Raw genomic sequence first — 266398 nt, forward strand, 5'->3', positions numbered from 1 at the left:
AATTTATTTTGGATAGAATCTTTTTTTAAATAGTCTGACAATTTAAAAATATAATTCACACAGAATTTTAAAAAATCCTATGCACAATAAATAAAATATTATTTTAAAATACATTAAAAAGATAAAAGAAAAAAACCCATCTCACTTACCAGCAGGCTTGCACTCCAAGTAAACCCAGAATGATGTAGATGTTAATACAAAGAACTGAGCAAATTGAAATGGTGAAATTAGTCAGGGAAATATTTTTCAAAGAAATGTTGCCACCATTTTTCACACATGAGCAGACCTCCAACCTCCGTGCCCCTCCCCTCCGGAAAATCCAGGAAGTAACACTCGCGACCTCTCTAGCCAAGTGTTTCCTGGAGCTCTATGGTACTTGGTCATTTTTTCTTATAAAATGAGGTAAAAGGGGCACGGGGGGGGTTTCCGTTTTGTTGCTTTAATGTTTTAATATCTTCAATGAAAGTACTGAGACAGAGAGAGGAATTAGACAGGGTGTCTTTTGTCTTGCCCCGGTTAGGATTTCTTAAGCAAATCCACTGGGCTTTCAACATGAAGCCAGAAAATCGGGACTTTTTGAAAACGCCCCAGGGCACGGGACAAATAGTTATAAAATGTGATTGTCCCGCTGAAATTGGAACGTCTGGTCACCTTAACTTTGGAGTCCTAGTGGATGATAACTCAAACATGAGCCACATTGTGAGGAAGCATCCAAAAAAGTTAATACAATCCTGGGTTGTATAAATAGAGGCATAGAATCAAGATCACATGAAATATTAGTGCCGCTTTATAAAACCCAAGTGAGGCCGCGCCTGGAATACTGCAACTAATTTTGGTCACCACACTACAAAAAAGATGTTGAGACTTTGAAAAAACTTAAGAGAAGAACAACTAAGATGATCAAAGGCCTGGAGACTAAACCATATGAAGAGCAGCTGCAGGATTTGGGTTTGGCTAGTTAGAGAAAAGAAGGACGAGGGATGACATGATAGCAGTCTTCCAGTATTTGAGGGGCTGCCACAAAGAAAAGAGGGTCAACCTATTCTCCAAAACACCTGAGGGCAGGACAAGAAACAATGGTTGGAAACTAACCAAAGAGAGAAGCAACCTGGAATTAATTTTCCTAACAGGGAGGAAAATTAATCAGTGGAACAGAAGTTGCCTTCAGAAATTGTGGGTGTTCTGTCACTGGAGGTTTTTAAGAAGAGACTAGACAGTCACTTATCTGAAGTGGTATAGGTTCTCCTGCTTGAGCAGGGGGTTGGACTAGAAGACTTCTAAAGTCCCTTCCAGCTCTATTCTATTCTAACTCCCAGAATTCTCTAAGTGGCTGGCTGGAGAATTCTGGGAGTTGAAGTCTTCACATCTTAAAAGCTGACATGTTTGAGAAGCACTGGTCTACTCTAGGGTGGCATGCAAACACTCCCACTGGTTTAATATTAGGTGGCAATGTGTCTTTCCAAACATGGCTACTAATGATGGGGCTGGTAGCCAAGTGTTGAATAACCAGTTAGGCAAAACCAGTTGAACCCATGGCAATTTGTGTGAATTCCTGCAGTTGCTTTATGTTTCTACTGTATTGCAACAATCTGGAAATTTGGACTAAGGAAATGAGCCTCCCCAGGGGAACCAGATGAAACGGCTGTTGGGAAGCAGGAAGCTGGACCAGATGGACTTCAGCTTTGTTCTGTGAAGAATGCAGGTGCCCAAGAACTTCACCACTGCCTGGTCTTCAGACAACAACCTGTTTATGGACCAGGAAATTCTTAACAGCAACTGTCCTGCTAGACAGGCTCATGCCTGTCTTTTTTCCTCTTCAGATTAAAGAGATATTGTTGCAGAGTTATAGTGCATAATACTAATTTCTGAAATCAGGAGTCTGTCAGAAAGAAAAAAAATGATTCTGCTCTTCACTGACTGAGAAGTTCCAAAGAATAGTCATAAGGAAGGAATGATTGAGCCCATGGATGCAACATCCATATTGAGCCCGTGGATGCAACATCCATATGAAACCTCTGGGTGAAGGCATCTATTTTTTGAGGTGAGGTACTATCATTTTAGCTGCATTCTGTTCCGGGCCAATAGCAAAGTATTGTTCCAGGTATACTTAAGCTGCAATGCAAGTGTTGAATCCGTGTCTGAAGGACTGATTTGGTAGAAGCGATTTTAGAGTAAACCCAAACAAGACAGGTGTACTTTAAGGGAGTTCAAGAACAGTGGCTCTAGTGATTCCTCTAGACCAGGGTCCAATCCCCCTAAATAAGCTGATATGTGATTTGGGGGTTCTGAATTTCAGCTCTTGCTTAAGCAACAGATGAAGGTGAAGGTTGTCCTTTGCCCAACATCCACTGGTGCACCAGTAATGGACCTTCCAGGGCCATCGGCATGCCTATCGTCACTGGGTCCTGACTTCTGCAATATTTGTTTGTTTGTTATTGAATTTATATTACTTCCTATTCACTCATAGCGACTCAAGGCAGCTTACAGAATATAGAACCACGTTTTAAACAATAAAACATTTTTAAAAATAAAAGAATTCCATTCCATTCCTATTCCATTCTATTCTTTCTCCTCCTAAGTATTCTCAATTCCACAATATATTACCGTGCGCTCTGAATAAAAGGCAGCATATATGCATCTGATAACAGGATTTTGTTTTTCTAGCTTATTTTCATCAAAATGCATCATCGTTCATCCAGGAATAAAGATGTATAACTGGGTATATCATGCTGTTGATACAATATTGTAGTGGTCTTCAGGGATTGTCAGATAGGGCAGGAAATGGTATATTCTCTATTACCCCAGACTAGTGTTTCTCAATATTGCAGGCTAACTCTGTTCACTGCCAGGAGTTCAATCCTGACTGGCTCAAGTTTGACTCAGCCTTCCTTCCTTCTGAGGTGGGTAAAATGAGGACCCAGATTGTTGAGGGCAAAAGGCTGACTCTGTAAACTGCTTAGAGAGGGCTGTAAAACACTATATAGCATATATAGTGCTACTACTGTTGTTGCCTTTTAAGACGAGTTAACTTCAACTCCCAGGATCCCCCATTTGCCTTGGGAATTGAAGTCCACTCATGTTGAAAGTGTTCAGATTGAAAAACACTGTCCCAGAGGGTGGGACAAAAGCAATAGGATGAAGTGCAGGGAAGTAGGAAGCCAAGTTATTAGGAAGAACTTCAGAGAAAGAGCCATCAACCAGTGGAATAACTTGCTCCTTGGAAGGGGAATATTGCCCTTCATTGGGAGTCTTCAAAAAGTCTGCCTGAAATGTTTTTATTTGGCAAACTCTGCTCCAAGCAGAAGGCTGGACAAGACAACAACCCAGCCTTTCCAACTCTTCATTTTACAGAGTTAACGATTTTGCGCTGAGACCTGGAGCCATACAGCTCACCAAGTTATGCGCCCTGCCGGTTCAGCCACCCTGTGAATCACTTCAACAGTGGAGTCAGAATTTAGGTCATGAAGGAAGGTGGAACACGGTCCTCCCTGTTAATCCACCCACGGGAGAGTTTCGGGGTGAGGAACGCAGAGTTTCGCTAGGAAGCTCCCTGGGCGCCACAGAGAACTTTGGCAGAGTTTGGAAAAGTTAGAGGGGCCGGGAGTGCGGGCGCTCAGTTTTCAGCCTCCCCGGGCACTGGAACCGCGGGAACCGCCGCCGCATCTTCCTGCCCCCAGCAAGGGGCTCAGCCGCCCCAAAGGTCGGCCTGCCCAACAAATCCCAAAACCGCCTCTCAACCTAGGGGGGCGCGGGGCGAGTCTCAACCGGTGCTTGTCGGGAGGCGTAGTTTTCTCTGGAGAGGAGGGCGGCGCGTGGCCCTTCCGGCCGCTGGGGAAAGGAACCACGGCGGCCGGCATGCTTTGCGGTGCGCCCCGCCCCCTGGCGAAAGGCTCCATCCGGGCCTTCCCGTCACGGCGGTGGGCGACTCGTCCGCCATTACAGGCATTGGCGGCGGCGGCGCTGAGGCGGACCGGGCGGCTCCACTTGGCCGCGAACAGCCCCTTCTCGCCATTCTCGAGGCGCCGGCGCAGGCCGGGCCTGGCTTGCGGAGGCCTCGCGGGCCCCCGCGCTCTCCCGAGGCCGCTCTTCCGTAGCCGCGGGGCGCAGGCCCGGCCGCGCTAGGCGGCCTCTCTCTCTCCGACTCGGCGCCAGAGCCTTGTGGCCGCGCCCCGGCCCGTTCCTTCCCTCGCCCGGGCGAAGCCGTGACGAACATGTCGCCATGAGGGTGGCCGAGACGACTGCGCTGCGTCGACCCCGCCGCCGGGCCATGAGCCTGGGCCTCGGCCCCAGCCGCCAGCCGCCCTCCCGTAGCAGCGCCCCCGCGCCCGCCCACCAGCGCCATGGACAAGAGCAGCCCCTGCGGCGGCCCCGGCCCCGGATCCTCCTCCGCGACGGGAGGCAAAGGGCAGCAGCCCCGCTCTAACTCCGCCGGCCCGGCCGGGGGGGAATCCAAGCCCAAAGGGGGTAAGGCCGCGGGAAGGGTGGGGGGCGGCGCATCTGGACCAGAGGGGACCCCCCCGAAAATACGCCCCGGCAGCTGGAAGAGGGGCGGGCTTCAGTTCCCAGAATTCCTCGGCCGGGTGCAGCCGCTTCCTGGGTTGTTGCAACCTGCGGAGCCGACCCCGGTCACTGCATAAGCGTGGTTGCATGACTCTTGCACACCAACATATAAAACCTCCTGCCGATGGGGGTGACCCTTGTTCTTTAAAGGGAAAGTGAAGCCCTTTCAAGCCAGGTTGCTGCCAGCCCAGGGTTGGATCTTTGTTCTTGTTTAAAAGTGCAGCAAAGTGCTGGTTTTTATGAATCTAAATTTCGGCAGTTTTTTTTAAATATATAGATATCATTTGGGAGGATAGGAGCTTTTTTCCATAGTGGGCCTCGGGGAAAACCTGCTTAGTAATGACTTTTGTAATCGACTGCTGGGAAATCTGTAAAGTGGAGATAACATACAGCATGTTGAAAAAGCCTAAGCAAATAGGTCCGTGGAATTTGCCGTTTGTTTGTCCGATAAAGAGAGGACTCTGCTGGCTGGATTTCCAGGCTTTATTGTGTTTTGTTTTTTTCTTTATTCAGAATAATTGGGAATTGCAATTAAAAAGCCCAATATTTAATCTAAACATGCACAGCCTTTAAATGAGATGAAACTAATGGGACAGGTGGCATCTATAATTCTTCACTCAAATAACTTTAGGTGGCAGTGTTGATGGTGATCAGTGGGGCATCCTTGTCTCCATTATTCTTGATGCAGTTGTTGTTTTGTGACAAACTGCCAATTGCCTTAGAAGAAACACTCCTTTGCCCTAGAGGCATCATCGTTTTGCAGAGCTAGAAAAACAGATACCCATGAGTTGAGCCTAACTCTCCGTGTCTGCCTCCACACCTTTTTCTTGGGAGTAGTGTGGAAGTAGTTTGACAGTATCCATTGTCAGGGGTTATATAAGCTTCACACTAGAGAGCTCACCATGTCTGTTTACTTCCAGAAATGACTTGGTCTAAGGCAGGAATGTCAAACAAGGCCTGTGGGTTGGATGCGGCTTTCAGGGTGCTTAGATCTGGCCCACGGGGCTGCCCTGGAAACCGCTAAGGTCCAGCCCAGTCAAGTCTGGAGCTTGGGGACTCCGTTTTCGGTCACAATGGCCTCCTGTAGCCCTCTGCCAGCAAAAAAGGAGCTCTGGGTAGCTCCATTTTCGCAGGTAGAGGGCTGCAGGAGGCCATCATGGCCAAAAACGGAGGTCACAAAGGTCACAGGTGGCCCCCTGAGTTTGTTTTCGCTGTCAGAGGACTGCAGGAGGCCCTTGCGGCAGAAAACTGAGCTTGGGAGCCCACGTTCGCTGGCAGAGCACTCAGACCACAGGCACCCCTGATATGAGTGACATCAAGCTGCTTGCCCACCTCCACCCCACCTGAGGTCAAACACAACCCTGATGAAATTGAGTTTGACATCCCTGGTCTAAGGGAAGGTTTGGCATATTCTGGAGGAGGGAACTAAAACATTCTGGAATAGTTTATTCCCGTATCAAAAGATTTTGATTATCCCTACTATAAATAGCAAAGATGCTATATTTGAAACTGAATCTAGGCAGCAGCATCCTCATTTTTGTTGTCTTAAAAAGCTATGCCAGGTTGGTCCTGGTTAATTTTTTGGAGACCATAGGAAATGTCAGTATAGCCTAGAGGAGGAGATTTAAAAAAACCTCCTGGAAGGAAGCAGTGGAAGCCAACAATGTTCATGAAGTCATCAATTGAACTAAATTCAGTGGTCCCCCTTTATTAAACAAATTTCATAGTTAATGTAGAGCTCACTCTTTGATTCCTTCTTTCTTCGTGGGCAGGAATATTTTGCTTTGGATTCAGTGGAAAAAGAAAGTTTGTGAGCCCTTGAGAAATGTCCAGTATTGTGACCTATCATGTAATCTGAGTGTCATCCATATCATTTTAACAGATAGAGATTCTGGCTAAGAAAACAGCACAGAGAAGTTGGTTGTTTCATGGCTTTAGTAACACACTGAGCCAACATTTCAGTGACCTCATTGGAAAAAGTATATGTAGTTTTTGATGTGGTAATAGTGGTGCCTCTTTCAGCACCAAGTGACTAAGCAAATGTTTTCCTGTATGTACCTGTAGATCATTGAGCAGTCTGTCCCATATTTACCTGACATTCGTCCGTGGATCAAAGAATCCATTGTCCCATCAATGATCGAGCTGTCTAGATCCAAATACTTCTGCTGGCAAGCTTCACTTCTGAAATTTGGTGGAATAATGCTTTGTGTTCGCCAAACCTGTTTTCTCATTATTACCCGAAAGAACCATTTTAATCTATTTGTCCTTTGAACATTGTTCCAGGTGGTCTTTGGCAAACTTGAGATGGGCAGTGCAAAGGTGCTTCTTCCAAAAAGCAACTGAACTTTCTTGTTTTTTCCCCCTTTGAACAAGTTTTGCTTCTTATCCAAGAAGCTTCTTCAGTTCTGATGGGCAGCAGAGTGTATTTTGCAGAGTGTGATACTTCCTTGGTGTTCTCCCATGCATCTTGCTCTTATTCAGTATTTTCCTTATGGTAGATATATAGACTGACAATCAGGCAGCACAAAATTACCTGCAGTTTCTTTGCCATTGTTCTTTGAACCCTCCTGGAGTGTTAATGTGCTTCATATTTGGTGATTTGTTATTAGACAAGTAATGTTGCATTTTCTTCATTTGTATCCTGTCTGCTTGATGATGGAGATCAGTGACAATGATTATATGAGTTCTTCTGGCCTCTTGAAGTCTTTTTTTTCTGAGTTAGTCAGACAGTTCTTCATTTCCACAGAGCAGATTCATGAAGGCAGACTCGAGAGCTAGCAACCAGTTATGGTTAGATTTGTTTTTTTTTAATGAAGAATGCCACTTAAATTCACACCCGAGTATCATCTCATTGATTTAAACATCTGACTCAACTGTCTGGTGTTAGAAAGCCTCCAGTGATGGAGCATCCACAACTTCTGAAGGCAAATGGTTCCATTGGTTAATTGTTCTCATTGTTAGGAAATTTCTCCTAGGTTGCTTCTCTCCTTATTAGTTTCCATCCATTGGTTCCTGTCTTCTGGTGCTTTGGAAAACAGTTTGACACACACACCCCTCTTCTTTGTGGCAGCCTCTCAATATTGGAACACTGCTATCATGTCATCCCTACTCCTTTTCATTAGACCAGAGAAACCCAATTCCTGTAACAATTCTTCAAATGTTTTAGCTTCCAGCCACTTAATTGTCTTTGTTGCTCTTTTCTGCATTCTTTCTAGAGTCTCTACATTTTTTTTTATAATATAGTGACCAAAACTGGATGCTATACTCTAAGCATGGTCTCACTAAGGCTTTATAAAACAGTAATAGTTCAGGTAATTTTGATTCTATCCCTCTATTAACGCAGCCTAGGACTGGGTTGGCTTTTTTGGCTGTTGCCGCACACTGCTAGCTCATTTTCAAGTGATTATTCATTTAGATTCCAAGATCCCTTTCACAGTTACTGCTATTGAGCCAGGTTTCACCTAATCTGTACCTGTACATTTGATTTTCTTGCTTACGTGCAAAACCTTACGTTTCTCTCCATTAAATTTCATTTTGTTCGATAGGGCCCAGGATTCAACTCTTTAAAGATCCACCTGGATCTTCAGCCTATCTTGGTGTTGGATATTCCTCCCAACCAACTACTAACCGGACAGCTATCAAAATTAAATACACTGTAATTCATCCAAATGGGACTTTATTCATCCTGACCCAAATGCCTGGGGAAACGTCTAAAGGCCTGCAGGATTGGGATCAGTTGTATCTGGAGAAAAGATCACTCCAAAAGGAAGAGGCTACCATCAAGATGAAAGAATATACTTTTTTATGTACTGCTTTAATTTTTTGTGTGCCTGTAAGTCACTGTTGACTCCCAGCCTCCCGGTTTCTTGCTTGTTGCTTTACCCACTGCACCAGACTGCCTTATAGACTATCTTTACTATCAGTTCATAGATAACATTTTGATCACATTCCAGGTCACAACAGTGCAGAATGGTTCTGTAGAGTCCACAAGCTTTCCACCACTACAGAAGGCAACATTAATTTTGACCAACTATTTTCAACTAATTTTTCATTGTAGATACTGGAGGCTCTCTGTAAATAAAAGGTTCAAGTGTAGAACGTGCCGCTTTTAGCTTATGACAGCCATGTGTGCAGACCTTGATTAAGTCCTAATCTGAACGGGGCAGTGGTGCAAATAGTTGAGGGTGCTGACACTACCTTCACATTCCACAAAGCCTGGAATAGGAAGAATTGCAGCTACAGAATTGCCTAGCAGTTACCAAATGATTTATATTCAAGGACAATTATTAAAATTATATATGACAAATGTTTTAGAAAAGAGGCCTTTCTATAGAAGAGTAAAGTTGCAAAAATTCAGTATAGTACAGCACTTCCTAAGGCCTGATAATTTCCGGTCAATAATTAGGTGTTGTGGCCCAGCAGGAGCCGTTGGAGCTGCCACCAGGCTCCGACAGCGAGGGGCCCTATGAGTCGGCTCTGGAGGATGTGGAGGACCCTGGACAGGGTTCCGACTCCGAGAAGGGCGCAGAGAGACTGGTTGGCCACCAGGTGGCGTCAGCCTTGGACCAGTGGGGAGGAGACAAGGGAGAGTGATCCAGAAGCCAGCAGTGAGTTGTTCCTGGATGCACATCGAAGAGCTACTAGGCATCAGGAACAATTACGCAATTACAGGAGGTGATTGTACTCAGCTGGTGGTCATTAGGCTCCTCTCCAGACTATAAAAGCTACTTGTGCACACGGCCCTCTTTGTAGAAGTCAACACAGGATTAAATGTTGGAGGACAGTACTGTGAGCTTGGCAGGCTGGATTGCTGCCAAGCCTTATCTGTGTTTATTGCTGCCTGAGTTTGTCTGAGTTGCTGCCAAGGTCCTTATCTGTTTGTTCTGCTTGGCTTTCAGCCACCGAGGTTTTGGTGTTTTGCTAATTAAAGTACATTCCAGTTAAGCTTGTCTCGGCATTCGTTACTGGATGGAGGAGGGGGTCAAAACAATTAGGTATTTTAAAAGGGAGAAGCTCCTTGGATGTTCTTAAAGTTTATAAGCAGGAAACCACAAATGCCTGTTCTCCTTTAGTGGTAGTATCTGTCAATGGTATATGTAACTTTTTCACACCTGTAGGAAATCTGTTTCTAACTGAGGGAGTTTATATTGCCACTGCCTCAGGAGTGCTGTGCTGACCAGTATTATCGCTATTTACTGAGTCACCTTACATCAGGCACTATTACTCCGGAGAGGCAGCGTGCTGGGAGCTTAGACTCCCCCCGGTGGCCACTATTGGTGCCTTTCTCATTCCTTTGTCGTTGTTTTGTCATCTTTACCATCTTCTCAATTGGCACATATCCACCCTGCCTACAATTGCAGTCCTCAGAGTTTTACTTCTAGGAACAAACTATACCGGCTCAATCAGCATTACCCCCTTGCTGCCCCAGTGACATAACTCCGGCCACCCAGACCCTACGCTTTGCTACACCTTTGGCAACCCGGATTCAACACCCTTGGCAGTCCTTTCAACCATCTAGACTTTTGGGACTTTTTGACCTTATCAGAGGGGGAAACGCCACCCCCCCCCCTCTGTATACCATCAGTGGATTGGAGCTGGGCTCGTAACTATCTTATCAACTAACTGCCATAGGAAGGGAGAGGAGTGGAATACCTCTCCCCCTCCTTCTCATATTGTTATACATTACATCTGCGCAACTTTTTAACTGGTATGGTGAGTGCATGGGATTTGCTTGTGATTGAATGAATGGCCCACTTTTTATTTTTCATTACCGTTGTATTTTATGTGTTTTAACTATTAAGTGGGGATTGGATGAGTGAACAAATGAGTGTGTTTGATTCGGAGGGCCTGCCGGGGAACGCGGGAGCCATAGGGGTGGTTGAGGGAACCACGGACACGGGAGTGGGCCGGAGCATTACGGTCGTAACAGGGAGGGGCAGATATGGCGGACACTTTAGGGCTGGCCATTACCGGGGAAGGAGGGCTCGCTACGTCACAGAGATCCCTCCTTCCGGCCCTATGAGTCCCACTCCAAGGCCAGATGGCGCGAGTAATCAGGACCCTGGTCTCAGGCTGTTGTTGCTAAATGCCAGGTCTCTAGTTCACAAGGCTCCCCTCGTCCGGGACTTAATTTTAGACGAGAGGGCAGACCTGGCATGTATTACTGAAACCTGGCTGGGCCCGGAGGGAGGAGTCCCCCTCGTAGAGATGTGCCCAGAAGGCTTTCAGGTGCTTCATCAGCCGAGAGCCCAGGGAAGGGGTGGAGGTGTGGCTATTGTTATCCGAGAGTCTCTAGCACCTCGTAGGATCCCTGCTCCGGAGCTTGTCCGGTGTGAGTCCCTGCTGGTGAAGTTGGACCTCAAGGGTCAAGTGGGTTTGCTGTTAACGTACCTGCCTCCCAACAGCGTTGCAGCAGCCCTCCCCTCGCTCCTCGAGTCGGTAGCCGAGCTGGCAATTGAGTTCCCCAGGCTTATGGTTCTGGGGGATTTCAATTTGCCTTCGCTCGGGGAACACTCTTATGGAGCGCAGGAGTTCATGGCTTCCATGACAGCCATGGGCTTGATCCAGGTAATTCGGGGCCCAACCCATTCAGCGGGTCACACGCTCGACCTCGTATTCCTCTCGGAGCAGTGGACTTGTGATCTTGGTCTGAGGGGTAATGAGATCATACCACTGTCGTGGTCGGACCATTGCCTACTGAGGCTTGACTTTCGGAGGCCAAACCTCCGCTGTAGGGAGGAGGAACCGACCAGATGGTTCCGCCCCAGGCAACTTATGGATCCCTTGAGGTTCCAGACGGAGCTTGGGGTTATTCCTGATACTCTCGCCCACAGTCCGGTGGAGACCCTGGTTGCTGCCTGGAACTCGGCAGCGACGGGGTCTCTTGACCGGATTGCGCCACTACGGCCGCTCCGAGGCTGTGGATCCAGGAGGCCCCCTTGGTTCACCGAGGAACTCCTGGAGAGGAAGCGCCGGAAGAGACGCCTAGAGCACTTGTGGAGATCCAACAAATCCGAATCGAGCCGAGCACTTCTAACATCGTGCATCAAGGATTACATCAGGGCAATTAGGACGGCAAAAAGATCTTATATTGCCACCTTGATTGCCTCCGCCGAGTCGCGCCCAGCTGCCCTGTTTAGGATAACCCGTTCCCTCCTAAATAGGAGGGATACGGGGGATCCCCTGCAGGGTAGGGCTGAAGAGTACGTCCAGTTCTTGGCGGACAAAGTTGCTCGGTTTCGGTCGGAGTTGGATTCCGATTCTGCAGATCCAGCCGAGGCACAAGGGTATAATCTGGCAGACCATCGCTGGGTTGAGTTTCAGGATGTTGCCCCTGGGGACGTGGACAAGGCCATGAGAGCTGTGAGTGCCTCCACATGTGTACTGGACCCGTGCTCCTCCTGGCTGGTTGTCAACAGCAGGGAGGTGACACGGGGCTGGATCCAGGCGGTTGTTACCGCCTCCCTTCGGGAGGGGGTCTTTCCCCCCCGCACTTAAAGCGGCGGTGGTGAGACCCCTCCTGAAGAAACCATCTTTGGATCCAGCCTTTCTTAACAATTACCGTCCAGTCTCCAACCTCCCCTTTGTGGGGAAGGTTGTTGAGAAGGTGGTGGCCTTTCAGCTCCAGCGGGCCTTGGAGGAAGCTAGCTATCTTGACCCATTCCAGTCCGGCTTCAGACCTGGCTACAGCACAGAAACCGCTTTGGTCGCATTGACCGATGACCTCTGGAGAGCCAGGGATGGAGGCCATGCCTCCATCCTGGTTCTCCTTGACCTCTCAGCGGCTTTCGATACCATCGACCATGGTATCCTTCTGCGACGACTGCGAGAGGTGGGGGTGGGAGGCACTGTTTTGCAGTGGTTCTCCTCTTACCTCTCGGACAGGTCGCAGTCGGTGTTAGTTGGGGGGCAGAGATCGAACCCTAGGCCCCTAACATATGGGGTGCCGCAGGGTTTGGTCTTGTCTCCCCTACTTTTCAACATTTACATGAAACCGCTGGGCGAGATCATTCAGCGGCACGGGATAAAATACCACCAGTATGCGGACGATACCCAGCTGTATCTGTCCGCCCCGTGCCAACTCAATGAAGCGGTGGACGTGATGAACCAGGGACTTGAAGCTGTTAGGGACTGGATGAGGGCTAACAAACTCGTGCTCAACCCGGATAAGACCGAGTGGCTGTTGTGTTTCCCTCCCGCCAATTTGGCAAATATTCCATCTCTCAGGCTGGGGGGTCAAATATTACACCCCTCAGACAGGGTCCGCAACTTAGGAGTCCTCCTGGACCCATAGCTGACTTTCGAACACCATTTGTCAGCTGTGACCAGGGGGGCATTTGCCCAGGTCCGCCTGGTACACCAGTTGCGCCCCTACCTGAACCGGGAGGCTCTCACAACAGTCACTCGTGCCCTTGTGACCTCTAGGCTGGAGTACTGCAATGTGCTCTACATGGGGCTGCCCTTGAGGAGTATTCGGCGACTTCAGCTAGTCCAGAATGCAGCCGCGCGAGCGATTGTGGGTGCACCTCGCTTCACCCACGTAACACCTATCCTCCGCGAGCTGCACTGGCTACCTGTCGATCTCCGGATACGCTTCAAGGTGCTACTTGCCACCCATAAAGCCCTCCATGGGAGTGGATCTGGGTACTTGAGAGACCGCCTGCTGCCGATCACCTCCACACGACCTATTAGATCTCACCGATTAGGCCTCCGAGTTCCATCCACTGGCCAATGCCAACTGGCCATCACGCGGAGGAGAGCCTTCTCGGTGGTAGCCCCGACCCAATGGAACGATCTCCCCGTGGAGATTCGTACCCTCACCACCCTCCAGATCTTCCGCACAGCCCTTAGAATCTGGCTATCCCGTCAGGCCTGGGGCTAAAGATTGTAACCCGCCCGAATGGTATGAATGTTGCGTTTTAATCATGTATTGTCTTATATGTAAAAGTCTGTTTCCCCCCCCTTCCTTTGGATTGTGAGCCGCCCTGAGTCCCCCCAGGGAAAAGGGCGGCATACAAATAAACCTTCAATCAATCAATCAATCAATATTGCAAAGTTTTAAATTTTATATCTTAAGGAATTTAAGGTTGCTAATATAGGTAGTCCTCTACTTACAGCAGTTCATTTAGTGATTGTTATAAGTTACAACATAACTGAAAAAAACAATTTATGACTGTTTTTCACACAACCGCTGCAACATCCCCATGATGTGATTAATATTTGAATGCTTGGCAATTAGTTCATATTTATGATGGTTGCAGTGTTCCGGGGTCAAATTTTGGGCTCAATCGTGGTCATAAGTCGAGAACTAGCTGTACTCCCAAGCTTCCTATCCTAGTGGCAACTTCTTCCTTGAATTACTGTTCTAATTATAACAGAACTTATGATAATGGAAATGCATTGCCTACATTGGATAGTAATCGTTGTTACTTTGGATTGCATACAGAATAATTTATTTTATTGAAAAAATTTTTGATGTGTGCAAAACTGAATATTGTTGGAGGGAAGAGCTTGAGTGTACAAAAACTCAAATTTTAAAAGACCAATGTTTCCCTCGTCAGAAGTATTTGAAAATGAAATTATAGGTAAAGCATTTATGTTTACTTGTCTAATTCCCTTGGGGTGATTCAAAGCATTAGAATAATGAAATTGGGAAACTGAGCAAATAATCCAATGCTAATAACTTTTTGTCAGTTTGGAAAGGGACTATCGGTCCTTCTGATTTTGGACCACCATAGACTAACCTGGTTTTCTTCTAAGTGATTCTGAGGATGAATACTAAGAAGAGTAATCCTTTCCCGTTGCTAGTAAATATACATTTCTATTAGTACAGTATTTGTTTTATGCCAGCACAAGGGTTGGGAAAATATTATAGTTTTTAAGATCAAAATATCTTCAATTAGAGAGATCTTTAAATAAAGATGTTTGGTTTCACCTTCTAGCCATGAAAGTTCTAAGCAGTAGGTTCCTCTGGAGAAGCCTTTGCTTGTGTTAGCAGTCTGGCTGACGTAGGTTGCCTGCTCTGCTAGGACTTGCTTTTGACTGAATGCTGAACATTATTTTCCTTTATTGTCTATTTCAGAAGGGAAAAATGCAAGTGGATCCAAACAGCGTTATAATCGTAAGAGAGAAACTTCATATCCCAAAAATGAGTGTTTCCCCAGCCAGTCCCGTCGCTCCTTTTCACAGAAAAGCAAAGCTTTTAACAAGATGCCCCCTCAGAGGGGGGAGCAGAACAGCGGCAGCAAATCTTTTAGCCTTTCTTCTAATGGTGGAAGACGAGATGAGGTGAGATCCTGCCCTTCCTGGGACATTTACATTACATGCCTTACTTCATCAGATATTCTGTCTTATCTCTCTTTTCTGACACAATAGAAACTTCTATTTTTTCTTCTCTCATTCAAAATGTGAAATACAGATTAAAAATAAGAATCTAATTGAACTGAATAAATGTTTTTCCAGTGGGAGTGGTCTATCAGGGCAACCTGGTCTACCCAAATATGGGACGGAATATACTGCTTCCACTTTCACCTCTCAGCTCCAGTCTAGGAGCCTTCACAGTTAGCCGCTTCTGCAACAAACTATTTTGTTGGTATAGAACAAAAAATAGTTTTTCGCGAAAGCAACTGCCTGCGAAGGCTCCTGGATTGGGGCTGAAAAGCAAAAGTGGAAGCAGTATGCCCCGTCCCATATTTGGGTAAACCGGGTTGCCCTGATAGATCAGTCGCACCAGAAAAACACTTAATCTCTCCCCTGGTACAGCTGACAAAGCGAGGGGAGCCCATGACCTAGATGTTAATACATCTGCCTAATATGTAAGCAGCCGGGTTCGAATCCCAGAAGGGTATGGCTAGCTGATGAGAGCTGATGAGAGCTAAACAGCTTGAAATAGTTATACTAGTCTTCCTTTATTTCTTTGTTGGTAAAATTTAAATTTAACACAATTGAATTAAATGCTCTTACCTTCATGCTTGTGAAAAAAAGCAACAATAATGCCCTATCATGAAGAAGTAGAGGCCAAATTACTTCTGCAAAAATGCAAGAGGTTACTATGGATTATTTGCTTCTAAATGTGTACAGAAAGGAATATTGGCATTAGCATGTACATTTTTTTCCTTAGTTCTATAAAATGTGCTAATTAAGCATGGCAGACCTGGGCATTTGCGGGTCACATCTGGCCCTTCGGCTGGCCCTATTCAGCCTGTGGCTGGGGGTGCAAGAAAGATAAATATTCAGCATTTCTCAGGTATATAAACTGTAGATGTTTTAAGGCTTTACTTTATGTCTAGGTGAGTTCATATTCAAGGATGATGGAGGCTCATTATCAAAAAATGCATCTCATTGAAGTGTTACCTCAAATGTTTAATTCTTGGAAGAATCAATTAAAACTGGAGGGTTGACTGTTGATGTTGCTTTTATTTGTATATTTTAAAAGATTACAGTACATAGAAAATCCTTCTTAACCTATACTTTAAGGGATGTATAAGCAGTTTTCCAGATTGTGACCCTTGAAAGCAAAATACATTTAAAAGATTTGTAATGATAATATAGAAAATAATGTTAGAGGAAAGTCTAGTGTCCTTTTGCAAGTGAATCATATGCTGTGTGATGTAAAGGGCTACAGAAAAACAAGCTCTTGGCTTATAAGGATAATTAAGTTTTCTTTAGTTTGACCTCTGTCCCTAATGGGAAAGCTATATGATATTTTTGGCAAAGGTAAAGCTGCAGTTTGCTTTTCCCCTCCTCCAAGAGATTGTTCCAAAGTTCTGGCCTAATATTCATCTTCTTGGTATAAATAATAGTGTTTGTATGGCATCGTATTTTTTTATTGCAACCCCTGCAAACTAAATTGTCTGCTTTCTCAGGTAACAGAAACTCAGCGGGCAGAGTTCAGCCCTGCCCAATTCTCTGGCCCCAAGAAGATTAATCTGAACCATTTGTTGAATTTTACATTTGAACCTCGTGGCCACACTGGCCATTTTGATGGGAGCAGCCATGGCACTTGGGGAAAAAGAAACAGATGGGAAAACAAACCTTTCAGCAAGGAGCTTTTCCTTCAGGCCAAGTGAGTGGGAGCTCGGTCTGTATCATAAATATCTTGAGGGAGAATTTAATCATGTTCCTGTGCTGTTCCTACCTGTTGCTTTCAGCTTCTGTTTTGTAGTTTTTATTCTCCATGTGAACATTTGCTTTGGGTTTATATTTTACATTTGAAGCTGTTTCGGTCATTTGACTCTCATTGCTGTGTTGTATTTGAAATGCATTTGAATTCATTCAAAACAAAGAAAAAGAAAACTATTAGTGATGTGAATTCGAAACCAGTTTTGTCCAATACAATATAGCTTTATAAAATTGTAATGCCAAGGTCTAACATGAGTCCTTTTATTTATAGAAATAAATAATGATCACAGTTCTGGTTAAATGAGAGCATTCCTTGTAAGATTAAAAAGCAGATACTTTCCAATTTTCTCCCCTTGATATATTTGATTTTTGAGAGCACTCTATGTCCTTGGATTAGTTAGACTAATGTAAAAGATCAATCGTGTTGTTATAAGATTTTTGCAAATAATTGCCAGCAGTTACTTAATCTGAATATCTGTATTCCTGGATAATTTCAATATAATTGGTTTCAGGTGGTTATTATTATGAGTTTTTAATTCTAAATCCCTCATATTCTTTGCAGCTGCCAGTTTGTAGTGCGTGATGACCAGGACTACACAGTTCACTTCACTGACCCAGATACCTTGGTCAACTGGGATTTTGTGCAACAAGTGGTTAGTATCCTCCTCTCCCTCCCTCCCTCCCTTTCTTCACAAGTACTGTGGTCAGCCTAGAAATCGGGGTGGTGGGAGAGATTCAGGAGAGAAAAGGAAGTCCTCCACACAGCTCGTTAGGTAACTTGTGAATTCAAAACTACAGTTCCCCAAAAAAGCTAGAGAGGAAATGAGCCACCTCATTTTTCTAGCTGATAACGATGCTATATGAAAACACCCTATATACTGTGAGTGTGTGTGAGTGTATACACACACAAACACACATACACATGCATACATAAATCCATACACATATCTCAAAGGCTTGCCCAATGTCAAAGGGATGGACTTTATTTCCAGCTTTAAAGGAGTCAAATTGCATTCTGAGCCCTTCATTAGTTAAATGTTTATGTTACTGATACAGGTGCCTGCCAGACATAATTTCTAGGCTCAGGAACCAACTTCCATCCCTCTCCATGTTGATAATGCATGTCCCAGAGAACACTGACAAAGCCTACATGCATTAGGGTCAGGCTGTCAAGGCAAGAAGCTGGAAATCAGCCAGTCCAAACTCTGAATGACTGTATTCACATAGTATCATAACATACAGCTTCTATAAGTGGACAATCAGTGTAACAAGATTAAGCAGATCAGGCCTTTTAACTATCCAGGCATTTAATTCTAATTTCCTACCATTTGCAAACAGAAAAGTTGGGAAATCTCAGTTGGAGTACAAATGTCCAGTACAAAGGCTATAATCAGCTATAATCTGCTGGTTTGCCAGCTATAATCAAACATTCCAGCTGTAATGGTGGTAATTATGTCCTGTCAGTAATTAAGCAGTTTAAAACCAATGGTAAGCCTTCTGTGCCTATAAGGACACCAGAATGTCACAATTTCTGAGTTCTTTAGTGTTTCCTAACTCACCTGGTGGCTTAAGCTTGGTTGTGCCTACTAAATAAGCCTCTGCCATCTCAATATTGATTGAGATGGCATCTGAGGACAAAGCCCAGCTAACCCTCGCTGATCTGTTCAGCTTTTCTTGGAAGAAAGAATTGCTGTCAGTTTGGCTCCGTGCAGACTCTTAATCCACACTTTATTTATCCTGAGTTTAGAAAAAGTTGTGATTGAAGTTAAATGGAGTAATTAAATTATTTATGAAATGATGGGGCTAAAATATAATTTCACTGTTAAGGAGGGACGTGGAGGCAGGGGAGGCAGAGCCCCACCACTGTTATCATGAAAAGAAAAAAAATGTAAAAGGAAAAAGGCAAGAGCTGAGGTCAGGCTGAGCTAGTTGCTACCAGAGTCACCGTGGATGACTCTGCTTAACTGTTTAAAAAAGCCTCTAAAAAAGCGCCCTCTACAGGAGGAGGCAGGAGGCAGTGCCTCATCTAGTCTGACTTTAGGCGTGTTATGATCACTCGAGCAGAGTTAAGCAAGGGTTAAAAGCCTAAAAATTCCTGACGTAGGTGAGGCACGTTGTTCTCCTGCCTCCTCCTGTAGAGGGCGCTTTTTAGAGGTTTTTTTTAAACAGTTAAGCAGAGTCATCCACGGTGACTCTGGCAGCAACTAGCTCAGCCTGACCTCATCTCTTGCCTTTTTCCTTTTACATTTTTTTTTCATGATGACAGGCAAGAGCATAGTTGAAATCCTCTCTGAAACAGCTGGAAAAGGTACGTGTGGGTCAGAGGGAGGGGGAGGAATTCAAACTTCATCCTCAAATGTAGATCCCTCCCCAAGTTTAGTTTGATTGCAGGCAGAGCCACGTTGCCTTTTCAAAAACACACACCCACACCCACACAGAGCTGGATAAAACTATATAAGCCCAGCTTCACTGATTACAAGTTTGAAAAGGCAACGTGGCTCTGCCTGCAATCATAGGCTCGGATCGGCTCCCCTCCAGATTCTCTGCCTCTTCTCTCACCCCAGCCTGCAAGCAGGAGGTGAGTGTGTGGGTGGGCTTTATTGTGTTTCAGGCATTTCCCACCCAGACAGCAGGCTGCATTTGCAATGGTGGAGGGGTATGGGGAAGGCAGCAGGGGAATGGGGGGGGTGGGGGGAATGGCAGAGGAGCTGCTTTCAAGCCATTGGAAAATGTCAATTGGTCTTACCTGAACTGCATGTCTTGAAGATGGCGTGGGAGTAGTCACACATGGGTATGAACACAGCCCTTTTGTCCTGGAGCCTGAGGTAAATCTTGAGGCCACACCTCCATTCCTCCTCTGACCCCCCCAGATTAACCAATGGTTCGTAGCAGAGCACCTGGAAGGAAGGGACAGGGAAAACACACACACATCCTTCCTGCCTGGCCCAGCCTGACCACTAAACGAACTCAGGCCCCTGGCGCGGGGTGCCCTAAAGGTGGGGAAGTGACTACTCCCACGCCATTTTCAAGACATGCAGTTCAGATAAGACCAACTGACAGTCTCTGAAGTGAGGCGTGGGAGGAGTCACACATGGGACATACCAAAGCTAGATGTCCTTGGGAGGAAATCAATGGGCCTGAGCCCCCCGAGAGTTCAGGACTCCCTGAAGAACCTTCCTCCCAAAGGCCGCCTCCGCAGAGGTGTACGTGTCTAGCCGGTAATGCCTGATGAAAGGCGAGGGAGAGGACCAGGCGATAGCCCTGCAGAAATCCTCCATGGGAGCCTGAGTGGCCCAGGCCACTGAGATGGCCGCACTCCTGGTGGAGTGCGTGGTGATGCCCTCTGGAACCTGCAGTCCATGTGCCTCGTAGGCCTTGGAAAGGGCTGCTCTGATCCACCTGCTAATGGTTGCCGGGGAAACCTTGACTCCCCAGGTAGACGTCTGAAAGGAGATGAAGAGGGCCTCTGAATGCCTAAAGGGCGCCGTGCGCTTCAGGTAAATGCGCAGGGCTCTTCTAACGTCTAGCCGGTGCCATGATCTTTCTCTATCCCTGGAGGGCTGCGGACAGAAGTCCGGCAGAACTATCTCTAATGTCCTGTGGAAGGGAGAGTTGATCTTGGGCATGAATGCGGGGTCCAGTCTGAGGACGACCTGGTTATCCAGGAAGGTGCAGAGGTCCTCCCTGCTGGACAGAGCGTTAAGCTCGGATACTCTCTTGGCTGAGGTGATGGTAACCAGGAAAACGACCTTAAGGTTCAGGAATTGGAAGGAAACCTCCCTCAAGGGTTCAAAAGGTGCCTCTGTCAGTGACTGGAGGACCATGGGGAGGTCCCAGGTTGGGAATCGATGGACCACAGGGGGTTTCAAATTCACCGCTCCCTTGAGGATCGGATGCTGGGACAAAGGTGGGGAGTCCATCCCCCCAGGACTGTGGAGAGGGCAGAGACTTGTCTCCTAAGGGTGCTGGGGGCCAGACCCTTTTCCAGACCTTCCTGTAGAAAGTCGAGAACCTGGGGCCTACTGTGGCTGCGTCACTGGCAGGCGGAGTCGAGAAGCTGAAGCTGGGTCAAGGTCCCTTGCTTGGCACCAATCCGCGAAGGCGACCCAGGAGGCGTTATAGATGCAAGTAGTGGACTGCCTCCTGGACGCCTCAATGGTCTTAATGACCTTCACGGAGAAATGGGCCCCTCTTAGTTGTTCCCGCTCAATCGCCAGATGGTCAGATAGAGTCACTCTGGGTCTGGCTGCTCCAGCGACCCCTGGTGCAGGGACACCTCCCCTAGGGGAATCTTCAGGACAGCTCCACCAGGTTTGCTAGCCAGGTACGACGTGGCCATTAGAACTATCTCTGCTCTCTCTGACACTAACATCCTCAGAACACCAGGAATGAGGGGAAGGGGAGGAAAGGCGTAGAGGAGACCGGGCGGCCATCTGCAATGAAGAGCATCTGTGTCCATGGTGCCCCTGGACGGAAACCTCGATATGGAGCTTGGCAGCTGGGCGCTCGCTTGTGTTGCGAAGAGATCCACTGCTGGGCGTTCGAATCTCTCGCAAATCTATAGGAAGACGTTGGGATGGAGTTGCCACTCTGTTGTCGACCGTCTCCCTGCTGAGCCTGTCCGCTTGTTGGTTCTCTATTCCAGACATATGTTCCGCTCTGATCGATCGGAGATTCCTCTCTGCCCAGTTCCCCAACCGGAGGGCCTCGTCGCGCAGGGCCTTGGAATGGGTGCCCCCCTGTCTGTTCACGTGGGCCTTGGCTGCCACGTTGTCCGTCAAGACCAGGACATGGTGGTTGGTCACAGTAGTCTTGAAGTGGCGTAGAGCGAGGTGGATGGCCCTGAGCGCCAACCAGTTGATGTTGTGCAGGTCTGATGGAGTCCAGTGGCCCTGGGCTATCTGGGCTTCCAGGTGTGCTCCTCAGCCGAACAGGCTTGCGTCTGTTGTGAGCACCTTCCTTGCTGGTTCTCGGAGGAGTGACCTCTTATCTAGGGCTGGGGTCAACCACCAACGGAGCGAGAGGAGCACCTGGGGTGTCACTCGAACTTTGAAGCTGGCGTCGCTCATCCCGGCTCTCTGGTGTGGGAGCAGGAACCACTGGAGCTCCCTGGCATGGAGACGAGCCCAAGGCACGATCCCTATGCAAGAAATGAATTTCCCAAGGAGCCTGGAAAGAAGAACTACAGGGACAGAATGTAATTTGTGTATCTCCTGAACCAGCTGAACAATGCTGTCCCTACGTTCCTGGGAGAGAAAGACCTCTCCAGACACCAAATCTATAATGGGTCCTAGGTGTTGGAGCCTGGTAGATGGGACTAGATGGCTCCTCTCGAGGTTGATTGAGAACCCCAGGGACCTTAGTGTGTCAATGGTGAGACCCAGGTCCTGCCTGGCAGTGGCTGTGGACCTGGCTAGGATGAGGATGTCATCCAGGTAGCAATGGAGTTGGACTGGGAAGGAACGAAGGTGATTCGCGGCCGCGGCCAGCACCTTGGTAAAGGTCCTGGGAGCTGAGGCCAGCCCAAAGGGGAGAACTCTATACTGGAAGTGGCTGCCTTCGTGGGAAAACCTGAGGAACCTATGATGTTCAGGGATGATTCTGATGTGCAGATAGGCCTCCGTGAGGTCGATGGAGGCTAGGAGATCACCCTGTTGAATGCTTTCTAAGATGGATTTCAGAGAGGCCATCTTGAACCTATGGTAGACCACTCTGGAATTGAGCAGTTTAAGGTCCAAAATGGCTCTCCACCCCCCTGAACTCTTGGGGACCAGGAACAGGTTTGAATAGAATCCAGAACCCTTCTCCCCCTCTGGTACCATCTCTATAGCCCTGATGTCTAGCAGATGTTTGATGGCCTTAGCCTTAAGGGCCCGTTTGGCCAGGTCTCTGGAGGAGGCGAAGGTGCGGAATCTATTCGGGGGCTGCGAGCGAAACTCCAGCTGGAGCCCGAGTTTAACCATCTGGAGGACCCACTCGTCCGATGTGACGTGATCCCAGGTGTCCGCAAATAGGGAGAGGCGACCGCCGATGGGGTGATCCACGATCGGATCACTTGAACCTGCGGAAAGGACGGCCGCCCCCTCCTCGAAAGGGCCGCTTGCTCTGCTGCTGGCCTCTGAATCTGTCCCTTGGGAACTGCCTCTCCCCCTGTCTATGAAACCTAGGAACCAGGTGCCTTTGATTCTGGGAGTCTGTGTCAGGCGGGCGGTAAGATGCTCTCCTGGGGTAAGGAGCATGTCGGTGATCTGACCGTCTGGTTGTGGCCGGGAAGACATTTCGCTTATTCTTGTCCTCCACCAGGATGGGATCCAGCGAAGAACTGAAAAGCTTGTCCCTGGTGTAGTCAGCTCCTGCCAGGTGCCACTTTGCACGAGACTCCGCCTGCCAGTGACGCAGCCACAGCAGGTGCCTGGACGCTACAGAGGACGATAAAGCTCGAGAGGCATACTTAACTGCATCCAGTGTGGCGTCCGCCGAAAACTGAGTGGCTGCCAGCACCTTGGAGATGTCCTGCAGTAGTCGTACTTCCTTGGCCGTGGTCCTGTCTCTTAGCTGTTCCAGCCATAGCACTGTTGACCTGTTAAAAAAGGAGGCGGTCGCGGCTGCCCTAATAGCCCAGGTTATTTCCTGGAAGGACTTACGCATAACCATCTCCGCCTTTTTGTCTTCTGCCTTGAGACAGTTGGCTATGTCTCCAGTCACCACGGCAGAAGCTGAAGCCAGGCTGGTGACCGGAGTATCCACTGAAGGTACCTGCAGAGCTTGGGCAAAGATAGAATTGAGATTATAAAATCTACGCTCATTGCCCCCTGGATTGGGAAAAGACCCTGGCTTAACCCACTGGGATTTAAGCACCTCTAGGAACATCTCTGGAGTGGGGATCTCCTCCTTCTCCACCTGGGGCCTGTGGAAGGGCCCTTTCTTGCTCCCCCCGCTAGTGCCAGGGGTGGCAGTCACAGAACTGGGCTCTGGAGGAGTGTCCAGGTCTGCTGTGGCCCTGGCCTTACTAAGTAAGGAGCTGAACAAGGAGGGGGTAACAGCCCGGTGATGTTAGGAGCCTCAGGGGCCTGGGTGTCCTCATCCTCAGAAAACCCCACCTCCTTCAACTCCCCTTCCTCTAGATCCAAAGCCTCACTGGCAGTAGAGGAGAAGGGTGAACTGGGTTCTCTGGTGGCAGAGGACCTGGGGCGATCCTGATGTCCCCTGGACTGGTCCCGAGAAGACCTACTCCTGGAACCCTGGGACTGGTGTTTTATCCCAGAAGCAATCCCTTGGGCTATGGCCCTGGCTAACACCTCCTGGAAGCTATCAGGAAGCTCTGGAAAGGAGAGCCCTGCAGCTCTGGGGGTTGCAGAAATTCCCTTGGTTCAGGGGATTGCGGTGCCAGCCAGCGTGGCCCAACAAAACCGCGCTCGTCAAAATAGCAGTGACAAAACCGCGTCGCTAAAGCCGCGACGTCATCACTGCGGCGACAGAAGGGCGCTTTAAAACAGCGCGGCGGCAGAAAGCCAATTTAAATTAAGGTATGGGTTAGGATTAGGTTTAGGGGTTTGGTTTAGGGTTAGGTTTGGGTTAGGTTTAGGGTTAGGTTAGGGTTAGGGTGCTGAGTGCTTCGGAAGGCGCGGATTTGCCCTCCGGGATTATGTCATCGCGGTAGGGTTGCCTTTTTCCTTAGCGCTTCGGGCGGTGCGGATTTGCCCTCCGCGCTTATGTCAGCGCGGATAAGGGCTTCGCGGTTTTGTCGGTGAACCGCCAACCAGTCCCTGGCAGGTCTGGGGCCCTGCACCCAAAGGGATCTCCCCTAGACTCCGATGGATGGGCAGGCAATGGGGGGGCGATAGGGAGCTGCGCCCTCTGCCTGAGCACCTTGGGGAACCAGGGAATGCCACCGGGGTCTCTTCCAGAACAGGAGGTCTGCGGGGGGAGTGAGATCTGGAAGGAGAGAGGCTGATGGTGGCCCTGAACCTTCTAATAGAGGCCCTGGTAATCCGAACCTCCTTCCCAGAGGTACCCTTCCTATGGGGCCTGGGGGTGCCTTTCTTGGCGGGGGACCGCCCTCTGGTGACTGGGGGAACCCCCCTGGAGGTCCCCTCACCCGGATCCGAATCCCCTGGAGATCTGGGCCCAGCACCCCCGCTCCTCACCACCTCCGCCATAGTACTTACAGTTACGCTGTTCACCAACCTCCTTTCTCTTTGCTGGCCTCAATTGCCTGTGCGCGATGATCTTTAAAACTCAGCGCCTCTTTCTCTGCTGCTGATCCGCGGCCTGAGTTGCCGGCAAGCACCAATGCTACGGCCCTCCCCGGATTACCGGTGGAGTTTGGGCCCTTCCGGCTTCGGCAGTGCTTTCTGAGGGCTCTCGGTGTCTGTAGGAGGAACGCCGGTCACACGCTCACCCACGTGTTCTAAGATGGCTGAGGACAAAGATGGCGGCCACAAATCTGCAACCCGGTCTCCTGCAGCTCGGGAACGTTGGGGCGATCCCTGCTCCAATGGTCTACGAAGGCCTCCTGGAAGCTGGGCAGCCGCCCAACGCGCACTGTGCGTTGTGGAGGCTTCCTCCCCTTTACATGACTGGCCTGGGCTCGCGCTAGCAAGCTGCGAGGCTTTAAGCTAACAGTGCTGAGCACGTTGGAGGAGAGGTGCAGCAATCTGAAGGTAAAAAATCCTATAATTTCCTGTAAAACCTTGAATTCTTTGAAGTGAGGGAGAGTCAGAAAACAGCTCCTTCTGGGCCGGAGACTGAGGTTAATCTGGGAGGTCAGAGGAGGAATGGAGGTGTGACCTCAAGATTTACCTCAGTCTCCAGGGCAAAAGGGCTGTGTTAATACCCATCTGTGACTCCTCCCACGCCTCACTTTGGAGACTATATCCAATCCAACTTCTGTTTTTGTGTTTGTTTGAGAGAAAGTGAGTGAGAGAGGGAAGAGGGTAGGAGAGATAGTCCAATCCAACTTCTCTTGTGTGTGTGTCTGTTTGAGAGAGGGGGGAGGGAGGAAGGAGGGGGGAGGGAGAAGAAAAAGAATGAAGGAAACTTTTTCGCAAAGGAGAAAAACAAATGCTGTTGCTTTATATCGGAACTGAGCATGCCTGGCTGTGGAGTTGAAGTCCACAAGTCTAAAAAATTTTTAAACCCACCACCGTGTCAGTGCCTCACCAACCATAAACCTCACTGCACGTCACTGCTGCTAAGGGCCCTTATCACTCAAATTTGCAGACAGCATCAAGTTGAGGGAATTGCTAACACTTTGGAAGATAGACTCAAGATTCAAAAGTATCCTGACAGACTTGAGCACTAGGCCCTATCCAACAAGGTGTAGTTCAGTGGTGAGAAAAGTTTAACTCTTGCACTTATGCAAGAAAAACCAAACACACAGGTATAAGACTAGGCAGCCCCTGGCTGAACAGTAGTGACTGTGAGAGAGATCTGGGTGTCCTAGTGGGCCACACCTTAAGTCTGAGCCAGCAATGTGCTGCTGCAGCTGCCAAAAAAGCCAATGTATCAACAATGGGACAGCGTCAAGCTCATGAGAAGTGATAGTATAATTCTATACTGCACTGGTGAGGCCACACTTGGAATACTACATCCAGTTCTGATCATCATCAATACAAAAAAGATGTTGTGACCTTAGAAAGAGTGCAGAAAAGAGCCACAAAAGTGATTAGTGGACTGGAAGCTCAACCATATGATGACTAGTTATGGGAACTAGGCGTGTCTAGTCCAAGGAAAAGAAGGTTTAGGAGTAACATGATAGTCTTATAATACTTGAAGGACTCACAGAGATGAGGGGGTCGATTTATTCTTCACAACACCTGAAGGCAGAACAAGAACCAGTGGGTGGAAACTCATTAGAGAGATCCAACATGGAACTAAGGAGAAACTTCCTAATAATGAGAACAATTAAACAGTGGAACAGAAGTTGCCTCCTGCAGTTGTGGGTCTTCCATCACTGGAGGTTTTCAAGAAAAGATGGGACAATTAAGATAAGGACTCTGGCCAGTCGGTAGGCAGGGGGTTGAACTAGAAGACATCCAAGGTCCCAACTCTATGGTTCTACCGCATGTAAATTGGTCATTTCTTATTTCTGAACTAACCAATCCCTTGCTTAATGTTTATTGACGTGAAAAGAATCAAGAAATGGTATCTGAACATGTTGTTAACGTATTCTACAGTGGAATTGGGTTTAGCCTGCTTTTTATGCCATGTAGAACTAGAAAGGAAATTGCAGGGAAGGAAATTTGAATTTTTCTGCATGGTCCAAGCGATTTGATAGTGGAAATGAAAGCCTCAGATTGTGAGGCTGCTTTTCTCTAAAACTTCATATAAAACCTGGACAGTCACTTCTCAGGGACGTTGTTCTTATGTTCTCCATTGAAATTCCAAAGTGCTGGAATGACAATTCTCGGTGCTACTGAGAGAAGTGTGTTTTTTAAATAACTATACATCAGACAGCCTTTATTGTGTTCATGGCTGGGCTTTTGAATAGTCAGCTCCCCATATCGTGTTTTCATATATTCTTCTCTTTAAAGAAGAACCCGTTTTGAAAGTTCAGTTTTATGAATGGGATTCTGTTGCACATTTCCAGCGGATTTACAGCCATGAAGTGCCCTCCTGCCCAATATGCTTGTACCCACCCACTGCTGCCAAGATCACTCACTGCGGGCACATCTTCTGCTGGGCCTGCATCCTGCACTATCTCTCCTTGAGTGAGAAGACCTGGAGCAAGTGCCCCATCTGCTACGGCTCTATTCACAAGAAGGACCTCAAAAGGTACAGAGATTCCTTGAGGGAGGCCTCCTTTTCCTCCTGGACAAAGTCAGTTGTCATTGACCGCTCTTCTTCTCCTTCTTCTTTTGCAGTGTTGTGGCTCTAGAAACCCGTCAGTATGCAATCGGTGATACAATTACAATGCAGCTCATGCAGCGGAAGAAAGGAGCCTTCATAGCACTGCCAAAGTCAGCGCTCACCCCTGTGGAGCAGCCTATTCACTTGGGGGGTAAGAGCGTCACTTGCCTCCAGAAGATGTGGGTGCTTCATCACTGGAGAGTTTTAAGAAAAGACCTGTCTGAAAAGGGTATAGGGTCTCCTGCTTGAGCAGGGATCTGGATTAGAAGACCTCCAAGGTCCCTCCCAGCTCTACTCTGATTGAATGGTATAGGCAAGACTGTCAAACTCGCAGCCCACTATCCAGATGTGTCATGCCCGATTTAAGGGGAAACAAGTTCTGCTAAGTCACATGACAACAACGGCATGATGCCATGAGTTTGACACCCCTAGTATAGGGTCTCCTGCTTGAGTAGGGGGTTGGATTGGAAGACCTCCAAGATCCCTTCCAGCTCTATTCTGATAAGGAGGCTAAAACTTACGAACAACAGTTACAGGAATTGGGTACATCTAGTCTAATGAGAAGAAGGACTAGAGGTAACATGATAGCAGTGTTCCAATATTTGAGGGGCTCCTACAAAGACGTGGGGGTCAAACTCTTTTCCAAAGCATCAAAATATGTAAGACAAGAAACAATGGATGGAAACTAATCAAGGAGAGAAACAACCTAGAACTATGGAGAAATTTCCTAATGTTCAACACTGGAGGCTTTCAGAAAGAGATTGGACAAGGATTTGTCCGAAATGGTATAGGATCTCCTGCTCAAGCAAGGGGTAGGACTGGAAGACTTCCAAGGTCCCTTCCAACTCTATTATTCTATGTTCTATGTTGAGGATTCAAGTGTCTTGTGAATTGAGATTGCTTTGAGTCCTGCAAATCCAAGCTGTGTGCAGAATGAAGCCCAATTGTTTTCAGAGTGACTGTATCTCATGTGAATCTTATTGAAAGGGACAGCTCTAATTCCATTAAGAGCTGATGCTCTGCAGTGGATCAGTCTGTACATCACTGAAAATCAGTCCCTGCTCTCTAAAGGCATCACACAAATTCTGATTGGAGAGCCTGAAGCAACTAGAAGTTATTTCTAATCATGCAGATTTTCTTCTTCATTATAAACCTTAATTATTTTGACATGGAAGACAAAGTTTTAATGAAACTCCTGGGGGGTTGATGTCCAACAGATCCAAATGAGGTGGGGTAAATTTTGTTGCAATGTATAACTCTTTCTTCATCCAGATAAGCCGCACAGCCAGTATTCGAAGCTGCTTCTGGCCTCAGAGGCTCAGGTTCTCCAGCAAGTAATCTTGGAGGAAAAGATGGCCCTTCTGCATCAGTACGAGGAGGAAAAACATACGCCGGAAGCATGTTTCATTGAAGCAGCCCTGCAGGAATTGAAGGTGGGAAACCCTTTAAACTTTGGAGATCTTGTGCAGAGAGGAATAGGAATCAGTGTGATGTGTTGGCTTGTAGAATGGCAGTCGGTGGCTTGGAACACTTCGTTGAACAGACCCCTGTTTTATTTTATTTTTTATTTTTTATTTTAGAATAGCCTGTATATTTCCAGTTTACATGCTGTGGTTTATTTTACAAGGATTGGAATGACCTGAGATAAACCCACCTTTGGTCTTTAGCTTGGTCAGGATATTTGCTGGGTTACTCCAATCTGCCCCATAATATGATGATTCTAAAAATAAAAATTAGGAACAACCCCATATGATTTTTATTTATTATAAAGAAGGAACACATAATGATGAATAAAAACATCATCACTGATAGTGTGCACAAGTAGTCCTCGACTTACAGCAGTTCATTTAGTGACTGCTCAAAGTTACAATGGAGTTGAAAAAAATGACTTATGACCATTTTTCACACACGACCATTCCTGCATCCCCATGGTTATGCAATCAAACTTTGGATGCTTGGCAACCGACTCATGACCCTTGCTGTGTCCTAAGGTCCTGTGATCCTCTTTTGCGACTTTCTGACAAGCAAAGTCAATGGGGAAGCCCGATTCACTTAACAAATTGTTAAGAAAGGTCGTAAAATGGGGCAAAGCTCACTTAGCAACTGTCTCACTTAGCAACATAAATTTTAGGCTCAATTGTGGTTGTAGGTTGAGGAGTGCTTGTATTATCAGCCACCCATCTAAGTTGCTGTGGACGAAGCATGCCAGAAGCCATTTGCAGACCTTTCCAAGAGACCCATGGGGGACTTTAATGACAGTTAACTTCTTGGGAAAGAACTGCCAGGAAATTCCTTACTTTCCTCTCTGGCAACTTTTGACTTCAGTGGGTAGAGGATCAGCAAGGTGAAATAGAAAAGTTAATCCAGAAAGTGGAAGGAGCAGCAACATTAAGAGAAAGGCCTGTGTAATGCTGGGCTTATTTGAGAGAGAAGGTAATAAATCTAAAACTTTAGGAATCCAGATTTGAGTTAACATATAAAGCAAAAAGCTAACTTGGATTCCTTCCTAAAAGAAGCTAATGAGTAAAATGACTGAAAACAAAAAGGAGTTCATGAAAAAGAATATATGAAAGGGACAATTCTCCCACAGCGCCCAGAAAACAACCGCTCAGGTAAGTCCAACAGTCTTTATGAGTCATTTCTGGAAGGAAAAAAGGAAGATAGCAGGAGCAACTGTTGTAGGTTATTTATTTATTTAGCATATAGTATGTCATACCGTTGTAGGTGCACAAAAATTACTGAAACTCAAAAAGCTGGAAGATCGCTAAGGAAGAGCAAACTAGTTTTGATATCAGGAAAGCTGAACCTAAGAATGAACCAAAAAGAGGCTATGCAGTTCATAGAATAACTGAAGAAGAACTGAAGGATGAAAACTGAGTTTGATAGAGTCACATTCAGGAAATACCAGTGTGCTCAAATGTCTAAAGTTAGATCAGTGCCTTAGGGAACAAAAGGTAGGTATTGATGATGTCTCCACATTTCAATTTACCATCTCTGAGAAGTCTTACAGAATGCAAGACTGGAGGAGGACAAAAAATGTCACTAAGCAAGTAGTTAATCACTGCTGAAAGAAATAAAAAAATGCAAGTTAGAAATCCTTGTAATAGTTCATATTTGTTTATTCAAACCACATGACATGATAGCGGTCCATAAAATAGGACGTCTTCTGTAAAATATAAAGATTTCAGCATGTTGGCAAGAATAAGTTATTAACACTTTACTGATAGTCCCAAAGGTGCTTTTTCAGGAGGCAACTGGACTTTCTTGTTTTTTCTTTGAAAAGCTTCTTCAGCTCCCACTGGATGTTGGGGAATGGAAGGATTTATACCTGGATGACTGAAAATCCACATAGACGTTTAACTATGCATTTTGGAATGAAGACCTTTCAAATGGTGTGGGAGAATGAATGGATTTCCAGATAAAATTGCAGATTATAGGAACCATTTGCGCTTCAGTTTGAGATGCAGACAACACAGACCCATCCCCGACAGCCTTCGCCTGTCTTCAACAAGGAAGGGACACAGGGCAGTAAATATCCTGCAACCAAGAAGGCGCCACACTCATTTGCACTACTGAGGTGACCCTGATGACACAGACAAACCTATAAGTGGCCTCAACAGCTTGCTAAAAGGATGTCCAGTTGTCTGCAAGGAGTATAAATCTTTCCATTCCCCACCATCCAGTCAGAGCTGAAGAAGCTTCTTGGATGAGAAGCAAAACGTCTTCAAAGAAAAACCAGAAAGTCCAGTTGCCTCTTGAAAAAAGCACCTTTGGGACAACCGTGACCTGGAGGACAGAGAATCTCCATAGACTTTTACTCTTCTGGTAATTTGCACTTTGCAAGACCACATTCCTAACTCAGTAGTAGAAAAATTAGATAGATTAGGTTTACATTATATGGTCCTAAAGTCACATAACTGGTTTTCCTTCTAGGATCGCGAAGGCCACTTGATGTCTGATGGTGATGTTCCTGGTGTCACTGCAGCTATGGAAAAATTAGTCATGACAGAAGCTACTTCTGAGAAAGAAACTGTGGCAGAACCACAGGAGGAAAAGGTGAGTACTTGCGTGTTCTTCAATGCGTGGTCTTCAACCTGGAGGCTGAAGACCAAGAAGTGGGCTTCCTAGAATGAATTGGGGCCAGGCCAACTTTTTCTGGCCTTGCATGTGTGGGTAACAACTCTTGGCGCCGGTTCCACCCACTTATGGATGCTGCATTTTGAAAGATTGCTGAGAATCTGCATGGAAGTATTCATAGTGAAGAAATGCACATCTAGAGCATGTCCAGAAAAGAGCAACCGAGACATAATGAGCCTGGCCAATGGAGGGAAATTCTAGCAGCTGCAGTTGCGTCTTGAGTTTGTGATAGCCAAATGAGATGCTTTCCTGTAAATATCTCTTTTTCTGTTTTGTGGCCAGACATTGGAGAGTTCCTTGCTCATGAGGAGGTGGATTTTTTAAAAACATGGGTGGATGATCCTTTCTGCCTAAAGGTCTCCTGCTATTTTGTTCAGCCCATGAGCAGGAAGAGGCTGCCTGAGGAAGACTCCCCAGTATCATCTTCTCAGCTTCTTTGTGGGTGGCCTGAGTGCAGTGGTGGTGAGAGCAGTGTGAGAGTGCCAGGAAGTGAGGAACACCGCATTTTGTCCACTCAGAGCAAACTGAGGGGTCCCCAAACTTGGCAACTTTAAGACTTGTGGACTTCAACTCCCAGAATTCTCCAGCCAGCTATGCTGGCTGGAAGTTGAAGTCCACAAGTCTTAAAGTTGCCAAGTTTGAAGACCTCTGACCCAGAGAGTCCCCAAGAACATTTTGTCTCCCGAGGCTGTTCATTTTGCAAGCCGTTTCTACCTAGTTTTAAAATACAGACAAATTTGGCCGTTGTTCTGGAGTGCGATTCTCCTATGTTCTCTTCCCACCCATTGTTTCCCTTCCTTGCCTTTCTGCGGGCCTCTCTTGAGCCCCCAGAGGGAAAGAAAGAAGAAATTAAGTGGGAAAAGACGAGTGGGTGCTAACTGCTTTTTATTGCTACAGTGCATTCTAGAATATCTTTCGGCTTTCAATGATGAATTGCTGGGATCTCCTCCTGTGGATCCTGCAAATGGAGATCCCCCTGCTTTGGAAAGGGCAGAGGCGACAGCGGATAACGGCACGGAGAGAAACGTAGATCCGGCAAGTGAAGGAGGGGAAGCCAATCTGAGTGCATCTGCCTCAGGAAAGCCCAAGGCCGCTTTTGCCAGCAGGCACACACAGAGCTCTCCTTCCTATTACTTCTACCAAGGTCAGCAAAGGGAACTCTGGTCCCAATTATGGTCACAGGTCAAGAATTACCTCCTATTGATCTGCTTAAATGCTGCCTCACCCTAAGGGGCTGTTTCAAGCTCCTAACTTTGCATAACTGTCCTGCAACTTCTCTTCTGATACTGCAGCTGAAGATGGACAGTGTCTGTATTTGCACCCGGTGAACGTCCGTTGCCTTGTGCATGAATACGGGAGCCTCGAGAAGAGTCCAGAGAGGATCACGGCTACTGTGGTGGAGATATCCGGCCACTCCATGACGGAGGTAAGGCAGGGATGGCCCCTTGGATGAGCATTAAAGTTCTCGTTTGCTAGGAGATGTTTCAATTCAGTCCTTGCTCAAACTTTTTCTGGGAGTCTCCTAGGGCTGCCTGTTGTGTCTGCTGACAGTTGGAGGGGGGCGTTGGGGGAGGGGGAGAAGAGTTTGGGGTCATTTCTCTAAAACAATAACTCCCGCCTGCAGGACGTGCGTCAGCGTCATCGTTACCTCTGCCATTTGCCCCTCACCTGCGAATTCAGTATCTGTGAATTAGCTTTGAAGCCTCCGGTCATTTCGAAGGAAACACTGCTGATGTTTTCAGGTGAGATCGGAAAAATGGATCTCTGGGAGTTCTTCTTTCTGTTATAATAAAGGATTTCAAGAAAAAGTTAATCCTCTATTTAGCAGGTGGCAGTGCCTGACAAATCTTGCCGGAGCTCAGCATTGAGCCATACTTAGTTTTTAGTTGGAAGATCGCTAAGAATCCTGTAGCTGGAGGCTGTTCTCGGGCAGGAGAGAAAAGGCCCAGGTGCTTTCCTCTTGTTCCCCAAGAAAGCTTGATGGATGTGGCTGTGAAATCCTCAGGGACGGGGTCAGCAACTTTAGTCAACAGCTTTACTTTCAAGTTCCAACTTACGTTACCCACAAGAAAGACTACTTAAAACAGCTTAGACAAAGTATCCTCTCATTTTTAAATTAAACTAGTGAGGAAAAACAATTGTTCTGTTTAGAAAAATCTAGTATTTGAGTTGAAAAAAGAGAGGCAGTTAATGGAAGTGTTAAATTTGGAAATGAGACATTGGATCCATGGTCATGAATGACTTTGGAAGTCAGTGAAAGCTGAAGTACTGAATTGGGCTTCTGAGGGATGGGGAGAGGACCTGTCACCCAGTTCCCTGAAAGGCTGGCATAGCAGGGATTTGGTTGCCTGCAGTAGCCCATCTCACCAAGGCTCTCTTTCAACTTAGATGACATTGAGAAACGAAAGCGGCTCAGACAGAAGAAAGCACGCGATGAACGGCGTTGGGAACGCAGAATTGAGATGGAGGAAAACAAGAAGCAGGGCAAATGTGAGTGGCACTCCTGGGCACAGCTCACCCTGTGTGTCTTTTATCACCCAGTATGCAGGCATATAGCGAGTCAGTTTGGCGTAGTAATGAAGGCATCCGGCTACGTCATGTTCTAATCCTGCCTTGGGCACAAAGCCAAGAGTCTAGCACATTCTCTCCGCCCTAGGAAAGAGGCGATAGCAAGCCACTTCTGAAAAACTTTGCCAAGGAAACTGCAGGGACTTGTCCAGGCAGCCTCTGAGACCCAGACATAATTGAATGGAAGGGGGAAAGGCACAAGTCTAGGCCTAGTTTGGCAGAGATGGGAAGCAAAGCCCATGTTAAGGGATCGTTGACACTGTACTTTGGCAAAGTTTGCCCACCAAATGCAGAAACTGAAGACACCTGTTTCAAGCAGTGAAGCCGCAGTGCTGTTGAAGATCCTGGGAAGCAAAGGAAGGTCCCTGGCTTCAGTTGACCAGTGTACCTGAATAGAAAACTGTTTAGCGTTTGTTATGGAAGTAGGACCTCTGCTTTTACGTCTAGATCCAGAGGTTCGGATTGCGTTAGAGAACCTGCAGCAGTTTCCAGCCTTCAGCGCTTGCTCAGGAGAACCTGATGGCCCTGAGAACCAAAGCCACCTGCTACCACCTGGTGTTGGAGGAAGTCCCACTTCTCAGTCAGGTAAGCAGCCAGAGCAACTGCAGCCATCCACAGCATCTTCTAAAGCAGCATTTCTTGACCTTGGCAACTTTAAGGATGAGCGGACTTCAACTTCCAGAATTCCCCAGCCAGGCAATGCTGGGAGTTGAAGTCCACGCAGCTTAAACTTTGCCCTGGCTCTGTAAAGGCTGATGTAGTTCTATTTCCTCCACCAGTTGGTGGCGACACTTAACATTTGCATAATAACTAACTCAGCCCAAGGAGACCCCAATGCATCTGCAGGCCTGCCAGGTGCTTTCAAAGGCAAAGCAGCAGAAATTTGCAAGCTGGAGCTCAAAGAGGAATGAAAATCAATTACAGCAGGGGTCTCCAACTTGGCAACTTTAAGCACGGTGGAGTTGAAATCTGCCAGGCTTAAAGTTGCCAAAGTTGGAGACCCCTGAATTACAGGATGCCCACATCTGAAAAACCACAGGATGGTTAATGTAGTAATAAAAGTTGGAATTTGGGAGGCACAGTATCAGAAGTCTGTAACTTATATTCCCTGCCTCTTTACTACTTTATTTAGTAGTAATGTTCTACTCAACATTTGCCCTTTTTTGTCTTCCAGAGTCCTTGTTGACTCCACTGTCATCGTCCAGCCTTGGCAGCCCCCCATTCCTGATTGGAAGTCTGGAGGAGGACTCTGCTTTCCCCTCATTTGCCCAGGTGCGTGTGGCTGCTTGCAAGACCTTCTCTTCTCATTTTATGGAGAGCAGAAGTTGAGTCCACACTGTTGAGTAAATCTGAATTGTAGAAATTGCAGTTCCCTTTCTCATTTATCTCAAGCAGCTTTATTGGTAATTGCTTGGGAATCAGTTGATCCAGCTTGATTCCCAAATCAGTAAAAATCAGCATGTGAGGTGAATACTTGGGTTTCTGAGTCCATCTTGCATCTTTTCAGATGCTGAGGGCTGGAAAAGCCAAACCAGAATTATGGAATAGTTCTCAGCCAAAGAAGAAAGGTAAGCAGGGCTATTCTGTTGGGCGAGGCCTTTCTGTGAGTCCTTGGTGTCTCTCTCTCTGAGGTTGTTGGCTGGTTTGCTTGCAAATGTTTCATCACTAACTAGGTGCAGGAGCTGCTTTTTATAGTCAGCAGTTTTCTAAAGTTGTTGTTAGTTATGAAGTCGTGTCCGAACCATCGTGACCCCATGGACAACGTTCCTCTAGGCCTTCCTATCTTCTACCATCCTCCAGAATCCATTCAAGCTCACGCCAACTGCTTTGGTGACTCCATCCAGCCATCTCATTCTCTGTTGTCCCTTTTTTCTTTTGCCCTCAATCTTTCCCAGCATTAGGCTCTTCTCCAGTGAGTCCTTCCTACTCATTAGGTGGCCAAAGTAAAGTAGACTACAAAGTTTTCTAAAGTAGTCCTTTCTAAATAAGTGTGCAGTGACAGTCTCTGTTGATAATCCTACCTTTCTATCAATAAGATGGAAAGTAAAATGAATCAAGGCAAGCCATAAAACACTACTGAAACATTCCAAAGAGTTGTAAATTTTATTAACCTCTGAGCAACCTGGAAGGCGAAAGACCTCCAATCTTTTCCTGAGAAATGGAGAACCACTGGAGAAGAGCTCTATAGTCATGAATTCCTCGTGAGGCCCGTTTAGCCTTTCCAGGAATCTCAAAGCAGCATTTTTCAGACGAGACCCCCACTGTGGCACCTCCGGCTCCAGGAGACAGCGATGCGGAGAGCGATAACTCAGACCGTGTGCCTGTGCCTAGTTTCCAGAACTCATTCAGCAAAGCTATTGAGGCGGCTTTCCTCAAACTGGACAAACCGTCCACGTCTGACCACCTCCTAGGTAAGTGAAAGAAGAGGACATTATTCCTCAATTCCATGCAGAATGCAGGGGCAGCTGGGCTCCCTGTTCCTCTAGTCATCCCAGGACATTTGTCCCATCGTGGTCATGCCTGTCTTAAGTTTCCCCAGTTTCCCCACAACTGAGCCCAGATTTTCTGTTACATGAGTTTTGCTCCATTTTACAACTTTCCTTCCCACAATGGTTAAGTGAATCACTGCAGGTGTTAAGTTAGGATTGTTAAATGACTGGTTTCCCCATTGACTTTGCTTGTTGCAAAAGGGGATCACGTGACCTCAGGACACTACGACCATCATAAATAAGAATCCGTTGCCAAATGCCTGGATTTTGATCACATGACCCTGGGGGGTGTTGAAATGGTCTCAAGTGTGAAAAATAGTCATGTCCCTTTTTTGAGTGCCGTTGTAACTTTTGTAAGTTGAGGGTTACCTGTACAGTGTACAAGTCACAGACTTTTTAGGATGATGTGACAATGCCAGCTTACACTAGTCTCGTTGAGATCGTAAATTGTAAGCTGCCTTGGGCTGCATAATAAATTTAATAAATAATAAAATAATTGGGCCAGGAAATAATATTTAGCCAAATTTACATTCCTGCTAGCAAGAGCAGATCCTAGACCAGGGGTGTCAAACTCGATTTCATTGAGGGCTGCATCAGGGTTATGTTTGACTTCGGGAGTTAGGGGGGGCTGGGGTAGGCATGGCCAGTTTGACATCACTCATGTTGGGGGCACCTGTGGTGGCCAAGTGCTAAGGCAGGATTTCCCTGAGACCCTCTCTCATCTCCTTCCTTCCCTCTTCATTTTCCTTTCTTCTTCCCCTCTTTCCTTATTTTTCCTTCCTTGCTCTCTTTCCATCTTTTCTTCTTTCTCTTTTCTCTTTCCTTTTCTCCTTTCCTGCCTCTTCTTGCATACTCAAATGCAAAATAGGAAACATTTCTCTTTTGTTTTGTTTTTAGTTTTGATAACCTTCTGCTAGCCAAAACGTTTTGGCTGCCAGAGTGCTGCAGGAGGCCATCCAGGCAAAAAATGGGGCATGTTGAAGCTGTGTGTGGCTCCCTGGTGCCCCATTTTGGCTAGCAGAGGCACCTTGGGCTGGTCCTTCGCTATTTCCAGGCCAGCCCCATGGGCCAGATCTAAGAACCCTGCGGGCTGAATCTGGCCCATGGGCCTTGAGTTTGACACCCCCGTCCTAGAGGTACTTACAGTAGTGGCCAAAATTGTGTAACCTTTTGGGAAATGTGTATTTTTGAGGTTTGATAGCTAATAACACCACTTTTGGGAAGAGTTTCACGATAATCGTATTTCATTGCTGGAATGGCCTGGGAATAGCCCAGATGTTAATCCAATTGAAAATCTATGGAACCGATTAAAGAAACTTGTTAGTCAGAAGCGACCCAGCAATAAAACCCAGTTAATAGAAGCAATCATTCAATCTTGGTTTCACATAACAGTCGAAGAACTAAAAGTCCTGGTTCACTCCATGGGAAGACGTTGTAAGGCCATAATTCATGCTAAAGGTTACTCAACTAAGTATTAACTGACATGATAATTTTTGTACATCTCATTTTTTCTATGGTGATCATTTTTGTATATCTCATTTCACTTTTCTTCTCTGTAACTGCTATTCTAATAGCAAATCCTTCATAAAAGTTATTGCATTGCATTTTAATTAAATTATCTTTCCATTGATATATAATTTTATGGTACTACTGAAAACAAAATGGGGTTATTAGCTAGTTTTAGAAAAGACACTTTTCCCAAAAGGTTTCCACAATTTTGGCCACCTCTGTACAACAGGCAGGCTGTACTTTTTAGCAAAATAGAATGGAGACCTTTATGTAACCTGCAGTAGGCAGATATCACAGGAGTTGCAGCTCCTTTGCCTAGGAATGTTGGCTTGGGGGCAGGAGGGGAATCCGTCAGAATGGCTGCCAGACTTGAGTGGCGATCCCTCAGGACTCCCATCTCCTGGCCAATAGATGAGCCATCCAGGCTCCAATGAAAGTTGCCTTGAAAGGCCCTGATGGGTGTTTTCCTTTTGCAGAGGAGAAACGAGGCAAGAAAAAGAAGCAGAAGCAGAAGCTGCTCTTCAGCACTTCCGTGGTTCACACCAAGTGATTTTATCAATAGGCTTCTCCTACTCCTTTCGATTTATTGGGTTTGCTTTTGTGTTTTTGCTGCTATAGATAAATTATTTTAGTTCGAACACGATCTATTTCGGGGAAGCAGGGAGGGAAGGGCTAGGGGTGATTAAAAATGGGCATATGTTGTTTGCTTGCTGATACCAAACTGAAATATTGCAACACACACACATCCAAAAGGATGTGTGTTAGGCCAGGCTGACTCTTGTTGACCTGGCTTGCCATTGGGCTGTAGAAGTACAACCTCAGAGTGGAGGGTGCACAGCTGCTTTTGCCATTCGGAGAGAGGTTGAATGCGATCAGCCTGAGGCTGCAGTGAGTTAAGCACAACCAGGGGGCTGCTGCTCACCCTTTGGACATAGGGAAGACACCAGCCGATAGAGACCCTTACCAATGGCTGTGCCCACTTAATTAGCACTTGGAAGAGCAGTAGGTTGTGGTGCATGTAGCTCAGTTCCTCCCTCCCGATGCTCTCCTTTGTAAGACCAGGGTTTGCAGAGGTTCTGTTGGAAGAGATCTACCATGGTCAGACTGTGTGCAGTGGCTGCTTTTGGGGTGAAGGTGCTAATTGCTGGGGAAGGGAGGAATGGGGAGCAGCATTTCCCTTTGCCCAGAAGGGGCAGCCCAGAGAGCCTGGCATTTGCTGGGTGCCTAGATTCCAGTTATATAGGAGGATATGTGTTCTTTTCCCACTTTCTTTTCTTCTGTTGGAGAAAATCTCTCATTCTGCACTGCTTTTTGGCTTGATCTGAAAGTAATTAGTACTAAAGTGTCATTTCCATTGACCACAATGAAGTTTGATGTAATATACCAGCAAAGGTAAATAGTTGCAATAAACCATATGCACAACAATTGGTATTTCTGCAGGGTGTTTTTTCCCCGCCAATTATATTTTGATAGAGTCACTCTCACTTGGAATCAACTTGCTTCATTATGAACAGGCATTACCCAGGTCAAAAACATGCAGCAGATCTTCCAGAACAGGAAGTTGTGGCTTTGCTAACCGTTGGAGACCAAACCAGTAATACATCATGCAGGAACTTAAAATTAATAAACCAATGATCTCTGTATGATCACTTCATTTTAGTAGATGCGTGAAATAGACTTTCTTAAGTCATCCCTGAAAGACACTAGAAGTTCCTCATGGAGGAGAATATTCCCTTGGTATGCGCAGGGCTTGTAGAACTCCTTGACTTGACCACAATTGGGACCAGAATTTCAGTCACAAAGCAGTAGGGTTGTTAAGTGAGTCATCAGGTGATTGGATCTAATTTTATAACCAGTTTTATTCTGGTTATTAAGCTAAAACCCCACCTACCCTCAATGTGTATCTTGCTCCTTTCCTATCTTTGCAATTTTAAAATCAATATTAGTGTTAATGTTGTTTTAATGTTTTATTTTGTTTTTATTGATTAAACTCTGTCTAGAGCCACCTCTGGATGAGATGAACAGCATAGAAGTTTAATAAATAATGACCACAATTGTTAAGCGAGTCACGTCATTCAGTGAATCATGCATTTAAGTAAATCTGGCTTCCCCAATTAACTTTGCTAGTCTTCCTTTGAAAACCAGAACAGTACAGTTGAAGGTAGAATTGAAACACTGGTTCAAGTATGAGTCATGTATTACTCAAATACAGAGTAAATAAACAGAGGAAAGGAATTGTTTATCTCATGGATGGATGGATGGATGGATGGATGGATGCACATTTGAATTCCATCTAATACTGAGTCTGGATGGTTTACCATCCATTGAAAATTTTCATAAAATTTCAATTTTTTATTTCATTGTTTAGCCTCTTAGAAATGTATTATACAAAGAATTAAAGTTTTCGTGTATAGTATGCCCTCAAAGTAATAAACCCACCTACAGTTATAAAATTGTGGTATAAAAAAAGGAAAATGTACAGAACATGCATCTTCCAAATTCAAACCTTGTTCACTCTTGCTTGTTCCATCCCAAACAAGCATCTTATGGGTGTGCTACTGCTTGTCCACCAGGATTTTCCATGGGTATTGTTTTGCTGTTCCTATCTGAGAAGGAGGGGCTCCATTTTGCCTGCTCCGTAGGCAATTGAGTGCTGCCAACTGCTATCTTTGCAGCACTTGCACTTTTAGAGGCCAAAACATTGGCACAAATTCTATATGGGGCACAAACAGGAATCCTTGCAAAGAAAGACTTGCTAGAAACCATACAAACCAAATTCCTGCGAGCCATCTTAGCTGCACCCAAAGGAACTCCAAATGCCCAGTTAAGAATTGAGACAGGCATGCCTCAAATTCAGGTTAAGAGCTTGGAAGATGATCATTCATTGTCTTAAAATGCATTTCTTTCCAGTGGGACTGTCCCCACTAGTGTTGACTGACAACTTCCCCTCCCTCTGGAAACAGGCAATTGATCACAAGCTGGGCTCTTATGGGCTCTCACCGGTATGCTTAATGTCTCTAGGCTTTGATCAAGCAAAGCTAGTAGTAATCAATAGAATGAAGGACATGGAGTTCCAAGAAGAACTAAATAGGTTGCCTCTCCACAGTAGGGACAGAATCAAACAGGGTGTGTGGGAATCAGCAAGATATCTAAATGACCTGATCTTCCCAAAACAAAGAATAGCTTTCTTCAGAGCCAGATTTAACTATCTTCCTTCAGCACTCCTCCAGGGCAGTTATAAGAGAACACCAATAGCAGAACGGGTTTGTATATGTGATAAAGGAGAAGTGGAAGATATCTTACATGTTCTATTACACTGTTAGCTATACAGAGTTTGTAGGTCTGCACATATACTCCCCTTATTAGATTGCCAGGGAGGACAGACAATTTTTATCTAGGCTTTTTCCTCCAGGACACAAATCCGGCTACCATGTATGCAGTGGCAAAGTTCTGTGTTGCTCCAATGTCCACAAGAAAAAAATTGGTTACAGAAGTATAGTTGTCATCTTGTACCAATTATCTGGACAGATCTCTAACAAATTTCTGGACCATTGTGTTTACTCCCATACTTATCGGATTTGCACCCAGGTAAACCAGGGAGTGACTCGAACAATTTGAGACCATGTATATTATTATCCACTTTTAACATCAATACTTTTTAATTATATTTTAATGTCAGTACTTTTTAACATATTGTAAAAAGTAATGTGTATTGCTGGTCTTTGACCGTAATAAAGATTTATAGTATAGTTGCAGCACTTGCTAACTGCACTCTGCAAATCCACTAGTGATCCCACTGTTGGGCTGTCTCTGTGCATTCATGGTCTTAAGTTTTCCAGCAAATACACTAAATCCATGCTTAGAAAACAACCTCCAGTTCGCTCCTCTGGAAATAACACTTCTATGTGCTGCACCGAGGAGGCAGAAGGATGACCCCATGAATTCCACCCAGTCTCCAGCCCGTGTGGATTTCCTAGGAGTCAAAAGCTTCCCTCCCCTCCTCTGTCTTTGAGCAAAGAGGAGCAGAGACCTGTGGGGGGAAAACTGGTACAATACACACAGCTTCAGCTAGTTTTATAAACACAGAGGTGTAAAACTCTGTGTATATTGCCCTTGAGAAGCACTCCTTGCCTAAAGCACTTCAGGGGCGATGTAATTCAGTCCATCTCCAGATTCTCCTCACTCTCTTCCTCTTCACTCCGAAACCGCTCCACTCCCACAAGCACACAGCTCTGGACCGACTTCTGGATGGCTTCTATATCGGCTGGTAAAACGAGAAAGGAATTTGCAAGACGCCCTCATTGACATGTCAGTAAAGGCCTCGCCATCTTCCAGTGGCCCTTATTTAGTTGACCTCATGGCAACGGAATGTCTCTACAGTAATATTTCTCCATTCTGGCCACTTCTAGCCTTGTGGACTTCAATTCCCAGAATTCCCCAGCCACTCAAGAACTCTGCTGGCTGAGGAACTCTGGAGGTTGAAGTTTTAAAGTTACCAAGGCTGAGAAATACTCCTGTGGCATTCCTTCCCCCACCTTGGACTGCAGCACTCATAATTCCCTGCCCAATGGATGGCTTTCTTGATTGTCTTAACCCTGTTGGTCTAGAGTTCAAGTGTCTGGAGCAACAAACCAAACACCTTTGACCATTCACACACAATCCAGTTTTAACTTTTTGAGCACTAGGAATTAGAAATGAGAAGAAACAATTTCGAGGAAACTTTCATTCTCTATAGGTTTTCAGTACTGCCAGGATAGGTAAAGGTAAAGGTTCCCTTCCCACCAAAGGTGGCTCCTATTTTTCTACTTGCATTTTTTCATGCTTTCGAACTGCTGGGTTGGCAGAAGCTGGGACAAGTAACGGGAGCTCACTCGGTTACGCGGCACTAGGGATTCAAACTGCTGATCTTCTGATTGAAAGCTCAGCTTCTTAGCCACTGAGCCACTACATCCCCTACTGCCAGGATAGTGATATTCAATTTTTACATAAAGTATACAGGGGATTTTAAAGAAAAATGAATAAACTGTCCTGCTTGGACAAAGTAGCCAAAATAAGGGGAGGGGAGAGGAAAAAGGCCAATGGAGCCCCAGTGCTTCGTAATTAGATAATTAATTAAAGTGCTTAGTAATGTTAGATTCAATCTCTTTGCAAGGCATTCTGATCTGACTAGCTAGGATAAGGGTTCTCAAACTTGGCAACTTGAGGATATATATGGACTTCAACTCCCAGAATCCCTCCACCAACCAAACGGGCAGGGGAATTCTGGGAATTGAAGTCTGCATATCCTCAGGTTGCCAAGGTTGAGAAACACTAGAAGACTTACAAGGATTTGTAAGATACAAAGATTCCTCTTACAGGAATCTGTATAACTCCTGGGTTGGAGGCTGCAGTTCATATTTTTTTGAAAATGCAACCACTACCAATAATGCAGCTATAAAGAACTGATTTATCAAGCTATGGCCTGCCACTGCCTCATTCCTCATTTTTTATTTTATTTGAAAGCTTATAGTTCTTACTTGGGATTCAGATAAATTTTTTTAAAGGAAGGTTAAATTGTAGGCACTCCATCACTGGAGGTTTTTGAGAAGAGATTGGACAGTCATTTGTCCCAGTGGTATTGGGTCTCCTGCTGAAGTAGTTGGTTGGACTAGAAGACCTCCAAGGTCCCTTCCAACTCTGTTATTCCATTCTAAGTTAGAGGCTGCACTTTGCTCAGAGACATGCCAACATTCCAGATTAGGATTAATTACCTTCACTGGTACAGTTCCGTAACAGCAGCAGGAGCTGGTTCCTGTTGTACTGAATGATGAATTTCTGACAGGTTCGTATTGTTGCTAGAAACAGAGAAGGAAGACACTAGGATTCTGCAGGCAAGGAAATACTTGCAGCCTAAATGTTCAGAGTAATGGATTTTTAACCGAGCAAACCACAATGAAACATTCTCATTGTCCATTTTTGACAGATATGCAAGAAACAAAGACTATATTAAAGCTCTTCGTGTAACCTTTACAATTTGTGCACACTTCCTTCAAGATCAGGCTACAATTTTGTTGTATACATGATGTACAATGACAATAAAGGCTATACTACTACTACAATATCTGTGCTGCAAAAATCCACACAACCACTAAAGGACAATAAAACACTACTGCTCTCTATCTCTGCTACCATTTGGTGACTTAAATACTGTTATTTACTATATATGAAATCCAGAAATTGAAACTAGTGTTTTCTTTCAAAAACAGGATTCTCTATTTTCAGATCAACAAAATGTTGATCCACTGGTTGTGAAGAAATTGAATGACTGGTTTGTTGCCTAAACTATGTACACATAACTGTTACCCAATATTGGTGGCAAGAGAAAATAAATTTTCTGAACTGCTTCTAGCACGATTTCTGGATGTACCCCAACTACACAATTTGTGCCAATGGAAAAATTTATTGATATTGATTTAATATTCCAGATCATATAATCATTTTGAGTTGCCTCCCATCCCTGATAGCTACATCTAAGGAGGCAATGTTGGGAAACTTAACTTTTCCCCATTACTTGTCTGATTTCCAGAGGCTCTTTGCAGCTTTATTGGTTTGCTTTGTCCTTTTCCTGGTCTGTGTGTGTGAGAGAGAGGCCCAAAATCATCCACGTGGCTTTGTGCCTAAAGCGGAACTAAAGCTACCTTCCTCCCAATTTCTACTGCTATGCCCTTAACAACTATACCAACCTTTCTTTTATTTTTCATTTCAACCTTCTGCTTTTGAAATTGTAACACGGTATTTATTTGTGCTATTACTGTAAATTGTATAGATTTTTATTTTTTATTTAAAATTTATTTAAAAATACCCAGACTTTGAATGATTCCATTTCTGGCAAAGATGAACATGGCACCAATAAGTCAGATTATTTCCCTTAAGAGATTGCACAAAGCAAAGTTTTTTTTTAAATGCCCTTTAAAATGCTGTATTTAAAATACACTTTTACAAGAGAAAGCTTACCTCCAACATGAAGTGTGTTAAAAGAGCAGGGACAGTGTTGGCTCCTATTTTCTAAGTGAGTAATAAAAGGAAGGGACGACCACAAAAGCCGATAAAAAACTTTCCGGCAACAGAAGAGAACCACTCCGGTGTAGGCATTCAGGTATTTTACTGAAGAGAGAAACCAGAGAAGGGGAAGGGGTGAGATAAGACGCATGCAGAAGTTTCCCTCATTGCAGGAAAAAAAGTGTGGCTTCCTTTAATTCAGAGGTCTTCAAACTTGGCAACTTTAAGACTTGTGGACTTCAACTCCCAGAATTCTCTGCTGGCTGGAGAATTCTGGGAGCTGAAGTCCAGAAGTCTTGAAAGTTGCCAAGTTTGAGGACCCCTAATTTATAGCAAGAGTTTTCAAACTTGACAACTTGTGGAGTTCCACTAGAATTCCCCAGCCAGCATTGTCCAAAACTTCAGCAAAAATGATCTATAGCAAACAATGGATTCCCTCAATGACCATGGTGGAGGACTCATTTTACTATCATGATTTATGACTTTAATGTAATGGCCATTAGTCAAGACTACCTGCATTGCGCACTAGCAAAACCTTGGAAACCACACCTGAAAAAGCAATAGAGCAACAGGCGAATCCAAAGTCTCCATGTATTCTTGCAACTGCATTCTTCACCGTATTGTGCACTATGCGCTCCTCAATGAACTGCCGACAGCGAGGGTCTTCAGAGATGATCTCGCAGAGGAAGTACCTCAAAAGGCAAAGCAGAGCAGAAGATCAAAGAAGGGACTCTTAGAGCTACCCATAGTGCACCACCTGCTTTACACTACTGGGGAGCAGAATACTCAGAACTTCCAGATGGGACAAAGAGCAGGATTTCCTAGGCTCACCTATGCACTGTTCTTTTCAGAATTTGATAAGCATATGTAAACATGTTTTAACAGCTGAGTTGGTGGCAGCTGCAGACAGTGGCATTAACTCCAGCTCCTTGTCAGGTAGAGTTGGACAGGAATTATTCAGAACCTTGAAAATCTGTTGCCAGTCAACCAGGGCTTCATTTGGCAAGCAATGTTATTTATTTGAAATATTTCTGTATTAAATCAAAGGGATCTCTGAGCTCTGCAATATTTCTGTTTTAAATCAAAAGGATCTCTGAGCTCTGCAACAGTAAAAGCTTCTCTAAAGAAAATTTCTGGTCTGGGTGGGTCACCAGACCAGAGGTTTAATTTTTTGAGGTTTTGAACTCATTCTCTTTGTGAGAGAATTTAGTGGCTAAATCAAATACAAACTTATTCTTTACACATAACCCTATACACATAATTAAAAGCTTAGAAGCAAAATATTGTTCACAAAAGTGATCTTAAGTTTTCCAAATGCGCTTTATTTATCAATGCATCCAGTTCAATTCCAAAAATCTTTTGCAGATGTCCCAAAGGTGCTTTTTCCAGAGGCAACTGGACTTTCTGGTTTTTCTTTGAAGACATTTCGCTTCTCATCTAAGAAGCTTCTTCAGCTCTTTTGCAGATGATTTCACCAAGAACAAGCACTTTCCAAGCAGGATTAATCAGTTCAATCAGGGGAGTGGGGAACCTGGGCCCTTTTATGACGCATGGACTTCCAGAATTCCCAAGCCCAGGAATTCTGAGGGTTGAAGCCCACAAGTCATAAAGGGGCCAAAGCCCCCCCCCCATCCACAATTCCTGGGTTAAACAAAGCACCCAGATCCCCCGTTTCTCTTCTCTCCCCCCACGCCGGCCCCCATCTCCAGGACTGATTCCTTATACGTCCTTATTCCTTTCCATCTCATTCATTCTATTTATTCGCACCACGCGCTTAGCCCGCGTGTCGTGGGAAGGCAGCGGCTGTTTCGGACGGACAAGGGCTCCAAGCGTCGCCACCGTCGCGCTTTCCGAGCTCCCGTGGGAACCGCCAAGCCCACCTCTCCCTCCCTGCCGCCCGCCGAAGCCTCACCGGTTCTTAAACCGCACCATAGCGCGAGTCAGTCCGGAAGAAGAGATAAGGTCGGTACGCTCTAGCCCGCGGGGTCTCTATCGCGGAAGCGACCTTGCCCACAGAGATAAGAAAAGAAACGGTTACCTTCTCCTGCTCAGCCGTTCTGAATGGAAGTCACTGGAGAAATCTTGTTTTTTTATCCCCTTTGATTTCTAAGCTGACAAAGGTGTCTATCGGTATTTATACTTGTTTTTTCCTCTGGGTTAGGCAAAAGCCGGACGGGCACTTCCGGGGCGGAGGACGACTCTTCTCCTTTTTGTTTCTCTGAGGTATCCTATCAACCAAAAAGGCGAAGGGGTGGAAGACCAATTACGTCAGAGAAGACTCGCCTTCCCATTGGCCCGCCTCTGACGTCATATGCAGATGTTTTTGAACCCTTGCCTTCTCTATCGCGTTCGCCTTTGGAATGTTTTTTTTTCTCCAGTGGACCAATCAGCGGCTGTCATGGGTCCTCCCTTCCTTTTCCCCCTCCCACAAATGGTTTATTTTCCCTGTCAGTAACTTAGCACCTCTCTCATTGGCTGTTTGAGAGGGAGAGGCAGGGAAAAGGCAAAGGCGGAGCCTATAAAAGCCTGGCTCTTTTTTCCCGCCTTTTCTGGGATTTTTTTTATTTTTTATTTTTCCTTTCGTTGAAGCTCGAGTTTTCTGAGGCAGCGTTTCACTTTTGTAAATAAACGAGAATAAAAGAATGGGATGTTTGCAAGCGACACGCCAATTGTCACCTCAATACATAACCCGCCAGTGCATAATTCCGGGGACACGAAAAGCTTTCTGAGGATGGCTGGGATAACAATACCCATCATCCCCACCAAGAAGGCGGTGCAACCAAGGCACATCCTGCCTTGTAGATGTGGTGTTTCCATGTGGGATTGGCTTAATTTAACCCTTTCAGTGGAGTGGCAGCGCTAAATAACATTTAAGAGTGGATCCGTCTTGGATGGGAGACCACCAGGAAAGCCCAGGCTGAATGAAGTTGGAAAAACAGGGCAGAAGAAGGCAGTGGGGAATAATTTGGGGGTTCTTGAGAGGATGTGTGTCACTAGAGAGAGAAAAAAGTTGACATTACCGTTGGCGGAGGATGATATGAAAAGACAAGTGCTCAATGATGAATTGGGCTGGAAGAGACCTTGGAGGTCTTCTAGTCCAACTAATGTATTCCTTTCTGGACGAATGACTGTCCAGTCTCTTCTTTAAAAATCTTCAGTGATGGAGCACCTACAACTTCTGAAACTGATCAGTTCTTCCTCGTACATTGGAATTTCATTTTAATGTGTGCCGTTGTGTTCTGTACAGGAAAGTCACACTAAAGGTTATCTTATTTCCAGGTTGAATCTCTCTTTAATGAGCTTCCAGCCCTTACTTCTTGTACTGCCCTCTTCAAAGTTCTGGAGAAAAAACAGTGCCATGCAAGCCCTGTTTTAATTTAAAAGAAATACTGAATTTTGTGAAGACAAGGGATCAAAGCTAAAATGCTGAGTTGATGGCAGTGGAAGGTCAAGCAGCCCAAAAGAAAGACACTGACTAAGGCAAAGCAGGTGGACACAAGCTTCACCATATGTGATTTGCTTGTTGATGCACTGCTATTAAGGGGCTTTGAGGAGAAAGTTGATACTGCTAAGGTATGAAAAAGCAGTTGGAAACACTGAAGTATCATGCTACGCTGTCCCTTTTCTTAGTGGAATCAAGAAGAAAAAGCAATGAAATATTTCCTGCCCTTCTGAATTCCTTTGCTTTTAATGTTAAACAGAACAAAATAATGTGCTTAAATATGGCATTAAACTGAATACAATAATTTGTGCCTTTAATGTTTCAGCAGTGTGCATGTTATTAGGAGGCAATTGTGCCTCAAAATTAAATAGCCATCTAGAGTGCTTACGTAAGCAGAAAAAATGGAGTATGTAATTCAAAAGAAGTAAGTCAAGCTCGATCTGAAAGAGACATTATCTTTATATTATTGTAAACCTCTGTACTGGACAAGCAGAGTAAGGTTGACAATAATAAGGTTCTCTAATTGATCTTTCTGTAGAATTGCACCTCAATCGATTCAGTTGATGTTTTTTCTAATTAAATGTCAAAAAAATTTGGGTTTTCAATTCATAATGCCAAAAGGTTAAAAAAAAAACAAGCACAAAGATTCTTTGACCACAGAGTGTATATAGCCATAATTTATTCAACTGTTCTTTTTTTGTGACACAAGATAAATTTTCTAATGAGACTCTGGTTAGGTGCGCTGGCATTCCCCACTGCTATAAGATCCACCCTAGAAATTAAAGGAATAGAATGAATGTGACATCCTGTGGCTTTCCATTTCCCCGTTCCATTTTCTACTGACTGGAAAACTCATTTACACTTCAAATCTTGGCCTGCCAGCACTTGTAGGAAAACATGACGAGTGCAAAGGATGTTACACTGCCACTTGCAAACAAGCCTCACCTAGGTGGGCTTGTTCAAATATTGGAAATGTCAAAGGAGTAGAATATTTTTAGCATGTTGGGCCATCCTTCCCCTTCAGAGACTGTCCAACCTTGTTGTAGAGAAACAGACCAGCCCTTTTCATTGATGCCTTGTTAGAAAATCCACATGTCCAGCGAACAGAAGAGCCCAGATTTGACAAGGTCAGGTAGAAATGGCTAAAACAGATGTAATGCAGACCTCAGATGGGAAGGAGGTAGGATTAAGTTGCATCTCTTGCACATTCCCTTAAATGTGAATAAAGCTAACTACTGTCATGCTTGAAGATTTCGGTGAGTGATGGGCAGTACAATAAGTATGCAACAAAATGTAGATTGGGATATTCATAAAAAGATGTGAATACTTATGGAAAAATATGACTGCCCTTTTACTTTCAATCTCCTTGAAATGTCACTTCCTTTTCTAAGAAACTTGGCACAAATTGTAGCTTCTGCATTGTGTTGCAGGAAATTTACATAACTGCTTCCCAAAAAACCTTTTTATGGTTATGAGTGTCCTCCAACTGCATTGCCAAATTTGCTAGTCTGATTGCCAACAATTGAAAGCAATTTCCTGTAATTCTATAGAAGGAAACAGGTAAATGCACTTTACAAAAAAGCTCTGCCCTTCAAAAACAAAGGAAACCCTACTTGTCTACAAGCACTCTTGCATGTCAGATGCCGCCTTGCCTACTTGACCTCACTGCCCAACTAGGTCCTGTATGAGGGACCTTCCCATGCCAGAACATGGTGCAGCCCAAGCCACGACAATGTATATATTGTACTCTTTTACTTATTTAACATGTATGTTAATGTATCCAACATCAAATCCATAAACTAATCAGATCCCTACTTTGGGGGGCTGAAAGGATCTTGTGTGAAGTGTGCCAGGTAACACTTCCGGTGTCTCAATGGTACAAGGGCAAAAAGTCGAGATGGCGTATAAAAAATGGGCAAAGGTTCAATTTTGCCATTGTCGTCACCACCTTTCCTTTTTTTAATTATAACAATCTGGAGCTTAACATGTTTAAAATTGTAGAGATAAGAATGGGATTTAAGAGGAGCCCTTCTGTTTTAACCCCTCTTACTATTTTTGACAGCACAATATCAGCCATAGAGTCTTTCAAGTGTTTGCATTCTATAATGCAAACCGAGGTGGCGCAGTGGTTAAATGCAGCACTGCAGGCTACTTCAGCTGACTGCAATTCTGCAGTTCGGCTGTTCAAATCCCACTAGGCTCAGGGTTGACTCAGCCTTCCATCCTTCCGAGGTGGGTAAAATGAGGACCCGGATTGTTGTTGGGGGCGATATGCTGACTCTGTAAACCGCTTAGAGAGGGCTGAAAGCCCTATGAAGCGGTATATAAGTCTAACTGCTATTGCTATTGCTATAATCTTCCAGGATTTGAAATGGATGCGTCACATTAGAATCATCATTAAAAAGGAAAACAAAGAGTGTTGTTCCTGCATCAATTTAGGAGCTGTTGATACAGTTTTACCAAGGAATTATTAAGTCTGTCATTTCTATTTCTTTAACTGCCTGGTTTGGTATAGCAATCCAACAGGGCAGGTACAGACTCCAATGGATAGTTAAGACTGCGGAAAGAACAATTGCAACCAGCCTGTCTTCCATAGAAGGCCTGTAACTTGGGTGGGTCAGAAGGAGGACTGAGAAGATTGCCTGCAGACCCCTCACATCCTGGACATAAACCGTTCCAACTCATTCCCTCTGTATGGCACTTTAGAGCATTGCATGCCAAAACAATTAGACAACGGGGACAGTTTTTTCTCTGGTGCCATCACTGCTGAACACCTAATTCTCTCAGTGATGCTAACGTCTATTAACCCAGTGTGACTGTAATATTATTTATCCTTTTTATTATCTTCTTTACTCCCTCCTTTTATTGGTATTATTATTCTGTTGCTTTGCTGAGAGCTCCTGTATCGGAGGCAAATTCCTTGTATGTCCAATCACATTTGGCCAAATAAAGTATTCCATTGAATTCAAGCTGTAAACAGATTTGTAAGCCTTTGATCAATTGGAGTCTCAGCACAGCACTCCTGTTTCAACCCTCTTTTCCCTTCCTGGCTCTAGGTTTTGTGGTTAATGTGGGTTTAATCTGGTTGCATTCTGGACATTCCCTCACGGAGAATGGTTAGTCTCCCAGCTCAGGATCTTGACGGGCTTTGTGCTGCAGGGACACTTCTCCAGATATGCAATGCTTTCTTGTGCCTTATGAAACCCTGAAGACAGGTTGTGTTTTTTTATCTGACAACGATGCAGCTGAAGCTTTGGTACCCTGTCTGCCTGAGTGCGCTTGGCCGGGTAATCGGATAGGAAGGATGCACTGAGCCAGGTCCAGGGAGTAGCAAAGGGCTTCTATTTTTGGCTCAGGAGTCTGATTAGGGGCGACATGGAAGGCGGAAGAAAGAGTGCATGAAACAACCCATTTTCCTTTGTTTTTCAGTGGGAAAACACTACGGGGAAGCTGCCACTCCTATGGAAATTGCACAAACATATTGCCATAAATATTGCCTTCTTTCATTTCTTCCAGCTAGGAAAATTGAGTCCAAAATTTCTGTTATTAAGTGAGTTAATTTTGTCCCATTTTATGACCTCTTTTGCCACAGTTGTTAAGTGGATCTCTGCAGTTAAGTTGGCAATATGGTTGTTAAGTGAATCTGGCTTCCCCATTGACTTTGCTTGTCAGAAGATTGCAAAAAAGGGATCACGCGACCCCCAGACACTGCAATTGTCATAATTATGAGTCAGTTGGCAAGTGTCTGAATTTAGCTCATATGATTGTGGAGATGCTTGCAATGGTCACAAGTGTGAAAAATGGTCACGAGTCACCTTTTTCAGTGCCATTGTAACTTTGAATTATCATTAAATGAACTTTTGTAAGTCGAGGACCACCTGTAGCCTTTTATTGTCCATAGTCTCTAGCATAAGAGTATATTGAGTGCATATCACCTAACAGCTGGATCATGGACAAAGACAAAATATTGCAAGCTGCCCAGAGTCGCTTGATAGTGAGATGGAGAAGATGTAAATTTAACAACTTGTTTCCATCACTTTTGTTTGTACCTCTGTTCACTGAGAGCTTATGCACCAGAGACAAATTCCTTTCGTGTCCAATCACACTTGGCCTATAAAGAATTCTACTCTATCAATAAGTAAATAAGTACAGGTGAGAGAGGACATGGGTCCCTGGGGCTCAGTGGGGAAAACGGGGCTTCAGCATCTCTGGGAATTCTGGAAGGAGAACCATCCTGATGGCTCTGGGTAAACGATCCCCCCTCCCCAAGCATTCTAGACCAACAAACTTTGTCCAAACTAAAGAGAGTGTTAATGATACTATCAATATGGTAGAAGGAGCATTTTATAATAATTAATGGAGTGGAGAGAAGACGTAGATTGAAGAGGGGCTTTTGATCTTGTGAGGAACTTTCCATTGGAAGAATGAAAGCTGTTTTGCCCAAGAATCAACGGCGGAGGAGATTCTGTGGTCTTTTAAAACACAAACATGGGAGGATCGATGTAGAAGTTCTTATTGGTTCCCAGCCCAAATCTGCTTTCTTGCAATTTAAATCCTTGCTATCTTGACGTGTCTTCTGCCCAATCTTCTGCATGATATCCCTTCAGTTATTGTATTTCAGGCTATCGGTATCCAACTCCTCTAACTGTTTTTTCCTTCCAAGCCTCTTGGGGTTTAACATATGCTCAGAGTTCATTCTGTTGAGGTTTGATTTACTTAAACACTCCCTCCCTCCCTCTCTCCTTTCTCTTTTCCTTCCCTCTTTTCTCCCTTCCTCCATCCCTTTTCCTTCCTTCCTTCCTTCCTTCCTTCCTTCCTTCCTTCCTTCCTTCTCCATAACTTTACAGAATACAAAGCATTAAAAAAAGGTCCAGTGAAGCAAACTGCTCCATATTTGATGTCTACCCAGAAATTAGAAATTTAGAGATCAGAAATCTAGTGGCTAATGATGGATGAAGGTGCAATCTACTTCCACCACTTGTATTATTGTATTGTTGCTGGAGAAGATGGGGAGAGAAAAGCTGATTTCCATGGAATGTATTTCATCCTTCCGAGATCAGTAAAATGAGGACCCAGATTATTGGGGGCCATATGTTGACTCTCTGAACCGCTTAGAGAGCGCTGTAAAGCACTGTGAAACTATTGCTATTGGTATGCTATTCAGCCCTCTCAGCATGGGGTCCACTTATACTCTAGAGGGCGCTGTTGTGCCATAACTGAAATTCTCATCGGGATACATAGCTGGTTTGCAAAGGATACTCAAACTGGAGAAGGTATTAAGTGCAGTTTTAGCTCCACTTTGAGCATCTTTATTCATGACTTGGGCAAGAAGGTGGAAAGAATACTTAATCTGATTTGCATATCATGGAAAAAATGCACGGAATAGATTGTGATAAGACAGAAATAAACATTCAAACCAGCGTTGAAATTAAGGGGAAACCAGTCAGATTGTCAGGTACAAGATGTACAATTCCTGGCTTGACAATGGTTTTTAGGGGATAGATTTGGAATAGTAGATTGCAATTTTATGTACATGAACCAAAAGTGAGTTGTGGGTGTGAAACAAAACAACAGAAAATTTAAGATGTCCTTCTCAATGGGTACCAAATATCTGCTGGGGGCAGGGAGCTGAGACTTTGAGTTTCTGTCTTCTTTAAGATTTCTCTTTTAGGGGAAATATTTCTCAAAATATTTCGTTCTCTTAGGAGAGGTGACCAGTAAATGCTCTGTAAAGAAGACACATTCAAATTATTTCAGGCCATGGAACTTGAATAATTAAAAAATTAAAAATCTCAGAAGCCCTAATCAAGAGACAAATTTTAGGGATAGAAAATGGCCAATAAAATGAACCTTCTGCTTGTTATTTATGCGCACCCACCCACCCACCCATATGTTTGTGTCTGTGTGTTGTTATTTAAATTTCACAAAAATGCACAATTACTTGCTTAGAAAGTTCCACTGTTTATTAACATTTCCAATATACAGAAATTAAAACTTGAATTATTGGAAAATAAATGTATTGACCAAAAATATTTTGTTCAGTGATTGGAATATGTTTGTTCCAAAGACCATTGATATTGTATTTTTAAAATGGTAAACTGTTTGCAGTTTCTGCCTATGCTTTCAATTCTATACCAGAATCACCCTGTGCATTTAAGAGACAGTATACTTTTTTTTTCTGCACAATTCTTGGAGTGATCATGTGTTGTGTGTTATATGATCCCTCAATTTTGACACAATCCTGTAAAAAAAGAGCAAAACAGCTCTGATGAAAATGCTATAAAATTATTATTAGCCAAACAAGGCAGAATACTCCCTGATTATCTTCTGTTTTAAAATATTGGGCAGGTTTTTTATTACGAGGAAGACACGTCCCAGTTGGACATTTTATCCTATTTAAGAAGATTTTTACATATCTTATTTCATTCTTCAATAAAATAACTAAATTAGCGGATCAGCAAAATGCTGTGACATAGTATACTCTGGAAAGAGTACAGAGAACAGAAACAAGAAAGATTAGGAAGTTGGAGGCTAAAATATATGAAAAACGGTTGCAGGAATTGAGCATGTCTAGTCTAATGAAAAGAAGGACCTGGGGAGATATGATAGCAGTATTCCAATATTTGAGGGGCTCCTACAAAGATGAGGGGGGGTCAACTTATTTTCCAAAGCAGCAGAAGGCAGGACAAGAAGCATTGGATGGAAGCTAACCATGGGGAGAAGCAACCTAGAACTAAGGAGAAATTCCCTAGCAGTGAGAAGGATTAACCAGTGGAACAGCTGGCCTTAAGAAGTTGTGGATGCTCCAGCATGGAGGTTTTTAAAGAAGAGACAGACACTTGTCTGGAATGGCAGGTCTCCTTCTTAAGCAGGGGGTTAGACTAGAAGACCTCCAAGTTCCCTTCCCACTCCATTAGTCTATCTTCTATGTCTGTCAGCCACTGTCTGTCCCACTACGGCCCTTCAGGCAGCCAAGCTCGCCGACTTCCTCCCTCCCTCCCATTGAGTTGGTGTCTGATTTGTGCACATCCTCATCAGTCACCAGCCACTGAGAGCCCAAGGAAGGAGGCCTGGCTTTTTGACTTCCCCTGAGTACTTAACATCACTTAACCTTTCAGATAATAGAGAGAAGGAAGACCTGGCATGGAGCTGATGTCTCACTGAAGGTGGGGCAGGAAACCCGATGAGCCAGCAGTGGCATTAATTAGCAACCCCCCAAAAGTACCCAAAAGTGACTCTTGTTTGCGATCTCAAAATGGACCATAGGTGGCCAGCCTATGGAGCTTATCTTCCCAACAGCCTCGTCTCCATCATTAATTTCTCTCACTTTATTTTGTAGGAAGTTAGCACCCATCCCTCTCCTAGAAGAATGAAATATCCTGGGAAATATTGAAAAGGCAGAATATTATATTTCCCTGGATAAGAAATGGAGAAATATGTTTTAGGTAGGAAACAGACTCATTCTTAATAGCCCCCACCTTTGTCAATGGGCCATTAAAAGGCCTGAGTCAGTCTATTCTACATAACAAAGATCTTCCCCCTTCAGCTCCAGGGTGATGGGATTAAGGCATGCTAGCCCTTTACCCAACTCACCACGGGGCACCTGGGAAGAAGCAAGGCTCAACCAAATGGAAGTCTGACAACCAATCAGAATACTCTTACACAGGAACAGGAAACAGAGCGGTGGAGTCGAACAGAGTATTAAAAAACCCAGCAAGTTCCTCTTTTCTTCTTCATCCAACATCTGAAGCATGTGATCACCTTTTTCCCCAGGACTTCAAGCCATGTGATCCTGCCCACCATTAAACCATCTTTCCAAGCAGCCTCCATGTTTCCAGTGTCTTTTTCCCCTCTTGGAGCTGAAGCCAGAAGGACATTTCTTCCAACACCCTTTAATAGGAAGAGCATTTCAGGCAATCTGTGGGGTTTTCCCTCCTGCACCACCAACCCCAATAAACAGCCTTTACCTTTCATCATAGCAACTTCTTTGATGAGCTGTTTGTCTGTGCTGTTCATTTAACCTTTTAATTTTTTTATGAGTTCTGATCCTGTAACCGTCAGGATACACATGTTCTCTGTTTACAGAAAAAAAGCCTAAACAAGGGTGGTGGAAAGTTCCAGTCTGAGATATAAACAAACAAGGAAAAACAATGAAAGCCCAATGATAAACAAACCAAAATTAGCACCTGGAAATGGCCTTATGCCAAGTCAGCCCAGACTTATTTGCAAACAGGGGTTTGGTGAGATTCTTTTCCTGCCCAGCTTGGAAAATGCCAAGGGATGGCCATCTACAGGCACAGCACCTACATATAATCTTAAACTGGGCAGAACCAGAGGCTGCCCTGCCCTGGATCCCTGCTATTCCTTTATTATTCATTCTCGCCCAGCCCAGCCCATGAACTTCTGCAGTTATTTTGGCCTTCTCTCGAGCTGTTTTTCAGATTTCTCTTTGCAGGAGGTGCTTTGGAACAAGCCAAAATGAGGACCCTTGGTGTTCTCTGAGCTTGCTTGTTTTCTTGCAGATGTTTCATTAGCCAAACTAAGTAACATCATCAGTGCTAGTCTACAACTGATTATGTTACCTACTTTGGCTAAGGAAATGCCTATAAGAAAACAACCAACAGCCCGTCAATTCAACCCTGAGCTACAAAAGTTCTCCTTTATCAGAATGTAAGCACAGCATCTGTAACTTCTTTCAGGCTTTGCAGAAATACCCTCCCGACCTCCCCCCACAACCAGTTGTATTTGGATGTGCACTGAAGCATCTTTTCCAACTCATTTTCAAAGCATGCACAGCTTCACACAAGCTGAACTGTTTGCTGGCTGATTGTACATTCAGTGATCTACAGAATTCCTTTGAAGCTACCCGTCCCTTCTGATTTTGCTCACTGATGCGCAGCCTCAATTATAACCAGTGGGCTGAAGGGACTGGGAGACTCTGCTGCCTCTCACAACTTCCCAGCTTTCAATTTTTTTTAAATGGCTTTTTTTAAAAGTCAGTCTATAACCGACATTGCAAAATATCCAGCAAATATCCCCATTTTTGGGAAGATGGAGCCTGCTCTCAGGTTAACCAGGATACACAACTAATAATGACAATCTGAGACCTATATTAGTTATAAAAATGACTATGAAGCGGGTCCTGGGGTGGAAATTGGACATCTTCCTTTTAATTCAGCGTTTGGCCTCCCTTCCTAGAGCAGGGATTCCCAAACTTGGCAACTTTCAGACATGTGGACTTGAATTCCCAGAATTCCCCAGCCAGCCATGCTATAGAACAGGGGTGTCAAACTCAAGGGTGGGGGGGGAAGGGCAGATCCGCCCCGCAGGGTGCTTATATATGGCCCTGGAAAACAGCAAAGGACCGCCCACAGTGCCTCTGCCAGTGAAAATGGACCTCGGGAAGGCTGCGAGTGGCCTCCCCAGCTCCCTTTTTGCTGGCAGAAGGTTGTAGGAAGCCATTGCAGCCAAAAACAGAGCTCGGGAGTCTGCTGATAGAGTGCTCAGGCCAGCACAGGTGCCCCCAAAATGAATGACGTTGAGTTGGCCAGGCCCCCTTGCCCCCTCCCCCAGGTCAAACACAACCCTGATGTGGCCCTCAATGAAATAGAGTTTGACACTCCTGCTCTAGAATGCTGGTTATATCAATAGAAAATATTACTTTTGCTTTCGAGAAATCCTAGACTATATTTTCCATTCACACATTTTGTTAGAGGAATTGCCACTCCAGGCATATTCTGGATTTTATCCAGCATGAAAAGCACATAAGGAATGGCCACCACCTTCTTTTCTGACCCAGAGGTCACCCCTGCCCCCAAGGCCTGTAGGACATGGCACTGGAGATGGTGGCATCCAGGTGGCAGAAGAGACAGCTAACTCCCTTTCTTCCCACCTGGACACTCAGGTGGGACCTGTTAGAAGGGCTGCATTCAGGCTTACATAAACCTGGTGATGTGACAAGGCAGCCAAGCATCCTTCTGTTGCACTTGCCTATGAAAAGCATATTTTCATCCTAAAATAACCTCCTCCGCTGAATGTACAAAACAAATCTGGCTAAAATTAAAACAGCCATTTGAATCTTTGGCTGCTCCTGCCTGGGGCTTTCTGTTCTCGGCTCCCTCCCCTGACCTCCCTTTCCTTCATTTTACAAAGTCACTGAAACAGAAATGAGCATTTTTGGCACAATGGCCTGGAGCCACTTGTACAAGCTGAACCCCCTCCAAAGCTCCCTCTGGGACACACAGCTGAGGGGCAGCGTTTTGCCAAGAGTTACACAAGCAGCCAATGTCTTTCCAAAACAAATTGCTCATTAAACCAAAATAATTCAGGACCATCTGAGGGGGAGGCACTCCTCTGTTTATGCCCAACCACCATTCTGGGGGGGATTTCTTTCAAAAGAGCCTCTGTAAGCCATCTCTGCTTACAAGGATCAATTCTGCAAGCTGTCCCAGCTGCTGCAAAATTTTTTTAGTGTACAGAGTGAATCTCCTGCGAAAGTCATTTGTGAGTTTCAGCCTCTGTTGGTGCTGTGCTCAAACCAGACCCTGGGAGGCGTTTTTCTGACATCTGCTCTAATTCTAGACTAAACAATGTCATCTTATAAAAATGTTTAAAGGCAGCCCATGCCTTCCGATTATTAGTAGTATTAATAGTTAAGACATAATATCCAAGCAAGATATCCTAGTCAACTGAAGAGAAGGACCTGGGGAGACAGGATAGCTGTGTTCCAATATTTGAGGGGCTGCCACAGAGAGGAGGGAGTCCAGCTATTTTCCAAAGCACCTGAAGGACAGACAAGGAATAGTGGATGGAAACTGACCAAGGAGAGATTCAACCTGGAAATAAGGAGAAATTTTCTGACCATGAGAACAATCAACCCATGGAACAGAAGTTGCCTTTGGAGGTTGTGGGAGCTTCATCACTGGAAGCTTTCAAGAAAAGACTGGACCGCCATTTGTCAGAAATGATGTAGAGTCTCCTTCTTGGGCGGGGGGTTGGACTAGATGACCTACAAGATCCCTTCCAACTCTGTTAATCTGTTAATGTCCAGGGGTGTCTGCAAGGATGGACAAAAACAGTGAAAATGGCAGTCAGAACAGAGCATTTATCCATTGATTATTTAGGAAATGATGAAAGTTGCTTCTCTCCTTAATTACTTTTCATCCATTGCCTCTTATCGTGCTTTGGAGAATAGGGTGACTCCCCTTCTTTGAAGACCTGTGACTTTTGGGGGAGGGAGTTATTCCCTATTTTAATTATACTTAAACTGCAGGAAACATTAAGAATTTTAAGAGTTGGTTTTGCATTTAATCATGCCAATATGATGTATCCAATAAATATATTCTTTGAGAAAAAGCCCCAGATTTCTGATTTGCTTGGGTTTGTTACTCAGAACCATGACAAATGACTTTTTTTTAACAGATTAACCGAGTTGAAAGGGACCTTGTAGGTCATCTAGTCTAACCTCCTGCCCAAGCAGGAGACCCTACACCATTTCTGACAGGTGGAAGTCCAGTCTCTTCTTGAAAGCCTCCAGTGATGATGCTCCCACAACTTCTGAATGCAACTTCTGTTCCATTGGTTGATTGTTCTCACTGTCAGAAAATGTCTCCTTATTTCCAGGTTGAATCTCTCCTTGTTCAGTTTCCATCCACTGTTCCTTATCTGGCCTTCAGGTGCTTTGAAAAATAGCTTGACCCCTTCCTCTCTGGGGCAGCCCCTCAAATATTGGAAGACTGCTATCAAATCTCATCGCTTAGGCTTGCGAAAAACAAAAACGGACTAGGGACTAGGACCTCGGACATGGTAAAAGAGGGGTTCCTGCAAGAGACCGGCTTTCGGACGATCCAGGGAGGCAACTACCTGGGGGGGGGGCTGCTTTCGGGCGGCTTCCGGATGGTGTTGCCACCCTCGGCGGTTTCTTTGTGCTCCTGTGCTGGTCGGCGACGGAGACGGCATTGCACGGGCAGCGACGGTCTTGGCCTCGCTGCCGTGGGAGGCGTTGGACTTGTGCCGGGCGGTGCCGGCGCTGCGGTTTGTGTCCCGAGGTGGGTGAGTTCTACAGTGATGTGTGCCGGGACTGGGTGGCTGGTTTTCTGTCGGCGCCACAGCTCTTTTGCCCCCCCCTCCTTCCTTCTTGGCGCGGCCTTTCTTCTGCCTTGCCATTGCCGCTGTGGGGCTTCACGCTGCCCTACATTCTGTCTGTTTGGACCGCGGCTTCGGGATCTTCGCACCTGGCCTTTTGCTGCGACCAGTGTCATCTGCTGCTACCTCAGGAGTGCCACCTCAGACAGCGCTACTCTTTGGACCATCCTATTCTCGGCGCCATTAGTCTGGATAGGCGGTGCGTCCGAGGACTGGGCGATTATTTCCCCCAGCGGCCGCCATTTCTGGTCCCGACTGGTGCCTTCTTCACCTTCTTCTCTTCGGTCTATCTTCCGAACAGTACCAACACTGTAACGGTTATAAAGATCTTCTGGCATGCTGGCAGCTTCTACAGCTGGTTCGTGTCACACGCCCTAGATGGAAGGAAACAACGGAAAGCGGTGGAGATGCGGGCGTGGATTCAGCGCCTCTTCCAACTGGTACCCCCCTGCAGCCGCTCCATTCACCCCAGACTCTGGGCCCACTGGCCCTTTTTGCCCCGTTTTGCACTTTTCCGGACACACAGGAGGGAAGAGTGATCAAGAAACTCTCCCTTCTGCACCATCATTAGTTCCGGCTATCTGAACTTGCGCTGATCCGCTCAGGCGGAATTAAGACCTGCGCCAATTCTGCTGGTGGAGTGTGTGCTGTGTGAATGAAGATGAATGAACCCACTTTTAAATTATATTATTGTATTATTGTATTTCATATGTTTTAATGATTACAGTGGGGTATGCTTGAGAGAGTGTTTGTTTGGCATATATGAGAGGACCAAGAGTGCAGCCTGGTGCCCACTCCACTGAGTGCATAAGCAGAAGTGGAAGGGGGCCCAGACTCGCCTCTTGTCCTAGAATGAATGATATGTGGGGCCTGCCGGGAAGAATGGGGGCCATGGGAGAGGGGGAAGGGTCTACGGGGATGGGGATGGGGATGGGTTGGAGCATTCCGGTTACAACCGGGAGGGGCAGGCATGACGGGAGCTACAGGGCTAGCCATTACCGGGGAAGGAGGGCTCACTACGTCACAGCGATCCCTTGTTCCGGCCCTGCAAGCTCAACTCAAGGACCTGGTGGCAAGAGAAGTCAGGGCCCTGGTCTCAGGTTGTTGTTGCTAAATGCCAGGTCTGTGATCCATAAAGCTCCCCTCGTCCGGGACTTAATACTTGACGAGGGGGCAGACCTGGCATGTATTACTGAAACCTGGCTGGGCCATGAGGGAGGAGTCCCCCTCTCAGAAATGTGCCCAGAAGTGTTTCAGGTGCTCCACCAACCACAACACCAAGAAGGGGTGGGGGAGTGGCAGCTATTATCCAAGGGTCATTAGCTCCTCGCAGGATCCCTGCTCCAGAGATTGTGGGGTGTGAGTCTCTTCTCTTGAAGTTGGACCTAGGGGTTCAAGTGGGCTTGTTTCTGACGTACCTACCTCCCAGCTGCGTCGCAACAGCCCTGCCTGCACTCCTAGAGTCAGTAGCCGGATTGGCGGGTGCGTTCCCCAGACTGATAGTACTGGGGGACTTCAACCTGCCATCTCTAAGCGAACGCTCTGATGGGGCGCAGGATGGCTTCCATGACAACCATTGACTTGACCCAGGTAATTCAGAGTCCGACTCAGAGCAGGACACACGCTCGACCTCGTATTTCTCTCGGGGCAGTGGAGACGTGATCTTGAACTAAGGGGAATAGAGATCTCACCCTTGTCATGGTCAGATCGCTTCCTGCTGAGGCTTACTTGGACTTGGACTTAATCTTCGTAAATGTCAACGTCCACAAGGCAGTGACCGTTGCATTGTGAAGGCCAAAGGCAGAACGTCACGGATTACAGAGTTGTTTATCCGTGTGTTGTCCTGCCATTGGATTCTCAGCTTGTTTCATGGTTCCGTCGCCACGGGAACCAACACTCCCCATTTATCCGGGCTTGTGACCGGCTATGGTTTCCCATAGGCTGGGTCTGCTGAGGCTTGACTTTTGGAAGCTACTCCCCCGCTGCAGGGAGGTGAAACCGATTAAATGGTTCCGTCCCAGGCGCCTGATGGACCCACTGGGATTTCAGAAGGAGCTTGGAGAGATACCTGATTCCCTTGCCCACAATCCGACAGAGTCCCTGGTCGCCGCCTGGAATACAGCGGCGACTGGGGCGATGGATTGGATTGTGCCTTTGCGGCCTCTTCGCGGCAGTGGATCCAGGAGGGCACCTTGGTTTACCAAGGAACTCCAGGAGATGAAGCACCAAAAGAGATGCCTAGAGCGACGCTGGAGAGCTAGCAACTCCGAATCTGACCGAACACTATTAAGAGCTTTCACTAGGACTTACTTAGTGGCGATACGGCGGCAAAATGTGCAAATTTTTCCGCTCTCATTGCGTCCGCAGAATCCCACCCAGCCGCCCCTGTTTAGGATAACCCGCTCCCTCCTGAAGGGGGAGGACACGGGGGGACCCTTACAGGGAAGGGCTGAGGAATTCGCTCAGTTTCTGTCAGACAAAATCACTCAGATTCGGGCAGACCTTGACTCCACTTGGACAGTACCAGCGGAGATGCCGAGGGAGGGTCTTGATCAGATTTCCTGGAATGAGTTCCAGCTTGTCACCCCTGAGGAAGTGGACAAGGCCATGGGAGCGATGAGTGCCTCCACCTGCTTACTGGACCCGTGTCCCTCCTGGCTGGTCTCGACCAGCAGGGAGGTAACACGAGGCTCGCTCCAGATGATCACGAACACTTCTTTGCAGGAGGGATCTTTCCCGCAACCTTTGAGGGAAGCAGTGGTAAGACCCCTCCTCAAGAAGCCTTCTCTGGACCCAGCTATTTTTAGGAACTATCGACCAGTCTCCAACCTCCCTTTTTGGGGGAAGGTTATTGAGAACGTGGTGGCCCTTCAACTCCGACGGACCTTGGATGAAGCAGATTATCTAGACTCCTTTCAGTCTGGTTTCAGACCTGGATACTGCACCGAAACCTCTTTGGTCGCGCTGACCGATGATCTCTGGCGGGCCAGGGATAGAGGACATTCCTCTATCCTGGTGCTCCTTGACCTCTCAGAGGCTTTCGATACCATCGACCATGGTATCCTTCTGCAACGGCTGGAAGAGGTGGGAGTGGGAGGCACTGTCTTACAGTGGTTCTCCTCTTATCTCTCTGACAGTTCGCAGTCAGTGATGGTTGGAGGGCAAAGGTCGACCCCTAGGCCCCTTAAATATGGGGTGCCACAGGGCTCGGTCTTGTCCCCCCTCCTATTCAATATCTACATGAAGCCACTGGGTGAGATCATTCGTCGGCACGGGATCAAATACCATCAATATGCAGATGATACACAGCTGTATCTCTCCGCCTCGTACCAGCTCAGGGTAGCGGTGGAAGTGATGTGCCAGTGCCTGGAAGCTGTTAGGGTCTGGATGGGAGTGAACAAACTTGCACTCAATCCTGACAAGACCGAGTGGCTGTGGATGCTGCCCCCAAAGACAGCCCAGATAGTCCATCCCTAAGCCTGGGGGGTGAAAATTTACACCCCTCAGAGAGGGTCCGCAACTTGGGAGTCCTCCTGGATCCGCAGCTGACATTAGAACATCACCTGTCGGCTGTGACCAGGGGCCCTTTGCCCAGATTCGCCTGGTGCACCAGTTACAGCCCTATTTGGATCGGGAGGCATTTCAAACGGTCACTCACGCCCTCGTCACCTCAAGACTTGACTACTGTAATGCGCTCTACATGGGGCTGCCCCTGAAAAGTGTTTGGAGACTACAATTAGTCCAGAATGCAGCCACGCGAGCGATACTGGGTGTACCAAAATACACCCACGTTACACCTATCCTCCACGAGCTGCACTGGCTCCCTATCAGTCTCCGAACGCGATTCAAGGTGCTGATTATTATCTTTAAAGCCCTACATGGCCTAGGACCCGGATATCTGCGAGACCGTCTTCTGCCGCATACCTCCCAACGGCCAATAAGATCGCACAGGGTGGGCCTTCTCCAGGTGCCGTCAGCCAGACAATGTCGGCTGGCGGCTCCCCGGGGGAGGGCCTTCTCTGTAGCCGCTCCGACCCTATGGAATGAACTACCCCCAGAGATCCGGACCCTACCCACTCTCATGGCCTTCTGAAAGGCTATCAAAACCTGGCTTTTCCAGCAGGCCTGGGGCTGTTGACCTCATGACTGAGGTCCAGCCCCGACCAGAGTGGATGTATGATGTGGTTTTTAAACTGTTTCCTCTGTTTAAAAAATTTTTTTTTGAAGTTTGTTTCTGTAAGCCGCCCGGAGTCCTTCGGGATTGGGCGGCCTATACATTTATTCAATTCAATTCAATCTCCCCTGGTCCTTCTCCTCACTAGACTAGCCATGTCCAGTTCCTGCAACCGTTCATCGTATGTTTCAGCCTCCAGTCCCCTCATCATCTTGGTTGCTCTTCTCTACACTCTTTTTACAGAGTCTCAACATCTTTTTTATGGTGTGGTGACCAAAACTGGATGCAGGATTCTAGGTGTGACTTTACTAAGGCTTTATAGAGCGGTATTAGTAGCATTCTATACTTTTAGTACTTTTGTCAAGCTGGCCTCAACTTCATGGTTCATATTGCTTCTGTTGGTGAAATATTGAATCGGTTTGGCGCCAGCAGGGATGCCTACCAGGTGCAGTCAAAAAAGTCAAGATGGCAGTATAACTGTGTGACTGACTCTCCACCATTTTTAATGTGTGTTGCAAAGACAGATCTTTGACAGCACTGTGCTGGGTACCATTTTTACTTTTTGACCACACCTGGGATGTGGTCCCCCCCCTCATTTCCTGGTACTAGTTTCCATATCTGCAGTTACCCTAGAGGATTCTCATTCTGGGCTCAACTCTAATTGCCTTTTTCGTATATCCCAGGGTTGTCCTGGTGCTGCCAGCTGGCTGGACAGCAAGTCAACCATGAGGATTTTGTCCTGAGTTGCTTCTCTGCCTCTTGAGTGCATGTTCCTTTTATGGGGATGCCCATAAAAACTGCAACTCCAGGTGGCATATTTCAATTTGTCTCCGTATAATGTCCTAGTATCATCAGACAGATTGTAAAACAGTCCTCTTGATGCATCTTCAGTAAGTTGTTTATTTACTATAGGCTGTCCGTGCATAGAGGAGAGCTCCCAACCAGAGTATCTCAGACAGATGGCTCCCTGCCCTCTGATTCAACCCATCAAGTAAAGGGAGATCCCTTCTCTTCTGGGGAACAGAATCCACCCTCAATCTGCCCTCTTTGGCACAGTCGCCCCTCCCCCTCTAAATCTCAGCTTCTAAAAATGCTCCTTCAGATTTGGCTTCTCATCAGCCAGATGCAGGAATGCTATGAAGTGTCTTTGAGACAATCTTGATTCGTCGTTTTCTAAGAGACCTTTTTTGGGAGGGGGCTGTCCTTGCCTGCTTCTTGGGCCTGTGAGAGAAGGACTGGCCCCAAGTCACCTGGCTGGCCTCGATGCCTCCAGCGGGACTGGCGCTCTCCCTGTCTCCCAGCTTCTAGTCAAAGGCCTTTAACCACTGCACCAAACCGGCTCTCTTAAGTGCATTAGAACTACTGAAATAGCCACGGGCCCTTGAAGAATAACATGACAACACTTGACAAGGAGTGAAAGCTTCTGAAAGATTTCGGCCCTGAAGACATCTGTCACATGCTGTCCTTTGCTGGGACAACAGGTCCCCCTACGAGAGGAGGCTTCAGCCAGCAGCCCTGGGTTTTGCCTTGCTCCGAATTCTGACAGCTCCTTACTTTGCAGTAATTCTGATAGAACCAGCCATCTGCTTCCCCTGGGTTGCTAGGCAAACCAGGAAATTTGGGGCAAAATAAAACTCCAAGAGAAAGTATTTCTGTATCAGGTAAAGAGCGCATCCAGGCCTGCCTCCTTTTCCCCATAAATCCCCCCACCCGGCCCCTCTTGCTGCCTCCCCCCAACTGGCTTTCAGTGGCACATTGCTTCTGAAGAAGGATTTCCTTGTAGTCAGGAATCCCGCAGTTCTTCTCCATTATTGCGGTGTGTTGCCTTTTAAGCCAAATTCATCAGCATACTGTGCCCAAGAGCTCTATGAGTCATTTTAGTTTACAACTCTTGAAACAGGTGGGGTGTTTGTCTGTGGAGATTCTCCATCATCCAGGTCATGGTTGTCCTGGGCTTTTGCTTCTCGTCCAAGAAGCTTCTTCATCTCTTTGGAAGAGATGTGAAACATTTTAAAAGAAAAACAACAACAAGAAAGTCCAGATGCCTTTGAGACAAATGGGATATTTGTACCTTTTAAAGGATTAAAGGAGAAGGATTAAAGGAGAATGGTAATCCCTCGCCATTCTCATGCCAACATCCTACTTCTATCCGGCTCTTCCTACATCTCCTCTTAGCTGTGCTTGTTCCTCGCTGGAAGCCCCAAATGCCTCTCTCTTTTCTGTGGGGAAGTCTCATTCTTCCATTTTGAGATGAGACAATAAAAGATTAAGGTAGTCATGTGTTAAGGCAGGAAAAACCAAATGCACAGTTGGAAGATAGGTGGTACCTGGCTCAGTAGCAGTAACCGTGAGAGGGATCTTGGAGTCCTGGTGGACAATCACTTAAATGAGAGCCAGCCACATGCTGCAGCTGCCAGAAAAGCCAACACAATCCCAGGTTGCATTAACAGAGGGATAGAATCAAGATCATGTGAAGTGTTAGTACCACTTTATAAGGCCTTGGTAAGGCCACACTTGGAATACTGCATTCAGTTTTAGTCACCACGATACAGAATTGGAAGGGACCATGAAGATCTTCCAGTCCAACCCCTACTGAAGCAGGAAACCCTATACCATTTCAGACAAATGGTTGTTTAATCTCTTCTTAAAAACCTCCAGAGAAGGAGCCCCACAACTTCTTGAGGCAAACTGTTCCATTGATTAATTGTTCTCACTCTCAGGAAAGTTCTCCTTAATTCTAGATGGGAGCTTTCCTTGATTAGTTTCCATCCATTGCTTCTTGTTTTGCCTTCAGATGCTTTGGAGAATAGGTTGACCCTCTTTTCTTTGTGGAAGTCCCTTAGATATTGGAAGACTGCTATCAAGTCACTCCTAGTGCTCCTTTTCACTAGACTAGCCATGCCCAGTTCCTGCAACCATTCTTCATATGTATGGAGGTTGGACTAGAAGACCTCCAAGAACCCTTCTAACTCTGCTATTCTGTTATTCTTTTCTGTTATAGTATGGTAGGTCTAAAAATGTTGTTAATCTGGACAAAAATTTCTTCCTGTTTTATTAAATCAACACTCCTGTGGAATTCTCTGTCCAGTTGGATGCAACTTGTTTTTATTTTCTTGTGACTCATAATGTCTCTTCTTAATGGCAATCAAATCCTTTTGTACTTTTCAGTTTGGGCAGGATGATCACATTTCCTAAGCGGCTGAAGCACTTTTTGTTCTCCAAAAGACTCTCGTGACTAATTACATCCTCCCTCCCTCCCCCCCAAAAAACTGGACATTTGTCCGAGGTGTTTCAAGGGTGCAGAGCTGTCTTGTCGCTTGGTAGCAACTCCCGTGTCTGGCAGGACACACAAATCCTTCTGCATCAAAGTTCCTTGCATACAAATGGTGCCACTGAGCCTCTCTTTGCATAATTCCCACAATGCAAATCCCTTTCCATGATCATTAATAAGCAATGAGGACACGGCATAAGCTGCACCACTTTCTCTCCCCTCCTTCTTTGCTCCTTGTTAAAGAATATTCTAGTATCTCCAAGTGAAAATCAGATTGGATGTTTGCCAGGGCAGGAGGAAACAATGAAAGGTGAGTCTAAATGTCATCCTCACTGAATGAGCCTGTGAGACTCAGGTAACAGAGCCAAAGATAGACTTAGTCCATTGAGTATGCAAAAGAATAAACACACACGCACACATGGGGAGAGAGAGAGAGAGAGAGAGGGAGGGTGGGAGGGAGGGAGAGAGAGAGAGAGAGGGAGAGAGAGACACACACACTAGAATGCCCATCACCTATTTGGGAAAGAAGCTAAGTTCCTAAATGATCAGATGGGAGCAGCAATCAGACTCACACATGAAGAGTTCAAATTAGCTATCTTGTTGCTCAATACCTACTTCACAGCAATCTTCTCAGACTGGCAGTTTGTACCTGGGCAAGACTAGAGAAGGTTCAATGGCATTCAAGCAGGGTCAGACCTTGCCATTTTGTGCCTATGTAACTACTCCAGACTATTTCCCTGCTTGACTCCTTTCCCCGGCTCATCCAGTCTCATCCAGAATGGAACAGCTTTATTGGCCAAGTGTGATTGGACACACAAGGAATTTGTCTCCAGGGCAGAAGCTCCTGGCTCACTTGCAAAACAACAGAGAGCCTATATGGGAGACATTGTAGTCAGTCTGTGGCCGTGATGGTGAACCAATGGCACACAGCACCCTCCCTGTGGCCCCAGCTCAGCTCTGCCGTGCATGCATGCACACCTCCCTCCGCCAGCTGGTCTTCGGGTTGCTGTCGCGCATGCGCAGGGGGCAGGAAGATTACACGTGCATGCACTGGGGGGAGGTGAGGCACATGCGTGGGGCCTGTGCATGCATTGCATTTTGGGGGTTCGGGCATGCGCTTTGGCCACTCGGTCTGGAGAAGGTTAGCCATCACTGGCCTATGGAGTGTTCCGATTGACCCCTCTAGCTCTTGCGAACAGAAATATTACTTCTAGCAGGCAAAGATGCAACGAATAACTGTGGCTAAAGTTAATTCATAACTTACAAAAGCCTGTAATTACTTGTTTTATAGGCTGATAAACCACCAGACCTCCCAAGCTGGAGAGATGTTATAGTGCTAGGTAAAAGTAAGGCAGATTCCTACTCTTCCTACAGGACAACCCAAGACTGTGCCTGTTATGCCTTGCCTACCAGGGGGATTTTCCTCCAAGCATTCATAGCCACAGCAACTGGCCTTTCCCTGCTGTTTGCTTTCACTCAGACGCCGGCACAGGCGGACCGAGGCGCTGAGATGCCAAAACACTGGCAGGAAAAGTACAGCAATGCAGAAAAGTGACTGAATTACTGCAAACAGCCAGTAATGCCATCACTCGAATCCAGCAGCTCACGTGGGTTTGGATAGACGGAGAAGCTCTGGCTCCCGCCCACTCGAGAATGTGGCAAGGGTGTCCATGGGGTGGGGGTGGATTGTGAGAGGAGCACAACAACCTTCCACAAATGCTGTGTCTTACCTACTCACTGTAGATATCAGGATGCCCCTAGATTGGTATGCAAGATGACATTTCGGCATCATGGTAGTTTGCTGTGGGCACTGGTCCACGTTCACACACCTTTGAGCCAAGGTGGTGCAGTGGTTAAGAGTGCAGTATTGCAGGCTACTTCTGCTGACTGCCGGCTGCCTGCAATTTGGCAGTTCAAATCTCATCAGGCTCAAGGGTGACTCAGCCTTCCTTCCTTCCGAAGTGGGTAAAATGAGTACCCAGATTGTTGGGGGCAAGAAGCTGACTCTGTAAACCACTTGGAGAGGGCTGGAAATCACTGTGAAGTGGTATATAAGTCTAGGTGCTATTGCTATCTTCCTTCCTTCCTTCCTTCCTTCCTTCCTTCCTTCCTTCCTTCCTTCCTTCCTTCCTTCCTTCCTTCCTTCCTTCCTTCCTTCCTTCCTTCCTTCCTTGGTGCTCAGTGGTTAGAATGCAGCATTGAAGACAAACATCCCACTGCCAGCAGTTCGATCCTGACTGGCTCAAGGTTGACTCAGCCTTCCCTCCTTCCAAGGTGGGTAAAATGAGGACCCAGATGGTTGGGGGCAATGGGCTGACTCTGTAAAACGGCTCAGAGAGAGCTGTAAAGCGGTATATAAGTTTAAGTGCTATTGCTATAAGCTATAAGCCCCAATTCCTCCCTCCTGCCTCTTCAATCCCAAAAACTTCAAATCAAGGAGAAGAAGGAATTCCAAAGCAGAAACGTCCTTGCTGCAGTGTGACAGAAACCAGACCATGTAGATTCCTCTAGGGGGCGCTGTTTTTCAACCTTTAAGATGGATGGACTTCAGCTCCTAGAATTCCCTAGCCAGCAAAGCTGTAGGGGCAGTGACATCTCATTCCAGCTGGTCTCTTGCTTCCTTGCTAATCATCTTCTTCATTTAATGACCCCATAATCCCTTGCGGGATGGAGTCTGGGCAACTGAATGGAGCTAGCAAAGTGTTTTAGTGGCAGGATGCCCTTCCTGTCACCAATATGGAGTTTTGTTCAGCAGATACATTCTCATTGGTCCCAGAGAAGAGAAATATCTGCCTCTACCAAGGATTGAACTCACAGCCTCCTGATTGTGAGGCGAGAGCTCCACCTCTAGGCCGCCACACCACTCCTTGCTTCCTTGCTAATAAGATAAGGGTTTAAAAACAACACCTCAACGTTTGGTATCCCCCAGGCTCTCTCACAAGCCCATGATAGAGCATCTGAGAGCTGATGGAACCCTAACTTTTCCCAGAAATTGTTAGAAGCGGAATTAGCGCAGAGGTTCCAAGCAGCACTTCCATAAACAGTGGTGTCCTTCCTCCAAGTTGCGGGGAATCTCCTAGTGACCTTTTGACTCCCATTATCTCTTGTGACCCCTGGATAATCTGACAGCCACACTTCTTCGCTTTCTCCCCAGATCTCATCCCAAACCTTGATTGACACAGATTTATCTTGCAGTTTCTGTTTTTATTGATTGGTGGACAGGGAGAACAGACAGGAGACAGGAGAGGAAGGGAGAAGGAGGAAAAGCAGAGGGTCTCTAAAGGGTATGGTGGGAAGGAACAATGAACAAAAAATTAAGTGGAGATTCCATCACTGCCTTGAGGCTTTTGACCAGACCCCGTGAATCCTTCTCAGCCTTTTAGTCCAATCAAGAAAGAGTAGCTCTATCTTTAGTGTAAAAATAGCACTAGTAGAATCTTGCAAGTCTGAAAGTAAGTGTTTTTCATCAGGGCAACCTAGTCTACCCAAATATGGGACTGCTTCTGCTTTCGCCTTTCGGACCCAATGCAGGAGCCTTCGCAGGCAAACAATTTTTGTGTTAAATTTCTATTTACCACAAAGAAATAAACATTACAAAAATAGTATATTATGAAAGAGGGCGTTGGTACTTACCTGATACGGCTCTTCTCATAGTGGGGGGAGGAGTATCCAGAGTGGGTTGACCTTGTCCTCTCATGATTGGATGAGTCAGATAAGCTCTTTGGGCAACGCCCCCTGGCCAGCAGGACTTCCCCATTATTTGACGAAGAGCTCCATCCGACTCGTTGCATCATTCACTCCAGACTCTTAATTCAGTTCTTAGCTTTATCGCCTTCGACATCAATATTTATATGACTTCATAAAACAATGAACATAACACTTAGTCGTACAAACATAGTCAGGGAGGGACTGGATACTCCTCCCCCCACTATGAGAAGAGGCGTATCAGGTAAGTACCAATGCCCTTTCTCCATAGTGAGGGGGGAGGAGTATCCAGAGTGGGACGTACCAAAGCCTGCACGCCTCTAGGGAGGGAGACCCCTGAGGCCCCATGTCCCCCCTCATGCCACTGGAGGCATGGGCCCTGCCCTGTGAACCGCCTGCAACGCCCTGCGGCCAAAGAGGCTTCTGCCGAGGCAAAAGAGTCCAGTTTATAGTTCCTAGCAAAGGGAGAGGGGAAGGCCCACGTGGCTGCCCTGCAGATTTCGGCCAGGGATGTCTGCGTGGCCCAGGCCGTGGATGTGGCTGCATTCCGCATGGAGTGGGCCATGATATGATTGGTGTCTGTAAGCCCTGCGATTGGTATGCAGTGGCAATGCAGGTTCGCAACCACCTGCCTATTGTGGTGGAAGTCACCTCGTTACCCAGGACCTGGTTGGAAGGAGACAAACAAAGCTTCGGATTTCCTGTTTGGCCTGGTTCTCCTGCGGTAATCCACAGAGCCCTCCTTACACCCAGTGTGCCACTTCTCCGACGGGTGAGAAGGGTCTGGACAGAAGTTGCGCAAATCAGTTCCTGGGCTCGATGGAAGCAGGGGCCCACCTTGGGGATGAAGGACGGATCCAGTCATAACCCCACCCTGTCTTGGTGGAAGACGCAGAGATCCTCCCTGGTGGACAGGGCTTGCAGTTTGTATATCCGCCTGGCGGAGGGGATGGCCACCAGAAAGGCCACCATAAGAGTCAGGCCCTTAAGGGAAACTGTTCGTAAAGGCTCAAATGGAGCGCCTGTTGGAGCAACCCCTACCCTGTGTAACTCCCAGGCAGTGTATCTGAACACCATGTGCAGTTTGGGGTTGGAAGCCCCCCTTGAGGAATTGCCTAACCATAGGATGGTGAGTCAAGCTCTGGCTCCTGCCACGCGGGAGAACTGATGAGGTGACTGAAACCTGTCTCCTAATCGTGTTAGGAGCTAACCCTCTGTCCCGGCCTGCCTGGAGGAAGTCCAGAATCTGAGGCACTGAGGCCTGGATAAAGTTGTATCCCAGGAAGTTACACCATGAGGCAAAGGCCCGCCACATGGAGCCATAGATGTGCTGTGTGGAGGGTGCGCGGGCAGTCTGGATAGTCTGCATAGCCCTGGGGGGGAAGAGGTCTTTCCCCAGGATGCTCCGCTCAAGAGCCGAGCAGTCAGTTGGAGCCATTGAGGGTTTGGGTGCTCCAGCGGCCCCTGGTAGAGGAATATCCTCTCCTGGGGGATTCCCCAGGGCCTCTCCACTGAAAGCTACTGGAGAACTGCAAACCACGACTTCCCGGGCCAGGGAGGCGCCAACAGAACCCCTTCCGCCCCCTCCCGAAGGATTTTCCATATGACCCTGGGGATCAGGGGTAAGGGCGGAAAGGCATACCGACGACCTCTAGGCCAGGGGCTTCGCAGAGCGTCCACCCCTTCTGCCCCCCCATGTCTGGTACCTGGAGAAGAACCTCGGGAGCTGAGCGTTGAGGGGCGTGGCGAATCAGTCAACCTCCAGGCGTTCGAAGCACTCCGCCAGCTCCTCAAAGATTGCTGGCTGCAGCTTCCACTCCAAATTGTCCACCTCGGTCCGACTGAGCCAGTCGGCTCTGATGTTCTCCACCCCTGCTATATGTTCTGCCCGCAGCGAATGGTGTCTTAAGATCATGGGCTATCTGAGGTGCTTCTGCGATTTCTCATAGTCGGACATCCCATTCTGAGTTTGTGGTGGGTTCTGGCCTGGGGACCGGCCTGTCTGACTTTTTTTTTTTCTTTTCCCCCGGCCATAAGGGTGCTATGATTCTATGGCTAGGATTAGCGCAGAGATATTCTGAATGTAAGCCCAGACGGAGTTCAATGGTCAGCCACTAGAGTGCGTGTGAATATGAAGTGAGGGAAGCTAAGGCTCCCAATAAAGAAGGGCCTGCTGACAAGGTAAAATAATAATAATAATGATAATAATAATAAAAACAACAACAACAATAAAATAAAATACAAAAGGGGGCCTTCTTCCCGCCTGTTAAAGACAACAAAGATTAAGGAAACAGTTGGTTCCTTGCTGGGAGAAAGTGGCCAGCAGGTGACAAGCAGCAGGGGTATGGCAGAACTATTTAACTCATGTATGGCATCTGTCTTTACCCAAAGGGGTAAAACAGTCCAACCTATCAAGAACAGCACTCCAAAAATCGGATTAGGAACCCAAGATGAGATAGGGAAGAAATGGTAAGTGAGCACCTGTGTACCTTAGCCAAAGTCCAATTCCCAGGACTGGATGGGTTACACCACAGGGGTCTGAAGGAACTGGCAGACGAGATCTCCAAACAAGTGAACTATATCTATCAGAGATCCTGGAGTACCGGAGAACTCCTATAGGGTTGCTTATGTGGTTCCCCTCTTCAGAAAGGGAGAAAAACAGATCAAGGGCCCAAAGCCAACCTGGGTTTGTCAAAGCGGATCCTGCCAGACTAGCCACATTGCCTTCTTAGATACAGTGACAACCCTAGTGGGCTATAGGAATGCCATTGATATAGTTAACTTGGACTTCAGAAAGTCCTGATAAGGTGGACTATAACCTACTACTAGATAAAGTGGAAGAATGTGGGTTAGACATTGTCACACCAGATGGCTTGTAACTGGTTGACCAACTACACACACCTGTACTCTTTGATGGAACTGCCTCTTCATGGAGGGAAGAATGCAGTGGAGTACCCCAAGGCTATGTGTTGAGCCCAGTACTCTTCAACATCTTCATCAGTGATTTGAATGAGGGTGTCAGGTGTGTAAGCTAACAGTTGGGTTAGAAATATATATGCCATGATAGTAGTACTGTTTCTTTAAGTACTGCTGTTATCTCAAGCGGTCATAAGAAGGAGCCAGAATGACTGTTAGCTCTCTGTTTGATAAATGCTGATCGGTGGGGGGACTCATCAGATTTGCAGATGACCCCAAGCTGGCAGGAATAGCCAACACACCAGAATACAGGCTAAAGATACAGAGGGATCCTGATACGCTTGAACATTGGGCACTGCCTAAGAAAATGAGATTCATGAAGTATGGTTCTACCTTTAGGCAACGAACATGAAGTGCGCAGGTACAGAATACCTTGTTCCACAGTAGTAACTGTGAAGGGGATCTTGGAGTCCTAGTGGACAACCCTTTAACATGAGCCGGCAGTGTGCAACAGCTGCCAGAAAACCCAACACAGTTTTTGGCTGCATAAACAGAGGAATAGAATCAAGCTCCCGTGAAGTGTTCATCCCACTTTATAAGGCCTTGGTAAGGCCACACTTGGAATTCTGCATTCGGTTTGGTCACCATGATGTAGAAAGGATGTGGAGGCTCTAGGGAGAGTGCAGAGAAGAGCAACAGAGGGGATCAGGGTACTGAAGGCTAAAGCCTATGAAGAACGGTTGCAGGAATTGGGTAGGTCTAGTTTACTGAAAGGAAGGACTAGGGGAGACGTGATAGCAGTGTTCCAATATCTCAGGGGTTGCCACAGAGAAGAGGCAGCCCGATTATCCTCCAAGGCACCTGAGTGCAGAACTAGAAACAATGGGTGGAAACTAATCAAGGAGAGAAACAACTTAGAACTGAGGAGAAATTTCCTGACAGTTAGAACAATTAATCAGTGGAACAACCTGCCTCCAGACGTTGTGAATGCCCCAACAGTGGAAGTTTTTAAGCAGCTGTTGGATAGCTATTTGTCTGAAAAGGTATAGGATCTCCTGCCTAGGCAGGGGGGTTGGGATAGAAGACCTGCAAGGTCCCTTCCCCCTCTGCTATTGTATTGCATAGCATTGTATTGCATTGCATTTGCTCTTTGCCTAGTCACTTGGGAGGCCTTGGGGGAGGGGGGGTAATCTCTAACCTGATTGGAGGTTCTTTTGTCCCTCCCTGGGGGCTGCAGCCTTTTGCAGCCGGGCTGATTACTCCTCCACCCTCTGTGTTTTTCCAGGCTGCACGTGGGGCCTCTCCTCCCCCTTCTCCCCAAATGGCTCTGCGGGGCAAATACCATAGCCCCGCCCTCAGGAATTAGCCACAAAAACACACAGCTTTTGCTAAGAGGCAAGCCTCCTTCTCAGGGACTTCTCGCCCCTCCCCCCTCCTTCTCCTACTCAAAGGAGAATGCTCTTAAGGGGGAAGCAAGAATTAGGCACAAAAAACACGGCTCTTGCTGGACAGCCTCTTTCTGAGGGCCTTCTCGCCCCCAACTCTCTTTCTCCTACTTAAAGGAGAGTGTCCTTAAGGGGGAAGCCTTCTCCTGTTACTTGGCAGTCAGAAAGGGACAGAATGGGCTTTTAGGCAAGATTTCTGAAACACCGAAGCCGAAGGGGATCCTCCCCTGGGGGGGGAGGAGTTCTCAGGTTGGGGGGGGAGGGTTCTTCCTGCAGTGTTGTGGCAGCTGCCTCTGTGATTCATCTAGGAGGTAGGCTTGGGGGGGATTGATCCACCGCCTGCCTCTAACCTCCTTAATAAGCCTCCTTTTGGCCCTTTGCTGCGTCCCCCGCCCTTGGCTAATGCCTCTGCGATGGTTTCTCACCTTTTTAAGGGCTCCTCCAGAGCCTCCGGTTGTGGTTGTTGCTGGAGGGCTGAGAAGTGGGCTCCTGCCTGCCTCCTCTGAGCTGCTGGGGGCCGCCATCTTGGACCACGTGGTTTCAAGATGGCCCCCGGCTCCAAATTCAAAAGGCTCCCCTTTGCTGGAGCACATGGAAATGGCTTTTGCCTTTGCAGGCTTGCCATGCGGCTGCCGCTTGCCTCACCCAGTTTTTGCTGCCTGACCGCCGCGACTACGACCTCCGCTGTGCCGCTAGCCTGCCGTTGCCGGCTTGAAAAACGCCGTGGCTCAGCTCAGCTGTTTGGGACTTTATGGCCAAGCTGCCTGGGGAACTTTGATCTTCCCCCGACTATTGTTGGCTGCCGCGGCCCCCGTTGTCTGTTGGCTTGCTGGTTGTGGAAGCGTTGTGTCTCTTTCCATCTGAGCCGCCTAACATCGCGGCTCGAACGAACGAGCGTAGCAGACGGTGGAGATTGGAACTAACTTAAACAACAAACAACGAGAGAGCTGGTGAGAGAGGAGAGTTTGGGAAGCGTCAGGGACGCAGAGGGACGCTGCCTGTTGCTGGCCACCGACATTGCCGGCCATGGTTACCATCTAATGCCGCCTAACATCGCGGCTTGAACAGAAGGAACTGGTGGAGACCGCGGAGATTAAAGGAGAACTAAGAGAGAGTTGGTGAGGGGGAAATTGGCCCCTGGGACAGAGTTGAGGGAAGGTGGAGAGTCCTATGATTCACAGCTGGCAGCGGACCGGCAAACTTTAATTTCCGAGCTGCCAGCCTCCATAGACGCCAGCATTGTTGGCTAATGAAATTGACCACCTTGGACTTGTTTTGATGCGCTGGGCCCCAAGAACGTCGGGCCCGATTATTGAATGGAGCGCCCCCCCCTCCCCTTCTACCAGAGATAGGCTTCCCTCCCTCCCTCTTTGGACTCTTTGGACTCCTTGGACTCCTTTGATCCTGGAAATGTCATCAAAAGAAGCTGTTGAAATGAACACACTTACCAGACTTCTTGCTACTATGGTTAACTCCCCGGTTCGTACCATTGCAGCTGACTCCCGAACTCACTTTACCCCCCAGCCCCTCCCCCCCTGGACTACACTGAACTTTTCAGAAGAGCCCCCCCTCAAGGTAGGCCCTCCCTTAGGAGAGGGCAGAAGACACCTTTGGACTACCTTAAACTGAACATTGTGTCTATGAGCCCGTGCAATTTTTAAACTTTTAAATTTTAAATTTTTACTTTAATACGGTATGTTGAGTGCATGGGACTGCTTGGGATGATATGAATGATCTCACTTTTATTACTATTACTGTTGTAACTTTGTGTTTTAATTATTTCGTGAGGATTGTTTGAGTGAGAGTTTGGGTATGACTGATTCGGAGGACCTGCCGGGGTATACGGGGGTCATCGGGGTGGTTGGGGGGACCACAATCACGGGTGAGGGTCGGAGCATTGCGGTCATGACAGGGAGAGGCAGATACGGCGGGGACTTTAGGGCAGGCCATCATCGGGGAAGGAGGGCTCGCTGTGTCATAGAGATCCCTCCTTCCGGCCCTAGGAGTCCCACTCCAAGGCCAGATGGCGCGGGTGTTCAGGACCCTGGTCTCAGGCTGCTGTCGCTAAATGCCAGGTCTGTTGTTCATAAGGCCCCCCTCATCCGGGACTTGATAACTGATGAGGGCGCAGACCTGGCATGTATTACTGAAACATGGCTGGGCCCTGAGGGAGGAGTCCCCCTCGTCGAGATGTGCCCAGCCGGATTTCAGGTGCTACACCAGCCGAGAGCCCAGGGAAGGGGTGGCGGTGTGGCTATTGTAGTCCGGGAGTCTTTAGTACCTCGTAGGATCCCTGCTCCGGAGCTTGTCGGGTGTGAGTCCCTGCTAGTGAAGCTGGACCTCAAGGGTCAAGTGGGTTTGCTGCTTACGTACCTGCCTCCCAACTACGTTGCAGCAGCCCTCCCCTCGCTCCTCGAGTCAGTAGCCGAGCTAGCGGTTGAGTTCCCTAGACTTATAGTTCTGGGGGACTTTAACTTGCCTTCGCTCGGTGAACACTCTGATGGAGCGCAGGAGTTCATGGCTTCCATGACAGCCATGGGCTTGACTCAAGTAATTCGAGGCCCAACTCACTCAGCGGGTCACACGCTTGACCTCGTATTCCTCTCGGAGCAGTGGAGTTACGATCTTGGTCTGAGGGGTAATGAGATCATACCCCTGTCGTGGTCAGACCACTACCTACTGAGGCTAGACTTCCGGAGGCCAAACCTCCACCGTAGGGAGGAGGAACCGACCAGCTGGTTCCGCCCCAAGCGACTGATGGATCCTGTTAGGTTCCAGACGGAGCTTGGGGTTATTCCTGATACCCTCGCCCACAGTTCGGCGGAGACCCTCGTCGCTGCCTGGCACTCGGCAGCTTCGGAGTCTCTCGACCGGATTGCGCCGCTACGGCCCCTCCGGGTCAGCGGCCCCCGGAGGCCTCCTTGGTTTACTGAGGAGCTCCGGGAGGTAAAGCGCCGGAGGAGACGCCTAGAGCACTCGTGGAGGTCCGATAGGTCCGAGTCGAAACGGGCACTTTTGACAGCATGCACCAAGGAGTATATTCGGACCCTAAGAACAACAAAAAGAACATACATTGCCTCCTTGGTAGCGTCCGCCGAGTCCCGCCCAGCCGCCCTGTTTAGGATAACCCGCTCCCTCCTAAATAGGAGGGAGACGGGGGACTCCTTACAGGGTAAGGCTGAGGAATATGTCCAGTTCTTGGCGGACAAAGTTGCCCGGTTTCGAGCGGACCTGGACTCCACCCCAGTAGATCCAGCCGAGACACAAGGAGAAAACTTGGCAAACCATCTCTGGGTTGAGTTTCAGGAAGTTGCCTCTGGGGATGTGGACAAGGCTATGCGAGCTGTGAGTGCCTCCACCTGCATACTGGACCCGTGTCCCTCCTGGCTGGTTGCCAACAGCAGTGAGGTGACACGAGGCTGGATCCAGGCAGTTGTTACCGCTTCTTTTCGTGAGGGGTACTTTCCCACCGCGCTTAAGACAGCGGTGGTGAGACCCCTCCTGAAGAAGCCGTCTCTGGATCCAGCTATTCTTAATAACTATCGTCCAGTCTCCTACAAAGGGAAGGTTGTTGAGAAGGTGGTGGCTCTCCAGCTTCAGCGTACCTTGGAGGAAGCTAACTATCTTGACCCCTTCCAGTCTGGCTTCAGACCCGGTTACAGCACAGAAACCGCTTTGGTCGCATTGACTGATGATCTCTGGAGAGCTAGGGATGGAGGCCATGCTTCCATCCTAGTTCTCCTGGACCTCTCAGCGGCTTTCGATACCATCGACCATGGTATCCTTCTGCGACGACTGCGGGAGATAGGGGTGGGCGGCACTGTCTTGCAGTGGTTCTCCTCCTATCTCTCGGACAGGTCGCAGTCGGTGTTAGTGGGGGGGCAGAGATCGTCCCTGAGGCCCCTAACCTATGGGGTGCCGCAGGGGTCGGTCCTATCCCCCCTACTATTCAACATTTACATGAAACCGCTGGGCGAGATCATCCGAAGGCACGGGATAAAATATCACCAATATGCGGACGATACACAGTTGTATCTGTCCGCCCCATGCCAACTCAATGAAGCGGTGGACGTGATGAACCGGGGACTGGAAGCCATTAAAGACTGGATGAGAGCGAACAAGCTGATACTCAACCCAGACAAGACCGAGTGGCTGTTGTGTTTCCCTCCCAAAAATTTGACCACCATACCATCACTCAGGCTGGGGGGACAAAATTTAAACCCCTCAGAAAGGGCCCGCAACTTGGGAGTCCTCCTGGATTCACAGCTAACTTTTGACCACCATCTCTCAGCTGTGACCAGGGGGGCATTTGCCCAGGTTCGCCTGGTGCGCCAGTTGCGGCCCTACCTGAATCGGGAGGCCCTCACAACAGTCACTCGAGCCCTTGTGATCTCTAGGCTGGAATACTGTAATGTGCTCTACATGGGGCTGCCCTTGAAGAGCATCCGAAGACTTCAGCTAGTCCAGAATGCGGCCGCGCGAGTGATCGTGGGCGCACCACGGTTCGCCCACATAACACCGATCCTCCGTGAGCTGCACTGGCTACCTGTTGGTCTCCGGGTGCACTTCAAGGTCTTACTCACCACCTATAAAGCGCTCCATGGTAGTGGATCTGGCTATTTGAGAGACCGCCTTCTGCCAATTACCTCCCTGCGTCCCATCAGATCGCATAGAGTTGGCCTCCTCCGTATTCCATCCGCCAGTCAGTGCCGACTGGCGACTACTCGGAGGAGAGCCTTCTCTGTTGCGGCTCCGACACTATGGAACAATCTCCCCGTGGAGATTCGTACCCTCACCACCGTCCAGGCCTTCCGTACAGCCCTCAAGAACTGGCTAACCCGTCAGGCCTGGGGATAATCTTATTTCGCCCCTCCCGAATGCTGAGTGAATGTTGAGTTTTATTGTCTAATTTACTTTGTGCACATTTCTTTTTTTGTATTGTCCTACACTCCCCTTCCTTTTTTTGATTGTAAGCCGCCCTGAGTCCCCTCAGGGAAAAGGGCGGCCTATAAATAAACTACAAACTCAAACTCAAACACCCTGCCTCCCGCAGCTCTTTCTGAGCCTTTCCGGCTCTCACCTTGTCCACTGGTGATAGCTGCCAGCGCAGGCTTTCCAGGGCATTTTAACAACCCTCGTGGCTCAACCCCTGATGGGGGCAGAGGAGCGCTTCTGCTCCTGAGAAGCCTCTGCATCAAGGGCTGCCTCTAGGAAGCTTATATGCCCTCTCCTCCTGCCTGCCCAGCAAGGGTCCTCTCTGAGTGACTCCATCTCACTCAGTGGCCAGGGCAGCGTGCCGCCCCAGGGGGCTTGTGGCAGTCCAGTCCTTGCAGGAGGGGGCTGTGTGCGATGTAGGGAGGCAGGATTCGCCGGGTCCAAGTTTATTTTCCTTAATCCTTTGTAAATTACTGGAGGTCCAGAGTGGTGCAACCTTTCCTTGAGTGGATGAGTCGAATAATGGGGAAGTCCTGCTGGCCATGGGGCATTGCCCAAAGAGCTTATCTGACTCATCCAATCATGAGAGGACAAGGTCAACCCACTCTGGATACTCCTCCCCCCTCACTATGGAGAACGACTGCCTGCGAGGGCTCCTGGATACAACCAATTTCATTGTATTTAAGTACAATGACAATAAAGATTATACTTATAATCAGCATAAAACATAGTTATAGTAACAAGACAATGGTGACATAATACTGTGCTTGCACAATAACAAAGGAAGTTTGGGCTTCATAGAGCTCCTACAAAAAGAAGTCTTTGAAGGGCCTTTTTAAAGGCAATTGAGCTCGATATTTATTTATTTCATAGATTTATATGCCATCCACCTCACTATCCACAGTGAGAGTCAAAATAATTCAAGGGAGAGAGGAGGAGCCAACATCGCAACGTTACATCGTGCGGACTCGACAGTCCGAATCCGCCGATGACACTTTTGCCCCTGGATGGTCCGGCAGGACCTAAACCGTCCCGAAGAGATGGTGACTGGGAAGACAAGACCTTGCTGGTCGCAGGGACATCGTAAAGTCCCTGATCGACCCAAAGGAAGCGCTTTCAACCAGCGGCAAACAGGCAGCCCCCAGGCTGACATAGTTGGAGATGGCTCCAGAAAAAAAAGAGAAGTGAAAGTGTTCCATCTGGTGAGGTTTTTTTTTCTTTTCTTTTAGAAAATTGCCCTAGGAAACTCTTTTCTTAAGCTAAATTAGTCCTTTAAGTAAGAACAAAGCGGCGTATTTAATCCCTATTGGACTGCCTTAGAAAATTTTTTGCTCTTGCCTGTAACAATGTTTTGTGGATTGAAGTGATTGCAACATTTCCTCTTTCTCCGCTTGAGATGAAGGGACTGATCTTTTTTCCTCTATTTCTTTTTACTACTTTAACTTTTTTGGCTTAAATTAAAACTTTTTTTACTTTAATAAACTTCTCCTTCTACTTGTTATAATATCATATTATACTTAAGGAAAAAGTTTTTAAAAATAGTTGAATCTGCTATTTGGAAGCCTAAGTCTGAAGTTTTTTTTCTTTTGCTGTTGTAACAATGTATCCTATGTTCACTCCTATTTGACTACACTGACTTTGCAACAGAAGGGTTTGGAACTTGTTTTTAAAACCTGATAAAGACTCAAGGTCACAAATAGTTTACTGCTGGTGCGTGTGGAAAATATTTTGGCAAGAATTGGAAAAGGAAAGAAAAAGATTAGAACCCTTCTTCTTTGAAAACCATAAAAGAACATCTGCTTAAGATTTAAAATAAAAATAGATATATTCTTCAAAAATTTCTGACAGGCTAGAGTGGCAGAAAGTATCAAATTCCTTTCTTTGCTTTTTCTTTATATTTCTTTTTACTCTAAAAAATGGATCAATACTCAGATGAAGAAAACTTGATAATTCAAAACATCTTGGCTGGACTTCAAAACATCTCAGAAGGACTTGAGAGATTTGACAAGAAATGGGACAGATGGGGTATCACAAAAAAAGATGATTGGGTTGCAGCTCCAGAAATTAAAGAAGCGAATGAAAACATAGAAAACAAAGATAAGAAGTTAGATGAACTTATTAATGGAGTAAACGTGAGTGAAGGTGGAAAGAAGGGAAGCTGGTAAAGTGACTTTGATAATTTGGTGCTTCACTCCAAACTCCAAGATGCAGGAGAAAAAGAAAGAGCGAAAAAGATGGAGTTAATAAGACAAATCTATCCAGAAATAAACCTGACAACCAAAGTTAAGCTTACATTAATAACAACTCAAGGGCAACAAAACTACATGAGAGATCTTTTAAGCTACAAAGTGCGGAGAGAAGTCTTAAACCCTGGAAAGGTCCTGGAAAGAGAATCGACACAACAGCTGGCGAGAGAGAGAAAAACATTTTGTTACTGGAAAGACACTGGTTAACAATGCTAGTTGATGAAAAAAAAGCTAGTTAATTATTGATGATTAAGAAGTAGAGATTTTAGTACTTTATAGACTGTTCTAGATTACCATTGAATGTTTATTCGTTAACATATAATTTATTATGATACAATAGTGAAATGATAACCTTAGGATAAATAACTGGGCCATAGAAATGCTAATGTATACTTTTGGTGATTGTTATGTAGTAATGTTAACATCTCTTAGATTGTCTTAGATGTTTAATGTTTATTTTCTTAGCATGTAATTAACAAATTTGGGATTGAGGGAAAAGACCTATAAATCTTATTAATAAATCATTCTTTAAAGATGGCTATAAAGGTATAATATTGTGTGGGCCTGTGGAGAAGAGAGGGGAGATAAACAGTAAATAATTTTTAGTCAACTACAATAATAACAAAGAAATGCTAATGGATAATATTTAATGATACATACAGGTGTGTTATGGGGGGGAAATGCTTAGATATCTTACTTAACTGAATTTGTTTTAGAATATGTCATAAAGGTGTAATGTTATTGGAGATCTATCGAAAATGCAAATGAAGTAGGTGGTTGTGTCTTTAAATATAAATGATTCTAGATAAAAACATGTTTAAATAATGGTAATTAAATGAGAATTGTGGTATGGGGATAGTAAAATACATAATTTTTCTTTCTTGACTTAAAATGTACAACTCGATTTGAATGAAGTATATGTAAGGGTTGTGGAAGAAACGCACGGAATATATTTGTAACCAATCGATACGCTTTCTACAAGATGTAACGAAAGATGATTCTTTCTTTTTGTGTTTTTATTTAACTAAAACAATAAAAAAAATTCTCAAAAAAAATAATAATTCAAGGGAAAGTCAATTCCAGAGGCGAAATGGGGGAAAGCTTTAGAATTTCCTTCATGTATTTCATGAATGAAGGCAGATATACATGCCCCCAGGATACTGTTTCAAAATCCAACCTGGGTCAGTTACCAGGACCAAAGGTTTTGTCTTCTGAGCTTTAAAAACCAGAGAACTACAGACCTAAATTCTGATGCCACTACATGGGTGACACATTTGTCATCATCAAGAGAAACGCACTTAAAGACTTTCATACCATACTGAACTTCATCTTCCCCGACATGCAATTCACAATGGAGGAAGAAACAAGCAATTACCATTTTGAGATTTACTTGTCAAGAGACAAGAGGATGGAAGGCCTAGAAACAATGGTTTATTGCAAGGCCACCAACATTCCACAGATTCTGAATTTCAACAGCAATTATCCACTGCCACACAAAAAGAGTTGCATCAGAACACTGTATGCAAGAGTGAGAGCCCACTGTGGTACCCAGCAAGCCAAACAGCTGGAGAGCAGGTACCTACTTGTACCATTCAAGCAGAATGGGTACCCACAACCATTTGTCACAAGGTCTCTGTGCAACATGGTAGGGAGAGAAAGGAAGAAACAAGGTACAACACCAACCACTGGCACACATCAAAAACATTTTGGAAGCTATGGAACGCAGCTTCCGAGATCTGCAAGTGGGCATCGCACACCACCCAGAGGCTACCATATGAAGGACAAATTATGCATTGCAAAGATCACTTGGAGGTGGGAAATACTTTCTATGTAATCTACCGGATCCCCTGCATGGACTGCCCCAGTGACTATGTAGGATAGACAGGGAGGAAGCTAATCCCCAGATGGCAAGAACACAAGCGAGCAGTCAGACGAGGAGACCCAGACTCATTGGTAGCCTCACACTGCAATGAAAAGGACTCATTCAATTTTGCAGCTACGAAGATTGTTGGATGAGCAGGCACAAAACAGCCAGGGAACTGATTGAAGCCTGGGATACAGGCGCCTTGCAAATCAACAGGATTGCTGATTTACCACCAGCCAATCAAGTACTTAGAAGGCAAGGGCTGGGCAGCACATGCAAATGACAGTCAGCCACCAACATATCCCAATCAACATTTAAATAAACCACAAAGAACGGGCATTATAAATACCACATACAGAACAGCACACACTCTGCTAAAGAGAACTTCCCTGAAGATGCGCACCAGCAGGAGTCTGAAAGCTTGGAAGATAAAACCTCTGGTCCCGGTGACTGACCCAGATTGGACCCTTATGCCTTGTTTTCCTAGGTGAGTGCACCTGTTGAAGCCTTTACACCCCCCCACCCCCACCCCCCCACCCCCACCCTACTCATTTGGACACAAACTAAAGCAGAGTCTTCCAATGCTACAATAATCAGAGCAACAGAATTGTTCTTTATAAAACTACTCGGTGACAGGGGCGACTTTTGCTTAACTTTTACTTCCACATTCTCAAGACCACAGGGAGAGATTCAAGTTATAAAGCAACATATGGATTTGGTCAAAGAGGACATGTGAAAAATTGAGAATATAAAATCTTCTCGGGTACAGATCAACTCTTTTCTCAACCCACACAAAGTAACAGACAGAGGAGTCAATGCAAAACTATTTTTATCTTTTTCTTTTACTTCAGCAGAACATGATATTTGTAGTGATTGACAGTTTCAGGGGCTGGTAGCTATTTAGTTTTCATTATAAGGCATTTCCTCCCCCCTCCTCAGACTTAAGGGAAATCTGCTCTCATGGTGGCAGATACTCTTCAACTCCACTTCTGAGTAAGGTGTGCATCAGCCACAATTCAAAATTCAAGATTGAATTGCAAGATTCAAAGAAGCTAAGAAATTCTAAGATTCAATTCAAATCAATGTAAGGCTCAATCTGATAAAAGAATCAACTACAAATGATCAAGAGGCGGTATTGAAACAGCTGCAGCTGCTTATTTTTATTTTGGCAGATCTTCCACAGCTAGTTGAACTGAATGTTACACTTATTATTTATTTATTTATATTTTGAGGAGGGAATGAAAATTGAAAAGAGCACTCCGTCTTTCGCATAATATTTGCCCTGCAAGATTTCAGCCAGGTACCTTCGTTTTTTTTAGAATAGAGATAAGAAGGAGGAAGAAAGGATGCCAGAGCAGCCTGTCAAAGAATCCAGGATGGCATATATAAAAAAGTTCAAAACCGCCCAAAAGCTGTTTAAAAAGAGTACTTTTTCTAAAAAATCAAAAACTCCATCATCTGCCAACCACTTGCATTTGTAGATTAGGTTTTCTTGCATATCTTATAGGCAGCTGCCTGTTCTAGAAATGGCAATAATTTTTTTAAAAAGTCTTTGATGTTTGTGTGTTGTTATGTAATGTTTTCTGCATTATATGCACCAACTGACTAATATCAGAAACCTTGCTGCAATGAAGATGGCAAGATAGGAAGGGACAAACAGAAAGCAGGGTGTTGGTTCTTTTGGAAGGGAGGAGTGGCCAGAACTGAGGATCAGAGCTAATCTGCTGGATACTGACAGCAACTAATTGGCTGGAGATTAATAGGACTGACTAGACTACAAGTCGAGGGATAGACTGAGAGTTAAGGAGGGATAAGTAAAAAAAGAATATGGATTGAGGGGGGAAACAAGACTTGCATGAAACAAAGTGTGTCAGATCAGGAGGAAGGGGAGAGAAGGGAGAAGGAAGAAGAAGAAGAGGAAGAAGAAGAAGAAGAAGAAGAAGAAGAAGAAGAAGAACAACAACAACAACAACAACAACAACACAACAACAACAACAACAACAACAACAACAACAACAACGGAATATCTATCTCTCTGTGTGTGTCTTTCTTCCTTCAAGTGAACCTGCCTAAACAATTTCTGGCTGAAGTGTGAGATTCAGGGAACCTTGTCACAGGCACTGTTAGTAGACACGAGAGCATCCATTGGATTGCATTGAATTGCATCCATTGGATCAATTTATTCTCCAAAGCACCAGAGGGCAGGACAAGAAACAATGGTTGGAAACTAACTCATTCAATGATGGATGCCCTAAAAACCATCATATGCTCCTAATTAGTAACGTGGTCACTGCTGGCTTGTTGGGATTTAACCCTTTTGGCTTTGAGAGACAGGCAGAAGATGGGCTGGGTGGGCAATTGAACAGAAGTAAAGAAATAAATGTTCACCGAATATGTGCCTCTCAACCCACATAGTATAAATATTTCTATGAGGCATTTATGATGTTATTCCTTTACTTATATCTATCATGTATATATATGCATGCATGCATATATGTATGTATACACACACACATACATATACATGTGTGTATGTGTGTGCATATGTGTGTGTGTGTATGTGTGTATGTGTGTGTGTATTTCTTCACCACAGCCACCCCATAATATGGGTTAAGATGAGACAGAGTGATTGGCTGAAAGTCATTCAGCCAGCTTTCAAGCCCAAGGTGGAACTAGAATTCACAGGCTCCTAGTGATTGGCTCACCCAACCGACTCTCATAGCTAAGGCAGAACTAGAACTCGCTGCCTCTTGGTTTCTAGGCCAACACCTCCACCACTTCACCAAGCTGGCTTTCAGCATTGTTAAAACATATTTTTCCTTTTATTTCTTTTATGTATATAGTTTTATTAGTTTATAATACAACACACGAAAAGAATACAAAAGCAAATATTGGGGAAATTAGAGAAGGAAAAGGGGAAGTGAATAGTGGGGAAAGCAAGGGGAAAAGCAAAAAAAGGCATTGACTTCCGATTCCTTTGGTGTAGTTAAATAAGGCATTAAGATTTACCCTCAACCTTTTACTTTTTCTTAATAACAGAAACTTGCAATTTCTATAACAACAAATCTATCTAATCGGTAAAACCCAAAGTCAACATTTTATCTTTTTCCACCTCAAGCACAAAGTCCAGAAGTGGTTTCCAAGTCAAAGTAAAGGTTGTTTTTTCTTTAATCAGAGCAGTCAATTTAGCCATCTTTGCTAACTCCATCAGTTTTTGCAGCCATTCATCCATTGTGGGAGGTCCCCTTTTCCCCCTTATTTCTGACCAGATGATCTGGAAGGGTAATTTTAGACTTGGCAATGCATTGGATTCTCCATGTTTTAATTAAAAGTACCATTGAGCAGTGTAAAAATTCCAGTGGTGCAGCAGGGAGTCTCCAAGGTATGGTTGAAAAAAGCTCACAATGGTGGCAATAATGATGCGGTTAAAGCTCCCAAAAGGCAGAGCTTCAACTGCACCGCCGTGGGCACCCTCTTGACTGACCTTTTCCACCAGGGAGCTACCAGAGGCCTTGTGGTTCCATGGGCACATCCCGTCGATCATGGTCCCACTAGAAAGAGAGCCACCAAAACAGATCCCACTTGCACGTCAACTGAAATGCAAGAAGGATTTGCTTCCTGCAATTTCAGTTTTGCTTATGTTCCATCTGGGGAAAATCCCTTCTGACAGCTTGGGTAGAGAGCTTCTAATTTCAGTCTGCAGCTCATTTTTCAGTTCAATCCCTCCGGGAAAGGATTTTAATGCTTGATGGATTCAAAATAAATTATTTCGGTTCCTGTGGCTTTGCCAAACCCTCTGAGGGGTGTGTGTGTATGGCGGGAAGGACAAGAGGCTGGTTTGCATTTTATTTCTGATTGTTGACCCTGGCCAAGTCTCCCTGCACTCTGAGTCTTCCAAGTTTCCTGATGAAAACTCCACCTTCCCTCTAATGTCTTCTCATACTGACATACAGATGTCATACTTCACATTTGCCTAGCTTAAAGATGCCAAGTTTGGGAAACCCTGCCATAACCCAATTCTCCTCCTTGGTCTGCAGCAGAGGCAGTTTCCCCAAACACCTTCCTGTTTGCCACATTGTGACTAGCAGAAAATCTAGTGTTCATATCTTAAGAGTGTTCCCTCATAACTGTGGGAGGAATAGGAGAGTATTTGTATTTGTATTCATTAGTTTGTCAAACATGTACAAGGTAGAAGGTATAAATATAAACCTGGATATGAATGAAAGAACTGAATACAAATATATGGGGATGGTAGGACAGGGAGGGTAGGCACGCTGGTACACTTATGCACGCTCCCTTTACGGGCCTCTTAGGAATGGGGTGAGGTCCACGGTAACCAGTTTAGGGTTGAAGCTGTAAGGGTTTGAGGATGTAACAATACAGGTAGAGCATATTAGGCATTAACCACTCTGTTGCTGAAGTCGTCTTTTCTGCAATCGAATTTGGAGCGGTTTACCTTGAGTTTGTATCGATTGTTTGCCCGTGTATTATTGAGGTTGAAGCTGAAGAAGTCATTGACAGGTAAGATGTTGTAGCAGACAATTTTGTGTACTGTGCTTTGATCATACTGCAGGCGGTGCAGTTCCAGATTGTCCAAGCCCAAAATTTCAAGTCTGGTGGCATTGGGAATTCTATTGTGAGTAGAGGAGTGGAGAACTCTTCTTATGAAGTACCTCTGGACATGCTCAATTGTATTAATGTCCGATATACATTGTGGATTCCAGGCAGATGAGCTATATTTGAAAATTGGTCTGGCAAAGGTTTTATATGCCCTAGTTAGCAGTACAAGGTTACTGGAGAAGAAGCTTCATAAAATTAGGTTAACAACTCTTAATGTCTTTTTGGCAATGCTGTTACAGTGAGCTCTGGGGCTTAGATCTTTTGAGATGAGTACTCCTAGGTCCTTGACAGAGTGAGGGTCCTCCTTGAAGTCATTTCTGTCCAACTTGTGTTTGGTATTCTGATTTTTATTGCCAATGTGACAGACAAAGCAGTTATTAGTCGAGATTTGAAGTTGCCAATTGTGTGACCATTCAGACACATGGTCCAGGTCACTTTGTAGGGTAGTGGCATTGTCAGTGGTGTTGAATAATTTTATGTCATCAGCGAAGAGGACACAGCTTTACTAGAAAAGGCTGGGTTTAGGTTTTAAGACTATAGCGTGTTTTGGGCTGGTGATCCTTCCTTCCTTCCTGTACATTTCTGTGGTTTAGCTGTTCATCAGCTGTTATTGCTTAGCTGTTTTCTTGGGGAAATTATATTTTCCAAGATTAGATGATTCCTCTCCCTCCTGGGCTACTATTTATTTATTAAGAACAGTGTTTCTCAATCTTGGGAACTTTAGGATGTGCGGATTTCAACTCTCAGAATTCCCCAGCTAGAATTAATTTAATTCTAGGAGTTGAAGTCTATACATCTTAAAAGCAGGTGTGAAATTCAACAGGTTCTGACAGGTTCTGGAGAACCGGTAGCGGAAATTTTGAGTAGTTCGGAGAACCGGCAAATGCCACCTCTGGCTGGCCCCAGAGTGGGGAGGGAATGGAGATTTTACAATATCCTTCCCCCTGCCATGCCCACCAAGCCACACCCACAGAACAGGTAGTAAAAATTTCTGAATTTCACCACTGCTTAAAAGTTCCCAAAAGTGAGGAACAATTGAGAATCAATATGCCCCCTCCCTCAGTTGAAAGATGAACTATAGTGAAGCAGCAGTTTGCTGGGAAGGAAGGAGCACATCCCAAGGGTGGAGTGGGATGGGGTGGTGGTGGAATGACACAAGGAACACAGATCTAGATACGAGACAGAGGAAGGGAGTCAGGATAGCCATTCCCTAGAACCTCCCAGGATATATCCTTTCGGTGAGAGTAGTAAAGGTTTAGTCTGGCAAGATTCTGTCTATTTGGTATGAGCAAATAAAATAAATGACCTCTGACTGGATTGTGACATGTGGTTCTTGGGCTGTGCCTGACTGTGACTTTGGCCAGGACCCAACAAAACATTAAACAAAATTAAGAAAGAAAAACAAAACATACCAGTAATGCAAAACCATTAAAGGGTGATTAGTTTTAAAATACAATTAGACTCACCACCTGGGATCCCTTCTCATCCTAATCCAGGCACCTGAGGAAGAAGCCAGGTTTGAATTGCCTTTGTAAAGCTCTGCAGCAGTGGTGGGATTTACTTATGTTCCCTACCGGTTTGCAAATGTGAGTGCACGCGCCACCTCCTGCGCATGTGCACTGCCTTCTACGCGTGTGCAGAACATCGCACATTACAGCAGGGTTGGTGGGCAGAGCCTCCCACAGTCGCTGCTACCGGTTCAACTGGCTGAATACCACCTCTGGTCTGCAGAGTTGGACCTATTGGTGGAGTGGGGTATCATTCCAAAAGACCATCAAATAGGTATCTCTCCTACGTTTCAAAGAAGGGCCTTCCCTGTTGGAAAGGGTGGGATGGTCAGATTAAACCCTTCTCTCCATGGTGCCCAACTTTTTATGCAGTAAATGCAACTTGTCAGAGTATCTGATTTATGCCCGTGGAGTCTCCAAAGCTGAAAGAGGGAAGCTGTGAAATTAACCAAGTTGTTCATTATGATTCTGCTCGTGAAATGCTAAAATATTTTCTCCGTTTGATCCAGTAGGTCTCCTTCTGGACTTGGGAGGAAGCCACATGGTTGAGATCTCACACTGCTTCCCTGGCACTCCTAAAAGTTGTTGCACTTCTCACCTGCAAGCACTGTCCTTGGATCGCAGTCCCCTATTTCTGACCCACGGCCAGCTCCCCCTTTCTGGAGCAGGTGCTGCCTTCCTGCTTCAATTCAGAAGAAATAGAATGCCCCTCCCCACCCTCAGCCCTTCAGCCGCTTCCCCCAAGCAAGGCCCTGGAGGTGGGTGGAGTGTCAAATTTCATAATCCAGGGGACTTGCTGAAGGAGAGATTATGCACAACACATCTGAAAGGCTTGAACTGGGGAAGACTGCTTAGACCAATGAAAAAATTAATCCACTGGCGACTCTTCTTGCTTGATTTGTTTGGTTTTTTTTTTAAATGTCCTGTCTTAATTTTAATATGCTTCAGTGATATCTGACAACATATCTTACATAACCTTCTTATCCGTACCGGGCTTGTCAAATCAAGTCCCCAGGAATAGATTTCACTCGGAGCAGCCTGATCTCCAGCTCTTTCATTATGAACAGAGCCTTTGAGAATGTGCAAGGAAAATGAAAGGCTTAAAGGCCTATTTCAATGTCTGCTTAAGGCAAATCTCTTCCTCTCATGTTGATTATGCTTTGTACCATCATGTTTTGCATTGCAAATATGGCAGCGGCTTAGCGGGGAACAGAAAATGTCCTGACTTGTTATGCACCAGAATCATTTTTTGGGGCCAGGGAGGTTGAGGTGAAGGGTGGCAAGACCGTCTGCCCATTTGGCTGAATACTTTTCTTTTAATCAGGGGTCGGAATTAATATAGCCCCCTCCCCCCCTCCAGAGGTTCTTGTACCTTTCCCTGAACTTTCTCTTGGCTGCACCTGGCCTTGGCCAAGAGGAAAACTCTCTGATTGCCCTGGAGATCTGAGCTGCTTGCGAGAAAGGAGCTGATGAGTCTCCAGAGACTCTGCCAGCCTTCCCAGTTGCTGTCTGGACAATAAGCTGCCGAACGTTGCTCAGGAGAAGATCTTTCTTGGAACTGAGGCCGAATTCTTACACAGCAACACTCCACCATCAAACTCCTGCAGGTATTTGGTCAGAGGCCCACTAGGCCTCCCCAGATCAAACAAAGAAAAAAGCAAGAAAATGATACTTAAGCAGGCAAAATCAAATGTACAGGTGCAGATTAAGTGAAAGCTGGCTCCATAGCAGTAACCGGGAGAAGGCTCTTGGAGTTTTAGTGGACAACCATTTCAATATGAGCCAGCCGTGTGCGGCAGCAGCCAAAAAAGCCAACACGATCCTAGGTTGCATTAACAAAGAATCAAGATCATGTGAAGTTCTAGTACTGCTTTAGAAAGCCTTAATAAGACCACACTTGGAATACAGGTAGTCCTCAACTTATAACAATTCATTTAATGTCCCAAAGTTGCTTTCTCAAGAGGCAACTGGACTTTCTGGTTTTTCTTTGAAGACGTTGTGCTTCTTATCCAAGAAGCTTCTTCAGCTCTGACTGGATGGTGGGGAATGGAAGGATTGATATTCCTTGAAGACAGCTGGTCATTTGCATTCTTTTTCCTGATAGAACAATTAATCAGTGGAATGGCTTCCTTCCAGAAGTTGTGGGTGCTCCATCACTGGAGGTTTTCAAAAACAGACTGGACAACTGTTTGCTTGGAATACTGTGTGGTCTTCTTCTTGAGCAAGGGACTGGACTAGAAGACCTCCAAGGTCCCTTCTAACTCTGTTACTCTAACTTCTAATTTCACATGCCTTAAAAGTGCCAGGTTTGAGGATTGAACTACCCAGTGTAGAAGAAAAAGATATCTTGTGCTTGACCAGAGGTGGCTTAGCCAAAAAAACCAATGCAATCCTAAATTGAATTAACAGAGGGATACACTCAAGATCAAGGGAGGTCCTAATACCTTTCTATAAAGCCTTAATAAGACCACACCTAGAGTACTGCATCCAGTTTTGGTCACCACACTATAAAAAAGAGGTTGAGTCCATAGAAAAAGTGCAGAGAAGAGCAACCAGGATGATGAGGGGACTGGAGGCTAAAACATATGAGGAATGGTCACAGGAACTGGGCACAGCTAGTCTAATGAAGAGAAGGACCAGGGGAGACATGAGAGAAGTCTTCCAGTACTTGAGGGGCTGCCACAGAGAGGAGGGGGTCAAGCTATTCTCTAAGACACCTGAAAGCCAGACAAGGAATAATGGATGGAAACTGAACAAGGAGAGATTCAACCTAGAAATAAGGAGAACCTTCCTAAGAATGAGGACAATTAACCAGTGGAACAGCTGGTCTTCAGAAGACATGGGAGCTTCATCACTGGAGGTTTTCAAGAAGAGGCTGGACTGCCATCTGTCAGAAATGGTGTTGAGGGGGTAGACTAGATGACCGCTGAGGTCCCTCCCAACTCTACTATTCTATTATACAGAAGCTGTGAGAGCTTTATCCCTGGAGGCTTTCAAGAAGAGACTGGAGGACTGCCATCTGTCAGAAATTGTGTAGGGTTTCTTGCTTGGGTGGGTTGGACTAGATGACCTACAAGGTCCCTTCCAACTCTGTTAATCTGTTCATCTGTTTGCAGGAGATGGTAAAAAAAAACAGGCGAGGTGGTAGACACAACACTGTGATGGAAGCTCCATTTATTTTTGATGTGCGTTATGTACAACCTTGTTGGAGAGGCTCCTGAGCTCACAAACATGCACAAACTGCAATTATTGGCCTCAACATTTCTCAGGCTGCCCAGTGTCAGTCTCCAGATATGAATAATTGATGGTTCTTCTGCTGAAAGCTACCAGGGCTGTTGCAACTGACCTTCCCAGGGACTGGATGACATTTTCCATGTGCTTAGACTGTCCTGGCATCTTTACGTGGCACTATTCTTCCATTGAGCATCAAGGTAGTACTCCTAATTCACCAAGCCCTGTGCAGTGGGCATTCTTTTCAGAGGCTGCACTTTTTTCATCAATGGTTTTTAAGAGTTCTATAATGCAGGTCCATCCTGTAATCTGGGTCCAGAGCAGCTCCCTCCCTTTGTCACTAGTCCCTACACTGGGTATTCATAAAAAATGCGGTTTTGAGTTGCTGGGTTAACTCACCAGACTGTCTGGATAAGGCAGTCCTTTGGCAAATTGTTGTGCTTCTCAAAGTTGGCAACTTTAAGATGTGTGGATTTCAACTTCCAGAATTCCATTGCTGGCTGGGAATTCTGGGAGTTCAATCAATTACAATAGAGCTAGAAGGGATCTTGGAGGTCTTCTAGTCCAGCCCCCTGCTCCAGCAGGAGACCCTATGCCATTTCAGACAAGTGAATGTCCAGTCTCTTCTTAAAAGCCTCCTGCGATGGAGCACCTACAACTTCTCAAGGGAAGCTGTTCCACTTGTTAATTGTCCTGACTGTTAGAAAGTTTCTCCTTAATTCCAGGTTGCTTCTCTTCTTGATGAGTTTCCATCCATTGTTTCTTGTCCTGCCCTCAGGTGCTTTGGAGAATAATTTGACCCCCTCTTCTTTGGGGCAGCCCCTCAAGTACAGGAATATTGCTATCATGTCCTCCCTAGTCCTTCTTTTTTCTAGACTAGACAAACCGAAATCCTGCAACCGTTCTTCGTATGTTTTAGTCTCCAGGCCTTTAATCGTAGTTGCTCTTTTTTGCACTTTTTCCAAAGTCTCAACATCTTTTTTGTAATGTGGTGACCAAAACTGGATGCAGCATTCCAGGTCACACATCTTAAAGCTGCCAACTTCGAGAAACACTGATCTATTGGTTTATTCTTTTAGCCAGGACAGCTAGTATTTCTCATATTAAAATGGCCACATTGCTGTTAACAGCTTTTTCACACCTTGGACTGCATTGTTCACTATGGGGCATGTTTGCTGAAAACCAGAAGTATATGCTGGTTTTTAAGAAAACATTGTAAATCGTGGGCACCTGAATGTGGAAGGCTGCAAACAGCTGTAAATATGGTCAGGTGACTGCAGAGGGGAGCAACCATCAGAATTTAGGAATTAAGTACCTTTGGAGGGGGGGGTTGTTGTAATTCAAACGGTGACTAAGTGGACTATTCTGCTAAATGTGGCTCGACTCTTCCTCTAAAATGGAAATCTAGTTTTGGAGGGAAAAAAAACACACCACCAGTTAATAAATCTTAGAAATGGCTAACCTGCTTGGCTTATCTTTAATTTTCATGATTCACTGAACTTCAAATAAGGTATCTTGTTCTCATGATTTGTTACAACTCTAACGGCTTCTGAAGATTAAGAAGAGGGAGATGAGTAAATTACACCCAGAGTGAGAAATTATGCAAAGTCCCTCCACATACATAATTCATCACCAGCTCTGCTTTTCTGAGGGAAGAGCAAACACAGTTTGTGAGTTTGAAAGGGAGAATGGAGGCCGGTGTTGCTTTGGCCAGCATTCTGGGATAAGAAGCACTGTCCCCTCAAGAGAAGAACCAGCATTGTCCACCTCTCACTCTGCAGCAGAAAAAGTCTTTCTGTAATGTTGTTGGTCACTCCAGGTCAATGGACGCACTTGGCTTGGAGAGGCACCTTGGAAATCTCATCCACTCCCGAAATTGCAGTTTTAGCCCACCAAGTCTGGTCCTGCCCTCTGAGCCACATGGAACGGCTCCCCTTCCTCTTCTATGGAAGAAACCCACAAGTATTTAGCGGATGTTCTCCTGTCTGGCCTCAGTCTTTCCTTCTATCGACTGCATGGACCCAAATTCTTCAATCTTTCTGCTTAGGGCTTCACCATTATCGATAGCGTCTTCTGGACAGGCTTCAATTTGTCAAATTTCCTTTTGAATGATGGTACCTAGAGCTGGGCACAGGATTCCAAAAGAGGCCTGAGTAAAGCAGAGCAGATGCTTCTCAAGATAGCATTTGCCTTTTTTGCAGCATTACCACTCTGCTGGCTCTCCTGTGCCAGAAATTACTTTGTTGATTGTACACGATCATAATTGATTGTAAGAGTTGACCAAGCTGAGCCCGAGGGCAGGTCAAATTCATCCCTATGTCCCTATGCCCCCCAAAATAAGTCCATGCTCCCTTGAAGTCCATTTTATCTGGCACAAATTTACATTAACCATTAGTAGTAGTTCAGCTTCTTGTGTATACATTGTGTTGGAAGAAATATCCATCTGGTTCAGTTCCAAGCTGGGAGGAAGGCACTGGAGACAAAATGGAGGCTGGAGGCTGATTGGAAAGAGGGTCCATTTATTGATGAAGCAGAACCACCAAGCACATGTGATTCTGAGCAGCTGACCACAAGGAGTTGAGAGTGGATGGCTTTTATACCTTCTCTTGAGCTTCCTGTTCCTATGCAAGAATATGTATTCTATTGGCTGTTGTAGAGTTATGTAGGGATCATAGCTGGTTCTATAGGTCAGTGATGGCGAACCTTATTTGGCTCACGTGCCAAAAGCGGGGGGAGTGCAGTGGGGTTGTGCGTGGGCGTGCCACACCCATAATGCTATGCGCACGACCACAGTGTGCATGCATGCATGACCAGTGCTCCCCCCCATTTTTGGTGTGCTTTTTTCGCTCTCCCCAGGCTCCAGAGGCTTTATAGGAGTCTGGGGAGGGCAAAAACAGCCTCCCCTGTGCCCCCTCCCCCGGAGGCCCTCTGGAAGCTTCCAGAGCTTCCCTGAAGCTTCTGGAGCGCGACAAAGCGGCCCTACAGGCAAACCCCGAAGTTCAGGAACGGACTTCCGGTTTGCTCGTAGGGCCGGTTTTAGCCCTCCGGAGCCTTCAGAGGCCTTCAAGAGGCTTCCCTGAAGGCTCCGGGGGGGGGGGGGGGCTAAAACCCACCCTACAAGCAAACCAGGTCACTTCCCAGATGACAGGGTAAGTCTCGCGTACCCTGACAAATGGCTCCGTGTGCCACCTGTGGCATGCGTACCATTGGTTCACCATCATAGCTATAGGCTGTCTGAGCTCCCAGGTTTGGTTGAAGTTTGCTGGGGATGAGGTAATTGAGAAGATGCAAGAAGGGACTTGTGTTCTGAAAAGGAATTCCTATTATGACTTAATGGCTTTGTTCTGGTTTGGATGTTGAGTGAGGGCTAATCCTGCCATTCTACCTAATTCTGCCTTTGTTCAAACTTTGCTGCAGGGAGTAATGGATGACCATATCTGCATTTCTAAAGCTGCCCTAGCTCATTATCTGCTTGGGGGCAGGGAGCTTGGGCTCTGAGTTTCTGTCTCCCTTAAGATTTTTTTTATTTCTCTTTTAGGGGAAATATTTTATCCTGCCTTTTTACAATATTCCTCAAAATATTTCATTCTTCTAGGAAGGGAGGGGTGGCTTCCCACAGTTGCATTGAATAAATTTGCAGTGCTTTTGAACTCTCTGGGCTCCTGGTTTCTTGCACCAGTCAGAGACGACAGGTCACTTCAGAATCTGAAGCTCCAGGCATACCAATCCAAGACCCAGGAAGCATCCTCTAAGAGTTGAATTGCACTGGGCCCCATTTGCTTTTCCTTAGCAGTTGCATTACACAGTGAACTGAACAGGTGCAGCATAATGACATTCTTACGTATGCTATCTACTCATTGCATTGTTTTATTTTATCTGACTGTATATTTTCAGTCACTCAATTAAACGTTCAACACTTTGAATAACAGTTAAAATACAGAATATGAAGTTAAAATGTGGAAAGGTGGCATCGTTCTTGAGTCAAATCAAACTTGACTCTTAGTCAAACACTTGACAAATGAATAACACATGGAATTGGGGTTTGGTGAGAAATTAGTACAGCTCTTTCAATGCAGGCACTAAACATAAAAATTACCCTCAACTCTGCTGGATCAGGAAAATCTTGGGCGAGCCATCCAGGTTTCTTTAAGCTCTTCACAAGGAGGAGGTGGAGAAAAGACTTTACTCTTCCACCAATGTTCTCCTGCAACTAGAAGCATGTTACAGGTAGTCTTCAACTTACAATTGTTTGAAGTACAATGGTGCAGGGAAAAGTCCTCAAGCTTATGACCACACTGTCCTCACAGTCAGTTGACCAAAAGTCTTGTCAACTTGCAAAGCATTCCTGACCTGCTCTCGAGTTTCCATAGGCAAGGGGAATGAGGAACGGAGCCTCGGAACTGCATCGAGGCACTTGCACTTCAGTCAAAACAGAGCACATTCCAGCGGCAACATCAAGGTCATCTCCAGAGGGACCCACAGTGGCCAGAGGGAGTGACTTCTACAACCCGTGAAATTGCTTCGTTGGGGAATGTAACTGATGACACAACTTGTGGGGAGAGGGAAACAGGGTCAGAGTCAAGGCACGAATTAAGTGAGGTTGTTGGCTTCACTTGGATCATGCCGACATGAAGCTCCTAATAAATAACTAGACTTCTTTTGAAGCTTGGCTTGAGGCTCATGATTTAATTAGATCATTGGTCAGAACCCTGACAAGCTTGGTGTTTGACAACCCTCACAGTTGCAATGCCCCATGGTTATGTGATTGCTATTTGCCACCTTACCAGGAGGTTTCCAAAGAGTAAAGATAATGGAGGGATACCAGATTTGCTTAATGGCTGTGAGGAAAAATGGTCCTAAAATCGGGTTCAATTCAATTAACAACTACTTAGCTTAGCGATGGAAGACCTATTCCCAACTGTGGTTGTAAGTGGAGGACTATCTGTACTCCCAACCCAGAAGAGCATTGCTTCAAGATGTCTCCTCCATTGAAAGCCATCTATGTTGATGACTGTCGCTATGTATTGTGATAATGGATTCCACAGCTTAAAAATGTATCTTCTTTGGTCTATCCTGAATCTCTTTCCAACCAGCTTCAATGGGTGATCCTTAGTTTTAGCATTTTGGCAAGGGGGGGAAAACTGCATTCACCATGTATGATTTATACTGCCTCCCCTACTCTCATTTTTTTTAAGCAAAGGGGTCCCACATTTTGTAGCCCAGGGATATCTGCGGCATAGGACAGTCAAGATGGCAGCCACAGTGGAAGAGTAGATGCTCCCTCCATTTTTAATGCAGTCACCATCTTGATTTTCTAACCATATGTGCACATACCTCTGATCTGGTCCATCCTCCCCGCCTTGGGAGGCATTGCCTCCTTCTGCGTGTTTGCAGCTCTCTTATATTCTTTTTCAAATGTAGGGACCAAATTGGGCACCGGACTCTGGATGTTCCACCCAGAAAACATTGCCAGACAAATTGGGCCTGTATTCATTACTTTTATTGCTTTAAATAAAAAGCACCAGTCCATCCCAAATGTTGGCCAGTATTATATAGATTAATAAATATATAAATGATGGACAGTAACCCATCATAGCAGTGTTCCAGTACTTTGGGGGCTGCCACAAAGAAGAGGGGGTTGTCAACCTATTCTCCAAAGCACCAGAGGGCAGGACAAGAAACAATGGTTGGAAACTGATCAAAGATAGAAGCAACCTGGAATTAAGAAGAAACTTCCTAACAATGAGGACAATTCATCAGTGGAACAACTGGTCTTCAGAAGTCGTGGGAGCTTCATTACTGGAAGCTTTCAAAAAGAGACTGGACAGTCATTAGTCTGAAATGGTATAGGTTATCCTGCTTGAGCAGGGGGCTGGACTAGAAGACCTCCAAGATCCCTTCCAGGTCATTCATTCTATTCTATCCCTCAAAATTTCAAACTGAGCCTCCTTCCTATATGGGAGCTGGGCCAATTCTCCACCTCCCTCCTCCAGTTCTTTTCAGCCCAAGTGAGCAGAAGAAATTGTGAATGGGTGAGGGAGCATTTGATTCATGGCAGATGTTTTCCTGGAGGGGGGAAAAAGGCTCACGTGGCCTGTTCTCTCTCTCTCGGTTATTAATACGGAACAACATCCCTTTGGCATTTCTTTGTCATCTATTTTTTATTAAGAATTTTAAAAATAAGATAAAAGCTAATAAGAACTAATATAAAGTAAACAACAAAAGGGAAAAAAGCAAAGTACAAAAAGAAAGAATAAAAAGAAAGAAAGAAGTAGCTTCAATTTTCTTTACCGCAATTATAAATATGAATACAAAATTAAATCTTACTCTATGTTTATAAAAACTGTCTTTTTTCTATTATCCATTTTTCCTAATCAAAACCATACATCACAAATCCCCCCCCTGTATCATGCAGTCTATAAAGGAGTCCCTTAGATCAGGGTAGAGAACCCTTTTATGACTTGTGGACTTTAACTCCCAGAATTCTTGAGCCAGTCAGGATTTCTGGGAGCTGAAATTCACAAGATATAAAAAGGCTATTGTTCACTACCCTTGTCTTAGAACATTTCTGTAATGTTCACTCCTACAACAACCAAGATGATGAGGGGACTGGAGGCTAAGCCAACCGGTGTGTCTTGGAAGTTGCATGGATGTGCTTCAAGTAGGCACCATTTGTTTGGGGAAGAGACTCATTTAATAAAGGCAAAACTCATGTGACTTGTGTCTCCTGGCACCTTCAATGGAAGAATTCACTCTTCACTGAAAGAACAATCTGACTCTCAAGTCAAGAAAAAGTTTGTTCCAGTTTGCTGAGCCCAAAGGCTTGATGCACCTGGGTACCACTCAACCACATCTCATCCTTTGGCCAACATGGTTTTAAGTTCTCTTCCCAGAGCAATCACAGATTTGTAAAACTTAAGGTTGGAAAGAACCTAGGAGATCTTCAGTGCAGCAATCCATTCCTACAGCAACCAAGATGATGAGGGGAATGGAGGCTAAAACATACAATGGACAGTTGCAGGAACTGGGCATAGCTAATCTAGTAAAGAGAAGGACTAGGTGAAACATTATGGTCCTATATTTGAGGGGCTGCCACAGAGAAGAAGAGGGTCAGGCTCTTTTCCAAAGCAACCAAAGACCAGACAAGGAATAATGGATGGAAACTGATCAAGGTTTCTGACAGTGAGAACAATCAACCAATGGAACAGAAGTTGCCTTCAAAAGTTGTGGGAGCTTCATCACTGGAGACTTTCAAGAAGAGACTGGACTGCCATCTGTCAGAAATGCTGCAGGGTTTCCTGCTTGGGTGGAAGGGTTGGACTAGGTGACCTACAAGGTCCCTTCCAACTCTTAATCGGAATCTGAAACTAGACTTTGTAAGCACCTCCCTTGAGAGTCCATCATCTCTCAGAATCAAAGTTTCCCATTAAAGAATTTATTCCTACTGTCCATCCAAAGCCTACCTCCTTGTAACTTAAACCATTCTGAGCCATTCTGCTCATCTCATACATGACAGCCCTTTAGATACTTGAAGGAGAGCTATTTTCCATTTCCTTTCCATTCCATTTGTATGCCGTCCTATCCCGAGGGACTCAGGGTGGCTAACAAGCAGGGGGGGAGGGGGGATACAAACAAAAGACTGAACAAGCAAGTTAAAAACAGAGCAACAGTCACAACCATTTAAGTGGGGCCAGGAACTCATCAGCCCCAGGCCTGCCGGAATAGCCAGGTCTTAGTGGCTTTGCGGAAAGCTGGAAGGGTGGTGAGGGTCCGGATCTCCACAGGGAGATCGTTCCAGAGGGCCGGAGCGGCCACAGAGAAGGCCCTCCCCCGAGTGGTTGACAGTCGACATTGGCTAGCAGATGGTATCATGTCTCTCTTCAGGTATCACAACATCTCTTATCTCAAGACTAAAAAATATTAATATTTTTAACTCTTCCTCACATTTTTTTCCTTCCTGGCTATTTATCATCTTGATGGCTCTGGGCACCTCCAATTTGTCCCAGTCCTCAGATGTAGTGCTCAGAACTGGATGCCACAGTGTGGTTGCTTTGGGTGCCCTGCTGCACCACTGTATTAAGAGGCCTTTCCTTGCCTTGAAAAGCAGGTGGGTGCCAAGGATAGACTTGTTTCAGAAGCAGTGAATAAGCATATTATGTAAAATATTAAGTGTCTTGACAATTCAGTACTGCCAGATGGCAAATAATCCACCCTCTCTCAAGAGGCTGTTTACGTAGCTAACAGTTGAATCACAACAGATCTTTCTTGGGATCTGGGCTTTGGTGCCCATTTGCAGATGGCCCCAAAATGAAGAGCTGGGTACAGCAGAAAGAATATTTGGAATTTTCCAAGCAAATATGGACTGAAGAATTGTTCCTCAAAGTTAGCTGATGCTTGAACTTCCTAGTTTTTGGCCCAACAATACTCCTCCCTCCACCTCCCTTTCCAAGATATATTTCTATTTTTCTCTTTCCAGGACCAGAATTCTATTCTGCTCACTTCCAAGAGTACTTTGTTTCTTGGCTGGTTTTAAAATAACAGTGTTTCCTTTCAGTGGAAGAAAATGCACTTTGTATATGGTTAGAAGACTTTCGATTGTGGCAGTCTAAGTGTAATGCATATGTGTGTGGGAGGGTTTTCTGTCACCATGTGAGTGAAATGCTAACTGGAAAATTCTGGGAGTGAAGTCCACACATCTTAAAGTTACCAAGGTTGAGAAACACTATTAGACAGGTTGTGCAAAATGGGTGTTTCTCCCAATCATGCAAACACTTCCAATATCTATCCTTTAGGGCCTGAGACAGATATACAGTGTGGAGGGAGCCAATCAAATTATTGCAGAATCCAGGATCCATTGACTCAAGAAATGCACATCCAAACTTTGATTTAAGTAGACTTGGGAAAATAGACAAAGGCGGGGGAGGGGGAGACAGGGAGGGAGAGGAGGGAGGGGAGAGAGGGAGGGAGAGAGAGAACTAAGAATGAATTAGACTATGGAGAAATTTCCTATCAGTGATATCAATCAGTAGAATGGCTTCCTTCCAGATGTTGTGTTTGCTCCATCACTGGAGGTTTTCAAGAAGAGATTGAACAACCACTTGTGTGAAATGGTATAAGATATCTTGCTTGAGGAGGTGGGTAGGACTAGAAGACCTCCAAGGTCCCTCCCAACTCTATGATTCTATGTTCCAAGTCTTTTGTTTTCAAATTCATCTGTAAAAGTATTGCATTCACTTTGGGCAAGCCATATTAATCAGGCCATGTTGTTGTTAGTTGCGAAGTCGTGTCCAACCCATCGCCACCCCATGGACAATATTCCTCCAGTTCTTCCTGTCCTCTACCATCCTCTGGAGTCCATTTAAGCTCATGCCTACTGGTGACTCCATCCAGCCATCTCATTCTCTGCCGTCCACTTCTTCTTTTGCCCTCAATCTTTCCCAGCATGAGGCTCTTCTCCAGGGAGTCCTTTCCCTCTCATTTGGTGGCCAAAGTATTGAGTTTCCTCTTTGGGATCTGGCCTTCTAAAGAGCAGTCAGGGTTGATCTCCTCTAGGACTGACCAATTGGATGGCCTTGCAGTCCAATCAGACCATACAAATAATCATTTCACAACTAATCATGAATGATTGACTTCCTTCATCAAATCAAGAATTAGGGTTTCCTGCATTAACCAGCTTTGCTCCATTCGTAAATCAGCTCTGCAGAGTTCAGTTGACTGAAGCAACAGACACTGTTCACACATTGGCAAGAGTCAAATGGTGTTTTGGGGGAAAAACATATTAAGGAAATGTTATGGCTGTGCTGAAGGAGGCCTTGAAACAACTAAGAAAAATATAACTTAAAACGTTTGGTGATCAAGGAAGTGTTATATTTTAATGTCATTTTTTAAAAAATGTAAAGCTTTAAGACCAGAAAGAGTGCCTATCGGGTTGCTTGTTATCAGACAATCTGGTGTTTATGCATTTTTGTTTTTCAGTCCAACTGTAAGATGGCCTCTGGTTACCTGCAGATGGTTACTAGGCATAAAAATAGTCCAATGTGACCTCCGTGGGTGTCAGGTGGGCACCTGAGAAAGAGAGGAGGGAACAGGTGTAACCTTTGACTGCTGATGCTCCATGTCTGTCTGGCCCAGGACTTTGCAAGAGAGAATTTGGTGCCCTGGCCAAGTTCTAAGGGATAATTAACCCAAGATAGATTACACTCCAGAATATGAGATGGTGAGATCAGTGCAGGCAGCATTGTCTTGGTGGCTTCAACATGGGACTGTCCAAAATGGAGACAAACAGTTAGAATTCAGCCAGATGGTCCAACTATCCTCACTCAGAATAAAGTGGGCACTCCACTTGGCACCCAACACTTCACTGGTAGATCATGAGGTCCCTGGTGAATCTAGGCAGAACCTGGTCTGCCTGCCAATTTAACTGGGTCATGAAAGAGAGAACAGGCATGCAAATAGGCAACCAGGAAAAACTTCATTTTAGCCCCTATTTTAGCTTCTAGGCTATTTGGAGATAAAATAATTTCTCCTGAATAGCTATTCCATTCAAAGACCTTCATGGAGGACTAACAATTTCTTTTCACTTCTGAAACAAAGTCCTAGAGAGACCCCTATTTTTGATTCCTCTCCCTTGCCATCACTTGGAGAGTTGAAAGGGGTCCAAAAGGTTTTTCCTAAACTAACCCCATGTAATGCTAACTTTCCTCTATCTCTGGCCAGAGGAGAGAAAACTTGACAGTGAGAATCCTGAAGCTTATTTGTGAAAAGGGCCACTCACCAGTTATTAGTCAATAGAGACTCTGAGCCAATCAGCCCATAAGGATGAATTCATTAACTACAGAACCAGCAAATTGGGTCAACTGTTTGACAACACGGCCATATTGTACAAATCATATGGAATTCAATAGGACCTGGACAGCAGCTTGCTGGCCAGTAAAAGTACTATGCTATCACTAGATGCCTCTGAAGGAATCATCGGATTTTAACCAGATTATTTCTTAAAATATCTCAAACCTTGCAAAATCCAACAGCAGATGATCCAAAACTTTGGCCAGGGAGTGTGTATGTGTGGAGGGAGGGGTCATGACTAGTCACTTTGCTACCCAAGTTGCGCTTGATAAATAAAATAGGATTAGTCCTAGTTAGTAGTTGCTTAGTAGTTGGATGAGAGGCCTCCAGGAAATCCCAGGACTGTAAGAACAGCTGGGAAGTAAACAATATATCCTGGGAAAGGGCGATGACCAACCACTCCTGCATTGTTGCCAAGAATACTTGAGAGCCAGCATCAGGAACTTGGTTGGAACAAGATTTTCTCCTTATGTTACTATGAATGAATTTGATGTTCTTGATCAACGCCGACGCCAGTGCAGTGTGTTTGTGTTTGTGTAGCATGAATCTAATAGAGGACTTCCCTCCACTTCTTGCTTGGAAGATGGGCCCCTCATCCTGCTCCTCCAGATTGCGGACCTGTCTGGTTCTGCGGGTTCATGGGCCCTGCAAGCCTCGGGCCGTCCGCGTGGCCTGTACCACTCTTTCAGGGACGCCTGGGGCTATCCCGAGCTCAGGAGGCGCCGCGCTTCAGCACCGCGGGTGCGGACAGCGCCAGCGGGCCAGGCGGCAGCTGCGCGTCGAGGCAGACCAAACGACGCGACTCGGAGCTGCTTCGGCGTGCAGCTGCCCGGCGCGCCCGCCTGCCCCGTTGGCGCTGTCCACAGCCGCGGTGCTGAAGCGCGGCGCCTCCGGAGCAGTTTCCCGCGCGGGGGAGAGATCGCTTCGGCGGCGGCCACAACGCCCCGCCCTCCGCATTCCCGCCTTAAGAGCCGCTCCGCTCCGCGGCCGTGTCGACCATGAGCTCCGCACCGCACCAGGGCGACTCCAAGGCGCCCCTGCGGCGCGCGGCGCGCGGCGGGAGCGGCAGGCGGGCACCCGGCCAGCCGCCGCCCCCGTCGCGGAGCCAGAGGCGGAACGGGCGCCCGGCGGCCACGGCAGAAGCAGAAAGCAGCCCCTGCCCACCGCTTGTCGCCGAGCCCAGCGCCAGGAGGCCCCTCTGCCAGCCCGACGCCCCAGCCAACGGGAGCCTCCGGCGGCGCCAGCAACAGCAGCAGCAACAGCAGGCAGCGCCGCGGCGAGGACGCCCACGCCCCCAGGAGCCCTCGCAGCCGTCCCCCAGCCCCGAGGGGGAGCAGGACTGGACAGCGCGGGGCTCAGACTGGGGAAGCTCCGCGAGCAGTCCACGGGCCACCCCTGAAGCGCTGCTGCCGGTCAACGGCAAGAGCTCCGCGGCCAAGCCCGGTGTTGATGGCGACCCGTTGGTCCATCAGCTGCGCCCTGTCCTGAGCGCTGTCTTCGGCCAGGTAGGCGCTCGCCCCTCGCCTTTCTCCCTGGGGTGGAAAACTCTGTTCTGGAAATGCGCTGCTTCAGGGCTGACAGGCATAAAACTTCTCGGAGTTGCCAGGGAAAGGTTTTAATCAGCTTGGGGGAGTGTTGGTGTTTGGGAGTGACTGAAATTCTGGCCGTAGAAAAGACTTCAGGGGACAGTGTGGTCTGCTATCTATGAAAGTGGAGACTACACACACACACACACACACACACACACACACACACACACACACGGTATATTTACACAAGTACTCAGGTCAATTACTCAGTTACAAACCTAACATACCATTTGCACAGCATGCTAAATGTGGTTATAGCTTGACTAATTTTATTCAGGTTTGTTCTGCAAACCCAGTTCATTTGTTGTGCTAGAGTCTTAATCGCATTGTATAAATGCAGCCAACAGTAGTAGGGGTGCAATCTTGCCATCCTTGTCCAGCTGCTGGGATGCTGCTTGCTCAGCGCACCTCCATTCCCACCAGGCCTTCTCCATCCCAAAAAGTGTGCCAATCTGCCACCCGTTGCTCCACTTTGAAGTAGCAGAAGTGGGGAATGTCTTTCAACATCGCTTTTCTTTTTCCTTCTCCTGAGTCCCCCAAAGGTTCAGTGTCCACTTGGCAGAGGGCAAGGGAGATATCTGCCACCCCAGTCTTATTTCCTGAATTGTGCCCTGGGTCTGATTCTGTGCATGCAATTAGTCACAAAAATTTGGGTGAGGGGAGAATCAGGAGGAGATTGACGGTGTGCGAACTTCATCCAACATCCTTCTGACCTAATTCTGAGGCCTTCTGAAAGGCAGGAGGAAGAGAGCTGGAGGACACCTGGGCAAGAGGAAAGGCAGAGACAGAGATGCCCTCCCAGTCTGGAGAGGAGATTGAGGAAGAGGGATTGGCTAAAATTTTCACATAGAGGGCAAGCATAAAAGTGACCCTCCTAAAAGGGTCATGCTCAGCTATAGTGCTTTGCAGTTGGCAGGCACATGCTAAAACTGGGATAGAGCCCAAGAACTAGGAGAGAAATGGTCCTAAGCAGAAAACGGCAACCATCTCCTCCCTCATGACTTTAAATGTGCCCCAACCATGGCTGGAATGAACCTCAAATATCTCACCAGTCCTAGTGGGGAAAATGCTCTTTGAGGGAAGGCTAGATTTTGCTCAATACCTTTTCCAGAGAGCTGGCAAAAGTGAGATGCCAAGTGAGATGTCATGGCCTCTGCGTCATATATCTGCTTTTTATGATCCCAACCATTGCATAAAGGGGGCATACTTAAAAAGCAGCAGAAACAAAATATAATAGACCATTTAAAGTCAGAAATTCTTTAGATTGGCTGTACAAGCTCAAGCACAAAATCCGGCACCTTGCGGCTGGCATAGCCTTTTTTGGCTAAAAGGGTAGAAGCATGATGGGGCAGGTTCTGGGCACCCAGGGAAGTGCTTATAAAAATGAAGTGGAATGGGCTAAAAACAGGGAGGCAAGTGGGTGGGAGAGTAATGTCCTCCTGCCATTCATTGGTGTATTAAAAGCTACAGCTTTGCAAGGTTTCAGGGAGGTGATTCCCAAAGGAAAGCTGTGCAACAGTCCGGTGTTCTCAATCACATCAGCTTTGAGATATGTGGACTTCAACTCCCAGAATCCCCCAGCCGACATGTCGAAGTCTCCATGTCTTAAAGTTGCTGAAGTTGGGAAACCTGCCATAGACCAGCTTGCAAAGTAAACACCAAGCTGTCATTCGGAAGTTTCTCTTTTATATTTCAGTCTCCTTCAGGACAATATAGATAATGCAGTGGTAACCACTGACATGCGAGTGAAAGAGCAGAGAACGAGGGTGGAACTCTCCTCTTTCTCATTCACTGAGGGTCTCATTTCTCCTTCATATGTTGCAGAAATGGGGTGCAAGTCATAATCCTATAGCAATTAGTTGTGTGCTTGGTTGTGTTGCACGGTTGTCCCGGGCATGCTTCATCGTGATTTGCGATGACAAGGAAATTAAATTATTAAAACAAAATTTAAATTAAATTTAAATGAAAAGGAAAGAGGAGCAGATGATCCGGAAGGCCATTCTCTCCCGGGAGAGCTCCTGAAAAGGAAGCAAAAGTTTCCAGAAACCAAGAGCTGAGCCAGTCAAGGCTGTGCTGGCGGCTCCCAGAAATCTCAAATGATTTGCCAAAGCCAGGGAGAGTTCCTAACTTTGCTTCCAACTTTCTTGTAGGAGAAGTGGGGGCTCTGCCCAAATTCATCTCTTTTCATTCCTTTCTTAATAAAAAAAAGACAACTTAAGAACTTAATCCAGGAGTTGGAAAATAACATTTTCCAAGGGCAGTTTCTCTTCATCCCTGTAGCTCTTCCAATGGATTGGACTACAAATGCCATCATTTCTGGACTTGCCCAGGGATAACGTGGCTATATTTTACCATATCTGGTGGGGGGGGGGCAGGGGGATGACACCCAATTGAAAAAGGCAGCCATGGTGACCAGGAAGATTTCACAATGATAGTTAGGCATTGCTAATGAATAAATTGTACCTAAGAATCCATGGTTGGGCAAGATTTTTATAGCATCAATCAAAATGACAGATGAAGCCTCTGCACAAGAAATCCCCCAGGATTTCCCATCAGACAAGAAATTTGAAAACACCTTTGAAAATTAGGGCAGGCGCTGAAGCCAGAGAGGGCTGCATCGGAACGTTGGTTCTAAAATGCCATTGAGGGTTGAATGCAGCACATTGCTGGTGTCTGGTTATACTAAATCTTCAGGGGAAAGAATTGGGGGGGAGGCAGCTGGGAAAGCGCCAAGAGTCCCCCATTTCCATTTTGCATTGGGGTGAGGAGGCACATGGACAGTTCCCAGGGATGGATTACAAGAAAGTGCTGGAGGCTGGATTGGGGGGAACCAACCGAGGTCGTCAATCAGGCTATAGGGTTTTTTTCAGGGGGGGGGCAAAGTTGCAGCTTCTTTACAGGTTGTGTGGTTTCAAGGTGGGAAGCTGCCTGTTTTCCTGAGCCTCCCATTTTTGTGAGACACAGAGGGGGGGAAGGGAGGTTCCAGGGGGTGATTAGTTGTTCTTCACTAGCAGGCAACTTTCTCCCATCTGATGCCCCCCTCCTAGCTGCAGGAGTCTGGAGAACTCAGCTGTCTGGGCAATGGGGCACGTAAAGAAAGGCAGCCTGTCCAGAAAAGGCACAGCCAGCTTTGGCATTTGGGCTCCTGCTGCTTTTGGCACAGCATGCTCTGTTTTCAGTGTCACTGACTCTGCGCTCAAGCTGAGGTGTCGCATTAGACTAATGACCGACTAGCGCTGGTGTCTGGTGGAGTAATTGCTAAATCCTAGCCAGGCGGAGTCCTCTGCGGGAACGGGGCCCAGAGCCAAGATGCAGCCGGCTGGCTGGGCTGCCCACTGGGAGCCAAGGTAAAGATGAAACGGCTGGAGCCCTGAGAGAAATGGAACCCCCAACACCCTTTAAATGCAGCCCTCCTCTTCCGTCCCCAGCAGCCAGTAGTGTCCCCCGGGCCCGTTGTGAGCCTGAGTCCAGGCATAGCTGCTCTCAAAGTGGAATGGTGCATTCTGCCTACAACGAGAGAGAGCATGATTGGCGCTTGGAGCAAAACAGCTCCTGTTGGGAGTCCCTCTGTCTGAAAGGCAGCAGCTCAGGAGGGTAAGACAGAGCCTCTCTCTAAACCCCATTGGTCTCCTTGCAAAAGATCAGCTTCTGGTGCAAGCTGCATTTCTGACGATGCTGAGGGAGCTGCCCAGGTTTGCAATACCCAGCTTTTCAAGCCAGTGGACCCTTGCTATCCAATGGCAGTGGAGACTGGCCTCAGTCCTTACAGCTGCTTCAGTGAGGCTGTAAAAACGCTGTCGTCCTTGGTCTCCATCCCTGGCCACCGGCCCAGGCAATACAGGCAGGATCACCTTTGATTAGCATATTAGGTCAGCCCCCACCCATAACAGCACGACTGCCATGGCCCAGGGAATTGTGTGTGTCGGTGTGTCTATGGCTTACTAGATGCAATTTGCTGGAGGCGGTTAGGCAGTAGTTGCAGTTGTCTCTGGCGGTGGCTAATTTATTAGAAGAGCAACATTCCTAAATGCGTCACTTTGTAAATGATTGCAAGAAAGTTCCTCTTCCAAGGAGATTACAGTCTAGACAATGACAAATGCAAGACAACAGTCAACTGAGGCAAGGAAAGCTTCAGAGTGCGGCTGTTGTACATTCCCTTAAAAACCTGCCTCTAGGCACCACTCCGGCAAGCCATGGGAGGGGGCTTCGGATGCACCAAACTTCAAACTGGATGCAAAGGTCTGCTTCTTTTGTCAAAAACCCCATGTTCCAGCTGCAGAAGTGGGCAGGCAATGTGTATTGAAAGGGCTGAGACTGAAGAGTCAGAGGACTGTAGAGCATAAAGAGAGCCTGGGGTGGGGGAACCCAGAGCTCTGCCTCACTTTTAACCCCCCCCTCCCAGTAGCAGGTGCCCATCCAGGCTCCGTTAAATACTTCCAGCAAAGCAGAGTCTGCTGATCAGCTCCACTGCTGGGGACTTTTTTTCCTGGTGATGTCCAAAATCCATGTCATTTAAGCCCCTTGAACAACGTTGAAAAATTTTGCCCATCTTCCAAACAGCTCTCAAGATGCTGTCATATCACCTTTCCTCCACCATGTCTTGCCTTCTGCAGGCTAAATCTTTTATTCACTATTTTCTTCCAGTTTTTTAAAAATCTTCTTGATTATCACTTCTGGGCACCTTCTGGGCTTCAGAGGTTGTGGGTGTTCCATCAGTAGAGGCTTTTAAGAAGAGACTGGATCACCATTTTTCTGAAATAGTATAGGGTCTCCAACTCAAGTGAGGCTTGGAATAGGAGACTCCAAGGTGCCTTCCAACTCTATTATGTTCTATTATGTTCTTCCAACTCTATTATGTCCTACTGAGGCTTGACTTTCGGAAACCAATCCCCCGCTGTAGGGAGGGGGAACCGATTAGGTGGTTCCGCCCCAGACGCCTGATGGGATTTCAGACGGCGCTTGGAGAAATACCTGTCGCTCTCGTCCACAGTCCGGTAGAGTCCTTAGTCGCTGCTTGAAACACAGCGGCGGCGGGGGCTCTAGACTGGATTGCGCCTTTACGGCTTCTCTGAGGCAGTGGATCCAGGAGGGCTCCTTGGTTTACCGAGGAACTCCGGGAGATGAAGCGCCAAAAGAGACGCCTAGAGCGCCGCTGGAGGGCTAGTAACTCTGAATCTGACCGAGCACTGATGAGAGCCTATATCAGGACCTATCTCGTGGCAATATGGGTGGCGAAATGTGCGCATTTTCCCGCTCTTATTGCATCCACTGAATCGTGCCCAGCCGCCTTGTTTAGAATAGCCCGCTCCCTCTTGAAAGGGAGGGATGCGGACGACCCTTTACAGGGTAGAGCTGAGCAATTTGTTCAGTTTCTAACGGATAAAGTTGCTCGGATTCGGACGGATCTGGACTTCAATTGCACGGTACCAGCCGAGGTACCGGGGGAAGGTCTTGAGTGGATTTTATGGAGCGAGTTTCAACTTGTCGCTCCTGAGGAAGTGGACAAGGCCATGGGAGCGGTGAGTGCCTCCACCTGTATACTGGACCCGTGCCCCTCCTGGCTGGTCTCGACCAGCAGGGAAGTGACATGTGGCTGGCTCCAGATGATAGTTAACACCTCTCTTCGGGAGGGATCCTTCCCGCACCTCCTAAAGGATGCAGTGGTGAGACCCCTCCTGAAGAAACCTTCTCTGGACCCAGCCATTTTGAGTAACTATCATCCAGTCTCCAACCTCCCTTTGTAGGGAAGGTTGTTGAGAAAGTGGTGGCCTTTCAACTCCGACGGACCTTGGATGAAATCAATTATCTGGATTCCTTTCAGTCGGGTTTCAGGCCTGGCTACAGCACGGAAACTGCTTTGGTCACGCTGATCGATGATCTCTGGTGAGCCAGGGATAGGGGTCACCCCTCTATCCTTGTGCTTCTTGACCTCTCAGCGGCCTTCGATACCATCGACCATGGTATCCTTCTGCGACGGTTGCGAGAGGTGGGAGTGGGAGGCACCATTCATCGGTGGTTCTCCTCCTACCTCTCGGACAGGTCGCAGTTGGTGTTGGTCGGAGGGCAGAGATCGACCCCTAGGCCCCTCAATTATGAGGTGCCGCAGGGTTCGGTCCTGTCCCCCCTCCTATTTAACATCTACATGAAGCCGCTGGGTGAGATCATCCGCCGGCACGGGATTAAATACCACCAATACGCGGACGATACGCAATTGTATCTGTCCGCCCGTGGCAACTCAGCGAAGCGGTAGAAGTAATGTGCCAGTGCTTGGAGGCTGTTAGGGTCTGGATGGGAATGAACAAGCTTGCACTCAATCCCGACAAGACCGAGTGGCTATTGATGCTCCCTCCCAAGGATGGTCCAGTTATTCCATCTCTCAGCCTGGGGGGTGAAATTATTCGCCCCTCAGACAGGGTTCGCAATTTGGGAGTCCTCCTGGATCCGCAGCTGACGCTAGAACATCACTTGTCGGCTGTGACCAGGGGGGCCTTCGCCCAGGTTCGCCTGGTGCACCAATTGCGACCCTATCTGGACCAGGAGGCCCTTCGGATGGTCACTCACGCCCTCGTCACCTCAAGACTGGATTACAGTAACGCACTCTACATGGGGCTGCCCTTGAAGAGTGTTCGAAGACTCCAGTTAGTCCAGAACGCAGCCGCGTGAGCGATAGTGGGTGTACCTACGTTACACCTATCCTCCGCGAGCTGCACTGGCGTCCCATTGGTCTCCGGACACGCTTCAAGGTGCTAGTCATTACTTTTAAAGCCCTACATGGTATTGGACCTGGCTACCTGAGAGACCGCCTCCTGCCAATTACCTCCCAGAGGCCTATTAGATTGCACAGACTAGGCCGCCTCCGGATTCCATCTGCCGGTCAATGTCGGCTGGCGACTCCCCGGGGGAGGGCCTTCTCTGTAGCTGCTCCGGCCCTATGGAACGATCTCCCCGTTGAGATCCGGACCCTTACTACCCTTCCGGCCTTCCGCAAAGCGACCAAGACCTGGCTGTTCCGGCAGGCCTGGGGCTGTTGACTTTGTCCAGCCCATTCTAAGTTGTGAATGTTGTGGATCTTTTAATGTTGTCTTGTTTTTGTACGTCCTCCCCTTCCCTTTTTTACTTGTAAGCCGCCATGAGTCTCTTGAGAGTGGGCAGCATACTAACTAATTAAATAAATAAATTAAATAAATAAATGACTCACCCAAAGTCACCCAGCCAAAGCCAGGGCTAAAATTCATCATCTCCTGGTTTCCAGCTGGAGCCCTGAATGCTAGATCAAAATATTCTAGGTATATGATCTGACCAATAGAGAAGAGCAATGATCTTGACTCTGTACTTCTGTGAAAGTCACCGAGGATTTCATTTCGGGTTTCTGTAGCTGCCTGACTCATGTTTAGAGTGAGATCTACATAGAGCCCTGTGGCCTAGTATACCCAAGGAGGCTCCCTCATCTCGACTACGATTTTTCCTGCTGAAGTGAAGGAGTCAAGCGTCTTCACGTAGTATTGCATAGCTCTTTGCATCTGATCAAGACTCTTCTTGTTGTTGTGCCATATCCGTCATCGGATGTTGGCGATCGTGTTAGTGATCCTATTTTTATTAACAGCCGCCTGAAAAACTGCTGCTGAGTTTTGTCCAAACTTGTCCCTTAGATGTTGAAGCCACAATGTTCTTCTTCTGCCTGGACCTCATTTGCCTTCAATTTTTCTCTGAAGGATTAAGGGAAGTATGGCATATTTCTCCTCTTGTCGCATCCCATGTCCAAAATATTCTAACTTTCACTTTTTTATGGTTTTGATGATTTCCCTTGGCTTTTCCAGGCAGAACCAAGATAATTTGGTTTAATTGTACTAAATCCAAACTTAAACTTTTGTCTTTTCTATGCACTTCAGGAATCCTGGTGCAGAATGTTTATCTTTGTTTCCCCCTCTTGAGTGTAGACAACCCGCTGTTTTCTTTTGCAGCTCTGCAATTGGATGGTGATAGCTTTGATCAGCTGAGCAGGCCCCACTCTTGGAGCTTAGCCTGGGGAGCTCCGTTAGTCACATTGCACAGTCTTGACTGACACTTTGGTTTTCTCAAGACACTCACAGCACACGAGGCATAAAGACAGATGGGCCACAGATGCAAGATTTTGGGAAGACATGAGATGCAGAAGCTTACATGCTGATAAATGCATGTACCCATAAAAAGCTCGGTGTAAAAGTCTCCAATTTTGAAGCCATCCAAGATATGAAGCTCCTTTCTCTGCATGAACTCCAGAACACATGGAGTTAATGACCACAACTGTGTGCTGTTCGCAAAAGTCCAAGGCTACACCTGGACCTTGCAGTGGGAAGACCATGCCTGTCTTATAGGGCAACAACAAAGTGTTCCAAATTCATTCTCAGCAAGGTTTCCCCTGGGCCCAGTTTCTTCAGTGCTGCTTCTCTTGACTTTGACAGGAAACATTGATTGCTTTTTGTCCCTCTGGACCTCCCAGTGCTCTGCTTGTCTGCTTTTCTGTTTACAATGATGCTCTTCCCCAGCCTGGCATGCTTCCTTCCAGCCACTCTTAGGATCACTCCAATTCCATCCTGCTGGAAGAAAGAGGGATGCAATATCCACTTGCTGGTCCCTCTTTTGGAAATCTCAGCGGCCCCATTTCCATCCAAGGAAGTTGCTCCTCAAGCCGTCTGGGCTTGGAGACTCCTCTCCTCTTTTTCAAGCAAGCAGTTACTCCCAGCTAGGCTTCTTCTTCTTCATGGGTCTACCCCAGCTGCTCAGCTGCTTCTCTACAGCTCTTCTGTATGGATCCAGCCAGTCCTTTGTTCAGAAAAGGATATTTGTAGCTAAGGGCAGAACGTGGTGCTCTCTGAGCGTGGTTGTTTGCTTGCAGACATTTCATCTTCTAACTAGGAAACAGCATCAGTGCAAGAAGAGACAGGGGTTTGCAAAGAGGAGAGGACGACTGTGGGGTCCTTGGTGCTCTCTGACGTGGTTGTTTCTTGCAGACATTTCATGACTCAACTAAGTAACATCATCAGTGCTAGAAGGGAGGGGGGTTATGAAGAGGAGGAAGAGGAGGAGGAGGGGAGGGGAGAACTGTGGGGTCCGTGATACACTTGAGCTTGGTTGTTTGCTTGCAGACATTTGATTAACTAGGTAGCATTATAAGTTCTATTGAGTGTGGGCTTTATATTCTTTTTATATGCAAATATTATGCTGTGCATATAAACAGAGGGCAAACCCCACACCTATTAGCACTGGTGATGCTACCTACTCAGGTCATGAAATGTCTGCAAGCAAATAACCCAGCACCCCTTCCTTTCTCCCTTGTTTAGCCCAGGGTTGGAAAACCAGGAGCTTTGGGGCTGGAGGCTCCCTAAATTGAAAAAACTGCAGGCAAGTTGAGATTCCCAGGAAAGAAAGGAAAGCAGATGGCCAATAACCCATGATGTGATCTGTTTAACTGCACCCAACTGAATTAACTACAACTGGCTGCATTCATACAAGTTGGTGAGCCGTCAGTCATGGTTTACAAGCCCCAGTGGCTGAATTGCACCACTCCATGAGCCACACCAAACAACTCCATTATAGTTTGATGTGGTGGGAAATGAGCCACTGAGCAGAAAGCAGGAGCCCAACTTTGATTTGACTTCCTTCCTTCCCTCCCCTCTTCCTCCCAGTGAGCCTGCAATTCCTCCAACAATTCCTTCCAGGGGATCCAGTCCCTGGTATAAATAAAATTATCTTCCCTGGTTCACAAGGTATTTGTCCCATCCAAATCTCAGCCATTAGGAGAGCTCATAAAATAAGAGACAGAATGCAAGTCTTGTACTGAGCCATCAAAAACATAAGAATTCTACGAATCCGAGTATTGGAGCCTTTGGAAATGTCTCTCTTGAAATGTCTCTTTTCCTTATTCCATCTGGGTTAGAGGGGGAGAAGATGAGATGGCACAAATTCCCGAGTAGCCTCATTTCCTGGGATACATGATCATTTATTAGCTGGACTGTAATAATAGCAGTAGCAATATCACTTAGATGCATATACCGCTTCACAGTGCTTTACAGCCCTCTCTAAGCAGTTTACAGCCTCTTGCCCCCAACAATCTGGCTCTTCATTTTACCCACCTCGGAAGGATGGAAGGCAGAGTCAACCTTGAACCTGGTGAGATTTGAACTGCCAAATTCAGGCAGCTGTCAGTTAGCAGAAGTAGCCTGCAGAACTGCACTCTAACCACTGTGCCACCATGGCTCCTAAGTTCAATATCATAAGTTGAATATCATCCCCTACTGTGGGGTCCCCAAACCTTGGCAACTTTATGCCAGCGAATTCTGGGAGTTAAAGTCCACAAAGCAAAGTGGATGATGGGGCAGAAAAAATCAACCACAATTGAGCCTATAATTTCTGTTGGTAAGTGAGACATTTGTTAAGTGAATTTTGCTCCATTTTATGACTTTCCTTGCCACAATTGTTAAGTGAATCCCTGCAGTTGTTAAGTCAATAACACAGTTGATAAATGAATCTGCTTCCCCATTGACTTTGCTTGTCAGATGGTTGCAAATTATCCCAGGACAATGCAATCGTCATAAACATGTATGGCTAAATTCTGATCATGGGACCACAGGGATGCTGCAAGGGTTGTAAACTTGAAGAAAAGTCACTTTTTTGGTACTATTGTAACTTGGAATGGCCACTAAATTGATGTTGTATGTCAAGGACTACCTGTATGCTTGGCAGTTGTCAGACATCCCACCACCTCCTCAGAGCCAAGGAGGACATGTAGTGAATCTCATGGGTGGGTTCTAGCCAATGTTGGTTGCGAACCAGGCGATGCTGGTTCGCTCGTGCACATGCTTTGCGTGCATGCACAATTCAATGGAAATTGTTCTGCGCATGCACAGAACTTCAGAAGAAGATGGCGACAGCAGCGACCGGGGAACTGGTTCGGGGGCATGGCCAGCCTGGGTCGCTGCCAGTTCTGTGACCCAGGTCGGCATACCACTACCGCTTTGGCTAAACTGGGTTGAACCAATAGGAACCCATCTCTGGTGAATCTTCCAAATAGATTTCTTTGTTGTTATGGACAGAAACTTGCCAGATTGTTACCCACATGAAGCCCGTATGCTGGGAATTATTAAGAATAATAATAATAATAATAATAATAAGACTGTCTTCACCCTTTTTCTCTCACACAAACTCTCTGAACTGAGTCGTTGCTTTCTCTTCTGGACAGCACCCTCTCCCTCCTGAGAAACCCCCTCCCCATTACATTCCATCTCAGTAGCAGCCTCCACAATAAACCACAGTAACACTCCAATATTCACACATCTGTTGCGATGTCATCACATGCCTAAGTATTGGTATCCAAACAGCTGCCTCAGATACGTTGTGGTGTTACGTGATGATGTTTCTGTCCCCCTCTTGAAGCTCCTCTCCTTGAACACGGGTGCAAACTTGAGAGAATTAGAAGAGGAAGACCACAGGCAAGGTGTACCCCCACTTCTCCCCCTCGCAATTCCTAGAGCTTCCACAAAGTCTGAATTTCAAGGGCAGCTCTTATCTCCACATTGGAGGCACTAAATAACATTTTATTTACATTATTTAATGCTAGAATCCTGGCGTTGAAGGCAATGATGTCCAACCCTCTGATCAATTCAGTAGAGCAGGGGTGGGCAACTATGGTGATTTTATGACCTTTGAACGTCAGCTTCCAGAATTCCTGAGCCAGCAATGCTAGCTCAGGAATTCTGGGAGTCGAAGTCCACAGGTTGTAAAATGGCCATAGCTGCCCATGATCCCTGCAATAGGGGAACTCAAATGCAAGCGTCCCAGGGAGAGAGAGAGCTGTCCAGACTCCACCTGACCACGTCTGAGCAAGAAAAACACAGGACTTCTAGAGCCTTTGCTGTCAAAGAGCTCTTCTAGTTTTTGAATGTCCAGCTGGAATCAGCCTCCAGAGACCGCCTCTTTGTAAATGAAACACCACTACTTCCTCGAAGCGTTTAATTTATCGCTGTCTGACATGTGCTAGCGGAAAGTAATCAAATATCAATAAAGAAGAATATTTGTAGCTCAGAGTTGACCTGTGGGGTCCTTAGTGCTTTGTGAGCGTGGTGGGTTTTCTTGCTGACCCAAACAAGGGGAAGTGGCTGTTATTGTTCTGACCCAGCTCCCCAAACATGCCAAACCCTCTGAAGTAAACTCAAAGATTCCTTGATTAGGAGCACCAGCAGCCCTGGCAAAATGTTTCTCTCTTACCTTAGGCTTACAAGTCCAGCTGGCCAGGAGATGAATAGTTGTGCACTACATCTATTCATCTCTACCCCTGCATTTTATCCCTAGAGCTAGGATGGGGCTTCGCTAGCAGCGGTGACTCTTCCATCCTAAGGACCGTCCCATAGATTTCCACTGCTCTCCTCTCCTCTGCCTTCTGCGCATTCGCGCGTCAGGCATTGGACCCAGCTGTTCCTCCTCTTCCTCATCAGCCACCTCCAGATATGGGGGTTTTTGACTCCATTTGAGGGCTGATGGATGGTCCAGGCTCCACCTCCCTCTCTCTGCCAGCTCCATCCCCTCTTCCCCCTCGGAGCTCCCAGGTTTCCTTGATGCTGACCCTGACTGCCACGCATCCTCCTTTGATTTGATTGCTGGAGGGGCTGGCGGCTGACAGGCAACAACAGTTATATTATTTTATTAATTTATTATCTGATTATTTTCTTCTATTATTTTTATTTTTTATACGTGATGTTTTTATATTCCTGTAAGCCGCCTTGAGTCACCATGTGCTACTAGGTGACAATATAAATTTTCTAAATAAATAAGTAAATGAAATAAATAAAGGTAAATGGTCATAGGTAAACTAGGTAGTGCACTGATGATGTTATCTAGCTTGGATAGATCCCACCAAGGTCAAAGGGCACCAAGGACCCCCTCGTGTTGTCAGGGGTGTCTGCAATTTATGGTCAAAAACAGTCAAGATGGTCTGTGAAAGTGCCATGGAAACTTTTTTCTTGTGTGCATCGTGCCTAAAAGCAGCTGGAGCTTCAGTTGCACCATTGGGTTTTTTTTTTTTACATACTATGGGGAGCCCCAATCAGTCCATTGCCTTACCAGGGGTTAAAGCACCTTCCCCGTCTTTTTCTCTTCCATTTTGAGGGGACTTGCAATTTGAGCACATTGCAAACCAATGGCTGCATGACTAGCATCTTTCTTTCTTTGTATGTGTGTGTGTGTGGGGGGGGAACTGGACTTGACTTTGAGCATGGAGTGGAGCTGGGCAGCCCTTCAGCACTGCAGCTGCTTCCTTCCCTGGTGACAGTAAAGGGGTCTGGCAGTCGGTGTCTTCATGCATGGAAAACTCACTGTAGGAAAGTTGACAGTGAAACTGCTTGAGCTCTTCCAGAAAGCAAAGGCCTCCTTCTCCAAAACCAGCCACAAAAAGCCTTCCTTGAAGTCGCAAGATTTTCTGTCTAGCTGAGTTTTTGGAGAGACAGACCTGATGGGCAAATTTTGCACAACCAAAGGTCACATTCACAGTAGATGGTCCTGGCTTAGCTGCACTGGCTAGTTGGGGGCCATGTTTTGTTTTTTTTTAAGTTAGGGGGGTGACTCCCCCCCACTTCGTGGTTCTCTTCTTAGGGGCTTTTGCTTCAATTCTCCTGCCTAAAAATGGTGGGAAATCATGTTGCTGCTATTAGGAGTCAGGTCAAGGCCAATCTTTTCAAAGAGAGAGTTGGCAGACAGTAGAACAGTGTTTCTCAACCTTGGCAACTGGAAGATGTGTGGACTTCAACTCCCAGAATCCCCCAGCCAGCGATGGAGCAGAAGTCCCATATTTTAAGCTGCTGGACTGGGGAACTGAGCGGTCCTTTGCTCTGGGAGGGGCATGCTGTTTCTTGACCTGTCCTGCTTGGTAGAGTATGGTAGTCCTTGACTTACAACAGTTTGTTTAATGACCATTCAAAGTGACAAAGGGCACTGAAAAAATTGACTTATGACCGTTTTTCACACTTATGACCATTGCAGTATCCCTGTAGTCACGTGATCAAAATTGATGCTTGGCAACTGGCTCGTATTTATGACGATTGCAGTGTCCCAGGGTCATGTGATCATCTTATGTCACCTTCCCACAAGCAAAATCAATGGGGAAGCCAGATTCACTTAACAATCGTGTCAATAACTTAACAACTGCAGTGATTCACTTAACAACCATGGCGAGAAATGGGGCAAAGTTCACTTAACAAATGTCTCGCTTAACAACAGAAATGATGGGCTCAATTGTGGCTACCTGTATTTGCAGCTTCTTCCCTTTGGCTCTGCTTATGTTTTTCCCCACTCTAAACAGCAGCAGTTGGGAATTTTCCTATCCTCTGCTTGCTGCCACCAGGAAGGTTGCGTTGGACTGAATCTGAGATGCCAGTGAGAAAGGCAGGCAAGCGGGGAAAAATTGAAATACAGAAATGCAGCTCCGGTTTCTTTGGTTGCATACAATTGCACTTCTAAAAACAATGTAGAAGTCATTTGCAGACTTCTGTTCTCAACTTTTGCTTTGCATTTATTTATTAAATTTATATATGTGACTCTGGGCAGCTTAGAATGTAGTAAAAACTGTTATAAAAGATTAAAAAGAAGCAAAATGGTAACTTGATATTTTATATTTACACTGTTCGGTTAAATTAGCTAAGATGTTCTTACTGGAAAAGAATATACTCGTTTTATGTGCTTCTGAAGTTCTGAACCCACTACAGTGCAAAGCTACAAACAGAAATAGAGTTTGTTAATGATGAAAGAACAATATTGCCTGCACCTGACTATAATATGAACCTAACAATCCTAATTATTTAATTCAGTGAAAGTGAACTTACTACAGTACTTTGACCATGATTATTTTTTCTGTTTTGACTGAAGCGGATCATTAGACATGCTTGAAGCTTGTCCAGGTCTGGCTGAATATATGTCAAAGCACCTACATATAAAATTAATCTGTTTTCCCTATGGTAGAGACTTCTATATAATGACTTTGTGTTAGCCCAGCAGTCTTCAAAATTGGTATCTTTTAAGTGGTCTTCAGTTCCCAGAATTCCTCAGCCAGCATAGAATTCAATCCCCAGAATTCTGGGAATTGAAGTCTACAAGTCTTAAAGTTGCCAAGTTTGGAGATGTTGGCTCATTGCAGTGAAAACTCACCTGGAGCCATAGGACTCCTTCAAGAATGAGGGTTTTTTTGGTCAACAGCCTGGATGTTTGGAGGCAAGGGCTGCTTGGGCTGCATGAAGTGGTTGTCAGAAGGTAGCAGTGAGATGACACCAAAAAGCTTCTTGCCAGGGGGCAGCAGTGGGAGGGCCCGAAGCCGTGGGCATTCTCCCTGACCAAACCTGGCAAAAATCCGGAAGATGGGCTGAGAACTGAGGACACAGCCCCACCTAGTGGCAGGTCAGCACTGTGGAAAAGGCGAACATTCAAACCCCAACAAGGGACAGTGTCCGATCCAGTAGCTCTTGCCCCAATTGAAGCTTTGCTACTCAGCCGCTCCACTTTGGAACTGCTTTTCAGTGTTCACAGAAGTCTATAGTTGGAACAAAACTCTTAAGGAAGGGAGGGGGATGTCAAGCTGTTGGTTGCCAAAGACAGAAGACGGAAGATGGTAGAACAGCAGCTGCCTCTCGGGAAAGCCCTTGAGCTCCTCCTCTGCTCATCTTGCAGGGCCTGAAAAGGCCCTCTGCATCATCCTGAGTGCCAGGCGGCCATGCCTACTTACCCAACCCTCCAAAGACCATTTAAGGCAGCTGGGAGGGCCTCTGGATCTGAGCATGTGCTTCCTTGGAGCTTCTGAAGAAGCCATGCTCAGCCTGACTACAGGTCAACCCAGCCAAGGGACCCTGGCATCTTCCCTCTCCTTCCCAGCAGGCTCAGCCTCTTCTTGTCTCTGCTTTGATAAGATAAGCATCCACTTCACGGAAGGAAGCTCCATCTGGCCTCCCGTGGCGGATGCAGGAGGAGGAGGAGGAAGAGACCCGGTGGCAGCACCTATGGCTTGCTCCGTCAGCCACAAGCCCCTCTAGCAGCTGGGCGAGACTGTTTTCTCTGCCGAATAACAGAGATTCCTGAGAGGCAAATTTGAACAGGCGACTCAACCTCAGCAGGGGCCGAAATGCATTTTGAATTAGAGTTGCTTGTCTCCAATGGACTGTTGGCTGGAAGGAAAACACCTGCCTTGGGTGAAAGGATCTTGCTAAGCGCAAAATAGGCTAAGCTGCCACATGAAAAACAGCTCAGGACATGCAGGCTTAGAAAAGAAACATGGCGGAAAGGGAGCCATGATGCATGACCTTCACACCATAATAGCCTTCTCTTGGCCAACCAAATAAGAGCAGGTGCTTCCCCCCCCTCACCTGTGTTTCTGTTCCTGTCCCTGTCCAAGAGAAGAGCCTTTCTCAACCTTGGCAACTTTAAGGTGTGTGGACTCCAACTCCCAGCAGCCCTCATGTTGACAGGAATCCACCTTGGCTTGGGGACAGCTCAGTCTGCAGCTTGAAATGGATGCCAAGGCTCTCCTACCACACATTTGCAGGGCAGAGAGGCAGGAGAGGGGAGAGACCCTCTTTAAAAAAAAAAAAGCAGCAGCCTTGGTTCCTGCTCAGCCACATCTGCAAATACTAAGCAATTGCCCCCTCCCCATCCTCAAAAAGTGGGTTGAGCTGAGCTGCAGTGACTTTCAAAATAGGGACAAAAGTATTAAAACCATCAGTTCTCCTCTCTAGTTCTTCTGCAGGAAGGGACAAAGAATGGACACTCAATCGGTGTCCGCCTCCTGCTGCACCCTCAGTTCAAGCTCCTCTATCAGCGTTTGCTCGGTCACTTCCAAAATAAGACAAGTTAGGGTGAGTATAATGGAAAGGATGAAGAAAGATGCTTAACACAAGAGGGGAGGTTCCACTTCACCAAAATCTGAAAGATCTCAAATGCAGAAAAATGCTTTTACATTAGATAGACCACAATTCAGCCTTAAATTAACTGCAAAGCCTAGTAATAATTATTGGAGTTTTACCTCTCGTGATCAACTCAAGGCAGCAAACATACTTAATACCCCTGCTTGCTATTGTCCTCACAACAACTCTGTGAGGTGAGTCGGACTGAGAGAGTGAGGCTGCCCCAAAATCATGTGGCTGGATTTCCTGCCTGAGGGAGGCCTAGATTTCACTGTGCCTGGTTTGTGGGCCAGCACCTTTGTTGCTACCCAAAACTGACTCCTAATAATGACAGTGAGGTGATATTATAGAAGGGCTGATTTTGGAGCTGCCCCCAAATTGGATGTGGAGAAAAAGTCTGTTTGCATCTCCTTAGACCAGCAGGCAACATCAAGATGTGTGGACTTCAACTCCCAGAATTCCCCAGCCAGCTATGCTGTGCCAGGATCCCTCTGGCTGTGGCCAAACCATTTGGGGGCCCACATGGTCCATTCCTTTCCTTTCCCTCCTCTTTGTATATGTAGCTTCTCAGCTTCATAAACCTTCTGAGCTCTGAAGGATCAGCTCCCTGCTCCAGGAATGTCTGGGCACAGACTCCAGTTGGCCTGATAGAATTCCGTGAGTTTCCTCTCCTCCAGACCTTCTCCAAGTGCCAGAGAAGGGAAGAGCTCCCATGGGAAAGCTCAGCTGAGCCGCCTTCTCTCATTCCAGAGAATGTCCCTTGGAGCTCCCTGGATCTGAGAAAGAGAGCAGAGGCGGCCTCAGCTGGGGGGGGGGGGAAGGGATGGGACAACTTGCCACAGCCAACTCACCAAGGCCAAGTGGAGAAAACTCACCACCGGACAATTTCACAATTCTATTTTATTATTTAAAATAAATAAAAATCATTTTAATTTTTGCCATCCATGTTCCATTCAGTCTTGCCTTTGCACCCTTTCCTTCATGACTCTATTCCATCCGTTCTTTGATATTAGTGTAACTCTGGTCCTGCAGTGAGTGTGGTGTGTTGGCCATGGGGAATGCTCATAGACCCTCAGCTGGGTCACAGACGCCTTGCTCTCTCCCTTCAGCTGCTGCCTGGAAAGTTCAGCCTCTCTTGCGGGGCTTCTGGAGGGGGCTGTGGGGCTGGCCAGACCTGGGGGCAGCTGGGAGCCTCCAGTCTGCAACACCCCTGATTTTGACGAGGAGTCTGTTTCATTCGTTCAGGGTTAAGACTCTTCCCAGCCTTCGTGGGCACTGAAGAAAGGCTGACTCAACCGGGGCTCCGACGGCGCATTCTCTTGCTTTCCGAATCCGTTTCCCGGGAACTGGCCGGAGCGAGCCTTCCTCTTCGTTCAGAGCCCTTTGATCTGCCCGCTCTTCACCGGTTGCTTCCCCCTCAAGTGCCCGGGCACACCTGAACGTCGGAAGGCTGAGCGGCGACAACTCTTGACTTCCCCGCCGGGACCCCGCTCGCTGCCCGAAAGAGCCAACCTGCCTCCCCCCACGGGGGCTCCTTTTCGGGAAGGGGCGGCTTTCCCTCCGCCCGGAAGTCCCCTTGCTCGGCGGCGAACCGGGAGGCAGAGAGAAGCCCGTTCCTGGGGAGGCAAATGGGGCGGGGGGCGCTTTGCCCTTAAGCTCCGCTCCCGTTCAGAACCAGAGCGGCTCCCTGGCTGTCAAACGAGGGGGGGGGACGAGGGAGGGGAGGAGGGATCGGGCTTTAAACCGAGGTAGATTAGATAATTCATTTCGTCCTCTCCCCTTCCTCCCTCCCTCCCTCGCCTTCGCCGCTTTCCCTTCTTGGTGGAGAAAGTTGGGAGGAAGGCAGAGGGTACGGTGGGAGGGAGGGAAGGAGGGGAGGGAGGGAGAGTCCCCGCCCGCGGCAGCCAGAGGGCTCGGGGGTGACCGGGGGCGCCCTTTGCTCCGATGGGCTCGGCTGCCGGCTGCCCTGCCTGAGCCGTGAAGGCCGCCTCCGGGATGGGCAACTGCGTGAAGTCTCCGCTGAGGAGCCTCTCGCGGAAGGTAGGTCCCACAGCGCGGCGGGGCCCCTTCCCCACAGCCCAGCCACCGCGGCAGGGGACAGGGGGAGAAGACGGGCAGAGGCGGGCACGTGGGGCTCGGGCAGCGGCCAAAGCAGCCTCTTGCGCCGGGGCGGGGGAGAGGGCTCCGGCCACGCAGACTCGTATCCCGAGGCAGGTGGTCGCGTGATGGGTGAGTTTGCCTCGGGGCTTAGGGGATTAGCGGACGCTCGCTCCGGTTGACTCAGCTGGAATTGCGGGTCTGGCGGGGCCGCCGCAAGTGGGAAGGCGGCTGCTAAAGGAGAACCTCTTTGGGGAGGGTGAAGCCCCCTCCCCATAGGCGCCAGAGTCTGGTCATAGTTTTCGCAACGCCGGCAGCTGAAGGGCCGTAAGCAGGACTTTGGCAGGGGTGTATAGCTCCCTGGTGCCAGGCACAGAAGGAAATAAGACCGAGATCGCCGTGCCAGGGTTTGGGCACACAGTTGCATCGCTATTTAATCCCCCCAATGATTGCGTTTCTCTTCTCACAATCCACTGCTAGGAGTTTATGTGCGGGAAAAGTGTTGTAAAGAGGGGAAAAAGAAGAAAGATGAGTTTCCATTTAAAGTACTTGAAGGAACTTCCCCTTCCTTCCTCCCTGCCCCCCCTTTTTTCTGGCGTGTTCCAGGTGAGTGAGTGAGTGTAAACATCTCCTACTCAAGAAGTTTGCTGAGAAAGAATTTTTTCCATGGGAGATCAATATTTTTGCTCGGTGTTCTGTGGAGCTTCCTTGATAGATTTATGCTCCAAACGGTTTCTAAATTGTTTGTATGAACTGGCAGGTTTTCAGTTGCAGCTTTACAGGGGGGCTTGTGGCTTTCCTGAAGTTTTGCTAACTGCATCCGATGATCCTTTAGGATGGCAGTTCCAGAATTCCCAGCCAAAATGGTACTTGGTAATTTGTACCTTTAGCTGCATTATGGAGCTTGATGATGCCTTCGGTTTTCCTGGCACCTCCATGGCAAGAAATCATTTTAGCTACTGAGATGCTTAACCGAGAAACTCAGCAATATACAGGCGCACATATTGATTTGCTGATTTTCACCAAAGGCCCTCCCCCCCTGAAATGGGAGAAAGCTTTGAATGGAGGTACCAGTTTCTGAAAGGGTATTTGGCCTGGATCAGGGCTCCTCAGAGGGATTAAAAAGCCAAGATGGCAGTCAAAGCAACAGGACTGAACCTCTGCCCATTACATCACTCCATCCTGAACCAGCATCTCAACTTTATGGGCACAGGTTTATGGGTCCCCGGTCCCTGTGGATCAGACCTTTTGCTTGGGCACTTTGTATTTATTTATTTATTTATTTAAATCGAGGGCGCTGTGCAGACAAACATCTTCTCAAGCTGCTTCCCTGTCCTGCATTGGTGAACATCAATCTATTCTATGCAATGAGCACCAAGGAAAGGAAAAACTATCCAGTCTAATCCAAGCTAAGGATAATTGATGAATGATGATGAGTCATCAGAGCTCCCTAGAAACTTGCTGTTCTGATATCCTTCAGTGGAATCCAGAATTGGGATGTCCCCTGCAAGGAGAAATAGTCCCTTGCTCTTGCACAGTTGGGGACTCTCGAAGACAGGTAGGAAAAGCCCCCCCCTGCCCCCCCCTCTCCGTGGGCCTGCAGAGCGTGATCCTTGAAGAAACCAGGGCTTGGACAGCAAGAGTTCTAGAGGAAAGCGAACATGTTAATGGACGTCCAGGCACAAATGTATGTGGTGCCCATGAAGAGTGCATGTGTGTATGTAATAGCAAAGTATTATGACCAATGTTCCTTGGGCATCCCAACACTCTCCGTTATGGGGCATTTCCCACCCCGGACATATGCTGACCAGAGCCCACTTCTGCCCCTCTTCCTGTGTCGTTAGAGGTTCTGCTGGTCGGAACAAGGAGGAGCTGAGAATCTGGAACAAGCGGTTATTATGTGTGCACGCCATCAAGGGGCATATTGCTCTACATATCTCTGCCCATGCAGGTGTGTGTGTGTGTGTATGTTTGTCTGTTTGTGTGTGAGACAGAGATGTTAAGATGACTTTGATATTGAGTTGGGGTCTCCATCATGGCTCTGAGGGTGGGTGGGTGGGTGGGTGGGAAGGCACACGTCCCTGCAGAGCTTCCTTGAAGGGAGGAAGAGGAAGTCTTCCTACTGAATATCCAATAGGCCTTAAGGAGAAGGGCTTAAATGAGGTCTCTATGGACGCAGTGGCTCAGTGGCTAAGACACTGAGCTTGTTGATCAGAAAGGTCAGTAGTTTGACGGTTCGAATCCCTTGCACCACATAACAGAGAGAGCTCCCGTGATTTGTCCCAGCTTCTGCCAACCTAGCAGTTCGAAAGCACGTAAAAATGCAAGTAGAAAAATAGGAACCACCTTTGGTGGGAAGGGAATAGCGTTAGTCATGCCGGCCACATGATCACGGAGATGTCTTCGGACAGTGTTGGCTCTTCAGCTTTGAAACGGAGATGAGCACCACTCCCTAGAGTCGGGGACGACCAGCGCATATGTGCAAGGGGAACCTTTACCTTTAAGAAGGACAGGGGGTGAGGTTGGGGGGGTGGGGGTGGCTGGAGGTCTTTCTGGCCGATGCTCCGGTCCCTCCAGCTGAACCTCAAATCAAGAGAGATGATGGGGAGAGTTGGCTCCAGTGCCAGGACAGGCACCCTTTGAAGGAGGCTGAGGAATCTGTGGTGTACTTATTCTGGTACATTATGATCACCTTCAGCTCTGCTGATACAGCACCCTAACTAGGTTTATTGGCTGGGGCTTTAACTCAATTTCAGGGCTTTTGATTTCTCTGCCCTCCTTCTGAGCCACCCAAGATAAAGTTTCAGAAAGAATTAGCTTGAGAGATTATGTTCCAAAAGAGGATAAATATAATTTAGGATTCTAAACATAAACTCTAATTGTCTCTTCTTTCACATCCTGCCCCCACCCTCTCCCAGAAGCTTTAAGGGTACCCCCAAGGATGTCTGTGCAAACATACAGCCTGATCAGGGAGCTAGGTCTCATTGGGGCTCCTGTTCATGAGAGGGAAGCTTCTGTTTGGTGGCACCCAGGTCTTCAAAATGCGCAGCCTTGGGCAGCATCTGCCACACTGCAGTTTTGGAAATCTTGCTTGGCAGTGCCCAGAGACGGACCTGGTGCTTTTGGCTTCACAGAGGAGACCAGGAGAGGGTTGGATGGGGAAGAAAGAAAGGGAAGAAGACCAGTTGATTGAGGGGTGTGTGTATGTTCAGTTTTGACTCCAGGCGATTGCCTGGACTGCAGGTAGTCCTCGACTTACAACAGTTCATTTAGTGACTGTTCAGATGGCTCTGAAAAAAGTGACATGACCGTTTTCACACTTATGACCTTCGCAGCATCCGCATGATTGTGTGAGCAAAATTCAGATGCTGAGCAACTGGTTCGTACTTACGACCGATGCTGTGTCCCAAGGTTATGTGATCCCCTATTGCGACCTTCTGACCGGCAAAGTTGACGGGGAAGCCAGATTCACTTAACAGCGGCATTACTAACTTATCAACTGACATGATTCACTTAACAACTGTGGCAAGAAAGGTTGTAAAATGAGGCCAAACTCCCTTAACTAATGTCTCACTTAACAATGGAAATGTTGGGTTCAATTGTGGCCATAAGCAGAGGACTACCTGTATAGTAGTTTCTACACTTTTCTTGGCAAGTTTTCAGAAGTGGTTTTCCATCGCCTGCTTCCCAGGGTTGAGAGAGAGTGACCGGCCCAAGGCCCCCCCAACTGACTTCATGCCCACGGTGGGACTAGAACTCACCACCTCAGACTGCTGCCTCAACCACCACACCACAAATCTCTTGAATGTTATGAGAGCTGTAACAAAAGCACAGACCACCCCACCTGTGAGTTCCGGTGAATTCAACGGAGCAAAGGAGAGAAGCGTAGAATCTTGGGTTGGAAGGGCACCTTGGGAGTCTCGCAGTTTCACCCTGCCTTGGGCAGAAAGCCTGGGACAACTCCAGAGAAATGGCTGTCCAGCTTTTATTTGAAAGCCTCCAGTGATGGAGCCTCCATAGCACTAGAAGGCCAGTTCTTCCTCTGCTCCAGAGTCTGGGAGTCGGGAAGTTCCTCCTTATTTCAAGTATGGATCTGTAAAGCTTCCGTCCATCATCTCTTGTCCTCTGTCTTCACCCTCTCCAGAACAAACCCAGCCTCTCTTGTCTGTGACATCCCTTCATGTATTGCAAGGTTGCCAGCCTGTTTCCCCTTCACCTGCTGTTCTTGAGGCTAAACTCACCCAACTGTGGCTGCTCCATCACTGGAGGTTTTTAAAGAAGAGATTGGACAACCATTGGTCTGCAATGGCATATCATTTCCTGCCTGAGTAGGGGGTTGGACTAGAAGACCTCCAAAGTCCCTTCCAACTCTGCTATACTGTATTCCTCCATAAAGTTTATCTCCCAAGACTCTCACCATCTTTGTTGCTTTTCTTGGCTCTCTCATTCCTTTTTGTATTGGGCCCACCAGAACTGGTCACTATACTAAGTTTGGTCTGCAGTATTAAGTCACCCAGGGATGAGTGATTTTTGTGTGTGATCAGGGCCGGGGAGGCTGAGAAACCATGGGTTTCTCAGTGGAAATGGGTGAAAGGGGTGTGGTGGTGGGTGATTATTTTGGTACTGTGCCCTTCCCTTCACAACAGAAGATGCTGTTGTGAGTCCTTAGAAAAGCATCGGTGGAGTTGAAGGCTCCAGCATAGAACAGGGCCTTCTCCAAACTTGGCAACTTTAAAACTTGTGGATTTCAACTCCCAGAATTCCCCAGCCAGCCATGCCCCTGGCTGCCCCTTCCCATGACCAAGTATGCTGCAGGTCAGCCCATCTACCCTCAACCGCAAGGAGCCCCTCCACAGGATTGAGACCTCCTAGGTCCAGGCTGTCCTCTTCAAAAAGGTCTTGGGTCCAGCTGGGTGTGGACCTCTGCCCATGCCAGAAATTCCCTCCAGTCGCTCACCTTGGGCTGCCCAATTGCTCTGGGGAGGGTGACCTATTATTGGGAAACAGTGCCCACTTTATTTCGTGGGGGCATCTTGGTTCTGGAAGCTGCTGTTGCCCCGCCCCCAGTGCCAGCAGCAGCTGACCAAGCAGGTCCATTCAGGCGGCATTCTGGACAGATCAAACGGCCGCCCCATCAGGCAGGGTGTGTGTCCTGCCATAAATCTTCGTTGCCAGTCCACGTGGCGGTGCAGGTGCCCCCTGAGTCCATCTTCTCAGCCCTGCCAGGAAGGATTCTGCCATGCAGGGTGATGGGGTGGCAGCTTCTTCACAGCTGCTCTCAAATGGGGCCCGAGGAACTTTGAGGGGGGAAACGCTCTCGGCTTCTCATGAAATCAGCCATAGGATGGCAAATGTTTATTGCACCGAATGCAGAGGTCCTTGTGAGCACCACTGCTTTTTATAGCTGCATGGGAATGTCGGGAAGGAACATTTCTGCCAGAGGTTGAGGAGGGGGGCACATGACTATATAAGGTGTGAGCCACTGACTCTCTGTTGGGCCTGGAAGGACTCAGACAGGATTCCAGCTGGAGCCCAGAAGGCCTATTGCAGAAGCTCTGTCCCAGATTGGGGGGGGGGGGAGGCAGGGGGAATGGGTCTTGTCCCCAGAGCGGGAGGCTGACTAGGGAGGGGCTGTGCTGCATCCAGTGGGTTAAAACCCAGGATGCAGCCGTCTCCTGTGGAGCTATACCAGGTCACAGTTGGCTGCTGCTGCTGAATTTTCGTCTGTGTCTCTGTGTGTCATACACAAGATCGACAGACAGCTGCATGTGGGGTCAGCCCTCTACATAGAATGCAAGGCTCCCATGTTGCACAGGGACCCTCTGAACTTTCCAGAGGGGGAGGGTTCCCATTTCTCCTTTGCACAAGTCATTTGCCTTGAACTAAAACCTCCACAGCAGAAATATGAGTGAATGGCAAGGTTTTCTGAGCATGCACGGAGTGCAGCACTAATGAAAGGGCTCAGTAAGTGGGTCCGAGAACAGATTCAGGAAGGGCCCTTTTATGGAAGTGGGAAGGGAGCAGAGCCGCAAAAGGTTTGCATTTTCTGGCTTGGTGCAGAAGTCCGTCCCCACGGGGGTCTTTGGCACAGTCTGTGAAAACTAGGCGAGACGTGACCTCCATCGCGACAACAGGTCTTTTCCTGCAGCAGGGATGACGGCCTGGGCCCCCTGGAAGGCTTTTCTGATGAGAATCAAATGGGCAGACTCCCCACATTTGCAGAGAGGGGGCAGATGAAGGCTCCAGACCAATGTTTCTCAACTGGGACCACTTTAAGATGTGTGCACTTCAACTCCCAGAATTCCCCAGCCAGCCATGCTGCTTGGGGAATTCTGGGAGTTGAAGTCCACACATCTTAAAGCAGCCATGGTTGAAAAACACTGCTCTAGAGCAGGGCTCTCCAACCTTATCAACTTTAAGACTTGTGGACTTTTGCTTGGCTGGGGAAGTCTTAAAGTCTTAAAGTTGCCAAGTTTGAAGACCTCTGCTCTAAGTGGTTTACAAAGACACGTAAACTTGTATCCCCTCTTTGAAGTGAATGTGAGTTTTGTCCGCTTACACCCAGGCCAAACTGCAGAGCATCAGGAAAGATTGTGGAAGGGTAGCCAGGGACCAGGTGCCTGGGAGTTAGGACACTGCACCTGAAAGACCTGGCTGCATGCAGAGCTTGTCTCCTAGAACCCCACAGCCAGCCCTCTGAAAGCATCCTTGGCGGAGAAGGCTGTGCCACTTCAAGGGGTTGCAGGGGAGGGCAGGGGGCGTCTCGGGGTGCCCACCTGAGCCCAGAGGCGCAGAGAGGTAACTTCCTCTGTTGTGTTGTTTGCTTGCTGCTGAACTGGCCAAGAAGATCCACCAGGAGGAGAAGGCCTGCTATAAGGCGGTCCAGCTGAGTGAGGAGGGGCCGTCAGCCGGCGAGGGCCAGAGCCAGGGTTCCCTCATGGTGCTGGCCCAGAACTGCGCGGTGATGCACAACCTGCTGGGCCCAGCCTGCATCTTCCTGAGGAAGGGATTCGCAGAGAACAGACAGCCGGTATGTAAGTCACAGCACCCGCTTGGTTCAGGCTGCCTGCAGGGGGCACAGAATCGCCTGCACCCAGGGCTGGAAGCAAAACCCCCGGAGACCTCTCCTCCTCCTCCCCTGCCTGCCCTTGCCGTGCTCGGGGAGATTCCTATGCTCTGAACACCCCTTAGTTGCAGGGGCACAACACGGAGACCTGAACAGCAGGAGGAGCATGGAAAGCGATGCCACCCTGAGCTCAGGTGGAGGAGACCGTCAAGAGGGGCCACTTGGGGGCTGGTGGAGCGGCAGGTGGGAGAAAAGGCTGACACTTGGGCCGTCTCCTATGTGTCGTTCCCTCCCACCCGGAACATTGCAAGCCCACGATTACACCAGGATGCCTGTTAGGGGATCATCCTTCTCCAGAGCTCTCTTCAGGGCACCCTAAAAGTTATTTAACACCCCCGCCCGTCCCACCGCTCCTCTCAACTGCTCTGCCAGGCATTTTTCTGGGTTCAGCTCCAGCTCTCTGGGTAACGATTCCTGTTGCTGCTTCTTATTGCTCTCCGCATCCTTGAGGGATCCTTCCCCCAAACTAGTCAATGGCTGCAACGGATCTCCCACAGAGATTGCCCATAAGTAAGGAAGAAGCGGCCTTCTCTCCTGGCAGCCCCTCCCGCTCATCCCCCCAGCCTGGCAAAAGAAAGGGGAGGGGGCATCTGGAAAGAAGATGGGGGGATGGGGAGGGGCTTTACTGTCTACTCCCTTTGGAACCAGCCCAGGCCCTGGGCAGAAGCATGGTGGGTGGACAAGGAGATTGGAAGGGGGAGGGGCTGGGAAGGACCTACTGCCTGGAAGGCAGCAGCATCTATGGAAGAAAAGAAGTTTCCACCTTAAGCAGCGCATTTCCAGCTGGGTTTGCTTCCCTTCATGGCAGCCACAGAGTTTTCTTCTGCTCCCCTCCTTCCTTCCCTCCCCATCCTCCACCTCTGCAACACAAGGTCCATCTTGGCTGCTTCATAGCTTTGTTGACCCCTCCTCCTTTGCACCCCCCAGTATCCCTTCCTGTTGGACACCAGAGAATGGCACTTCTGGGCTAAGGCTGGGCCATCCTTGCTTCCCTGGACAGCAGGAGGGAGGGCGGGAGGCTGCAGCTGAAACAGGGCGGAAGGAACAGGGAAGGTACAATAAGGGATTGGAAGGGGGTTTGGAGGTCCTCTAGCTCCTCCCTGTGACAGGAGATCCTTAGAATTCCAAACTTTCCTTGGCCTTCATGGGATGGTGACACATATTCATAGAAAGAAGAGTAACGGCACAGAATAACTGAGTTGGAAGGGAACCTGGAGATCTTCCAGTCCAACCCCTCACCCAAGAAAGGGGCTCTCTCCCTCCCCACCCACCCCTCTACCATCGACCATCCTCTGTCCTTGGCAGGGAGGCCTTTTCTTCAGGTGCCCCTGAATTACATGGAGAAGACACAGGAACCTTTGGCTGCAAAGGCTCTTGGCCAGAGTATCTTCTGGACCCGATGACCTCCCCATGGCCCCTCATGCCTTTTCCTCACTTCCCGTGTCAGTGCACTCATTGTATACTCTGAGGAAGAGCCGGTTTTAACCACAGGAATTTCCCCCCTGCAGGACAGAGAGCTGCGTCCAGAAGAAATTGACGGTGAGAGGCTTTCCTCTTTTACTTCTATTGTTTTAGAATGGGTGGGTGGGGGCTCCACACTGGGCAGCTAAGCCTTGTGGACTTCAATTCCCAGATTTCCCCACCCACAAGTCTTAAAGTTGCCAATTGTGGAGACTCCTGGTTTAGAGGACTGTGAAAGGGAAAGAGGCCCATTCATGTCGGAGTCTCCATTCTCGTTTTTTTCAATCTTTAGTTCTCTCCCACTTCTCCAGCAACTGACAACTTTAAAAACAAAAGTCATAAAAATTCACATGCATTTATGCATGTTGTCTCTCTCTCTCTCTCTCTCTTTTTCACTGATCTACCAATCTATCTTTACAAGCGGTTCTCCTTTATATTTCCCACTCACAAACGTACACAGATTAGATTATATTTTGTGTGAAAACTTGCAACCTTACATACATTCCAAGAAGTGTGAAAACTGGAGAAACATGTTTGGGTGGCAGATTGATTTGGAAGTGGGCATTTGAATCGACAGCAGGGAAGCATCTGGCTGGGGTGCCAGAATGAGGATCTGGGACTCTGGATCCACTAAAAGTGACCTGTGATCCAAAGAATGCTCAGTCCCTGCCTGGGGGAGAGTCCAGAGACACTAGGTGAGTTTTGGAGAGCTTCTTTGTTTAAACCAGGTCCCCAACCTTTCTGCTTTGAGTGGAATCCTATGTGGCTTCACTCCAAAGGTGCTTTTCCCAAAAAACCACTGGATTTTCTTGGGGTTATTTTTCCTTTGAAAAATGTTTTGCGTCCTAGCATGATGACTGACTCTGCGAGTGCTAAGAATAAGGCGACTGCAAAGAATAGAAATCCTCCCATCCTCCACCAGTTGGTTAGAAATAAAGAAATCTCTTGGATGAGAAGCAAAAGGTTTTCAAAGAAAATCCAAGAAAGTCCAGTTGCCTTTTGGAAAAGCGTCTTTGGGACAACCAGGACGTGGAGGATGGAGAATCTCCACTGACAGTCAGGCCTTTAGCGCTTTGGGGGCCACCAGAAGTGACTAAAAAGACCTTTGAGGTGTGGGGAGGGGGGATCATCACTCAGTGTTGCCATGCTGGCTTCCCAGGCACTGCTCAAACTCCAGCCAGTGGGGGGGCAGAGAGCCCCTCCCAGACCCTAGATGAGAGACCCTCCAGGGCCAGGCTTTGCAAGAGGCAAGGGCGAAAGACCTATCCCCTTCCACAGGCCCCTCCCTTACCTGGATTTGCCCCCACAGAGCTGAGAGAAGCCTTCAAAGAATTTGACCGAGACCGAGACGGCTACATCAACTGCCGAGACCTGGGCAACTGCATGCGGACCATGGGTTACATGCCCACCGAGATGGAGCTGATCGAACTGTCGCAGCAGATCAACATGAACTGTGAGTGGCAGCCACCCACCTGCCTGCTGCCGGGGCCTGCGTGTGTGCTGCCCACCCCCCACCTCTCCTGGATGCTTTCCCCCGCTCTGGCCCTGTCCTCCTGCTCCCCCTTTGCCTGCTTCCTTGCCCAAGTAGAACCCCAACTGCCTTGTGCCAGGCATGATCCCTGCATGGCCACCAGTGGGATCTGCATGCCTGAAAGCTCAGCCATCCCAAGGAGGAGAGAGTCAGCCTGTTGCTCCACAAGCCCCCCCCCCGTTTCCTCTCGGAGGGTCTCCTGTCATCCACTCCCCTGTACCTCAGGGTGGGCGGTTGTCCCTCATTGTGCATCTTCATGGTTCTTTCCTGGACCAGCTCAACCGTTTCTGCAAAGATGGGAGGATTGCTTTGGCCAAGGACTCTCTCTGGCTTGCTTCACACAATGCCCTCAACCCAAAACCAAGTTAATTGTTCCAAATTTCCTATGCAGGCTTAATGCAATGAACTGGTTTCCGTGAGGCACATGAAGGCACTTTAATTCTTGCAGTGCACAGAAGCCCAAAGTCCCCTGTTCCAGTTTAGGTACCATCACACACTCTGTGAATTTAGGCAGCTTCCCTCAAACTGTCATTTTGAACCCAGGGAAAGGAATGCTTTACATTTGATTTCACTGGTAGACCTACCACAAGTTCTGTGCTCAATTCTGGGACCATATTATTATTATTATTATACAATTGTATCACAGCGGCCAGTTGTTTCGCTGGATTTGGCATTGGTTACTAGTCGGGCCCCACCCAGGGGCCTAGGACGTCGTAACGTATTTTCATAATATGCATGCAGATCCAAGCAGTGCGGCTTTTTGCATTTGACTGATGGTGATTTTGTCAATTTTTAACTCTTTTAAATGTAATTCCAGTACTTTTGGAATAGCACCCAGTGTGCCAATTACCACTGGAATTACACTGCTGGTTTGTGCCATAGTCGTTGAATTTCGTTTTTTAAGTCCTGGTATTTTGCGATTTTTTCATGTTCCTTCTCGGTGACCCTGCTATCACGTGGTATTGTGATGTCTATGATTGTAACCTTATTTTTCTCAACCAGTGTGATGTCTGGTGTATTATGAGCCAGTATTTTGTCCATTTGTACGCGGAAATCCCACAAGATCTTGACCATCTGGTTTTCGGTGACTTTTTCAGGCTGATGTTCCCACCAGTTTGTTGCTGTTTTAATATTATAATTTTTGCACAAATTCCAATGGATCATTTGTGCTACTGAATTGTGCCGCAATTTATAATCAGTCTGCGCGATTTTTTTACAGCAGATGAGTATGTGATCAACAGTTTCATCAGCTTCTTTGCAAAGTCTGCATTTGGCATCATCAGAGGATTTTTCGATTTTGGCCTTAATGGCATTTGTGCAGATAGCTTGTTCTTGTGCAGCCAGGATTAGTGACTCTGTTTCTTTCTTTAATGTACCTGTTGTTAACCATAACCAAGTTTGTTCACTGTCCACTTTATCTTTTATTTTTTCCAGAAATTGGCCATGCAGTGCTTTGTTCTGCCAACTCTCCATTCTTGATTTTATCACATCTTTTCTGTATTCTTGTTTCTTCTGTTGGGCCTTCAGTAGTTTTTTGTTCTTTACTTCGATTAATAGATGTTCTTGACTTTCTTTTAAATAATCAGCCAGTGTATGTTTTTCTTCTTCAACTGTTTGCTTCACTTGTAATAATCCTCTGCCACCTGATTTTCGGGGCAGATATAGTCTATCAGTATCACCACGTGGATGTAAACTGTAGTGCATTGTCATTAGTTTCCTGGTTTTTCAGTCCAAAAGGTCCAAATCAGCTTGTGTCCAGTTAACTATACCAGCTGTGTATCTTATAACTGGTATTGCCCAGGTATTTATGGCCTTGATTGTATTTCCACCATTCAATTTAGATTTCAAAATTTTCCTAACTCTGTTGGTGTACTCTCGCCTGACAATAGTTTTTACTTCTCCATGCTTGATGTTATCCAACTGCAGAATGCCTAAGTATTTGTAGGCTTCATTTTCTTTGCATTTAATTAATTGGCCATTGGGCATTTCAATTCCCTCACATGCAGTGATTTTGCCCCTTTTTATGGATACAGTGGCACATTTTTCCATGCCAAACTGCATTGAAATATCGGTGCTGAATACTTGGACTGTGTTTGTCAATGATTGGATTTCTATTTCTGACTTTCCATAGAGTTTCAAATCATCCATATATAGTAAATGCGAAATTTTTTCAGCTTCTTTGGCTGTTTGGTAGCCTAATTTCATTTTTTTACGATTACTGATAGTGGGATCATTGCGATGATGAAGAGAAGAGGTGAAAGTGAATCACCCTGGAAAATTCCTCGCTTGATATTAACCATTCCGTTAGATCATTCCCTACTGCCAACTCAGTTCTCCATTGTTTCATCGCCTTTTCAGTAAAGGATTTTGCTAATGCCAGTTGTTTCTAAGCATTTTATGATCCAACTATGTGGCAGTGAGTCAAATGCCTTTTTGTAATCAATCCAGACCATATTCAAGTTCGTTTTTCTGTTCTTACAATTTTCTAATATCATTTTATCAATTAGAAGCTGATCTTTTGTGCCCCTGCTCCTTCTTTTGTTGCCTTTTTGCTCTACTGGCAAGATGTTGTTTGTTTCCAAATAATCCATCATGTTATCTGCAATAATGCCTGTGAGTAATTTGAAGGTTGTTGGCAAGCATGTTATTGGTCTGTAGTTTTCAGGTGTTATTCCTTTAGTTGCATCTTTCTGAATCAAGTATGTTTAATAATAATTAAATTATTATTATTATTATTATTATTATTATTATTATTATTAACAACACAATAATGGCTTTCATACACAATAGTTGGCTTTCATACACAATAGTTCTTCTGCAGAACCTGAGGTGCCGTAATGGCATTGTATCTGTTGTTATTATAATTGTGGCTATTATTATTTTATCTTACATTTTAAGGAGAACACAGGGCAACCAAAAGAGCAACAGTGAGCTTATTTTGATAAAACCTGTTAAGTAAGGGAAATTGTTACCAGATTCCTCTTGATTTTTTTGTATCCACAGACCCATGTTTCTCAAACTGGAAGGTGTGGGCTTCAATGCCTGGAATTTCCCAGCCAGCATTCTGGGAGTTGAAGTCTCCATTAATGCTGACTGGGGAATTCTGGGAATTGAAGTCCACACATCTTCAGCATTGAGAGAAGCTTCTTGAGAGTGGAGAAAGCAGGAGAAGGTGGTTTTAAGACCTCAAAGAGCTGACCTGGAGAGGGGCAGCCTGGCTCTCCTCACTCAATCTGCTGGAGCAAAGGACGCCCAGGGGGCTTGTCCTTGGTTCCCACCCTGAAGGGGCGGGGCAGAGGAGCTCCTTGCAGTTTGGGGGGGGGGGCGCCTGTTGGGAATGAAGGTAGGGAAGGGCTCTGCTCAGCATCTCGCACATCCTCCTGCTCGCTCAGAGCAAGGCAAGCAGAAGGATTGTCCCCCAAGCACAGTTCCCATCACAAGGCCAGTTGGAGAGGAGAATGTGACTCCCGCATGCGTAATCTGTCTTTGCACTTTGCTGCACCCTTTCCTCCAGGGCCGTCTTGCTGGGGGCACGGAAACCAGGCTCCTTTGGTTGAAATCAGTTCCAGTTGACCTGGCAAGGCGATTCAGTTCTGGTCTCGCCCTTTCCTCCTCCGAGGGCAGCAACAATTATTCTGCAGTGAATTAGCAGCAGCAGCAGCAGCAGCAGCAGGGCAGCAGGAGAGTCGGAGGCCGACTTAATCAGGGGACCTGCTATCGCCTCGAACCACCAGATGCCTCAGTTGAGAGGAAGGATCGCTTTGTTTTGGGAAAGAAGCAACTCTTTGGAGGTTATGAAAAAGGAGAAAGTGACACTTGTGCATGTCTGGTCAGGTTGCTACCTTGAAATGTAAAAAGAAAAAGGAATCCTGTGCTAAGAGCTGCAGTGGTCCCCAGACTGTGGCTGTGCTTGCCTCTGTGTGTGTGCTTGTGCGTGTGTGTGCAAAGCTCACACACATGTATATAAAAAGATGTTGAGACTCTAGGAAGAGTGCAGAGAAGAACAACCAGGATGATGAGGGGACTGGAGGCTAAAACATTCAATGAACAGTTGCAGGAACTGGGCCTGGCTAGTCTAGTGAAGAGAAGGACCAGGGGAGACAGGAGAGCAGACTTCCAGTATTTGAAGGGCTGCCCCAGAGAGGAGGGGGTCAAGCTGTTTTCCAAAGCACTTTTCAAGGCCAGATAAGGAACAATGGATGGAAACCGGACAAGGAGACATTCAATCTAGAAATAAGGAATTTTCTGACAATAGGAACCATCAACCCATGGAACAGAAGTTGCCTTCGGAAGTTGTGGGACCTTCATCCCTGGAAGCTTTCAAGAGGAGACTGGACTGCCATCTGTCAGAAATGGTGAAGGGTCTCCTGTTTGGGCAGGGGGGTGGACTAGATGACCTACAAGGTCCCTTTCAACTCTAATCTGCATGCATGTATAAACCTGAGCTTCAAAGCTGAGCCCGTCTACTCCTCCCCCAGTCAATGGCCTTTGCCATTTATGCCCTCTTGCTCATCAAGCCCTGCGCTCTGTCCTGTTAGCAGCTCTTTTATACCAAGCATAGAGTTAAGGGGGCTGGAAGGGAACTTGGAGGTCTTCTATTCCAACCCCTGCTCAGGGCAGTGCTCTTCATACCATCTTGGACAAATGGTTGTCAAACCTTTTCTTGAAAACTTTTAACGATGGTTCAGGATCAGCTATAAAAAAAAGCAACCAGTGCTGTAGACCAGAGGTCCAAACATGGCAACTTTAAGACTTGTGGACTTCAATTCCCAGAATTCTCCAGCCAGCTGTCAATTGCCACGTTTGAAGACCCCTGCTGTAGACAATTTTTAGCTGGCGGTTTCTCAACCTTGGCAGCTTTAAGATGTGTGGACTTCAACTCCCAGAATTCATGGGAGGCTGGGAAATTCTGGGAGCCAAAGCTTTAAAGTTGCCAAGGTTGAGAAATATTGCTCTGGCTGTTTTCCAAGTATTTATGAGGCTGTTTCCAAGCTCACTGGAGAAAAATATTTTCCACTCTTTCTCCAGGGAGGCCATCCAGGGTTCCTTGTGTGGTTCACAGCCGTAAATGTTACCATCCTGGGAATATTTCTGGTCATGAGTCAGTCTGAACTCAGAGCTGCTTGATTTTATTCCATGCCAAGCAGCGGACGTACTTCGATCTCAATTTATCCTGCTGAACTGGTGTGCCGAGAATGTTGGTTGCCTAAAAGGGTGCAGGAAAAAGGATGCCGAGTCTATTTAAATTAGGAAATTCAGATTGGAAAATATAATCATGGGAAACAGCAGATCCTTGCAATTTCAGGTCTATAGCTCATGAGTTTATTTTAAGTGCACATTTGTGCTGTGACATCCTGACATGAATTCATAACAAGCCTCATATTTTGCACACTTTGTTTCAGTAGGACATTTGAAAATACTTATTTTTCTTCTGTACATGCAGACTCCGAGGCCTCTTCCAGCAGTTGCAAAACAGTGGGGCAGGGGATAGGTGGGTGGGCGGGCGGACCTGGCTGGATGGGTGGTCTGCTCCTTTTGAGACGTCAATTGTTTCTGTGCCCCTTTAGGCACAGGCCAAGATGCATGGAGTCCCCACCCCCCAGCGCATGCTGTTTTCTCCACCCCATGTGGAGCTACTTGTGCACATCCCGTAGCATCCAGGCGGTGCGGCCGGAGTCTGGGTTCGGATGGGGGGCTCAGCTGTAAGAGCCTTCTGCACATTCTCCCTCCTTGTATCCTCAGTGGGTGGCCATGTAGACTTTGATGACTTTGTGGAACTGATGGGACCCAAGCTGCTGGCAGAGACGGCCGACATGATTGGGGTGAAGGAGCTGCGGGATGCCTTCAGGGAGGTGAGAAACCATCTTCCTCCTGGAGGGAGGCTTGTGTTGTTCTGCTTTCTTCTTGGGGGGGGGGGCCCAAAAGTCTCTTTCCCCAATTCTCTTGATGGTGGTTTTTTCTTACTGGAGCATGATGGAGATGCTGCTGGTGCTGCTATTCTCCTTCTTTTCTCCCCCGTTGCTGCTTCCTCCCTAGTTGGAGTAGGTGTGCTTCGGATTGAATCTCAAAAAAAAAAAAATGCTTTGTGGCACATGGTGGAAGATGCGAGGTGCACCTGTCTGCCGCCCTTGAGAAGAGGGGGTTGAGAGAAATTACTGGAGACAGGTGTCAGGTTCACTCTCCTGCACACACCGAAGCACTTTCTGGAGACGGCATGTGAAGAGCTACGCAGCCCTGCTTTCCAGCTGCCGCTTTGAAGAGAAGAAGAATTCCCTCCTATTCCCTCCCCTGGGAATGGCCTTGTCTCGGTTCTTCTTGTGAATTGCAAGTGCAGCTCACACTTGCATGAAATTGCATTTAATGTAGCTATTGGCCAATGGCTTTCAAGGGAAAGCGGGAGGTGTAAAACCAAAGTGTGGTCACCGTTGCGGTGGGCTCGGTTGGGTGGAGGCGTAGCTTTGAGAGGGCCACAGAAAGCCTTCGGGGAACCACCAACTCTGTGGTTTCTCCTGGTGTGCTTTGTGCAGTTTGACACCAACGGAGACGGAGAAATCAGCACCAACGAACTGCGAGAAGCTATGAGGAAGCTTCTTGGACAGCAGGTGGGACACCGAGACATAGAGGACATCATACGGGACGTTGACCTGAACGGAGATGGGCGAGTGGACTTTGAAGGTAAGTGGAGGGAGGGAGGGAGGGAGGGCCTGTCCACTGGCCACGGGGAGGGAAGCAGCCACGGAGCTGGCTGGGAGACGTGGCTGCTTGGGGGAAGGTTTCTTTCCTGTAGCTTGTTTACTACAGCATGTAGAGGCTCTTAAGAGGCACTCAATAAAGGCTCAGCATGGGTCTACACACCTCACAATTCCTCTCACGACTGACCTCAGCCAGCTGCTGTGAAAATGGCTGGGATGATCTGCACAGACACACACTGCCCCCCCAGCTCTAACGGAGAGGAGAAAGGGGCCTCTGGCCAGCTCCCACCCTTCACCCTGACTTTAGTAGGTTAGAAAAGGAATCTGGCCTGGCTGTTAAGAGGCTTCTGTGCCTGTTGCAGCCGAGGGATGGGGGAGACTCAGAGCAAGGAGCTGGGGGACAGGGTTTCTTTCCACCCCCAACTCAAATGGGTCTCTTGGCACAAACATGGATGTTTATGATTTGGGCAGCTGAGCCCGAAGAAAATGGCCTTTGCTGGCCCAGAAAGGCAGCTAAAGCCCCCCCCCCCCCCCGTGGAAACGCTCTTCAGAGGTCTTCTGACCTACTCATGCAGTTCCTTGTGGCATTTCCAGCCCACCTTCTTGAAATGGCTCCCAGAGTCACTGATCATGAACATAAAATCATTCTTAAATTAAGTAATTTAAAATGGACATTTTATTTAGAAAGCAAAAAATAAAAAATGGCAGATTTCCCATCCCCCCAGCATCATCTCTAATTACACAGGATATAGAATCACAGAGTTGGAAGGCACCTTGGAGGTCTGCTAGTCCAACCCTCTGCTCAGGCAGGAAACCCTCTACCATTCCAGACAAATGGTTGTCCAGTCTCTTCTTAAAAACTTCCAGTCTTGGAGCATTCACAACTTCTGGAGTTATTCATTGGTCAACAACTGGTTCATTGTTCTCACTGTTAGGAAATTGGGGCTGAGCAATTGAAGAAATTGTGAGCTAAATTTGGAGAATGTATGAAAAAGCTATTGAAGGGAAAAGGAAGGGAGAGAGAAGGAAGGGAAGGAGGGAGGGAGAAAGGAAGGAAAGGAGAAGGGAGGAAAAGGAAGGAAAGGAAGGCTATTTAGGTGAAAGTTGGATGAAACCACGAGACAGAAGGAAGCAGGAGAAGCTCAAGCTAGTACAAGAAAGAACAACGAGATACCTGAACAGGCTTTCAAGATTCTGTTATTTAATCCCATACCTCACAATAGTAAAGAAGCATCCATTAATTTGTATACTCTTTTTTCAATTATTTTGCAAATACATTGGACATCCAGAGTCCATTTTTTAAATAAAAATTGTTTTTTATTTTTGAATAAACACAAACAAACAAGACACAACAAACACCATAAAAACATCTTCCATTACAAATTGTAAAAAGTGTGTCAATTGGTTACAAAGAACTTTCGTGCATCCCTTCCACCGTCATCACCTATGATTCATATCGTTATATATTTTACATCAGATATATTTATATATATTACAATCATCATACCTCATCCTTCATATGACTATAGTTGTTTTAACGTCCCTTTATAACAAATATTCCAAAGTTTAAAACAAAACCACATAATGGCATTCCATTATCTATTTTCAATATCATCCAACAACATTATATCTTTATAACACATTCAAAATAAAAATTAATTGTTTGATAATAAAATTTTCTTAATCACTGTTTACGATTTATATCCAATTTCCCTTTTATCATGTCGACACAAATATTACATTGTTATCATTAGCAGTCATTTATTTAACAATAGTTTGACTAAGTTTATCTTATTTTTTCCCTTTTTCACCATTTAAAATTTATACCAAATTTCCTCTTATCAAATCAATACATATGTATACATTGTTATCATTATCAATTATTTACCTAACTTTATCCATTATCACTTCATTTTTAACATAATGCTCTAATTTTAACTAACTTTAACTAGTGTTTTGTTATTAGTTTTCATATCTCAACCAGTGTCTTTCTAGTAATAGTGTAATCCTATTTCTTTTGCCATTTGTGGAATTAGTCTTCTGGTTATTTCCTTAATCAAATTTGTGTGGACTTCTGTTCGCAATTTGTTACTTGTTACATATCTTGTAAAATCTCAAGACCCTCCATCAGCTTCTTTAATCAGCTTATCTTTGGTTATGAGTAGTGCTTTTGTCAAAATTTATCTCCTTAAGTCCATCAATTCTTCTCTTTTTTCTTCTTCTATACCTTGAAATCTGGAGTAGAGCGCCTTTCTATCTATCTTCCCTTTCCATGTTCCACTCTTTCCACCTCCAACCACACCCAGTTCACTGTCAATATCCACAATTATCTTGCCTCTTTGTTTATTTTTCCCTTGGGTTTTTAGAACTCTAACCTCCACTTTTTCCATTTGCTGGATATCTTCCATTTTTCCATCAGGTTTTACCACATTACAATTTATATTTTCAATATTTTCCTATCTCTTCTCAACTCTCTGTTGTTTCTAATATTTTTTGCATTTCAAACATAATCTGTTGTAATGTTATGGTTTCTTTTTGGTGTCGTGCCATCCTTCCAGTTAGTAAACACTGCCACTCTAGTTTAAAAACAAGGTTTTGTTTTAACTTCTTTCCAGCTACCAAAGAGCATCCAAAGAGCACCTGTATAAACAACCCATGCTCTTCTCCTATCTCTTCTATAAACAAGCTGAAGCCTTTGAAGTACACGGTCAAAATGATCAAAGAGAAAAAAGAAAAAGCAATGTTTCCAGGACTCAACCTCCAAGTGGCAGTGTAACTTCTTTTCCCTCTGAGGTTACTACCCCCTTTATATTCCTTTTATATCTTCTTTATGTTTCAGGCTTAGAAGATACAAAATTCTTAAATGAAACAAAATAAAAAGAAAAAATCCATCCCAACTAGTAGAAATAAAGAAAAGGATTTAATCCATAGGTAAAAAAAGAAATAGAAGAAGAAAAACCGATACTTTCACTTTAAAAAGTAGAAAATGTTTACAAAACGTCCACCCATAGGAAAAAGTAAATAAAAAAGGATAACACACTGTCCAATAATGCTTAATTTCGGCGCTTATTTTCTTTTCTTTACCAGTTTAGTTTAGCTTCAATCTTTTTTGGGCAGTCTTTTATAAAAATAAGATTTCCTCACCAGATGAACACACTTTCTCTTTCCACTTTCCTCCTGTTGCAGAGCTGTCCCAACTTCAACAGCTTGGGGCTGTGCTTATGTCGCCGGCAAGAAGAGATTCTCTTGGCTCAATCAGGGACTTTGCGGTGCCTCTGAGATCAGCAAGACGTACTCTTCCCTGTCACCATCTCTTCGGGACGGTTTAGGTCCAGATGGACCGTCCAGTGGCAAAAGTGTTGACTGCGATCTCGGAGCTCCGAGATTGCACATTGTGTCGTCGCAACATCAGCTCTCTTCCCCCATCCAGAGTCCATTTTTGTTGGGCAGCTATAATCAAATCAGTGCAATAGATGCATGAATTTCTGGGATTCCCCCACCTCCCCCGTTTCTTGACCTGGCCTGTCTGGCGTCCATCTTGAAAGGCTGCTCAAGTTTTTGTCTGTCCCTTCTTGTACTAAACAAAGTCCAGGTCCACCATTTTGAGTTTCTCTTCCCTGCTTCCTTCTATGTCTGAGCACATAAACGCTTTCCCAGGTTTTCTTTGGATGGTTCTCTCATACCCTTCTCCTAAATTCCTTTACAGAAATAGTCTGTTTCTGGAAAACTGCTGTAAATATGAATCGGCAATGAGATTTAAATCAGTGTTTCCCAAAGTTGACCATGTTAAGATGTGTGGTCTTCAACTACAAAGCTGGCCGGGAAATTCTGGGAGTTGAAGTCCACACATCTTAACATGGCCAACTTTGGGAAACTCTGATCTAGGAGTATTGTCTCTCTGCCCTCCTCCCTTGTCTACAGAGTTTGTCAGGATGATGTCTCGCTGAAGACGGCTCTTGAGCTGAGCAGTGACCCAGCCTCAGAGGGTAGAAAAGGGCCTGTGTGGCGCACCATGCCCTGAGCTCCTATGCAATGCCGGATGCCCCATCGACGGTGTGCCGCAGTGACCTGCCTCACTACTCCACCTGGCCTGATGCTCCTTCCCTCTCCACACTGTGAACGATTTGGGGGTCTCCTGCATCCAAAGTGCTGCCGGGGGAGGCGATCTCATGGGGGGGGGGCAGCGGTGCCCGTGCCTGAAGCAGCCACCGAGGGCTGGATGTTGTCAAGGTCTCCTTTTCCAACGCCTCGCCTGCTTTTGCTCTTCCGGCCAACCCTGCCAAGCGATGAGAAAGGGGGGGGCTGGATGTGGGGGAGGCCCCCAGGAGCAGTGCCTGACATGGACTGTGCTCTGGACTTGTGTTCCTTGGCCAATGCGCCTTTTGCGAAGGCCTCCTCCCGTCTCCTCTGTGTCGCCTTGATTTTTGCCTCTGGAATGTTTTTCTGTCTCCCTACAGTCATGTTAAGGGGCACCGATATATGTTTGTGCAGAAAAACAAATAATATTGAGCAAATACTCTCTGCGAGGCTGGCTCTTATTTCCCAAGGGATGATGGGGCCATTAGGGGGTCCCTGGGGGGTCAAGGCCCACAACTCTATTAAGGGGGGCTGCTAAGAGCACCCCCCAAGCTGGAGCTAAGAATAGAAATAGGAATAGAAATAGAAACCAGCCAGTTTGCAAACTACACAATCTCACCCAAGAAGCCACGTTGTGGGACAACATTCAACACCCTGTCTGTTCTTCCCACTTGCCCCCCGGCCATCCAAGTCTAAGGCCAACATGGTGGCTGCAGCCCTGCAATTGAGGCTGTCTATTTCTTATCTGTGCTGCTGCCATCTTGACCTGACTCCAGAGATGCCAGCTGCTGAAGGAGGAGGGCCAGGACTCTCACCTGACTGGGCTGGCCCTTCATCTGAGACAGCCGGGTGCCAGGCCCTTGAGGTGCATGCTGTGCACAGGAAAACAGGCAGAGCTTTGATTCCACTGATGTGGCCGCTATCTTGACTTTTTTTGACCAAACACTGCAGACCTCCTGAATGGAGCTACACCCTTTTACACAAGTGGGAATTGGGAGCTCTTTGTACTCAGAGTGGTAGGCAACTCATCTAGCGCATTAAAGAATCAAAATGGGCTTTTACAAAATTATTAAATTCAGGCAAAATTAAATTCATCACGGCGCATCTTAAATGGCCAAGCAGGCTCATATCTAGTGAGGGTGGCAGACCAGGAAATCCACATCCCTGCTAAAAAAACATGGTTGCTCATGCATCTATGAAGCGGTCAGGAGCACGGGAGTCTTTGTCTTTATAAAACGATTGCACATGCACAAACACACACATCCCTTTGATGTGTTCATGGAGGTCTCACTATAGTGCCTGTATAAAAACTTCAGCAAAGACGAAGCACATGAAATGCAATATCAATGGAGATTCGTAATGCAATCAGCAGGAAAAGCCTTCCTCTGGATGACTAAATACAAAACGAAATACTGAAATTACTCTGTACGACACAACACGATTAATCTAGATCAGTGTTTGTCAATTTCAGCAACTTTAGGGTGTGTGGCTTTCTCTAGAATTCTCTAACCAACAAGGGAGCCTGAAGAATTCTGGGAGTAGAAGTGCACCCTCCTTAAAAGTGGCCCAGTTTGAGAAACACGGAAGCTGTTTGGAAGATACGGACATCCTGTGGCAGAAGTTGGTGGTTGTTGGCTGGGAAGCAAAGAGGGAGAGGGGCGTGGGAGGCTTTGGTGGTGTTGCCACTGAATAGGTGTCCTGTGCCTGTGGGAGGCCCAGCTGAGGGAGGGACTCCCATTCTGATCTCACATGCCTACAAAAGGAAAATCCCAGCTTGTAGAGAAGTGGCTGTGAAGAAACCTGAACTCTTTGCACAGTGTTCACACAACAAGCTAAAGTAGCGTCATAATCGCAGGCTAGAAGAACATGGCTGGGTTCAGGTCGTGTGCTCAGACCCATCAATCAGCTGATTATAGTTCCATATTAAGGTCAGAACCCCAAAGACACAAAACCATCAGCTTCTTCTCCCACATGGTGTGAACCACACTTGCCCTGATAAAAGTCCAGAATGGACAGCTCCCCCCATGGCTTGGTTTTGCCCCTTAGTTAGCACCTCTCATTAAACTTGGGGGGGAAAGGAGGGGTGAGGACCCGGTCCCTCCAGCCTTATTCCTCCTGCAAGAGAGGCTCTCTTGCTTCTCTGTCAAACAACCCATGGAGGCAGGGGGAGGGTTGTTGGGAGGCAGTTTTCACGTACAGACGGATTTGGGGATTAGGTCTTCAATCTAATAATCTCATTGCAGAGATTACTCATCTCATCTCCCAGCCAGTGCAGCTTAATTGGTCAGCATCTCAGCCTGTTTTTCTGGCATGAGACATCTGGGAGAGGAACTGGACCTCCTCCTCTCTGCAGGGGCCGTTCCAGCCTCATGTGCTCCAGGAGTGCAGGACTGTCTTGAAGCCATTCTGGTTAGGAAGGCCCAAAGGGGAGAGGGGCAGGTGGAGGACAGGTGGTGTTTGGAAAGGCTCCATGCAGGGGATGAAGGGCAGTTCACTCCTCCCTACCAATAAAGGAGAATATTTGTAGCTCAGGGTTGAAATGAGGGGTCCTTAGTGCTCTTTGAGCTTGGTTATTTTCTTGCAGACGTTTCATTACCCAACTAGATAATATCACTAGCACTGATGATGTTACCTAGTTAGGTAATGAAACGTCTGCAAAACAAATCCAGGCTTCGAGAGCAACAAGCTCCCTCCCCTGGCCAATTTGCCCTACGAAAGCAGCATCACAAAACAGCTGGATCTCTCAGCTGGTCCTCATTTGCCCTCCCCTTGCTTGGGAAGAGAAAGTACCCTGAAATGTTTGGGGTTAGAACCCCAATTCCAGACCGTCCAAGCTGGAGCTGCTGCCACCAGCCCTCTCCAGAGTGCAGCATTGGCAAAGACAAGGGGCCAGGGCTGGGGATCCCCAGAGGGGAATGTGGTCATGGGCACAAAATGACAGGTCTGCTACAGGGAGAATTTTTTAAGCAGCATAAATGTTGGATTTTGAATGCTATTAGCGTTGGTGGAAACAACCACAAAGAAAGAGCTGAAGTTAGGAGCCATTTGCAGCTGCTCAGTTGCCAAGGAATGAACTAGATTTTGTGTACCACGTACTACCCCTTTCCAGTCTCCTCTGCTTGATAAATTGAAATATGACAATTCTATTCCTCTCCACCTGGTGGACTAAGTCACGCTGAGTCTCATTTACAATGATTACAGATGATGCTCATTAATCTCCTGTGATTTGGCACTTAGCTTAAGCTCCGATTTGTCCAGATCAGCAATCCTTCTTCAAATTATTTAAATGCAACTGAGAGCACATGGCTGAATATGAATTGGAAATGAAGTGCTGCATTTCCTCAAATGGCTGCATCCCTTTGCAGCCTAAACCAAGCTTTCTGCCCTCCCAAAGCAGGAGCCCAGCAAAACCAGCCCAGGGGTGGAAGCGTAGGCCTTTCTCTATGGACAACTGTAGTTATACCCCTCCATTTTCAGCCTGGATTTGCCCAACCGGCATGTTGAGGCTAAAGTTTGTGGTAGGCTTGCCTGTTGTTTCTGCATGTTGGGTGGGTCATCTCCTTAAACCATGATAAACAATGACTGCAAGATCCCTTCCACCTTGATCGGGGGTCTCCAAACTTGGCAACTTTATGACTGTGGATTTCAATTCCCATAATTCCCAAGGCATGGCTGATGCTGGCTGGGGTATTCTGGCAGTTGAAGTCCACAAGTTTTAGACCTAGATGCTCCACTGACTTACTAGGTTTAGGGTAACATGTTGCATTTTGGTAATTGGTGTTGAGGATTTAGCAGGATGTATGAAAGTACGAGAACTTTCTGCCAAGGATGGATAAAGTCACAGAAAAGCCTGGGTAGCAGTGGTGGAATTCAGCCAGTTTGCACCTATTCAGGAGAACTGGTTGTTAACTTTCTAAGCAGTTCGGAGAACTGGTTGTTTGAAGAAATTTTTTTTTTCCTACTTTACAGGGCTAATCCTGTAAGGAAGGCAGGAAGAAAACATTCCGGTGTTGTTTCTAGCCTAACCTTTATTGCCCTGTTTACAGAATCTGCCTCTCAGGTTAACCCATATTACATTGTAACAGCTAAGGCAAAGTGCTCATGCCTACCCAGTCACATGACCACCAAGCCCCTCCTACACAGCTGGTCTTTAGGGCAGAGAACGGGTTGTTAAATTATTTGAATCCCACCCACTGCTGTTTAGGCTCCAACACTGTTTTGTTTTGGCGCTTCATTCAATCCTTTTTCCTGCTGCCAGCAGCATTTTGCCAGAAAAAGGAGCTGAAATGGTGGAGAATTCAGGATTTTTATTTTAAACATTTCTGTGCTCCATTTTAATATGAGGGGGCAGGACAGGTATTCCCATCAGGGAGCAACTATCCTCGGATCCTGCCAGGCAAACCCCCCCAAAAGTGACCTTGTGCAAGATGCAGACTGTGCCACTGACACGAGTGATGCATGTTAGGTAATTGGCATTCTTTGTGTGAAGGCATGGCTTCCCATGGACACGTGTGCCAGAATTGATTCTTGGCCAAGGTAAGTTGAGCTGCTTCTGCTTCCTCCTATCTTTACTTACCTCTGTGTCCCGTAGACTTACTCCTTGTCAGACAATCAGACAAACAAATAAATGTTGTAGAACGAGGAGCAGAGAATGTTGGTCATGCCAGCCTGAAGAGGTAGTTTCTGTAGAATGCAGAGGGTTCAATTCCCTGCAAGAGGAAAATCACCCAGCAAGGAGCCTGTTGAGATCGAGGGCCCTTCCAGATGAAGGCTGGGCCTGACAAAGGGCTGCCATGAGTCCACTCTTCCATCCTCCCAGCAGATGGCATCATTACTGACATTTTGCAAAAACAATTTCTTCTCGTTTTCTCAATATTTCATCCATGTGACGGGTGCTCTTTCTTTCTGGGGTGTGGAGTGGCTTCAGGCCACTCAGCTCCAAACTTCAGTTTCTTGCCTTAGTCAAGGCGGCAAACTTCAAAGGGGCCAAAGCATAAAATTGTACAATGCTATATAAAAGAAAATCTGGTTCCTTTTTTGAAAGAGGTGAAAGGAGAAAAGATTTCAGGATGAACCAGGATGGGGCAACACGTCTGACTAAAAGCAGATGGTGCCTGGCTGACAATTCCCTCAATTTAAATACTATGTCCTCATACTGTCCCAATTTCTGAAAAGTGGAATTAGTCATTTTTTTAGTCATTTTTAGTCATTTTATTGACATTTATAGGCCGCCCTTTTCCCTAAGGGGACTCAGGGCGGCTTACATTTCATAGGAGGGGAGTGTAAGACAGGACACAAAAGAAATGTGAATAAAGGAAAATAACCAATAAAAACACAACATTCATTCGACATTCGGGCGGGGCGAGATTAGGATCTTATCCCCAGGCCTGACGGGATAGCCAGATCTTGAGGGCTGTGCGGAAGGTTTGGACGGTGGTGAGGGTGCGAATCTCCACGGGGAGATCGTTCCAAAGCGTCGGAGCTGCAACCGAGAAGGCTCTCCTCCGCGTAGTTGCCAGTCGGCACTGACTGGCGGATGGAATTCGAAGGAGGCCTACTCTATGCGATCTGATGGGACGAAGGGAGGTAATTGGCAGAAGGCGGTCTCTCAAATAGTCAGATCCACTACCATGAAGGGCTTTATGAATGGTGAGTAGCACCTTGAAGCGCACCCGGAGATCAACAGGTAGCCAGCGCAGCTCACGGAGGATCGGTGTTATGTGGGCGAACCGCGGTGCGCCCACAATCACTCGCGCGGCTGCATTCTGGACTAGCTGAAGTCGCCGGATGCTCTTCAAGGGCAGCCCCATGTAGAGCACATTGCAGTATTCCAGCCTAGAGATCACAAGGGCTCGAGTGACTGTTGTGAGAGCCTCCCGGTTCAGGTAGGGCCGCAACTGGCGTACCAGGCGAACCTGGGCAAATGCCCCCCTGGTCACAGCTGACAAATGGTGGTCAAAAGTCAGCTGTGGGTCCAGGAGGACTCCCAAGTTGCGGACCCTGTCTGAGGGGTATAAATTTTGACCCCCCCAGCCTGATTGATGGAACGTTGGCCAAATTGTTGGGAGGGAAACACAACAGCCACTCGGTCTTGTCTGGGTTGAGTACCAGTTTGTTAGCTCTCATCCAGTCCTTAACGGCCTCAAGACCCCGGTTCATCACGTCCACCGCTTCATTGAGTTGGCACGGGGCGGACAGATACAGCTGTGTATCGTCCGCGTATTGATGGTATTTTATCCCGTGCCTCCGAATGATCTCACCCAGCGGTTTTGGTTTAGAAGGATTTTGATACAGAAACACTTAGTCATAATCTTTCTCCTTGATTTTTGAAAGTATTTTTTTTTTAAAGAGCAATCAGAGCATTTAAATTCTATTCGGTTCTTGTGGTCCACTCTAATATTTCACAAGTCCAAACCTCAGGTAAATAATGGATTACGGTAATTGATTTTAAGTTGGCACAGATCTTTTTTAAAAAATGAGTATTGCATGGTTTGATGTGCTACTTGTCTATGAGGATCAGCAGAGCTGGGAGCGGAATTCAGAGACTTAGCCAGGGGGTTGGACTAGAAGACCACCAAGGTCCTTTCCAGCCTTATGATTCTATGCTTTTTTGTTTTACTGTGCAACCATAGTGAAGCCAGTGAGGTAGTATGGCCTTCCTTTCCTTCCTGGTGCCTTGTAGATGGGTTGTACCTCCGTGTTTCCAGCCTTCACAGCTATGTTGAGGATAATCAGAATGGTTTCCAATATTTGCACTGGCCACACTGCCTCTGGACACTGTCCAGATCTAACTCTAGGCTATAGTGTGCCCAGAAGAAAAGGAGAGAAAAGAGTATATAAACCAAGTCCTCTTGGATTCAGAACACAGCTTCATAGGATGCAAGGGACCTTGGAGAGCTTGCAGTGCAATCTCCTCCTCAAGGCAGCTTTATACCATCCCAGGCAAATGACTGTCCAGTGTTGTTGTTTTTTAAACACCCCTTAAATTGGAGAAAGTAAGGAGAGACAGTACGGGCAGCCTTCGGGAAATGCTGTCCTGTAAAAGTTGGAACAAGCTTGTTCCGCTGCTGGGAGGGAGAGGGAGATATCTCTTGGGCAGAAGATCTGGAGGCTCTCCTTTGGTGTAAGGAGGTTCGATTGTACCACTGTCTGTATTTGCAGGCCTTGCACCAAGCACTGGGCTGGGGCAAGGTGGTAGTGGAGTCCGTATTCCCTTCAGCTTCTGTAGTCTGAGGATGAGGAATTCTGAGCAGGATTCTTGTAGGTGAACAGCTCCACCTAGTGCCTCTAACTGCCTGCATGAATGCGTCTGGCTGTTCAGAGCATTCAGCTTTTATCAGTGCTTTAACATTTTATTGAGTTATGATACAAAATACAAAAGTAAATAGGAAAGAAGTGATGGAAAAAAAGGGGAGGGGGAGAAAAAGAAGAGTTGACTCCGAGTTCCCGCCACTGCAGTAAAATAAAGTATTAACATCAAACCACAACTTTTTTTCATGGTAATATAAACTAGCCATTTTTATAAGGATTTAACCATCTAATCTGTAAAACCCAAAATTAAAGTTTCATTCTGTTCCACTTCAAGCACAAAGTTCTGAAGCGCTCTCCATGTGGAAATGAAGGTATTTATATTCTTTTCTTTAATGGGGCACTCAGCTTTTAGATGCTACCAAAAAATAAAATAAAAGCCAGAATAACAGAGTTGGAAGAGACGTTCACTGTTCAAATGCCAGAAATCTGCCTCTGAAGAAAATCTGCCAGAGACCAAAGACCTGCCTCAGTTTGGGCCAAGTCATCGAGGTCTCTTGAGAGAGTACACAGGGAGAGCCCTCGCATAAGATGGTCACATCTTTGGGGGTCTTTGAGGGTCACAACTTTCTGCAGGTGTCTGAGGCATCCCTAGAAGTATCTAGAAGCTTCTTCTATCTGAAGAAACTATGAGAGAGAGAGAATGGACTGAATCCACCAGAGCAAGCAGGAACAAAAACAGAAAAGAGGCAAAGCTTTCCTCTGTTGCCAGGATGGGTTCAAAAGAGTGAAGCTTGTCCAGCAGAGTAACTGGAAGGAGCCCTGTGCTACCATTGAACCCCATTGAAAAACTTGCAGAACAATTGAGGAAAAGATGCCGAAGCTCTGAAGACGGCCCTCTTTTGACACTGCCATTCTCTTCAGGAGCTGTTAGTTTCAAAAGACTAATGACACAATGAGAATAATATCTGAATCCTCAAATCCATATCACGCTCAAGGCTTTATGTTCTTTCTAACACTGCCCCGCCTAATCTCAGGCCACAAAAACAAGAAGAATAACCTCAACAGGCCATCGAATCCTAGAGATCTACTGATACATAAAGTTTTAGGTTCTCTACTTTGCACCAGGCTTAAGTCTAGGAAACCAATTTGGGAATAATATACAGTTCCACAGTCTGATCAGGGGTCTCTCATCCTGGCAACTTTAAGACATGTGGTCTTTTAACTCCCAGAATTCCTCAGCCAGCATGTCCTCAAATCGTAAAAGTTGCCAAGTTTGGAGACCCCTAATATAGATGAAGGGCAATTAAAATGGGTTGACCATTAATAGTATAGCCTTTATTATCATTGTACATCATGTATACAATGACATTGGTTAATAGCTATAATCAAACAGATCATGCAGATTCAACAATACCACTTCCAGGAAGGCCACTGCTCCAAAAAATATGGAGCCACTTGAATAGAATCAGGTTAGGCTGGAACTGAGACAAAATTCTTTTAAGTGGGGAATGGCCAATGCTTGCAATGCACCTGGTGCATTGGAACAAACACAACATACATAATTTGCAAATGTCCTCTCAAGCTATTTCAAGGCACCTGGAGGCAATCTCTTTGCAACCACATCAGAAGCCGCTGCATGGTTAGCTTCCTTAGGATGTAAAATTATAGATTCTAGATAAATGAGGGAAAATAAATAAATTTCATCAACTGTAGAATCAGGCTACAGCATAACAAAATTGATAAAAGTGAAGGTTGTTTGAATATTTTCTGAATAAAAACACATTCTTCTATGAAATTGAGGAGAAGGTGATCACCACAAAGTTTTGAATGGATTTTTGCTGCAGGATAGAGTTTGGAATGCCAGATAATTTTTCCAGCTGAAATGTATTACTTGCCATAGAGGGCAACTGATGGTGAGGAAGGAAGTAGCAAATGGGATGCCACAGAGTCCAGGACAAGAGCCAACAATCCAATGATTTGAAGAAGAGGAAGGAAAGCTTATGAAAAATGCACATCAATGGGTTAACATAAACTTTAAGAGGGGTCTCCAAATGTTAAGACTTTTGGACTTCAGATCCCATGGTTGCCTGAGGAATTCTGGGCATTGAAGTTCACGTCTTAAAAGTTGCCAAGTTTGGAGAGTCCTGCTTTAGAAGAAGAACGGATAGAAGAGACAACTAGACTAGAAATAATACATTTGGCAAAGGCAACAATCTTTAAAGAGGAAGCAGTTCAAATCCATCATTATGGGATGAGAGATCCCTGCCTTGATTACAGCCCACATGAAAAGGACTTTGGAACAGTAAACAGCACTTTTGAGTTTGTGCCAGCCACGTGATGTGGCTGTAAAAGAAAGTCTGATGCCCCTTTGGGCTGCCGCCTCATCAAAAGTGCAATTTTCGACCCACACATAATGCTCTCCTGTCCTCAGGCTCTGAGCACAACCTGGCAACCTTCTTCAAAGGCTTGAAGGATGCTGCACAGGGGCCCTGGTCGAAAGGGCAAAGTCTGTTTTTTGAACGTTAAAAGAAATTGCTCCGATAAGCAAGAATAGGTTGATGACCAAGCCAAAGGCTCCGCTTCTCTGGGATGCTTCAGTAAGGATTCCCGATAAGCTCGAACAGATGGTCTTTAAATGGCCCCTTCAAACACCAGGCCTGGATTCCCCCAAGGTCCCCGGGCTGATGGTGCTGAGCTGCAGCAGCTGAAATCGAGACGCGGAGAAAGCAGGGAATCGAGCAGGAGCTTAAAAAATGCACTCTGCACATGCGCAAGGGCCAGCAGCAATAGTGATTCTGTTTATTGCGCTCTCATTTCTAGGCAAAGTGCAGACACACAATGAATAATAAACCTATTACCACACCAAAACGTCGACGACCCCACATCCTAAAGTTGCCAAGTTGGGAAAAACATTGCTTTGCGCATCAACTATACCTATTTTAAATAAACTCCAAGGCTTTTTAAGACTTCATGGCAATTGCTTGCGAATAAACCAGGTGGGCTGAACAGCCGCCACCTCATCACGGGAAGCAATAAGATGCTCCGCTTGCATGCCACGTTAACGCGGGTTCAGTCAGGAGCGCCGTCCCCACGAGGGGACCGCTACTCGAGGACAGGCGTACGCTGCCATGGCAACCGCAGGCCTCTGAGCACCGGGCCATCAACTTCCGGTTTCCTGCCAGCACGACTCCACAATCCACCGCGCTCAGGAGCCGCGCTGTAGCTTTTTAATTGGACAGCCTACTTTGGGTTCTACCACTAGATCGGGGGGAGAACCCGGGGTGAAATGTAGGAGAACGTTTGCCAGGAAAAACACAGACGTCGCAGTTCTTCCGTTTGCGCTCTCTCTGTGGTAATAAGTCGCGGACAGCAGAGGCTGCCCAAGGAGAAGCGAATAGCTGCACCCCCATCAGGTCGCCGTGGAACGGTCCACGGCTACGCTTGCCCCCAGAAAGGCGGGAAGCGTCGCCAATAGGCGAGAGAATCCCCCAATCGACTTCGTCCGCTTGCGCTCTCAACGTACCTTGCTGCCATCCCCTCGCCGCGCACCTATGGGCCGGCGGCCGTGCCGATATGCAAATAGCGGGATCCCGGCAGCCAACGAGGTGGCGCGACCCCGCGAAGCCGCGCGGTGATTGGCCGGCGTCAGGGTAGCCGGCACGGCCAGCACGGTGGGGTGCCCCCTTGCGGCTGAGGCGGCGGGAGGCATGTGCGAGAGAGGCACCGGCGGCAACGGCGGCGGCGGGGCGGAGCCGTTGCCGAGCTGAGGCGGCAGCGCGGAAGGAGCCGGAGATGGTGGCCGCGGCCGGGGGGCCGCAACTCCGCGTCGCCTCGCTCTTGGCCGCGTCGCTGCTGGCGCTGCTGGTGCTGCTGGTGCTGCAGCCGCCGCCGGGCAGCGTTGCCGGGGCCAGCCTGGCCGAGAGCGTGGTCTGGGCCGTCAACGCGGGCGGGGAGGCCCATGTGGACGTCCACGGCATCCACTTCCGGAAGGACCCCCTCGAGGGACGGGTGGGACGAGGTGAGCGCGCCTCCCCGCCGGAGCCCCCGGGGAGCCTCCACGCGCGGGGCTTCTGCACCTGAGGGGGGAGGGGGCGTATCTGACGGGGTGGGGGGGGCTTGTTCCCCTTGAGAGGGAGAGGGGGGGCTCGTGCCCCTGAGGGGGAGGGGGGCTCGTGTACTTGGGGGGGTTGGCGTGGGCCGAGGAGAGCCGCCGGGCTGGCTGGCTGCTTGGGTGACATTGGTCCCTGCATGGCTGCGATGGAGCCGCCATGTGTCAAGGCAGCCTATCTGGGCCTCCTGCGATGCTGCCATCTTCGCCTGAGACGGCAGAAGCGTGGAGGAGAGAAGGATGTGGCACCTGCCTGTTTCCTCAGCAGTAGGAAGACGGTCGAGCTCTGAGTTTGACAGCGCTGCTTGTCAGTGGGGGTGGGGGTGGAGGGGACTCTGTGTGTCTGCCAGGGCTCACCAGGGAGCAGCTGCCCCCCTGCCCTCCCTTCCGCTAAGCTGGGGGGGGAGGGGCGATGCAGGGGTTGCCTTCCACGTTGTGGGCCCAGTGGCAGCTGCCCCAGAAAGTAAACTTGAAATCCTGCCCTTCCCCTTTTGCTGCTCTGGAGGGACACCTGGCTCTGCGCCCCTGGACAAAGGTGGCCATCCCACTACTCAGGCTGGGGTTTTGGGTGGGCATGCTTCCAGAGGAATGCTGGGCATAGGCTACCCGGTGCAGGATTAGCCCCTCACCCCGACTGCAGGTGGAGCTCTGGATGCTGCATAGATCCTGGTGTGAAGAGGGTGGAAAGTGCACGGGTCGCCCACGTGCGTAGGCTTTGAGTCCAAGGCACCATGTAGATGATGTTGGCCAGGAGTAATGCAGGCCTCATTACCTGGAACATCTGGCTGTGGGGCTTCCAGGTGTGTTGGACCACAACTCCTATGCATAGGGGAGCTCCCTCTTTTTTTCCTTTTGTGGATTTTGCCTTTCATATCCTTGCTTCTGTTCTGGGGAAAATCATGGCTTGATCTCACACGACGCTCCTGTCTTGCTGCCTTGGTGTGAATTCCAATGCACCCTCTGCATGCAAGCAGAAATTTAAGCAGCAAAACCTCCTTTGCAGCTCTCTGGGATGCAGAAGGGAAGATGAGGGATAGATCAGGGGTTCTGACCTTGCTGGGCTTCCCCTTCTCCTCGTTGCAGCGGTCTGTTCTCTTTCTTCAGAGCTGCCCTCCCTGATCTGCTTCTCTTTTTTACCCATTTCCCAACATCTTGGTTTCTTGTCATCGCTCACTTTCTCCTCTTCGCATTGGCGTCTTGTGGCTGCATTTTGTGGCTTCAATTCTGCTGAATTCTTTTGACAAGTCATTTTAATTTGCTTTTCTTGTATGAGCATATGGCCTGTTCTCCTTTTGATTTGCATTGGATGATGGGGGGGACAGCCTGTCATACGTGTAGCTCTGACAGAGATAGATAGCTGTGGTTTCTGCTCAAGGAAATAACCACACCAATTCCAGGTGCCTCTTTAAGGAGTTGCTTGTGGTTTGAGTAAACCAGAAGCTGCTTCTTTTCTACCTCCTTGTCTTATAAAATGCTGCAATAATTTTTGCTTCCTGTTCTTTCTACATTGCTTGGGTTTTTTCCCCTCTGCACTGTTTTGTTTTTTAGTTTAGTTTAATTTATTTAGTTTTAGTTTTAATTTATTTATATGCCGCCCTTTTCCCTGAGGGGACTCAGGGCGGCTCACAACTCAAGGGAGGGGAAATACAAACAAATAACAAAAAAACATAAAACCATACACAGTTAAAAGCACAATAGTCATACCATTCGAGTGGGGCAACGAGTTGTTAGCCCCAGGCCTGTCGGAACAGCCAGGTTTTAAGGGCTATGCGGAAGGCCTGGAGGGTGGTGAGGGTACGAATCTCCACGGGGAGTTCGTTCCACAGGGTCGGAGCAGCCACAGAGAAGGCCCTCCTCCGGGTAGTCGCCAGTCGACACTGGCCGGCTGATGGAATTCGGAGGAGGCCTAGTCTGTGGGATCTAATTGGTCTAGTGGAGGTAATTAGCAGTAGGCGGTCTCTCAAGTATCCAGGTCCAATACCATGAAGGGCTTTGTAGGTGACAACTAGCACCTTGAAGCGTACCCGGAGATCAACAGGCAGCCAGTGCAGCTCGCGGGGGATAGGTGTTACGTGGGTGAACCGAGGCGTACCCACAATCGCTCGTGCGGCTGCATTCTGGACAAGCAGAAGTCGCCGAATACTCTTCAAGGGCAGCCCCATGTAGAGCACATTGCAGTACTCCAGTCTGGAGGTCACAAGGGCACAAGTGACTGTTGTGAGAGCCTCCCGGTTCAGGTAGGGGCGCAACTGGTGCACCAGGCGAACCTGGGCAAATGCCCCCCTGGTCACAGCTGACAAATGATGTTCAAAAGTCAGCTGTGGGTCCAGGAGGACTCCCAAGTTGCGAACCCTGTCTGAGGGGCGTAATATTTGACCCCCCAGCCTGAGAGATGGAATACTTGCCGAATTAGTGGGAGGGAAACACAACAGCCACTCGGTCTTATCTGGGTTGAGTACAAGATTGTTAACCCCCATCCAGTCCGTAACAGCCTCGAGGCCCTGGCACATCACGTCAATCGCTTCATTGAGTTGGCATGGGGCAGACAGATACAGCTGTGTATCGTCCGCATACTGGTGGTATTTTATCCCGTGCCGTCGAATGATCTCACCCAGCGGTTTCATGTAAATGTTAAACAGGAGGGGGGACAGGACCGAACCCTGCGGCACCCCATACGTTAGGGGCCTAGGGGTCGATCTCTGCCCTCCGACCAACACCGACTGTGACCTGTCCGAGAGGTAAGAGGAGAACCACCGTAAGACAGTGCCTCCCACCCCCACCTCCCGCAGTCATCGCAGAAGGATACCATGGTCGATGGTATCAAAAGCCGCAGAGAGGTCAAGGAGTACCAGGATGGAGGCATGACCTCCATCTCTGGCTCTCCAGAGATCATCGGTCAATGCGACCAAAGCGGTTTCCGTGCTGTAGCCAGGCCTGAAGCCGGACTGGAAGGGATCTAGATAATTGGTTTCTTCCAAGGACCGCTGGAGCTGAAAGGCCACCACCTTCTCGACAACCTTCCCCACAAAGGGGAGGTTGGAGACTGGACGATAGTTGTTTAGGACGGCTGGATCCAAAGATGGCTTCTTCAGGAGGGGTCTCACCACCGCCGCCTTTAATGTGGGGGGAAAGACCCCCTCCCGAAGGGAGGCGGCAACAACCGCCTGGATCCAGCCCCGTGTCACCTCCCTGCTGTTAACAACCAGCCAGGAGGGGCACGGGTCCAGTACACATGTGGAGGCACTTACAGCTCTCATGGCCTTGTCCACGTCCTCAGGGGTAACAGCCTGAAAATCAATCCAGTGATGTCCTACCAGATTATCCCTTAGTGCCTCAGCTGGTTCTGCAGAATTGGAGTCCAGGTCCGCCCGAAGCCGAGCAACTTTATCCGCGAGGAATTGGACGTAGTCCTCAGCTCTGCCTTGCAAAGGATCGCTCGTATCCCTCCTATTTAGGAGGGAACGGGTTATCCTGAACAAGGTGGCTGGGCGCGACTCAGTGGAAGCAATCAGAGAGGCAATGTATGTTCTTTTTGATGTCCTAATTGCCCGGATGTAAACTCTGATGCTAGATGTTAAAAGTGCTCGGTCTGACTCGGACTTACTGGATCTCCATCGGTGCTCTAGGCGTCTCTTTCGGCGCTTCATCTCCCGGAGTTCCTCAGTAAACCAAGGGGCCCTCCTGGATTCACTGCCTCGGATCGGCCGTAAAGGCGCAATCCGGTTAAGAGCCTCTGTCGCTGATGAGTTCCAGGCAGCAAGCAGAGTCTCTGCCGGACTGCGGGCGAGGGTATCAGGAATAACCCCAAGCTCCGTCTGAAAACCTGACGGGTCCATAAGTCGCCTGGGGTGGAACCACCTGATCGGTTCCTCCTCCCTACAGTGGGGGTTTGGTCTCCGAAAGTCAAGCCTCAGTAGGTAGTGGTCCGACCATGACAGGGGTAAGATCTCACTGCCCCTCAGACCAAGGTCACAGCTCCACTGCTCCGAGAGAAATACAAGGTCGAGCATGTGACCTGCCGAGTGAGTTGGGCCCCGGATTACTTGGGCCAAGCCCATGGCTGTCATGGAAGCCATGAATTCCTGCGCTCCATCAGAGTGTTCACCGAGCGAAGGCAAATTGAAATCCCCCAGAACCATAAGCCTGGGAAACTCAATTGCCAGCTTGGCTACCGACTCGAGGAGCGAGGGGAGGGCTGCTGCAACGCTGTTGGGAGGCAGGTACATTAACAGCAGGCCCACCTGACCCTTGAGGTCCAACTTCACCAGCAAGGACTCACACCCGACAAGCTCCGGAGCAGGGATCCTACGAGGAACTAGAGACTCTCGGATAACAATAGCCACACCTCCACCCCTTCCCTGGAATCGCGGCTGATGTAGCGTTTCAGAACTGGGCTGGTGGAAAGTGGAAAATGTTAAGCCATTGCAAAGTTGCTTGACAGTTTCATAACTTTGTGCTCCTGTGGTTCCAATAGTTTTCTGCCTAAGTTTAGCTCAACTGTCTCAGCTTCTTCCCCATTCTAGAGGGTGATATTGGAAGGACACAGCACTTTGACACAATGCTGCAGTTCCTGCTTGCACATTTCCAGTAATACTTTCACTGCTAAGGGAAGATGGCTTGATGAGTAAGGCTTTAGTAGATTGTGTGGTTTTGCAAAACAGATCATAATCTTCAGTAACGTCTCTCATCATCGGGGGAGTTTACAGATATGGAATATAATATTGCTGCATAAGCTGAAGATTCTTTCAGTGACATGAGTTGTCAGAAGTTTCAGCCCTGAGCTCTGTAGTATGTAAAAATGACAGTTTATTAACTATTTGCAAAGGAGACAAATGCTTAATTGATTTGCGGTTGATGGACATAATTGGGATGGTGGACATCTTAAAGGGTAAAAGCAGAATTTAAAACTCATGGTACATTAGAGAAATAGTCTGAAAATAAATGAATAGTTCCCACGATGAGAAATTGAAGGAATTTGGAGGATTAACTTTCAAAAGGGAAGACTAAAGGTGCAGCCCTCTTCAAATACCTGTAATCATCTCATATTGATTGGTATCCTGCCTTTAATATTTTTACAAATAACTCAAGGTGGCAAATATATCCAACATTCCTTCTCCCCTATTTTCCCCACAACAACAACAACCCTGTGAGGTGGGTTGGGCTGAGAGAGAGGTACTGGCCCAAGTCACCCAGCCAGCTTTCGTGGCTCAGGCGAGACTTAAACTCACAGTCTCCTCCTCTCCTCCTTTGTAGCCTGAAGCCTTCACATTCAGACCAAAATGACTTGACTGGACCAAACTGGAGGATGTCACAATCTTGTTGTCTTATCAGACTCTGGAACATGAAATAATGGATTTAAACTGTAGGAAGAATGGAAGAATTATTTTAGAAAAAAAACCTCATGAGTAACAGTTGGGCAGGAAAGTTCACTCCAAGAAAGGTGGTGGTGCTTCCTTTCTCTATACATACGTATTAAGACGAGTCCTTTGGGACGTATTCGTTTGGATTTCTGTCCTGGATAGGAAGTTGGATTCAATGGTCTGAGGCACCTTTAGCATTTTGATTCTCTGATCTTGCCCCCCCCCCCCCCCCAGTGATCATGCTGCAGACATTTTCTGACCATGTAATTGAGCTACCATCACTTAATTACACTAAGCAAATTCCAGATTTTTCATTCAAAATCAATATGTGAGATACATTAAAACAAACCTCCATTCCATGCATTTTCTGTGTTGCCCTTTCCAAATTGCCCTTTGATGTCAAAACAATGATTCTCCCTATGTTAAGCTCTTACTGTATTTAGATTGTCTTCTTTATGTTAGCTGTAATTTAAGGTATCAACACATTTGAAAGTTACCAGGTTGGGAAACGTTGGCTTGCAAAATCTGGACTTTGCCACAAGACTATAAAAAGTATTTCAGGCTTAAGCTTGTTGCAATATTCTGTTATTTTGTGGCGGTAGGTGATTGGACTGTGTCTTTTCTCAATCAAACCCTCAAGAAGTTTGGCTTTTGCAAAGAGGGTGTTTGGAGAAGATCTGCTTGTATACTGTACAGTCCATGGATATGTCCCAGTTGCCTCTTCCCGGGTGAATATCGCTTTTCTCCAGCTGACTGCTGCAGCTCTGAGCAGGCCCTTGATCTGCTTCCCACTCTCTGCCTCATTTTAGCCTTAAGGTTTGGAAGTCCAGTGAGTTTTCTGGGATTCCAGCTGTGAGAAAAGGGAATTTTCAATTGTTTTGCTTCCTGTGTTTCTATGCTACTTTTCTCTGGTTTGTAATCTGGAGCAATAAAAGAGAAAAAGTAAAATTGGGGAAAGAATGGCAACTCTTCAGCACTGTTGTGTAATGACTGTGCAAAGTATCATGGCTAGACCACCTGCTGCCCAGGAGGAGCAGAAGGGGCTGCGCTCAGGCCAAGAGTGGGCTGCGTTTACTCAGATGCCACCAGCTGGGAGGGAAGGCTGCTTGTGGCAGTGCCATCTCTGTCCCAATAAAAAGATGGCTTTGGGGCCACTCAGGTCCATTTCTCTCTCAGTTACTCCTGAGCTGGAGACAATCAGTGTTAACTGTGGGGCTTGCCAAGGCTTTTCTGCTGAGCTTTTCTGGAGAGGAAGGCCAGGCAAAGCTCCAACCTGGGGCTGGAGCTATGCACATACGCCAAGTAGGGACTTGGAGTGGGCATTCTTAATTCTCCAAATTAAGAGCCAGAAATAATTACTTGGTGCTGAGGTGGGATTGGTCTTTCCCGTGTATATTATGTTATTTTACAGTAAAATGTATTTACAGTATAAATTAAAACAGTCTTCTCAACCTATTTCAGAGAACTATTTAGTTGGGAAAGGGCTTTACAATTGTATTCTGACAAGCTGATGATTGTGTCTTTTATAATCTAAATTTAAAACAATATATAATAACAGCATGGGGTGGATTTTTATACTGTTCACTTTTAATGTCATTCTGAGTTGGTGGCCATATAAATCTATTTGTGAGTGTGCGTGCGTGAGAGAGAGAGAGAGCTCTCCTATCCAAGCTTTATGAACTGACAGCCGGATATTAGCAACAGAGAGAAAGGTTGGATTGTAAGAAAGAAGAGAGGAAGAAGAGAGGAAGAAGAAGGTGGGAATGGAAGCTCAGCTGAGCCTTCTGAGAAGCTGCAGCCAGCCAAGGTCAACTTTCTATATTCAGAGCTGGGAACCGAGAACCTGTTCCGGAACAATATACAGGCACCTGATTGGACATTTGCAGATAACTGCGGGGTGGGGAGGAACATTTACTTTGTATTGTTTGCACAGGAAAATTTCAGTTTCAGCTTCATTACTTAACCTTCAGTAAAGTATACTCTTGGCAAGAACAGATGGCCAGGAGTTTTTCTTTGCTAGATGAGTGAGTGGGACAGTTGACTGTGTGTGTGTATTTCACGGCCATTAATATTTTCTATATTCATTTTTTCCTGGAATAAATTATCTTGTGTTCTGAACACAAGGCTCTATTTTCTATGTTAATTCTTTGCATTTTGAATCTTTTCTAACTTCCTCCCCAGAATCATGGAGTTAGAATGGATCTCTAGTTTAAATCCTCCATGGTATAAGATGATCTATTGCTTTTGAATCAGATTCAATACAGCCTCGGTTTGAATTCTTTTCATGGAAGGGAACACACCATTTCATGAGGCAGCTTCTTCCTCTGTTGCCTCTTTTACCTAACCCTAATCTGTTTCCTTGTAGTTTCGGTCTGTTGGTTCTGGTCTGAGACCCCTGAAGAGCTCTAGCATAGCTCTCCGCAGCCACCTGTGCTGCACGCTAAATATACCCCCTCCCTTCATCCAGTCTTCGCCAGATTTGGTTTCCAGGCCTTCCCCACATTGATAGCCGTCCTCTGAGCGCCCTGCAGTTTGTCACCGTCCTGCTTGGGTGGTGGGGCCAGAATTGGACACAAAATTCCAGGAGGGGGGGCTGAGCAAGTCAGGGGAGGGGGGGACCCTTGCTTCCCATGCCCTGCACTTTGTACACTGGTGAACATGTCATTTCTTCCTTCCCTTGTTTTAAAAGTAAGTGTAGGTTTTACCTTAGGAACTCTACAATTCAAATCCAAACAATCAACACAGTTATTTAATCCTTATGGTGCTATGAATTGTTTTAATAGGTTGCCTGTAAGTTACTGGATGAAGAGGTCATCTTCAACTAAGCCGGCAGCTTTCATTACTTGCTAATGGTTTATATCAGATTCCTCCTCCATTAGATTTTATCCTTGTTTGGAGGTCTTTCTGCATCGTGGGTAGAGAATTGCCCGTTAGAGGATTCCCTGCTTTCAGGTATTCCCAGAGCCATTTCTTTGCAAGAGTTTCTAGGCAGATTTTTCTGAGCCTTGGCAAGTGCGCTGAGAATAACCATTTCTCCCACTGGGAACTTTAAGCTTGCAACACACTTTGTTTTAATCTGTAGCTTGCTGCAGTATTGAGAATTTTTGGCTCAAGGAAAGTCCAGGCGGTGTCTTAAGCTTAACTCCTACTTATCTATTCTTCAGATCCAGTTTTGCAATTCTTGATTAGAGAATGTTGTATGCTCTACTGTGGGTGAGTGAACCTTCAGTGATGAGTGCTAAAGCTGTCAATCTTCTAATAATTGATGCTTAAATATAAATATAAACCAGCTGTTGCTTTTGGATGACATGCCCACGTCTCATAAAAGCTGCATTGTTTTTGAAGAGATGTTCTATGTGTGTGTGAGAAGGAAGAGTGTAGATCAAAAAAGATTAGCTTCGTGGTTAATTGGAAATGCTCTGTTATCAACTGATATTGTTATCACATGAAAGTCCTGTAACCATACTTAAAACAAAGATGCTCATCAGCCATTTGCATCTCCATTGCAGTCTGGGATTGTGTTGCTTGTGTTTGGTAGATGAAGCTAGAACCAGGGCGGGAGCATACTGACTTCATTCCTGACTAACTTCTTGTCTTACTGCCTGGGAATGAAGATTTCTTTCCTGAATTTGAATGGCTTCCAAGCTGGATAGCACATTTTGCCCTAAGTGAGTGTATCTGGGTTCGGCAGATAAATCTGAACAGGTTTCCCCACACATAGTGCCTGTCAGACCTACTCTGGCTTAGTCCTGTAGTTAAAAGACCCTCGACTCCATTTATAGTGAAAGGTATATACTTTTACTTAAAAGCCAAGTGGATTACAATATAGCAAAGCCAGATCTGAAGTTTGCAGGCTAAAATTTCCCAGTTAACTTTCCCCATTCAGTTACTCGCCTCCCTTGGTCCCCATTGTCCAATTGTATTTGAAATAATTGTTTTGGGAACAATCTCTTCAATGATGGGCTGGTTGGTAAGCTATTGCATTCCATTCCCAGGCTTAGACTTTGAGATGGGGCCTCTGGAAGGTACGTTGAGTCTGTAGCCTTCCCCCCCTCCCATAGTTCATGACAGGCTCATAGCAAATGTGAAGCTCTGACGTTGCCTCTCCAAATGACACCTCCATGATCTAGCCATGCAGCTAGTCCTCAGCTTATAACCACAATTGGGACCAGCATTTCCATTGCTAAGCAGGAAAGTTGTTAAATGAGTTGTGGCTGATTTTCCAAACTTTCTTTTTTTGCCCTGGTTGTATAAATCACTGCACTTGTTAAGTGAATCCAGCTTCCCTCCTAACTTTGCTATGTGGAAAAGTCACAAACGATAGTCCCATGGCCCTGGGATGTTGCAACCACTGTAAATACATACCAGTCACCAAGTGCTTGAGTTTTGCAACCATAGGGATGCTGCAATGGTCATCAGTGCAAGGACCAGTTGAAAGTCACTATTTTCAGTGTCATTGTAACTTCAAATAGATACCAGTCAAGGACTACAATCTATAGTTTCAGACAACTGTGTGATCAATACAGCACAACCAAAATCTAGCTCCCTTTTGACCACCACAATATTTTGAGAATATAAATGCAATCAACATTCATAGTCCAAAGATGGAAAGGCTGTTTTAGCGCAGTTTTCACTTGTAGTCTTCAAGATAATCCCCATTTGCTTCTGAAAGAAGGAGAAAGTTTTGTGCCTTCTCTTAGTGTAGATTCTTTTGCCCTTTGCTTTGCTGCCTGTAAGATGGAGGAGTTCTGGGGTTTTCCGTGCATGCCTTCTGTTTGGCTGCTTTGAGAAAGTTTTTAGGTTCAGGGCTTCTGGCTGGTTTGTGGCTTGTGATTCTCAGGTTTTAATTTCAGCTAGTTCATTTATTAGGGAAAGAAACCTCTTGTGTTTCTAAACTTTAAATAGCTGAATTGCAGATTATTTTAACGTTGCAAATGGAAGGAAACTCCTCTGTACTTACATGGCCCTGTTTCTGGAAAAGGGCGTGCTTAAGAAACTCTTAACAAACATCTTCTTAAAAAACACATAGGAACTCAACTTTTGCTTCAATCCTGCTTGAACTTTGCCATGACTTTACTCTGGGCTCTTTCAGGGACGAGAGCTAAGCATCCTAAATGGGGGGCATATGTGGAATGATTTGCCTTTAGCAGAAATCCATGGAAAGGAGACATGATTTCTGTCATTGAGATACTTACCATTTCTCACAGAAATTACAGGGATTTTTATGCCAAAAAGTTGAATGAAGGCTTCTGCTTGGCTGTAATCAGGCTGAGGTTAGACATTTTGACCTCAAGTCATAACCTTTACAGAGCCTAATGTTAGTTCTTCAAGCATTTTCTTCTGGGCAATCGGTGGCTGAAGTGGCTTTTGTTATTTTTTGGTTCCTTTCTCCTCCCTCCCTCCCTTCCACATGCAGAACAAACAAGCGACACATGAGAAGTCAGCTGTGCAAAATGGCACGACTTCATTGCAGATCTCTTCTGCCCATCTGTCACAGAACTCGTGAGAAGTTCTCGTCTTGGAATTTAAATCATGGAATGCATAAAACATCACATAAACACTTAAAATAGCCCAATGGAAAGAATTACAACATCAAAGTGGTTTGAAAATATATAGTAGTCTGCTACTAATAAACAGGTAATACTTGACTTACAACCTCATGAATTACAGTCATAAGTCGTGCCAATCATTAGTGGATCGCTGTGACTATCCTCGATTTTACAATCTTTTTTGTGGCAGTCATTAAGAGAATCATTGCAGTCATTAAGAGATTCCCATGGATATTAAATGAATCCATTTGTCGGGGTTCCAAGTAACCCAACGAAAGAAGACTCCGAGGGTTGAGTTTCTTCAAAGTTCCATTTTATTAGAAATGTCATATTGGCGCATCTGAAAGCTTCCAGATTTTCCCCACCCAAAAGAACAATGGACTTTGTTTTCTGGAAACCAGAACCAATGCTGGGTTTCAGCCAAAAACCTAAACTGCAGTGACGTGACCACAGGATACCCCAAGCAGCTGTGAATACAGGGGGGAGGGGCTGAGCAACCAAAATATCATCACATGACTGCAGGGAGAGTGTCAGAACTTCACATCTGGGTTGTAAGTTGCTCTAGGGGTGCCCATCATAACTCTGAAGAGCTACTAAGTGACTGGTCTTAACTCAAGGGCTGCCTGTACCACCAATTCAAGATATCTTAGTTTTGCAACCTGAAAGATGTAAGGGCTTGCATTGCAGAGAGAAGCAAGCACAGCTGTATCAGTTTCTCTCCAGAAATGAAATCCCAATATTGAGCAGACCTGAAAGCATTTTATTTCTTAGTTCCCGTCCCGAGATCCACCAAGTGGATCCTGGGGGGGGGGGGGGGGGGGAGTGGTAGCTCACAAACGTGGACTGAGCGCAGCTAAAGACGTGCTCCGCATGGGACTTTGTTTCCAGTACTGTTCCAGAGTTTGAAGCTCCCTCCCCACCGATGACTTCCTGGTTTTGTCAAAAAGTTCTTAATTTAGCAGCTGAATTTAGGAGGGAAGAAAATGCTCCTGTTTTTGTTAAGCTACCGAAAGTAGGAAGTCCTTGTTGATCTGCCACATGTCACTGGGAATTAGGCCAGTAGATCCTGAGCCAACGTCACTGGCAGAACTCTTGGGATACCTTCTGCAGATGGCTTTCAAGTTAGCTCTCTGTGTTCCTGGCCTCCGTGTGTGTGTGTCTGTGTGTGTGTCCCCTTTGATCAGTGGATTCTTTCCTTAAGCTTTGCAGGGGTGTCCAGCCTACAAGTCTCATGAAGCCCTGAGCAGCTAGTTAACACGGCTCCATGAGATTATATAAAGATTAAAAAAGGAAGTTTGTTATTTATATACATTGACTATACCGTATAGTTTATCCTGGATGTGGTCTAAGACACATAATGCGGCCCATGCCTTAAGGTCTGGGAGAAGAAGAAGGGGAGGGAAGGGGAAGCTGAAGACTTGTTTGGTGCCACCCTCCCATGGGCAAAGGTAAACTTGCCTTATGCTTAGAAGAAAAATGTATTTATTGGAATTGCAGCTTCCGATTATGGCATGAAACTGCCCATCTTGCGCTCCAATCCTGAAGATCAAATTCTCTACCAGACGGAACGCTACAATGAAGAAACCTTTGGCTATGAAGTCCCTATCAAGGAAGAGGGCGACTATGTCCTGGTGCTGAAGTTCGCTGAAGTCTATTTTGCACAGTCGCAGCAGAAGGTAAGAAAGGAAAAAAAGTCCTCCTGGGAGGTCAGCCTTTTTTGTGAATGAACATTTGAAAGGCATCAGCAAAAGATTGGTGGAGCTGGAGGGGGCATCCCAAGAGGTGTGGATTGGGCTGCCACCCTGACGTTTTCCCCTGGACTGTGGAGTGTTCCACTTTGGGGCTGTGGAGGGGAAACCACCTTAAACTTCAGTTCTGACTATCTGTCTAAAGGTACTTGTCTTGTTTATGTTACCAGTGAGTGGGTATACCCTTCTGTCCAATTAGCAACTCCCCATGTTGGCACCATCTCAAAATGGTGTTAATAAAATAAGGTTTCCATTGGTGCAACATTTATTGAGAGCAACTCACAGTGGCTTGAGTTATGCAAGATTCCTCATCAAAGCGTGTCGATGGGTGGGTGGCCGTTCCATTCTCCACAGAGAGAATTTTGAGCAGCTTGAAAACTCACCTGGGCCGGGCCAGGTCCGTTTCCTAATGTGATGATAGCAGTTCTGTCTCCTTTTCAACTCGCAGGTTTTTGACGTGCGTCTGAACGGCCACATGGTGGTGAAGGACTTGGACATCTTTGACAGAGTGGGACACAGCACTGCCCACGATGAGATTATTCCCATCAGCATCAAGAAGGGGAAGCTGAGTGTGCAGGGAGAGGTTTCTACCTTCACAGGAAAGCTTAACATTGAGTTTGTCAAGGTAAAAAAAAAAAACATGCAGGAAGGAAAATTGCCTAAGACCTTTTCCCCTTCCGAAGATCGGTCATGTCCCCATCCTGTGCAGGCAGAGGAGCTGAGGGAACCACATACCTGTTTCATTCAGAAGCAAGTCTTAACTGAAGAGGGCGGGGCTATTAGAGCAGGAAAGAGGTACAGGTAGTCCTCAGTTTACAACAGTTTGCTTAGTGAACGTTTAAAATCACAAGGGCACTGAAAAAGTGACATTTTTTATACTTATGATTTATGACCCCATAGTCCTGTGATTTACATTTGGATGCTTGACAATTTACTTGTATTTATGACGGTCGCAGTGTCCCGGGGTCGTATGGTTCTCTTTTGCGACCTTCTGGCAAGCAAAGTCAATGGGGAAACCAGATTCACTTAATGACCGTGTTATTAATTTAAAAACTGCAGTGATTCACATAACAAAATGTGGCAAAGAAAGTTGTAAAAAGGGGCAAAAGTTACTTGACAAATTTCTCACTTAGCAACATAAATTTTGGGCTCAATTGTGGTCGTACGTTGAGGACTACCTGTACAGAGTTTTCTTTAGCCATGAGCTGCTATTGTTCCTTTTGGGAGGGACGGAACTCCGCTTCTGAGGTGCAGAGGCCACTTTCATACCAGAGCCTTGAAGAGACTTGGCATCAACAAGTCCCTTTGTCGACATGGGTGCCTTAATGAGACACACTCGCTGTCCCTGATCGCCTTGCTCCTCGGCTTTGTTAGGGTTTGGATTTTTCAGACCATTCATAACTCAGTTTTAAAAATAATTCAAAACTCCTTTTGCAGAATGAATGGGCTGTCACATCAAATCTTCCAAATTCAGATTCAAATTTTGAAACATCTTCCCTCTCCTGAGTGGATAATCAAATAATAGAAGATAAGAGGTCCTAACATAGCAATAGCACTTATATACTACTTCACAGTCCTTTACAGCCCTCTCTAAGCGGTTGGCAGAGTCAGCCTGCTGCACCCAACAGTCTGGGTCCTTATTTTACCCAACTCAGAAGGATGGAAGGCTGAGTCAACCTTGAGCCTGGTGAGATTTGAACTGCCAAATTGCAGTCAGCTGGCAGTCAGCAGAAGTAGTCTGCAGTACTGCACTCTAACAATTGTGCCACCACGGCTCTTAGACATAATCATCTACTTGTGGAGATCAAGCACTTTGTTCCAGTTAATGTTAATTAGCTCCTGGCTCATTCTTTTTTTCAAGAGTATACTTTACCAAGAACAAGCTGGTTACAGATTAGAGCAAGGCAGAATCTGTTAGCTTGGAGTGAAAAGGATGCAGTTAGGTTCCTTTTTTCGCCAGGCCACTCCCCTGTTATCAGTCAATGTCCAATTAGAAGTTCTCAGGTTGTTTAGGAAAGGAACATGTCTTCTCCATTCTGCATTCTTTTGGCTGACCTTGTACTGGATTGGTGCGATTCACTGTCAGGGCAGGGCCGGCTTCATCCCCCCTCCCCCCATGTCCTTATCCACCCACATTACATGTTCCCCCCCCCCTCCCTTTCCTGGTGGCAAGTGACAGTCTGGCAAGGTGCAATGCAAAGCTAGAAGCAGAATGGCAGCCATGACATGTGCCTTCATAGACTTTGGCTTGGTGCCTCCTGGCATCCTAGGAGTCAAAGTCTAGGAGGGAGGTGGGCCATGGGGGAAACAAATGGGAAATAAACATGTATGGCTATGTGATGGCAATTAGAGAGAGGGGAATGACAGCTTGACGAAGAATAGAGTAGCTCAGAACCAGTTTGTGCCAGTGCTGAAGGCCATGCTTCCAGAGAAAGAATGTGGATTTCCCAAAACACTCAGCATTCTCAAAACACCTAAGCGAATCTTCATTGGACGAAGACAGGCTGGTCATGAGGGGGAAGGCTGGGATGCAGGGAAACATTTTGTATCCTTTTAGCTTGGGAAATTTACAATATTTTTTGCTCCCTGAGATGCATTCCCATTTTCAGCCTCTGCACCACCCGTTTTCGGCCTCTGTGTATCCCTTTTTTGACCTCTTTTGCAGAGACTGAAAATAGAGTGCAGGGTGGCCAAAAACAGAGGAAGGGTGTGGGCTGGCGGGTGGGCAGGGTTTCAGCAATATTCACTTCATGAGATGCACAGACATTTCCATCCAAAAGAACCTATCACTTTCATCAAATGGAATCAAGGGTCTTTCTTTCCTAAGGGAGCTACCTGGGGCAGGTCTGACAGACTTCCATGCAGAGCCCAGGGCAGCATATTTTGGCCAGTGACATAGGATGAGAAATTGCACCCTCTGTCCTGTAGAAAGGTTACCATTGGTCTTCATCTCTTTGCCCAAAAAACTCCTCCCTCTGTTACTTCTGCTGAGATTGCAAAGCTGCATGAAGTCTGACTTTGTTCCTGTGATCTCTTGAGTACATGAACGTGGACAAGCATATGCACACATGGATGTCGTGATAGATTGTTTCCTTTATAGCCATCCAGTTGAAAAACAGAATGCAGCCCTTTTAAAAAAACAGTGGCGTTTTCTTGGATGCATAGATTGAGCCCAAAGTTTCTGTTGCTAAGCAACGGAAAGTGTGTTTTGTCCCATTTTAGAACCTTTTTGCCAGAGTTATTAAGTGAATCATATGGTCATTAAGCAAATCTGGCTTCCCCCATTGACTTTGCTAGATGGGGCAGTTAAAAATGATGATCATGGAATTACAGATTAAGAGAATTGGAAGGGACCTTGTAGGTCATTTAGTCCAACCCCCCACCCAAGCAGGAGACCCTACACCATTTCTGACAGATGGCAGTCCTGGCTCTTCTTGAAAGCCTCCAGTGATGAAGCTCCCACAACTTCTGAATGCAACTTCTTTTCCATGGGTTGATTGTTCTCACTGCCAGAAAATTTCTCCTTATTTCCAGGTTGAATCAGTTTCCATTCATTATTCCTTGTCTGGCCGCCCGGCATTTTGGAATAGAATGGAACAGAATAGAACAGAACTGAACTGAACTCTTTATTGGCCAACACAAGGAATTTGTCTCTGGTGCAGAGCCTTTAGTGTACATACCGGTCATAAGTCATTTTTTTCAGTGCCATTTTAACTTCAAATAGTCACTAAGTGAATTATTGTAAATCATGGACTACATGTACTTTAAAAAATCCAACAGATAGCTGGCTGGAAATCCGAATTCAATTTCTTCCAGTACTATCCTAAACTGGACAACTGTGTGGGCTGTTAACAACCCCTGAGAGCCTGGGCTGTGAATTTTTCTACAGAGCTGCCATAAGGCCTCATTGGGAAGCCCCAAATCTGTACCATTGTTAAAGATTGGCTCTCTCAAAGAAATAAAGGGTAACAAAGGAATTCATCAACTCTCTCTTGCTTTCTGCAGGGGTACTATGATAATCCAAAAATCTGTGCACTGTATGTCCTCTCAGGAACAGCGGATGGTGAGTAACTCCTTTGTCTTCCTGTTTCTTCACCCAGGCAAATGGCGGGCGGTCCTGCGTCTGTCCAAAGGGCAGCTCTAGGTCACAGAGCAATCATTTAGGAAAGTTAGGGTGATGTTGAACTCAATTGCCAAAAGATAGAATCTGTAACCTTTGGAAGAGCTTCCTTTCTGTCAAGCACCGGGTTCAGTAGAGAAATAAAGTTGTGTAAATGGAAAACCTCATTTTAAGAGACAGATTTGGCCATTGTTATTTATTTTTGAAGCTTCTGTTCTAAAAAGGAAAAGATGAAATAATGCTTCTATACTGTCTAATATTAATGATAAACTTAAGGATTGAATTATTGTATATTGTTACCAATAGCAATTATACATTTTTGTCAGGGCTGCCTCTGTCCATTTCCAGCAAGCAGCAGGCTAGCTGACATTTGTTCTCTTTATTAGTTATCTTTTTTCCGACATACAGGAAAAACACGTACAGAAAACCGAGAAAACCCAGTTGCCTCTTGAAAAAGCACCTTTGGGATAGTAGCCCGTGTGGGACACCTTGGAATTCACTGAAATCTAGAGGTCCCATAGAAATCCCGCACTTGGGGGAAATAAAATATCCCTGCGTCAGGAGCACACTTTAAGTTTCAGAGGACTGAGAGTGACCTTAACATCTAGATTGGTGTTTCTCAACCTTGGTAACTAGAAGATCGGTGGACTTCAACTCCCAGAATTCCCCAAACTGGGGAATTCTAGGAATTGAAGTCCACCGATCTTCTAGTTACCAAGGTTGAGAAATATTGTTTTCCAGGGCGCTGCTCAGAGTCCAAGCAAGCAATGGGTTAAATACAGCCAAACTGCCCAGAACTGAATTGAAACTTTAAGCCACGCCTCTGGTGCTGATTATCTTCAGTTTTTTTTCAATTCAGCTAGCCCAGTGGACACGCTTTGAGTTTCTCTTCAATTCTAATAGATTGCTTGGACTCTCCATTGAGTTTTAACGTGAGGAAAATAATTGGTGTCTTTAAATTCGAGCAGGCTTGGTGGGCAATAACATTTTCTTCCCACAATTTGGCCTTTCCTATCCCTTGTTCTCCCGGTGTCCTGGTCTCTCTCAGGCGCCATTGGGGACACAGGCAGCTGTTGGGGAAACACGTGGGTCGGAATGCCGATGCCAGCGCTGCCGCAGCCCTCCCCCCCCCACTGTGGGGGGAATCCCTGCTGAGGGCTCTGTTGCCGCCATCCGTGCCTTTTAGAGGCCGGCATGCGGTGCGGCTCCTCAGGGCTCTCTCCCAGGACTGGCGGCAACTTTAAATGCTGAGGCGTCAGTGAGATCCGGCTGCCATTTTGGACCATCTGCTGGTTTTGTTTTCGCTTTAAACCGCATGCCGCAGCTGCGAAGTGGTGAGTGGAGGTGGTCCCTACCTTTCTCAGTTAGGCCCAATATTACCATCATGGCTGATCAGGTCCCCGAAGACCCTGGCCAAATGGGGGGTATCTTCCAGGGCCTTCTCAAGGCAGGCCGGCATGGCTGCCAGGGAGGCCATCAGGGGCACTAAGCCATATTCCAGACCCCGGCCTAAGCAGGGATCAGGACTGTATAAGGACGCATTGCGCCGCCAAAAGGCCCTAGAAAAACAATTTTCCAAGGCCCAGCACCAGGGCCAAGCCTCTTATTCAGTGACTCCTGAGGAGCCCTCCATGGAGGTTCCACCAGCTCAAGCACACCCCATATTGTATAGTGAAGAGGAGGGCCAGGAATTTTCACCCACGGCTTCCCTGGCCATGGCAATATCCCCAGGCCCTTCAATGGCAGATCAGGCTGATCTCTTTGCATGTCCTTCGGATCTGGAGGAAGGCCCAGCCGCGGGGCCCTTGGCCCCACAACATCCACCTCCTAGGCCCGACCCTAGGGTTTGTCCCATTGACGATCAAGGGCCCAACCTTTCGGCAGAGATGCAGGAGGTTATTAATAGAGCTATCTCCCAGGGCATTGAAGCGGGCATGCAACACAAGGGCAAGCGCACCTGCAAGACCTGACATCTCCAGCCCCAAGTCGCTCACAGAGCTGCATCTCCCCCCCCCCCCCCCCTTACATCACAGTCCCCCCCATTCCTCTATGGGTACCGAGGATTCGGACATTCTGCCTAGGCAGGAAGCTGAGTTTTCTGGGAATGAAGGTGGTGCTACCGAAAAACCTACATTCTCAGGCCTATTTAAACTTTCCAATTTCAAAACCATTTTGGATAAGGATAAAATGGCAACCCGCTTGGGGTCAACCCCACCAGCTCAGGCGATTGCTGACCCAGATGACTTGTCTGGGGACCTTTTTGAGGAGCCTGTTTCGGCTCAGGAGATTGTGCCTACTCCCAAGCTCTTTCTTAATATGGTTCAAAAGCACTGGGCACAACCAGCCACCATGGCTACCCCCAGTAGCAATGATAAAAAGCTGTACACGGTAGATGCCAGCCTGGAGGATTTGCTTAAGCTGCCCCCAATCGATCCTCCTGTGGCGGCCCTTACCTCAACCTCTGTACTCCCACCTGATTTACTGGAGGACCTCAAGGCCGAGGACAAGAAAACTGAACACGCCTACCACAAGACGCATCAGGCAGCCACATGGGCGATTAAAACATCTGCCTCGGCCTCTTTCCTTTCCAGAGCTGCTCTTCTCTGGTTGAGACAATTATTAACATAAATTCCGGGCAGAGATACCAAATTAAGGCAGGATATAAATAAGATCATGGCGGCCACAGAGTATACCACCGATGCCACCCTGAGCGCAGCCAAGTTCGCTTCTCGGGCCCTGGCGTCCAATGTCACTACCAGGCGTTTCTTGTGGCTCAGGCACTGGAATGTGGACATGCATTCCAAGTGGAAGCTGGTCTCTGCTCCCTTTAAGGGAGACAAGCTTTTCGGGGAGGTCTTGGACCCGGTCCTAGTGGAAAACAAGGACAAAAAGAAGGTGATGACGTCAGTTACTAAGAAATCCGACAGGAAGGGTCCCTACTCCTACAGGAGGCAGCCTTTCAGAACACGGAGCCCTCTTCCAGTTCCGCTCTGTCCCGTCGGTCGTTTTCTCAGCAGGCTGATAGGTCCCAGGACCATCAGTCATTCTGAGACAGAGGTCACCAACAGCACTACTCCAGACGTCCCTTTCAGGGGGGGTCTGGTTCCCGTCCCTTCAGGAGGTACAAGTGACTAACTGAGTTCAGCTCCCATAGGAGGGTGTCTCCCGTTGTTCCACGCCCAGTGGGAGCAGATCACGTCGGATCAGTGGGTCCTACAAACAATCCGACTGGGTCTCACCTTGGAATTCCTTTCCCTCCCTCCCCGTCACTTCATCAGGTGCCCTGTTCCCTCGTGTCTGGTCAAACGGGCTCTCATGGAGCAGAAGATCAGGCATCTGGTCAAGAGCCAAGGTGGCGCAGTGGTTAAATGCAGCACTGCAGGCTACTGCTAGATCAGCAGTTCAGCGGTTCAAATCCCACCGGCTCAGGGTTGACTCAGCCTTCCATCCTTCCTAGGTGGGTAAAATGAGGACCCAGATTGTTGGGGGCAATATGCTGACTCTCTGTAAACCGCTTAGAGAGGGCTGAAAGCCCTATGAAGCGGTATATAAGTCTACTGCTATTGCTATCTCAGGGAGATCAGGGCCATAGAGCCAGTCCCGGCAGGGCAGGAAGGGACAGGGTTTTACTCCATCCTGTTCCTGGTCCCCAAAAATTCTGGGGGGGTGGAGGGGGATCCTAGATCTAAAAAGGTTAAACTATCACATAACCTACCGGAGGTTCAAGATGCAGTCCCTACAATCTATCCTGGGCTGCATCAGGCCGGGAGACATCTTGACCTCCATAGATGTTACAGAGGCCTACCTCCACGTACCCATCCGCAAAGCCCACCGCCGGTACCTGCGGTTTACCTACGCCAGTCAGCACTACCAGTACCGGGCCCTGCTGTTTGGCCTGTTGTCGGCCCCCAGGACATTTACGAAGATCTTCACGGCAGTGGCGGTTTTCCTCAGATCCCATCCGGTGAGGCTACACTGCTACCTGGACGATGGCCTCATCCAGTCATCACCCCAGCAGGTGGTCCGGGACCTAGAGTACACGATGCAGGTACTTCAAGCTCATGGTTTTTTCATAAACTTGGAGAAGAGTCATCTTCATCCAACAACCAGGCTGCAACATCTAGGAGCCATCATCGACACCGTCGCCTGCCAGGTCTTCCTATCACCGGAGCGAATGGCAAGCCTCAAGAAAAGAGTCGCACAGGTGCAGCGGTCTCCCCAAGCCAAGGTTGTTCAACTTTCACAGCTCCTAGGCAAAATGATCTCGTGCCTGTCCATCGTTCCGTGGGCAAGGCTCCATTCTCATCCCGTCCAATGGCTCCTCCTCCCTTACCAAAGGGCCAACGAGAGCAGCTCGACAAGACTCATTCCGATCTCCATAAAGGTACGTCATTCGTTCAGATGGTGGATGTCTCCAGCTCTGATGATCCGTTCAAGGAGCCGACCCAGTTCACCATCACGATGGACGCCAGCCTGTACGGTTGGGGGGGGGGGGATTTCCACAATCAGCTTGCTCAGGGCAGGTGGTCCCCAACCGAAGCCTCTCACAGCATCAACTGGCTGGAGCTGAGGGCGGTCCGGTTTGCTCTTCTTCATTTTCAGACTGGCATTCAAGGGCATCACGTGAGGGTGTTGACGGACAATGTCGCGACAAAGGCGCACATCAACTGCCAGGGGGGCACGCGCTTCAGATCCCTGATGTCAGAGGCCGACATCCTAGGTCGATGGGCGGAGAAGCACCTCCTGTCCATACAGGCGGAGCACATTTCTGGCATGACCAGCACCCAAGCAGACTGATTGAGCAGGGCCACGGTCGACCACTTGGAGTGGCGCCTGCATCCGCCTGTTCCAGCGCATGTCCCAGAGGTTTCGTTCTCCGCAGGTAGGCCTGTTCGCCACAGCGTCCAACTCGCACCTTCCCAGGTTTTTCACGAGATTTCATGACCCACATGCTGAGGGGGTCAATGCCTTGCACTGTCCTTGGCCGCGGGAACTGCTCTACCCCTTCCCACCATTACCTCTACTTCCCTGAGTTATCCGGAAGATCCTGTCGGAGGCAGCGGAGATACTACTGGTGGCGCCGTTCTGGCCCAGGAGAACCTGGTTTGCGGACCTGGTGAGTCTTGCCGTCAAGCCCCCTTGGTGGATCCCGCCGCAGGAGATCTCCCTCAGCCAGGGGGCCCTTCAACATCCGGAGCCCCAGTGGCTACAGCTAGCCATCTGGCACTTGAGAGGGCTCTCCTGAGCAGGGCAGCCTTTCGACCAAGGTGATCTGCACCATCCAGGCGTCACAACACCCCTCCACGATCCGGATCTACAACGCTACCTGGAGGGACTTCGTCGGTTGGTTTTTCCGCCCGTTCCTGTCATCCTGGACTTCCTGCAAGACAGCCTTGACAAGGGTTTGGCACCCAACACTCTTCGCCATCAGGTGGCAGCGCTTTCCACCATCCTGGCTTCTGACGGACAGTCTTCACTCGGTCGACATCCCACCATCTGCAGTTTTCTCAGGAGGGGGGGCTACTAACCTGAGCCCCCCAGCGGTTCACAGATATCCAACTTGGGACCTTACCGTAGTCCTACGTGCTCTTATCGAGTCCCTGTTTGAACCTCTCCGGATATTTGACATTTAAGACCGCCTTTCTAATTGCCATCACTTCTGCAAGGCGTATTTCTGAGCTGGCTGCCCTGTCTGTCCGTGAGGACTTGTGCCTGATTCAACAGGACAGGGTAATCCTCAGACTGGACCCGTCATTCATACCTAAGATTAATTCCTGGTTCCACCAGGCTCAGGAAGTAATCCTCCCAGATTTCTGCCCGCATCCCACACATCCCAGAGAGAAACGTTGGCACAAGCTGGATGTCCGCAGGACGCTCCGCAGGTACATCAAGCGTACTGCTAGTTTTCGTCGCTCTGAATCGCTCTTTGTTTCCTTCCAATCATCTTCCCAGGGCAGGAAGGTGTCTTTGTCTACAATCGGTGGGTGGCTTAGGGCCTGCATTGCCGTCGCTCATGTCCTGCAGTCCAAACCGGTGCCTAGTCGCATCACGGCACATTCTACTAGGAGCGCTGCCACCACGGCAGCCTGGGCGACTTGGGCACCGATTGAAGAAATTTGCAGGGCGGCCACCTAGACCTCGTTATCTCCGTTCGTATGGAATTATAAGTTGGACAAGTTTGCTTCAGTGGAAGGGGCCTTTGGGAGGTGAGTTCTTCATGGCATTCATACCAGCGGAGAGACCCTGACTGCTACTGCTTCCCGCCCTAGTAACATTTAGCTTGGGTATGTCCCTTGCTTGGACTCTCCTGAGCAGTGCCCTGGAAAAGGACCATTGGACTTACCTGAAGGGTTGTTTTCAGGGCACTGTGAAAGAGAGTCCACCCCACCCGGGGGTCTAGTTCCGCTGTTCTCAGTTCAAGGTTGGCAGTTCTAGTTAGACTTGTTTATTGTTGAGAGTATATCGGATCCAGTGTTGGACTTCTCAGCGCGCAACAGTTCCACGTCTTCATTGAAAAAATCTGAAGATAATCAGCACCAGAGGCGTGGCTTAAAGTTTCAATTCAGTTCTGGGCAGTTTGGCTGTATTTAACCCATTGCTTGCTTGGACTCTCCTTCGCAGCGCCCTGAAAACGACGCTTCAGATAAGTCAATGGTCCATCTAGACCCTTTGTGATACTGGCAAGTTCACAAAATATGACAACCGTGGCTCTGGACTCAGTGTCATGGGCCCAGTTCAGTTTCAGGGCCAGATGAACCTCCGATTGCTGTCCATAGAATGGTGCCAAGCAAGGCACTAGCCGGCCCCAGGAAATACCACCCAATGGAGGGAGGAGCAGTGCTGGAATCAGGATCTATCAGGAGTAGATCTTGCTTATCAACCAGGTTGTACGGTGGCTCTGAAGGCTCTGTGGAACCTGGGGAATGGATGGCACCAACTGAAGCAGGTGGAATATATTAAGAAGGCTTGTGTAAACAATGATGGTGGCTCCAGATCAGGAACCTGCAAAATGCCTGGACCTCAAAGCCAATATCAGATTGGCTGGGCTTATGTATCTGGTAATTGAATGGCAACATCTCCTAAATGCTACCAACCCGGTAGAAACCATCTTGACTTCCAGATACTGAGCCACCAAAATTATCATCTGACTGGGCATTCTCTTCCTTAGTGGTGCAAAGATGCATGTCTCCAGCAGCAGGGATCCTTGAAGAGAGGAGAAGCATCCAGTAACTACTGTACTATCTTAAGGCAGTCTTGATAACAAAGAATGTATCTCTCTGGCTATCCTACACACACACACACAAACACACACACACAGCACGGGAGCAAACCTGGCACAAGTTTAGGCTGAGTTGACAATATAAGAGTAGCTGAAGTTATCTTTCAATATTTTCAGGGTCCCCAAAAGATAGGAATTAGTCCCGCACCGCTAAAAGAAAATGGAATTGGAGATGGTTCTAGCTTTTAAGGGTTTAAACACTCACTTTTTCTTTGCAACTGCTATGTGTTGCTTCCGGCCAGTGGAAAGGGTTAGTCTCTTGTTAGTACGCTGCTCAGTAAACTAGATTCAGCCAGTGCCTGTACCAAAGAAGGCTTTTCCCACAGGAGACGGGAAAATGTCCCAAGCCTCTGGCCAAAGAGGCCTGTATTCTCAGGTCCATTTGAGCAGAAAAGAACTCTTCTTCCTTTTACTAAGTTTTTCCAGCTGTGGTCCCATTGCAAGAGACAACAGTCAGTAGGCAAGACGAATGTGTTGCCATGCTATGCCAGAGAACATCTGCAACAGGGAAATTGGAGGTTGCCATTTGGGGGATTGGGGAGGGGACATCATTCCCAATTGGCTGACCTTCTCTGGGTGGTAGAAGAGGTTATGTGGGCAGGGGTCTGGCTGCAGGTGCTCTGGCTGTCTGACCACAGCCTACTTGTCTGTTGAGAACATCCAGAGGAAATGGAAAGGCGCAGGGGCAGATGTCTCAGGTTTCTCTCTTCCCTAGGGCTGGTGCTCCAACCTCCCCTTCCAGGGGGAAAAAATTGGGAGTTTGTAACAGGTCAAAAATGCTAACCTGTTGCATTTTATGGAGAAGCCGACACGTTCATGTGTAGCCTCAGTGGGATTCTATGTTGGCCTTGAGAAGGCTTTGTATGTGCCTTAAGCATCTTACCTACAGCTTTGAATCATAACTTTGAGGGTTTAGAGAAACGCTCCTTGCCTCCCTGCAATTTCTCTGCTTTACACCCTAGACTCTGGCATTGTTTTTCTTCTTTCTACAGATGTTCCAAAGCTTCAGCCTCACCCAGGCCTGGAGAAGAAAGAGGAGGAGGAGGAAGAAGAGGAGTACGAAGACGGATCCAGCCCTAAAAAGCAGGCCAATAAGAACCGGGTCCAGTCAGGTCCCCGCACACCAAACCCCTATGCCTCGGACAACAGCAGCCTCATGTTCCCGATCTTAGTGGCCTTTGGCGTCTTCATTCCAACCCTCTTCTGCCTTTGCAGGTTGTGAGAAAGACAGCAAGCACAGTGCAAGCCGGAGAGGAGGAGTTGGGCCGGATGTGGAGGCAGTCCTGGCTTCTCCATATTTAAGGAAAACAATGGCTTTTTAAGGAGCAGCAGGTACAATAAAGGGAGACTTTGCATCCTCCTCCACAGAACTTTGGGTCTTGGCCGGCTGTGGGCCAGCAGCAGGCACCTTTCCTCTCCAAAAGGCCTTGAAGCAGAACCTGGATCTTTGGGGCAGTGAATCCTGCAACGAGCAAGATGGAGTCCAAAGGGGCGGGCAGAAAGGCACACGATCCGAAGGTTGGCTAGAAAGAGAAGCAGCCACTGAACAGCCTTGCTGGATGGATCCACGGGTGTGGAGATGGGGGTTGGGTAGACATCCGCTAGAACATTTGTAGCTCAACACATGGTACTTCTTTTCTCCTCTGAATGAGGAGGCTCACTTTGACGGATTGATATTTGGTCAACATGCTTTTGGTTATGGGACAGGTTGAGCCGGTAATCTAAGTCACCTGCTCTGCCAGGCGTTCTGAGAAGATTTTATTTTCAGGCAAAGTGCATTCCCTGGTCATGATAATTCTGGCAAGTCTTGAGTTGTCTTTAGAGAATTCCCTCTCGCCTCTCGTGGTGTAACTTTAATCTAGTTTCTCTCCCCCTCCTCCCATCCTCCCAAATGCAGTGATTCCACTCTTAACTCCTCTTCCCATTCCATGTCACATGGCAAAAACCTGACCAGCAGAAGCTGGCACTCTAGCGGGCATTTAGGGAGCTCCCCTGATGGCCTTCCATTTTTCTTGTGCCTGGAGACTTTCCACGATCCAAGGTGGTGGCTCCTTTTTTTCTGCTTAAGAGCTCCAGAGCTAGAAAACCTTCAAAGGTTTCTCTCTTGCATCTTCAGTCATTACATTTTTTTTCAGGCTCGGCTTCAACTTTTGAAGGAGATGCATGTCCTTTGAAGGGATCCTGCCGGCCATTCCTTTCTCGGGTCTTTTGGTGGGCACAGTCTGAAATGACCTTAAAAGGTGCTTCCCGCAAGATTGTATTGTAAGCAAAGCCAGGATTGCTTGAGCATAACCTACAGAGAAATCCCCTACTTGGGTTGTTGGGACTGCGGTTGTCATCTTCCCTAAATATTTACTGGGATCTAAGGAATATTTCTCTCTCTGTCTTTTGATGTGGCTTTCTGGTTTTCCACTGCTATAGTTATATCTGGATCTGGGCAAAACAAAGGCAGAGTTGAAAACCTTTTCCTCAATGGCCTTTTCACACAGAGCAAGATGTACTTGTCAATCTGTCAGTTGATATTCAGCTCATGGTACTTGAGCCCCGCAGCGGCCAGGTTGTGCCACCGTATTTAACGTTTGTTCCTATAATCTGTTCCATTTTCCCAGTTTGTGGGCTTAATTTTAAGGCACTTGTCCGGTTTCTTTCCAGCTACAATCTCAGTGGGGAAATGAACTGTTTTGCATTTTCTTTTCATACTGCTGGTAAACATATTAAACTCAGTCAGCTGCTCTCTTTCTCCTGCTGGCTCAGAAAATTGTCTTCCTGCCCAGTTTTGGCTTCCTTTTGGACATTTCACCTCAAAGTAAATTCTTTCCTTTTTATTTATTAATATATATTACTACTAGACAGAAAAATCCCTCCCCCAATTTATTTAGGAATAAACCCCATTTGACTGAAAATGCTGGCAGGGATTTGCAAGTGTTTCATCTGGAAGCTACTCATGGCTCTAAACTTCATTTGATGGAAATCCATATTTGGTAATAGGGTGTCCATTTTCATGGCTGCCATTGGTGAAATGACTTCTGGGTTATGTCCTGTGAGACGGTTGATACCTGCTAGCAGAATATAGTAAAGGCTGAGGAAATTTCAGACCTTCGTTGTCTCACACCCCAAAGTAATTTCACCAAGTTCCGTAGTCTTTGAATTTCAACTGCGAAGAATTCGAATTGGAAGCTGTTGACGTCGCAGGTCCGGACAGATGAATCTGTTTTTGAAAGCAGGTGGATGTTATGTGAGCTCAGGTACATAGCCATGAGGACAAGGGGCTGCTTTCATCTTGTTATTGTTCATTTTTTGAATCTGTAATCTTTAAACGAAAGCCCTTGTAGCTGTTTATTTAGGGGCTAATTTATATTTTGCAAGTGAACAGAACATATAGGCTGCCTTGCCTCGCTCGCACCCTAATTTGTCCGACTTGATTGTAAAACTGCACATTTCCTCCACAAACAAACTGAAGATGGAGGAAGACCAAGTGAGCTATTGCAATCTCATTCCCATTCCCTTTTTTCTCCAGGGCCAGAGGAGGCTAAAGGCTACTGATTATCTTCCTGAGCAACTGTACTCGCTCTCTTCTCCAGTTCAGAAAACTCAAAATTCCTAAAGGAAGAGATGGTCTGTTTCTGATATGGATGGGTAGACTTAAGACCACTGAAAATCTGTATTTCTAGGTCTTGAGCTGTTAAAAAAAGGCAATTCCCTTTTATCATAAGAATGTTTGGTTCCAGTCAATCGCTAGAAGAGTAGCTTTATTCCTATTTTTTATGCAGAGAGAACATGGCCCTAATTTTCCCTTAGAGTTTGAATATATTGAGTGTGGTAAAACATTCAAGTATTTTCTTCTTTTAAAGGAAAATGCAGCAAAGTCAGCATTTGAATCTGTATTTGTTGCTTCTGCCTTTTCAACATTTTCAGGTATAAGTTGGCAGGCTTCTTTGCATGTCAAGAGGTCTTTTTTTAATGGAACTTTTGTTTTGTACAAACTTTGCACAAAAAAGACCCTTGGAGCCCCATGCTCTGTACACTTCACATCCTGCTCTGAGATGCCCTTAAAACCATGCGCATGTGTGAGGGCTTGGCCTTTCATACTTCTATACTCTGAAAGAAAAAAAAGGTGATCTATCAAGATCCTTGCAGCGTTACCCTCCACAAAGCACATCAGGACAGAAGCTGCTCTCCTCTTCCACAGATTGTGCTTTTACAACTCTCTGGTTGGGCAGGGATCTATCCCTTTTAAGATCTATCAAAGTATTAAGACTGCTGTGAATGGCACAGTTTGATTTAGAGGGTTGAGGATCAACTGGCTTAGGTTGTTTGGCATCTTGATTTAGGGACCGTGGTCCTTGAAGCTCTTCTGCCTAAGCTGGAGATCTTGTTCTTGCAGACTATAAGGTACAAGTGAATGGCAGTCTAAGTTTTGCCTGCCCGATGCCAAAATATGCTGAAGGTTCCTACCGCTGCCTCTTGTGAGAAGGGTTCATTTGTTCTGGGTTCATTTGTGCTGATGCATGCTTTAGTTATGTGCTTGGGGCACTGGTCCTTGTGTAGTAGCATTATTGGGCATAGTGGTATCCGGCTGCCCCTTTGTGGAATTGTTTTTATTTTTTGACCTACGTTTTGCTTGCACAAATATAATGCCTTCTCCCTTAGCCAGTAGGGGGAATAAATGGTTGCTTTCTCTTTCCTGAGATCCCATCAGACATAGACTATTGAGAAATAATCCTATTTCACCGCAGCAATTTAGACATTCAGAAGAGGAAACCCATGAATCAGGTATCCTCCTTTAAATGTCTTGAAGAGGGAGAAAAGCCTGGAGAAAGATCTGCAGTTGCCTGGTAAAGGTAAAAAAAACTCTGCCTGGGATTAATTGGGTATTCCGTTGAATGTAGGCCAAAGCGTGTTCCATATAAGTTGGAAAGATCAGGTGTTGGGATTTGCCAGAAGGAAAGGCTAAAGTAAATGGATATTGTTGGGCCTCCCTTGCCACAAAGCCAAAGGTAAGCGTTGGGATTGTTGCTCTGCAGAACTGTGTTTATCCTAAAGACTTTCAGGTTGCTAGAACAGACTGTAGCTTGCTTTTGAAAAGCCCCAAAGACAAACACAGCAGTAAAAATCTCTACTGGAGAATCTGGGGTGGGCCTCGAAATGCCGTCTTCCTTCAGCTTAGCTGGTGGCACACAATGCCTGCTAGGCCCTAATGCTGCTTCCTTCAAAGCAGAGCCCAGGAAGGTAGGGAAAGGGGAAGCATTGGCTGCCAACCACCTTCCATTGCCTTTCGGCTGTCCCTCCCCTCCCCTCCCCGCTCCCAGGCTCCCAAAGCTGTGCTTGATGGGGATCTGAGAGTGGTGCTTAGCTTCCAAATCGTTATTTGATCGAGGGCTGTGTGTGTGTGTGTGTGTGTGTTGGTTTCTTGAACCAAGAGATCACTCCCTGGTTAAAACCTGTGGGAAATTATTTGGGGTGCCTTTGGGGAGTGCCTTGAGAGATGTTTGAATTCCCCCAGGGAAAGGGCCTGGCCTTTTTTTCTCTCTTTCTCTAAACTTCACTTCCTAAGCCTCGTCATGATCAAAGTTTTAGTGGCGATAATCCTTGTTATTGCTAACGAGGCAGATGTAGGTTTTGAGGGCTGCAATCTCAGCTATCAGAAGATTGAGGCCCCATCCTTTATTGTACTGTTGTGTATGTTTATCTTTTCTATTTGTGTCCCTGCTTGCTAAAGAGGCATGGACGTGGCCTCTTAGGACAGCCTAGAACAGGGGGCCTCCAACTTTGGCAACTTTAAGCCTGGTGGACTTCAACTCCCAAAATTCTAGGAGTTGAAGTCCTCCAGGCTTAAAGTTGCCATGGTTGGAGACCCCTGGCTAGAATGTTTGCTGCCAGGTTTCAAGCTTGTGTGGAATCTGTCCTTACGCTGGTTTGCCATTCACAACTTTAAAGTCAATACATAATTCTGAAGCAGAGTGGCGCACGCCAATGTCCTTTACTTTTGTGTCTTTTAATATTTTGCATTGGTTCTTTTTATTATTGGGATGTGTGTAGGTGTGCATTTAATATTGAGCTTGGGCAAAGGGTAAAAAAGCACATATGACTTTTGTCTGACTACATTGGCTTTGCAAAAGATTTCTTTTCCCGGGGAAGTGAAATAGGTATGGATGAGTTCTGCATTAATTATTCCCCCCATCCCATTTTTTGGTACATTTAGCTGTTTTGTTTTTTTAATAAATTTTGTTGATTTCTCTTTTTTTTTCTCTCAGGATGTCTGGTTGAGGGAAATATTCTGAAATCTACTGCCTGGCAGTTTTAACCAGCAGTGTGTTAAAAAAATAAAAATTATATTGTCACTTAAACTAAGCCGCGGTTTCATTTTTTAAGTGGAAAGATGACATATCAGCTTGAAACTCTGTAACTCCTGACTAACTTAAAATCCTGGCACCACAACAAAGAATCCTTCCCAAGCTGGCATTTATATTGTTGTCTCTATTAGTATTAAGCTTGCTTGTTCTTCAGCCTTCCGAGGTGGGTAAAATGAGGTCGCAGATTGTTGGGGGCAAAAGGCTGACTCTGTAAACTGCTTAGAGAGCGCAGTAAAGCACCGCAAAGCAGCATATAAGGCTAAGTGTTATTGCTCGCTCTTTTCTCCCTTCCATGGTTAGAATGGAGTATTGCTGGCAAACTCTGCTCACTGCCAGCAGTTCAATTCTGATCTCAAGTTGACTCAGCCTCCCCTCCTTCCAAGGTCAGTAAAATGACCCAAATTGTTGGGGGCAAGAAGCTGACTCTAAACCACTTACAGAGGGCTGTAAAGCGGTATATAAGTCTAGGTGCTGGTTTTAAGTGCAAAAAACAGACTTAATGGTTTTAAAAAAATTCCCTCCCTCTTCTAGTAAGGCGTGTTTTAAGTCCAGAAGGTCTGCTTCCTGCCAGATTCGATTACCAGATACACTTTAGGACAGTCTCAACCTCGTCAATTTTTCAAGTCGTGTGGACTTCAACTCCCAGAATTCTCTGGGTGGGGAATTCTGGGAGTTGGAGGTTCTTTTTCCAAAAGGGAACTGGACTCTTTTTTTCCCCCCTTGAGGCGGTTCAGGTTTGCTTCAGTCGAGCTAGGCTGCCCTAAAGAAGCCGTCTCCCGAGGCGACGGGTGAAGAAAGGGCTTCCGTAGGGCCGCTGGAGGCCGCCGAAGGGGGGAGAAATCAAGCGGGATCGGGGAGGGGGCGCGAGAAGGGGGCGTGGCCGTATACGTGCGTGCGCGTTTCCAGGGGCGGAGCCGTCCCCTTGTTAGGCCGCGAGCCCCGCCCCCTGCTGCCATGGCTACCGGCGGGGCCGAGGGAGAGGCGGCCGCCATTTTGGCAGCGGCGGCAGGGCCGGCCCGGCGATGAGCGGCTCGAAGCCCAGGGTGGCCGCGGCCGGGCCCGGCGGGGCGCTGAGTCGCCTGCGCGGGCAAAGGAGCTCCGGGGCTGCCAATGCCGCCGCACCTCCGCGGGCCGCCCTGCCGCCTCCAAGGACAGAGGCGGAGCTGCTGGCGCTGGAGGCGGTCCGGCCCGAGCACGTCCTGGGACTCGGCCGCGTCACGGAGCGTGAGTAGCCGCTTTCCTCCGCCCGGAGCATCCTTCCCCTCACCGGCCTTCCTCGCTTTCTGCAGCGCTGCGGCCTCCTCGGCCGGGAAGAGGACGGGGGGGCTCGAAGGGCCGGAACCTCTTGGAAAGCCCCCTCCGCTCGCCTCGCTCCTGGCCGGGTGTGGCAGTCGCTGTTTCCCGAGGGGGGAAGACCCTCGGCAGGCAGGGCCTCCCTCCGCCCCTCCCTCCCCTTTGGGGTCCCTGCCAGGCGCTGAAGGGACGGGGGGGGGGGCTTTGGGCATTTGTCTCCGCAGAGAAAGGGAGGGGAGCGGTCGCCCACAAGGCCCGATGGCGGCGGGAAACAAAGGTGGGGGATATGCCGGCTTTCCTGATCTCCGAACTGAACCAGCTGCCCCCCCCCTTTCCTCCCCTTCGCCTCCCAGCTCCCCCCCTCATGAAGACCCCCCTCCCTCCTCTGAGGATGCAGAAGCGCCCTGGCTGCCCTCTTGACCCCCAGAAGCTCAGCCCTTTTTGGAAAGACAGATTTCTCCCTCCCCAGACTCACCCTCAAGCGAGGGGTCTCCAACCCCCCTTGTGGACTTTGACTCCCAGAATCCCTTTGGGAAGCCATGCTGGGGAAGTCTTAAAGTTCCCAAGGTCGGAGCCCCCTCCTCTAGCTGCAGCCCAGACTGAGGGTCCCTCCCAGGTGTACTTCAAACAAACAGTGGCGTCATTTAAGGTGGATTTGGGCAGCATTCTCTGCTTGCTTGTCCTGCATGACCCGGGCAACGCCAGCAGCAGCACCTGTCAAGGCGCCCATCGCACAAAGGTTAGTATCAGAAGAATGCTGCCCACCTTGGCCGTCCCCTTCAGCTGGATCTTTTTCAACTTTGGTTCTGTTCCAACACCCCTTGTCCTCTTCATGATGTAGGCAGTCTGCTGTTGTGTTAGCCCAAACTTGTCAATTCCAGAGAGTTGGTCATGGGAGTGTCAAGGTTCCAATTGATGAGTCCAACCACATCAGTACTTCGTGACGGACAGCTTTCTCAAAGAACTGTTCTACTGAGTACACCCTTTTGGCATGCATGAAAGCAAAACCAACTCTTATTTCCCGCGGGTTTAGTATAATTAAAGAATAGATATTTGCCTCCTGCCATGTCACAGGTCACATTGTCCAATTAGGTGTTCTGGCATCTCCCTGGTAACTCCTTCCACTCTCTCCCTGACACCTGCTGAGATGACCTTGGTTCCCACAGGACAATGTTGCTGTCTGGTCCGACATTCCAAGCTTCGCCCTCTCCCCATACAGTGTGGCAAGATGAGAAATGAAAAGATGGCTGCGGCAGCCCAGATCCGTTTCGAAGTTGGCAGAGAGTAACTTCAGTGGCATCCCTTGGAGCTTTGTGTAGTGTCTCCCCAGCCTGCCTTTGTTACACCAAAGGCAATGTATTTTGTTTCATTTTGCTGCTTGTTCCAATTCCTGGCTCCATTCTGGCAACTCATAATGAGCCAAAAATGGTAGAGCTGGAAGGGCCAAAACTTCTTTCAGTCAATGCACTGCTGAATTTGTTCTCATCAGATTCAAGGTAGATCAGTTTGCCACTAATCGGGGCCGCATGCAGTTGTGTTAGCCAACACAGTGGCATCAAAGTTTGCCTTGCCAATAGTCGTCATCTTCAAATATTTGGAACTTGTGCACATCCAAAACAAAGATTTTCAAATTCCACGAGAAGAGAGGTTTATGCTTTGGCACAGGTGTTACCCTGCATGGCACCGAATGCCACTGACATCTCCATCTTGCTCTTTCAGTCTGCTTCTTCAGAAAGACTCTTGTGCTCAAGGGGTGCTACAACATGAACCAAGATGGCTGAATGAGCATAATCCCACCATTCATCACATTAGTGCACCGGAAGTGGCATCTACATCAACCTTTTGACTTAGCAGGAGGGACTGCTTGCTTCGGTACACCACCTTTGTGTAGTTTTGCAGAAACTGAAAAGGTGTCTCAACAAGATCATGGAAGACAGTGTGCCAAGACATGGCCTGGAGATGACCAACCTCTCTTCAGGCTTTGAAACAGAAGTGTGCAGCCTCGGCTGTAGAACTTGTATCTTTTTTCTGGCACATATTGAAACTGTCAACTTTTAAGAAGTCATTGCCATATCTTTGTGTTCCTTTCATCATTGTGACCTGTCTGGGATTCTTACTATTTTTGATCTCAGTGTTATTCACATGATTGAACATGAAAGTGTTGATAGTGAGCACCGCCAACCTTTGATGCTGCACATGCTTCATTGCTGGTTGATGTAAGCCTGCCCTCAGCAAGTAGGTAGACAACTGCACGAAAACTCCCTGATTTTGTATGTCAGTCTGGATTGCCAACATTTGAGGGGAAGGAGGCCAAGGTAGGACAAGAAGGAATAGATGGAAACTAATCGAGAGAAAATTCCTAACAGCAAGAACATGTAATTGGTGGAATGACTTGCCTCCAGAAGTAGCATCTTCCAATATTTGAGGTGCTGCCACAAAGAACAGGAGGTCAACTTGGTCTCCGAGGTGCAGTGTGGGAGGAGTCACTGAATGGGTATTGTTACGGCCCAGTTTCCAAGGTGGGGTGTGGGAGGAGTCACTGAATGGTATTGTTATGGCCCAATTGCCTGGAGACTGAGGTAAATCTGAGGACACTCCCTCTGTTCCTCCTGGAGACTCCCCAGATTAACCTCAGTCTTCGGCCTAACAGGAGCTATTCAGTGACTTTCCGAATTTAATTTTTATTTCCTTTTTTGTCTTTTACCTTTTTTGTGATTTGACTTACTAGCTTCAGGCCTTTGGCCTTTAGCTTCAATTTTCTTCATTTTTCTTCTTTTTGCCTTCGTCGGACCTCCTGCCTCCTCCTGCTGTGCCCCGTTCCTGCCAAAGCACGAGCTACGCTCGCTGCTACCTTGCGGGCCCTGAACCACCGGCTCCCAGGGGAGGGGGGGTCTCCAGACCTCGCGCGCCACAGCTGTTTTAAACGGCAAGGAGAAAAGGCTCCAGGAGGACTGCGGAGCATCGAAAGAGGGAAGGAGCGGTCCCGCCGGATCCGCCTCAGGCGATCGGACTGCGTGATTGGCGGTCGCTATTTTGAGCACGTGGGGGCATGCGCGAGGCGTGGAGGCGTACTGATACCAATTGCTGCATCGCCTCAGCACCGAGCAGCAGCAGAAGAAGATTCTTTTGGGCCTCAACTCCACCGGCTATTCGGGGAGATTCCAGCCCAGATTGGTGCCCAGGACTCTTTCAGCCTGTGGATCGGCGGGTGAGGAAGAACACCGCAGATGCGAAGGAGCTCCGGATCCACGAGGATAGAGACCACAGCTGAGAGAGAGGAGGTAGAGAGAATGAGAAAACACCTAATCGTGAGTACTGCGATGGCGGAGGCCACCTGGAGCAAGGGGGCGGCTGCCCCAAGCTCTCCAGAGGGTTCAGACCCAGGCAAGGGAACCTCTCGAGAGGTAGGCCCTGGGTCTAGTGGGAGATCGCTTCTCAGGAAGTGTTCCTCCAAGTCATTCAGGAGGGACAGGCCTAGGCAGGAGGCCCCTCGAACCAGAGCGGCTGGGAGGAGGACATGCAGTTCAGGTAGGACCAACTGACATTCTCCAAAGCTCCTGAAGGCAGGACAAGAATCAATGAAATCAAGGAGTGTAGAACCCAGAAATTTCCTGACAGCAAGAACAATAAATCAGTGGAATGACTTGCCTTCAGAAGTTGCAGGTGCTCTATCACTTGGAAGTTTTTTAGAAGACACCGGACAGCCACTTGTCTGAAATCCTATAGGGTCTCCTGCTTTGGCAGGGATTGGACTAGAAGACCTCCGAGGTCCCTTCCAATTTTTTTATTCTGTTACTCTCTCTTGCCAGTGTTGAGGGCACTGAGGTTCCGACTAGCACCACCTCAACAATGTCTAGCCATAATATCATCTTGCAATGTGATGTCACCAAAAAGGACCCTTGTTGAATTGCTAGGGGGACCACTACAGGATTGTGCCCAGAACGGAAATGTTATTAAATGGACAATTTGGCTGAGTAGCAACTTCTGGCCTTCCCTGCTGGAGCAGCATTTCAAAGTCAGCTCCATATTGTGATTCTTTGTTTCGGGTGTCACTGATCCTGCAGCTACAGAGCTGAGCTTAGCCACTCCAGCTGCTTTAAGTGCACAAGAGATTTCGCTGGCAGAAGCTTTTCGGTTGGCTTTGGAAGCACCTTTGTGATGACTGCCACCTCACAGTTTCCCTGTTATCATCGTGGCCCTTTTGAATAGCCTCCAAGCTGAGATTTGAGAGACCTTAAAGCCTTTTAGTTTTCCGGAGGGCCATGAAGGCCTGGCTCTTGTCCCAGCATTGGGATAGGATTGGGGTTGAGCTGGGAGGGGGAGGGGGGACATGTTTTTATATTTGGTTTTATGGATTCCCTAAAATCATGGCATGAGATGGGTGGCCATAAATAAATATTTAAAAAAAGAAAGAACAGGCTGCTGCCCAGGCTTTCTGCCTCGTCGTATCCTGCAGCCAGAGCCTGTGTGTTGAAGGAGCTAGTCCTGGACTTACAACCACAGTGGAACCAGAACATCAATTGTTAAGTGAATGGTCCCTGATTTTATTATCTTTCTTTGCCATAGTCATTAAGTGAATCACATGGTTATGACTGAAGACATTTCAGTCATAAATGCAAGGACGAGTCACAACTCACTTTTTTCAGATGTATTGCAACTTTGAATGGTCATTAAACTAAGGATCATAATTCTGAATAGTAGATTTACATGGTAAGTAGGACTGGTTATCTTTACAAAGTCAGAAGATATGTTCGCCCTGACTTTTATGTAATGAATTTGGCTTAAACCTCCTCTGTTTACCATTTCCCTCTTTCCTTCCACTAGAAGATTACTTAAAAAAAAAGTCAGACAAAGTAGCTTATGATCTACAATGTTTTGTACTTAAAAGTAGGTCTTTTTTGTCCTGACATGAGAGAGGTTGCATTTACTTAGATTTAAATAGGCTGCTTGTGTTAATTCCCTCGTTATAACTGTTCTTGCACATTTGCATGTCTTGGCTAAATAATTTGGTGCCACTGGTGAGCTTGATAATCATATTGCTCAGTTCTAAATCCAAAGTTTATTTGGGTGTAGAATCCCTGCCGCGGTGCTTGCGTTTGTCTGTGTCTTACATCCTTCCACTGATTCTTCTCCTTTAACCAGGTGCCTCTCTTGGCCACAGAATTGGTCCGGAGTTTTGCAGAGACTTCCTAGTAATGTCTGCTGCAGTTGGAAACTCGCTTCCTTGCCCTGAATGCAAAGGCCCTTTTGGTGGGCTGGGCCAGGCAGCCTCTCCATTGCCACCTGAACCTTCAAGGTTGCATTTCAGCCTCCCTTCTGTTTTCCTCTCTTCCAGATTACCTTTGCCGACCCGAAGACAACATCTACAATATTGACTTCACCAAGTTTAAAATCCGGGACCTGGAGACTGGGACGGTGCTCTTTGAAATTGCCAAACCTTCAATTTTAGGTAAGTTACTTGTGGTGTAAAGTAACGGGGTCCCGTTCTGAATCGCAACACCCAAATAATGGTTAACAATTCCAGGAAGGACATTTTGCTTCTAATGGTAGTTAAGAAGGTGGTCTCATAATCCCTAAATCTGTGCTTCCCCTTACTTCCTTTTATTCTGTCATCACTCTTGGGATGATCTATTTCCTTGAGACATTTCCGTCTAAATCTGGGTTCCATCCGTTATTCCAGGTGCCACAAAGGCATCTGTCCCAACACTTCACCCACCTAAGCCAAGCCACATTTAGCTTTGTAAGCTTGGTGCAGCAAGGCTGCCTTGGTTGCTCGTTCCACATTTCCTGCTCCTGACCTTGATTCTAGCCATATTGTAGAGAAGGCCGAGTCGGCTGCAGGGGCTTCCTGGAGTGGTCCCACTTCCCGAATGTCAGGCCAATGGGAATCCCCACATATCCGACCTGCTGAGTTTTCTTTAACCATTAATTCCTGTAGAGCAAGAGGACTACGAGTGTGACCTTGGGGAGGTGGACAGCAGCGCCGGACGCTTTGTTCGCTATCAGTTCACTCCGGCCTTCCTGCGCCTACGGACCGTTGGGGCCACGTGAGTCTGGGCAGAAGCTCGGGATGGGCGAGACCAGGGGGCTCCTGGGGTTGCTCACCACCAGCCACTTGGTTTTCATCCAACTACAATCAGTCTGGGTGAAAAGCAAGTTCAGGACTTCTAAATGAGCACTTAAAAAACAAAGAAATCTTAAATCCAAGTCTGGAATTTTGTAGTTTGTACAAATTCAAAGAAAACTATATGTTCCTTGAGGCATGTCTGCTGTCTTTACTCTTTTTTCTTATTATTATTATTCCTGCTAATTTGAATTCCTAGTTGCACTGTACCTGAATCCCTGGGCATCCCCTTCCTAGGCCAGCCTTTCTTTACAACCAGGGGATAAAGATTGGTGGTGAGGCCTGCGGGATCCTGTCAAGGGACAGCTGGGCCCTTTAAGTGTGCTCAGCGGCTTCAGGGCCATCTGGAGGGCCGGACTCCAGAATTGCCATTCCTGTCCTGGACGCATGAGAGATTCTCCAGTGGTGGGTTCAATTCGCCCCCTTCTCTCCCTGCAGGGTGGAGTTCACTGTGGGAGACAAGCCTGTATCCAACTTCCGTATGATTGAGAGGCATTACTTCAGAGACCGACTTCTGAAGAACTTTGACTTTGATTTTGGCTTCTGCATCCCCTGCAGCAGGAACACCTGTGAGCACATCTACGAGTTTCCTCAGCTTTCAGAGGACCTCAGTAAGTACCTCTTGGGCCTGGTTGGGTGAACAGTCCGCGGGTGGGAGTGGGAGGTTTTGGACCAGATGAGTCCCACAGCCTAAGCAGGGATGGTCAGCTGTCTTCGGCCTTCCATATCAGGCTCCCTGTGAGCACCGGATTCCTCAAGAACAGTCAGAAAATCCAGCCCTTTGTATGATTCCTCCATCGGGGTCTCTGCTTTGGTGGGAAACTTCCACTGTCAATTTTTTAAATCAATTTTTTATTTTATATTATTTATACATATCAGTGTGTGAATGGTGTGATACCTGGGTATGATACATTTAAATACACATAAACATAGTCTTATTACTGCTACATATTACATTCCATTTCCCTTATTTCATGTTATTTATACATGCCTTTTACTGTTGCCCTTCATATCTAGACCTTTCTATTCTTTTATATATCATAGCATATTAATGTGTGTGTGTGTGTGTGTGTGTGTGTGTATGTATGTATGTATATGTGTGTATGCGTGTGTGTGTATAGATTTTTACAACCCCCGGTATGCCCAAATATGGGAGGAAGATCACTACTTCCATTCTCTTCCATTCTCTGTCCTTCGGCTCGTCACGAGAGACCATCCAGGCAGAAACCCAATATTTTTACTGTTGCCTTTTTGTTACATTTTGTTGTATTTGTGCTGATAAATAAAGGGAGACTAGTATAGATCTATTTCAAGCTATTTAGCTCTCATCAGCTAGCCATACCCTTACTGGGATTTGAACCTGGGCTATATTACATACTAGGCAGACTTCTTAGCCATTAGGCCACAGGCTCTTATCCGTTATCAGCGAAGCCAGGATGGTCTCTTGTGATGAGCCGAAGGACAGAGAATGGAAGTAGTGATCTTCCTCCCATATTTGGGCATACTGGGGGTTGTAAAAATCTAATAGATACCTTTCACCCTGGCTTCGCTGATAACGGATAAGAGCCTGTGGCCTAATATATATATTAGATTTTTACAACCCCCGGTATGCCCAAATGTGGGAGGAAGATCACTACTTCCATTCCCTGTCCTTCAGCTCGTCACAAGAGACCATCCAGGCAGAAACCCAATATTTTTACTGTTGCCTTTTTTGTTACATTTTGTTGTATTTGTGCTCCCTTTATTTATTTATCAGTACAAATACAACATATATATATATATATATATATATATATATATATATATATATATATATATATATATATATATATATATATATATATATATATATATATATATGAAAAACACATCTATGAATATTATAGCGATATGAAGGAGAAAAAAAGTTAAAATAGGGATAGAGATAGAGGTATGTATGCATGTGTGTGTGTATATATACATACATATATACATACATGCACACTATTATTCCCCTCTTATCTCTATCACTATTTTAACTTCCCCCCCTTCATATTGCTATAATATTGTTTTTTTTATTAAAAGTTTTAATAAGTTTTACAATTATATACCTTTCCCCTTCCCTCCCTCCCCCCCCCAATTCCCCCCCCCAACCTCCCAGAGCACATACAGGGTATAAAAATTTAGCAATCATAAACTAAAATAAACTAACAAACTTTAGTATCCAGACTGAAAGGAGTCTAGATAATCAGTTTCATCCAAGGACCGCCGGAGCTGGGAGGCCACCACTTTCTCAACAACCCTTCCCAACAAAGGGGAGGTTGGAGACTGGACGATAGTTATTTAAAATGGCTGGATCCAAAGACGGCCTTTTCAGGAGGGGTCTCACCACAAAGAGGTGGGGGGGGGAGAACTCTGTTGAGTTAATCCAATCACTAATTGTTGATAATATTACTGCTTCATAGTATAATTTTAAGTTGGGCATTTTCAAACCTCCTCTCTCACGTACGTCTTGCATTATTTTAAGTTTTATTCTCGGTTTCTTCCCTGCCCAAACAAATTTATTAAAATCCTTCTGCCATTCTTCCAAATTTGCATCTTTTTTGAGTATTGGTATCATTTGAAAAAGAAATAGAAACTTAGGCAAAACATTCATTTTTACTACTGCTATCCTTCCCAGCAAAGACAGTTGTAATTTTTCCCATTTGTTCATCTCTATCTATATTCTATGCCATAATGGTTCATAATTATATTTATATAATTTCCTGTTGGAGGTTGTGATATAAACTCCTAAATATTTTACCTTTTTTACTATCTCGCATCCTGTTATTCTTTCTAGTTCTTCTCTTTGATTTGTATTCATATTTTTAACTATCATCTTTGTTTTCCCTAGATTTATTTTAAACCCAGATACTTGACCATATTGATTAATTATGTTCATTAAACCTATAGCTGATTTCCCCGGTTGGGTTAAAGTTACAACCAAGTCATCCGCAAATGCTCGTACTCTGTATTCATAATGCCTAATCTTAATTCCCTGTAAATCACCTGACCCACGTATTTTATTCAGCAATAACTCCAGGGTTAAGATAAACAATAATGGAGATAGGAGACACCTCTGTCTTGTTCCTTTTTCGATTTTAAAGGATTCTGTTAGACTACCATTAACTATAATTTGTGCTGTTTGTTTCTGGTATATTGCCTTGATAGATTGTGTAAAGTACTCTCCAAACTGCATCTTTTGTATTATTTTCATTAAAAATTGCCAATTCACTCGATCAAATGCTTTCTCCGCATCCAAGAATATAAGCACTGCTGGGACTTGGTTATTCTTCCCCAAATACTCCAATATATTAACAATTTGTCTTACATTACTTTTCATTTGTCTCCCTTGTATGAAACCAGATTGATCGTTGTGAATCATTTGTTGCATAGCTAACATCAACCTATTTGCTAATATTTTAGCAAAAATTTTATAATCTGTATGTGCTCTGCCTGCTTCTTATTCAAATATAGATCAAAACATTGATTGCAGGGATGGTCGTGGCTCTTTGATCTGCTATAGCAGACGCGTGCCGAGAGCGGAGTGTTTCGAGCTACAGGGGGGCTCACACCTTCCAAGCCCCAGAAATTACTCCTGGGGTTTAAGCTACCCTCGCTCGGCAGCTCTCCTCTTCCTCTTCTCCCAAGAAAAGAGTTTTCAAACTGCCAGACAACTGATTTACGCTGTCCTGGCAGTGTAATGCGATCTCGGGGCTGGAACGTCCCAGAGGGACGTCGTCAGAGCCTTACGGTGCCACCGGAAGTCCCCCTTTTATATTGTTCATATTTCTCTAGTTACTTCAAACTTTCAAACTTCATTCTTTCGTTATTCAATATCTCAATATACAGTTTTAGTATTAATCACAGTCAATTATACATTTAAAGTACATCTATTCTTTCCAATCCTTCAATTCATATAATTCTACTGTCAGGGTTCCAAATAGCATCCAAAATTAAATTAGAGTCCAAGGCAAAGGATTCCTCAAAGTTCCAATTTATCAAGAGAGCCATGTTGGCACATCTGGGAAAACCCGAATCTGAAAACTATCTGGTTTTCCCCACCCAGTTAAAAGTTCATGATCTTGCCCCCCACCCACAGGTCCATCACATGGTTCAATCTTCCACTGTCATGCTGGCAGTTTCCACCCATCCAGTTCCACTTAGGTGCAGAGACAAAGGATGACCTTGGCTTTCTAGAAGGAATTTTGTTTTGACTACATAGCATCTAACTCCGTACCATCCCCCCTCCCATTTTCCCACAATAGAAACGGCATAGTAGAATAATAGAAAGTGTTTTGATCCAGTTTATGCGCCACAGATGCATAACACTCCATTCCACAGACTTTATCCGACGGTGTATCACACCCAGGGCCCGACAGCCCATTGAGGATAAAAGTGGAACATCCACCTGGAGGGTGCTCCCATATATCCGAAACTACTGCACCCATCCTTTCAATGCAGTGGGTCAAGGCACATAAACCGGACCAAACACTGAGAATGAGAGTGATGTGCCCAAAAGAAGCATTATCTAAAGAGGAGGCATCCTCGGTGGTTTACCATATTAACTGCAGCAACTGTACAAGTAACTATGTAGGGGAAACAGCTAAGCGGCTGCAGAGTAGAATGCATGAACGTGAACTGGCTGTTCGGCACACAGAACAGCACCCTCAGATCTGGACACATGAAAGAACACAATCACATATTCAATTTTCAAGAGGCAGAAGTTGTTGCCCATGATAGAACAAAAGGGGGATGCCTGCTAAAAGAAGCCTGGTTTTCCGATAACAACCTCATCAATGCTTACCAAGCATTGAGGCACCAAGAAAGATCAAAACAACAAATGAAGCTGATTAATATATCAGATGTGCCTGCGAGACAGAAGAAGAGGGAAGAGGTGTGGAAGGAAACCAGAGAGAATACTGTTAAGGCAACATCAGACAGCTCAGCGTTGTTTCCTGGGGATGAGCAACCCAAGCTATGTTCAACAAAGGAGAAAGGAATAGGGGCATCGATTAAAATGCCTGATGTAAAAAAAACAACAAAGCTAATCACATGTGGGAGGCAGGTGGATGGGCCTATCACACACTCAATGGCCAAATTGATTAACATTGTATAAAGGCAGGTATCTAATGACTTTTACACTCTGACAATGTTAGCAGTGGCTAACGAAAGGTAAGTGAGAAATATATTTTAACGTTCCGGACATGTCTGTTTCATGTGTTTGTGTGTGTGTGTATAAAATCACCCATTGTGATTCTAACATTTCATTGCTAATCAGATTATTATGCATATTTAATAATACCGTCATTCAAAATCTAATTTTTCAGTTTTTCATAACTTATTTATATTATCCTGATATCTATAACACTAGTTGTTGAATAATTGTCCAACCTTTATAATTCTAATGTTAGTATACATTCGTAAAAAAATATTTTACTCTTTTTTTCTTTTCCCCTTATCCATCATGTCTTGCCTGTATCTGAACCTTGATCTTATTTTCTTTTTGGCTTTCCTCCCATATTCGTCCCTTAAATCTTTTATCCTACCTATTTGACTATGGAATCTAGCTTTTTCTCCCATCTCTACACCTTCCCATTGTCTAATTTCAGAACTGTCTATTCCATGGCCCAGTTTTTCTTCCTGTTTCTCCCAGTCCCTTTTTAAGTCTTATTGTATTTTCCTCTTTTTTTTTTAGTTCCTTAGTCATTATTAGTTTTAGTAACATCTCCTCCTTGTTACCTTCTTCTTACTGCTTTCTCAGTTCTGCTTTCCCCTCCATTCCTTCTGATGGCTCCATTCTTTTTTCATTGTCCTGATGTTTGCCCATCATCCCTTGAATTATATTTTCCAGTTTTTGGTCAATGTCGTCAAATATTTCCTTAATGCTTTGAAAAAGCCCATTCCATTTGGCTTTCCCTCGCTTCCGTCTTGCATTGCATCTGTATTTAGTAGTATTCCTTTTTGGCCAGCTGTCCAGAATTTTTTAATTCAAAACAGAACTTCCAAGTCACAATTTTAAATTTCATCAGTAATCAGTCCAGTCAATTTAAATTCACCAGGGAGTTATCCACGCTTCTTTATATGTTCGGTAATATTCAGGGGACTCTTAACTGAAGTCCTTAATTAATAATCAAATCTCTAGTGGTCTTAGAGTAGATCCATGTCCAGCAAATATTTTCAATCTTTTTCAATGGTTATTTCCAAGTTTGCATGGTTCCCTTTCCATCAGCAGATGGCGCTCTCGCTTCAGTCTGCTTCAGCCTCTCTGTAATATTGTTTACAATTCCAATTTCAATTATTTTAAGTTGTAAATCCAATAATTAAGCAATATTAGTAAAAAGAAATTTGGGACTTTAATTCCAGCTTTTTAAAGTGCTCTCAATCCCACGTCTTTTAGCTTTGAGAAAACAAATTTCTATTTATTTTTTTAAAGTAATTTTTTTCTTCTTCTCCGGTATTTTTCCCGGTGCCTGTTCACCGCTTAAACAAATAGTTCTAAATATTTCTTGGGGTCAAATTCCAACAAAAAGTATTCTCTCACCCAGTTCATACACCATTCACATTCTCTGCACCACCACAGTCTTAGGTATTCGGGCTGTCCCCGGCGGCCATTTTTTACTGCCGCTGCTCTTCAGATCAAGGAGCTTTCCGAATCAGGGAGGAGAGATGCGGCTCTCCTTGACCCACACAGTGGCCTCCCTTTACTTCATCACCTCCCCAGGGTGGCTGTGGCTCACTTTGAGTCCGACGTAGAGAGCTCAGAACAGAGCTACGGAGGTTACGGTCCTCGCTTCCGAAGGGGCCAGAAGTACAACCGGAAGTCCCGCCACTGTCAATGTTTTAAAGGGTCTTAATTTCTCTGAAACCCACAGATTCTCTCACTGCTTCCTGCTCCCTGCAGTTTTCCAGGCTGCTTTGTGGAGTGGTCTCTGCTTGCACTGCAGGGTCAGCGCCAGGGGCCTTCTCTGCAGGCTGTTTCTGGGCTATGGCTGATGCTCCTCCATCTCTTTTGCCCCTGCAGTACGCTTGATGGTCGAGAACCCCTACGAGACTCGCTCAGACAGCTTCTACTTTGTGGACAACAAGCTGATCATGCACAACAAGGCCGATTACGCCTACAATGGCGGGCAGTAGCCATTCCAGCCTCGCCTACGGACATTGCGTGGGTCAGAGGCAGCCTGGTCCTGCCCCTCCTTCCTGCAAGGCTCAAGAAGCAGCATGCCAAGTGGGAAGGGTCTCTTCTGGGATAGTAAAGGAATTCTCTGGGCTGCTGATTCCTTGCTGCATCATGGCTTCTGTTGGCATCCTGGTCTGGTGATAACCCCAGCGACGGCCCCTCCAATGGACCAAGCTTGGCTAGAATCCCCTTCCTAACGCATCCCACAGCCCAGAGAACTGGGCAGGTGCCCGTTGCTCCTGTTGCCTCCAGGCCTGCTTTGCACCTGAGCTGACGTTCCTGTTTGTCAGGGCTGTTTCTCTGTCTTGGGGTTGGAGGGGCTCCTGGAGGAGGGCAGAACTTTGCAGTGCTTTATTCTGGGCCTATCCGAGCAACAGCAACCCCCAAACGTCTGGCCTGAATAATGGGGTGTGTGTGTGTGTGTGTGTGCCCTGCAGCCAGAGGAGCAGAAGGTGACTCCCTGGCTTCACCTACCTAACAGCTCTCACCGGGGAGATGGGGGCCGTCCTAATCATTCTCCCCTCCCCACTTCTCAATATTGGCTTGCTTCTGGCTGAAAAAAGGCAAAGGCTGCAGGTGAGAATTGACTCCACCCTCTGGCTGGCCTCTCTGGCAAGCCGCTATAGATGCTGCTTTGGCAGAAGGGCTGGAGCCTCTCTGGAGGGATGTGGAGCACCCTATTGCACTCAGTCTCCAGAGCGGGGGAGCCTCCAGGAGGCAAAGGAATAGTCCAAAAAGAGCCAACATTTAAATCTCTTAGTTTGGTGGGGGGAGGTTTAACCCTAACAAAAGAGTTTCAGGTGCAGGACTCAGTTCCGTCCTTTTGGAAGGGGGAGGTTCTCGTGGTCGTCGTGGGAAGGGCTGGTGGTGAGAATGGTGGGTCGACGCTTCCCCAGGCCTCTCTGGCAAAGTGCCTTTCTCTAAGGGCTTTCTTTTCCCCATCCCTCATGGTTAAATCCAGGTGCCTTTGGAACTGCCCTCTGCTGCACGGTCCCCAGGCAGCTCCTCTGGCCTGGAAGCCTCGGAAGGGCTGACACCCCCCCCCTCCCTAAGCAGGGGCTGCTCGCAATAAACCCCCCCCCCTGCAACTTTTCCTTTGTGCCTTCCTTGCCACTGACTTCCCAGCAATAGGAGGGAAACAGGGTATATGGGTGAAAAAAATGGGGTGCTTCCTTGGGCAAGAGGGAATTGCCAGATGCCCCCCTGTGTGCCCTCTGGGGCCCTGGACCCCTAGGAGAGCTGCCTTTCTGCCCCCCTCTGCTTCTCCTGGAGCCATTCCGTTCTGCTCTGCAGGGCCCACGACGTTTCTGCCACTCCCGTTGGGCATGCAGGGGTCAGTTTGTGGGATGGGAAGATTGTTTCTGCCATGTTGACCAAGGGGGCTTGCAGGGAGGGACTGGGGCTGCCCTTCCAAAGCAGGATGTGATTAGAAATCAGGCCTCCCTTGTGGACTGGGTACCTGGGCAAGCGGGTGGCTTCTGAACTGCCCAGTGGCTGGAAAAGGCATGAAATTAAAATGCTGCCGTTTCCTCCTTTTTGGAAAAGCAAAATGGGGGCTCCCCTTTTGACTCCCCCCTTGAAAGTGAAAACTGGCTCTGGGGAACCCTGCTCTCAGCAATTGGCAGGGGCCTCGGCCACTTTTGGGTCCACGGATAGTCATCCTGCCTGGAGCATGCCCCACCTGAGTACTGCAGCAGCTTGGCCATGACGGCTGTGTGGGGGTCAAGCACACACAAACACACACACACACAAAAGCATGCCTCACAGTTTCCCACATTTCCCACACTACAGATATTCTGGAATCTTGAATGATCTTATGAGTGTTTAGAGCTACAGTGCAATGAATTTTCCAAGGGCGGGAAAAGATTGAGCACTGGGGCCAACCTCCACACACACACACACACACACAGACATCCCACCCCAATCTTGTGGCTTTGAATCGGCCATTGGCACAACATGAGAGTTTGTCCATAAAGGGGACTCTCCTTCCCCACAGAATCTTGGTGTGGCAAGTATGAAATGCACAGGAGACGGTTCCTAGTTGTTCTAATTTTCTTGTCAGGTATTTTTCCATAGAGAATAGCAGAAGTTCCAAAAGTCCCCCCCTTCCCCGCCCAAGTGATTTCCTTAATAGTATGGATCTCTATCATGCTATCGTTTTTATATCTCCTTGATCTGCAGTAATCTAGCCGACTTGTTTGTATAAAGTGTTATTTTGTCTCAAGCAATAGTAATTAAAAAAAACCCTACATTCCACTCTGGTGTTGTGTCATAATGTGGGCATGAATTCCATAAATTCAAATTGTGAATTTACTTAGAATTGGGGCCAAAAGATACACCTGAAGAGTGCTGGAGGATGTCAACATCCAAATCACTTGGGAGAGTAGCCTTTTTCAGTAGCAGTTAATAATGAGTCTATAAATAGAAAGTTATAACTAGTAGCCAGCACAGGTTTGTTAAAACAGATCATGCTAAGCCCATCTTATTTCATTCTTTGACAAGTAACTAAATTAGTAGATCAGCGAAATGCTGTGCATGTAGTATACTTAGACTTCAGCAAGGCATTTGAGAAAGTAGACCACAACCTACTTCTTGGTAAGCTAGAAAAATGTGGGATAGACAGCATCTCCCCAGATGGATTTGTAACTTGCTGACAAGCCCCACTCAACAAGTCATCCTTAATAGTACTACATCTACATGGAAGTAAGCAGTGGGGTGCCACAAGGTTCCATCTTAGGCCCAGGACTCTTCAATATCTTCATAAATGAATTAGATGAGGGAATAGAAGGGGAACTCATCAGATTTGTAGATGACACTTAACTGGCAAGAACAGTCAACACTTTAGAAGACAAGCTCAGGATTCAAAAAGATATTGACAGACTTGAACAATGGGCCCTATCCAGCAACATGAATTTTAATGTGGAGAAAAGCAAGATTTTACCCCTGGGCAAGAAAAAACAAAGGTACAAGTACAGATTAGGTAAGGCCTGGCTGAAAAACAGTCACTGCCTTGGAGTCCTACTGGACTTAAACATGAGCCAGCCATGTGTGGCAACAGCCAAAAAAACTAATACAATCCTGGGTTGTATAAACAAGCATAGAATCAAGGCAATGTGAAGTATTAGTACTACTTTATAAAGCCTTAGTAAGAGCATACTCAGTAACTATCCAGGTTTGGTCACCACAATATAAAAGATGTTGATACTGCAAAGTGCAGACAAGAGCAACAAAGATGATTTAGAGGCTGGAGGCTGAAACATGAAGGTTGCAGGAATCGGGTAGGTCTAGTCTAGTGAAAATGAGGATTAGGGGAGACATGATAGCTGTCCAATATCTCAGCGGCTGCCACAAAGAAGGAGTCAAGCTATTCTCCAAGGCACCTGAAGGAAGCACAGTAATCCCAGTCATTGACCCAGGTTTTGGTGCTTTTGGCAGTGTGGGTAGCTGGAAAATGAAGTCAGCATCCCCATAAAGCTCGTCTGCAGAAGGAAGCATGAAGTGCTCAAAAATCTGGTAGACAGCTGCATTGCCCTGGTCTTAAGCACAGTGGTCCAAAGTCCTGTTGCTCCTTGGTCCAAAGTCCTCTTTTCTGATGAGAGGAACTTTTGCCAAAAGCACCAAAAATTGGTTCAATGACCTTGGGATTACTGTGCTTGATTGGTCTCTCCATTCTTCCTCCATACTCTGGGCCCTTGGTTTCCAAATGAGATGGAAAAGTTGCTCTAATCAGAAAAGAGGACTTTGGACTACTGTGCTTCATTAAGACCAGGGTTAATGCAACCGTCTACCAGGAGATTTTGGAGCACTTCATGCTTCCTTCCGCAGATGAGCTTTATGGGGATGCTGACTTCATTTTCCAGCAGGACTTGGCACCTGCCCGCACTTCCAGAAACACCAAAACCTGGCTTAATGACTGTGGGATTACTGTGCTTGATTGGAAAGAACTCACCTGACCTGAACCCCATAGAGAATCTATGGGGCATTGCCAAGAGAAAGATGAGAGATGTGAGACCGAATAATGCAGAAGAGCTGAAGGCCGCTATTGAAGCATCCTGGTCTTCCATAACACCTCAGCAGTGCCACAGGCTTAGCTTCCATGCCACACTGCATTGAGGCAGTAATTGCTGCAAAAGGGGCCCAAACCAAATACTGAGTATATATGCATGCTTATATTTTTCAGAGGTCTGATATTGTTCTATGTACAATCCTTGTTTTATTGATTGCATGTAATTTCTGAGATGGTGGATTTGGGGTTTTCATGAGCTGTCACAATTATGACAAATCACAGCTTGAACTATCTTGCTTTGCATGTAATGAGTCTTATCTCATATATTAGTTTCACCTTTTAAGTTGCATTACTGAAATAAATGAACTTTTGCACGATATTCTAATTTTTTGAGTTTCACCTTCTAAATAGAATCAAGAAGAGAAGCAACATAGAACTAAGACATTTCCCAAAAGGACAATTAACCAGTGGAACGACAGGAGTCGTGGGCTCTCCATCACTGGAGGTTTTTAAGAAGAGACTGGACAGCCATTTGTCTGAAATGGTCTGTTTCCTGCTTGAACAGGGGGGTGGACTAGAAGACCTCAAGGTCCCTTCCAACTATTCTGATTGATTGATAAAGAATTCTCAATTCTTTGGTGAGGAGTTAAATGGGATTTCTCTGCTGACCCAGGGATTGGATTTGCTGGCCTCCGTGGTCATTTTCAACTGTGATTATTGCAAAAGGGGAAAAAGAGACGCAGGCGGTGGAGCGTATTATAGCAGCCTTCAAGTGGCCAAGAGACCTGCTTCTCTCTCATCCAGAAGTGGAGGAAGAAAGGTCAGTTGGGTAGGATTCCGGGGCCTCCATCGGTTGCTCTCCTTGATTTCTTGGGACAATTTGGAAATTTAGAAGCTGCATCCTCGTTTTGTGACCAAACCTTCTGCACAGGGTTTCGTTTGGCTGCAGCAAACGTCCCCGAGAGGTGCAGTTTCTGGGAAACGGATTCCGACAACTCTCTTATATTCGGGCACAGAAGCTCCATTCAAGGACGGAGCCGTGAAGCGGAGCGAGAAAAGAAACCGCCGTGTCTCCCCCTCCCCGTTTTCTCGCAAGTAAATCAGTCCCCCTTCCGACCCCCCTCCGGCAGTTCCTCCATCCCGGGGCAGGACGAGGCTCTTTGGCCGGACGCTGCCAAGTCCCAGGAAGGCCGAGCCCCCCCCCCCGCCCCCGCGCGGGACTCCCAACGGCCCCCCCGCCCCCACCCCACGACAGGAAGGCGGATCCGCAGCGCCCACGTGGCCCCCGCCCCGCCCCCGCCAATCCCCGCCCTCCGATGGGCGTGGACGGAGGCAATGGCGGCGCTGGTAGCCTCGGCGGGGCTTCGGGGCGTCCTTGGTGCCCGCGGAGGTCAGCGGGGCTTCGGGAGGGACCCTCCGGCTGTTCCCGGGCGGCCTACCTGGCAGGGGCGGCGGGCGAGGTCGCTGAGCCCCTCCCCCCTTCCTCCTCCAGCGCGGCTGCTGCACGCGGGGCTGCCCGAGACGCACCGAATGCTGCGGGAGACCTGCCGGGACTTCGCCGCCAAGGAGTTGGCGCCTCTCGCCGCCCGCCTCGACCGCGACCACCGCTTCCCCGCCGAGCAGGTCCGACTGGCAAGGGGGCGGCGGGGCATGAGGAGGAGCAGGAGGGGAGGGGCGGCTGCAGCTGCCGGGCGCTTTCGGCTTCTGGCCCTGCCGAAGGTGAATGATCTCTGCCGGACTGATCTGATTGACTTCCAGGTAGTCCTCGATTTGCGACCAAAGTGGCTCTTCCGAGAAGTCCAGAGAGCTCGGGGTCACGTGATCCTCTTGGGCCTCGGGGGCTTCTCAGCCATCCCAGCTGGGCTTAAAATTCCCTTTTTGTGACCTTCTGACCAGCAGAGTCAATGGGGAAACCAGATTCACTTAACAACTGTGTTACTAACTTAAACCACAGTGATTTGCTTAACAACTGTGGCAAGAAAGATCATAACATGGGGCAAAACTCTCAACAACTATGTCACTTAGCAATGGAAATTTTGATCTCCATTGTGGACGTAAGTCGAGGACTACCTGTACTTCAGATTTATTTGCTTCCTGTGGACAAACTTTCCTCCATTTTGCAAGGCCCCGGGGGGCCCTCTTGGCCCCTCCAGCAGGGGACCCCCACTTGAGCTGCTCTGCCTGCCCTCCTGGCATGGCCAATCCTGCCCCCCCCCCAATGCAGGCCTTTTACTTCTCAAGGGAAAAAGCTTCTTTGCAGGAGAACTAAACTCTCCAGCCACCATTTCCTGTTTTCTCTCCCTGTGTGTCACCTCAATACCTTTTGCCCTGATTTGTGTTTGCTTGGTGTGTCCTTGTTGAACATAAATTGCTCTGAGCTACAAGCAAGGAAGGGCATAAATTGAGCAATTACGTCCCTTTTACACCCTGTCGACTTCCACTGTTGGCATGGCTGGCTCAGGAACTCTGGGAGTTGAAGTCCACAGGTCGTAACATTGCCAGAGTTGCCCAGCCGGGCATAAACATTCTAGCTTGAGGGTAGATCCCGGATCATTGCCACTAACTGCCACTAACTTGATGGACACTCGGAACTAAATTGCTTTGCTGGGTTTTCCCTCTGGGCTGCCCCCCCTCCCCAAGTCCCTTCCGTAACCTCATTTTTCCCACTTCCAGATTAAGAAAATGGGGGCGCTCGGCCTTCTCGCAATGGCTGTGCCTGAAAAATACAGAGGGGCCGGCTTGGATTGCTTGGCCTACACCGTCGCCACCGAGGAGATCAGCCGTGGCTGCGCGTCTACCGGCGTCGTCATGAGCGTCAACAACGTAGGTCCCACCGGCGGCCCCTCCTCCGACCGCCCACTGCGGCCCCAGTGGCCCCGCCCTGCCTGGAGGGGCCCTGGCTGCTCCCCAGAGGGTCAGAGGAGGGGGGGTCCCCAAGGGAGATTTACGGGCATCCTTTTGTGTCTTGAGTCGTTGTATCTAGGGCCGGTTTTGAAGTTTGGGTCTGAAGAGCAGAGAGAGCAGTGGATCCCTCCTTTCACCAGTGGGGAGAAGGTGGGGTGCTTTGCCCTCAGTGAACCAGGTAAGTTCCTTTAAGATTCTGCAGGCAGTCCTCGACTTACGACCATAACTGAGCCCAATGTTTCCATTGCTAAGCAAGGCAGTGGAGCGAGCTTTGCCCCATTTTACAACTTTTCTTCCCGGTTGTTAAGTGAATCCGGCTTCCTCATTTACTTTGCTTGTCAGAAGGTTGCAAAAGGGGATCATGTGACCTCGGGACACTGCGACCGTCATAAATATGAGTCAGTTGCCAAGCATCCAGAGTTTGACCAGGTGACCATGGGGATGACGCAACAGTCATAAGTGTGAAAAATGGCCCCGAGTCACTTTTTTCAGTGCTGTTGTAACTTGGGTCAATAAATGAACTGCCTGCACAAGTGTCTCCAGGGTGTTGTGCAATGGGGAGGAACCTCGGAGGCTGCAAGGACCCCCTGGACGTGGCTTCCCAGGTGGGGGGGCTCCCCCACCCCCAATTCTTGCCTGAATCGTTGCAATTCCAAGACTTCCAAGAGCTGAATAGCAGCAGCAGCTTTGCCACCTGGGCCTCCGTTGTGCCCTGGCGCAGCTCTAAGCTGCCCCTCGGTGGCTCCGCTTTGCTTGACTGAGCAGAAGCTTCTAGAAAAATTGTAGATGGCAATTAAGAGAGGCAGAACTGGAAGCTCCCTGCTGGGCGTCCCTCCCGCTTGGCACAATTTCTTCCCAAGAGCTGCAGGTTGCTTAACATTGAGCCCCGTCCTGCCTTCACCCAGTTGCTTGGCAGAGAGGAAGGGGCTCCTGGTGGAGGCTGTGCCCCAGAAGCCCCCACTGCAGTTTAGATGCTGCCGACACACATTCCCCCTCTGGGAATGTGGGAATGGTCAAAGCGCCTGCTGAGCAAGATGGAAGTTCCAGCAGAGGGTCCGTGCCAGAGAAAGGTAGGGTGTCAGCTCTGCCTGGTTCGGCTTGGCGCCTCACAGGCATCCCGCCGTCAAAGTCTGGTTGGAGGGAGGGGAAATGGAAGGGTAATAAAGCTGTGTTTGTAATGAATGAAACTCGGGAGAGGGATGGAACGACAAGTGATAAAACCCAGATCCAGTTTGTAACTGTCCCAAGGCCATGAGAAAATATATGGATTACCCCAAAGCATCTCAGTGTTCTCAAAATAGTTTGGTGAGCTCTGGTTTGCTGGAAATGGACTGCTGGGGGGGGAGGGGGGAGGGGCTGCCAGTGGATGTTTTTGTATCATTTGTGCGTGGGAAACGTCAGAGCTAGCCTGACTTGGTTCCACCACAAATCCGCGAAGCCCTTATCCGCGGATACATAAGCGCAAAGACTAATTCGTGCCATTCTAAGCGCTAAGGAAAAACGCGACCCTACCGCGATGACATAATCGTGGAGGGCAAATTCGCGCATTCCCAAGCACTCAGTACCCTAAACTTAACGCTAAACCTAACGCTAAACCTAACCCTAAAACAAACCCTAAAACAAACCCCTAAACCTAATCCTAACCCTTACCTTAATTGAAGTCGGCTTTCTGCCGCGGTGCTGTTTTAAAGCACCCTTCTGTTGCCGCGCTATTGTCGCGGCGGTGATGACGTCGCGGCTTTAGCGCCACGATTTTGACGAGCACGGTTTTGTCGTGCCATGGCCTGACTTTACTGCAGCCAATACCTTTAGTAAAAGAACCCTTTGCTTTAACCAAAAGGGAGTCGAGGGTCTTTCTTTCCTAAGGGACCAGATTGGGGCAGGCCTGACACAGGGTACTGTCCACCTGGTGCAGCAAGCCAGGCAGTGCTTGCTGGAGAAGAGCAAAAGACAGCATACTCCTCCCCCACCCGATGCACATGGCCTGGCAGTAGCCGCAGGGCCTCTTGGTTGCAGACAGTCTTTTTCTCGCCAAGGAAACGGCAGTGATGCTGGCGCGGCATCCACAGTGGCTCAGCTGGTTGGGGACGAATGGGTATTGAACGGCACCAAGGCCTGGATCACCAACGCCTGGGAGGCCTCGGCCACCGTGGTCTTTGCCACCACAGACCGAGCCCTGAAGCACAAGGTAGGCTCCAACCTCAGCCGTGCTGGTCAAGCGGCTGATGTCTGTGGAGGGAGGGAGGGACGGCCCGGGGAAATGTCTCCAGGGGGGAGAAATCTGGCCGGGAAGATGCAGAGGAGACCCCAGTGGTCATCAGGCGTCCAAAGGAAGGCATGAAGTGGTGGGAGGAGGGCCTGATCGGAGGCACAACCTCCCCAGGGATGGCTGCTGCTGGACAAAGGACTTGGGGAGGGGGGGCTGGGTCCAGAGGCAGAGGGGGTGACCCTCCTTGAGGGCTCCCTTGGGAGGAGGGGAAGCTGCCCCCACCCCACCCCCCTTCCCCTAGGCAGCAAAAAGCCAGCCGTGGCTTTGGGGCTTCTGGAGAGCCCCTGGGAAAGGCTGCTGTTGGTTACAGGGCATCAGCGCCTTCCTTGTGCCCATGCCGTGCCCGGGCCTCTCGCTGGGGAAGAAGGAGGACAAGCTGGGCATCAGGGCTTCCTCCACCGCCAACCTCATTTTTGAAGATTGCCGCATCCCCAAGGAGAACCTGCTGGGCACGCAGGGCATGGGCTTCAAGATCGCCATGGTGAGTGGAGTGGGGATGGGGGCAGGGAGCCCCTCGCCCAAACCCACCCCAAGGCCCCTCCCCCATCGCCTCCTCGTCTTCTCCTCAGCAAACCTTGGACTCCGGCCGGATTGGAATCGCTTCCCAGGCCTTGGGGATCGCCCAGGCGGCTCTGGATTGTGCCGTGGATTACGCCGAGAAGCGGCTGGCCTTTGGCCACCCCATCACCAAGCTGCAGGCCATTCAGGTAGGGGGTGGGTGGGCAGGCCCCTCCCGCTGCTCTCCTGCTGCTGCTGCTCTCCTTCAAGGGACTCCCAGAAGAGGCTCATGGGGTCAGGGAGGTGATTAAGGGAGTTCTGGGCCCAAATGACCCAAGACAGCCCTCCCCCGGCCAGTTTGGTCCTCCAGCCCCCGTCCCAGTGGATGCTGGGGCTGAAGGCTGCAGAATAACAGAGTTGGAAGGGACCTTGGAGGTCTTCTAGTCTAAGTCCCTGCTCAAGCAGGAGACCCTTTAGTCCTCCATCTACAACTACAATTGAGCCCAAAACTTCTGTTGCTAAGTGAGACAGCTGTTAAGTGAGTTTTGTCTCCCCAGTTGTTAAGTGAATCACTGCAGTTGTTAAGCTAGTCACATGGTTGTTAAGTGAACCTGGCTTCCCCACTGATTATCAGGAGATTGCAAAAGGAGATCACATGATCCCCAGGACACGGAAACTGTCATAAATATGAATCAGTTTCCAACTCTCTTGAATTTTGATCATGTGACCAAGGAGATGCTGCGACGGTCATAAGTATGAAAACTGATCAATCAATATTTTCAGTGCTGCTATAAGGTTAGATGACCCCCGCCCCAAACAAAAGTTTGTAAGTTGAGGACTACTGAAATGGGGTAGGGAACTATGGCCACTTTAACCGCCCGTGAATGTCAATTCCCAGGATTCTTGAACCAGCCAGGAATTCTGGGAATTGAAGTCCAGGTCATAAAATGGCCCTAGTGGCCCACCTCTGCCCTATACCGTTCACATGTGACCTCCCACCCACTTCATGGAGAATGCCCCTGCTCCCCTTTGTGGTATCCACAGCCTGCAGCACTGGGGCGCCGTCTTCCCTGCAGCTAAGCGAGGGTGGTCCCCTAACCAGAAATCATGCCGGATTAGACTTAATGGTAACCCTCCCCCCCTTCTAGTTTAAGCTGGCTGACATGGCGGTGGCACTGGAGGCGGCTCGTCTGCTGACCTGGAGAGCAGCTGCCTTGAGTGACAAAGGAAAGCCCTACACAAAGGTAATCTCCATCTTGACCAACTGGAGCATCTTCTGAGCAGCCTAGAAAATGGCCCAGGAGCGCTTGTGGTCTTTTGAAAGGGCGTAATAATTAGCTTCTTTAGCAGGAGGGTCCTAACGTGGCATTTGTTAAGACTTGTGGGAACCTCAATTCCCAGAATTCCCTACCCATCTTTGCTGGGGAAGACCTCCAGAATTAGAAATTCATTTCCAAAACAGCATCCATTGAGGAAGGAATAAGCGGCATCTCAATAATTTCTTAATAATTGTCAATTGGGAGGGGGCACCTGTACGATCCTGCACTGGGCCCTGAAGCTCCTCCCTGGTGTAAAGGCCCCCCCAGCCCTCGCAAGGAAGACGCTGCTGGGATTCCCAGGCCTTGCAAAAAAGCAGCAGATTTCTCCTTGGCCAGAGAACTCTTTTGAGCTTGGCTTGTCAAAAATTCAGAAAATGCCTGTCTTGACTCTGCTGGCATCTCACGCACTCACTCACACACACACTCACACAGGACCCCATTTCCCCTGCCCGAAAAAAGGAGGAGTTGCATGATTTTTGGAAGCCTGAGAGGCCCTGCGAGAGCAAGACCCTCTTACACGGTTTCCAGAAGGTCCGGAGGCCTGGCATGTTACCGGTGTCACACATATCATACATGTAACTTGAGCCTCCTAGGGAGGGCTGTGCCAGGTAGCTTCTCTGCTTCCTTTCCCTAGGAGGCGGCCATGGCCAAGCTGTCGGCATCCGAGGCAGCGACTTTCATCTCCCACCAGGTGAGTCCCAGGAGCTCTGATTCTTCAGGGGAGGTTGCATGGCCAACCACCAGCAGCAGGTGAGTTGCGTTTCTGTTTTGTAAGAGAAGAAGATCCTGGCAAAACCTGGGGATTAAATCACTGGGAGACGGACCCGGTTTGCAGAGAGCTGCTCTCCCTTCCACCCGTGCCAGAACTGGTGCTGTTCTTTCAGGCGATCCAGATCCTGGGTGGCATGGGCTACGTGACAGAGATGCCGGCCGAGCGCCACTACCGAGATGCCCGCATCACCGAGATCTACGAGGGAACCAGCGAAATCCAGAGGTTGGTGATTGCGGGGCAGCTGTTAAAGGCCTATCGAGGCTGAAGGGGAGGACAGCTACAGAGGCCTCTGAAGAAGAGAGACGCGGGCTAACCCTTAGCTCAGGGACTGGCTTAAGTGGAGGACATCCGCTCCTTGGCTCGCCACAGAAGAGAGCGGCTGGGCATTCAGCTCCTCTGATGATCACGTTTCCGATGGAGGCCAAGAAGAGGCACCTGGAACAACCAGGGGAAGAAGGACCTGGGAAATGGGTGCCCGGGTGCCTCGTATCCTCTAGGCCAGGGCTCTCCAACCTTGGCAACTTTAAGACTTGTGGACTCCAATTTCTCAGCAAAGCTGGCTGAGGAACTCTGAGGATGGAAGTCCACACGTCTTAAAGTTGCCAAGGTTGGAGAGCACTGCGCTAAGCTCTAGCTCAGATCTACTCTATCATGGGCCACACCAATTCCAGTGGAGCCAGAAATGCCCAGGTGCAGCTTCTCTTTGTCTTCAGTGACAGCTGCAAGAAAGCAGGTTGTTGGGAATCAGATCAGAGAGAAGATATTAACCAGGGATTGGGAAGCGACCCGAATCAACTGCTGAAACCAAGCTTGAAGAGTTGCTGGTGTTGGTGGCAGTGAGCGAAGCGTAGCCCCGAGAGTCCCAAGTGCCTTGTTTGTGTCCCAAGCCAAGTTTCCTCCGCTCCAGAGGCAGGGGCCCCCCTTGATGCAATCAGAATAGACTATTAAATTTGAGCACTGACACCTTGTTGTATCGTTTGGTTAATTGCAGTCCTTTTTTGAACCCACATTCAAGGGCCAAGCCTGCTGCTTGCTAGAACTCTGAAGTGGCAGAGGGTCCCTTGAAGCTTCCCAGAGAAAGGGGGGGGGGACTCTGGCTGGGCCTTGGCTCCCCCCTCAAAGTGGTTTCCTTATCAGGCCTTTTTCTCTGAACATTCAACTGACATTTAACCATCCCAAACTCGCCCAGCCGGCTCTCAGGCCTGAGGTGAGACGAGAACTCTCAATCTCCTAGTTTCCAGCTTGGAGCTTTTTTCGTTTGTTAATTTTAATTTGCTTTCCCCACCATGTCCTGGAGGTTGAAGTCAACAGGTTAGTTGTCAAAGTTGAGAATAACAAGTTAGCACTGGACATTCCCAGGCCGATGATTTGGGCAGGTTCAGTTCGCCTTCTCCAGTTATGGATGCTGAGATAATCATGCGCTTGTCACAGGCACTCAACTCAGGAGCCTGACCACTCATGATCTTGGAGCAGAGGCAGCAATTTGAATTTGGGGAACGTTGACAAATCAGATATCATAGCCTGATTAATGTTGATGAGCCCATCTCAGTCCCCAAAGGAGACAGAAGGCTCTGAAGAACATCTGTTGAGCCTCTGGCATTCAGAGATAAGATGCCAAGACACCAGTTGAGGTGAAGAAAGTCGCCTCTTGTGAAATTACCTGGGATGAGCCTGCAATGGTTGGTCTGAGGGAGTGGATCTTGATCCCCTAGGACACCAACTCCACCGCCTCTTTTGGTCTGGATCCCTGCCTTTTCCGATCAGTGGAACTGCTCTCCTTGTTCAATTAGACATCACTTAGCCTGATTTGGAGAATTAACAACCACTCCTTGATGCTTCGTAGTGAAAGTTCTTGAGTAAGTTGTGGGTCCGTAACTCTGGAGGAAATAGATTTTCAATTGGTTTGTGAAACAATATCCATGCTTTTTGATGACTGGTGTATCTCTTTGAGTTTTCAGCAGCCTTTGATTAAATCACAGCCTGGGTCTGGGCCATATCCTGCGTTTGGCAATCGGTGGAACATTTTTTAAGAGTGCTTGTCCTTCTGCTAAGTTGAATCCAGCAAATGGCAGTGGGAGAAGTGGAGCCCTTCAGCTGTGGGTGGCCACAATGTTTGACTCCTCTACAACATCTGTATGAAGCCTGGCAGGTTATTTCTTGATACAGTATCAGCAGGCCAATATTTAGCTGGGTAGCATCAAACCACAAAGCAGTGAGCAGAAGTCAGAATCTAGTAAGATGGCATTGCTTTGGATCCCAAGACTCTCTGAGTCCAGGAAGATTCCATCCTCGCTGATGCACTCCATTTAAAACCGGTGAACCAGAATCACCAGTGGACTTGTGGCTTCTGCCTGAAGGTGGCAACGGCAGCCAACTGCCAACTTGCACAACTGCCTCTTGTTTCTGCACCAGGACATCATTTGCTCTGTCATGCCTTGTGTGATGACCCCGGGCATGGCAGAGGCAAACCAGTCTGCTGATAGTTCAAACCGGCCCTTTATTGCTCCAACTTTCCCCCAAACGCTCCCACATTTCTGGCAAGTCCCAGAGCAAAGTGATCTCTCTCTCACACACCCCTCCAGCAGCCTCTGGCTGCAAGGAGTCCAGCACAATACTGTGAGCACAACGGCTGCGAAGCAAGAAATCCAGCAGGGCAAAAGAATAAGTCAATGAGTCCAGGAAGCCAGAAACAAGCAAGAAGTCCAGGAAATGTCAAACCTCGGCAATGGCACAGAACCCCCCCACGAATTCAGGGTTTGTTCCCAACAAAGGCCCCTCCCCACAGTGGCTCCTTAAGTCTGGGTCCCCAGGTGGGCCTTGTGAAGAGGGGCGGGACACTCTCCTCCCGAGTAATTGGGTCAGCCTGCGCTGTTCCCAGCTTCTCTCCACTCTCTGTGCTCGAGGATCCTGGAGTGGGTGGGCCTTGCTCCTCCCTTGAGCTGTCTCCCGTGTTCACTGCTTAGCCTCTCTTGGTCCTCCTGTCCTCATTCCTCCCTGGGCCTGGCACTTTGCTTCTCTCTTAGTTGGATTTCTCTCTCTCGGGCTGCCCTGGAAGGCCACCCGGAAGCTAAAGGTGACTCTGAATGCAAACATGGATGTTGTAGTGTTTCCTCAGTGCAATAAGATTAACTTTTGTTAATCTTTTCACTTTTGATAGTGGTTTAAGTTATATATTTCCCATAACTATTTAAAATATAATAAAGATATTGCAGGTAAAATTGGTCTGGGATAAAAAGAAAGTTCAAAATGCAATAGCAATAGCAATAGCAGTAGACTTATATACCGCTTCATAGGCCTTTCAGGCCTCTCTAAGCGGTTTACAGAGAGTCAGCATATTGCCCCCAACAATCTGGGTCCTCATTTTACCCACCTCGGAAGGATGGAAGGCTGAGTCAACCCTGAGCCGGTGAGATTTGAACCGCTGACCTGCTGATCTAGCAGTAGCCTGCAGTGCTGCATTTAACCACTGCGCCACCTTGGCTCATGGGTTAAATGCAGCATTCCAGGATTAATAACTAGAGAAGTCGCACAAGTGTGGGATCTACTTTTCGCCCATCGCAATTGGAAGATGTCAGCAGGTGGAGGGGATCCTACAGAGTCCAGGAAGCTCAATGTTGGGCTGTTGAGGAACTCCATCCATCTTGGTGTATCTGCGTCTGCCCTTTCACCCCCAAAACAGCACAATCCAGCTACAGTTGCCCTCAACCTATCACTCTTCATTTAACAAGGATTCACATTTACGATGGCCTCAGAAAAGGGGGCTTGCTTTGAAGTTACAACTCTTACATCAACTTTGCGGTCACATGATCACAACTTGGGTGCTCGCATTACAACAATTGTGGCATCTTTGCAGTCAGTTTGCCACCTTCCCAGCTGGCTTCTGACAAGCAGCCAATAGGAGAAGCTGGATTCACTAGGCAATAGTGATTCACTTAATGACCACGGTGATTGACAACTGTAGTAAAAAATAGTCAAAAAATTGGGTCTGATCACATAACGATTTGCTTAATGACGGCATTGCTTAGCAACCCGAATTCAGTTTAAGGGCTACCTGAACCTGTACAGTTACACCACGGGAAAAGAAAGTATGAGCTTCTGAATCAAAAATAGTTAACAAAATGTTTAAGCAAGTCAACAAAGAATGCTGCTTCTGCTGCTGCTCCTCCCGAGAAGCTTTTTCCAGGATCATCCTTGGGACTCTGCTGGATGGCAGGTTCTTCCTTGGTTCCTGATACTACAGCAGGGTCTAGGCAACACCCTGTACAGCCAGCCTTAAAACACACAAGGGCGGGATGACCAAGAGTTGGAGAACTGCTGAAAGTAACCTTCCCTGGGTTTTGGGGAGGCTCAGCCATGCAACAAAACTTGGGTACCTTAAGGGACAACCCATGTTAGGAATAAAAAAATAGGACCTGGCATCTTGTTAGACCTTCTGGGCCTCTCAGTGGCCATCTGTCCAGCCACTCTGGAATCCTTCCAGAGAAGCTGGCAAAGCTGCCCTCTGAAGCAGTGCTTGGGCCAGGCAACAGATTGGGCAAGAGCCAACAAACAGGGACTCAATCCAGAGGAGGAGGAGACCCCAACTGAGGTTTCTGGCCACTAAGTTGTCTCCAATTGGCAGGGCTTAGCAGAGCCATTTCCACCGGCTCCAGCGCTGCCCACCCCAGCTGGCCTCTGCACGTGCCCTTGGGCAGCTGTTCTTAGGAAAAGGACCTTCTGCTCTTCTGGGCCTTCGTTCAAACTCAAGTCCCAGCTAAAATTATGGTCGAAAAAGGCATGGACCTTGCCTACAGAGTTGGGGAATTTAAATAACAAAACCTTCACCAGTTTCTAGTCATTTTATAGCCACGGTGGGAGAACATGAAGTGAGCCATTGTTTCCTCCCACTGAGACAATTCAAAGCAGAAAACGAGAACAGTTTTAAATAGAAAGTAAAATGTGTAATTTGATATAACACAACCCAGCATCGACTGCCTGTATAATAATTTTACCTCCCTCTTTTTTCTCTCTTAAGGGATCAAAAACCAAAACATTTTTAAATGGATTTGAAGAAACCAGACACTGACAATCAGTGCCTCAATGACATATAATTTTGACACATCTCATTAAATAAATTAGAGCCACAAGCACAAATTAATATATACTTTATAAGATGCTGGGATATTAATTATAGTACAAGTATAGCATCCACTTTGGAGCTGCTTTTTAACGGACTTGTAAAAATATGACTTCTAAAAAGTATGGTTTAAAAATATGCGTACATTGGGAATATTTTATAGAAAGGCATGGTCTGAGCAGAGCAAAATAAACACCACATATGCGCTTCTTGCACAGCTGAAAATCCCAGTCACTCTTAACCCATCGCAGCGCATCGAAAGGCCCTCCAGGAGGAAGGTGGATTGACACCACGAGACCCCGATCATCGCAGGCTTCCCAGCTGCTTCCAGGCCCTTCGACAAAGTCCTGCCTCCTCAAGTGGCCAGATGTGCTTCTTGCCTGCCAATTCCCAGCCCTCAAGCCAGACAAGAAAAGCCCAACAAACAGTTATCATGGCTTCAAAAAGTTCTCCCATAACCTGCAATTTACATCAATTTTCCATGCAACTGGGTAAATTCTCCTAGGAGCACCAAAACTGATTTTAAGACAAGGGATTACATTACTATCGCTGAGAACAAGAAAACTATGTCTGAGAATTGAAAAATGATTGAAAGTGACAAGAACTTTCAACTGCAAAAAAACCTGGGGATTTCAGCAAGGAGTTTCAAAATTTAAGCCCAGGCCCACCAAGAGTTTTGTGGGTCGGGGGTGGTAGAGAAGAAGGGCGTGCAAAAATCCAATATGCAAAATTAGTGGACCAGAAGTCAGAGAGGGCTTGGTCCCCTTCATAAAAGAAATCTTGCCTCTCTAAGCAACCTACAAGCACCTTCATTGCTGTCACATATGCAAATGCACACCGGCCGCCAATGAAAGCTTTTAAGAGAATCTGCATTTGGAAGTGAATTCCTGCCCTGTGACTTGAACACATGCAAAATAAGGTGGCTCTTTTTCCAAAGGTCTGTGCTATTCAAATAGTCAAAGTGACTGAAGAAGAAGTTTAAAGCAAGCAAACCTCAAGATACAGCCGGGGTCGGCCTGATGAGTCTGAGAAATGTGCAGGGATTCTTAGGATCGGCTCCAATTAGTCAACTAAGCCAAGATAAACTGTGAGTCTTTGATGCACAGTACAAAAGCTACATTTGTTTGGAAATTGCAAGTCCTGAATTTGTTTAGAACAAAAACTTTAACCTGCTCCAGACAGACCATTTGACATGGACAACAGAAGCAGCCATCTTTAGAAGTCAAGCAGCTCTTAAGACCTGGATGGATGTAGGGTGGCCTGCAAGTTCCATGAGGGAGAAAAGATGGGAGAGACACACATAACACAGAATCAGAGAGTTGGAAGAGGCTCTGGAGGTCTTCCAGTGCAACCCATGCTCAAGCAGGAGGCCCTCTACTGGGCTGTCCAATCTTGGGAATTGAAGACTATGCTGGCTAGGGAATTCTGGGAGTTGAAGACCCTAAGTCTTAAAGTTCCCAAGGTTGGACACTTTTGCCCCCTTCTCCATTCCAGATAAATGGCTGGCCAATCTGTCCTTTAAAAACCTCCAGGGATGGAACACCCACAACGTCTGGAAGGAAGCTCTGGGGTTCCCCTAATTTAAGAATTGTGTTCCTGTGCCACTTTTCTCAAGGTGCCTCCTAAGCTGGAGACAAAGAGGAGGTCCTCTGCATCAGAGGATGCCATCTCCTGCAGGCACCTAAACCAGATGCTTCCAGGAAGCTCTCAAATTGGACAGAAAAATGAAGGCAACATGGAACTTGCTGAGGAACACAGAAAGCAAACAATGAGGGGATAGTTGCATACCAGGAGATGGCTGCCCATGTGTGACAGCCACGCATGGCCAGTCACAGGGGCAATGAACCACCTCAGGTCCAACCTCTTAAAAGCAACTCTAGGGAAGGCCTGTAACCTGCTGGGATTTGAGATTTTACAGGCCCAAACCTTTCCAATAGAAAATCAGAAACTTTTCTTTTGATCAGAAAGAGATCGTTATGCCGGGAAACTTTGAAACGGTTGATCTGTCACAGTTAACACAACAGAACCTGGACAATTTGTTTAGAAAAGTCCTTGTTTTTAAGAGACTCCCAGGTACAAAGTAGTCATCATAAACGTTGACCATCACAACAGCAGAGGGTGGGGTCCCCCACTTTTAAACACTGGGTAATGGGGAGAAATACAACACACTAATGAAACAATGCAAAAGAAATTACCAAAAAATAGAAAATAGAAAAAAATGTATTTACAAGTCATACATTACTATGATCAGAACACACGAAGACAACAGCTGCTATAATACATGCATTAAGTCAAGAAGAGAGCTACTAAAAACTGTAATGGACAAGTTGTAAAAAACAAACCCACAAACAAAACGAGGCAGGAAGGAAAAGGCTTCGTCTTTCTTCCTCCCCTCAGTTTGCTACATTGATTGCAAATCAAAAGAAAATCCCCTAAAATCCAGGAGGACATTCGGTACAACATACTACACCTTTAAAAGAAAACGAAACCGGAAGCTTCACTGGGGGGGGGGGGGTTGGGGGGGAGGGTTGTGGAACAGGGAGCGGCATGGGGCTGTTTGCAGATCCATATACAAGAAAGCTATTGTCAACTGCTCTACATGCTCAAAATTACAGCAAGCCCCTCTCAGCTACAAAGCATGATCCTAGCAGAGTTTACCCTTGCAGTGTGGGTTCACACACATAGACAATGCTATATGTGCATATGCCTGTAGGGAAATATAAAAGGAGGAGGAGTGTAGGAGAGTGAGAGTGTGTGTGTGTCTGTGTGTGTCTGCGTGTGTGTCTGTGTGGTGCTCTTATTCACTGCATTTATGATATCAGGGTGGAAATGTAACTTGTTACAACAAAGTTTTTAATCTGGTGTAATAACCGCAAGAAGTCAATCAATGTCTGTGGATGTCATAGGTCACCTCACACCACAGGAGAAAATAAATGGAAGAGAGAGACAGAGAGAGAGAGTACAGTGAGAAGAAATTCAGTTCTTTCCAAAACTGGAGTCCAATGGAAAAACAGGATCCAAAGTACAGGTGGGGTTTTCCAGGAAACTCCAAGTGCTGTGGCCATTTTTCCTTGTAGTGTTCCCAAGTTCCTCCATGACTCAGCGGTGGTGCCGTTTTCTGGTCTAGGCTACCTCCTCCTCCTCCTCCTCCTCCTCCTGCCCCCCTCAAGAAGAGCGGATGGTCTGGCACTGAGTTGTAAACAGGAGGGGGGCCGGGAGGAGAAGGGAGCCAGGCAGGGGGGTCTCCAGTCACAAGGAGGGAGGCTGGAGGGGAAGCCCGGCCGCTCTGCCCTCTCCTCTGGGAAATACAGCAAGTCCATTTGTACAAGTTCCACAAACTGGCAATGCTCCTAAGTACCAGCCCAGCCTCAGGCACCCGCAAGCAAGCTGTGAGTGAAAAAAGGACCAGGCAGAAGTTTGGCCGCTGTCCGTCCGCTCCATCATACCTCCAAGAACCGTGAGCTGCTGGACTTCGAATGGAATGGCTCCGACCACATGCGGCGCAGATCGCCCTGCAAAAAGATGGGATGATTTATTTAGCTTACAGCGTATCATAGGTGGACTAGCAATGTATATATGAACATTTCACCTAGATTAGTAACATACAATAAAAAAATAAATGTTAAAAAGATCTATGTTCAGTCTCTAAGCCATGTAACCATTGAAGTGCAGTATAGTTTATATTTTTTTTAAAAACCAGATGCTGGGCCGCTATGGGCCCTCGGCTCACAGATGATTATGATGTGATCTACAGTTTGATGTGGGACCCCGCAGCCCCACTGAGGGGAGGAGGCTTTGCCCCATTTATGCAGAGAGCGGGATTCTGCAGAATCTTGGACTCTGAGGAAGAGGCAACACAGAAGGTGAGGCTCAAGACCATTGACAGAGGGAGAAGCAACGATTGGACTGTCCCATCGAGAGAAATGGGCTGCCTTCCTAGGCAAGATTCTCAAGGACAAATAACCTTTCCCACTACAGAGAGTTTTTGGTTAGTGGTGGTCACTGGGACTGGGATTTCCATCGCTAAGCATTGATGTCATGAAGTGTGACATCACCACTTAGTAACCACAACCCCAACAGTCCCCATTGCTGTTATTAAGCAAGGTGTGTGGGTCCTTAAGTGAGGACCTCGTCGCAACTTCCTGCCAGCATCCAACACTCAAAGCCAATGGGAAGCTGACAGGAAGCTGTCGGCCTGGGATGGCTTGCTTGCAAGCAGGCTGGCTGGTAGGTAAATGGCTGCTGCCGGGTGGAGGAGGGGCAGTGAGGCACACGAGGAGCCAGGCTGAGGCAAAGCCAGGCTGAGGCCAGCTTCGGGAGGGACGCACATGGAGTGGTGAGGGAAGAAGGGGACACTCGCCTACCCAGCCAGATCAACCCAGGCGATCAATGGGGTGACAGATGTCACAATCAGATCGCTCTCACATCCACTGGGTGGGGGAGATGTAGAACAGAAGGACTTGTGATTTTCCCTTTGATTTTGTTTGTGGGAAGCCAGCAGAGGGCGCTCTCATGGCCACCACGTGACCGTGGGATGCTGCAACTCTCAGGCGTGTAGGCTGGCTCCTGAGGGCAGAGGTCGGGATGCTGTGGTTGTGCAGGGGCTGCAATGCTGGAGCGAACAAATGGCTCTTAGCTGAGCCAGGAAACGAAGGATGCAGAATGGGAGGCTCTGAGCAGGAGGTGCAGAGTATTTATTTATTGTATCCCTTCCTGTGAAAGGAAGGGCCTGGCCATAAAGGGAGAAGAGAGCAGAGCAACCCCTCTGAGTCTTTCCTCACGGGACTCCCTTATGCTTCAGGGGCTCCTGGCAAGGGAGGAGAGACCAGAACCCTCCGGCCAAAGGGAAGGCAGGAGAAGTCGCCTCAAAGATGAGATCACGGGAGAAGGGCACTCGCTTTCAAAGAAAGAAATGTGGGGGGGGGGGAACATTATGGACACCTGGAAAGATTCCCTCTCATCTAAGAATGGATGGATGGATGGATGGATGGATGGATGGATGGAAGGAAGGAAGGAGAGGATGGGCGTGACCAGAAAGGAAGTCTGAAAGACACTCGGGACCCCCAGGGAAGGGGCATTGGGGCCGTGCCAGCAGCCAAGGGGAGAAAGGGGGAGGCGTGGCCCTCTGCTCTCATCTCAACCAGGATGACATAGAAACAGGTGCAGGGAGAGGGCGGAGCAGCTCAGCTCCTTCACTTCTCTCCCCAAATGAGAACAAGGAAGGAAGGAAGGAAATTTAGGGTCTGTGAGCAAACCACACTAACCATTCCAGCTGAAAAGTAAAAACAGGCAAGAAACGGATAGAAGAATCAAGCCTCCGAACAAGATGAGCAGCATATAAATGTAGTAATAATTAAATCAGATTTAATGTATGTAGCAGTGACAAAATACTGGATCTGTAGAGAGCGGAAGAGTTTGTTTATTTACTTGGTTTGTAAACGGCCCAATGCCCAAGGCTCTAGAGAGAGCTCCATCTTTTCATCAATAAGAATACCCGGAAGAAAATTAACAACCAAAATACATAAAACAAAGTTAAACTGGAAAGTGCCCAATTGCAGCTCCTTTGCCCTTCCTGTGCTAGAGGATACAAAAGGCCCTCCACAGCTTTGCTTAAAGCCTAGAGAAATGCAGCTGACCGAGACTCCATGGGAGGGGAGCTCCTAAAGGGGGGGGCACTACCCCAAGTCCCCCAAGTAGCCCTTGGTTATTACTTGTGAGGACACAATCACGCAGGGCTGGATTTTTCAACTTGTGCAACTTTAAGAAGTATGGTCTCCCATTCTGGGAGTTTTGTAAAGATGCAGAGTCTGAACGATCAAGAACAGCCATGCATGGAGCACCCACAGCTGCCCAACAGGAGGTGACCAGGGCTGAGCAACTGTGAGCAAGGCTGCCCAATCCAAGAACTTGTCGCAATTGGCACACAAAAGATCACGGTGGGAAACCTGGTCACAGCTGCCAACGGAGCAGGGCGTGTGAGTCCAAAGGGCTTCTAACCTGGGGTGCAGAGCTCCATCCAGAATCACCTGGACTTCCTTGGCAAAGAGGAACCTAAAGCTGCTCCATCTGGAGGTGATTCAGTAGGAACCGGTTCGTTCCCCTCCCAGGAAAGGCCCGTTTCTAAGGCCGGAGGTCTTTGGTCCAGGACGAAGAAGGACACAGGATAGGAGCCATGGATGCCTCCCCCCCCCATCAGCTGGGGATTAGCAAGGAAGGATATATTGTGGGTATATGCATAATTATGTATGCATTTATTTATTTATTTAGTCATGCTTATGTAGTGTACATTGGAGGTGGAGAACCTTTGAGAACTGTCTGCAATGGGATTTCATTTGAATGTATGCCAATGAGTGTCCATTCAAATTGACCATAAAATTATTCTGAGTCTAAAGAAGGGAGGGAGTGGGGAGAGATCCAGAAAGTCTCAGCTCTCCTCTCCCACCACTGACTGGAGAAGAGTGAGTCCCCCACCAACCCCTGCGAGATGGTTCAGAAGGACACCATGGTGAGGCCTAGTCAAGAAGAACTCGGAGTTCCCCCAATCTTGATCTCTTTATAAAGCCAGGCAATGTCTTGCTAAGGATTCAAATATACAGATTACTGCCATTAGAATTCCTGGTCTGCTACGAGTATTTTCACCGATTCCCTCTGAAGAAAGGCTGGCAGGGGCAGAGGCCATCAATGCATTTCAAGGCTCCATGCAAAGGGCTGGTGGGAGCCTCTAAAGGGAAATGGCTGGGGACCAATGATCTAAGGGGCCATTTTAGCCAACAAGCCCAGTAGAAAACCTCAGGAGCTCCAGACAGAGTAGAAAAAAGAATATGCTGCACTGAGAAGCCTCAGGAACGGCTTATTCTCATCCGCCATCCCAAAAAGACCAGGTTTATTCTAGAAAAGTGTCTCCAGAGGCCCCACACCAAACATTAGTATATTTTGCCTTTCAATGCCCTTCTTTGTATTTTGGGCCCTGCAGTTTCATGTGGCTCCAGGATGAAATCCTAGGGCTTCCTTTAGAGTTACAGTGTGCAGGTTGCAAGAAGCACAAGTAATCCTCGGTTAATGACTGTCACCAGAAAAGCAATCCCATTGCTAATTGCTAAGGTTGTAAAGTGGAAAATTGCAGGACTATGTCAGTGTAAGAAGTCGGTTCTAGCTACTAAGCAAATCATGCACCCACATGCTTGTGACTGCATGTGACTGCCAGCTCCCCCATGGGCTCTGCTGGTCTGAAGCACCAAAATCATGATTATGTGACCCTGAGGATGCTATTGAAGGACAGATTCTTACATCTCCTCATCCAGAACTGTTATTAACTTTGAGTATTTGCTGAGCAGGGGGTCGGTTCTCCAACCACCCACCCCCTTAGAAGTGTTCAGAGGGACAGTGTTTTAGTCTCCAATCCATCATTTCCAAAGCCATGTAATTTGTCCAGTGTGCATAATTACATCAGTTATATTTTATATCATTTGCATCAATCATACATTTGAGATGAATCACCAAATGATTTAGACCAGTTTAAATTTAATGGACATCCCTCTGTTAAAACGAGGCATCACTGTATTAGGTTTTGCCTATGTACGTTTTGTCCAGAATGGCCTGGCCTCAAAGGCAGCTTATAATTCTTCTGAATCAATGGCATTTTCTTGTATTGGCTTTTAGAGTTGTGATGGTCAAACGCCCAGGGACCCTGTGACCAGACTCAATTTTTTGTTTGTTTTTGTGGCAGTGATTAGGAGAAAAATATAGCTGTAACATAAAAACAAAAGCTGATTTAAGATCACACTCCTTTCAAGGCACAAGTGCATTCCCCCCCCCCTTTTTTTTGAGCAGGAACTACAGTGTCCAGAGAGGCCCTTCTAGGAATTAGCTACTCTGTGGCTACAGGTCAGACTCTCCAAAGCAAGGGTCTCCAACCGTGGCAACTTTAAGTTCCGCAGGCAGACCCCTGCTCCAAAGGGGGCAACCTGCAGCTGGTCTTCATCCTGCCCCACTTACCTTTAGGTAGGCCATAGTGAGGAGTGGAAGCAAGGTGAAGGGCACCAGGTACAACAGAGCCGGCTGGGCTGCCCGGTGGATGCGAGATGCCACGGTTGCTGTCAAGAGCCCTGCAAAGGAGGCAAGAGGATTCACTGCTAGAAGATGTTCATTTTGACTCAGCAGAGAAATCTACTACCTCTAAAAGGCCTGGGGCAGAAGAGGAGATTTGCCTTTGCTGGCTCTGCTTTGCTACCCGTTTCCAAATAGAATCATCTGCAAATCAGAGATCTCCAACCTTGGCAACTTTGTGGACGTCAACTCCCAGAATTTCCCAGCCAGCTTTGCTGCCAATTAAAAACTAAAAAACTTCTGAGAGTTAATAAGGCTCCCAAGCTACATTTCTCAGCTAGTCATACTATTAGCTAGTCAGGCTATAGATGTATATTTAAAACTAATTAGAAATTAGGGCTATACTGGTGATCCTTGACTTACAACAGTTCATTTAGTGACTTTTCAACGTTACAACGGCACTGAAAAATGTGACATGACCGTTTTTCACAGTGACGAACTTTGCAGCTTCTCTATGATCATATGATCAAAATCCAGATGCTTGGCAACTGATTCATATTTATGATCATTGTTGTGTCCCAGGGACAATGTCATCACCTTTTGCAACCTTCTGACAAGGAAAGACAACGGGGAAGGCCAGATTCACTTAATAACTGGGTTACCCAACTTATCAATTGTAGTGATTCACTTAACAACTGTGACAAGAAAGGTCGCAAAATGTGGCAAAACTCACTTAACAAATTTCTCACTCAGCAACATAAATTTTGGGCTCAATTGTGGTCATAAGGACTACCTGCATTTTAGAAAACACCATGCTTATAAAAAAGCTAAACAAAAAACATCAAGCTACCATACCTCATGAATTTAATTATTCTATTTGGAATGCCCAGCATAAATCATCTTCTAAGTTTGGTTAAAAAGTCTACAGGTATTCTACAGGCCTGGGAATGCCATCACCAAGCAATAAAGTGTAAACGCTTTGCTTAGCAATGGCAATCCAGGCAGTTGTGTGTGTCACTGTTAAGTGAATGCCATTATGCTGGGCAATTTCATGCTGGCTTCCTACAATCAAATCATTGGGAAAGCTGGCAGGAAGTGGCAAACCCCAGGCTGTTACAATGACAAAGACGCTTTCTGCCAATTATACAGTGATCTGAAGACCTCACTCTCTTTCTGCATCTGGATTGCCAGGAGTCCCATTTGGAAACTATTTAGAAATCCACCCTGCATGTATTACGCTTATGAAAATAAGTTTGGGGTATGGATCAAGGTACCAGGCTGTAAGCTGGCTGACATTTGGCCTCTTCTCTCCGCCCTGGGCAGGAAGTCATGGCAAACCACTTCTGCAAATCTTGCAAAAAACCAGCAGGGACTTGTCTGGGCAGTCACTGGAGCCAAAAAATGACTCAAAGGCACAAAGATACATACACAAATATGAGTTAAAAGTCTATTTCTCCCTTACGTAAATGGTGTCATGTTAATGAGGTTCAGATTAACAATGCCTCAGAAAAGGTGCTTTATGGTCTGACCATCACAAAATGTTCCAACCCCCCTCCCCCAAAGTGATTGTAATCTGGGCAATTGGCAACCCACTGGCACTGATGACCATGGGTAAGTGTCCTGCAGTATATCTGCAGTTTCCCCAGGAAGTCAAGGCTTTCTATGGGGTGCCTCAGAGGGATGGGGAGAACCTGGGAAGTCAGTGCAGGTCGACTACCTGTTTTAGCACTGAAAATCTTGCTTGGATTTCACCAAGGAAGGTTTTCAGGGCTAGAGGAGAAGGACAATGTGTTTGGGCTGATTCAGGAGTGGAAGAAGTCCTTGAAGCCACATGTACACATATCTCTGCTCAGGGGCCGACCATCCTCCTTGGATCTTCAGCTTGAGGGGAGAAATATGTCCACAGCACTTCCAAGCTGTGTGCCCACCCAGGGCCTTACCTGGAACTCCATCCGCTAATTACCCCAGAGATCGCTAAATAACAGCAACTGAGAGACCCAGCATTATTAAGTGAAGGAGTGTTGTGATGTCTCATTTAATGACTACTCTCTTAACAACTGATATCCCGTACCCAAATTGTGGGTGTGTCGAGAACTACTTGTATGTGTCAAAGTTAAGCTTTGATCAACATATATAAGTTTTAAGAATTTACACTTCTTACCTTTTTTGTTTGTTTTGCACTTGGAAAAGAATCATAAACCACACTAAATTATGAACAGCGGCAAACCCAAATGAAGAGTTTGCGAGAGGGGGAGATTCAGGAAAATGCTACAAAGAATGTTGAGGAGTTTTGTAAGGGAAACATTCTTTCCCTGGAGGGATCCAATGAACACACACACACACACAACACACACACACACAAGTTTCCAGCTGTCTTTTCCTCTTACCTACAAAGTATCCGATGAGAGTGCAATGGAAATAAGAGACTTTTTGCATCCGGCCAGAAATGTTCCCGGGTCCTGCTGTGCCACAGGAATCTCCGTTCGCCTGTTTTTTGTAGTTGTCATAACGCAGAACAAAGCAAAGCAGGAGGCCTGGCATCACAATGTCTCCGATCCCCAGCATGGAAAAATGGCTGCCCGTAGAACTGCAAAAGAGCAAGAGGAAGCCAGTTGATGAATGGGAGGCTATGGGTGTCTCTCTTGTAAGGGCAATCAGTCCTGAAAATAGTCCCCAAAGTCGAGAAGTCAAAGACAGGAAACTTTCCTACCTTGGAAAGACAAGTTTGCCAGGCAGCGACAAGCGGGGGACGTCTCGGCCAACACTGGGCCCCAGGTGAAGCTTCCGAGATAAAACGTCCAGGGGGTTGTCTGCCGGCTGTGTGGCCACTTTCACCATGACATTGCTGTTGAAGATGTAGGCAGAGAAGAAGACCTGGAGGGGAGAAAGAGCGAGGCTGAACTCCTCACAAGCCAACTTGGGACCTGCAGCAGGGAAGCCAAAGGGGACTGGCAGATGCACCCACCAGATCTCAGGGACCAGGCTGAGCAGCCCTGTTGCTGGTGGGAAAGTCATACAGAAATCTTCTGTGGGCAAATTAAACAGTGACCCTTGTGTCCACTTGCATCATTCATCTCTATCTATGACTTGGTAGCCCTTCCTTAACTAGAAGAACTTAACTAGTCAGCAGGAAACAAGGAAGTGGGAGGCTGGTCCAGCTTATAACTACCCTTTGAGGGACACTGAAAAATAAACAGCCCAGCTTCCAAGAAGGCAGGTCTTCACAGAGAGGCAACTCTGCAAAACTCAACAGCAAACTAGAGACTGTGCCAGGAGTTTCACCCCCAAACAACGGATCCCTGCTGAAGATCTGCCCAGCCCTCTTTGGGCATTCCTCACTGGTGTTGCTTCAGAGATTTGGAAGGTGAGGCCTGCCCACCCCCTGTGTCTCTAAGGCAGGGGTGTCAAACTTGATTTCATTGAGGGCCCAATCAGGGTTGTGTTTCACCTGGGGAGGGGGGGCAGCCAGGGGAGGGGGCAGCTCAATGTCACTCATGTCAGGGCGCTTCTGCCGGCCAAGCACTTTGCCAGTGAAAATGGGCTCCCGAACTCCATTTTTGGCTCAACTGGCCTCCTGCAACCCTCTGCAAGTGAAAACAGAGCTCTTCCCCAAGCTCTGTTTTCGCTGGCAGAGGCACCATAGGCTGGTCCTTCACTGTTTCCAGGGTGGTCCCGTGGGCCCAATGTAAGCACCCTGTGGGCCAGATCCGGCCCCCGGACCTTGCGTTTGAGACCCCTGCTCTAAAATCTAGGAAAGAGAGAAGGAAAATGACTTGATGGGAATGTCCCTTAGTGCCTGCAAGCACAATAAAGTAGCAGCTACCAAAGAGCTGGTTAAGGGATTTTTTTTAAGCGTTGCTGTGCTTCCATTCCAGAAACTCCAGCAGCTTTGCTTTCCATGAAGTCACAGCTGTTGATATGATATGCCTAATACGGTCTTTCAAGCTCAAAGGAACAAATAAATAAATAAACGGAAGAGCAAATGTTTAGAATTAAAATATGTTAGATTTTTATGGCAAGCCTGGTTTATGATGCACATCATGTAGCAGCTTTTTATTTCCCAAACTCTGAAGTGCATTAAGATGTATACATTAAGATTTAGCTCCCCTAATGAAGATTGCAGATCCTTCCACACTTTTCCCAGCTGAAGGGAACATGAGAGCCTCAGGGGAATGTCTATGGGGGGGAAATGAACATACATTTTATATAAATGAAAAGGCATTTTGACACTGATAAATGCAAAGCATTTTGAAATATAATGCCTGTAGAGGCATTCCATAACACCCAATAAAAGTAGCTGTGATGTTAAATTCTGCAAGCCAAATTCTAAAGCTGGAGGAATGTTATGCTTGTGGTAACAGATGCAGATATATCTAGAAATACAGATATGGATTCAAAAACTCACCCAAAAGACATCATAAATTAATAGCCCTGATAGCAGCAGGCAGGAGACCTTAAGGCTCGGCAGCCGGACGAAGGCAATCATTGCTACACAGAGGCCCATGGCCAGAGCTGCGAAAAGAACGAATGAAATCAGACCTGCATTGTCAGGCAGAAAAAGAGGCATGGGTGAAAAGAAAAATCTTTGGTGGAGAAGGCCCAGGGCAGAAATATGCCAGCTGGTGTGGTTGCTGGACCAGGCGCAGGGAACCCCTGAGGCTTCTGAGGGGCCTTGAGCAGGCAGCTTCTCCCAGATCAACCCCCTCCCAGGGGGCCCAGGGTCAGAGAAAAGAGGCTAGCAGAAGGAACCCTTCACTCTGATGCCTTGAGCTCCTATATGAAGCATGAGAGACAGGTAGTCCTCAACGTATGACCATAACTGAACTTGTAACTGGGCCTTTTTTGCAGCGGTCATTAAGCGAACACATAGTTGTTGTTGTTGACTGAACTAATTGTTCGCTACGGGATGAAAAAAGCTGGAAGTAAAAACCAGTTTCTTCTCTCCCCCCCCCCCCCCGCCAAAAGCCCCACCACAAATCAGAGTCACATGCATGCAGGCTGCTGAATGCCACAACGCTCTGAGGTGACCACACCTGGGGAAGGAGATGTTGGAACTTTGAATCAGGATCCTAAGTCCACTGTGATTTTGAATGGTCACTAAGTGAACGGTCCTTAAGTCAAACACTACTTGCATATAGTATGGTAAATAAACCTCAACTTAAAGCAACAGCTAAGATGTCCAAATCAAAACTGGGGAAATTTACCAGGATCTACTCAGTGCCTCCCTCCTCAGCAGCCAACTCATTTAGTGTAGCGACTGTTTGCCCCTTTCAAATCTCAACCAAGCCAAATATCAGGCAAAAGTGTATCTTTCCAAGTAGTGCTGCCGAAAAGGATATTCAACTGAAAGAAGCCCAGGCCTCCACTTCATTTCACGGGCACTGCTCAGCAGCCCGACACAAGGGCAGCATTGACCTTCTGCACTTGGACAGAGCTGAGGGTTTGAGATAAGGAAGGAGCAGCTATGAGAGCCCAGAATTACAGAATAACAGAGTTGGAAGGGACCTTGGAGGTCTTCTAGTCCAATCCCCTACTCAAAAGCAGGAGACCTGATATCAGGTGTCCAACCTTGGGAACTTTAAAAACCTGTGAACTTCAACTCCCAGAATTCCCCTGGCTGGTTTGGGAATGCTGGGAGTTGAAGTCCAAAGGTCTTAAAAGTTCCTAAGCTCGGATGCCCCTATTCTATACCATTCTGAACATATGGGCTGTCCAACCTATTCTTAAAAGCGTCCTTCCCAGGTAGCCCAACTCTGCAAGACAAAGCAGCGGGAGAACATTTCTAGTGCTTTAATTTCCAGCTTGCTTGGCAGCTATTTTGGGTACCAGCTTTGAGTACCAGCTATTCCCCTGCTTATTTTCTAGAGGCTTTAATTCTGTTCCCCATTTGGTGGTGCCATTAATCTTGGGGGAGAAAATATGACTTGCCGTGGCTTGTGTCGAACATAGTTTAGTAAAGACAAACATGTTTAACTGCTGGCAATCAAGTGCCTTCCTGAGGCCCAAGCCTGCTACCTCTGCAGTCTTCCTCCCTAGGCACAGAAGGCAAGAAATGTGATCATCCCTTCACGCCTTCGTGCAACCTTATTTTAATAATCTGTCAATTTCAGAAGCTTTCCCGTTGTGTAAAGGGCTAGTGGAAAACACACTTTTTCATTACTTATTAAGTCACAGTGGGTTTCCTCAAGTCAGTCAAGAGTGCTGCTCTGGATGATGTTTTAAACACCCTTAAATATTTCAATTAAGAACCAGCCTTCCAGAATCCCCGAAGAATAAGGCAAGCTGCTGGTTCAACACTTTCAAAATGAATTTTAAATCCCACTGTCAGTGTTAGCAGTTCCCGCACACAAATCTTCTATTTCTGTGTTCTGTTACTTTGCAAGCCAAACATTTAAATCTATAATCTTTGCAAGCAAGTCACTCCCCACTGTATTTCAGCGCTTTCAAGTAGAAAAACCAGAATAAAACATGGCAGGATGCTGAAGTCCATCTTAGCTTTATGCACAAAACCAGGCGGCTGGTGCACCTTAAGGAGGTACCTATCCGGTCTCTGCTTGAAGATTGACAGCAGTGGCTAAATGGCCCCACTGTTAAGACTCCTCAAGACAAGGAAAGTTCTTCATGTTTCTTCAACTTTCAGAACCAGTTAACAAAATCTCCTTGGTCTTCATGGGACACAACATGAATTTGTCCCATAAAGTGTTGGCTTTCTGTTCACTAGTCTAAGCCAGACAGTTACTTCACCTCTTCTTGTAAAACTTGCTTTCTATATTGCTGACTCTTCATCCTGTGTTTATTTAAATTTTGTCTACATCATTTTTAAAGTGCACCAATGGGCAACGGAATTACAAAAAATGTATCTTTTGTTTGTAAAATTGTACAATGCCTTCAACGTTAACAGAGAAGGAAATACACCTATTCAAAGTTCCAGTAATTTAAGGATAAGAACTTATTCAAAGGGATTTGGGTAAAAATATAAGGAAGGGGAGACAAAACAATTGTGACAAGGTGCTAGGGACCACAAAGACAAGCAGAAGACCTGCATAATGGACAGAAGACAGACTTTTCAGAAGGAGAGACAGAGGAGAATTAAGGGAGATTTCAATTTGCACATCTGCTCAAAAACTAGCTCATGCATGATTGCAAACTCTTTAAATTCCTCCCTGGTCCTGCTGACTTTTGTTTTCCAGAAGGCCAGAGAGAAGACAAAGGTCTTGCTTCTCCTCAATCTGATCCTAATCAAAAGGAAGAGTTGGCAGAAGAGGAAAAAACAGTGGAAATCTGGGCAGAAATGAGACCATCTTGGGGTTCAAGAGTGAGAAAATGGAGCACGGCCATACACGCCTGTTAGATTTCAGGAGACCAACAACTTCAGAGAAATACTAGGCAGAATCCCGCAGACAAAATTTCTCTTAAAGGGAGTGCAAGAGAATGCCTCATAAACTCAGATGCCAAGGAGGAAAAAGCAGCTCAGGAACCCACCCAAGAAGCTTTTGACCAAAGGGACAAGGAGACAGGTGTCAATCCCCACGGAAGCCTGTCAGACAGCAGCTAACGCAGGAAGTGGGGACCCTGAAGGGCCAAAGGAGCAGAACTCACGAGGGAAGCCGAAAGCAATGAAAGCCCCTTTTGGCTCCAGGGGTGGTGAAAGCAGGAGGAGGGAGGGGTGGGCGGCTGCTAAGAGGAGAAGGCAAGATGGGGAGAGGCCCCAATTGCTACTTGGCTTCCAGCTTCTCCTTCGGGGGAATTGCCCTCAAAGGGTTCTAAGTACAAAAATGAGGGAGTGGTGAAGTAAAGGCAGTAAAAAGATGATGATGAGGGATCCCAATGAATCCATTGCTGCAAATAGGTTCAGGGCTCCAAAATTAGATCCTCCAAGAACCACAAAGGGACCTGTGGGTGTTGAGTTGAAGGATTTTTTGGTGCAGCTGAGGAACCATGGAAGAAGGAGCGTCAGAAGTTCGGAGAAGGGGAAAGCTGCCCCACTTTCAAAAGGGGGGGGGGAGAGAGAACGGAGAGCAAAGCACCATCCAGAGTGATGTGATTCCTGACCAAAACTCTGGAACCGATGACTAAGCAGTTGGCTTGTGTGCACTGAGAGAAGAATGCATTGCTTGGCAAAAGCCCGCGGGGGTTTACAAAGAGTAATCCTGCCAAACCAACCTCATCTCCTTTTCTGACAGTCACCAGTTGAGCTGACCCAGGAATGCAGCACGCTCAACGTGTTTTAATTTTTGGAAAGCCTTCAACCCGTGTGACTCCAGCAGAGAAGATGGCATATGTAGGCTGGTCTGCTCTATTAAAAGGCAGAGCAGGATGAATATAATAATCATATCTCAGGCAAGTTACACATTAGTGGGTCCATGTGAAGCTGGGAAGAGTGGAGCAGCACTGGCAACTCCATGCTAACGACCTGGAGTATGTAATGGGGTAACATTTGGAAGCAGCTCAGGTAGATACTTCCCTAAATCGCTGAACTAGAACAGGATGGAGAAGGTTTATGGCACATACTTGCAAAAATTTTACCTCTATACTTTTACAGCCATTCTCAGTAAAAGTGGTTTTAGTCTCCCTGGGCGTTGATTTCCTGGCCTGGTCCACTTCATGGGCTTATTTACAAATGACCAAGAGAAGAGGTTAGAACACGTGACTGCAGGTAGTCCCAAAGGTGCTTTTTCAGGAGGCAATTGGACTTTCTTGGTTTTTTTTTTCTTTTGAAGACGTTTCAGGGCTACAGATAGTCCTTGACTTATGACAAGTGAGCCCAAAATTCCCACTGCTAAGTGAGACAGTTGTTAAGTGAATCTGCAGTTGTTAAATTAGTAAGACGGTTGGTAAATCAATCTGGCTTCCCTGTTGACTTTCCTGGTCAGAAGGCTGCAAAAGGGATCACGTGACCCTGGGAAGCTGCAAGCGTCATAAATATGAAGTCAGTTACCAACTGTCTGAATTTAGATCACATGACCACGTGGAGGCTGCAATGGTCGTTAAGTGTGAAAATCGGTCATAAGTCACTTTTTTCAGTGCTGTTGCATCTTCAGTCACTAAATGAACGGCTGTAAGTCAAGGACTGCCTGTATTAGATTTGCAGAAATAGAAAGATGGAAAGTATCTCAGAAAACAGTCAATTGGAACCCTGGGCAAATGCAAGCCAAGTGAATTTCAAGGAGGACCAAGGAGGAGTCCCAAACTCTTGTGTGAAAAACTACATGTGTAACAGAGGAGGGAACTCTAATTGATAGTTGCACACGCAAAAGGATCTTGGTATCTTAAGGGGATCATGTCCAGCTGACCGTGAGTCCATAACGTGTGGCAACTATAAAGAGAAAAAAGCAAATGTGATTCTAAGCTGCATCAACAGAGATACAGGTCAACAACAGCGTCCAGAATAACAGAGCTGGAAGGGATCTTAGAGGCCTTCTAGTCCAACCCCCTGCTCAAGCAGGAGAACCTATACCATTCCAGACAAATGGTTGTCCAGTCTCCTCTTAAAAACCTCCAGGTTTTCTTTCTTGGCTCTATGTTCTGCTCTAGAACATTGAATTCTATTCTGGTATTGGATTTTGAGATCGATTCTAGGTAGCGGCAGATATTTCTCTCTTGGGGCACGATAAGAGTATATCTGCTGAATATAACTCTGCTTTGGCAACAGGAAGGGCATCCGGCCAGTAAACAGCTCCATTCAGTTGCCTAGGCTCTACTCCGCAAGGGATTACAGGGTCATTAAAACAAGATGATTGGATTTTGAGAAGGACAATGACAATCTCAATTGTTTTTGGAAAACAAGAGGCATACAAAACAAAAAGGATGGGAAACGTTTGGAGACACCGCCAGGCAGTGTCTGGAAAAGAAAAAACGAAAGGGAAATACAATCACCGTCTTCAAGTCTCTGAAAAGCTGTCACAAACAAGGTGCAGAAGCAGCATTCGGAGTTATACAGAATGCAAGACAAGAAGCAATGGGTTTAAACTGCAGGTGGAATAGATTTCATTTGAGCATCAAGAAGACTGTCCCAACATTAAGAGTTGTTGAAAAATAGAAGGTGCTGCCTAGAGGGCTGATGGACTTTCTTTTGCTGGAGCAGCTTCAACAAAGGCCATCTCCTGGCAATGCTGTAAGTTACTGCTTGGGCAGCCAGTTGCACTAAAGGATCTTGAAGGTCCCACAAACCCTTATGGTTCTATCATTCTACAATAGTATACTTCTTTATTTAAAGATGATGCTTCACTGAAAGTGCTGAGAGCAGCTTTCTACTCACACCCTGTCCTTGTGGTATCAAGTATTTACAGGCCTTACAGGCTTCACCTCAAATGCAAATATTAGACGAGGTGCAATAAAACAGCAGCATTTATACAGGAAAAAAAGTGGGTAGCTCTCAATGCCTGAAATTCTTCATTCTCTGAAGAAAGATCCAGGCTGAAGAACTGATAAAGAACCGACCCCCCCACCCAAGGAATACAGAAGCAGGCTACGCAATAGGCTTATTTGGTCAGGATGTTATACCACAAGCCCTTCTGAATCCAAAACTATTTGCTATAAAAACCATTTGACTAGCTAACTGAAATATGCCAGTTGGGTAATAAGGAACTGTCTTTCCACGCTTGTTCCTCATGTTGGGCCCTGAGGAGGGAAAGAAGACTCACTAAAGGACAGTGAGGGTGAACCTTTTTTGGACCATTTTCAGGGCCAAAAACAGCCCAGAAAACAGCCTGAAATGGCCCGAAAATGGCCTGGTTTTTTTTGGCTGTTTTCAGGCCATTTTCCAGTGCTCCAGTGCCCGTGAACACCAGTTGGTGACAGTGCAGATGCCCACAGAGAGGGCTCTGTGTGCCATCACAGCTATAGGGGATTCTGGTCACTGGAAATCCACTTGTTCCCAAGTTCAAGCCAGAACTAACTAAAAATTCAAACCCTGTTTGGAACAAAAGTCACCAAATGCTTGGGGTAGTAGAGACGTACGGATGATAACATGCCATCATTTCCCACAAATTCTGGCTTTTCCTACATTGGAAATGTAGACATGCTTTGTCTTTCTATTCTAAAAATGAAGAATGGAGCCCATGTGCTGCAAAACACAGCCACTTTTGCCTGCCTGAGCTGGAAGGGCACTTTCTGCACTCTGAATGGAGACTTTGCTGCCCCTCTGCATCTAGTAATCCAGAGGCTGCACCCTCACTCAACATTAGAAGGGTTTCGGATTAACAATATCCTTTTTAAAAAGTGTTTTGCAAGTGTTTTGAGTTCAGAATAGCATGTCTCAGACTCCAAACAGGCCTGTCTTTGAAATACTTTCAGAATGAGACAAGCAGCCCATTTTCCTGCTTGAAAGAGCTGAATCGGGGCATTTCAAGTTTGAAATAGGTTGTGCTCAAAGTGCCTGCATATCTCTAGATAAGCGTTACTCAATCTCTGCAGCTTTAAGGTATGTGGACTTCAACACCTGCCCAGAATTCCCCAGCCAAGCAATGTCTGGAGAATGCTGGGAATTAAAGTCGCATATCTTAAACTTACTGAGGTTGAGAAACGCTGATCTAGGTGGCCCATCAAACCTAATGGAGAAAAAGCAAACAAAACAAGTGAAGGCAAGTCTGTGCAAGAATGCTGAGGTTCTCTGAACCCAAGGACTTTTACTCCAATCCAGGAATGAATGTTGTATAAAATACTCCATTCCACAAAAAAGGTGGGGGGGGAGGAGAGGTGAGGGGAAAGTCAGGAAGGTCTGACCCTTCTCATTTGCATCTTCTGCACTTACCATCCATGAGCAGCCAGTGCCCAGTTAAGACCCAGATAAGGACGAGCATCACAGAGAGCGAGAAAGAGAGCAGCTCTGCAGCAGTGAAACGCCCACAGCATCCAAAGGAAATCCTGGAAAATATGGCCACAAGTTTAAGATCCTCTCAACAAAAGGAGAGAAAACATCTCCAACTCCCATTTCTATGGACTCCAAGAGCACCAGAACATAAGAAAAATGTCCCTCAGAAAGATCAGTCCTCCAAAAAGCACTAAAAGGGAACCACAAAAGCTCTTTTTGGATCAGCCATTAGTTTTCTGCCTTTCAGAAGGTGTAAAAAATATGATTGTATAATAGCAATAGCCCTTAAAACTTATATACCGCTTCACAGTGCTTTACAACCCCCTCTAAGCGGTTTACAGAGTCAGCCTGCTGCCCCCAACAATCTGGGTCATCATTTTACCCACTTCGGATGGAGGGAAGGCTGAGTCAACCTTGAGCCTGGTGAGATTTTAATTGCCAAATTGCAGGCAGCCAGCAGGCAACAGAGGTAGCCTGCAGTACTGCACTCCAACCACTGCACCACCGTGGCTCATAATGGTGCCATACCTACATTCTAAAGCAAAGTACAATAAAAAACCAAACTTGCTATTAAAATTACTAGACTAATTTGGAAGCTTAAACTTAAAAGCTCTTTTCTACTACACTTCTCTTGAATTATTTGTTTTCAACCAGATATAAAATAAAAACTAAATTAATTGCAAAATTGATGTTGTACCCACTGAGCTATAAATAAATTTAAATTTTAAACTCTGAAAGTCTCTCTACAGTTGTGTGACTTAAGATATGTAACCAAATTTAAAAATTAATTATGCAATACTTTAAAAAGCATAAAAAACAACAGGTATACATAGTTGGCTGCTAAGATCAAGATAAAAAACAGAATAATTTTAGCCCAATTAGCATTAACTGGATATCCATTCCCACAGTACTGCACACACAATAAGCCAGAGATAAGGAACTATGGCTCCTTTATGACTTGTGGACTTCAACTCCCAGAATTCCTTAGCCAGCATGGGAATTGAAGTCCACAAGTCATTCTGGGATTACTGGGAGGTGGTCCACAAGTCATAAAAGGACCATAGTTACCCACTCCTGTATGTAAGCAATGAAAGAATGTTTGTGCAAAAATACCTGTACAGAACCGACTTGCACAGCCTGGTAACTTTAGGAGCCCTGATGGTGCAGTGGTTAGAATACAGCATTGCAGGCTGACTCTGTCCATAGCCAGGAGTTCAATCCTGACTGGCTCAAGCTTTCCCTCCTTCCAAGGTGGGTAACATGAGGACCCAGATTGTTGGGGGCAATGGGCTGACTCTGTAAACTGCTCAGAGAGGGCTGTAGAGTTCCCCAAGATTTTCAGCTTTGTGGACTGGGTGGGGGGTGTTCCACATGTGCGATGGGCCATTTGCACGAGTAGAAGGCACGCACAGCCATTTGTGCAAATGGAGTGTGCGCGAGTGGGGATGCATGCACACTTGCCCACCACTTCCGTGGCCTGGTTCTGAAAGGCTCAGGTAGGCCCTGGCCCAGGGGTTGGGGACCCCTGCTGTAAAGCACTATGAATAATGTGTAAGTTCTAAGTGCTATTGTTCTTGCTAACTTTACAAGTCCTGAGCGAATAAAGGTTGCACTTATTAGCTGTGCAGATTAGGAGAGCCTGCTCAATTGCTCCTAGTGGCCCTTTCTATGAGCTCCGTGTGCTCCCAACAGAAAGGAGCGTTTGAAAGATGTCCTCCCTGAGCCTTTTTCTCTTAAGAGAATATTTGCAGCTTTATAAGCAGGGCCAGAGAATCTGTTACACATCTCCCACTTCAGGATAGTATCTCATTTTCATTCTCTTTATAAATAACCCAAAGCAGCAAACAGATCTAAATTCTATACTCTTCCTATTTTCTCCACAGTGGGTTGTGGATTAGGCTGAGAACGTGACTGGGCGAAGATCACCCAGCTGGCTTTTTTCTACTTTTAAAATTATTATTTACTGTTTCTATTTCTTTCTTTTCTATTCATTTCAGAGGAGAGCATGGATCCAATCGATCATGTATACTGGGGCATTTTTTCCATGTCCCTGCCCAAATTGAAAAGCCAATGCTAAATGATGAGGAAGAACTGTGACTGTTATTCTCTCCCTAAAGGGCATGGCAACCCACAGAAGATGCGTCATCACAAGGAGAGGGTCTGCTTGTGAAATGAAGGTGGGTTGGACAGAAGATGGGCTTTTGGACTGTGTCCCCACATGAGTATGTCCCCCAGACTTGTTCATCTCTTTCCCCTGGACTCCAGGAAGTTCCTTCTCCTTTAAGTAGGCCTTTGATGTCTTTTATTTGAGTAGTTAACTATTTTTACTTATGCTGTCATATTGAAAAATTGTTATATAAAGATGTTTTTACACAACAATGTTGTGGGATTAGACCAGCATTATTGACAGACAGATATTTATTTCAGTCTTGATAAAGGAGAATATTTGTAGCGCAGGGCTGAAATGAGGGGTCCTTGGTGCTCTCTGAGCTTGGTTGTTTTCTTGCAGACATTTCATTACCCAAACTGGGTAACATCTTCAGCGATAGTAAAGTGAGGTTTGTTCTCAATTTATATTCTAGTGGCTTGTCCTATCCGTGTTGGTGGAAGTGGTATTGGAGGTTCTTTGGTTGGACTGTTACTGTTATTTCGCAGTTTCTTGATTGGAATACTGTGTACTTCTTGATTGTTAGTCTGATGTTAATCTTAGTGCCAACCTATGCTCATCTGGGTATTGACTGCTGGTAGGGAGGTGTTTTGGTCTCTTTTATCTAGGATGGTGACAGTTAAGTTGATGTTACCTAGTTTGGTAACATCTGCAAGAAAATGGCAGTTGGACTGCATGTTTCGTAGAGATGCTTGGGAGGAGTAACACGTGGGTATTACCCAAGCCTTCTTGCCTATTGGAGACTGAGGTATTAATCTTCTGGAGCCACACCTCCGTACTTCCTCCTACTCTCCCAGATTATCGATGGATCGTAGCAGAAACTGAAAGGAAGGACAAACAAAAAAACAGCCAACACATATCCTTCCTATTGTTAACGCTGAACCTGGACTCGCTCAGGCCCCCCTAGGCGCGGGGGCGCCCAGACGGGAGGGAAGTGACTCCTCCCACGCATCTCTACGAAACATGCAGTTCAGGTAAGTCCAACTGCCAGTTTCCGAAGAGAAGGCGTGGGAGGAGTAACACGTGGGACATACCAAAGCTAGATGTCCTGGGAGGGATTCGCTGGGCCTGAGCCCCCCGGGGAGTCCAGAACCCCCTGCAGGACCCTCCTGCCGAAGGCAGCCTCCGTGGAGGCAAAGGCGTCCAGTCTGTAGTGTTTAATGAAGGGAGAAGGAGAAGCCCAGGCGGCCGCCCGGCAGATCTCCTCTATGGGGGCCTGGGTGGACCAGGCTGCAGAAGTGGCTGCACTTCTAGTGGAATGAGCCGTGATGCCCTCAGGGACCGGGAGTCCTTGGGCCCTGTAGGCCTGTGAGATGGCCGCCCTAATCCATCTACTGATGGTGGCCGGGGAGACCTTGGCTCCCCGGGAGGAAGGCTGATAAGACACGAACAGAGTCTCTGAGCGCCTAAAGGGGGCCGTGCGCTTCAGATATATGCGCAAGGCTCTCCTGACATCCAGCTTGTGCCAGGATTTCTCCCTGTCACCTGAGGGGTGAGGACAGAAGTCCGGGAGAATAATCTCGAGAGCCCTGTGAAAGGGGGAATTAACCTTGGGCATGAAAGCGGGGTCGAGTCTGAGGATGACCCGGTTATCTAAGAAGGTGCAGAGATCCGCCCAGAGATTCCTGGCTGAAGTGATGGTGACCAGGAAGACAACCTTGAGGGTTAGGAGCTGAAATGAGACCTCTCTCAGGGGCTCAAACGGGGCTTCGGTGAGGGCCTGAAGGATTGTTCCCACTCAATCGCCAGGCGGTCAGATGAAGCCACTCCGAGTTCGGATGCTCCAGAGACCCCTGGCAGAGGGCCTGCGATCCTCCAGTGGGGAGCTGTGGACAGATCCACGAGGTCTGCCAACCAGGGGCGACGAGGCCAAAAGGGAGCCACCATTATCATCTCCGCTCCCGCCGCCACCACCCTCCTCAGGACCCCGGGAATGAGAGGAAGGGGGGGAAGGCATAAAGAAGACCTGGTGGCCATCTGCAACGAAGGGCGTCTGTGTCCATGGCTCCCCTGGTCGGAAACCTCGAAACGAACTCTGGCAGCTGGGCGTTCTGCGGGGTCGCGAAGAGGTCCACCGTCGGATGACTGAACCTCTCGCAGATCTGACGGAAGATCGAGGGATGGAGCTGCCACTCTCCGTTGTCCACCATCTCCCTGCTGAGCCAGTCTGCTTGATGGTTGTCCGTTCCGGAGATGTCTTCGGCTTTTATGGACTGAAGGTGCCTCTCTGCCCAGTTCCCCAACCGCAGGGCCTCGTCGCGAAGGGCCCTGGAGTGGGTGCCGCCCTGTCGGTTCACATGCGCCTTGGCCGCTACGTTGTCGGTCAGAACCAGGATGTGTTGACCGGCTACCAAGTCCTTGAAGTGTCAAAGGGTCAGATGGATGGCTCTGAGCTCCAGCCAGTTGATGTTGTTTCGCAGATCTGACGGGGTCCAGCGGCCCTGGGCGATCTGATTCTCCAGGTGGGCCCCCCCAGCCGAAGAGACTTGTGTCTGTGGTGAGGATCCTCCTCGTCGGTTCTCTGAAGAGGCATCCTCTGTTCAGTGCTGGGGAGAGCCACCAACGGAGGGATAGCCGTACCTAGGGGGTCACTCTGATCCTGAAGGTAGCATCGCTCGTCCCGGCTCTCTGATGAGGTAGCAGGAACCACTGGAGCTCCCTGGCGTGCAGTCAGGGCCACGGTACGATTCCTATGCACGAGATGAACTTCCCCAGGAGCCTGGAAAGAAGAACTACAGGGACAGAGCGTAACTTGCGAACCTCAAGAATCATTTTAATGATGCTGTTCTTGCGATCCTGGGACAGGAAGACCTCCCCAGCTACCGAATCGATAATGGACCCTAAGTAAGAAGCCTGGTGGAAGGAACCAGATGGCTCTTTTCCAAATTGATGGAAAACCCCAGGGCCCTAAAGGTGTCTATGGTGGTTCTCAGGTCTCGCTCAGCCAGGGCGGGAGACCTGGCTAAGACGAGGATGTCATCCAAATAACAAAACAAACGGACTGGGAGGGAGCGTAGGTGACCGGCTGCTGCTGCTAGGATCTTGGTGAAAGTCCTGGGGGCTGATGCCAGCCCAAAGGGAAGGGCCCTGTATTGGAAATGTTGCCCTTCATGTGAAAATCTGAGGAATTTACGGTGTTCCAGGGCGATCCTGATGTGTAAGTATGCCTCTGTGAGGTCGATAGATGCTAGGAAGTCGCCCGGTCGAATACCCTCCAGAATGGATTTTAGGGAGGCCATTTTAAATTTGCAGTATACCACCCTGGAATTTAGGAGCTTAAGGTCCAGGATGGCCCTCCATCCCCCTGAGCTCTTAGGGAATAAGAAGAGGTTCGAGTAGAACCCGGATCCCTCCTCCCCTTCTGGGACTCTTTCAATGGCCCTGATGTCAAGTAGATGTTTAATGGCTTTGGCCTTAAGGGCCCGCTTGGCTGGGTCCGTAGAGAGGGCGAAGGTGCGGAATCTGCTGGGGGGAAGAGAACGAAACTCCAGGTGTAGCCCGAGCCTTACAGTCTGGAGAACCCACTCATCCGAGGTGACCCGTTCCCAGGCATCCGCAAACAGGGAGAGGCGACCGCCAATGGGGAAATCCGGCCCCGGATTACCTGAATCTGTGGAAGGGACGACCGCCTCCCCCTCGAAAGGGCCGCTTGCCCTGCTGCTGGCCCCTGAATCTGTCCCTCTGGAACTGTCTATCCCCTTGCCTGTGGAATCTAGGGTTCTGGTACCTCTGATTCTGGTTGTCCCCGTTGGGTGGTCGGTACGGGGCCCTCCTGGGGTATGGCGCGTGGCGGAAGTCCGATCGCTTAGTTGTTGTTGGGAGCACCTTCCGCTTGTTCTTATCCTCTACAAGGAGAGGATCCAGCGCCGTCTCGAATAGCTTCTCCCCGGTGTAGTCTGCGCCCATTAGGTGCCACTTCATCCGAGATTCCGCCTGCCAGTGACGTAGCCAGAGCATGCATCTAGAAGCAACTGAGGAAGACATGGCTCAGGCCGCATACTTTACTGCATCCAGCGTGGTGTCTGCTGAGAACTGCGTTGCCGCCAGCATCTTGGATATGTCTTGTAGCAGGCGCACATCAGAGGCCGGAGTCCTGTCCCTCAGCTGCTCCAATCATAGGACTGTGGACCTGTTAAAGAAAGAGGCGGAGGCAGCCGCCCTGATAGCCCAGGTGATAGCCTGAAACGTTTTGCGCAGGACAATGTCTGCCTTCTTGTCCTCAGGTTTGAGGCAACTGGCAGTGTCTCCTGCGACCACTGTTGAGGATGAAGCCAGAGTGGCCACTGGGTTGTCCACCTCCGGTACCTGGAGAGCCTGGGCAAAAGTTTGATTAAGGTTGTAAAACCTTCTTTCATTCCCACCTGGGGTGGGGAAGGACCCTGGTTTTACCCACTGCGATTTAAGGACTTCCATGAACATCTCCGGAGTGGGAATCTCCTCCTTAGCCACGGGAGGTCTATGGAAAGGCCCCATTTTCTTCTTGCTCTTACCCTTGTCAGATGATTCCGCTGCCAGTTTGAGATCTGGGGGGGGGATCCAGGTCGGCTGTGGCCGCTGCCTTGCGAAGTAAGGAGCTAAATAAGGAAGGGGGAAAAAGCCCTGCCACGGTGGAATCATCCTCTGCCTGGGGATCCTCATCTTCTGAGAGCCCCACCTCCTTCAATTCTCCTTCCTCTAGGTCGGAGGCCTCGCTAGCTGTGGAAGGGGAGGGAGACCTGGCGTTCCCTAATGCTGGGGCGTTCTTGCTGGAGCCTAGGGGGATCCTGTGGGGCCCTGCTCCTGGAACCTTGAGGTTGCTGACCTAAGCTAGAAGCCATTACCTGGGCCAGAGCCCTGGCTAGCATGTCCTGGAAACTGTTGGTTAAGTCAGGTAGGGCAGGCTGTAGTTCTGGAGGCTGGGGATATTCCCTGGGCTCCGGAGAAAGTGGAGCCAGGCGAGGCCTGGTTGGGCTGGTGGTTCTGCGCCCAAAGGGATCCGCTCTGGAGTCCGCAGGGGGAGCAGGTGAAAGGGGGGGCGATAAAGAGCTATGCCTTCTAAAGGAGCCCCCTGGAGAGGCTGGAGATGCTACCCGGGCTGGGGCCCTGCGAGGGGAACGAGACCTGGAAGGGGAAGGGCTGATGGTCGCCCTGAATTCCCTGGCCGAGGCCCTGGTGTTTCTGGCCTCCTTCCTGGGGGCTGCCTGTTTGGGGGCCCTGGCCTTATCCCTCCTCAGTGGGGATCTCTCCCTGGGTGCTGGGGAAAAACCTCTGGAAGTTCCCTCGCCGGGATCCTCACCCCCTGGGGCCTTGGGCCTGGTGCCCTTGCTCCTGGTCGCCTCCGCCATTACTCACGGTTAGATGCACACCACCTCCTCCTCCTATAGCCGGCTGCAAGGTCGGATTCTGCTCTCAGGGGCTGGATCCGCTCCTTAAGCCCTTGTGCTGATCCTCTGAAGCAGTTGCCGGCAGGCCCAGCTCTGGATCACCCCCCGGATCACCGGCGGGGTGGAGCCTAGAAGAAGCCTCTTCCGGCTTGCTGGAGCCTTCTGAGCACTTTGGGCCTCCGTAGGGAAGCTCCGATCACGTGCTCGACCACGTGCTCTTTTCAAAATGGCGACCGGACCGATCCTCCTGCTGCTGGAGATCGTGGGGGAAGCTCCTCGAAGTCCCCGAGCCTTGCAGGTCCTCTTCTGCCTCCCACAGGCCTGGGCTTCGCCTGGATCGATCGTGCCAGGCAGAGGCTTCTTTGCCCTCTCTTACACGACCAGCCAGTTGCACGGGGCGCGCGCACACACGCTGGTTTGCAACGAGGCTTTTCCAGCGGCGCGGAGCACAGCGGAGGAGAGGTGAGGAGAAAGGCAAGGTCCTTATCGGAAAACTTTTGTAGCTGGAGATCGCTGATCTAATCTTGAGGAAAAAAACTCTAAGTCTTCGAAGAGAAGGGAGAGAAGGAAAAACACTCCTTTTCAGGCCGCAGACTGAGGTAATCTGGGAGAGTAGGAGGAGGTACGGAGGTGTGGCTCCAAAAGATTAATACCTCAGTCTCCAATAGGCAAGAAGGCTTGGGTAATACCCACGTGTTACTCTTCCCACGCCTTCTCTTCGGAAATCCACCAAGCTCAGAGAGCACCGAGGACCCCTTGTGTTTCAGTATTATTTGGGCACCAGCCCTGCCCCACATTGCCAGGGGAAAGGAACTTTGGGTTTTCTTGTCTGAGGCCAGAAAAGATTGCACAAGGTACCTTCTCTGCATGCATGAAAAGCCCCTGCAGAATCCATTGCTAAGCTATTTCGTTACCAGTCCAACAGGATCTCTTAACATACACAAGATGAGCAAATTTTCTTCTTACTTGTTTTGAGGTGAACAAGGTCGTGTTAAATACTGGCACATTGGGAGCAGGAGAAAAGCAAAGGCTATTGTTGCAAGGACTGCAGAGAAACAGAAAGAGGGGGAAATGCCATTATTGGGGAGGGAAAAATCCAAAAAAAGCAGACATCCACAATTAACTCAGACAATTTTTAAGAGTCCTGTTTCTTGAAGAACAGTATCAGTATCCTCGGCGCTTGCTATCCAGTACTTTAGACCTATGAAACAAATATTTTTTGAAAGGGAGACGCATACGTGTCATTTGGCAGAAGACAAAAAACTGGGCGCCTTTTTGTGATTTGGCCCAACTTTCAGCCCGCAGATTCAGGGTGACTAAGATGCAACTGGGAAAGTTTAGCAACATCAGCAACACCATTTGATTCTAATCTTCCGAGTTCTTCTCGGCAGCTCCACTGAAAGAAATCGGCACCTGGGCTCTTGGAGAGTTTCTAACTGCTTAAATATAGTTTTGGAAAAAGAGCATCCCAGTGGATTATGTTCTACTGTTATTTATTTCATTTTAACTGTTTTATTCTATGGCCACCCTTCAATTTCGTGGAGGTTTACAAAAAAAAATTACTATTGTAAAAAGGTAAAACAGAACCAGTGCAATGTATAAAAAGCACCATAAAAACAAGAGAACCATAATAAACATAAAATGATCTTAAAAGTAGAATAAATAGGTTAGTTTGGGCATTTGGTGGTTGGAGAGGGGAGGGAGGGAATCATTGCTGTGTTAAGTATTTCCAAATCAAGAGTTGACAATTTGATTGTGCCCAAATAGTTTATGCTGTAACTCCCAGCATGCAACTCACTTCTGGTCTTGGTGGCTGAAGTTGACAAAATAAATACGTTTATTCAGCTATCTTGGATACACACACACAAGGCTAACTAGACTTTTGGCAAATATTAGACCAGGGTTTTCAAACTGTTCCTTACCCCAAGATTCTGTGCGTGGTGCGTGTTTAAGGGTGAAAAAAGCATGATTTTGCCAACAAGCTTGGGGACCCAGAATCCATCAATTGGTTGGTTTGACTGTTGTCACCAAAGGTAGGTGGGGGTTTATTGGGGTTTTGTATTGGGATCTTATTTCTTTAAGCTGCCTGAAATCATTGTGAGTGAATTGGGAAGCCATATAAATGCCCTTAATTAAAAAATCAAATCAATAAAACAAATGTCCTCAAATCCAGACAATTCCTTTCACCAGCCCTGCATTTCTTGATGAGGGCTTCCAGAAAATCACAGCAGGGGTGTCAAACTTACGGCTTTGTGGGCTGGATGCGAAAGGGGGAAAGTTGTGATCCATTACATGATGAGAAGGTGACGCCATGAGTTTGACAGCCCTGGTTTACAGCTAACAGCTTCTGAGCCATGAAACAACTGGGAAAGCTCTCCATGAAACAACCAGCCTCACCTGCTGTGCATATTGTAAAAACCACCTGAACTGAGTCAAAGAAGAAGAACATAACCAGGAGGGACACGGATGCCCCAATAGGCAGGAAAAGTGCCTGTGTCGAATCAATGGTCTGGATGCCTGCAGGGGAAGAGGAGGAAAGGTCACAATTATTGGGTGTCACACAACAGCCACAGCTACAAGGGGATCAGCCTAGATCCTCTTGGTGCCACACAAACAAATAAAACTAAAGCGACAGGCTAGATATGCATATTTTAAAACTGCAAATAGGAAATGTTCAGAAGAGGGGAAAAAAACAAGAGGTATAATATAGATAGTCCTATAATAGTCCTTATGGCCACAATCGGGACCAGAATTTCAGTCACTAAGCTATCTGGTTATTAAGTGACTCCTCACATGACCCGATCCTGTTTTATGACCATTTTCATAAATTTAATTTACGGTGATCATTTTCACTATGAAGGTTATCATTGGGATCATTAAGCAAATCTGGTTTGGCTAATTGACTTTTTAATCCAGCCTGAGGTTTTGTTCACTTTGATATAAATTCAGAATCAATTAAAAGACTTTGTCCTCAAGAATAATGCAGATTCGGAGAGCTGAAAATGAATGACCATTTAAAAGGGTAGGATTTAAAGTGGTGTCACAATTCAGTCTCTTCTACTCTATTCAATTATTTGAAGTACATGATTATTTTTATTTTCATCTGTTAATTGTTAATATTGCAGTTTCAATGTTTTTATTTATAATTCTAATAATTTTTTAAAAATAAAAGCGTATAGCCTATTAGGAGACAGTTCAATACTTTGCACTAACCTACTATATACCACCAACATATCTTAAACTAAAAATATTAAAAATGGAATAAACCCCACTATATTTCATATGCCTTTCTTCAAAGTAAAGATATAGTGCTACTTGTAACTTCCAAGATCAGGTTAATTGTCTTAAAAGTATTTCACCTATATTTAATAGGCATTGCTACTTCAAAATGGAATAACCATGGACATTCATAGTTTTAGATTGATTGTATTAGTGCAGGGCAAATATAACTATTACAAGGAAAGACAGTAAAACATTTATAAAATTTTGATATTGTTCTACATTTCTAGTTCATGCAAGGCTACATTTCATTTTAATTCTTCAACATGCTCCTGAAACATGTCATTTATTATAGATGGGCCCAACTATGGAATAATTTTAAGATTTACTGTCTAGACCACGAACACAAGAAACAGATGACAGAACTGGGCAAACCAGTTACTCTTCCCACAGGACTAAGAGATAAGCTTCCACAGATCTCACAGTCTCAGAGTCTGGATCCTCCTAAAGACATCTCATCACTGACACTGGGGCTGCTGCTGCAGATCCTGAATCTTACACAACTTGTGATTAGCTATCAACTAACTTTTATTTGGACTTTGTCATTGTTCCTTCCTTTTATTAATTTTCCCCTTTTCATAAATATGCTCATTTTTGTATCTTGCACATGCCAGCACTATTTAAAAAGAAACGTTCAACTAAACTAGTCCTTGTTTTTATGATGTTGCCGGTTTTGTGTTTCTCACGTTGGGCAAATGATTCTAGAATACTTTCCTTTTCTATATACTTTTTGCAGAGATGGGCAAAACTGAAGGCTCCTTGAAGAAAGACCTGAGCCCTCCAAACCCAACGGAAAAGATTGGCTGCAGTCAAAAATACACCTTGGGGGTGGAGCCTAGCCTTAATTCCTATCGGGAAAGCTCTACCCCTCCCTATACAATTAATAGAAGATTTTTAAACACCCCAGTTTTGCAGAGTCCCATTTCTTCCAGCAGGGCTACACTGAAAGCTGGACTGGCTGGCTGTGAGGAGTGGCCAGTGCTAGTCACAGTCTACCCCCAAAAATAGCACTGTTATGAAAGCTGGCCTTTGAAGGAAGCCTCTTACTGTTATTGGTGCTACCGCCATTGAAGGGTCCAGCCGAGTTGCTGCTGTCCTTTTCCTTGTCTTGGTTCTCAAAGTCCATGTTCAGGGACCTGCAGAAAATGAGCGTATGCAAAACATCGGCTTTACATCTGGAAGGGACAGAACTTTGGTGTCCTTAAATGGAATATCAGTGCAATCAAAACATGGTTTTTAAAAAAAAATGTACCCACTTTTTCGTAGAATTTTCCAAGCATCTTACACAAATAGTAGATGTATTAACAAAAATGAATTATGCAGAAAAATACAAAATTATAGAATGTAAATGCTAGCAATAACAGAATCAAATTTAGCAGCATGATTCATTAAAACATCCTTATGCAGAAGAGTTAATTTTGTTTTTATTGAAGATCTGCATCTTTCCAAAGACATTTTTTAGCTTTGCGTATAGAAAGAGAAGCAAAACAATAAACTAAAAATAATATTATAACAATATCAATCATAATAGCTTGTAAGAGCAATATGAAGCCACTTTCCATTTTCAGATTTAGGGAGATTGTTTTGCAGCTGAGCAACACTGATAAAAAATATGCTTCTTCTCAGGGCACACAAGCTCACCTCAGACGGTAAGACAACAACCTCTTAACAGATGATGGAATCCAAGAAGATTTTCAACAGATCTAGTGCCCACCTATCTACACTCATAAAGGAGTATCTGTAGAGACATCTGGTCCTAAATGTTTGGCCAAGTCAACGGCCTTATATGCACAGAGTTGAATTTTACTAATAAACCAGAGTTTATAATTAAGTTTTCGTAGCAAATCAAAGTAGATATCCATTGGATGTGATTTTCTCTAATGGTTCGTGAAGGAAAAAGACATTGACCAAGTGGTTGCACCTTACAAATGTCTCTGAAGTTGTTCACAGACTTGAATTTCAAGCAGCTCTCCAAGCCCTTTTCTTCTCCAGCCCCATGTTCCTTTCCCTGGTCAGTACCTGTTCCATTGCAACAATTTCCAGCACTGTAGGAGATCTATTAAGGCAGTGTTTCTCAACTGTGACAACTTGAAGATGTCTGGACTTCAACTCCCAGAATTCTCCAGCCAGCAAGGTTGAGAAACACTATATGGAGACTTACAACCATTCATTTAATGATGTATAGATGCTACAATGGCACCAAAAGTGACTTACAACTGCTTCATTCACACACTTATGACCACCACAGCCTCCAATGACAAAATGATGAAAATTTGGGCATTTGGCAATATTCATGACTGTTGCAGCATTCTGGGGTATTGTGTTCACCATTTGATTTGATTTGATTTTTGATTTTATTAGTATTTATAGGCCGCCCTTTTCCCTGAGGGGACTCAGGGCGGCTTACATAAAATAAGGAAGGGAGGGTACAAGACAATAAACACAAAACAATACATAAAAGTAAAATAGTAAACAACATTCATTCATCATTCGGGTGGGGACGGATTATCTTTATCCCCAGGCCTGACGGGCTAGCCAGGTCTTAAGGGCTGTGCGGAAGGTCTGGACGGTGGTGAGGGTATGAATCTCCATGGGGAGATCGTTCCAAAGGGTCGGAGCTACTACTGAAAAGGCTCTCCTCTGTGTGGTTGCCAGTCGACACTGACTGGCAGATGGAACTCGGAGGAGGCCTAATCTATGCGATCTTATTGGTCGCAAGGAGGTAATTGGCAGGAGGCGGTCTCTCAAGTACGCAGATCCACTACCATGGAGGGCTTTATGAGTGACAAGTAGCACCTTGAAGCGCACCCGGAGATCAACAGGTAGCCAGCGCAGCTCGCGGAGGATAGGTGTTATGTGGGCGAACCGAGGTGCGCCCACAATTGCTCGCGCGGCCGCGTTCTGGACTAGCTGAAGTCGCCGGATGCTCTTCAAGGGCAGCCCCATTTGCCACCTTCCCAGCCAGCTTGTGACAAGCAAAGTCAATGAGGAAAGCCAGATTAGCTGACTGACTGTCAGGAAACTGCCAGCTAGGCTGGAAGAGGAGAGTCAAGCATGGGCTTAGCTTAGAGTCCTTTCGCAGCTGCAGAAGACTTACCCTCCCCCAGGATTAGCCACCCAAAGTTGCCTCAAACTGCAAGATGGGCAGATTGATTAATTGATTGATTGATTGATTGATTGAATGAATGAATGAATGAATGAATGAATCAATGAAGCTTTTTATCTGGTTGTTCCCAAGGGAAGGCAAGCATCCTGGGGAGATTCTTGTAACTTAGGTAGGGAACAATAAAGTTGCTCACTTTAGCTATTTACAAGTGGCTCAGGCTGTTTGCATCTGACATTGACTGCATATTTCACTTAACAATTACAGCAAAACTGATATAAAATCGGGTATAGCTCATTTAATGACTGCATTATTTAGTGATAGTAGTTTCGTTGTGGTTATAAGTTGAGGATTGCCTGTATTTCTCCCTTACATTTTTTCCATTTCTTTCAGTTGAATTCAGATATGGGTTCTATCCATATTTTACTGGAAAATCATAATCATCATCAGGAAATTTTAGACACAGTTTAGAAAAGACCAGGAAGGCAGTTGACTTTCCTCTGCTCCTTTTGGTGCTACTAGTAAGTGTTCTCAGAATCATATTTGGGTTCTTGTTGGGTTTTTGATTACCATGTTGTAGGACCCAGGTTGAACAGTTTATGGAAGTAACGTGCCTGAATGCTGTCTCCATCTTCCATAACTGTCCTTTTTACCCGACTATTCCTTTTGACCTGGAGGTAGGGACAATGTACTTCGTCTCAATAGGAAGCCTGACCTTCCCTGGGTCTCCTAAGAAGGGATGCCTGAAGCTCACCAGTTCAGCAGAGAAAAAGGAGGAAGCAAATCTGGAACTCTCTGCTTACCTCATCCATCCTTTACTCGTCTGAGGGCAGAAGTGGGGAGATGCAGCCCCCCAGAACTTCCGAGGGTGGTAAAAAGCTGCTTTCTACTAATCTGCATGTTTGGGCTTCTTTTCTTCCTCTCTGTCTGAAAGTTTTCCCCTTCTTTTTCCTCTTTTTGTTTTTAACACATGACCTAAAATGAGAATGTTCTTTCTTTTTTGCAGAAGAGCAAATTAATCCAAAGTTTTGACTTGAGGCACAAATGACCAAGTTCAAATTCTTACACTTATGAACACATTGTGTGAAGACCTAAACCTCTGGAGTAGTCTATAATGCTTGGAAAGGTGGAAGGAAGATAGTGAAGAGGACAACCAGAGGGCCTCAGCTAGAGCAACCACATCTACATTATAGGAAGACCTATCAGGTTGTAGACAGAATCTCTGAATGTGGTTGCTAAGAACTGATCCATAATCAATCAACCGATCAATCAAGTCAGAAGAGTTGGAGTTAACTCTTACTCCTATTTAAAATCTTGTATTCAAACAACCAGTGTATATTGGTGTAAATGGTAACTCAGAGTATGCTTACTCTAATGAAGATATTAGGCAGGGTAGTGTTCCAGCCCCAATGCTTTTAAGCCTGTATGACAACAACATCCCAGAATTCCTGGTCTGTGCTCTAGACACTAATATGTCAAAGATGCATGATAAATTTATTAATATTCTCTTATATGCTGAGGGTACAGTTCTGATGGCACGTTCCCAAGTAGTCCTGAGAAGAATGCTGCAGAAGCTAAAAACCTACTGTGTTCTCAATTCTTTAAATATCACTAAAACAAAATCTAAAGTGGTGGTACTCAGCAAAACTAAAAGTGTGACACATAACTGGCTGCTGGGTGAGAAACCTCTTGGACAACAGAATTCTTTCATCTATTTAGGAATAGTCTTTACCCAATACAGAAAAGGCACCCTTGGGAGAACTAACTTAAATGACTAAGAATCTCCATAGATAATTTTTGGTACCTATATCACTGAGCTTTTTTTAAAACAATTTGCCCATGACTCCGTGTTGGGTAAATGACTGCAAAAAATATAAATCCTGTCATTCCTCATTGTAAGTATGACTCAGCTCAACCCCTGGGTAAGTCAACATACTAAAGTTACTTTACATCATGGGTTTTCCATCCAGTGCCATCTCAACTTCCTCCCACACAAAGACAATATTTAAACAGAGTCCCAGTTAGCATTTTCTAAGCAGACATAGAGTTATTGGTGAAAAAATGATCTTTCAATTGGTTGGCTAAAAACAAAACCACTTTCCAAACCAAAAAAAACCCAAAAAACACCAGTCAATACGTCTGACCCAAAGCTAAGAAAACTCTTTTTTAGGGCAAGATTTCAGTTGTTGGGTTTTCCAGTGCCTTTCCATTACTTGTGATATCATGAGAAGATCTGTATCTGTGTTGCCGTCATAGATATTGTTCGTGTTTTATTTGATTATCAACTGTATGCCTTTTAGGCTTAAGATACTTAAAATTCCTACTTGAAAGAACAGCCCAGTGGGACCTGAATTGTACATAGCCCTATTTCCTCCTGGGCTCTAATGTATACATTGTGAGCTGAACTGCTAAGTTTATAGACAAGGCAGTTCAGCTAAGAACTTGCTTTAATGAACAGATCAGAGTATATACTGTTTTTTTAGGATTTAATATTTTATTCGTACACTGCCTGGAGTCCTCTGTAAGGGAGATGGACAGCTTCTAAATTTGATAAATAAAATAAAAATAAAACAGATAGGGGTGTCATGTAAAAGTGATGAGTCGTTTTGTAGAGGGAGATGAGCAGCATTTACATTATATTAAATTAAACTACTATACTTGAATGTTGATACATTGTATTTAGCACTATTTTATTATTGTATTTGCTTTTACCTATTTTATTTTGGAAGCCTCACTTGTATTTAATTTTAATTTAAAAAACAGGTCATAAAACTAATCTATAAGGTAAGATAATAAATTATCCCCCTAACTACCTACCCACCTACCTATCCTCCCTCTTCAGTACAAGAAGAATAGCAATTTTAAAACATTTTAATTCTTCCCCAAAGTATCTAATCTCTGTGAATTTAACAAAAACAACACTGAAGAAGAGCAGCAACTGCACAATACTGTGTTATTTTTAGATTTCCCAGGCTTCTGTAACAGCTCTGGGGTCTTTCCTTTTTTTTTTTTTTTTTTAGAAATTCAAGAAACGTGTCACTCTTTCCCTGAATTATCTGGCATGTTTCAGATAAAAGAACCAGATTGCAATTTTTATTGCAGGTTGGATTAAAACGAGCCTTAAGAATGAATTGACAAACACTTCTATTTTCACCTTTAAATAAATCACAATAAAAGTGATTGCTTCTTCACAACCTTTAAAAAAAACCTTCCATGAAAGTTTCCAGGAACAAATAAAATGTTAAATGACCTGCTCTTCAGTTCTGGACTGCTTTGCCATTCTACATTTCAGGGAAATAGTATCAATATACATTCCTACTTGAAAGAATGGCCCACTTAGATCCGAATTGTAGACCTAATGTATACATGGTGAGCAGAACAGCTAAGTTTATAGGCATGCTGGGGAGGGAGAGGAAGAGGAGGAGTGGTAATATACAAAAGCCAATGACCTTACCTGAAGCTGCCGTAAACAATGAGAAGAATGGAAATGAGGAACGTGGATACTTGACTAGAGTCCACAAGGGAGTAAGCCCTGAAAGGCAAGAGAGACACAGCATATTACAATCATGAACCCTTCCAATATAAAATTTGCTCATTCCAAAATTGGGCAAAAGGTTTATTGAAAATTCAGAATAAGCCTCAAAGCACCTGTTGCAATATCTAATTTGTCTATTTGCTCAGCTACTCAACATTCACCCATTTACGGGACACCGTGACTCCAAATGTGGGCATCCCAGGAGAACAATAAGCACACTATTGCTGGAACAGGTGGGCTGCAAGGATGACCATGTTCCAGGAAAGTTGAAGGGGCTGCAAAGGCTTCACCTTGAGAAGACGGGGGAGTGGAGGGGGGCGTTGTCTCAAACACCTTAAAGGCTGCCATGGAAAAGAAAGCCAAGATCTATTCGCTACTTTTCCTGATACAGAGACAAAGAAGGAAGAGATTCATTAGATGTTGGGGGGGAAACAAACCTGCCATGAGAACAACCGATCCACATTTATTGTCTGTTGAAACAGAGCCTGGACACTGCAGATGCTGCCATTTGAAATCCTACACCAAATACAAAGCTGAACACAATGCCCTAAATGGCCTTTTTCCAGCTGTACAACATCATGATTCAGCATACAAACTGGGTCAGGTTGGACTTCACAGCCCAAGACCCATTTCTGCAGCATCTTCGGTCATAAAACAGAACAATGCTGAAAAATATAATCCTTCCTCGTGCCAGGTAATAGTTTTATTTGGCTCGTCAATTTAATATCCCCAGGGTGATTCACAACAACTCATTAAACACAACAATCACTAAGACAACGTATTCACAGCAGAACAACAAGAATTGCAAGAGCCACACCTTCAGTAGCTTCTCGGCCTATGCCCGCGATGGAGAACCTATGGGACGCAGGCCAGATGTGGCACGCAGCACCCTCTCTGTGGGCACGTGAGCCGTCACCCCAACTCAGCTTTACCTTGCATGCGTGCATGCCACCCGCTGGCCAGCTGGTCTTGGGGGTCTCTACCACGCATGTGCAGGGAGGGAGGGAGTGTGTGCACATGCTCTGTGTTCTAATTATTTAAGTACAGGTAGTCCTTGGGTAAGGACAGTAGCTAGAACCAGAATTTCCAATGCTACACAATGCAGTCATAAAGTGTGACGTCACATGACCATGCTACCGTGTTTTCCCGAAAATACAACATAACCCAAAAACAAGCCCTAGCCTGATTTTCACACCTGTGCCAAATATAAGCCCTAGTTAAGCCCTGCCCATTTGGTTGTATGAGGTGGGGGTGAGACAAGGGCGGGGATGGGGGGATGGAGCTGCCCTATGCACCCTGCGCCCACTTACCTTAGGACCACTGCAGCCAGGCCTCCCAGCTCCGACACCTGTTGTGCTGCGGCCTGACTTCTTCTGCAGCCGCTTTCAACCAGACGCCACGTGGAGCGGTACTACCGCTCACGGCATGACGCTGTGTGGCGCATTGCCAATGGCGCACATGGCTCATGGCACTGCTCACTGCAGGACACATCACACAGGTGCTGCTGCTCACGCATAGAAGGGCACAATATGCCACACAGCCTCCTGCCACAAGTGGCAGCACCGGTAAGCAGCCTCAAGCAGCCACAGAAGTCAGGCAGCGGCATGACAGGTGTCAAGGGGGGGGCTGGCTATGATGGTCCTAAGGTAAGCAGGTTAAGACATCCCCTGAAAATAAGACCTGATGCCTATTTTGAGGCCCAAAAGACCGGTCCGTTTTGGGGGGGAAACATGGTACTTAGTGACGGCACTCCCTATTGATGTTGTTAAGAAAGGACTCAGGTCTCTTAAGCAACCTCATGAGTTCCTGCTTACAACAAGCCAAATTATTGGGAAAGCCAGCAGAAGCTGAGAGTCCAGGAAGGCAGCAGGCAGGTAAGTGGCAGCTAGGCAACAAGTGCAACTCTGCCAGGAGTGGCTGGTGTTGGGGACAGGAGAGTGCATAACCCACCGTGCACTCCATCACCCTGCCATCCCCAAATGGCCTACGTCTTCTTCCTCCCAGTGCTGATGAGGTGTGATGCATGGCCTTTCCAAGAATGACAAAGGCCTCACACAATTTCAAGGCTGCCATGGAAGGCTCGGGAAGAAGGGGGGAGGTGAAAACTATTTTCCAAAGCACCTGAAGGCAAGAGAAGAAGCAATGGATGGAACCTGAACAAAAAGAGAAGCAACTTAGAACCAAGGATAAATTTGCTGACAGTTGGAACAATTACTCAGTGAAACAGCTTCCTTCCAGAAGTGGGTACTCCAATATTGGAGGCTTTCAAGAGGACCCTGGACAGTCATTTCTCTAAAATGGTACAGAATCTCCTGCTTGAGCAAGACTAGACGACCTCCAGGGTCCCTTCCAACTCTGTTATCTATATTCTGAAGCTTCACATTGCCAGTGGCTGCCATAGAGCTAGGTTGGCACGCTTTCTCAGTAATGGGAAGAAGTTGGCGAAGTTAAACTGGGGCTGCAATGGTGGTAGAGTGCAGAGTAGCCAAAAGGATAGGGGGATGGAGTTGTGGGGGAAGTTGAGGCACCCCTCTAGTCATAAATGTGGGTGGACTGCCAAGCACCTGAATTTTGATCATGTGAGTGTGGGAGCATTGTGGGGGCGTTGGAACAGCTGTAACTTCAAGGAATGGGTGTAAGTACCATTCACTCAGTGCGGCTGTTAACTCTGAACAGTCACTGAATGATGGTTAAATGAGGACTACCTGTATACTGTGCTCTGGAATTGGATCAAGAAGACCGTGACTTCTGTAGATGTCATGTGCTAAACCAGGGGTGTCAAACTCAATTTCACTGCGGGCCACATCAGCATTATGGTTGTCCTCAAAGGGCCAGTTGCCGTTTGAGGTGGGCGTGGCCAGGTAGCGTGGCTGGCTCTCGAGCTCCAGGGGCACCAGTACTCCACAGCCCTGCTTCCCTCTTCCTCAGGCCTGCTGCTGTGGGGCAAGCGAGGCTGGGTAGGATGAGGCAGAGTGGGGCCAATGAGCTGCAGCTTCTGCCAGATACCACCAGCCCCCCTGCGCATGCTCTCTGCCTCCTGTGTGCGCATCCTAGGGAAGCACCTGGCTGAGCTGGACCAGGGCAGCAGGGGGCAGCTTCTTGCTGTTTCCAGGGCAGCCCTGCGGGCCAGATCTAGCCATATTGCAGGCCAGATCCGGCCTGTGGGCCTTGAGTTGGACACCTCTATACTAAACAAATAATAAATGAAGACCATAAGTAGAATTTAATATTACATACCTCTCCCTCAGAGAGAATGAAAATGCTGCAGCACGCCATCATTGTTAACACAGCACATGTGGCAAAACTTTGCCACACACACCAAAGAACCTATCGTGAAGAAGGCAAAAAGCAGCAGCATGGGGCCTCCAGGCACCAAAGGGAATCTGGGGGTGTTGTGGAATCTACTGGCAATGGGAGAGTGGCTCTAGTCACAGAGGCCATTAAGAGAATGCATGCATTTTCCAAAATACTTTTTGGCATAGTAAAAAAAGGGGGGGATGGTAAGAACTGCTGGGAGAAACACAGGAGCACACATCTGTATGGATGTAAGTAACAGACAGAGGAATACAGGGAGTTCTCGACTTAGGATCATTGATTCAGCAACCGCAAGAAATTACAACAGGGCCGAGTGAAGGGACTTCTGACACAGGCTCGAAATTAGGGCTGTTACAGCACCACTGTTGTCACATGATCAAAATCAGGCCCAGACATATGTAATAACCACAGCTTTCTAGAGATTAGAGATGTCTCAGGTGGCAATTTATGTGTTTAGGCATTTTCTCTTTCACTCTAACCTTTGACAATGCTTGCTGACTAATATTCGTAAAAACAGTATTAAAACATAATTATTATAAGCTAAAATAATAATATGAGAAATGTATCTTTTAACCTCTCTCTACATGGGAGATCCCAGTTTTTAGCTTCAGCAGTATTTTTTTTAAATAATATGAGCTCTGATCCAGAATAAGATGAAATAGCTGTTGATGCAGGGCTTGTCCATGTTGTAGGGATTTATAAAAAGTACCCTATTGTATAAATACAATGCAAACTAATTTTTAAAAAGTACAAATGCATGCATCTGCAAAATCAACAGTCATAAAATTAGCAGAAAGGAAAGAAAAAGGGAAAAGAAAGTTATACAGAGAAGTTGCAAATCTTTGATCAGAGGTTTGCAAATCATCCTCTCTGCCCGCCCCCCTCTAATTCGAGGTGGCGCAGTGGTTAAATGCAGCACTGCAGGCTACTTCAGCTGACTGCTAGATCAGCAGTTCGGCTGTTCAAATCTCACCGGCTCAGGGTTGACTCAGCCTTCCATCCTTCCGAGGTGGGTAAAATGAGGACCCGGATTGTTGTTGGGGGCAATATGCTGACTCTGTAAACCGCTTAGAGAGGGCTGAAAGCCCTATGAAGCGGTATATAAGTCTAACTATTGCTATTGCTATTGCTAATTCAACAGACATACCAACAACTTGTCTGAAGGTCGAATCATGGCAACTGAACTTATTTTTCTTCTTAGTTTGAGACATTTCACAATGCACTTTGGAAAAGAAACCCGAGGTTCATCTGTGAGGAGCTGGTACATCCAAGGACTCTTTAGCTACGTTTCCCCGAAAATAAGACAGGGTCTTATTTTCTTTTGATCCCCAAAATACGTGCTTGGCCTTATTTTTGGAGAGGTCTTATTATTTCTGAGGTGCAGGAGGCGGCGAGTGTGGTCACCTCATGGCGGCTGCTGTGTTGCAATATTTTTAGGGGAGGGCTTATTTTAGCACATGCGCTCAAAAGCCCAATTGGACTTATTATCCAGAGAGATCTTGTTTTGGAGGAAACAGGGTAGCTGCTGCTTGGATAAGCAACGTCTCGAATTGACAAGAAACATAATTCCAGACGCCACGACCCAACCTTCTAACAACTGTACCTGGATGACTGAGAATCTTCATCAACATATCACCAACCTGTTTCAGCAGATCAGCTACTCTTTTCTGTATTGTATACAAAACCTTTTGGACAGATCCTATTCCTGAAAAATCCACAGCTAAAATATATCTTTACAAATTCCAAGCATGTTGTCCTTCCCATCACTTAATGGGAATCCTACTTTCCACTTTTCACACAAGGTGTTCCTGGCAGTTGCTTCTTTACATTTTCAGCTTTCCAACCCTGTGAAACTCTTGCTTACAACTGCCTTATACACAAGACCAACTACTAGACAAACGAAACTGAAAATGCTGCTGTGCAGATGAAGTAGTAGAAGAGTTTGTATGCTAGTTTAATCAGATTTTTCCCAAGATCACAACATCCAGTTGGGTGGGAACTTAATTCCCATCAAGCTCAGCCATTGTTGCCACTAGGGATAAAGTTGCACTTCAATGTACACCCATTGGGGAAGGTTGTTTGGCATTCTAGAGCATATTTGAATACTTAGTTGGGCCTGAGAAAATGGATGGATTCAATGCCAAGAATAAAAGCAGACCATGAGAGTTCCACATCAAAAGAACATAATTCTTTTAAAGTATCTGTTCAATAACAGAGGAAATATATCCAGATCATTTTATGGGAGAAGTTTAAAATGGCATATAAAGTTCACTTCCTTTTTTAAGATCTCAGAACAGAAATGGATGTTACTATAGATTGTCACCCAAATTGCATACAGCCCTTCAGCTCAAATCCCCATGTGGGGTTTGAACCCCACATATGATGAGGTGGCTACATACACCTGATTAATGTGCACCTTTCTCTCTCGAGATGCAATAGCATGTCTTCAAAGGGAGATCAGAGATCGTGGAGAGTCTGTGATGATGATGTTACCTGTAATCCTTGAGGCTGTGCACCTCTAAATCCCAGCTGCTAGAAACCCAGGGAATTAATACATTTTTCCTCTGATCCAGAAGGGTTTTTTTTTGTTTTGTTACTTTATGTATTTTTGGCGAGGAGGGCAAAATGAATTAGGATGAAACGTGCTTGTATTTACACACAGAGAAAGAAAGAGAGAGGGAGGGAGGGAGACGGACAGAGACAGACAGACAAGCAAGCTGGAAAAGATGAGTTGGCAGTCACAAAGAAAATGATTATATTGAGAGATAGCTAAACAGTAATATATTCAGGTAATAAATCTGTGGGTAATTAATTTGAAGAACAATTCATTTAAGATAAATTAATTTCCAAATGATTTGGGGAAATTAATGGCTTGTTTCCTGTGAAATGAGTGCTTGGTTGGAGGAGACAACCAATTTCAAAGCAGTGAAGAAATCCTGGAATGGAGTCACATCTGCCTTATGGTCAGACTTGCAAACTTTTGTTGCAGAGTTTGACTTTTATGAGGTTAGCATTTTTTATTACAGCTTAGTCCTGTCTTTCGTTTGGTTTCCCTTGTGTGAACAGATTTATTTGCCTCAATTAATGTTTAGGACTGTTGCAGGTGTTCACACCACCAATTCTTACAATACACAGTAAAAATTCAGTGTTTTGAAATCTAGAACAATGTAAAACCATTTGTTAAATGTTAAGTAAATCTGCACTTTATGTTTCAAAATAAATTTGTTTAACCCAAAGAAAGATACATAAAGAATATTGCCATTGTTTTTATATTTTCTTCCTTATCTCAGAAGTGAAAGTACTCATTAAAGCACTGCATGTCCTAACCACAAAACACCCATGTCATAATTTGCTGTCTGTACTGTACTGATCTTTCAATCCAGTTTCAGTTGGAAGTGCTCAAGCTGAATTCTAGCGATCCTTCCTCCTGAAGCAGACTGCATCCTTCTGCACTGTGAAAAGTGTAACTCAGGTCAGAAGTCAGAAGTTTATTTTTTTACTTTAGGTCCTGCCCTAATGGATCAGACAGTTAAAAGGGATGGCAGATTAGATTAGATTTATTACATTTATATGCTGCCCTTTTCCCCGAAGGGGACTCAGGGCGGCTCACAATTCAAATCAGGGAAGGGGGTACAGACAGGGAATAAAAAAGACGAACATAACAATACATAATTTAAAAGCACACAACAGTCATACCATTCGAGGAGGGGGGCAAAGCTCTTTAGCCCCAGGCCTGTCGGAACAGCCAGGTTTTAAGGGCTTTGCGGAAGGCCTGGAGGGTGGTGAGGGTTTGAATCTCCACGGGGAGCTCGTTCCAGAGGGTCGGAGCAGCCAGAGAAGGCTCTCCTCCGGGTAGTCGCCAGTCGGCATTGGCCAGCAGATGGAATTTGGAGGAGGCCTAATCTGTGGGATCTAATCGGTCTATTGGAGGTAATTGGCAGCAGGCGGTCTCTCAAGTACCCAGGTCCAATACCATGAAGGGCTTTATAAGTGACGACTAGCGCCTTGAAGCGTATCCGAAGACCAATAGGCAGCCAGTGCAGCTCGCGGAGGCTGCGGCGGCGATAGCAAACCCGCCGTTCGGTTCGCCTAACCCCGGTGACAGCCCAGTTCAGAAGCCTCCTCTCTGGGGGGAAAGCAGCCAAAAGAAACCCCCAAAGGCTCACCACTGCGAACAAACAGGGCAGGAAGGCAAAGCAGTCGCCAGAGTCGCCGAAAAACGCCGCTGTTATCAGAGTGGGGCCGCCCTCTTCATCACCAAGCGGCAGAGGTAACGCAGAAGCCGCTGAAGATTGCGTGGTCCGGGGCCGCCCCAAAGTGGCGACCCCTACAACTGTCTGGTCTCCTCGGGTCCCCTGGATCTTGGTCATCCCGAGTGACCCTTTTTTGGCTGGTGTAAAAGTTGTTTCTCAGTGATTTTTCAGCGTTTTTCACCTGAATAATTCAGGATGAAAAAGGCTAGCAGCCATCTTAGTCTTGCACATGCGCAGGACTTCAGACTTGCACGATTCTGTTAATGGAACCTTAAAATTAGCTCATCTAGTCTTGTTTCCTGCTGTTTACCTGAGAGGGGCAAGAGAAAGGTGACTCATTTTTATCTTTCTACACCAGGAGACATTAAGAAAAAGTCAAATTGCTGGAAACAGGCAGCTTACTGTAAGTGAAGCAATTGCCCTGATCCTGAGCTGCATATCAATTAAAAGCTGGCTACGTCAGTGTTCCTCAACCGAGTCAATTCTACAAAGTGGGGACTTTGTAACTCCCAGGGTTGAAGTCCACACTTGACTTGAAGTCGCTAGGGTTGAGAAACACAGGGCTGAGCATGAAAAAGTCAATACAACAAAGATGACAAAGCAATTGAGCAGGAAACAGAGAAGGCTGCAATCAAAACAAGCCTGAGAAAACTAGACTAAGGCATTCACATACCGTGCTAAATCAGAAGCGTTTAAGCCATGGGTTGACTACTAACCTGATTCACATATCATATTAAATCACAGCTTGGGTGTGAGAAGGGGAGAACATTTCTGACAGTGCTAAATAAAAACAAAGAAACCTCGAAACTTATCACTAAATATGAAACAGATGATTCTCAAAATTATGCCTTTACAAAATTTTGATTCACATAATCATATTTTACATTATTTTATTTTGTAATTGCTAACAAAGACATTAAATTTCTAAGATGACAGCAATGCCTTATTTTTCAGCTGTTAATCCAGGCTGGGCCACTTATAGGGCCTGTTCTTTGCCTTGTTTATGTACTTAACCATGCAGGGCTCTGCCTAACTATTTCATACAAGATTTTGCCACATGCTGGTGGAAATGGCAGAGGGGGAAATCACCACTGTAACCGACATGAATGGAGTTCTAGACTGAACTTAGATAAACCACTTTGGGGGGTGGGGGG

At 46.8% G+C, this 266398-nt stretch overlaps 7 protein-coding genes across 16 annotated transcripts in view; 5 read left to right on the forward strand and 2 right to left on the reverse strand.

The window, feature by feature from the left end:
• Positions 1 to 3894: 3894 nt before the first annotated feature.
• On the forward strand, positions 3895 to 39659 carry RNF10 (ring finger protein 10). Its single transcript, XM_087705868.1, has 17 exons — positions 3895 to 4464; positions 14642 to 14847; positions 16425 to 16624; positions 17243 to 17333; positions 27272 to 27456; positions 27546 to 27682; positions 28804 to 28964; positions 31465 to 31587; positions 32566 to 32812; positions 32961 to 33094; positions 33293 to 33410; positions 34057 to 34158; positions 34684 to 34821; positions 35411 to 35508; positions 35744 to 35804; positions 36486 to 36647; positions 38711 to 39659. The coding sequence occupies exons 1-17, from the start codon at positions 4341 to 4343 to the stop codon at positions 38782 to 38784; spliced, it is 2361 nt and encodes a 786-aa protein (XP_087561994.1). The 5' UTR covers positions 3895 to 4340; the 3' UTR covers positions 38785 to 39659.
• A 904-nt stretch (positions 39660 to 40563) lies between these two features.
• On the reverse strand, positions 40564 to 47281 carry POP5 (POP5 ribonuclease P/MRP subunit). Its single transcript, XM_087705869.1, has 5 exons — positions 47185 to 47281; positions 45822 to 45964; positions 45228 to 45377; positions 43985 to 44068; positions 40564 to 42498 (listed from the first exon to the last, which is right to left on the reverse strand). Exons 1-5 carry the CDS (start codon positions 47202 to 47204, stop codon positions 42392 to 42394), a joined length of 504 nt encoding a protein of 167 aa, XP_087561995.1. The 5' UTR covers positions 47205 to 47281; the 3' UTR covers positions 40564 to 42391.
• Positions 47282 to 106528: 59247 nt separating this feature from the next.
• Positions 106529 to 147543, forward strand: CABP1 (calcium binding protein 1). 9 transcript variants are annotated; one of them, XM_087705883.1, is made up of 8 exons: positions 106596 to 107123; positions 133065 to 133247; positions 134852 to 134882; positions 136114 to 136257; positions 142078 to 142187; positions 142863 to 143010; positions 145643 to 145820; positions 146214 to 146350. In XM_087705883.1, exons 1-7 carry the CDS (start codon positions 106617 to 106619, stop codon positions 145801 to 145803), a joined length of 1284 nt encoding a protein of 427 aa, XP_087562009.1. In that variant the 5' UTR covers positions 106596 to 106616; the 3' UTR covers positions 145804 to 145820; positions 146214 to 146350. The 9 variants fall into 9 exon arrangements, with proteins under 9 accessions (XP_087562013.1, XP_087562014.1, XP_087562009.1 ...); XM_087705889.1 differs by lacking the exon at positions 106596 to 107123 and adding an exon at positions 125917 to 126160 and having other exon boundaries at positions 133062 to 133247; XM_087705890.1 differs by lacking the exon at positions 106596 to 107123 and adding an exon at positions 125918 to 126160.
• Positions 147544 to 158045: 10502 nt separating this feature from the next.
• MLEC (malectin) lies at positions 158046 to 188866 on the forward strand. Of its 2 annotated transcripts, XM_014065293.2 has the most exons (5): positions 158046 to 158373; positions 170870 to 171048; positions 171569 to 171745; positions 175126 to 175183; positions 183512 to 188866. In XM_014065293.2, exons 1-5 carry the CDS (start codon positions 158148 to 158150, stop codon positions 183739 to 183741), a joined length of 870 nt encoding a protein of 289 aa, XP_013920768.2. In that variant the 5' UTR covers positions 158046 to 158147; the 3' UTR covers positions 183742 to 188866. The 2 variants fall into 2 exon arrangements, with proteins under 2 accessions (XP_013920768.2, XP_087562018.1); XM_087705892.1 differs by lacking the exon at positions 175126 to 175183.
• A 958-nt stretch (positions 188867 to 189824) lies between these two features.
• Positions 189825 to 205743, forward strand: UNC119B (unc-119 lipid binding chaperone B). The gene is made up of 5 exons (XM_014065288.2): positions 189825 to 190096; positions 195501 to 195614; positions 196104 to 196212; positions 196728 to 196900; positions 203332 to 205743. The coding sequence occupies exons 1-5, from the start codon at positions 189895 to 189897 to the stop codon at positions 203442 to 203444; spliced, it is 711 nt and encodes a 236-aa protein (XP_013920763.1). The 5' UTR covers positions 189825 to 189894; the 3' UTR covers positions 203445 to 205743.
• A 3058-nt stretch (positions 205744 to 208801) lies between these two features.
• On the forward strand, positions 208802 to 216218 carry ACADS (acyl-CoA dehydrogenase short chain). The gene is made up of 10 exons (XM_014065294.2): positions 208802 to 208883; positions 208986 to 209116; positions 210167 to 210316; positions 210464 to 210575; positions 212434 to 212585; positions 212977 to 213147; positions 213236 to 213373; positions 214313 to 214408; positions 215118 to 215174; positions 215368 to 216218. Exons 1-10 carry the CDS (start codon positions 208829 to 208831, stop codon positions 215518 to 215520), a joined length of 1215 nt encoding a protein of 404 aa, XP_013920769.2. The 5' UTR covers positions 208802 to 208828; the 3' UTR covers positions 215521 to 216218.
• Positions 216219 to 220382: 4164 nt separating this feature from the next.
• The window catches only part of SPPL3 (signal peptide peptidase like 3), a 159482-nt gene continuing 113466 nt past the window's right edge, over positions 220383 to 266398 (reverse strand). Inside the window, exons 2-11 of the mRNA XM_087705870.1 lie at positions 257596 to 257673; positions 252086 to 252174; positions 250157 to 250276; positions 248726 to 248804; positions 240170 to 240282; positions 232823 to 232929; positions 231128 to 231291; positions 230805 to 231004; positions 228367 to 228476; positions 220383 to 223883 (exon numbers count right to left, since the gene is read on the reverse strand). Of these exons, the coding sequence (XP_087561996.1) occupies positions 223812 to 223883; positions 228367 to 228476; positions 230805 to 231004; positions 231128 to 231291; positions 232823 to 232929; positions 240170 to 240282; positions 248726 to 248804; positions 250157 to 250276; positions 252086 to 252174; positions 257596 to 257673 (1132 nt within the window). The 3' untranslated portion in view covers positions 220383 to 223811. The remainder of the gene's footprint in view (positions 223884 to 228366; positions 228477 to 230804; positions 231005 to 231127; positions 231292 to 232822; positions 232930 to 240169; positions 240283 to 248725; positions 248805 to 250156; positions 250277 to 252085; positions 252175 to 257595; positions 257674 to 266398) is intronic.

This window comes from Thamnophis sirtalis, unplaced genomic scaffold (assembly GCF_051295495.1).
Source record: "Thamnophis sirtalis isolate CommonGarterSnake01/CBP01778 unplaced genomic scaffold, rThaSir2_p1.2 scaffold_2, whole genome shotgun sequence".
In the NCBI taxonomy this organism is placed as follows: Eukaryota; Metazoa; Chordata; class Lepidosauria; order Squamata; family Natricidae; genus Thamnophis; species Thamnophis sirtalis.

Coding starts and splice junctions, on each gene's coding strand:
- RNF10 (XM_087705868.1), top strand. CDS start 4,341: ATGGACAAGAGCAGCCCCTGCGGCGGCCCCGGCCCCGGATCCTCCTCC. Junction 33,411..34,056: donor AACACTGCTGATGTTTTCAG/GTGAGATCGGAA, acceptor CTTTCAACTTAG/ATGACATTGAGAAACGAAAG. Junction 36,648..38,710: donor CACGTCTGACCACCTCCTAG/GTAAGTGAAAGA, acceptor TTCCTTTTGCAG/AGGAGAAACGAGGCAAGAAA.
- POP5 (XM_087705869.1), bottom strand. CDS start 47,204: ATGGTGCGGTTTAAGAACCG. Junction 45,965..47,184: donor ATGGTGCGGTTTAAGAACCG/GTGAGGCTTCGG, acceptor TTGCCTTTTGAG/GTACTTCCTCTGCGAGATCA. Junction 44,069..45,227: donor TAACACACTTCATGTTGGAG/GTAAGCTTTCTC, acceptor CTCTGTTTCTAG/CAACAATACGAACCTGTCAG.
- CABP1 (XM_087705883.1), top strand. CDS start 106,617: ATGAGCTCCGCACCGCACCAGGGCGACTCCAAGGCGCCCCTGCGGCGC. Junction 142,188..142,862: donor TGCGGGATGCCTTCAGGGAG/GTGAGAAACCAT, acceptor TGCTTTGTGCAG/TTTGACACCAACGGAGACGG. Junction 143,011..145,642: donor TGGGCGAGTGGACTTTGAAG/GTAAGTGGAGGG, acceptor ACTTCTTTCCAG/CTACCAAAGAGCATCCAAAG.
- MLEC (XM_014065293.2), top strand. CDS start 158,148: ATGGTGGCCGCGGCCGGGGGGCCGCAACTCCGCGTCGCCTCGCTCTTG. Junction 171,746..175,125: donor TTAACATTGAGTTTGTCAAG/GTAAAAAAAAAA, acceptor TGCTTTCTGCAG/GGGTACTATGATAATCCAAA. Junction 175,184..183,511: donor CCTCTCAGGAACAGCGGATG/GTGAGTAACTCC, acceptor TTCTTTCTACAG/ATGTTCCAAAGCTTCAGCCT.
- UNC119B (XM_014065288.2), top strand. CDS start 189,895: ATGAGCGGCTCGAAGCCCAGGGTGGCCGCGGCCGGGCCCGGCGGGGCG. Junction 195,615..196,103: donor TGCCAAACCTTCAATTTTAG/GTAAGTTACTTG, acceptor TAATTCCTGTAG/AGCAAGAGGACTACGAGTGT. Junction 196,901..203,331: donor TCAGCTTTCAGAGGACCTCA/GTAAGTACCTCT, acceptor TTGCCCCTGCAG/TACGCTTGATGGTCGAGAAC.
- ACADS (XM_014065294.2), top strand. CDS start 208,829: ATGGCGGCGCTGGTAGCCTCGGCGGGGCTTCGGGGCGTCCTTGGTGCC. Junction 208,884..208,985: donor CGTCCTTGGTGCCCGCGGAG/GTCAGCGGGGCT, acceptor TTCCTCCTCCAG/CGCGGCTGCTGCACGCGGGG. Junction 212,586..212,976: donor ACCGAGCCCTGAAGCACAAG/GTAGGCTCCAAC, acceptor TGTTGGTTACAG/GGCATCAGCGCCTTCCTTGT.